At 34.1% G+C, this 220,202-nt stretch overlaps 8 protein-coding genes and 2 long non-coding RNA genes across 27 annotated transcripts in view; 4 read left to right on the forward strand and 6 right to left on the reverse strand.

Annotated features, from left to right (window-relative positions):
* LOC117681503 (uncharacterized) overlaps nt 1–1,476 on the reverse strand; it is a 1,683-nt gene extending 207 nt beyond the window's left edge. Inside the window, exons 1-3 of the long non-coding RNA XR_004596154.2 lie at nt 1,370–1,476; nt 1,152–1,268; nt 1–706 (exon numbers count right to left, since the gene is read on the reverse strand). The exon at nt 1–706 is cut by the window's left edge and continues 207 nt beyond it. This is a non-coding gene — a long non-coding RNA (uncharacterized lncRNA). The remainder of the gene's footprint in view (nt 707–1,151; nt 1,269–1,369) is intronic.
* A 13,984-nt stretch (nt 1,477–15,460) lies between these two features.
* On the reverse strand, nt 15,461–16,053 carry LOC136272281 (uncharacterized). Its single transcript, XR_010710240.1, has 2 exons — nt 15,914–16,053; nt 15,461–15,614 (listed from the first exon to the last, which is right to left on the reverse strand). It is a non-coding gene; the product is annotated as an uncharacterized lncRNA (long non-coding RNA).
* A 7,734-nt stretch (nt 16,054–23,787) lies between these two features.
* On the reverse strand, nt 23,788–43,402 carry LOC105317892 (vacuolar protein sorting-associated protein 8 homolog). The gene is made up of 42 exons (XM_066076154.1): nt 43,271–43,402; nt 42,635–42,706; nt 42,194–42,336; nt 41,560–41,650; nt 41,206–41,238; nt 40,996–41,050; nt 40,597–40,721; nt 40,194–40,280; nt 39,894–39,961; nt 39,722–39,772; nt 39,510–39,612; nt 39,195–39,251; nt 38,589–38,711; nt 38,248–38,328; nt 38,052–38,135; nt 37,602–37,688; nt 37,233–37,343; nt 36,721–36,858; nt 36,218–36,310; nt 35,937–35,983; nt 35,577–35,799; nt 35,029–35,213; nt 33,689–33,798; nt 33,485–33,558; nt 33,077–33,111; nt 32,756–32,822; nt 32,528–32,620; nt 32,176–32,315; nt 31,855–31,939; nt 31,202–31,300; nt 30,560–30,699; nt 30,108–30,264; nt 29,827–29,916; nt 29,579–29,639; nt 29,361–29,458; nt 29,126–29,207; nt 25,868–25,950; nt 25,525–25,605; nt 25,267–25,433; nt 24,805–24,976; nt 24,560–24,628; nt 23,788–24,124 (listed from the first exon to the last, which is right to left on the reverse strand). Exons 1-42 carry the CDS (start codon nt 43,313–43,315, stop codon nt 23,996–23,998), a joined length of 4,134 nt encoding a protein of 1,377 aa, XP_065932226.1. The 5' UTR covers nt 43,316–43,402; the 3' UTR covers nt 23,788–23,995.
* Nucleotides 26,423–28,495, forward strand: LOC105317891 (uncharacterized). Its single transcript, XM_011414694.3, has 4 exons — nt 26,423–26,559; nt 27,199–27,332; nt 27,578–27,742; nt 28,354–28,495. Exons 1-4 carry the CDS (start codon nt 26,525–26,527, stop codon nt 28,428–28,430), a joined length of 411 nt encoding a protein of 136 aa, XP_011412996.1. The 5' UTR covers nt 26,423–26,524; the 3' UTR covers nt 28,431–28,495.
* Nucleotides 43,403–43,493: 91 nt separating the features above from the next.
* Nucleotides 43,494–45,712, forward strand: LOC105317893 (uncharacterized). The gene is made up of 2 exons (XM_011414697.4): nt 43,494–43,530; nt 43,649–45,712. The coding sequence occupies exon 2, from the start codon at nt 43,830–43,832 to the stop codon at nt 44,862–44,864; it is 1,035 nt and encodes a 344-aa protein (XP_011412999.3). The 5' UTR covers nt 43,494–43,530; nt 43,649–43,829; the 3' UTR covers nt 44,865–45,712.
* A 1,005-nt stretch (nt 45,713–46,717) lies between these two features.
* LOC105317894 (annexin A5) lies at nt 46,718–59,136 on the reverse strand. Of its 3 annotated transcripts, none has more exons than XM_011414698.4 (16): nt 59,003–59,136; nt 57,337–57,409; nt 55,867–55,983; nt 55,639–55,659; nt 53,887–54,003; nt 53,495–53,644; nt 52,261–52,409; nt 51,227–51,348; nt 50,613–50,707; nt 49,223–49,336; nt 49,004–49,094; nt 48,552–48,652; nt 48,143–48,394; nt 47,739–47,814; nt 47,379–47,491; nt 46,718–47,016 (listed from the first exon to the last, which is right to left on the reverse strand). In XM_011414698.4, the coding sequence occupies exons 2-16, from the start codon at nt 57,349–57,351 to the stop codon at nt 46,891–46,893; spliced, it is 1,659 nt and encodes a 552-aa protein (XP_011413000.1). In that variant the 5' UTR covers nt 57,352–57,409; nt 59,003–59,136; the 3' UTR covers nt 46,718–46,890. The 3 variants fall into 3 exon arrangements, with proteins under 3 accessions (XP_011413000.1, XP_011413001.1, XP_011413002.1); XM_011414699.4 differs by lacking the exon at nt 59,003–59,136 and adding an exon at nt 58,787–58,907; XM_011414700.4 differs by lacking the exon at nt 55,639–55,659.
* A 1,806-nt stretch (nt 59,137–60,942) lies between these two features.
* On the reverse strand, nt 60,943–63,000 carry LOC105317897 (uncharacterized). The gene is made up of 5 exons (XM_011414704.4): nt 62,869–63,000; nt 62,585–62,774; nt 62,205–62,296; nt 61,966–62,067; nt 60,943–61,470 (listed from the first exon to the last, which is right to left on the reverse strand). Exons 1-5 carry the CDS (start codon nt 62,933–62,935, stop codon nt 61,046–61,048), a joined length of 876 nt encoding a protein of 291 aa, XP_011413006.3. The 5' UTR covers nt 62,936–63,000; the 3' UTR covers nt 60,943–61,045.
* Nucleotides 63,001–65,129: 2,129 nt separating this feature from the next.
* On the forward strand, nt 65,130–103,109 carry LOC105317898 (uro-adherence factor A). 2 transcript variants are annotated; one of them, XM_066076156.1, is made up of 18 exons: nt 65,130–65,190; nt 68,980–69,756; nt 71,175–71,357; nt 72,013–72,103; nt 72,586–72,653; nt 75,485–75,506; nt 79,539–79,643; nt 83,561–83,814; nt 88,908–89,905; nt 90,775–90,823; nt 91,665–91,762; nt 92,127–92,936; nt 93,771–93,839; nt 95,818–95,945; nt 97,913–98,060; nt 98,589–98,756; nt 99,914–99,988; nt 100,564–103,109. In XM_066076156.1, the coding sequence occupies exons 1-18, from the start codon at nt 65,145–65,147 to the stop codon at nt 100,663–100,665; spliced, it is 4,191 nt and encodes a 1,396-aa protein (XP_065932228.1). In that variant the 5' UTR covers nt 65,130–65,144; the 3' UTR covers nt 100,666–103,109. The 2 variants fall into 2 exon arrangements, with proteins under 2 accessions (XP_065932228.1, XP_065932229.1); XM_066076157.1 differs by lacking the exons at nt 65,130–65,190; nt 68,980–69,756; nt 71,175–71,357; nt 72,013–72,103; nt 72,586–72,653 and adding an exon at nt 73,118–73,359.
* Nucleotides 103,110–103,620: 511 nt separating this feature from the next.
* LOC105317899 (roundabout homolog 2) lies at nt 103,621–183,499 on the reverse strand. Of its 15 annotated transcripts, none has more exons than XM_066076159.1 (26): nt 183,254–183,499; nt 156,902–157,126; nt 143,702–143,812; nt 123,667–123,990; nt 121,570–121,848; nt 121,114–121,380; nt 119,886–120,025; nt 117,496–117,655; nt 117,158–117,376; nt 116,849–116,941; nt 116,565–116,752; nt 116,243–116,414; nt 116,004–116,128; nt 115,657–115,808; nt 114,444–114,663; nt 113,954–114,119; nt 111,056–111,214; nt 110,575–110,673; nt 110,114–110,437; nt 108,472–109,306; nt 108,115–108,293; nt 106,830–107,024; nt 106,336–106,464; nt 106,128–106,202; nt 105,820–105,987; nt 103,621–105,621 (listed from the first exon to the last, which is right to left on the reverse strand). In XM_066076159.1, exons 3-26 carry the CDS (start codon nt 143,757–143,759, stop codon nt 105,602–105,604), a joined length of 4,746 nt encoding a protein of 1,581 aa, XP_065932231.1. In that variant the 5' UTR covers nt 143,760–143,812; nt 156,902–157,126; nt 183,254–183,499; the 3' UTR covers nt 103,621–105,601. The 15 variants fall into 15 exon arrangements, with proteins under 15 accessions (XP_065932231.1, XP_065932232.1, XP_065932237.1 ...); XM_066076160.1 differs by lacking the exon at nt 183,254–183,499 and adding an exon at nt 166,822–166,879; XM_066076165.1 differs by lacking the exon at nt 183,254–183,499 and adding an exon at nt 157,481–157,870 and having other exon boundaries at nt 117,158–117,352.
* Nucleotides 183,500–213,976: 30,477 nt separating this feature from the next.
* LOC136271488 (neural proliferation differentiation and control protein 1-like) lies at nt 213,977–214,528 on the forward strand. Its single transcript, XM_066071597.1, has one exon. It carries the CDS (start codon nt 213,977–213,979, stop codon nt 214,526–214,528), a length of 552 nt encoding a protein of 183 aa, XP_065927669.1.
* Nucleotides 214,529–220,202: the final 5,674 nt, after the last annotated feature.

Raw genomic sequence — 220,202 nt, forward strand, 5'->3', positions numbered from 1 at the left:
ATCACAAAATTACATAAAAAAAAGATTATTATTTGTTTAAAATTTCTTACTTTTCTGTGGCCAACTTCTGGTAGTACAAGATAGGCTGACAACCAAATCTGTTCTCTTCTGTTTTTCAGTGCAGTAGACTTTTTTATACATGCATTCAGCTTATATTAGCTCCCTCTATTCATATCATGTGACTTAACTTTAAGGGCACATTGGTATTTACGGTTGTACACACTTGTTTATGATCTGGTATGGTCTGATCTTTTTAAAAAAAATTAATAACTGTGTTTGAATACAGTATTCAGAAAGTGTCATGTTACCTGTTAGAGATGGAGTGTTCTAAGAACCGTAAAACAAACAGTAAAAATATATCTGTCTTGGTTGATACAGACTGCTTTGTTGTTGGTTTTTCCAATATGGAAACAAAATTCAATGAAACGTACTCATCATTAGTCTAGATACGGTAACACTATATTTAGAATAGTACAATGTAATATGAACAAATGTTTTTCAAGAATGGTGTATCACCTTTCTCGATTCTTTGCTTTTTTTCTGGACTATCGTTAACTTTTTTAATCAAATTGTTTTAAAATACAATTTTCCAATAACGTTATGCTACCTGTTAAAGCTGAAGTGTTTTGAAAATGGTTTTCATGAGTAGTTGAGTTTGTCTCTGTCACTGTTGTTACAAAGTGTTTTGTTGTTTGCTTTACCAATGCTGTAACGAAATGCAATGATAAGTTCCAACTTTTGATTTAAAACTTCCTTGTTGAGAATGGTAATGTTAAAAACTTGTTTTTTTTTTCAGAATAAAGACAATGCGTTTGTTGAACAACATCCCCAATAAAACAAGTGATTGCTTTCTACAAAATGTATATTCTAGTGATACAATCATGTTAATTGTTTATAAATACAGATTGTTCTTACCAGTGGAATAATATATGATTGGTAAAATTTGATTTATTACTTAATCAAATAAGATATCGTTAAAGTATCAAATTTATTTTTCATAAAAAACCCAAAATTAATTCATAAAGACACTACTACTCTAGAAAATATCGAACTACATGTGAATGTCTAAATATTATAAATAGCTTTGTAATTAAAATAAGATTACAGTTTACCCTTTAGTCATTAGCATGTACAATCTGAACCTTGCTCACCAGTCGGAATACTTATACAGCCATGTAAAGTGTGACACTCTTCGCCACGCCCACAATTACATTTATGACCACGGTTCTCCCCATAATGTTGATTTCCATAAGTTCTAGGAGGACAGGCTGCAACAGATCAAGGGTAAACTATAAATGACTCTTGCAGTTCAAGGTATGCGATAAAATGAACAGATTTTGATTTGATGTGAAAAAATAATTATACATACGGGGGAATATTCCGTTGATATGAAGTGAAAGTATATGCCACACTCAACTCTGAATAATAAATAGAAATTCAAATGCTAACGTTAAGTAATTAATTTTAATCTTTCAACCTAGAACAGAAGATAAGAAGTTAACCCCCCCCCCCCCCCCCACACACACAAACACACACACATGTAATTTGTTATCAATTCTTGCACAGGTGCAACTCAATTTTATTTTGGTAATTCAAAACACTCATTTTTTGTATTTACCTTTCATTTACACGGCCAAATCATCTGTTATTTTTGCTTCTGGATTTTAAAAAGGTAAAATCAATAAAATAATCAAAATCAATAACTTAGACACTTTTATCAAGGATATATTGTATTTTGGTGATTGATTTGAACTACAACTTTAGCTAGTAACCACGTTTTATAAATATCGTATTACATGTGCACAAGAAATAGGTAATCAAAGATTACAGAGCTCACCGAGACGAGACACATCTTTATGAAATTAACTTTTTCATATTATTTAAAATTCATTTTTGTTATCAAAAATATGACATATCATGGTGTGATTTGACACAATTTCGCACAATATCATAGGTTACAATATTGAATTATATGATATGTAAATTTCAAACTGTATACGAGGGTAAAAAAAAATACGATGACTTTCCATAGCCATTTTATTTAACGTCATATTATTGTTAATAAATTCAGTAGACATAATTAGCAGTTGCTTCAAATGATTTGAAATCAAAAAATTTCATTTATTCCTTTATTTCTAGGAATTATTTAAAATCTGATCCTGCAAAAATGAGATCACGGCGCACGGTCAAACTTTGTGTGGCGACAATTCATCATATTATTTTCAAGGTAATATCTCCATAAATTGGGCTTAAAGCCAACTAATATTCAATCCTAAAATCAAAAATTGTCATGATATTCTATGTACCAAATAACGACGGGATACATAGATTTGTTGAACAGATATCAGTTACGAAAGACATACAGTCCTCTTTAAAATTGACTAAAACGTTGACGTCGCCTGACGTCACGGCGCAACGAGAAGTATAAACAGTATAGATATAACTCGGGAAAATAAACAACGTCATCAGGCATTCAGAGATTTCTTTACTGTCAACGAAGAGACATGCGGTCAAGAATAAAAAAACAACAAATTAGATGTCAAATGAAATATTGCCGATTTAAATTGTATGGCGAAAAGCACAAAAGACTCAGGGTGATATAAAGATTGGATATTTCTATTAACTGTGCGTGCGTCATCTTGACGTTATGTTTTCAACGTTACAGTACGCCGTGGTGACAAAACATGTTGAATATAAAATCGGGTAACAAAGATACATTTTCATCAAATGGAACGAAACTTCGTATATCAATAAAAGTAGTATTGTTTCATAAATTAATATGTTAGTTATGACTTAACTGAAAAATATATGATAAACAGCCAGATTGTCTTCGTACTTTTTGAGTGACCCTCGTAGTATGTATGATATAAAATTTATCTATATATAATATAATACAATATCATATGATATAATATATTTATTATATCATACAAAACCCTATTTATATGAAACAATAAAATGTTATACAATATTATGCAATACAATATCATATTATATGATATACCATATATCAACTTCGTCTCGGTGAGCTCAAACGGGACTTCTCCAACTCAGCTACTTCTTGAGAAACCGCAATATTTTTTTATATAATTTTTCTAACATTTTCAATACTTCATAATACATTGATAAATTTTATAGCAACTTCAATATGTTTCCTCTATATAGTTTCCCTTGATGTTAACCTACAATAGAATTCAAAGTATGTCCTCAATTACGTGTGCCATGATGTTAATCTGCTTATTATTACATAAAATAAAACCCCTCTTTTATAATAATCTATTTAGTATAGTTTATTAGCTCAAAACCACATGGTTTATAGGCATTGTATAAATACATGTAAATACATAATCAATGTGAACAAATTTTTTGCAGTACACAGACATATCTGTACATATATGTATTTTATAATACTTAAATTATCACATTAGGACGATAATACACATATTAATTAAAGCAAATTATTTCTATACTCTGTGGCTTTCTAAAGAAAAATACATAGATTGTTTAATTGCTTCTTATTTCTCAAACTCAGCAACTGAACAAGCTTAAAGCAAGAAGGCTTTGACCAGTAATAATTTTTGATATTAATACACCGTATATGACTGTACTTTGGACATTCTAGAATGAAGTGATATTCATCTTCAATCCTATTAAGAGTACAAAATCTACAAATGCAATGCAAGCGTACAGTTTGATTATACCGACCTTGTTCTATTGCTAGTCTATGTGCAGACAATCTATATTTTGTCAAATAGTGAACAATATTTTCTGATATACATTTTTTAAGATAATACTGGAGACCAAAAGGGTCGTACAAATATTTGTATACGTAACAACAGAATGTAGAGGAACATGTAAAGAAAGCGTCTCTTTCCTGGATAAAGACATCACATAGTCTTTGCTTAATATCTAGTAACAGTTTTCTTTGATTTGGAACATTTTGTGCATACCAAACATTGCTAAAACCAGAAGAGCACAATAAATATTTTACCATAAAAATCCCAGAATTTTCACATTGGATGGAATACATATCTATTATGTATGAATTTATGCTAATCGATTAATTTGATAATCATTCAAATTCGATATGAAAAAAAAAATGTTCAATAAAAATACAATATGGTGGCTCACCCTACCCCCGAGGACCATGTTTTGAACAAACTTGATTGAAACTGCTCTACCTCAAAATTCTTCCCACAAGTTTCAGCTTTTATGGACAAATGGTTTTTGATAAGATTTTTAAAAAATTGCCATAAAAGTTTGAATAATTCTTTATTACCTCTCCTTGAGAGAAGGCGTGGTCCTTAAATTGGTTTTATTTAAAAAATAACCTTGAACGCCCTTTACTTTAGGATGCTTTTTGATTGATTTGGTTAAAATTGGCTCAGTGGTTCTGGAGAAGACAAAAATGTAAAAAGTTTACTGGCGGACGAACAGAGAGACAGACAGACGGACGATCACCGGACAAAAAGTGATAAGAAAAGTCTACTTGAGCTTTGAGTTCAGGTGAGCTAATAATAACTCATTAAAAATGGGTGTTATTACGGAACCGGACACCTTCTCGAAAGACAGCTCGTCCAAATAGACAACTCTTCGAAAATCAACTAATCAAAAGTAAAACTAGCCGCTAGGTCTAAGATATCTGAGTCTAATGAACGGATCGCTAGGTTTCTGATTTGAAGTTGGAAATATTCAACTAAAGACTAATAACATCGATATAATTTGTTAATTTCAAGGCGAAACTTACATGTTAAATTCATTATAACTAATAGAATGAACAAAATATTACGAAACAAGATACTAGTACCGGTAAGTTTAATTAACACTTATGCCCTCCTTCTTTGGAAACATCTGCGAAGAAAATAAACGGAAACAGCAAATAATAAGAATTTTTCTACGTCCAAGGACATAACCCTATGGAAAATTGCTCGATCGTACCCATAATTTCAAACTTGTCCTAGAGATTATTATGATAAATCTGTTAACTGAATTTCATTGCAACCTCTGCGAAGAAAATTAACAGAAACTGTTGGTGGACCGACTGACAGCAGCAGAGCAATATGCCTTCCCTTCTTCGAGAGGGGGCATAATAAATATATTTCATGCTTGTAAGAAAGAGGTAACTAAGGTGTCCATCTTGAATTTGATGCTAAGCATAAAATATTAAAGCTACGAATATCTATGTTGTGGCTAGGCTAGCTTACCGTTCAACAGCGTAGCGCTACGTAGCCCTACGTAGCGACTACGATTTTGAACGCAACCCTGGAAAATGGAGAATCAACTATACAAGACTCTTGCAATTTCAATGTGCAGGATGAAATGAAAAGAATTTATTTTAAGGTAAATTGAAAAAAAATTATACATATATGGGGGCACAATACGGCTTTTAATACATATGGATGCAAATTCCGTTGATGCAGAGGAAGTTTGTGTAAATAATAAAATGATTTTAGACACTCAGATGCTATACACTAGTAGTAATTTTATTTTCCATTTACAAAATTGATAACAACCTGTATATATTAAGTTAACTTAAATTATCTTTTTGTATAGGTTGAAAATTTCAACTTATACAAAAAGATAATTTAATTAAAAATTTTGTAAATTGTACACTTCTACAACTCCATAAATTCTCGTTTTGAAATTTAAATCACATACCATCACAATCACATAAATATACATACCGTTCACTGACACAGTCAAGTCCCTTTGCACCTTTTGCTTCTGAACATAAAGTTATAATTAATAAGACCAAATACATGTTTCAACACCCCCGGTATTTAATACACTTTAATCATGGAAACACTGGTATTGCATGTCCATTTTGGTCACAGAATTACAATTTGAATAACATGTATAGCTGGTAATTATATTTCCCATATATAAACCATATCATTGTACCACAAAAAGGGACTGGTTCAGGACAGCAACTTCCTGAGATACCGTGATATTATTTTCCATCATTTTCCTTTTAATTTTATAAATATGCAACTTCAATACATTTCCTCTACTGTGTATGTACTAATCAATTCATTAATTATGTTATCTCAATATGTATGCCATGATGTTCTACTAATCAATTCAATATATATGTCTTCTAGTCTTTTGTATGTTTTGGTGTAAATCTACTAATCAATTCAATTACAATGTACGAGCATTTCCTCTATAATGTATGCATTGATGTCAATCTACCAAACGATTCAATGATGATAATTTATACATTTGATAATCATTCAAACAAAATTTGAAAACTAATGTTTAATCAACACCTGTCACATCAGCTGTCCCCAATTAAGATATTATGAGTGTTGAAACTTAAATATGAATACATATACATCGTACATCTGCTTATTTACATGTATGTGGGCAAAATATAAATTTTACTGCATGGGCCAAAGACAGATAGATTGTTCATTATGAGGTGCCCGGATATCAATAAATCCGATATTTTTTGTTTTAAATCATTTAAAACAACATATATTTAACTTATCATTGATTTTAAACCTATAAATATGTTCAGTACTTGGAATTTGTTGACTCAAACATGCGTATACGTATCAAAATTAGCAAATAATGTTATTTTTTAGAACTTTAAGGCATTTTCTATTATAGAGTGGGTCTGGGCTCCATATTTTTCTCATAGTCTACATTGTAATAAAGTTCGAATGGAAAACAAACCGATTTCAATCAACAAAAACGTGGAGAGATGACATCAATATACATTAAACATATTACAGCTTACTCCACTTATATTGAATTCGCTTATTTTGAAATTCCGCTTATTTTGTATTTTGTATCGTAATATTTTGTATTTTGTATCCCAGCAATTGAACATTTTGAAAAAATAATACAAGTTCGTAAATTCGTAGCCAAAGTGTCACATAATATTTAAAGACTCTACTTTGTTGTGTCTAAAATGGCTCAGTGGTTAGAGTTCCTGACATAAACTAACCTTATATATCTAGGGTTTTTATGGTATGGGTTCGATACCACCAAATTTTCAGGCAAGATGTTTTTCTTATTTGTTAAATATATTAAAAACTGAATATAGTTAGAAATTGTGCTTTGGCAAACTCGTATTATAATATATTTGAATAGATTTAATAGGGAAAAAATAAATTCAAAATTGTATTTCACGACTAAACCGAATAGGCCTTTGTGTCTTATTCCCCTATCTTCTTCAACATCTAGCTGTTTTAAAATATTGTCTCACAGTTAATTTCTTATAAAGCTACTTATCGAATGAGTGATTGACACATTTCGGACTCTATATGGGATTTCAAAGAGACAGAGTGTCATGTCTTAAGAACTGCTAATCTCTTAAAACATTTTCGTGAAATTATCAGTTTTTCATGCATGTCTTGGACATCAAAGACTCATTGAGTTTATTCAATTATATTATATCTGTTAACCTTTCACCTGTTCACCCAGCTTACTAATGTCATCACCTGTCAGTTTATAGTCATTGTTCAAATTCCTTGACATAGTTATGTACAGTTGTCAATAGGCCATCTGGAATACGGCGGCCAGTCTCGGCCACGTCCGACTCACCCAGAGTCTTGTCCGACTTGTTTGTTAAATTGTTGTAATGTTGCCATCGTTGAGTCTCGTCCAATAAATTCGGAATCCTGCAATAATTGCCTGTTTATTTCTCTGGAACTGTACACTGGCGGGCCTTCGGGAATACGGCAAACCTACCCTTCGTTTTTACCTTTTACCGTTTTTACAACGCGCCACAACCTAATACCTTATACCCTCGACGCCAACATTCCCTCACTCCGTTCGTACTGCACACGGCGGATGCAGTTCTAGACGAATAAATTCTACGCGGTCACATATGATTGAAGATCTGTTGTTTAGGGAACTTCCTAAGTTTTACTCTCTCTCTCTCTCTCTCTCTCTCTCTCTCTCTCTCTCTCTCTCTCTCTCTCTCTCTCTCTCTCTCTCTAGCGTCCATGGACAGCTTTCCCCTACAAAATATAAGTTTATGTATAATGAATTTTGTTTACGGTTATCCAGTAAAGCAAATCAAAAAAATTGATAAGAATTCTATATCAAACACAACTTCTCATTAACTTAACCAAACACGTTTGTAAAATTGAAAGAAAGATAAAAATAAGATTTTTAAATACATGTACCTCATAGTTTTGAAGGCCAGCTTTCTTGATGTATAAGATACAAGATGGGCTAACAACCAAGCTGTTTTCTTCTGTTTATCGGGGCATAATATATAAATAGTGCCTGTTTGGGAGGGTAACAGTTGAAATTGACACCCCGAGGAAACCATTGTCAACCGACGCGAAGCGGAGGTTGACAATGGTTTCCGAGGGGTGTCAATTTCAACTGTTATCCTCCCAAGAAGGCACTATTTATTTGATTATACTAAATGTCTTAATATTAGAGATTTTTTTTTACTGCTTTTATATATCTACGTTGAACCGTACGCGCATAATTTACGCGCATGCAACAATTCGTCGTGTTACCCGTTGCTAAGTGTGTTGCTTACGCTGAAGGTAATAGAACGGATTGTCAACTGTGTCTTAACCAATCAGATTTCAGTATTTAACATGAAAGTATAATAATCTTATTTATACACGCACTAGCTTATATTTAAAAGGTGGAATCAAGTAGATCCCTTCATGCATATCATGTGACTTCCAACGATAAACAAAAAAATCTAAAGCTCATGAACAAACATGGTTGTATACATTTGTTAAATACACTGTGTTTGATCTTATCTATTTTGAACTATATTTAGGTTTTGTTTGAATACAGTTTCTTAGAAGTGCTATATGTTACCTGTAATAGATGGAATCGTCTGGGAATGATTACCACGAGTAGTAAATATTGTCTCTGTCACTATTGTTACAGCGCGTTTTGTTGTTTGCTTTTCCAGCGCTGAAACAAAATGCATTATTATACTTTCATGTTAAATACTGAAATATGATTGGTTTATAATCAGTTAATAAATTTATATTAATTAATTTATTTGTTTGAAATAAACTATTTCAAATATATTAAATTCTTTATAAACTGGGTCAAACTAAAAATTTTCATAAATGAATTCATAAGGATATTTGGAAGAAAATATAGAACTACTATAGTGTATAATTTTCTAAATATAGTTTCACAATTCAAATGGCTACATTGTTTAATCATAATCAGGCAAATTTTAGTCTCGCTTACTAGTCGTAGAGCTAATACAGCCATGTACAATGTGACACTTTTTATCAGGCTCACAATTACATTTGAGACCACAGTTCTCCCCATAATGTTGATTTGGGCATGCGGTGGAACAATTATCTCCATAAGTTCCAGGAGGACAGGCTGTAACAGAACAAGAAATGGGAGTACATATTATAAATAACTCTTGCAGTTAAATGTACAGGGTGCAATAAACAAATTTTGTTTTGATCTGAAATTAATAAAAAAAAATGTATACAAGTACACACGGACGCATATTCCCTTGATGTTAACGAAGTTATGACAACAATCACCCCTGAAAAAAGACGGTTTCAAAAATTACAGTGGAATGTTTAGTAATTCAATATTTCAATCTAAAGGGGAAAATTTTGACCCTACTTCAATTTTAACTAACTTACTATGCGTAAATAACTTACGAATCCACCATAGATGACAACATATACACATGTAATCATGATATAGTTTAAAAATTCATACCGTTAGTTTGTTTGAATGCAACAACGCGATCATTTTTCATTTTGAAAATAAAAGACATACATGTATTTCCTTAACATACCGTTCATTTAAATTTGCACACGATCCTTTACTGCCTTTTAAGGATATGACCAGTAAGATCAAGTACATGTTTCTACGACTCCGGTATTCATCAAATATCATATATCATTATTTTGAACTACAGGACTGGCTTGTAACAATATTTCTCAATTAACCAATTATCATACTATATTTAGAATGACCTAGCACAGGAACCGCTTGTTGACACACCGAAATATCATTTCCCATTATTGATAGATTTTTTTGCAATTTCAATATACTTCCTCTGTCAATTTTCAATTTATTCAAACCAATTAAATATAAAAATAACGTAATAAATGTATTGAAAATTCATCCTACCTCCGTCTGTAAATAAAATCTCTTGAGATACTGATACTGATCCAATCATGGAATACAAACTAAAATCATGGAATTTCCAACTTTAAAGCTGGTTTTTTGTTCCAACTGTAATCCTGGAGTTTCGGCCTTTTTTGTTTGAACATTATATCACAGGCAAACTGGGCATAAACTTAAATTTGTATATGTCTGAACTAGGAGTTTTTATATAAAAAGATAAGATTAAACCGTTTAAATGTATACAGGATCAGATATCAAATATACCGAAATAATTTTTAATCAAATAAATGTTATCTTAATATGTAAAACAAGAGGGTGGCGTAAATTAAATGCAGGATTAGAACGAAACACACTAAGAGACAATTAAGATCAAAACAAAGTCTTAGAATTTGTATATTTATCTACATGGCGTCGATAAAGATCAGTATTAACAACATAAAATTAAAGTTGAAAATTCCAAGATTAAAATTAGAAACTCCAACTTTAAAATTGGAAAAATCAACTTTAAAGGAGATTCCAGGATTAAAGTTGGAAATTCCAACTTTAAAGTTGGAATAAAAAAATTTACAACGTGGCACTAATATACGCTTCCTTAAAAACCAGCCTATGATAAAATGTTGTACTTATCATATACAGTGCTTTATTTTACGGCACATTCCAAGAACATTTTCATGAATGTTTTATTTCGCTCAAACCATATCAATGGTACATGAGGTACAAAAACAAAAATATTTACAAATGTACAAATACAGTGTCAAGTTAGGAAGAGTACAGAGTGAAATAAATCGAGCTAATATTTTTTTAATAAATATGGACAATTTTTTTTAATGAATCAATGTATTCATAAGGTTCCCAAATTTATAAGTGTTAACAGTTGTTGTACAGTGTATATTTTTCTTCAATTAATTTGTTGCGGAATAAAGAAAATGCCTGACATTCAATAGTATAGTGGTATTCGTCACCCAAAGTGTTTTTATTACATAACGAACAAATTCTATGACATCTTTCTATGTTATTCCATCTTCCAGTTTCAATTGTTAATTTATGATTACAGGTTCTAAATTTTGTAAAAATGAATCTTAAGTCATTTGGAAGTTTTTTAAGATAAGTTTCCTGTCCAAAGCTTTTCTTACATATTCTGTAATTCAAACATTTGGGTGCATTTTCTACATTCCTGAACCAATCTTGTAAAAACTGATTTATGAGCGTCTCTTTAACAATAGATTTTAGCCAGTTGATACTAGAAAAACGTTGATTTATCCAGACATAGGAAAGACCACATGAGTTAAGAATATCTCTAACATATTTCAACCATGGGTGCATAAACGAACCCTCAGAAAAACATTTATAAAAAGAGTGATACATTATATGCGTAAGCTTACAATCATGTGCCAGTAAAAGTTTAGCCCAATAAGTTATTAGTCGTACCTTGATAAAAATAATCAAAGGGTATCGTCCAGTTTCATTCAAGGATGGGTAATAGGACTGAATTTAACTTAAAACATGAGACCACATCGCTCACCTGAACAACAGGTCTTGTATAATTCTAATTCGAAATGCTTGAATATGAAATTCTGAAAATATTATAAACCTCTCATATATTCCATAATGATATAATACATTAAACAATACATAAAAAGAAGCCTACATTTTTTAAAATCATACCCTAATATCTATGATACATTAACTGACCAATCTTAAAATCTTACATTTCCCTATTATATTTCTATGTTGGTCCCTCTTGGGACCCCTGCATTGGTCCGGAGTCAAATTTTTAACAGTTTATAATGCTCATAATATATATCATACAAGCTTTAACGTTTATATTGGCATTTCTGGTGCAGTGGTTCTTGAGTAGATGTTAAAATTTCCCCATTATATTTTTGTTAAACTTTGAATCCCTCTTGGTGCCAAGTATTGATCTGAGGGTCAGGTTAAACAATTTACAATCTACCTTAACTGGGGATGTTTGCATTGTAATATCAAAAATCGTAGAATTGTAGTTCTTGAAAAGATTTTAAAACATATTTCTTATATAATCGATGTTGAATTGAACTCCTCTTGGTAGTCATGATGTTAATAACAATTTAGAATCTACACTATCTGAAAATACTTGCATAGTAATCTCACAAGTTGTAGCTTTGTAGTTCTTGAAGGAGAATGTTTTAAAACATTTTCCCTATATATTTCTTTGTTAAACTTAAGAATTAGTCCTGAGGTCACGGTTTTAACAAATTAGAATCTTCACGATGTATACAAGTTTTAATGTACAAATGTACATGAAGTGCAGGGGTTCTTAGGAACATTTTTGTTAAGACACACACCTTTTTTGCTGAACATTTCGTAATTATCTCCCTTTAAAAAAGGGTTTCAACCTTTTCAACTTTATTTTAACAGACTTGAATCCCCTTCCCATACGGATGCTTTGTAATAAATTTGATTAAATTTACCTCAGTGTTTCTAGAAAAGTAAAAAATGGGAAAAGTTTACAGACAGATGAATGGACGGATGTTGGGGAACAGGTGATCAGAAAAACTCACTTGAACCTTCGCTTCAGGTGAGCTAAAAACCTCATGTCATGAATATTTTAAACAATTTTCTTCTAGGATCACCGGTATAAAATTCAGCTTCTTTTTTTTATTATGCTTAACACACAATGTAGCATTAATATTCATGATATTGGCGATACCGTATATTGATAAAACACCATAAGGTCATTCCAAGTTTTTTCTATGTTTAGCGTCCGCGGACGGATTGGTTTTGAGATGTAAAAATTAAAACAAAAACACAATTTTTGTTCATAAAGTCAGATCGCGTTTTCATATGTCGGGCTCAGGATCGCACTTTTAAATCCAGGTCAGAAATCAAATATAACAACATTCATAATGGCAATCATTTAGTAGGTATTTGTTATTTTTGTCACAAAGTGAAGAAAATACTTCAAAATATATAACAAATTTTATTTTGTTGAACTTTTAAAGTTGTGGTTTTTTTTCTAAGGTTTGTGGGTTTTTTCCTGATAGAAAGATAGGTTTTTGAGTTTTCGGTGGACGCTAAACAAAGAAAAAACTTGCAATGGCCTAATCATTGAGATATTATTTTGCAAAAATGTTGTCCCATCTTGACGTTGTCTTCCGTTGATGTGAAGATCGACGATATCATATCAATTCAATTTGCATATTGAACGATATCAATGTCAATATTATCATTTTATGCACGACGTCATCGATATCGACATCATAATTGGTCTGAATTCTGATCTTAGCTATGCTTTTTTTCATTTTAAAATAGGAAAGGTCTCTCATTGTTCACAACAGTAATGATTAAAGAACAACATTTGGCTCTTTGATAAGAATTCAATAACTCGTGGGATAAATTACTTCACAATAAACTTAAGGAAACAAAATAATAATACATGTGTACTACTACCCCCACCCCCACCCCACCCCCTAAAACTAGCATCGGTTCCCTAAAGATGGTTGTGTGAGCTACTGGATCTGAACTAAACACATAACGTATATTTGAATGGAATATCAATAAAAGTACATTATTGTTCAGATTTACATATACTCGTCAACACGCAGGACAATGCTTTTGCTGATTAATCAACTACTCTGATTCATTCCAGCCACTTATAGTTTTTTAATTATTTTAATGAGAATAGATTGTAACACTATAATGTTTTATAGTGCATAACAACCCTTGTAGAATAACAACCACTAAATTTAATATTGCATATCCTATTTAGTGGATTTAACGGACATCAGTTTCAAGGATATGTAAATTTGTGGCCATTAATCCTATCAATACAAAATGATATTAGAAATCGCACTTCATGGATCAATTAAACAAGGAAATCCATGAAAATGGGCATTAAACGAACATCGATGAAACCACAGCATCTGTAAACACATTCAGTAAACGAATACATTCAGGGCTTTTGTCTGATTCTGTGAACTTTCAAGTCCCCTGTACATGTGAAAATAATCAAAACAGCAAGAAATCTATTACGGTATTCAGTTTTGTTATACCCCTGTAAAACAGTTACTTACGAAAGCCGAATAGGGCCACATTAAAAAATATTTTTATCTCGTAATAACGAGTAAATTATCTCGTTATTACGAGAAAAGATCTCGTAATTACGAGAAAAGATCTCTCGTTATTACGAGTTATTTATCTCGTTATTACGAGTTATTTATCTCGTTATTACGAGAAAAGATCTCGTAATTACGAGAAAAGATCTCGTTATTACGAGATAATTTTCTCGTTATTACGAGAAAAGATCTCGTTATTACGAGTTAATTTTCTCGTTATTACGAGAAAAGATCTCGTTATTACGAGTTAATTTTCTCGTTATTACGAGTTAATTTTCTCGTTATTACGAGAAAAGATCTATATAAAGTTGTGCGTTTCTGAAAAGAATTTGACTGGCTCACCCTTTTAGTCTATCTTTTTCATTACAGGAACGTTGATTCAATTTTGATTGATATTTAAAAATAACAACGATCATTATTTATTAATTTCTACATATCAAAATGATTGGATTTGACATTTTATCTTATATGAATAAAAGGAAAAAACTTCATGTAATTTTACTATTCAACTTATATATATTATAATCCCACTCCGAAGTAAATACCAGGTAGTCCTATAGTCGTAAAAACACAATTCTATTAGTTACAGATAACTTTAATGACTATATAGTTTTAGTCATGGATATGGATATACAGGATTTACCCGAATTTGTGTTTTATATGTTCATACACAACCTTCATGTACATTGAAAATAATTGATTAAATATATATACATTTTGGAGTCTGAAAACAAATTACACGTATCCTTTTTAATTATTGAAATATAGTTCAATGAATTTATTAATCAATCTGCTTTGCTACTTCTTCTGAAATTTCTTTAAAACTGCTTAGTCCGATTTAATATCTATTTATGCGTACGTCAATTATTTGATCAGTGCATTGCAGTGTCCAATGTAAATATAGATCGAAGTCTATTGACCGGCGTTTTCGCGAAAATGTGTTATTGATTAGAAGGGGTATAACAAAACAGTTGTTGACTGTGTCTCGGCCAACAGTTGATCTGTCGGACCGGCCCGCAAACTGTTGCCCGCGGCCTTCGGCCTTGAGCAACAGTTTGCGAGCCGGTCCGACTGATCAACTGTTGCCCTCGACCCCAGTCAACAACTGTATATTATAAAACATTCATATTTAGACATCATAACAATTCAAACAAACAGATGAAATGAAATACATGATCACAAATTAATACAACATGAGATACATGTGTATAATATATAACTGTCTATTGCACGAATTAATGTATTTGTATACAAGCATACTAGTAATATCACAATGTTAATTCAAAAGGTCAGTGCTTATGGTGCTGACTCCATTGCTGGAGGGGGCGCCAGTTTGAGCTGGACGTTTTCTTGGTTGAAGATGCTGGAGGATCCTCGGTGTGACTTGGGGGCCGATGAACTAGACAGTTCACTCAGGAGAGACATCTACAGAACAAAATAGTACATGAATGCTGACTATATTTTTGCTATTCTCACCATGTTTTGAAATGAGGTATAGTATTGCATTAAAAGAAAAAAGTTTGTGAACTCTTTATTTTGACAACAATTAGCCCCACTTTAAAGCTTTCTTACACAGAAATGTCCAAACTATCCATGTTTACAGTTCTTTCTTAAGTGCACGTATAATTCAAACATAGATTTTTTGGGGGGTCATTTATTTTTGGTCATTTCTTATACTGTACCAAATACAGGCATTGGTAATGGAAAATGGACAAATATCTCACCCTTGAAGGCGTCTTTAAACATCTTTTCTCAAAATCCAAGGCTTGACTGTGTTTTGGATCAACAGTAATTTATGCCAAAAGAAAAAAAAGAAATGATTTATTTAGCTGATATTTCAACCCTCAGTTACATATCATTTTTATGAATAAGAATGACATATGAAAAGAACAAATTAACATTATTCATTAACTTCGACTGACACCTTGCCCAACAAAACAACCACAGATGACTTACATCTTTGCCTTTGGGTTGCCCGCGGTTACTGTGACTAAGTTGGAATCTGGTGCTTTGGTACTGGCCTCGTTTCCGATGACTACAGAGAAAGCAGACCCAGGAATCCTCACCGTCAATTACATGGACCGAACCTATGGACTGTAGGCATCCTTTATGATAACTGTGTCCACATCTAATATATACAAATAAATGAATATTTCAATCACTTTTTGGTTTAAATATTGTATATAAATGGTTTTAATGCAATACTCCCTTAAGGCATTTTTAAACAAGAATTTTTTTGTTAAGGGGTGTAAAAACTATAGCATCGATATCTACTAGTATTCACTAATGTCAATAATTGTAGCTGCAGAGACATTGCACATTGCAATATATACCTTGTGTCGATATCGTATCGATATCGATCATTTTATTATTGTGAAAAATCATAATCTTTTAGGCATATTTTGCATAAATGTTATCTCATCTTGAAATTGTCTTACCTTGATGTCAATATCAACGGTATTATATTTATTTCCCTATATCAAAAAGGCAAATACGAATAATCAGAATGATATCGATTTCAATATTGTCATTTTGTGCACATGGTATTCGACCAAAGTGTTTGTATCTTTTTTAAATTTTAAACAGCAACAGTAAGGATTAAGGTACAGTATTTTACTCTTTCATAAGAAGTACCAGTATATAACTTTGGAGATAAATTACAATATAAAATTTCTTCATTTCTAGTATTTAATACACTTTAATCATTGAAATACTAGTATTGCACGTCCGTTTTGGTCACCGATTTACAATTTGAATTACATGATAGCTGGTTGTTTTGTTTCCCATTTATAAACCATATCATTACACTACATGAAAAAGAAGACTGGATCGGCACAGCAACCTCCTGAGATACCGGAATATCATTTTCCATCATTTTCCTTTTAATTTTATAAGTACTTCATTATACTTTGATAAATTATTTGAACAATTTAAATATACTAGTATTATATATTATATTAATCAATTCAATAATTATATTTCCTTAGTTTTGTTTATATTAATCCTCTAATCAATTCAAAATTTATCCTCAATTATGTTTGTTTTTGGCGTTTATCTACAAATCAATTACAATGTACGAGTATTTCCTTTATCATGTTAATGTTGATGTCAATCTACCAAACAATTCAGTGATGTTAACCATTTGAGAATATTTTAAACAAAATTCGAAAACCAATGTTTAATCAACACCTGTTAAGATATCATGAGTTTTGTAACTCAAATATGAATACATATATATATCGTACATCTGTTTATTTTTGTGATGATCATTTTACTTTTACATCACTAATACTACAACATCTAGTATATTGTTTGTGTCACACGAAAAAAGTAGGTATTAATATAAGGTACAAGTCTACAAATTGTATTCTACTGATAATGTACTGATAATGTACTATTTAATGGCAATTGGCAATACTTTTAACTAACTAATAATAGAACAGTAAGCTGAGGTTAACTTATCATATAGTTCTAAGGCCTGCAAAAGGCTAAAATCAGTCTAATACGATGCGATATATTATATTTCAGATACAGTTATGTATAATTCAAACACGTCAAGTGGCTTCAATGATGACTTGAATGATTTGATCTGTCATGGTCCTGACCTAAGACCTAGAATCTTCGTTCAACGTTAATGGACTTTCTTTGAACAGCACTTATGTGGGTGAATTATTCGAAAAGTTATGCCAATTAGTTCAGAAAAGGGGAATATAGCATTTCACACATAGGTTTTCAATGACCTTGCCTCTGACCAAAAGCACTGCACACCCTCATTAAAATACACTTTGTGCGCAAAATATAAGCTTTACTGGGTCAAAGGGACAAAAAAGCGATGTCAGACAGATAGATTGATAAGCCACCCGTAGATCTGGTCCCTAATTTAGCAGTTTAAGTAATATTATTGGTGCCGCCATTCTACACTTGGTGTATGATTAAAGATCTGATGTGTGGGCCTAGGGAACTTTCTATAAGACACTTGCATTCCCTCTCTCATCTCCTCCTTCTCATACAGCTTCCTTTTCCGCCCTTGTTCCTCTTGTCAACCCAACCGGTTAAATCTCAGTCTCTCAGCACTCACTGTTTTCAGTGTGGCTATGCCATGCGGTAATATACTAGTGGTTATAGCGTCCATGTACTGCTTTCCCCTACAATATGTAACTTTATGTATAAGGATTTTATTTACCAGGAAAGGCATATATCAATAACTTTTATAAAAATTCTATATTAAACACAACTTCCCCTTAACTTAACCAAAATCATTTGTTAAATTGAAAGAAAAGTAAAAATAAGATTTTCAAATACATGTATCTCATACTTTTTATGGTCAGGTTTCTGGTAGTACAAGATGGGCTGACAACCAAGCTGTTTTCTTCTATTTGTCAGGACAGTAGGCTTATTTATTCACGCGCTAGCTTATACTTAGAAGGTGGAATCAAGTACCGGTAGACCCCTTCATGCATATTATGTGACTTCACAGCGAAAAACAAAAAAAAATCTAAAGCTCATGACCAACAGTTTTCACAATCATGGTTGTATACATTTGTTAAATATGATCTAATCTTATTTTAACTATTTTCTAAGTTTTGTTTGAATACAGTTTCTTAGGAGTGCTATATATGTTACTTGTTATGGTTGGTATATTCTTAGAATGGCTACCATGATTGGTAAACATTGTCTCCGCCACTGTAGTCACAGAGCGTTTTGTTGTGTGCTTTCCCAACGCTAAAACAAAATACAATCATACGTCCTTATTACCACTCAAGAATAGTACACTGTGGTATGAAATAAAAACCCACATTTCTTGACTCTTGGGCTTTTTAAACTCTGGTTTTTTCCCCATTAAGTTGTTATTCAATACATTCTCTAGGGAATATCATATTACCTGTTATGTTACTATGAGTAGCTATTCTTGTTTGCTTTCTGAATGCTGAAACCAAAAGCAACGAAACATTTTACTTTTATTTTTGGTTTTCTTTGTTGAGAATGGTTCTATTCAAAATCTTGTCTTTCTCAAGAATAAAGAAATTTTGTGCATTAAATTGTCATTCAAACAAAAACACAATCCAAAAGATTTACATGTATGAACAAATAAATACTTACTATAATGAAACCTACCGGCTTTCCAATGGTTGCGATCCAAAGATATTAAGTCTCATGATTAAAGCATGTAAATTGTTTACTCATATTGTTTGTAACAGTAAGAACTAAACAGTCAAATGATATTGTAAAGTTATTAATTCAAATACATTAAAAGTCTTTAAAACCTAGGTCAAACTAGATACTTATCATAGAACAATGAATTCATAAGGATGCTTGGAAAAAATATAGGACTACATGTACTAGCTTATTAATTTTCTATAAATAGTTTCACATTTCAATATGGTTCCTTTGCTTAGTCATCAATAGGCGTCATTTGAATCTTACTCACCAGTTGTAATACTAATACAGCCATGTAAAATGTGACACTCTTCATCAGGCCCACAATTACATATGAGACCACAGTCCTGTCCATAATTTTGATTTGGGCATGCGGTGGAACAGTTATCTCCGTGAGTTCCAGGAGGACAGCCTGCAACAGATCAGAAAAATGGAGTCAATTGTGAACAACTCTTGCAGTTAAATGTACCGGGTGCAATGAACATATTTTGATTTGATCAACCAATCTGAACTTATTCATACGGGCGCATGTTCCGTTGACGAGATGGAAGTTTGTGCAACATTCACCCCTGAAAAAATGACATAATGTTAGAAATTCATATGGTGGAATTTTCAGTTATTCAACATTTTAACCTAAAGGGGAAAATTTGATCCTACATAACTTTGAACTAACTTATTTAACATATAAAGATATACACATGTAATCATCATATTGTTTTTTTTTTAAATATACCGTTAGTTTGCATGCTACAATTTTCATTTTGAAGATAAAAGACGTATTTCCTTAACATACCGTTCATTTCGACACAATCCTTTAATACCTTTAAAGGATATGATCAGTAAGATCAAATACATGTTTCTACGGCTCCGGTATTTAGAGAAATATCATCCGTTTTTGGTGATTTGCCTCATTTACTTGTAGTTTGATCTACATGATTGGCTTGTAACTATATTTCCCAATTAACCCAATTAACCAATTATCATACTATATTTAGAATGACCTAGCACAGGAACCGCTTGTTGACACACCGAATTATCATTTCCTAATATTGATAGATTTTTATTGCAACTTCAATATACCGGTATTTCCTCTATACATTTTCAATTTATTCAAACTAATTTAAAAAATTTTTACGTAATAAATGGTTATGAAAATTCATTCCTCCTCAGTCTGTAAATAAAATTTCTTAAGATACGTGTGTGTGTGTGTGTGTGTGTGTGTGTGTGTGTGTGCTTCTTGTGCCGCTACTGGTTACATTTTCAATAGTAATTAGCGATGATTTTGACATAAGAGGAGAACAGTATGTTGAATACAGTTCCGTAAGCAAGATAATCATACTGCTTAAAGGCCTGCAATGCTAAACCCCACGGAAGCGTTTTAGTGCCACGTTGTAATTTTTTCTTTAAAACTCCAACTTTAATGTTGGAAATTCCAACTTTAATCTTGAAACTTCCAATCGTGGAATTCAAATTTTAACTCAGAATTTCCAATTTTAAAGTTTTCAACTTTAATGTAGATTTTTCCAACTTTAATCCTGAAGTTTCAGCCTTTTTTGTTCGAACATTATATCACAGGTAAACTGGGCATAAACTTAAAGTTGTATATCTATAAACTAGAAGTTTTCATATAAAAATATAATATTAAAACGTTTAAATATATACAGTATCAGATATCAAATATACCGAAATAATTTTGAATCAAATAAATGTTATCTTAATATGTAAAACAAGAGGGTGGTGTTAATTAGATGAAACACACTAAGAGGCAATTAAGATCACTTATTAAAAGACATTCGTCTGAAATTGAAAAATTTAACTTATCGTAATAACAACAGAAAATTAAAATTGGAAATTCCAAGATTAAAATTAGAAACTCCAACTTTAAAATTGGAAAAATCAACTTTAAAGGGGATTCCAAGATTAAAGTTGGAAATTCCAACTTTAAAGTTGGAATAAACAAAATTTACAACGTGGCACTAATATACGCTTCCTTAAAAACCAGCCTAAAATAAAACGTTGTCCTTATCATATACAGTGCTGTATATTACGGCACATTCCAAGAACATTCAAGGATGGGTAATATAACTGAATGTAACTTAAAACATGAGGCCCATGGACCACATCGCTCACCTGAACAACAGGTCTTGTGTAATTCTAGTTCGAAATGCTTGAATATGAAATTCTGAAAATATTATAAACCTCTCAAGATGTTACAATACATTAAACATAAAAAGAAGCCTACATTTCTTAAAATATTACCCTAATATCTGTGATACATTAACTGACCAATCTTAAAATCTTATATTTCCTTATTATATTTCTATGTTGAACTTAAACTCCCTCTTTGGACCCCTGCATCGGTCCGGGTCAAATTTTCAACAATTTATAATGCTCACAATATTTATCATACAAGCTTTAACGTTAGTATTGGCATTTCTGGTGCGGTGGTTCTTGAGAAGATTTTAAAATTTCCCCTATTTATTTCTGTTAAACTTTGAACCCCTCTTGGTGCCAAGTATTGATCTCAGGGTCAGGTTAAACAATTTTCAATCTACATTAACATGGGATGTTTGCATAGTAATATCAAAAATCGTAGCATTGTAGTTCTTGAAAAGATTTTAAAACATATCTCTTATATAATCGATGTTGAATTGAACTCCTTTTGGTAGTCATGATTTTAACGATTTAGAATCTACACTATCTGAGAATACTTGCATAATAATCTAACAAGTTGTAGCTTTGTAGTTCTTGGAGAAGAATGTTTTAAAACATTTTCCCTTTATATTTCTTTGTTGAACTTAAGCATTAGTCCTGAGGTCACGGTTTTAACAAAGTGGAATCTTCACGATGTATACAAGTTTTAATGTACAAATGTACATGTAGTGCAGTGGTTCTTAAGAAAAAATTTTTTAAGACACACACCTTTTTCGCCGAACATTTCGTAATTATCCCCCTTTTAAAAAGGGTTTCAACCTTTATTTTAATCATTTTGAATCCCCTGGCTTCCTATACGGATGCTTCGTGATAAATTTGATTAAATTTAGCTCAGTCTTTCTAGAAAAGTAAAATATGGGAAAAGTTTACAGACAGATAAATGGACGGATGTTGGGGAACAGGTGATCAGAAACGCTCACTTGAACCTTCGGTTCAGGTGAGCTTAAAAGCCTCATGTCATGAATATTTTCAACAATTTTCTTTTAGGATCACAGGTATAAAATTCAGCTAGCTTTTTTTTAAAATTATGTTCAACACACAATGTAGCATCGATATCAATGATATTGACGATACTGTATATTGATAGACACCATAATCATTGAGATGTTATTTTGCAAAAATGTTGTCCCATCTTGACGTTTTCTTAAATGTACTTTAATGTCAATATCGACGATATCATATCAATCCAATTTGCATACTGAACGATATCATCATTTTATGCATGACGTCATCGATATCGACATCATAATTGGTCTGAATTTTGATCTTAGCTATGCTTTGTTTCATTTTAAAATAGGAAAGGACTCTCACTGTTCACAAGAGTAATGATTAAAGTACAACATTTGGCTCTTTGATAAGAAGTCTATAACACATGGGATAAATCACTTCACAATAAACTTAAGAAAACATACATTCGTGTACTACTACCCCCCCCCCCCCCCTAAAACTAGCATCAGTTCCCTAAAGATGACTGTGTGAGCTACTGGATCTGAACTAAACACATATATTTGAATGGAATATCAATAAAAGTACATTATTGTTCAGATATACATATACTCGTCAACACTGCATAACAATGCCTTTGCTGATTAATGAACTACTGTAGAATCATTAGAATTCGAGGTGGCTCAATTTTCGTGGTATTCGTGGGTAGCCCTCCCCCACGAATTTACATCCTCAACGAAAACAAATTTAGAAAGAGTTATCTTTGTTTCTCAAACTGAAAACCGGCGCATCCATGAAATTACATCCCAACGAATAAGCAAAAAATCCACAATCCACGAAAGTTGGCCCCCACGAATTTAAATGATTCCACAGTACTCCATTATGATTCATTCCAGCCACTTATAGCTTTTAAATTATTTTAATAACAGATTGTATTACTATAATGTTTTATATTGCATAACAACCCTTATAGCATAACAGCCACTAAATTTAATATTGCATATCCTATTTAATGCCAATGGATTACACTGTAAATGGAAATCAGTTTCAAGGATATGTTTTGTTGTCATTAAACCTATCAATACAAAATGTTATTAGAAATTGCACTTCATGGATCAATTGAACAAGGAAATCCATGAAAATGGGCATTAAACAAACATCGATGAAACCACAGCATCTGTAAACACATTCAGTAAACACATACATTCAGGGCTTTTGTCTGATTCCGTGAACTTTCAAGTGCCCTGTACATGTGAAAATAATCAAAACAGCAAGAAATATATTACGGTATTCAGCTTTATAAAACATTCATATTTAGACATCATAACAATTCAAACAAACAGATGAAATGAAATACATGATCACAAATTAATACAACATGATATACATGTGTATAATATATAACTGTCTATTGCACGAATTAATGTATTTGTATACAAACATACTAGTAGTATCACAATTTTATCAATGTTAATTCAAATGGTCAGTGCTTATGGTGCTGACTCCATTGCTGGAGGGGGCGCCAGTTTGAGCTGGAAGTTTTCTTGGTTGAAGATGCTGGAGGATCCTCGGTGTGACTTGGGGGCCGATGAACTGGACAGTTCACTCAGGAGAGACATCTATAGAACAAAATTGTACACAAAATACAAAACAGGCTACTTGGCATCCCTATGTGAAAATTTGAATGGAATTTCCAATAATGAAGATTATTCTGATACTGTAAAAGAGAAAACTTTTGCCATGGGGACATTTTTGCAAATTTTGTGAACAGTTTTTCTCACCTCACCATGTTTTGAAATAAGGTAAAGTAATGCAATAAGAGAAAACATTTTGTAAACTCTTAATTTTGACAATAAGTAGCCCCACTCCAATGCTTTCTTGCACAAAAATGGCAAAATTCTGATCTGTTTTAAAAATATCCATCTTTACAGTTCTTTCTTAACTGTAAACATTGGCCAATTTTTGCCTTTTAAACATTTGTCATTTCTCAACTTCTTATACTTTTAATTACCATAAGTTGCTCAGCTACCTGGAAAATCAGACAAAAATCTCACCCTTGAAGGAGTCTTTAAAAAGCTTTTCACAAAATCCAAGGCTTGACTGTGTTGTGGATCAACAGTATTCTTTGCCAATTAAGAGAAAAAAATAAGAAAAACATTCAATCAACTTACATTTCAACCATCAGTACATGTACTAAATCATTCTATGAATAAGCATGACTTATGAAAAGAAAAAAATAAATATCATTTATTAATTTTGACTAATCCCTTTCCCAACAATACAACCACAGATAACTTACATCTTTGCCTTTGGGTTGCCCGCGGTTACTGTGACTACGGTGGAATCTGGTGCTCTGGTACTGGCCGCGTTTCCGATGACTACAGAGAAAGCAGACCCAAGAGTCCTCGCCATCAATTACATGGACCGAACCGATGGACTGTAGGCATCCTTTATGATAACTGTGTCCACATCTACAATATACAAATTAATGAATATTTCAATCAATTTTTTGCAAATATTGTGTGAAAATGGTTTTATTGTGAAACTCCCAAGGCATTTCTATAGAGGCATTTCTTTGTTTTTCAGGGGATGGGGGGGGGGGGGGGGGGGTGTAAAACTTACTAAGAAATCAGTAACAAAATGTCACCAAAAAAACGTTTACCTTGAAATAATGCATGTATCTATATACTTAAGACCATGTATTTATTTAAACTTTGAAATGGAATACTTTGTCTGAGTTCTACCTAAAGAATTCCTTTACCTGAATATAATGACTGTATCGGTCTCATTCTGGTTCACAAACTGCTTGGTACACAGCGAGCAGTTGTCTCCCGCCGGGACGTAGCCTTTCTTGGCCGCGGTCGTCAGATTCTTCAGGTGGACATGGATATCGTGATTCATCAAGTTTTTACAGGTCTCCATTAAAGTCTGTAATAATACAACGTCATTTGTAAAAACCTGTTATAAATGTGTTCAACATATATTCAATCAAAAAATGTTTTCTTGAAGTTTAATTTACCTGTTCATAATTGTAGGTCTCCAACATGCCCAGTATTAACTCCCTTACTTCTCCAAACTTCCCTGTACTATATGCTGGATCCTAAAAGGTACAAACCACATGTATATACTACCTGGGATGTTGATTTTAACTTCTTAATGTAATAACTACGTTTTCCTTTGACAAAGCAAAGCATCGATTGGAGAAATCTGCATATAAAAGCTGTCTTTTTATTTTGATGACCAACTCTCTAATCCACTTAAACTCTCTCTCTCTCTCTCTCTCTCTCTCTCTCTCTCTCTCTCTCTCAGATGGTAGTAAATTTGATTTAGAATAAAATGTAAGTTATTTAACCATGTCTCACCTGCATAATTTTGTGTAGAATTGTGGGTAAAGCGATGTATCCCATCATGCTGTTCAGAACATGGTGTGTAGCTTTCTTAAAATCTGAAATCAATTTTCATTTTTCTATCAATGAAAATCACAAACTTTTATCAAACCTTGAAAGAATAATAATTAACATTCCCTTTAAATGATGATTGGTATTACTAAGCACATATCATTTGTATTGAGTCCAACTTTGGCATTTGCTTCTAAAGAAAGGCCCATAGGCCACATTGCTCACCTTGTTAACAATTCTTCACATCATTCTATATTCTCTTAAATGTATTTAAAATGAATAATCTTAATCATGAAGAATGGTTCGTGACATGATTATTTATTTAATTGTCTCCTCCGATTGTACACCTTTCATTAGCTCCATTATCAGTCAAAGGGTCCTTAATTCACACTTATGTCAGGAAGTTTTCAGTTTGTGATACATGTATCAAATATCATCATTTAGTTCTTAAGTACAAACCAAGTGTCCCCCAAGAACTTTGTTCTTATCAGTGACAGTGTTGTTGCGTACAAATTTGACAAGGAGTGCACCTAACAGGTAAACTATTGCATACTGATAATCTCTTTCACTCCAGACAGGGACAAGTGTTGACGCACCAACAATCAATTCCATTTCAGCAAAATGATTGTACTTATATTGTCCTGTATCTTGATCTGGTAAGCACATTGCATACTCTATCTGAAAACTATACATTTAAAAGAAAAATAAATTTTTTTCTCACTGAATTCAAATCAATTTTCCACATAAATAAATGAAGTTATTTTATGGAATGACTTTGTGGCAGTTGTACTTTAGTTAGACTATAACTGTCTGTCTGTCCCAAGTTATTGTTTACATCACTTTCTGATTTTTAATGAAAATACACTGTGAAATGACTGTGAAAGAAATACAGCTGAAATCGATAAAAGGGAAAATATATAAAATATTTTCATTATCATTTTTCACGCATAAAAGTTTACATGAACGAAAACAAATTTCTTATGGAGATTTATAATGGGACATATTTTCACTGTTCAGAACTCACTCAGAATGCCTTGCACAATTTTTCAACATTATCATCCGGGCTATTTTGTGGCTGATGCAATGCAAAAACCCCGTAGACTTTCTATTTTGGGTTGTGTAATGAAGCCTAAAGAGGTAGAGGGGACATTTCTCACAGTAGTGAATGAACGTAGGAAGAGCACAAAGGTATTCATGATTATTGAAATATCAAGCAAAAAGTGATGGAAGCTAAAACTTGTGACAGAGTGAAGCTTTCAAATGGGGTTTTAAGTTTATTTTTGAATTTTGTGCAGTGTCAATGCTTGTTCCCTACAAGCAGGAAGTGATGCCGAGGCCAGATATGTGTTCCACCTTGCCGACATAGATCATAATTACAGACTATCGCTCTCGGAGTTTCGACACGTTTTCTTCGAATTTGACAGAAATCGTGAGTATTCATTTCATGTACATACATGTAGTCATAAGTTGAATTTTCTAAGACTAGAAAAATTTCATTACAGATATATATGTTAAGGCTTATCTCCAAATAATTTTCAAATAATGAACAACATTAATTCAATAACATAAACAAACTGTAATATTCATTCAAGAGATGACAATAAAACATGCCAGCGAAAGAAGAGCTATCAGTTAACGGTTGTAGAAAATGATCCTTCTTTATGTCCCTCTCAGACGACAAGTCTCTAACCAGTGATGAGTTCCTTTTGGATTGGCAAGAGCGCTGCCTGGGCTCGTCCTTGGAAGGTGTGATCCTTTTTCACCACCTGGACGTAGACAGAAACGGACATATCGAGGATACCGATATACCCTGGGTTATGAACTATTTTGACGGAAATTGTAAGAGTCTTTCTTTTTATCATTACATCATACATCTATCAGGATACAAGTCAGTCTTTATCCCATTCTATGTTCTGTATAAAACTTGTGACATGGAGCGAAACACATATAGGGGTCAATTGAGGTCAAAGTCATATAATTGTTCTATGTCAAATATTTGGTTTTGCCATGGACTAGAATAAAGAACTGTTGGTAGATAAAACATGTTATAAGTGATTGCTGTCAATATTTCTGAAAATGGCAGATAACAAAATATTGACAGCAACTAGCGTTAACAAAAGGCTTTGGACTTTTCCATCAATTTATTCAAAATGCAATTCTACCTGGCTTAAACAGTTACACTTTCAGCAAGATCTAGTAAATCTTATATGTAACTCTGAAATAGTGTGCCAATAAGAAAATGCTGAACAAAATCCCATCTAAACCCAAAGCTTAATGTGACTTCCTTGCAACATCCTTAAGACTTTCCACAACATCCTTAAGACTTCCCACAACATCCTTATGACTGCCTTGTTACATCCTTGTGACTTCATAGTAACATTTTTGTAACTTTCTTTGTAACATCCTTGTTACTTCCTTGTAACATCCTTGTGACTTCCTTGTAATTTTAGTGGATGGAGTTGTAGGACAGGCAGAATTTGTCACCACCTGGCTGAAACTAATCAGATCTCCTCATGGCCGCCGATAGAGACTACTAACCTACCTGATGTGTATCATTAAAATTTTTAATTGTTCATTAAATCTAAAATGGTTCTTTACGTTTTCCGTTATCTGGAATAGTACATCTACCAGCTAAATCTGACAATTATCAATTTTCATAAATGACATCTGCATTGTCAGAATAGTCCTCTAAAAGCTTGTCATCAAACTTCGTATACAGGTGTGGGTAGATGAAATGCAAAATATTGAAAGTTTGCATACAGACAGATAGACACAAGTCATTCTGTCATAAATTTCACTTCAACTTTCAGTTCAAGTGAGCTGAAAAACTTATTTTTTATCGTACATTTGAACATGGACCAAGTGATGCTAAATTTGAAATTATGAGTGCCTACATTTCTTTCTCATGCACACTAAAAATAAAGTTTACCAACAATTTTTACGAAAAACACAGAACTCAAACAAGTTCTGTAGATTCTCTTTAAGGTGCACCCACAAGTTGCAAAGTAATTTTCAAAGCCATGATGAAAAAAGAGCAGAAAAAACGTATCATGTTGAGACAGAATGACTAACAGATAGACTGAAAGATGGAGTTGAAGACTATTGTCCCCCTTGTTTTAATTGGTAGGGGACTTACAGTATATAGTAAATATCAAATAGAAAGTTACACAATTACAATTTGGCTTTTTATAAATTGCACATGAACTAGATTAACATACAAACCTTCTTGAATTTGTTTGTTGTTCAGGTCCTTCAGCTTTCTCTGTGGTGACATAACAGTCTCCAGGAGAGGGAACCAAAGGGACTGCAACAAATAAAGAAATTCATCAAAAAAACAGAAATCAAGTGTCGATACAACTCAGTAGCTATTCATTGTCTAAAGATTTACCTACTCATGAGCAGGTCACTGAGAAAGTTTGAAATTAATCTGTTCTGAATAAAAAAATGAGGAGATTACCTCTCTACCGGCCTCATCCATTTTCCCAGAATTCCTCTGACACAACTGGATCACAACCAGGATGAGAGCCTGGACCTCCAGAAACTGTACTGTCACATCTGAAAAGTCATTGTCTTGTTTTGCTATCATTCATTTTTTTGTTTAATAGGAATATAAAATATTGCACTTATAAAGTTACATGCCAACCAAATGTTCAAACTGAAAGTTTAGGAAATTACCTTTCTCTGACTCAGGAGACAGTAGTTCATTTGTCAATGCTTTCAGTTTGTTTTGGAGGTTCTGAAAAAGTTAAAAACAAAAAAACCTTACCTCTGAATCATTCTAAGATATAATACATGTAACAAAATATTCTTACCTATAGACCAGGTTTTTAAAAGATGAACACAACAGTAACCAACATCTAATTTTTTTTCTCAGTAACAGAAGGAAATTTGATGTACATGTAAACAAAGAAGAAACTTGTTACCGTCAGAATGATTCCAAATGCCCCCTGGATGTCTCCTGCTTTCTCCAGTAGGTACGCTGTGGCCTCAGAATTCTTGTGTCGCCTACAGATCTGCACAATTAAAACACACTGACTTGAACACACACATAATATGTTTGATAACAATACATACTAACGTTATGAGATATAAAGTACACTTTAAAGATGCTTCATAAAATGATGAAACACAAATTGGTTTACCACAAATCCTTCACACACTCTCTATAAGGGTATTGTCTCCCTGACTAAGGGAGATAACTTACTTCCAGAGTTTGCTCCAGCCGGTATCCCTCGTTCAGTTTGATGTAGTTGTAGACTTCCTGTGGTCTGAACTGACACATGAGGTCCACGTACAGCTCAATGATCCAGGGATCAATGTTCACCTGTTTGTCTGTGTGTATAGCACTGCCACCAGAATCCCTAAATATAAGGTCAGAAAAACAGAATGTTCATTTTGCAAAGCATACACCATATTATGCTATAAATGTTGAAAAAATATAAAAACGGGAAAAATTAAATTAAAAAAAAAGAAGACTTACCTACTACCTGTCATGCTGTGTATGTGATTTTTTATTAGCATTTATCTTTGAATGTATTGCTGTATACTTCAGAAGCATAGATTGTAATGTCTGTGTATTTATTCACTGTATTTATCAAAACTAAACATCAAATATTTATTAAAAAAAAAAGAAAAAGTCAATCTGCATCTGCTCACCTGCATGACATCACACCTTTCAGGAACTCAAACAAAACCTTGGGGTTACTTTTCATCTTGTTGGCAATGACTCCCAGGTTTTTGGGCATGGTAGAGATGACCATCTGAGCGGCCTGTTTACAGTCAATGGATACCAGCTCCTACAACACGGATCAGAAGATCCAGCTGGTTTGTTATCTATATATTTGCCAATGTTCTATTTGTTATATGCTTTCTGTTTGATTATGCTACTATATTGGTTTATATGTGGTCATACTGTCATAATATCCCATATGGGGTGAAAGCTTAAGGCCCAATATTGAATTTACCGGTATTTACCATATAAGGTCAACTAAAACCATGTAAAAATATATTTAACTAAACTTCCTTTGTTCAAATGCTTGATAAAACTGTTACAAATCAATGTTTCATTAAAAAAAAAAATAACAATCTTGAATAGGATAAAAGAAATGTCATAGAACTCAAGGGGAGTTAACTCTTGTACTGAAATATACACATAATATCTGTCAACCAATAATTTCTTAAAAACCAACAGAAGGTTAGGTACATGTATATGTATATACCGTACATGATTGTGTATGATATGATCATTTTTTTTGTAATGGTAAAGAACACAATTTTTCAATGAATTTCCTTAGTTACCTCTAACTGATTAAAGGCCTCCTCTTTCAACCTTTCCTGTTCTTCCACAGAAAACCTCTCACTGTTCAGTATGCTGGTGATGTAACTAAATGCATGGTACTGCAATGAAAAAAAGAATAAAAAGCTAATGTTTAAAAAGAGAGTTACCTATCAATTACCATAATTTCCTAATTAAAAGCGAGGAATATATTTCCGCGAAAAATTGCGAGAAGCACCCCTCGCGGATTTTAAAAATTCCCCATTATTTTTTAAAAGTTTAGAGCTATAAGAAATATGGATAAAAGTTCTGCGTTCCCGATTTTATATTCTCGTAATTTAATACAAAACAGTTGGATTGCGGAATTAAGTACTCGTGTAAAATAAGGAATTTAAAGTACATGCCTATTTACTTCAAAGAATTTACTGTAAAATTTGTACATGTTCTGTACTCACAACATACAGGAATTAACAATCTATTACAGGTGCTTTACAACTAGCCAGGAAGTTTAAATCCCTATACAATGTATTAACCTTGATACTATGAACACAGAAATCTCAAAACACTTCTGTTTTAAGATGTTAATGCATGTACACATGTATAATCTGATTATGGTAGGTTTACGTGTGTCAAATCTTTATATAAGATCAAGTTGAGCTTCCATCGTATTTCTCACCTTTCTGGAGGGATCTCTGAGGTAACAGGACAGAATTTTATCAAACTGTCTCCTCTTCTCATACAGCAGTTCACAGACACGGAAGCTGTCAACATAATACAAATAAAATTGTAACAAGACATGTTGTTTTTATTCAGGACGTTTTACTTAAGTAAAAAAAGGTTTCCAGGGAATATAAATAGATTTGTATGGAATATTTGTAATTCTCTCTCTCTCTCTCTTTCTCTCTCTCTCTCTCTCTCAAGATAACGGCTCCATTAAAACTATCTTTTCTCCCTCTCTAAACACACTACTGATTGACTAACAGTATGACTCCCTTACAATTTAGCGTTCTCTGCCATGGACAGTAACTTTTCCTCATTGACCTGTTGTAGGCCCCCTGCCTGTAGAAGCTCCATCAGGGCCTGCTGTCTCTCTTCATGGCGGGAATCATCCTCAGGGTTAGCTAAAAACTCCAACACCTATAATTCAAAAGATTCAATACAATCCAAAGTAACCAAGTTTAAAATATATTGCACATATCTTTATAACTAAATTTATGACTCTTTAAAAACTTCATCTTACATATTTTTAAAATGATTCAATTATGATAAAAAATCAATGTAAAGTCATGATAATGCTTATATACAATGTACTGGTGCGGTACAAAAGGTATTTTAAAATTTTCAAGCACCTGCTCAAACAAAACTCTGTTGACCAGAATGGTGTTTTCATGACTCGCCATCTGCCGAGCCAGGAACGTAAACAGAACTCCTATCTGAGTGGGCTACAAAACAGGAAGAAAAGTTTATTAGTTTTATTTCATGCACATTTGAAAATTCAGTCGTTTGTAATGTTTTGTATTTTATCAAAGACTTAATAAACAGTGTTGGATTAGAATATTCCACATTACAACACTTACAGTGAATTCCCCACTTTCCACCATCACTTGCAGAAGAATGTCCACTACTCTTTGACGGTTTCTGATTCTGCAATTACAAATAAGTTTAGTTGTTTTAATTATCTCTAAAAAAGTTGTCATCAAAAAAACTTTACAGGTATGAGTTTAATGTTACAGAATTCCATGTCTGTCTGGTTATTTGACACCCCAAAAATACTTCTCCAAGTTTGAGGATTTACAGTAGTTATTTTGCCTCATTTTAACCCATGAGTCATTGGCTTTCTGCAATCTTTTTTGTATTTTCCTCTAGCTAAAATTTCAAGTTCTTAGAAAATGTCTTACCCTTCTTCTGTGTTGAATTCTTTCTCCTCAAAAGCCTGAAACAGTATGAAGATGATTATCAAATAATGTTTTTCTCATTTTCAATTGTGAAGTGAAAAAAAAATCCTATAACAAGCCTTCATTTATCAAATTCAATCAAAAACTTAACGGAGATCTGTTGTGTGTGTGAACCTAATTTAATTCATAAAAGAGTACATGTATATTGCTTAATTCTCTTTAAATACATACAATCAAGGTATGCACAAAACTGACACATTAAGTTTATGAATATAAGAATTCATTCCATACATGTATGATACATGCATATATATTTATCACATTCTGTTCCTATTGATATCTTCACGAAACAGAAATATTTACGATTTTTAATTTTATGATTTTAATAAAAAAAAGTTCTTCCACACTCACTAAGGCTAGCACATTTAGGAATTCTCTGGTGTCAAACTGTAGCAGTGTTCGAAGATACGGATAAGTGGGATCCTCTGCAAGTGGAGTTAAAGTAACATTTGAGAAATTTCCATGGTGGATTATCTCAGAATACGATGTGATACATCACAATAAAAAAAAAAAATTCTAAAAAGGATAGTAAAAATGGAAATCTAGCTGACTGACCTGCTTTAATCTTCATGCGTGTGATGCATTGGAAGACATTTTTCTTGACGTCTGCCTCCATGTCTTCTGGGATGTCACCAAGTGGATAGGCTCTTCCTGCCAAGCAGCAGCTGTGTTGAGTGAAAATTTTGTATTTATTATGACTCACATAAAATATATTGAAATATGTGCCAGACAAATAGTATTTTGGTTTGAGATCAGCTGCAGTATGTGTTCCGTATCTGTACATATATTGTATAGTAATACTATTCCTGTACATATCCATTTTTATTAAGATGTTGTAACATCAAAGAAATATTCTATAGACCTAATATGGTTTAAGTAGAAGCATCCAATTTTTACATTTCATATCTTGACAAGTGAAAAGCTGTCAATGTGACAGCAAACCGGGTTTTCTTTTATGTAAACTGTATCCATAATCCATGTCAACCCTTTTCCAGTGAAATGGAGTACCCTACATGTTTATGCAACATTTTGCCAAAAAATGACTAAGTTCAAAAGCTAGTATTTTTTTCATAAATTATCGGAAATCAAAATCCTAGCAATATGCACACCTCTGATATATGTACAATTGATCTGCAAAAGAACAACTTCCTATCTTGAGAACTGTAGGAGGAGTTATCCGTACCATGAGGGTACCCTATATGCAATATTTTGCCAAAAAATGACTAAGTTCAAAAGTTGATATTTTTTCAATAAATTATCGGAAATCAAAATCCTAGCAATACGCACACATCTGATATATGTACAATTGATCTGCAAAAGAACAACTTCCTATCTTGAGAACTGTAGGAGGAGTTATCCGTACAATGAGGGTACCCTATATGCAACATTTTGTTAAAAAATGACTAAGTTCAAAAGCTGGTATTTTTTCGATAAATTATCGGAAATCAAAATCTTAGCAATATGCACACCTCTGATATATGTACAATTGATCTGCAAAAGAACAACTTCCTATCTTGAAAACTGTAGGAGGAGTTATCCGTATAATGAGGGTACCCTTTTGGCAGCTGCCCGCCCGCCCGCCAATCCGCCCGCCCGCCCGCCATTTTCACCATTTTAATAACCGGATTTTTCCGTTGGAAAACCCGGTTAAAAATAGTTTAAGAGATAATCAGATATGAATTTAATGGTATGTTAAAATGTACAGTTTGAAATATTCTAATCAAAAGATTATCTGAAGTATCAAAATGAAGTAAGAATAGCCTTCCTGACTATTGTTAATTAGAAGTTTATTACCCGGAGGATCAATTTATCAAATTTTTACTTTAACTGATACATTTTGTATAAACTAGAAATTTATTACCCAGTGGATCAATTTATCTGAATTTTCACTTTACCTAATGTAGACTAGGAGTTTATTTCCAAGTCGGATCTGTTCATCCGTCAGCTGTATCCCCGTCCGGACAGCCTGCTGTAAAATTCCCAGCAGTTCCTCTAGAGGAGTGGTATAGTCATGCATGCCTTTGTTGTAGACATAGATGATGGCATCATACAGCCCATGGGACCAACACAAGTTTACTACCTGTTGTACAATCATAAACAAAAATAATTCTTTAAAGTTATTTTTTTTAACATTGTATCAACCAGGAATAAATGAACAAGAAAACATCTCCCATAATTGTACATATGAGCATTAATCTTGCTATGAGCACCTCTTATTAAGCTTAACACAATAATTTTAAATCTCATACGTCAATATTTTTCTATGTGATTACAAAATTTAATTCCTTCCCAATGCATGGATTACACATACCGGTACATAAATCTAATTATAAAATCAATGTCTCAATATCTATCATTATTAACGGAACAAAATTTCAACATCATTTATATGACTCTCATCTGCAAAAACCATGGTTGAAAATAGAATTTATTTTTAGCTTGCCTGGTGTATATCAAGACTGGTAATCTCCAGGTGGACTATACAGGACTCGACCCCCTCCAGCATGTTCTTGGCCTGGTAGTGCTCCACAAGGTCCTTCATGACACTGGGTGGGATGGAGCGCAACTTGTCACAGAGGATGTAAGGCTCCAGGCACTCCAGGAACGTCCCCCGGGCAATGTAGTCCACCGCGAAACGGTCGTAGATCCTTCCAAACAGGATGTCTCTGAAATAATAATATAATATTAGAGAGTATTCTCTTAAAGACATTGTTAGTGCTCATGTCTGTTCTTCATTCTGAGTACAGTTTACACAAGATTTAACATATGCATGTAATCAACTAGATCTTTATGAAACACTTACGTTCTACTCAGATGTAGACAGTAGTCGACACATACTGGAACAATGTTCTGTGAAACAATATAAATAAGTTATCAAACTGTAAATAAAAATATGTTTTAGCAAAATTCACAACACTAACCAATTAACTCCACACAAGAAAAGTTAACCTTATTTGATATTGATGAAACCATGCATAGTAAATTACAGGAAAGAGCTACAATTACCAGTGATTTTACACTCTTTTTTTTTACAGAAAAACCACAGTGCAGTAATAATATGATTACTACGGTAAGTGTCTTTACCTGATAGTACGCCTCTAACTCCTCCATCTTTCCTTTCTCTGGACACAGTGTAGTCATGGACAAATCTACATACTCAAACAGGAGGTCTAACATCTACAAATGATTTGCAAAATGTGTTCATCATCACGCTTCAGTTTTCTGCAGTTTCTTACACGCTTAATGAGACAGAATGCACTGAGGATGTAATTTAGTCTCGTTTGATGAGATTAAAATCTGTATACTTTTGAGATAAAATCCAGTTTGCAAAAAAAGACTATCTTAAGTTTTTTTTTAAAGCAAAACACATCCCTGTCATCAAAATTCTGATGTTACATTAAATTCTCCCTTACAGTATCCTTATGCATTTTTCTTAAAAACAAATAATAACAGTTTGACGAAAACAACTGAATGTATCAACATGAATTCAATACCAGTTGACATCTTTCACAATGGGTTAGCGGTAGTAGTATTGATAGGGCATTCCCTAAATACTGGGTACATTGAAAGCAAATTCTCTTTCTTACCAAGCTGGAGACGACCTCTTTCTTGTTTTTGGAGGAGGCAGTCAGTCCTATCACTGCCTTGGCTCGGCCATCGTAGAAGGACAGAGCTAGTGCCAAGGCCTCATTGTACTTGTTCTGTTTCACCAGTACATCGATACGCTGCACAAACAAAGGTACATGTATATGTATTCATAACAAAGTGCAAATGGTACACATCTCTCAAATATTCATAAAATTAATCATCAATATATTTGGTGCTGGATCACACTTGATGAAAGTAGTATATGTGAATACATGTACCAAATTACAACTCTAAAACTATAAAAGGAGCTACACCAAGCAGAGAAACCCCTCATAAGAGGAAATGTTTACAGAATGGGTTGTGAATTAAGTTAAATCATCTGTTTATTGTTTTCTACATGTATTGTTAAATCATAATTTGAGTTTTAGTTGTACTGTGATATTCAATGATATCAATTTCATTTGAAAAAATGATATTGTATGTGACAAACTTCCTTGCCCCACACCCCTACCTCCCTCCAGTTGCGGAGTGTGTAAACATACACTCCCTTGGTCCCCAGCAAGAAGAGCTGTCCATTTTGACTGACCACTGTCTGGTAGCATGCTTCCTCTCCCGCCATTGCCTACAACAAATCGCAATTTTTTTTTTTTTAAAGCCTTGTTCACTCTCAGCCTATGAAATCTGATATATACCAATAGCATAAACTCTCTAGTCTGCCATAATCAAATGCAAATTCACTTTGCGATGATTTTCAACATCTCTGATTTAGAATTTTGACACTTTCCCTGTTTTATCATTGAAACTTTCATTTTCTGTTTTTTATAAACTGAACTACTAGTATCTAGCTAATGTGTTTTGATACTTTCGCTTTCACACATACCAGTGCCTGGCTGACATTTCCCCCGGTAGCCAGAGACTTGAAATGACTGTTATTGTACACCAGCTGTACAGAGGAAACATCCAAAACCTGAAACAGAGAGAAATCATTTACTCCAAACAGATCATAGATTATCAAACATTCTTTGTGACACCAACATAAAGAAATTATCAAAAAAAAATTCTGAAATAATATTATAATAATATAATAATAATCTATTTAAAAAATACCTAGAAAATATCAAAATATAGGATAATTTCTGAAATAATATTATAATAATACATTAATAATCTATTTAAAAAAATACCTAGAAAATATCAAAATATAGGATAAATAATCTTTCGACAACCTTTTCATGATCAGTGATAAGAACTTAATGAAGAAGTGATGAGGTAAGATTAATAAGTTTCATATAGCAAAAACATTTTTTAATTTATCTAAATAAAAATTCACCTCAAGTTCTTCTTCAGATCTGACATCTATAACATGAAGTTTTTCATTGGTATCCATGGTAACAAGGACTCGGGGATTCATCCACTATTCTCCAAAAGAAATGGCAAAAGTCATTCTTAATTTTTTATATGCGACTGTTTGATAACACATAAACGGAGATAAAAAGGGTACCATATATACAGTCCCATATACTCACAGCTACGCTCAACATTTTGTACGGGACTGTGATTTTCTGGAGACCGGAACACTTTATATCTTGGGCATTGTTACATATCACCTGAAGGAAGTGTACAAATAGAATTAAAAGTGTTTTATAAATTTTATGTAAATTAACTTCATATGTAAACGCAAAAAAAGTATGAAGAATGCACAAATTAGCTTAATTATCACTTGTAAATTGTGATATAAAGCTGACGCGAAAACAAGGTTTTACTTTACAATACATGATCTGAGCCTTACATCTTACCTTATTTTTTAAACAAGGACATTATTAATGCATCACATCCTTCATATTAGCTCTGTGAATATAATGCATACCTGGAAGAAGTAGATGGTAGACTCCCGGGCAAACACCAGCACTGGGTCAATGACCCGGTCCCTCTCTGACACTTGTATGACCACAAAATGCCACGCAAGCAGGGGCAGGCAGGTGGGACTGCCCTAGAAATAAAACCACGGTCATCTCATTTGAATACAGTTATAACCCAAAGATAATTATTCTTCTAAGGCCAAAATTTTTAATATACACTGTATACTGTGATTTTATCAATATTCATGGGGATTTAATAAAAATTAGTTTCAAGGATACGTTAATTTGTTGACAGTGAACCCACGTATACAATAGCTTCTCAGAAATAGCACTTCACTGAACATTTTATTTTGTGAATCAAGTCAACAACGAAATCCACGAAAATTGATGAAACAACAGTACGATGTATTACGGTACTGTACAATGTATGTCAAACGAATTTGAATACTGCGGCCAGATAGCTCAGTTGGTAGAGCACCTGACTAGAGATTCAGGGGGCCCAGGTTTGAACTCTGGTCTGTCATCATATCTCCCACTCAATTACACATGTACATGTACATAAATGAAACTAAAATAAGATAATCTGATTGCAACCAAAACCTGCATATTCTTACTTTTAGTGGATGAGTGAAAACAACCTTAAGTTGAGGTCTTAATGTTACCACCAACACCTGAAAAAAACAAAACATATCTATAGAATTGTACAGCAAAATGTACGAGAAAAGCTGAAATCAAATTTATTTCGATATTTTTTTAAAAACAAATCCAACCACAGGGGCTCGTCACGAAGTTTTTCAACCTTTTATATCTACCACCTCTATACAATAAAGTGTATTTTATTGTATAGAAGTGGTAGATATAAAAGGTTGAAAAAACTTCATGACGAGCCCCTGTGATCCAACAGGTTAACATTTGATCATGTGACATACTTTTGACAGTGTCGCCATGGCAACCACCATTACATCCTGCATTGGATGATCTTTGATAGTCAGATTCATGTGTAAGGGCTCTACCACACAAACTTCTCCTCGGCTAAAAAAAAACACAGACATGATTTTGTGTGATTTCAAATTACAAAAAAATTATTATCAACTTTTGAGTATTTCAGTTGAATAAAAAGACAGAGTTATAGAATTCATACCTTCCTGAGAACAGACATTTGGATTCACAGGTTCGCACTCCAATCAATCTCCTAAAAAATACAAAGATGTTATTAATTAATGGAAATAATATGTGTCACTTTTGTTCCATTGGTTTTACAGGGAATAGCATTTAGTTAAATGGGAGAGTAAATTTAGATGCTTCCTTCTTACTTCATTTCAAGTTCAAACACCGACCCTCCACTGTCACTACACACAGCTAACACGGGACTGTCTGTGAACTATAAAACAAACACACATACATGATGTGAAAAATTTCCTTTACCGTATTTCTGAAACAAAAATGATACATTTAGTACATCTTGGTTCTGCTGCTTGATATAACCATGCATGAACATGCACTTGAAAAAGGAGGGCAAGTTTTCGTTTGAAAAAAAGTAAATTAAAAGACAGCAGTAATGATTCAGCAATAGATACACAGAGTTAGGGTATATGCTACTGAAATTCATTTACCTTGACATGAAGGACAGCTGAGCCCGGGGGGTGGGCATCTGTTATTGTCCTCAGAAGTTTACCATTGGTTAAGTCCCACATTGTTATCTGTAATAAAAAACAAACAATAAATGTGTAAATAATAAACCTACTGTCTATTGCTTTACCTGGCACCAAGATGGTCACAATATTATTTATTTGTTAAAAAATTATATAAGTCAAAATGCATCTGTACTGTAGTCATTTCTACTCTGACTCTTCAATAAACAATTCTTCTTAAAAGTAAAACATACAAGGTTTACAAAATTCATTATATAAACAAGACACATGTGTGAAAAAACTTATTTATCAACAAGCTCCATTTCTATGTCTTAATAATAAAAAGTTTGTATATTATTTTTATTATCAAATTTGTAGATTTGACCTGTCCTTTGGCAAAGCCCGAGAGGAGTCGGGTGCAGTCTTTGTTGAAGCTGAGCGCGGACACAGACCCGTACTGCTGACCCACCGCTGTGCTCCCTAAGCACCACTTCAACACTTGTTTGGGGTCTGTATGTAAGAGGAATAGGAAAGAATATATATAAGAATATATATAAATCAGTGTTCATGCTGACAAGACTTTGTTTTAAACAGTGAAATAAATAAAAAAAATATTGGACATTCTGAAATTAAGATATTTAAGAAATGTCCTAGCTAGGTCTGACAAGCGATGTATAAGTAAACCATATACAATGTAAAAGGTGTTTTACAAGGTATAGTATATATAATGTAAACCAACTTTAATTACAATACTTTTCTGTCATTCATGAGAAAATAAACTCACCAAAAACCAGAACCAGTCCATGCGATGTTCCAATGGCTATTAAGGAAGAAATGGCCTGAAAATTAAAAAAAAAAAAAATGAAGATTTTAAAAATATCTATCTAAGTTGGGTTAATTTTGTCTAACTATTCATTTTGAGTTTGTTTTTATTTTCTTAAACCATTACTAATATATATGATGTATCAATAGAAAATCATTTACATGTACATACCATTGATGTTGGCATCCCTGCATCAACTCTATCCTAGAACAAAGAAGAACAATTCAATTAAAAATCTAACTGTTAAACACGTAATATTTCTGCTTAATGGCAGGGTGATCCATTGGTTCATATATTGACATTACTTTCAAAAAATACAACCCAACTGAAATTTACGTGTAAAAGTTCCCATTGGTATTTAAACAAACCAAAAACGTGTATTCATTCTAACAATATCGTATTAAAATTTTTTGGACATGAATTTTCTCTTATGTTTCATTCAACACTTCTAGGGGGTAGTGATAGCAAAGACCACTTGTGATGGTAGGTGGGTATAAAGTGGAGGGTATAATGTAAAGTTCTTACTGCAGCACTGAGAAGCTGGGCTGCTATGTTTTTCAGACGATTTGGTTTTAACACTGAGCCATGTATTGTCTTTTGAATATCAATTTTCTTCCTAAAAAAAGAACATGAAATTTATGAATTAATGCATACTTAGCTATTAAAATCACCAATATATCAATTGAAAGATCATTTATTTTCCCACTATTACTGCCTGATCCTTTGGTTATCACTTATCAGGCAGTAATAGTGGTTATCTTTTAAATACTTACAAGAATAAAAAACAATTAATCATGTGAAACCAAGCAATTAATAAGGTTTCTATATTAACAAAATTTTAAGCAAATATTTATTTTCAGTTTCTCTGGCAAATGATATGATTTTTTAAGTTCATTTGAAAAAAGAAAAAGAAAAATAAGTCAATTTTGTTAACGTTTTATTTTATTGAATGCTATATGGCATTAGAATTCATCAATGCAACTGCCTGAAATACTCAACGTTAATTTTCCTGGGGTCCATCTCTTGTGATATAATTCTGCTCTTGGCTGTGAAATCGATTTCTATTATGATTGTTTTTCCATATCAGATGAATAAAGGTAGATCTAAGATTGCATTGTTTAAATAATTAATCTCAGTTTAGAGGAAAACTAGCTGTTACTTTTGTCTGGACCTGGAACTTCTGTCAGTCCGATTACTGTCAGAGCTAGAGAGGGAGGTTGTGTCCCCTGAATCCTTAAATGGCTGGACAGCAGAGATAACAGAGGATGTGTCATCCTCGGCCGGAGATTCATAGTCTTCACTCTAATCAGAATGATATTAACATGTGATAATAAAATAACAAATATTCATTATCAAAATAACAGAAAACATTTTACATCAACAGGATAATGGAGATTTGATCATTACTAAATTTCACAGCATAAATGAACTATAAGTAACGTATACACTTGTATGTATACATTACTTTTTTACACAGCCTATTCTCCTTATCTAAGAGCAGTAGCCAACATGTTCATTGTTGGAATTCAAAGCCTATTTGACACATCGAAAATCCTTATTAAATATGTTAAATTAAATAAAATAAAAGAAATATTCTTACCTCATTCAAAATGCTTTCAAGGGTTGGATTATCTACAGTTGGCAGGTCAGATTTAAATTCATCATCATCAAACTACATTAAAAAATAAAACAGTTACCCAAAATATCTCGCATAACGTTACAGACATAAACATACTGAAATGTTGGAGAATGAAACTGAAAGATCCCTCAAAATATAGCTAGAATGATCGACAATCTTAGCATGCATTCAAAGCAAATCATACGAATATTCAAAACAATGTGAACTGAAGACCAGTTTGCAAATGTTGGCTATTATCATCAAATGTAAATTGGTTTCATCCTTTAGGAACAACCCAGGTTCAACCCAATGTCCTCCTCTGTGTTATCGATTGGAATTTGTGTATTCTCTGTCTTGAGGATGAGAGTAATTGCATTTAAAACTTTGATATGTTTAGTATACAATAATTTACACCTTGTCGTTGCATGACTGGGTATATCTGTATAACTTTACACACACTTCGATCCAAGCTAAAACTGACAACACCCCCTTTTGAGTTATTTAACCCTCCCGTCCAAATTTATCTAAAGAAAATAATTTCCTCTATGAATATGAAATTTAATTGCACAATTGTAAGTTCAGTTTATTGTTTGCTTTTAAATGTGTCCATATATTTACCTCAATATCAAAATTTAGAAGACTGTTTGTAGTTTCTTCTGCCATGACTGATTTTCGCTGGTATTCCGACTCCGATGTATTTTAGGATAGGGGTTTTTATTTTTCAATTTCCTCAATCATCGTTTTCTGACATATTATTCTAATAAAACGATACATGGTATGCATTTCCACAACGTTAAAATGTTGTGAACGGCAAATCTAAAAAAGAAATTTAATAAAACCCGGGCTCGACAATACACCTACTTTCACTTTTGGACAAGGTAACGCTAACGCATATAATTTTGGTTTATCCCTCTATATTTTGCACAAGTGATTCCAAGAGAAGTCATTTTGCATTCAATGCAATCGTAATCTTAATTGTTATCTTCTATTTTACAGACATTACATGTATTTGAGTTACAAAAGCAGACCAGATCCTCGAGCATGCAAAATATGGAAAATGAACAGCTGCAGAAGTCTATCAGAATGTGTCACTCATCACTGTTAGACACTGGAAGTTTAACTTGTTTGGTATAGTGCTTTTTTTTAAAATAAGTGATAATTTTTCTTAACCTTATCCATGGAGAGTGAAACCGAAGAAAATCCTGATGACCAAGACTATATTCTGAGCATTCTCAGGAACTTACAGTCACCAAATAGATTTCCTACTGGGAATCCAATCAATAATTGTGCAAGTGTTATCTCAGGAAACACTTATTCTGATGAGGATTCAAACACCAATGACAGCAGTTCAAATTTTTCAACAAATGGGGAGCTTTCTGATGAACAACTCGTTGAGAATTTCAATAGGGTTAGAACAGGTCACAGATTAGATGATTACATATTAAGCATCCTGAACAATGGGAAGTGCAAGAAAAAGTCACACATACAAAGCACTGTGGATTCATTGGACTCTATTCATTGTTCAGACTTGACATTAAAGCCTTTTGAAAATGCATTCAGCCCAGGGTCTCTTGAGGTTTCGAATATTCTATTCAAGGAAGATTCCTCTAATCACAAACTGGATGAAGTCCTGCATGTAGCTATGAAGATTGTAAAGCCTAAAAAAGGGAAGACTACTAAGCCATCAAATGTTTCTTCTCCTTGCAAGAGAAAGTCTCCGAAATCTACCGGTAACTGTACTAAAATGAAGAAACAAACAACCCATTCAGCTTCAAATTTAACTTGTCATGTGTGCAATTTTGTCTTTAATTCAGAGGAAAGCAGAAACAGACATATGTCAAATGAGCACATAAAGAGAGTATCCAATAAAAACCAATGTGGGAATCGGAAAAGGAACTTGAGTCAATCTGAAAATTTTCCTTCGGAGGCAAGTAATTGCAGTACAACAACATGGTGTTTTTATGCATTTCCACAAGAAGAGGAACATGTGAGAGAAGACTTTGAAAAAAAGCAATTCTCCATGGTAAACTTAAAAGAATTACCTATCGACAAAACTGTGATAGATCCAAATACAATTGGTGAGACAAAAGATGTAGAAAAAGGAGAAGGTTCACTGAGGACATCCTCATACAGACAATTTCTTAATTCAAGTGAAGATCAGTGTAGTAGGATCCAACCTTTTTCAGAGCATGTAAAAATGAAGCATAAATGATACATGAATGGTGAAAGCAATTGCATAGAAACTGGTATATCAGAGTTGCAGAATAGGTCCCAATTTGACAAATTGCTGTGTGATAGTGATTTCCAAATTTCTCTTCCAAAGCATAAACCTGATTTGAGGCCTTCATCCCTTTTATCGAAATTGTGCTCAAGCATACAGATTTTGGACAAGTCAGAACAATCTCCCTCTTCATCATCACCGCTATCATCAACATCATCATTGTCATCATCAGCAGCAGCAGAATTTAAACTACAATCAAATCAACAGTCATCATCTTCAACACTTTCATCAAATCAACAACCACCATCTACATCAAACCCAGTATCACCAGCTGTGTTAATTCCCGACACTGTTTTAAGGGAGAGACATTGGATAATCCTTGACACACCCAACATTTTCTGTGCGCCTTCTTCCAGCTCCACCACCATCAAAGTGAAGGGACACCAAAATCAGACCCAAAATGGTGACATAGTTGGAATTAAATCCATATTAGATGAACCTGTCAAAGCGCCATCTGTAACTCAATGTTTGACCTTGTTTCCAGAGTGTTCAAGTCACAATGCAACTCCAAACTCCAATACGTTTAGTAAATTCAATATAGAAAATGAGTGTTCAGCAGCAAACAGCAGTATTAACCAAGTACACAAGTTTCCATTTGTTGAAAAAAGTAATTCTCAATCAGAAAGTTGTACAGTGAATGTATCAGCTACACTAGAATTTGATCACATTGAGAATGACGAATTAGAAATTATAAAGCACTCCTGTGCTAGACATTTGGCCTTTTCTGATTTCATTGCAAGGTACTAAGCTTTTAAAACACACAGAGCTGGAAGTTCTTCTTCAAAAGAAGATAAATTAAGCACATTTAAGGACACAAGCAAGGAAGCTGTTTACTATTCTCCGTTTTCAAGAGACTTTATTCTCTCCCCTCCGAAGAAACGGTGGAAAAGTTATCTTGGAAATGAATAATAATGTCATGTGTATTTCCGTTTTTTAATTACTAACAGTCATTAATATGTCTCTATTTTTTGTTTATTTTTGTTTATTATGTTTTAATTAAAAACATTTTGAATGGCATTGTTTGTTAAAAATTGTTTGTGAAAGTTTATACCATATATTATAGTCATTTAGTGGCTGTCAGAAACAGTGTCATGATTGAAATGTACGGTAAATACTTTTTATGGAATCTATTCAAACTAATGTGACTTGAATTTAAACATTTTTGAAATTTATTCCCCCCCCCCCCCCCCAACAACAAAAACCCCATGAAATGTATATTAATAAAAACCCAAAACTACATTACGAATGTTTTATGGAATATTGTATTGATAACAGAGCAAACAAATTTTTGGGGTACTGGTATATATAGATGATTACAAAAGATTGGTGTGTAGCAAGCAGCCATTCTTTACTTGCAGTTGTAGAATCTTGGCAAGAAGCATCAAAGTAAATAAAACACATTGATGGTTTAACTTAAAAAAAAAAAAGAACAACAGAGAAATCAACTGGGAAACAACAGATTTTTGTCAAAACTTTATTGAGTTATTAAAGCTGTTCATAATAAGGAAGAATTATTGTGTGGAACTCTTCAAAAATATGTTTAACACATTGCAAAAAACAAAAACAAATTGCAGATCATCTAATAAAACTACCATACCATTGTAAACTTAGAAGTTGACTCACAGTTCGATATATGAATCTGATAAAATGAGAAAAATATATATGCCTGCATATACTTATGGACCAATAAAAATAACAAATCGGTTTCAGATAAATAAATATGCAATTAAAAAATTTCATCTAGGTAAAACATGATTACTATCATTTTGAGCTTTGGATTCAAGTCTAGAATTTACAGGTTCCCACAACAAGACTATAAAACAGAATACATGCATTTTTCAAAAAAATATATATATACTTAATAGGGGAATAAGTCACATATCACAGTAAAGAAATATCGGTTGAAGAAATGTCCAATCCTTATGGTGAAAAATTAAGCGCAGTGAATAATTTTAGTCTAGTTTTGGCCGACGATTGCCTTCAGGATTTTACAGTAGTCGCCGGAACAATCCTGATCGATCCAGTTCCACAGCGTCTGCTTGGTCATCTCCAGGAAACATTCCTTGATTTGTACCATGTCAATCTATACAAAGAGGCAATACGAAATGGAAGGATTAACAATACTTTAAAGCATGCATGGCTGTATACAAAAGCAATAGATAAACTTGGTCCCATACAAATATGAATTATTTGCAGTATTATTTTTCTGATAATTTTTTTTTACAGACATATAAAAAATAAATTACATCTATGAATTTATCCCACTTTCTATAATGATACTTCATTGGAAACAGACAGTTGATTACACTTTGTTTTTCTCTCTTTTGTGATGAATGAACAAAGCATAATCAAACATGGATTTCTGACAATGGTGATTACCTAGCCTAGCTATAACATCCTTTACGGTTTCTTTAGTCCAAATACATAATTATTCATTAAGCATACCTCTGCTCTGGAGACGATGACTCGGATCAGGTCTGAATCGTGAGTTCCAAGTCCCTTCATGCACCATACAAGGCGCTCAGCAAAATACTTAGGACGGCATTTCAGTGCCATTACTGAAATTTAAAAAACAGTTGGTAATGTAACTAAGAAACAATTAACCATCATTATAATAGCCTAATGGTTGTTTCTTTGTTACAGGAGTTGGAGAAGGAAATTTACAACAATTAACCTTATTATTGTTAACCTCTACTTCATTTGGAAGATGTCTTCAAGTTTTATTCATTTTGAGATTGAAATTGAAGCCAAAAAAGCAAGGAGAGTATAGACTTTCAAAAAATAAGCACAATGAATATTATTTACCCATTGTTAGAAGTCCTTTCCCAAAGTTTCCAGAGGTCTCTCTGTCAATTGTGTTTTCTACATCTCTTTGTGTAAGCTGAAAATTATGACAAAATCTGTCAATTTCATTATTTACCTCCCCTTATATTGGTACATAGCTACAGCGGATTGACATACGGTACATGTACATGTATTGAGTTTAACTTAATGGCATCCAACCTAAAAACATTGCTAAAAAAGAGATGGATAGGCAAGTATAAGATAATGAGTTTCTGATATCTGAAACTTCTAATGGAATTCAACTAACAAGCCAAAATTTTCAAAGGAAAATTTTCAGAAGCTCTATACATTACAAAAGCTTTTATATATAATGTCTCCATCGTATGTTCATTCATTAGTAGAATAAGAGTCTCTAGACACTTTACCTTGACATATTCATCATAAGTAGCCCTGGATTGGTAGACCTCGGGCAGAGCGAAAATACGGATCATCTCCTCCTCATCTGTACCAAGCTGGTCCTCAGTGACCTCGAACAGCTTCTGGGCATCTCTCTTGGCCTTGGCCACGTTAACAAGCTTCTCCATGTTGATAATGAATTGTCCAGTGGGCTTATCCTCAAAAAGCACAGGCTCCACCGCCTCTTCAAGAGTTTCTGGATCCAGCTCATTTCTTCCTCCCTACAATAACATTGTGATAAAAAGTAAAATTGTAAGTATGATAAAATCTACAATATTGAATCAAAATTCTAATGCAGTCGTTTTAATCTTAATTGTCATTTACAGTGAGCACTTTTGAATTTTGCATTTTCCATCCCGATCTTTAACCCTTTGTTACCTGGCAAGCTGAAATCAGGAATCTTTTGAAGTCTCCACTTGTGTCATCCTCTATGTCTTGTTCGATCAACGTTTCTCCAGACTTTCTGTTAGGACTTGCCACTAAAAGCAAAAATACACAATATAAATTATTTCTGTGAATTTGCAGTTTTGTATCAATAAATCATTAGAAAAAAAAACTGTCAGAACAGAAAAATTTTATCATAATTTTTTTTATATTTCCCAACTGTTGTAAAAATTAAAAAGTAAGATTTTGATATCTGCTTGGAGTGCTTCTCCTGATTTTATGTGAATATCAATTACTGACATGTTAAATTAAGAATCAACAGTCGTTTAAATAAAGAATATTGAGCAACTTTATTTTTTTACACCTGCATCAATTGAATGAATTATAAGGAGCTTATATAATTTTTCTCATAAATATGGCAGGATTTCAGGTAAAGACAAACATACCATCGCCATACACTGCTCTGATTTCTTGTATCTGCTTTGGCGTTCTGGTTCCAAAGATTTCAATCAGGACAGACTCATCTGTGCCAGGACCCTGTCAGTTTTAAAGAAACAAAATTCAAAATATTAAAAAGAAAGTGTGTGTGACCCCATGCATGTAAATCTGTAAACATATACTTTGAATGAGTATACCTTTTAACAGACTGGCCTTTAAAAACTTACATAAATGGCCTCTTTGATACACCAAGCATCATAATGGGCGGGCGGGACAAACAGGGCCATCACAGTCTCCAGGAAGTCACCACTGAGCTCAGAGTCCAATCTTTCAATTAAATCCTGATAAAATATAAACATTATAAACAGATGATGATTAGTAAGGTAACGAAGCAGGAAACAGTGAAAAGGAGGACATTGCATTTGGAGTACTGTATAAAATTATATGGTTAATGGTGAATAAGCATAAAATATGTAACAACACTAAACTAATAATAAGCTAATACTGTAAACCAATTTTTATTTGCGGCAATTTATTTTGCGATTAACTGCGATATAAACTGGTTTACGTTATGTTCGCAACCAAGCCTTATCCAGACCTTAATTGTATAAAAACTATAGACAAAGGATTGGCTCCCGGTGAGAAATATTCTTGACGACAAGGTTCTTGCTAACTTCACGAAAATTTCTCGCACGCAAATAAAAGTTGGTTTACAGTAAACTTATATCAACAATTAAAACAAGAAAATTCTTATAAATTCTTTGTTGGTTCATATACAGTAATAGCTGTTGGAATTTTAACAAGAAATCTTTTTCATAGAGTATATTCAGATATGATTAAATGTAGCACATGGCTCAGTGGTCATAGGTAACCAAAATGTTGCTGGTTCATTTTTTTAAGCCCAGCTGTGAATATATCACTTGATATTTATGCAATGAATTGTGCTCTTAGACGAGGCACCTAATTTACATTGTCTCAGTCTTAACAGCTAAAAATTGGGTTCCGGACGCATACAGTGGATTTAATATAGCATTGAATCATGATTTTTTGAAGTATACACTCTCATAACTGCAGCGGTGTGTGCATACAAATTGAGTAACGTACCCGCGTTAGCGCATTTTGAAAATTTGTATGCACACACCGCTGCAGTTATGAGAGTGTATACTTCAAAAAATCATGATTTAATGCTTATATTTACACTTTTTTTAACTTCTTGCCTTGTCTGCAAATGTGATTCATACCTTAAAATTCCTATCTTATCCTAAGGGTAAGTTAATATTAATGGAAGAGCCATAGTAACAGCCACAAGCGTGAACTTTGATTTTCGCTTCTGACGTTGCAGTTTACAACCTTCAACATTTGTGACGTCATAATAAAACTCATCAATTTGACTACTTGTTGCATTTAGAGGCATTTAAACATCACGGAATTTAATGGAAAAACACAGTAGAATGTAAATATTCTGCAATAAACATCCAGGGGGAAGTCAATGATTCTCAAGACGGCTTATTACCATGGAAACCAAGTATAAGCACCAGTGTTATGCACCTTCATGGCTTGAAGAAGGATTTAACTTTAAGTCATTTTTTAATTTAATACAGAAAACAAAGATTTCACCTCTCCATATGCAGTCTTGAACTTCTTTTTTATCTTCTGTCTTTGGGCATTTGTACGATTTGCAATCACATGGATGATGGCATCCTCATTTGTACCTACAAAATAAAACGACCCATTTTGTTTTCTTGAAATAAGAACTGCATGGGTAATGGCATACTGTGATCATAAAGTTGACTATAGCTCTAGAGGAACTTCAATGGCCCGTGTTTTTTCATGGTTACAAATCAAATATACCGGTACTACAAACTAACTTTATTATTTCTAATTATCATACAATGTTAATCATATATGATATGATATGCTTACATCACAATCATGCCCAAATATGACTTATCAAAACTGCAACTAACAATCAATTAAAATACGGTATATGCCCGGTAGTAGAAAGTACAAATAATATTATTTTCTGCACTCAGTTGTTTAGAACAAAAAAAAATTGTAGTAAATAAATTTATGAGAATAGTCTCCTCTAAAAAAGAATTTAGAACTACATGTACATGTTCACTTTAATTATAATGCTGCATTCACAAGATAGGAGCAGCTTCTTCCTTTTTTCTTTCATGTTTGCAGTATCTGAGATAATACATTGGGAATACATGTATACTGGTGCTTACCAGCTCCATCCATGGCTTTATCCAGAAATATGCAGTCTGATTCTGCATCCCATCTTTCGCCAGCAAGTGGTGTTCCGTCGAATTCGTTCATGAATACTACCATAGGATCATCCTCTGGATAACTGGATGAAGTAAGACAACAGAAGTTGTAAATCATGTGTGTAATATCATGCTGAATTAATGATTTATAGATACCCATACTGTAAAAGTGTTTTTTTACGCTGGTGGTTATAAGTACGTGTTTTCTACAGTCAAACAATACGTGTGGGTATTAAATAAGCGGATGCGTGATTTACCACTCTAAAGTTTATCTTTTTGTACCATTAGTGCAGGCCGGTATTTTAAGCGGTTTTCAGCTTACCGCGTAACTAGCGTAAATATCCCCACGCGTAAATAACCACTTTTACAGTAATTTATATTCATGCATGTATATTTTCCATTATTTAAATAAATTGTCATATTAAAGAAAGTGTTTCACCTCTAATGCATTGGTGTGTCATAAAATAATGAAAGAAAAAGTGACCAAGCTTAAATACCCTTCTTTAATATTATTTTTTTTAACAATATTTACTGGGAATGGTGGCGAAAAATTTTGAATTTAAATGAAGTACTGTGAAAGAAGTTATTAAGGTGTAGGGAAAATTTGCACTAGTTATGCGATAAGCTTAAAACTGTTTAAAATACCCCGCTCATATGGTAGAAAATCAAAACTTTAGTGTGTTTAAACAAGCATCCGCTTATTTGATACCCACATCTATTGTTTAACCATAAGTAAATACAGTTGAACTTTGATATCTCGAACACCGATATCTTGAATACAATGGATATGTCGAAGTGATATTTAAGTCCTAAACACTTCAACATTAAGTATTTTACCCATAATACCTCGAATACTTGGATATCTCGAAGTTTTTAACCAGTCCCTTCTAGTTCAAGATAACGAGGTTTGACTGAATATACTTTACCAGCAGCGTATAAAACCATGTTTACAGTATAAGTTGACAAAAGTCAAATATATGATAGTAAAATCATACTGAGTAAAGCCTTTTACAGTCCCCTCTGTTGGTTCAAGTGTACCATCCATGTCCAAATGGCGTTTCAAATTAGCTACATAATTTGACTTCAATCGTGCCATGAAGTCTTCATCCTCCTGCATTTTCTGGGCTAAAAGCTCTTCCACTTTCTGAAATATGATTTATTATTAATTTCATCATTAAATGTTCAGTGATCATTCTTTCTTATAAATTTAAACATTTGATGTCACCAATAAAATAAAATGACCACAATATTCAGTTTTTGAGAATCATTAAATTTGATTATTAATGCTACACACTATTTATTTTATGTATTAAAACATGCAGTGCAAATTTGTTGGGGAGGTTCATGGAACAGCAGTTACATATAATAGAGCACTTTGAAACTAGAGGTAGCAAGCTCACAAATGATAATACCCACTAAGTTGCCTAAATGACCTTGGGTCAAAATCAATAGACATACCTTCAGGTGATAAGAAATAGTTTTGTGTAGTAAGAACTTCCGATGCTTTTCCATAAAAGAAATATAGAGTATAAACAAATTTTGCACTTTTTCCTTCCAGTGACCTTGAACTTGCCCAAATGACCTTGGGTCAAAGTCATGACACACCCTCATATCATATGTGTCATAAGCAACCTTTGTGTGAAATAAGTACCTCCAATGTTTCTCCAAAAGTCATGACACAACCTTAGGTGCTAAGTAACATTTGTGTGAAGTAAGAACTACATGTATAAAGTTTCTCCATAAGAAAATTATGGCCCAAATTGAATTTTGCACTTTTCCCTCCGTGACCCTGAACTTGCCCAAAATCATTAACTAGCTTAGATCAAAATCATGATATATCATCAGATCATAAGCAACCTTTGTGTAAAGTAAGAACTTCCAATGTTTTACCATAATGAAGATATGGACAACACAAATTTTGCACTTTACCCTCCAGTGACCTTGAACTTGCCCAAATGATCTTGGGTCAAAATCGTGTCACAAACCAAGAACTAAGATATGAAATTGATGTGACTGTAAAATTGTTTTCATACTAGTAGTACTAAGTAGTTTCATGACTTTCATGATCAGTGTGAGGCTAGCTATTATGTATTTTGACCTGATCTGATAATTAATTTACTGATGACCTTATTGATATATTGGAGAATAATGGCTCAAACATATCTTTGATTAAAAAATGGCAATAAACTGTGGTGAAATGTGCATTCCTGAAAATATTGATTTACATACCCTTTGCTTTTTGGCCTTCTTTTTGTTCTTCTTCCTGGATACCTTAATTTCTTCTTCCAACTCCTCGTCTTCCTCCTCCTCCTCCTCTTCCTCTTCTTCCTCAGCTTGCTGGACAAGTTCCTCCATTTCACCACTATCTAGCGTTTGAGCCTGCAAAATTATGTTGTCAATTGATCAATATTTACTAAAATCCAAATCCTTTTTTCATGTGTGATGCAAATTTTACAAAGTTAATGTCCAGAACCTTAATTGTCATTGCAAATATTTTACTGTGAAACCAAAAATCACTGAAAGCTAGCTTTCTGTTGAAACTGTCATTTTTTAATGAAAAAAATGCATATAGATATAGAAAATAATTCTTAAATCTTTTGAGTATGCTTATTCTAACTTACTGCTGCAGACATCAAGGCGTTGTTGGTGTTCCACACATTGTTGTTGATAACAACTGTCTGGGTTGAGGGTGGCATGGTGTGCATAGCTGGCATCATCATTCCCATCATTCCCTGCATCTGTACAGTAAGATAATGAATTCCTATGTGTGTATATTTATGTAAGATTCTATACTGTACATAAATCATATTTGGGCAAAATTTTATGCAAGACTTTTTCATTGATAACAAATCTGTTTTATTATTTTTTTTTTTACTGACATGTTGAAATTTTCTAATCTAATACTGTTAACAGTATATCCTGAATTTTTAGCGATGATCTATTTGTCACTTTTTGGAGATCATGTTTACCTTGCAAAATATTTAATATGCAGAAATTTTATTCATAATTATTTGCAATAAGAAAATTTCAAGTGCAAAAAATGACTGTTACATATTTTCCCCATCTGCTATGATCTATTTTTTTCTTTTTTCCAAATCACTTTCACAAAATATGTAATACCGCACAGAAATTATATCTGTAAGTACATGTATTTGCTATAAGGAAACTAAAATCAATCACAAAAAATGACTGAAACAAATAAAAAAAGGTACACATTTCCATCTTTGCAAATTTTGTAACATGCTAAAAAAAAATTAGAATAATACATTGTATGTTAATTAGTCTAATCTATCTATAAGATGCGCATGAATAGATACAGTACTGCACATGGTTTCATCAATAATTTCTTCAATAACAATTTTGGAATTAAGTCATTGTTGAGTTGATCACCAAAATTAAATGTTAACTGGAGTGTAATTTTGGATTGCATAATTATATCCTTGGTTTTGTGATTTTCACTTAATTAAAAAAAAAATTGATGTCAAATGATATAAATGAAACCATGGAGTATACAAGTATGGTCATGCACTTATAAACTCAGACCTAGGATACCAACAGTGGGACTCAAAGTTTAGAAGTACATAACAAGAAATATTGAATTAAGGCATATATCACTTCTCCTTGTTCGTAATTTGTTTATGAAAAAGGACCAAATTAAATTAAAAATTTGTGTTATGGATATCATAAACAAAACATTGGAGGGGTGTCAATTCTCATCTTTAGGGGGGTACAAGAATGATGCCAAGCTTTATGTCTTATAAGCAATTGGGTTCTCAAAGCAGCAGAATAAAAGACTGCAGCTGATCGTACTACACATGGTAACCATCTCAAAGGGCCTGCAAAATTGCACATTTTCTTGCCAATTTTACTTAGAACTATATACTTCTCATCCATCATGCTATCTATCTTAACCAAGTAATTTCTGCCAAAAAAATTGAAAAACTTTTTCAAAGTGTTGTGAGCCAACTTAATAAATGGGCAAAACTTCTAGAATATCCTTATATATGTATCAGAATGTTTGCATGTATAAACATCTATCAGCAACAAAGTTCCCCGAAGTTTTATCTAGGGCTATAAGAGGAGTTGCACTGACAAATTATAATTGAATATGTATCCTTAAAAAGAACCAAAGTTATAGAGCATGATTTTTTTTAGGGGTGGGGGGGGGGTTAAATCATTCATGCAAAGATCAAACTTAAGAAAAGTAGCGGATTCCACAGAAGAATATCTTAATAGATTTAGGAGACCCATTCCAGTATTAAGTAGAATAATTAATTATTGGAAAGAAATAAATATTTGAGATAGTTGTACACTGTATTATTTGAATTATGGTAGCTTGAATTCCACCTCATTTACTCTAAAAATATCTATACCTGCTGCATTTGTTGCATTTGCTGTAGAATAGGAGAATTAAAATGTAATTCAAATTCATTTGGATATAAAAATAAAAATTGTTAGTCATTCACCATTTATCTTTGGAAGAATATTGTTGAAACCACAGTATCCATTCTAGAGTTGATGACACATTGAAATGATGCATGTCTTAATTTAAATCTTTAATCAGTTTTAATTATCTTTGAATATGCATATTATTAACGTACCATTTGGGCGGCTGGATTTTGCTGGTAAGGGTTTCCATAACCTCCGCCGTATCCATAAGAAGTATAACCCCCTCCATAGGGATTGGCTGGGGGGTAGTTGCTTTGGTAAGGATTATACTACAGTAACAAAATAAAAATGACATATAATTATATGATATAATTTAGAACAGCATAATTATGCACATATATATAAGATCTTTCATGATTTGTGATTATTCAGTGTCATGTGTTTTCTTAAATCTATGTCCCATGGTGAGGGAGATTAAACAAGATATCTGTGAGCCAATGCTCACTAGTGATACCCCCGCTCTGATGTGAATATGCAAAATAAGCAAAGTCGACATTTAACAGAAAGCTGGCATCCGATTGGTACAGAAATATATCCCACAATATGGCATGCCAAAACAAATATTGTGTTAAAATTTCAAGCATCTGCGATAAATGGCTGCTGAGAAATCTTTGACGAAAATTTGTTTGAAAATTTTGGCTAAAAATAAACAAAGTCGTCATTTAACAGGAAGTTGACACCCAATTAGTACAGAAATATATCCCACGATATGGCATGCCTAAACAAATATTGTGTTAAAATTTCAAGCATATGCGATAAATAGTTGCTGAGAAATCTTTGACGAAAATTTGTTTGAAAATTTTGGTTAAAAAATAAGCAAAGTCATTTAACAGGAAGTTGACGTCCGATTAGTACAAAAATATATACTACGATATGGCATGCCTTAACAAACACTGTGTTAAAATTTCAAGCATTTGCGATAAATAGTTGCTGAGATAAATGCGACAGAAATTTTTGTTACAGACGGACAGACGGACAGACCGATGGAAGGACAGACAGACAGACAGACACACAAGGGTAAAACAGTATACCCCCTCTCCTTCGGAGCGGGGGTATAAAAATAGTTCAAATTATAAAACATATACCCTCACAAATCATGAAAAATTCTTTTCATCACATGTTTCAATCTTATGTTTAAGAGCTAATTTCCATCTTATAGACATTTTGATGCAGCAGATTCTAACATAATTTTTTTTTGTAATGGCTTAAAAATCACTTGTGATGTGATATCCACCCCATATCTGTGCCAAAATGTCATAAATATGTTTAATATATTTCTCTGTTTCTGGTTTCAGTCAACTTTTATCAATTTTCCAATTTTTTGGAAAGAATTACTGCAATCTATGTTTACTTTAACATTTTTTGAAGTGTAATTGTTATCATTATCGATTTTCATTTTATATGTATTACCAGCTCCATAATATTTTTATATTAAGATCATGTTTTGAAGTGTTAAATATATATAGGCCTGTTGTTATCACTTAATTGTATAGAAATGCATTTGATTGTTCAAATTAAAAAAAAAAACTGTTAAAAAATCATATCTCAGAATACTATGAATTTGTGGACAACTTATGACTATATATAATCACTTATTTCTAAAAAATAAGATGCATACTTACCCCGCCGAAGTTCATTTTCTATCTTTTAATATTGCACAGGTAACAGTGTTGATTCTCCCTGGTGTTGAAATACCTGTAGTCAGTATAAATAAGTTTATAAACTTAAAATTTCAATAAATCAAATTTCTTTTATATTTCAGGTCATGTTACAAATTTTTTTTTATCAATACTAGCATATATTTATTTATAATTATCAACACTAAAGGGACTCATCCTTCTCCCTAAGAAAAGCAAGCACTTATTATACAGACTTTTTTCCTGACGAGAAATAAGTTTATCATTCACACAGCGCAATGCAAATTAAACCCTTGCTGTATACTCTACGTGACAGGTATGCACACAAGTAAGTCACTACATTGTTATTCTACAATTAACTTTAAAAGCTTTCATGAAAAAATTAGATTTATCATTGAAGTCTTTATCTAATTAAAGATGGTACATATGTATAATTTGAAAATTGAAGCTGAAGAAAAATCTAATATTCACATCAAATCCATTATGGGCTTTTAATTAATAAAATTACTTAACTATACCTGTATTTAGAGTTGTAAAGATACAGTGATACTTTGATCGTATTGATCATGAGGCCCCCTGATATGTGTATCATATCATCATATGTATTGTGATACACAGAACGAGTTAATTTTTATTGACTTTCTAAAATAATCAAATGGTAAACATAATACCCAAACATTAAAAATTTCTCTTAAAGCTGGTAATAATTTTAAAGTTTAGTTCTAATCAATTTCATTTTATTTTTCTACAGTTTTGTTGCCTGATTTTGTAAATAATTGATATCATTGCTTTATGCCATCTTTAATACTTATAGTAGCAGGCAACATAGATAATTAGATATCAGTTTATCTATTAATAGTTGACAATTATATCGTGATACATGGTGTATGGCATAAACATATCATGATACATATCATATTGTGAGATAGCCAATGATACTCATGCCTACCTGTATTGTTTCAATGAAAATATAATGTTGCATAATTATTATTAATTTATTACCTATTATTTGCATAATTATTTTATTTAATTTGTAAAATGTATTCACAGTCATGTAAAACTAAAGTGCCTTTCAGCACAATGTCATGTTAATAAATGAGTGCACATGCACTTTGAACACAGCTTCTCATACATAGCTCTCTTCTATTGCCCCTCCCCCCACCCCACCGCAAATGACAATGGTCACTCCAAAAAAGGTTGTTTATTAACACCAATAAAATGTAATTAAAATAAATGCTCGTAAAATCATCAAAAGCATAATGTGTCCTTGCAAAATGTCTGCACATTGATCTCGAATAATAGGAATATTTTCATAAGGTATTCAAGGTAAGTTTAAGTTTAATTAAAAACTTAGAAATATATACAAATATGAATATTTTATCGAGAAAAATCATTTACTTAAATAAACATATAATCAATCATAAAATTAACGTACCTCGAAAGAAGATATGTAGAGAAATAATAACCGATATCCTCTTTATACGCAACCACGCGTTCTTAGCAACGCTAAAACAACCTATCGAGTATTGTTATTTAAATTCAATTTCGCAATGGTTTTTTTCCCCTATCTCCTAAATCATAACAAGGTACAAAAACTGAAACAACTGAGCATAAATTGTTCAACAATGAAGGTTTAACTGTACATATTTACCAGCAAATTGATGAAATCTTGGAAATGTCAAATGTTTTTGTTGGGGAAAAGACTACAAGAGAACCTGTCAGATCTGCGTTTTCAAGGCGCTTTCTAACAGGTATATTGAGGACGGACCATCGGTAAATTCCGGATAGTATACGCTTCTGTACCGAGTTTTTATACTTTTAAATTGCTAATTAATACAGTGCATTTTTCTGCGTTGTGTTGTTTTTATACATACTTCAATCCGATTAAACGCTTGTTTCTTGATCTCTCTCTGTACTCATTCATTCAATAATTAAACTTGAGATTTAAAAACTACATCATATTTTTAAAATAGTAACGATGGGTGGGTCGTCACTCTGAATGTTGTTGGTTGAAATCATAATAATTTTTTAATTAGAATGAATTTTTTCCTCAAAAATATCATATCAATATTATGTACATTTATGTATTTCATTATTATTAGATCTGGAACGAATAGCCTATACTATTATATATATATAGATCTCTGATTTGATTTCACTAAAGTCTTTAAGGACTTTTAACATTTTGTATCTTGGAAGTGTGATGTTAAAGGATCAGCTCTGTATATCGTGGTGAATTTTTTGTTGTTGTCTTTTTACAACAGTATTTGAACATTCAACTTATTACAGCTCTTTCTATAAGAATATGTATATCTGTATTATTGAATTGGAGAATTTCTGTTTAGATTAAATTATAAAACAATGAATAGGCATTCCACCCACTTGTTTTATCGTTTTCTTTGTGAAATTTAGCAACACCATGTGCTTTTAAAAAATCCTTTTGAAGGTTACGGGTTATATATGATTTTTTCCGCAATGTCGGTTGACTTCATACTATGACATGAATCACCAAAGATCGAAACATTATATTGTTTAAATATTACTGACTTCTTTTATCATTCGGCTTTTTATCATGTGATCAGTTTTGTTTGTATCATATTTTAATAAAAATATTAAACGCGTAAATGATGAACAACGCGAGGTTAGTATTTTATCCACCTTCGCTAGCCAAGAATACATGTACATATTTACGATCCACTCTGCTCCTCTACAGCCAACCCTTGGTTAGCGAAGATGTATTTTATCGTGAATTAAGTTTTCAATTTCCCGATAGGGCGTGAAGACACGCACAAATATTCTGGGCGGGTCTCATGATTCATTATGTTGATTGTAGCAGCTCTTCTTTCAAGCATATGTTTTCATATAAGAAAAAAAAATAGATGATATTGTCTGAAAAACTAAATCTAAAATCTGAAAATGATTAAATCGTCTATATTCTAAGAAATTGAAAAAAAAGATACCCGGATGCCAATATAACATACTATATATACATTTGTTTGACGTCCTGTGGAAAGGGCCATAGATCACGCTGTCTCATAGCATGCAGCGATGCTTCCAAACAAAACTTGATTATTAGTAATTAAACAATATGCCGTGCTTGGTCGTGCTTTACATCTTGGACTTCAAAATACGAACTTCACTGTGGCACAATACATTTGAGAAAGGTTCTGATTGTGACAAAGTTGTCTTTCCTTATCTATGTATGCATTTTAAAACAAAAATGACCATATTATAGGATAGGGCAGACGGAAAGGTTTGGTTTAAATCGGTTTTTATCTCGTGTTTCCCATACAATGACACAAATATGAAAATAAAATGATTACTAGTACTTTAGAAACTATTTAATTTGTTGTGAACAAAAAAAAGTTTCATTATAAAAGGATTTGTGTAACCCAACACCCCCCCCCCCCATTTTAGTAAAGATTAGTGGCCCATATTTCCTTCTCCTCCAAAAAATGTATCAATTGCTTTATCAAGATGCTTTATTACTATTTCAAGGAATTCAACCCACTTTATAACCCACTATAGATCTTATAAAACTTGTACTCTATTTTTTTCACGTGAAAATACATGTGTAGTTCATAATGATTGAAAACTATTGTGCAGTTAATTATTTCACCAATTAATCAAACACAACGTTATGCTGTTGTAATTTTCGTTTATTATACATGCCATCTACATATTTTCACAATCATTAATACATCTTCTTAGTTACTTCTCGAGGGTTGGCTTCTTCAACGCAGATGACATTGACCCTATTTTTCATCAATCGCCTTCTTTCACACGATTTTTGTAATAAACGACACCCACGGCATAACCACGTCACAGAGACGACAGCAAACAAAAGTCCGGACAAGCCATATCCGATATACAGCCCGGACCGATGTACCATAAATCCGAAAGGATCGATCGTTGTCTTTTCATATTCTTGACCAGTGGTAAATGCCACTGGGTTGGACGTCGTTTGGTGCCGAGACCGGCCGGATGAATTAGAGACAGTGGAGATTGATGGGGTTGCTGTGCTGGATTCACATTGAATAGGGGTTTCAAGGAGACGGGTGCATGCATTTTCAAACAAAGCCACCCCGCAGTCTGGAATGCATCCACAGGTTAAGTTTTCTAGAATGAAATTGATTTTAATAAATTAGATAATCATGTACTTTCAATGGCACTGCCTTCTGTTTTATTACAGGTGAAGAAATATGTTTTATATTGACGGTTCCAATTTAAACGACAACAAAAAAACCCCACACATACGAGTCATGGCGATCATGCAGCTTGCAGTTCATTTTGGACAAATGAAGGCAATAAGATGCATATGTAGCAAATGTTTCCAAATGAGGAATATAGAATACATGCTAGTTCAACAAAATTTATAGTTTTCATATAAGTTTCGACCATGCACAAAACATTTTAATAGTGTCGATTATCCTTTCCGAGACTTGTTATTTTTTAAAGTAAAGTCTTCAATGACAAGCTCCAGCTTCAAACTGTACATACCGCAATTTCGACCACGGTATATTTATAAAGAAAGAAAAGTTAATATCATGTATAGTAATTTTGTGTAAGACTGCATGCACGCAATAATGAAATTCAACCAAACGGAGAAAATACCTTTCACGTATAAGATATACAATTCGGCTTCAGTCCCATTGCAAATCTCGCAAACCATGGGGTTGTAGGTTTCAGGGAACGAAACATCTCGGCTTCCATTAACTGAAATTGGAGTGATTTTCGTTTTCTTTAAAGGCCAATTCAACGATTCCTTGAACTAGTTCAGAGGGAAAAGTGTATCGCTCAAACGAATAATACATGTCCTGCAGTTAAAATAAATGCATGCATGTTAAGTTTACCTTGTATTGCGTGAAGATAGATAAGAGATTCGTTGATAGTTTTGTGCAGCAGACAATGAAATGTTATATTATCGTCATCACTAATGGCTGTGCTGAAAGAGGAGCATTAAAAAACCCCAAGAAATATAAATGTTTTTAAAGTACATTCATCTATTTGAATAAAAAGCACTGAGCAAGAGTCCACCGAGTGGCAGAATTCTACGTTTATGTATTTGATTATATATGCAACCGCTGATAAGGGTCCGAAGAATATTTGAGTTCGTCGGGGGTGGGTGGGTGTACGAGGCATATTTTTGGTAATTTTACAATGTGAATTTTGAAGAAATGAATCGATCAGGATTCACGACCCCTCTCTAGATCCGCGCATGCAAATATCATACCTCTTTAGCACGATGGAGCTATTGTCAACATAGTGACATCTCCATGAGCTGAAACTATCGGGTTCTTTCCAAATGGCGGTGGACACCCCAAAAGAAATGCTCTTGTTGAAATTTGCACTTGAATTGTCATTCAAAGTTGAAGTAATCGAGAACATTTTATTTTGCCAAGCATCAGGAATCGTGCATTCCTCTGAAATCAAAGATGGTATAATATTTAAGTGACCAAATATATTCGCCCTATTTATAGAGTGTTCAATTCGAACGCCCCTCTACATTCTACATACCTGATTTACATGGCAATAGACATAAAAACACGCACAGAATTGTGGTAACGGCACGGTTTTCAGCCATTGTGAAGACATGACGTCATTTTGTTCTCAGAGCTGCGTCATAAATACGATCAAGCGTAAACGTTAAAATTCTAGAATTATGTGGTACATGCTAGCGCAGTCGGTTAAGTGTTCGACGTCAGATCGTGGGTTGTCCAAAACAATATGTTCAATTCCGGAGTGTGCCACTATATTTTTTTAATTATAATGATGTGAAATATTTAATTTTTTCGGAAAAATTAAAATAAAGTGTCCAATATAAAAAAAATAAAATCTCATGTAACGTTTTCAGTAGTCAGTAAAGTTTTGTACTTAATTTTTACCGAATTATGACAATGTATACAAACATACACTTTTTAAAAGCAGTAGTATATGGATAACACTTAATCATTGATTTGATTAATAATTCTGATTTAAAAAATCAATTATCATGATGAATCCATGTGTGTAATATGATATTTTCGCGGACTTGTTAATCAAAATTTCCCGCGATAGCGCTCTCTTGTGAAAAGAGGTAAAAAACAGTGAACAGGAAATTCAACAGGTGGTAAATCACGATCAAGACACAACTTTGTAAACATCGGGTGGAGCACAAAATGTTGTGGTAAGTGGACATTTGTAACTTATTTGAACAGAAAAAGTTCTTCGTATATTTTAGCCATCGATCGAAGCAGTTTTCAAGACACGAAGGCAGTCCTATCAGAAAATTTTCGACTACCGACTTGCCTATGGTGTCTGACCACTGCACTCTATCAGTTTACCGTTTGATACTATGTTATATAAACTTATCTGTATTTTTTTGTTAGGAGTTTATAAGTCAGACGTGTTAAATTAACCGAATTTAATTAGTCTAAAACTAGGAACTTTTGTTTTATCTATGTTGGTTTGGGTTGTGTTTTCCTCGTTGCTCGCAACCAGCTGTTTGTAAACATTGGTCTATGTTTATTATAGCAAGAATGAATATCTCGTTATAGAAACTGATGTATGAGATTGATTTAAAACGCTCATAATCTGCTTTATTGTAATGTATGCATGGAATGTTTCATAATGTAAACTTCTCCAACAAAAGGAAATGGGATTGTTTGAAATACTTATAATAGAGTGTAAACTACATTAAACATACACAGTTGATGAAATTAAAAGGACTCGTAATTGATCTAAGGAATTCTCTTTCTTTTTATTCTTAATACATGCAATTAATAGCATCGCTATGAAAGGACTTGCTTTTTTAGTTACATGTATTTAAATGAGAAGAAAATGCTATCCTATGCAGGTATTTATGAAAATCCTGAAGACTGCAGACTCTCTGCTTCACAGTTGTCCAACTTTACACATAGTAAAGTTTGTACCGGTACTTGAGGTTACACATATTGACATGCAGTGATTTATTAATACAAGTAAAACAGAGGTTACAAACTTCAAATGAATAACAAGCTTAAAATGTAATGGTACATGTATATATTAAGATTGCTTGTTTCAAATAAGTCATACTTGGTATGTTTGGCAAGCCACTTGTCTATAATACATGTTCATTGTACATGCAATTTATCATGGTACATGTAATACCTTTAGAATATCATCTTTTTTTTTTATATAAGTTTTTGTTAAAGTACTCTTAGAAACAGTTCTCATAGTTTACCTGTAAAATAATACCCTGTTCTTGTTAAATTTGTACGAAAATACTGATGGTCTTATTCATCTATACAAATCCTCTAATTTCCAAAGTTTCTCAGCATCGGTTTTGAATGCAGTTGTCATGTTCAGTAGCTGTAATTTGCTATTAAGGCTACCGGTACTTCTGAGGAGTCAAATCATATTTGACACACACCTTTGATTTTTCTGGTTTGTGCATAAGAACACCTGCTATTGTTTGTAAGTCTCTTTATGTGTGGGCGCAAAATCTTGCAATTGGATATAGACTGTATTTTTCTATTGGATGACAAGATTTTGACCTTTTTCAATTATTTTCGTATAGGAAAGCGCTACTATCAGAATCTCATGAAAGTGACAGTTCTCATAGGGAGAAAATCAATTTTTTTCCCTGCCGAGACGCTATATAATGTGGAAATAATTTCGGTGTGTTTGAATTATTGGGGGACGAATTGCTTTTACTCTTTCGTTACCCCAACAAAAAGAATTAGTGTTGATGGTTCGTCTCCCTGATAAATCTTTTGAAGAGAATAAGCATTTCTTTGCATTCGAATGATCTTCCTCTGCATGTGTTGAGATACATGGCTGCAAAAAATGGGGAATTCTTGATAGTCAACGAACTGACAGGTAAGACACTGTGTATGAATTGTCAGAGCTTTGATGATCAAGGTTAACGATTCTCATTTTTTTGACTGCATAGACAACGAATGAATTACGATGTATTGCTTCATAAATCTTGGGAGGTGGTGGGGGTGGGAGGTAGAAAAGGAAGAGACAGGGTGTATTTTGCTACATGTATGTATTAACATTTGGTTTTTGTAATTCAATGAATAAAGGTAAATTGTTTATTTTAAATCCTCTTTGAATGTTATAATTTATCAATTTTCAAAAAAGCTTTGAAAGCAAAAAAAAACGTCTTCAAATACCCAATGTTCCTCTGACTTAACCAGTATATCATTAATACTCATGCAACCCAAAAGGTATCTGCATGTAAAAAAACATGAAGAGTAGAAAATGTCCTGGTTGTTTATAATGATTCGATGCATGGTCATTGAGTCAATGTATTTTAATAGGATGTGTACAATAAGCATCTAGACTATCACTTGTTTTAAACTGTCTTATTTGTCAGATATTGTATATTTTGGAGGATGTAATTGTCATTGAGAGGAGGACTGTCTGGATGTCTCAGTTTGACACTTTGGTGTGAATTATTTTTCAATCTGATCAGACTCAGTTTATGAATTATTCTACTACAGTTATTGCATAATCATGAGAAATTCTGTAAAAGTGATTTTTTTTAAATAGAAAACATACTATAATTATTCCCCCTGCAAACTAAGTTTGCATTGACACCATGTCCATCTGTTTGTCTGATGGTGAACTTTTGTTCAAACAAATTCATGATCATGGGGTTTTCTGAAAATTTGTATAGCTACTCTTTATTCAAGATATATTTAAGATGTGCAGTGCACCTAATATTTTCATTATGACCAAACAATTTTATCTCATTTTACAGGCATTTTTCAATTTTATAGACTTTAATTCACTTTTGCGGCAGATTTTTCAGTGATATGATGTCTTTCTATCTCTATAGAGTAATGTATAAGTTGAGAAAGAGGTACCGGTAAAGAAAAATCATCCACATGATGGCCTTTTTATGCTCTCAGTCTGTTCATTCATCTCTCCATTAGTTCATCTGACTTTCACAGATATGGTCTATAACTTAAATAAGAAAAATAATCATGATTGTTTCATACTTGGTACAAAAGTTGCCTGTGACCTGGAGATATATGTCATTAGCTTGATCTGAGGTCATTGACCAAGGGCAAGGTCACTTGTGATCAGTATTGCTTTTCCTCGATTTATTCAAAAGGGGTCCTGTCGGGGGTATTAGTCATTCTTGGATAGTTTTAGTTTGGCCAGGCAGTCAATCCCAAAATCGATCTATTGAAAAATACTTCCAGTTACAATAATACTGCTCGTGTTGAATGCCTGGAAAATTCAGTCATGCTGTATTTATACCCTAGCTCTGATAAGATTTTCTCAAACTTAACATCTTTATTGTGTTTGTGTGATTATTCAAACAACATTCTTTACACCACATCCATGTTGAAGTAGCTTGGCTGTTCTTAATTCGGGACATTCCGACATTCTACACAACATGGAGAAAGAAAGAAAAAGTGATATAAAAAATTCTCTGTGTAAGAGAAATAATTACCGGATAATTTTTGTTGCCAAATAGCCCATATAAGGCATGTTACAAACTGAAACTGAATTATAAATAGATAGCAGCGATAATCTGACTAATTGCTGATCAGAAAAATTAAATGCATAGTCCAGAAAATAGAATTTCAAAAAGCATACACTGGTATGTTGGGCTAGGCCATTCAGGTTTTAGATGGTTCAATTATCATCAATGACTCTGATCACGTAGGCAGTTTTTGGTGGGTATTTACGGAGCAATGTTTCACCTCAAGTGAAGCCTGACAGGTTCTTTCTCCAATACGGAACTTGTACGTGAGGTTGATGAATAACACCCCCTGCCTGCAAGATCTTGTAAGCTTTCTATCAAAGTTTGGTTTTCTATCTACATGTTGCCAAATCTACATGTATATCCAACTAGGTGTATTATTACTATACAGGTGAGATGTTGGGTAGAGGCATGTGAATTGATGAAATTAAATCAGTAGGAGAGAATGAAAAGCAGAACAGAGAGAGAGAGAGAGAGAGAGAGAGAGAGAGAGAGAGAGATATCATAGGAGATTGAGAAAGTGAGGTGAGAGAGCTGCTAGATAGAATGAGAGAAGGATGGCTCAGAGAGAGAGAGAGAGAAAGAGAGAGAGATTGAGATATTATAAATTTATATACAGTTGCAGGATGAATACTGAAATATTGTGATATGTACAGACTTTATACTTTAACCATATCACCTTTCCATAGTAAACATTCGTTTCAACCTAAAATAGTTGTTTGTTGATAATAGTTCAAGTGTGGGTCACTTACAGAGACTCAATTTGATTGATGTTGATATGCATGGGTATTGCATATCAATATTAATCTGGACATAAAAAGTAAAATTTTAATGCTTTATTTGTATAACTATGTACTTTAACATGTACTGATATTCCAAAGTTTATTATTTTCACTGTAAAAAATGAGAACTATTAGGCCTTTTGATGTAAATAATGATTTTTTAATGAGCTATATCTGATGTAATTTATTATTAAATTTTGACATGTTTAACGGTAAATGATATTGCGTTTGTTATGGATAGTAAAGTATGTACCAATACATGAGAATACTGTGTAGCTGTATATAGTTATAAGTTAATATGCAATTATTAAAGCTTACATATACATCCTATAGTCACTTTGATTTCAGTGTCCGTGTCAAGATCTAGGACTCCAAAGGACTGTTCAAAACTTAGTCGTAATTCTGACCAGAACTGTTTACTCTGCCATACAGGCGCGTACTGCTCCCATCACATTTGATAAATATATATGGCCTTAAATGTAAATATTTCACCTCACCGCCAGAGAGCCGTTAAGGACTAGCTAGCATTGGACCCAGACAATATTATTAATGACCCCCTCAGACCGGTCAAGTGTTGGGAAATATGGGTGAAACATTTGAATATTTATGAGTGATGCAGGTAGACATTGCAGGAAAGGGAAGGTTAGATGAAAATTGCCGCAAAGTGTCAATTTAAGGCCAGAGAAGAAAGCCTCAGGTGATAATAAGATGTTTATCCACGTGTACTGTAGAAAACTTTAAAAATCACCCTGGACTCCACAGGGTCAGAGTTTGTCATTGATCTGCAGGGGATGTTTTTTGCAGTTGGTTTTATGAAAGGGGGCTCGTGCTAGACACAAGTCAGGTACATGTTGTCTCTGATTATCTATCTCTATTTATTGCATTGCTGTTCTGAATTTTAAGACTTTTTTTTTTCCGTGAAGAAGGTGTGAATTGAGCAATTTGCGGATTGTATGTAGAATTTACAGGTGTTTTCAAGTCTCTAGGTACCAGGTATCTTGATATGTCAATCAACCCAGAGGTTTAACAGCGTGGTGTGCCAATATCCCCTTGTCTGTAGTCTAATCCACAATCTTGACAAAAGCATGGCTTTCTTTTGGGTTGAACCAAAGCAGTATTTATATACAAAAAAATTTCACCAGCTCAGAAATATTCATTACAGAGTCTCCAGGCCTCTCTTTCTTATTTTTTTTCACTCTCTCTCTATATATTTAAATGTCTTGGCCTAACATAGCCCTATCTGTTGCACTTTCCATTAGGTGGTCGTGAATTGTATGAATGACGGTATTATGTGATTGCATGTTAGCAGAGTTTTTAGGTTTTAGGTCTGTTTTGCAATTTCATAGCATGTAGTTTTTAAATGCTTTTTTTCTTCTTTTTCAGAAGAAAACCGAAAAGGATGGTGTAACGACCCTAGAGTATTGAATTTAGAATCTTTATCTACTTCTTCAGGAGAGGAAAATCTTTTAAAGGAAAGTGAACATAGAAAGTCTGTAAGTGATTCAGTAAAAAACAAAAACCCAAGTCCCCACCAAAATGTGCCTTATCAAGGGACTCCATCAAAGAACCACCACGAGCATGTAGAATGGGATGACGGTAGTCTAGGGGAATGGCATAAACAACTTGATTGCCATGGAAACCAACAGTGCAAAAGTCAGTGTCACAGCAAAGTAGTTTCAAAATGGTCGGAATATTTCCCACCGACTCCCAGTAGATGTATCAAAGTTGAGGAGAGGCAGAAGGAGTCAACGATTAGCCGGAATTGTCCCCAGAAGAACAGTTTCAGTCAGTCGGCAGGGCATCGCGATCACAACAGCACTGTTGAATCAGGGACTGATCTCGCGGAACTTTGGGATGATAAGTATGATTTTGAATTGTTCAAAGAAAGCCCTAGGAAACTGATAGGTGATATTTCTGTCGAGCATGGTAACATTATAGAAGACAAGGTTCGTGTGCTTTATTCAGGGGAGGAGATTGAAAAATCACATCAAAGTTCTTATGCGAGTTTTGCCAGAAATAAACACAGGAGTTTGAAGGACATCTTCTGCAGAGGGAAGCAGTTTTTAAAGTCGAAGGTTTCAAATTACAAGAACAAACTGTTGAACAAAGACATTATTTCTTCGGGAGCAGAATTAAGGGCTGCTGCTCAAGAAATATCTGGTAAGATCATCATACTTGTAAAAATTGGCAAAGTTTTTCCTCATCTCATTAATTTTTTCCCAAGTTATGAAATTTTTGAGGCAATATATCTTCTGTTCTTGCTAATAGGATGCTGGGAATTCAAGATGCTTCAATTTGTTTTTTGGTTTTTTTTTTTTGGTCCTGATGTGTTCTTATTGCTGTTACCTGATATCTTTTAACAACTCTCTATTTCAAATTCCTTCAGTAGTGAAATTTCAATCATTGATTTTTTTTTCTTCAAGTATTTAGGTCGCAAATCATTATTTTTTCCCCCAGGAAATTGCTTGTTGTGCCAAATGATATCTCTCTTTAATATTATTCTATTTATATGCAGACATCTCTATCTTAGTTTAAACCAATGATAAAAAATGCTGTACATGTAATTATCTGTACATGTAGTAATATTTTCTTTGAATTAATACATGGAATTATGAAGTACCAGTATATTTGTTCTTTAGGATGGTAAACAGATTTGAAGCAATTTCATACCCCAGCCTGCTCCAAAAGGGGGGGGGGATATTCTGTTTTACCCTTGTGGGTCTGTGTGTCAGTCCTTTCAAATTTCTGTCGCATTTTTCTCAGCAACTATTAATCACACATGGTTTAAATTATAACACACTCTTTCATTAGCTATGCCATATAGTGGGATCCATTTTTTGTGCCAATCAAATGTCAACTTCCTGTTAAATGACGCCTTGTTTATTTTAAGCCAAAATTTTTAGAACAAATTTTCGTCAAAGATTTCTCAGCAGCTTTTAATCTCAGATGCTTGAAATTTTTACACACTCTTTGTTAAGGCATGTCATTAGGCATATGGTGGGATTCATTTTTGTAGAAATCCGAATATCAACTTCCTGTTAAACGTCGACTTTGTTTATTTTGTATAATCACATCAGAGAGGGGGTATCACTAGTGAGCATTTGCTCACAGATATCGCGTTTTTTTTTTTTCAAGTAAACAATTTTTAATTAAAACAAACTGCGTAATATATTTCTGATTTGTTATGTAGATCTAAAACTGTTAAACTTATATGAACCATTGTAAGAGTACAAATATGCATGAAGGTTTTGTCACATATATATGAAGTAGCCTATGGTCACATGATAATTAATGTCTATTCTAATTTAAATTATTGATAAAAGGCTCGTAGTCGTAGAATTGATTATAGAGATCAGGTGGCTGTAACTTTGATTTCCAAAGCCAATGATTAAATAGGTTATGTCAGTAAAATTACCCAATCATTTCAAACAATGAAAAATTTTGTTAGTTTATGTTCTCATTAAAGTGAAGATCTTGTGTGTGTGTTTAAAGATCAAGTGTGAACACTAATGGATGTTTTCCTCTCTCTCTCTCTTTCTCCTTTTTTTTCATTTCCTTTGCTGCTTCAATCAAACTAGAGACATCTACAGCTGCTGTTGTTGAAGACAGAAGAAGGTATCTGATGTCTGCGAAAGAAAATCAATGCAATGAAATTCACTGTGATAAACCCAGAATCAATGGATTCGCATCTACTGCTGAAGAAATCAATGGACATCCAGAGGACCAGGTGAAAGGTCATGAGGTCGTGGGGTCAAGTGCCAGTAAGTCACCTAAGTTTTGATTGTTTATTAGTTAAGTTTTGTTATGAACTTATTGGGTAATTGTTTGAGATGTTAGACACATAAGAATTTCTTTTTAACCAGTTGATTTCTATTCTATAACTTGACTCTTCTATATTAGGAAATATAAGACAGCACATGCATAGCTGTGGTTACACAAGATTGTTGATATGGTACATAGTTTCAAAATTACTACTGCATGCTATTAAGCTGGTATGGGACACCTCCATATTGTGACACTTTTTATCGAAATAAAGAATAAAATCAAGTACAGTATAATTTTATAATTTTTTTCTTTCCCAAAATTATAACCTAACATTGTAGCACAATTAATTTGATATGCAGATTTGAATCCTGCTACTGGGGTTTTTATAGTTTTTACCTTTTTGAAAATATTAAAATCACATTTGTAAAATTTGAAAATTCTAAACCTGTGAATGTATTTTAATAATGATGTATTTTATCCACATTAATATCGATCAGTGTTTCATACCACCTTAAAAATGAGAAAAAAACTTACTTACAAGTCTGGGTTTTTTTTTTTGTGTCAGAAAATAAATTTCATGACAGTAATGAATAAAACTCCGACGAAATGTAGAAATATATTTATATTCATTTATTTGCTTTCTTTCCCTAGAAAGGAGATCTAGAGACTTGATCTGTGATGAGGAGGTCATCTCAAGCCAAATTAACCCTCAGGAAGAAAGAGAAGAAACACCCATAGCAAGGTAGAAATTCACAAATCTGTCGATTTATATAGATAATTACATGTTACAGAACAGAAATGTAATGGGTACTTAGATATCATTATACCATTCTATAAATAACTCTTACATGGAATATGTATGTGTAGCCTTGAGAAATTACACCAAGTTAAGACAATGGTAAAATTAAAGTTACCATAAAGTCTTGTATGTAATCTTTCCTAAAAATACCCTATATTAATGATTAAATGTGTCAATTATTGATACCCAACTAGAAGCACTCCTGAGGCCTCAAAGATTTTGATATCTTGCTTAAATTTGTTTTGACAGTTGTAAACTAATGTATGACATTATAACAGAAAGTTTGGTGCTCTCGATTTTATATTCATGCGATTTAATTCAAAACAGTGGATTTATGGTAAGTATTTCATTTTAAATAAGGAATATACAGTAAAAAAAAAATCATAATTGTGATTTTAACATGTCTTAATCAACTGTATTTATAGGCTGGAAGATGATGCTGCTGAAGAAGAGCAGGTGGAAGAGGAAGAGGAAATTCCTCTGGGATCTGAAGGTATGAGGTCATCATCATAAAAATAGTTCAAAAATCGCAGAATAAAAAACCCCCAAAAAACGTGGGTTGTACAGAAAAATACCGTACATGGAAATCCCATACATGCAGCAAATGGTTATGTATGATTTCGCACTTCCTTGCTTTATTTCTTGTATTTATAGAAGTAGGAACAAGTTCTGGGTTCTGAAGTGTTTTGAATACTATGTTCAAGTCCTGCGGGTTGTATTGCGTATTTGTGTAGGGAAAATCCCTCTTTCTGCTATAGACATGTAGGCTCCTTTCCACAATAAATTTCTGTTTTAGGAAGAAATCCCCGTTTGTTTTAAGTTATGCCGTGATATAGAAGTTGTTTTGGGTTTAGCTGAGATACAAAAGTGTCATTATTTTCTTTGTAAGAGAAGTGGCTTCTTCCTTGTGAACTGAATGCTTTCCATAGTCGAGAATAGCCAGCCACATTTTATTAAACTGGCAGATGTGTTACTATAAATGTGTGTCATATATAATTCGTCATTAATAATATAAGTGGCTGTTACTGGAAGGGAACAATTTCAGACCCACTTTCACTATCGTGCAAGTATGAACTTTTCCAACACTCGTCTGCACGAGAAATTTATCAGTGATTTGGATGTATATACCACCGTTCAGTTCTTGCTTTACAAGACGTTGGGAGACTTATATCTCAGTTTAACCAGTGAGAACTCAAATGGTGAGAGCTTCTTTCATTTTGATATCAATTCAGGCCCATTTTTTTTTTTTGCTAGACATTTCCCAATGATTAGATAATCTGCATTTCAAACTTGATTTAATCGTTTGATATACTACTTGACAAAGAAGAAAAGGAAGCTAAACTAATTATTTCTGAGACAAGGCTAGAGAATTGTGTACTTTATGTATTTCATTTCACTAAAGAAAGTACCAGGAACAATTTTTTTTAACAATTCTATTATCCTTGTTGCTCTTTTTTTTCATTTTACCATGGAGCATGTTTGATTAAATATCAGAAGTTATTTTTGGTCCATGAATTGCTTTTCCTAGAAACCAACAGGATATTCATTAAGGTTATCCTATCCATTTGTCCCACACAAGTTTCCTCATATAAATAAAAATGGATATGAATAAGAATCTCATGAAGAAACCCTGCTCTGTGTAATTTTGTAAAAAAAAGATTTTTAAGTGGGAATGCTTTTGAATTGAAAAAAATTAACAGTACATACTGGTAATCATGTTCTTTAGGATCAGAGTATGACACAAACCAATGGAAATATTTATCAAGTCAAGCTGGTGCTTTAAGCCTTAGTTTAGGGTTAGAAAATGCATAATTATGAAAACTTCCTCAATATGACCAAAAATGTCAACACTTTTTCCAGTCTTTAATTTTTGAAGAGACCTGGGCCCTCCACCAAAAATGGAATGCATCTGGAAGGCATACTTGGTATACTGTTTGGGTGAATATTGATACCTCTACCAGAATTTTGAAATTCAAGGTCCCAGGGTCATAGATTTTGAGCTTAAGATATATTTATCATAAGTAAACATTAATTATTTAAAGCTCTTCTCCTCTACTACCGAGTACTCGTGAGCCACTTGCAGACAAACTTACTACATGGTTAGGGTGCCTCTTCCAGAATCTGGTGAATTATGGCCCCAGGATGAGGTTTTGGTGTAAGAGCTGGGCTACACTGCACACAGTTATGGCTTCGTAAGAATTAGATAAAGAGAAATGATTTCTTTCAGTATAAAGATTATTTTCTATTTTTAATCATAATAAAGATTATTTCTATTAAATCATGAACCCTAATAGCTAGACTGTGGCCACAGTGGGAGTTTATCTTATACTGATGATAGACAGGAATGCAAAAATTGTTCATGAAATGCAGGCTATCAGGTTAGCGATAGTGTCCACAGGCCTCCTGTTTTTCTGATTTGTAATTTGCCCCCTCTCCCCACATTATAAAATGCCTATTACAATTGAATAGGACATGCTATGACATAATTTCATTGTCATATAAATGTACTTGGTAAAAAAATTAAGTCTTGATGCATTAAAGCATGCATGGCGATGCATAAGACCTGCAGCCATATATGTTGTACTGGTAAATTGTTTTTAAACTTAAAAGCTTGACAATGGTGATTGATAACTGGATTTCAATTGATCCATCGATATTATGCCATTGTGTAACATCGATTGCTTCGTGAAGTGTGCAACATAATAATTTTTATTTTATTTGTGAGTTTTGGTATATCATTTTAAAGGATTTCTCTAATAGAAAACTTTAAAATCCATGAAATGTAGTACCAACCTAGATTTTGGTGATGTTTTTTGTTATTCTAGACATAATTTTAAGGATTTTACTGTTAAATAACACTAAATTTCAAGAAAAACAAATAAAGTACCCACTAGATTTTGGTGGCGTAATCTGGTTTAAAGAAGATTAAACCGATTAAATTGACTCCCTGATTATTGCTGTGGACCTTTTGATTTTACGATGATAAATTTTCAATCACTGAGATTATAGTTAAACCTTGACAATTGTGTCTATTTTACTCTTAATTTATGCAGCCATACTGAAACCTTTTCAGTTTATTGCAGTTAGCCTTAGACACTCGCATAGTTCTTCACAATCAATCACATTTGTCTTAAATGTATACTTTTTGAGGACGATTCATGATTGTGATAAATATCTCAGTCTTCTATCTCTCTCACTTTAATAGATAGCTATGAAGGAATTTGTGGCTGAAAGTTTGATATGTTACGCATCCTTGTCTTTTAAGTGTGAGTGAGCATCAGCAGTTATTTGTTTCAGTCTAATTGTTGGGATTTTATTTTGCAGCTCTTTCCTTGAAAGCAGATAGGTAAGTTTTTGACCTTTTTTTCTCTATAAAATTTAGATTGCATGCATATGATTATTGAATTATGAAGGAACATGTAGAATTGAATTAGACAATGCAGATAGATACTGTGTATAGATGTGGTTAAATTTTTGTCGCAATACATTAATGCAATACGAAAGCCAGCTCTGTTATACATGCATTTAGAAGATTTTGTAATGAAATATTCATGCTACTCTAGTGTACAGTATGATCAACAATATATCCCAAGACTTATTTATAAACGGCAAGCGGAAGTTAATAAAGATAAAGCCATTATCAAAGAACCAGAAAGTCTCATGGCTTCAAAGTTTATCAGGATGTAAACAATGTCAAGTCTGATCCGTTTGATTGTACACTGTCATATGTCAACTTTATGGCTTATGACTCCTCAGATTTCAAAGTTTGAAGGGGTCTGGGAGGGATTTTACAGGTAATTAGTCATTGGATTGGATTAATAAATGTCAAAACTTTAACATCGCATGGCATTTCTTTGGTTTGGATTTGAGGTTTTTTTTTGCATTAATGCTGCAACAATATATTTTAACATTTCCTTGTGTGCAGACAATCTTATTTTTATCAAAAATTAAGATGAAAAGAAAGAATTCTAATGACAATAAGTTTTATTTAATGGGTGATGGTATAATTGGTTGTTGCAACATGAAACAAAGTGTCTAGATCATTACTTACTCATGAATCACTTATCTGCAAAATGAATGGACAAGTTTGCATTTTTCGGACCAATATTACCCTACCTTTGATGTCTGGAGAGGACCACCATTCCCCCCACCCTTCATGGATTTAAAATCACTTGAAAGAAGAAAATTTTGTGAAAAATGATTTTGATTATGTAACACAAGTTTGTTATGCAACACCTCTTAGATTTTTGGAATACCAGATGTGTTCACTCTAATGATTCCCCAGTTATTCTGACCAATTTCCTTTTCAAAATACACCTTAAGTTTAAGTTACAGATGAATACGCAAAACCATGCCACCGAATAAATATACGTTGAGTTCATTAGGTGAAGGACGTCAGATCTCTAAATGTTATTGGGTCCATACTAGTGACCCTCTATGTTTTCTCTTCATCTGTCTTTCTGTCTGTTAGTCTGCCCCATTTGGTTTCCTGCGTTTTTTCTTTGTGATTTATAATATTGATTTGAAACTTTTTGGATAGCTTCATAGAAATGGACTACAGGTCATTATGCTCCAGTGCCCTAAAATAGAGGAGGAAATTTTTTTGGAGGGTTGGGTTGCCAAAAGGAGATATAAATTTCTTATGAAATTATAATGCTGAAAAAAATATTATTTTTTTCATTACACATTTAAATGGAAAAAGATATGAGTACTTTCCTCAATTTATATTATTCAGCCTCAAGTCTGAGTTTTGACCTCAAATTTATGCACTTGTAGCTATTCCATTAAAATATTGGTGATGACAGCCTGGCATCGTAATTTTTTTTTTTTTTACACTAAACTAAGTTATACTAAAAATACTGCAAAAGAGAGTAAACACAACTGGAACACATGGAAAATGAGAATAGTCATGTGTCGATACAGTAGACTCATTGCAAAGCCCACAGGGCTTTCAATAACTGCTCTTTTAATCGTGTCATCAATTTGTTTGTCTGCAGATCAAAAATGGATTGATTATTTTTAGCGTTTTTTTTTACAAAAGTGTTAATTTTTGTTGCATTTGGCTACTAATGTCGTTATCATGATTTTTAACATTACAATTCTTTGATACAATGATCGTTAAGGCACACATCCCCCATGGGGATCCTGTAATAGAAAAAAAAATATTTAAAAGCTGTACAAATTGCAGTGATAGTGGAAATACTCTATGTCATCAGGGAAGAAAAAATCTTTTTATGTGTCTTAATTGTGATGTGATCCTTTCATCTACACAATGTAAATTTGTATGTAACCCGATCGTTAAAAAAAAAAATTCAAGTGATATCTGTAAATCATTTTATATTATTTATGAGGCTCAGCACTTGCTTTAGGAATTAGAGTTCAAACGAGTTCATCTTTCATTGATCGTGTTAACTGTATATATGCATACATATATAGAAGAGTGGACTGTTCGATAATCTGTGGTGATATTTAAAGAGGCGATTTTAGTCGATGATGACTTCCTGATGATAATTAACTTATTGTGCTCAGTAAAGTGGCAGTCATAGATGGTGTAATAAAAGTGTGAATAGAGACAATGTGTGTGTGTTAGAGAGAGAGAGAGAGAGAGAGAGAGAGAGAGAGAGAGAGAGAGAGAGAGAGAGAGAGAGAGAGAGAGAGAGAGCGAGAGAGAGAGAGAGAGAGAGAGATTTGCATTTTTTATATCAAGCTAAGTATTTTGGACAATACTTTTTCAAAAACAATTTATTCATAAGCCACAGAAAGACAAACTTAAGGATTTTCTTTTGATGTTACTGCTGATAAAAGTGAGTGATGATTCGATTGAAAATACATACGAAGTCCATTTTTACATATTTTTGCTGAAATTATATAGAGATGCATCAGTCTAATATGAAATGCAAATGAGTGAAAAAAATTATGATGATAGCTAGGATTAAAAAATGCAACATCATTGCAATAATATTTTTATTGTACATAATGGGAGCAACAGCTGTCATAAGACATTAAATGCTTTTAATATAATTAATGACCTAACTCACTTTCTAAATAAAGAAAATTCTTGGAATATTCAAAACATCAACAAACATATACTTTCTTAAATGGAATTAATTATTCTATTGAAAATACATGACATACCTGTAGCTGTTCTAAATCAAGCTTTTGGCAAAAATGTTCTTATGTTCAGGGTAGATGTGGGCAGGCCAATATATTAGGTGCGTAATTTTTAATATCAGGCGTCTATAAATTTAATGTTTATGGATGACACTATTAGTTGATAGTAGATCAGGAGAAATATTTTAAATGTTTATTAAGGCTAATAAATCACCTTTGACTCGAACCCACCCAGTAATATAATGGAGCTAAGTTTCTCACAGGAGGAAACGTTTTATGTTAAAGGCCTGCCGATTTTCGGACTTTTTCGTAGTGTACATTATACATGATTTGTTTGATTTCTTATATTCATCATGATGTAAGTATTGTAAGGTTGTTGTTGATTTCCTGAAGTCCAGATACATTTTTATGAAATTGAAAATTTTGACACATTTTTCTAAATATTTCTATTTTAGTCTATGATGTTTTATTACTGGTATTATAAGTTTTTTTTTGTTATTTACAGTGAAGAGCAGATAATATTATTATGTAAAATTTTAATATAAACCAAGTACGAGCTTTTTAAAAATTGTTTGTTTACCAATACATGTATATCATAAAATTGGTAATTCATTATAATGTCTATCTGAATCTATCTGTTTGGCAAATATGCTGAAAAGGTTTTTTGTATTATCCATTCAAAAAAATTTGCTAATTGTCAAAGCTTTGCAGAATCTTGGTCTGGTTACCTGCAGAAACACTCGTTAAAGTTGCATAATTAAGACATACCTACCTGGTGTAAATGGTTTGTTAAGTTTTACCACAGTACATTAGCTGATTCATTTTTATGCTCACGGAGGGGCTGCCATTGGCCGCGGCTAGGGCCACAGATTAATGGTGGCCGTCAGACCTAAAAAATAAAAAAAAATAAAAGATCGGAGAAAAAACATCTCCGCAGACCAAAATTAGAATAAGATTTCCTCCCTGGCTGAATTAATGCACCGTTGACATTGTCTTAAAATTTATGACTATCAAAGCATGACAGTTTCATTCAGATTGGTAGAAGTTTTTTCTCCTGTTTTACCAAGTAAACAAGGGCAGTGTGTACTACTAACGAGTTCACCAATTCGATAAACCAATGTTGTTTTGGGGTCTTTTTTCGTGGCAGTAGGTCCCAAAGCCAAAACTCATTCTAGGAAACTATGTATAACATGCAATGGACTACTTCATGTTTAGATGTCCTGAATGAAGCCTTATTTGGACAGTTTCTGCCGTTTGATTTTTACAGATCCACCCCTAGTAAACAGCCGGTGGACAAGCGGCTGGGATGGCTACTGAGTGATTCGGCCAACACCAGCATTGGGTCGGACTTCTCACATAACAGTGATATCAGGTCAGTATTACAAAGTTTTGTTTTTAAGCATGATTTTAAAGAGACAAATTTTTGTTGTTTAATTGTTCCAGTTTTCCAAAATTCCAAATGAATTTTACCTTACTCGGAAGTGTTCTGGTTGTGTGAAAGTGAAAGATGCAGGTGTTGTAAACTTGTATGTGTGAAGAATGTATCTTCAAATATGGTATGATCAGGATGAATTTTGTCAGCTAAAAACATGTTGCAAGCGGCCCTCAGTACATATTATGTTGCTTCAACAAGTCAATGTACCGAGATAAACTTTGTCTGGTGGGCATGCATCAGTCTCAGGTATGCACACTGATAGTGGTATTCTACTAGTGTCGTCAGAATTTTCAGACACCAGTTGGCCTGCTTTAAAATTCCTTTGCAATTATGTAGTGCATTGATTAATTTTTTTCTTCTTGATCTTTTTACAAGTGTTCTATTTGAAATGAAATTTGGAGTGAGGACCACTGCAGATGAAAGACTTGTCACAGTTAGTGTAAGACGTCTGTTGAACTTTGAGGAGTGCTTAGAATTTGTCAGGCTTTTTTGAAATGGTCTAATTGCAAGTGAAGCATTGCAGGCTTCAAAACCCTTCTGACATTCTTAAGAAGCAATATCAAATTTCAAAACAGGAAAAGTTTCAGACTAGTTGGCAAAACAACTGTTTTTATTGATACAAACATGTGAAGAGGAACTAGTGAAGTAGATTATGTTCAAAATCATGATGAAATGTTTACCATATGCAATTCTTGCTCAGTTTGCATTTAACATAAAAGCAAGGATTTACTTATCGTAATGATGTTTAAAAGTTTTTTTGTTTTTTTTTTTCAAAGTAAAGAATTCACTAAAACTGATATTATATGCATGCAATGAATACATGTTTTGGAAAAAGCAAGATATCTCAATCTGCTTGCAGATTTAAATCTACAGTTGTTTTTTCTGTATGTAGATGAAAAATAGGGCAATGATGTCTGCATGCCTGCAGAAATTATTCTTTGCTAATTACATATAGTTATATAAACTATCTCTTCATGATTTGAAAAAAGGGGCATGTATGATTCATTGTTTATAGTATACATATATGAAAATTAAAGGTTTTGATTTTATCGATAAATGAAAATCAAGCTCATTGAAGTTGTAAACTTAATCAAAGCCTTTGGTCACAAATGTTTTGGTCAAGTCAACATCAATGAATAGTTCTTAGAAATTTATTAAAGTCATAATTTGAAAAAAACAACAACATTTAAATCATATTAGAATTTTGAAAACTTTGAACTATACACTTGCACTACACTTATAATGCAATTTTCTAAAGGGAAAAAATATGTCATAGGCCTTACAAGGTCAGTTTTGATAACCATACTATGTATACTTGGAATTGCTATGATAAAATATGTTAGTGATCATTTAATATATCAGTTAAGTAATGTGAACTGAGGTACAATTTCCAAATGGATATAACTTAACCTTTAGAGATTATGATGAATTTTGATACTTTGGGCTGACATGATCAGAAAATTGATAGATAGATATTGGAGATATTCTTTCCTGATAACTGATAACCCTGTCATCAGTTGAAATGAGGTCTAATGATTCAACATGACTAGCTTCTTCACTGTATATAGATACCGCAGAGACTTGTGTGCGGTGAATTAAGTACGCAATCAGTCTTTGTCATTCTTGACTTGGGTCACATTGGAGATTTTCTTGTTCGTGCAGTTTTTCATGATATAATTGACACCTTAATGTCAACAAGAGTAGATCTTAGTAGATTTCAAATGAAATGAAAGGAAGAAAAAAGAGAATAGGGTATACAGGAATTTTTTCAAAGTGATTGGATGAAGGACACAGAGCTCAGAGGTAATCAAACAGTTTATGCACAGTGGGCTCTGATTCGTGTTAGTAGATTTGCTTTGCGTTTTCTGTGAGAAGAATTATACTGTCATTATACTGTCGGCTCTAAAGATCGTTGATTTTGAGAACCTTAACGACAGCCCGGCAGGATGCTAAGACGTGGCATCATAGATAAAAGCTCTGATCAATACAGAACCAGGCGGCGAAATTTTACTTTGATGGCCGAGGAAAATAGCTGTCTCTCTAATAGTTGTGTGTGATCCTGCTAGATTGAATTCATTGTGATTGTCGAAAGAAGCAGTGTACATAGAAGGCTCAAAGCTGCCTTAAAGGATGTAGGCATGCAATCTGCAATGTGACACTGGCTTCCAATTTGACAAATGGTGTATTGTCTTTTATGTTTCGTGTCCCTATTAATGCTGAAGATTACCAGTGGCTGACAATATTCCATTTATGTTAAGGTAATTGCTTGTCTTAGAAGATGGACTCTAGTAATAAAGGAATATCAATGAACATCTTTGGCATCAATTAATTTGAACACTATTTGTGTACAGTACAATTAGATTGGACATAGTTTGTATGAGTCTACCAATACTTTATAATGCTGAGGAGAATCGTTGTTGTTGTTTGTGAGACTGGTTGCTAAGAAACTGTGGCTGAAGTTTGAAGAAGCTTGTCCTTGAATTTTTTTTTAATTAAAGCCAGTTCTTTTTTAAAGTGTTCATTCATTTAGCTGTTAATTTGATAGAAGTAAATATTTTGTTGTAATGAGGGCAAAAAAATTAAGGCAAAGGGAAAAAATTGCACCATTAATTGTTTTAGATATGTACAGATGAGATTTTGTTAGGAGTGCAATGTTTGTTTAGGTGCATATACATGGTGCCCTGCCCCAGGATTATTATGCTTTGCAAAAGAAGATATCATAGCCAGTCATTGAAACCAAACTTGATTTTGTATATAATCAATTTGTCTATTTAAGTTTCTATTTGTTTCTTTAATTCAAAAGTTGCAGTATATAGTTTTCAATACGTCAAATTAAAAAAATGTAATTGATGTCAATATATAAATGCAAACATAAATGGTAAAAAAAAAAAACTCCCATAGAATTTAGACTGTTACCTGTATGTAAACTTGAAAATATATTGAAGTTTCAATTCATGCATTTTCCTTTTCAGTTGGGGGGGGGGGGGGGGGGAGGAAGAGGAAGCTTTGCAGGATGTATATCTCACAATTATGATTTAGATTTGACAATGACAAATTGTGTTGTTTTGTTCAACTAAAATATAGTTTATCTGGAAGAGAGTTTTGGTGGGTTTGAAGGTCACTGGGCTATCGCATGCTTACACTGCAAATTTGATAACAGGTGAACAGCAGAAAATTTCACCAATAGCTGCGCACGAATTTTTAAAACAAATTCAGGTATTACATTCTGTGTAAATCTCGCACGTGTTTATTTCATGAAATGCACGAAATAATAAGGAAGTAGATATAAAGCATGGATTATCGGATATCTGTCTGTGCTGCAGGAGGTGTAATTATTCTGTTGGTAAGTAAAGAAACTGGAACAATGGCAGGTGATTTGTCAGAGATACCTGTTCAATATGGCCGTTTGATGTGTCGAATAAAGACTAATTTAATTCCAGTGTTAACTTCCGTGATCAACATTTAAATCTGAGTGGTTCCTGGCATTGTTAGATTTATTTTGTCAATGCAACTGTTATTGGTTGTGCTTCTAGAACAATTCTGTACAGACTAGGTAACAAAATATGCAGTGAAATATTTACGAGTTTTTCCCATCTACATGTATGTATATAGCGGTACATTGTATATATATTTGTATCTTTAAAACAATTTTTAATGCATTATCATGAATTGTTTGCTGGTACAACTTAGAAAAATTCAACAAGTGCATTTGTAAATGAAACACTTTTGAAAAAAACAACACCATTTCAAATGTTTAAAATTTAAATTTTCGAAAGATTGTTTTCTCCTAAAATTTGGCACCTGTGCATGCTTATATAAACTGCAGTAATAGAATTTATTCTTTTTTTTCTCAGTCTGGATATGCTGCTATCTGAACGCACCAGAGATCCAGAGGAAATTCTTACAAACTTAGGATTTGTTGGATCTGAGGACACAGAAGCAGACGATCTTCAGCGGCTTCCCGAGAGATTCCTTGAGCAGCAGTCCAGTGCCAATGGAATTGATGTCAAAACAATAGACTTGAATCGCCTGCTCAGCTTGTCAGAGCACGAGGAAATGCTAGAGCGTATCAACACCTCCAAAATGAACGCCGAATTCGCTGGTCAGGGTAAGTTAAGTCGCCATTCTTCACTGTCTTTCTTAGAGTTCTTGCCCAAACATTTCATAAACATGGAGCGGCTCAAGCAGCTAGGTATTCAAATTTCAAGTGAGGAAATGACTTGGATCGAACAAGAGTACGGGTTAGGGATTGCTAATAATCTCCCTTTACCGTCGCTCAGCAGACAACAGTCACTAGATTGTGTTGATATGAAAGTGGAACAAATTACAACAAAATGTGAGGTGTTTGTAAACATTCACATCAACGAGATGTCGGTTGAAAAATCTGGTTCCATTAAAAGCTTGTCTTCATGTTCTACTGTTACTTATAACTGCAGCAATATTTTTAATGTTGAACTTGCTCCTAATGAAAGTCTTGTTTGAATATATAAATGTATATTTTGATACTTTTGTTGTGACCTGTAAACTTGTGTTATCTTTCTGTACCACTAGATTTCATTTTGATGAAAGTCTAACAGTGAAGAATGTTTATAAATCACCAAATTGGATGAATACCTATGGAAATATTGTAAACCAACTCATGTATGTGAGCAACTTTAGCAAGGTTTGCAAGAACGTCCTCTTTGTGGATTTTTCTTGCTGCTTTCTAGTAACTATTTGTCTCTCGACATGTATTAAAATTATCTTCATTATCTCGTCCAATAGCAAAATGGCGATGAACCAAACAAATTGAGAATGAAAGTTGTGCTAATGAAACTTGGTTATAACAGCACTGATAAATTATGAAGTTCATACTCTGTGCATTTAAAAAAGGTGAAGGAATTGTTCTTTTGTATTTCACAATCCTGCCAAGTTTCAAGCCCTTGCAAACTTTGAAATTTTTTGGATGTAATAGCAAAACATGAATATTTTTAATTGCCAGAAAGTCTTTAGGAGTCAGAGTTGTGTAGATTTTTGGGTTGAAGGTTTATATTAAAAAATGAAATATATATTTATTGTAAAAGAGAGCAGCATTTTAAAAAAAATTGGCATACTCTATAGGTCATGAAGTTGTTTACTCAGCTTGTAGCCTTGTACATCCACGATTCCACTTCAACTTTCATATGCAAATATTTACCGAAGTTGAGTTGGTCCAAAATATGTAAATCAGCATGCATTAATTTGATATTTTGTTGACAAAATACATAGTCATGAATATTGAATGGAATGAAAGTTGACAGGAGCTTAAATGGCATAAAATTCTGAAAGAACTTTACATGACATATTTTTTTTGCTTTGTTTATATATCTATATGAAAATGGCTCAATTTATAATAAAATGAATGAAGTTTTAAAATTGGCTTCAAAACTTGAAGATTAATTCATGTATAGTTTTATATATACATGTAAGGTATACTGAAATATCTGATTTTATAGTAAAAAAGTAATGAATACTTTGCCAATATATTCGATGACAATTTTACAAAGCACAAATCTCCTTAGCTCATTATTTTTACTTGCAAGTAAAATGCGACTTTGGAATTTGAAACAAGTAAAGAATTATTTTTCTTTGACCCGGTATTATCTAGTTACAAGTTCACTTTCTGTCAGGTTCACCCACCCACACAAATATTTGCTTTATCTTTCCATCCACCTGTAATATATGTTTCAGTTAGTGCATGCATATTTGATCATGCAATGTGTATGTATTCAAGCTTGGCCTAGTGTCTCATAAGTTTCAATGTTTCCACCCTCAAATCAAACTTAACCTGAGGGCTTCTGCATGTGTCGATGTCTGGTCCTGTCCTCCCACTCGCAAAATTCGCTTTTTGAAGTTTATTGTCAACGGCGTTCCCTTGAGGAGGCGAAAGAGAAAATCTGATTTGGTTTTAAAGAGTGGTCATTGCTCTCGGTGCCGCTAGAGTTATAGGTGGAGTCATTTTGTTCTACTGGTATCTCTCTAGAGTCCATATTTATTGAACTCTTCAAAGTAAGTGCCTTCAAATTAATTAGAATTCTTCTCTTGTTTATTTGTGATTTTGAGAAAGGAATACACTGGTGATGAGCATATGTTTGATCTTTGTAAACATGATATGAGAGGACGTTGATTTCAGGTAAATTATTAGGGTGGGGGGTATAAAGGGGGCAATGATTTAGAGCTTATATTTGGGTAATTTGATCAAAATTCTCCTTACGATCTTTGTAAGCTTATGAGATAGCAGGAATTTAAGGTAATTCATACGATCATCAGGATGAGGGCTCTATAGAATGTTATGTAATTTTTTGTATAATTTGATGTTATTTTGAAAAACATCCTGTTACATTAAGGAAGAGTTACTTCTCGATCTCGATATTTAGATGTTTAATGATCAAATTCCAACTGCTAAGTGAGTTTTGAATATTTCAGTGATCTTTGGTGTTTTAAACTAATTAAGTAATATGAAATAACTTTAAAACGTAAATTTTTTTTTTTAATTGCTCATTTATTTCAGCAGAAATTGAAAATTATTTAAACACCTCCCCTCTCCCCAGTGAAATTTTAAAAAGTATTTTATGAGGGTGTTAGTAACATGTCACTGAGATTGCACAATGTTTGACTGTAGTAAAACATGCTGGCAGTGCTGTATGAACTGAACTGCACAGTCCGTTCTCGATTACATCTGGATTTTTTTATTGCTTTATTGTTCTATAATGGCTGACAATCATGTTTGGGGTTTTACCTTATTTGCATAAGTGCACTTTACTTGAAATACAAATTAGATCGAGAGACGTACATTACACTGTTGCCGTGTCGTAGCTAAATGGCAGAAAAATCGGAAGCGGCTAGTCTCAATGGAGTAGCGTGGGATTATAAAAACGTCGAAGTCATTTTAATGTGTCAACAAAATATTTTATTATTTCACGATTAATTTTTAATAATATCTGAGTAACTGACTGATAAGTGAGTTAGCTGTTGTTGTATTAGGTGATTCAATATGGACAGGGATCTTCAATTTTTAGCCCAGCTTCAAGGTAACAAGTTCTTTCATCATGTGTTTCTTATTTTGAAATGTTTTTTTGTATTGGAAAGTGCATATCTTTTGAGTTTAATATATTTGAACTTTTTGCTGATAAATTCCAAAGGAGAAATTATTGCTGGAAAAATAGTGTGTTTTGATAATTGGATGATAAAAATTTTTGAATTAAGGGGCCGGGGGATTTCTGTTGTTGTTGTACGTTGTAGCTAGTTCAGCAAAATATATTCCTCATTAACGACTCTTCATGTTTTGTCAATCAGCATGCTTGTATATTATTTTTCTTCCCTTTTGATTTCAATATGAATATATCACACAGGCAGCTGAGTCTTTCTGAGCAGGTCATATAAGGCTAATTTAATCATCAATTTGCTGTGTTAATGAAAGTTTAAGAAACAATATCTGCATACCTAATTATAATCGGCCATTATTGTGATAGTTAAGCAAAATTTATTCCTCTTATCGTTTGACAAATATGGGCTCCCTTCCTCGTATTAAAGGCATGTGTAGGTACAGAAATATGTCAAGTATTAAATAAGTCTCAACTCCCATGGCTCCAGGAAGTTAGAGTAATACAATACTTCATGTCTCGAGACATGTTTGGTTAACCAATTTTTTCTTGCATAAGCCTGAGTATATCAAGAAATAAGTGGCTAAATAATGATTTGTAAATAACTTTTTGATCTATTTGCTGGTAGGAAATGCTTTAATCAATGTATTATTTGAAATGTATTTTTATCATGGTGATCATCATACAAATATTGCCTGATTAAGAACCACTTTAATATACTGTACCAGGTAAATGATGAGATTAAGATAAATTATCATAAATAAGATTATTTTAGTTAATAAACATACAAAAATTCAGAAAAAATAAGGAGAAATGAAATAAATTAAATATTGCAAATACATGTTTAAAAGATTGAAGTAAGTATCTGTAAAATTACTAGTAAAACCAGATGTACTGTTAATTAATAGATGAAAATAACAAAAACATCTGTAGAATCAAAGATGACTATTACTGTTACTATTTTATTTAACAATTTAAGGAGCATTAATTTGGTACATGTATATGAGAAAGGGTTTTATGTGATTTTTTTTTTTGGGGGGGGGGGGGTGGTAGGAGGGGCGACAGTTTTCAATTTTATTGATTATTGATGAAACAATTGTTTCTCACATAGTGAAGTTTATCTTGCAATTCCATAATGTCCCAAGTTTGTAAGGAAACAGTTTTTGTTTGTTATCAAGTTCTTTACAATAATGATGTCCATGCAAGTCTTTTTATGAAGACACCTGCAGTCAAGTTGTAGACCAGGGGATAAAAACTGCACTCTCAGGAAGTGATAAGAGCCAGCTAGGTCATATGGAGAACTAGTTTGAAGGCCGTTGTTTAAACGTTTCGACTCCATTAACAGTGCATTCTTGTTTTAGTGTTTCTCATCTCAACAACATAACCACAGTTTAAGTTTTAAGCTGAAATTTTCTGTGAACTTTTTAATTAATTAATCAAGCTGGGCTAATTAACAGAAATATTAAGCCATACACCACAAAACATGCAGCGTTTTAATATTTACGAAAATGTACTCTAGCTTCAGCCATTGGTCCGTAAGGTAAAACTTTTTAAAAGAAAGGTGGAAATGTGGTAAATATAATTAATTGTTCTATAAATATCCCCATGTCCTTAGGAGACAGCTGAGATGGGACTATTAAGCCGACCTGATTAATTGTGCAGCGCCCCCCTCTATCTGCTAACAGGGAGAAAATGTAGCAGGTCATAAAATGGAAAAGTTCACTGCATGCAGGCGCGAATGTTTTTATAAGCTCTCTGTGTGCCACCAGTGTGCAGTTGTTAAATAATGGACGAAATTATGCTTATGAAATATGGTAATCCTGTATTAATTAATTAGTATTATGAAATATACATGTTTGCTGGATGTATATAGTTATTCAATAGATTTTTTGTTTTATTTTTTATATATTTTTTTAATAGCTGTTGTAATTAATTTTGCATGTTTTGAAAAAAAAAACATATCATATATAATTGTTTCATATATCTATTTATATTCCTAGTTTTTGTAGTGTATTTTGTTGAAATTAGTGTAGTTGTTTTTTGTTTCATTTAGAATTTTTGTCTGTTTTGTTCATTGTAGGTCACCCTCAACTAGGTAATGTGCTTGCTTCTGTTATGAATGGCATGAAATTTCTGAATGCAATTAACCAAAGTCAAAATCCATCCCGAAATTCCAGTTTTGATTCGCGACAAAGTGATGATAGTGTGCTTCAGAATCCGAAAAATCGTGAATTCTTGGACAAACAAGGATTTTACAAACGTCATGACAAAAAGACGCCGAAAAATGAAAACACAGCGTCGCCATCCCAAAGCAGAATCAACAGGTCACAGTCTCTGGATGCATCAGAGAGACGGAAAAAGTTTCATCAAATGCGGTCAAGGAATTTTTCTACGCAAATCCTGGAATCGGACGAGAGCAACTTATCAGAGGAGAAATCGCCATGCAGGGATAGTCGAGATAGTTCTTTGTTCCGCAGCGTCACAAGCATGGAATACTCAGACTCTTTCGAAAGCACGGAAGGCCGCGAGGATTCTATGGACAAGAGGCTTGAGATGGGAAGGTTGGCCGTTCAGAACAACGACGACTGGGATATGGTGCGACCAGCTGTAAGTCTGGGGGACATTTCAACGACCTTAAAGAGCCCTAAAAAGGATGAATTAATAGACAAGCAAGTGTCAAGGCAAGTGAGTGACGAAATTAAACCCACGCAAGTGATGAACAGTGAGTCAGTTCCAACCACCGGATTTAGATCTGCTGCTTATTCGGCTGGCCTGCAGAAACTGCAGGAAATGAGGAAAAGTCTGGTGCAGAAATCGATGGCATCGCATGACTTGGACGATGATTACGAAGTGACCTCACCTCCCCTTTCAAAACAGTCAAGTTTAGAAAGCACCCTCACAGCGAAGGAATTCCGAACGAAAACGTCCTCTTCATGTACCCTGAAGGCCGAGAGTTTAGATGCTCATGACGACCAGGTGGATTCAGTGTTTCCGACGGAAGAAGGAGAAAAGTCTGCACTGTCTAAATTCCCAGGGCCAAGAAGTCATGTATCATTTAGTGATCTGAAGATACCTGAGGTAAGCATGAAAAATATCCCCAATTGCAATTCAAACTTAAAGATCAAACTTGCAAGGGTAAAAGTCACTGAAGGTCATTCATAATATAGATATTAATATTTATGCATGTTTATGAAATAGTTTACAATTTGTTTGTAGGGAAATTTGTTTTTCCTGAAAAATGTTTAGCAAGGAACATAAACATATTAGAAAAATTGGATGTAAAATTGAAAATCAGGTTCAAATCAATTCATGGTTACTCAGCATTCAATATGAAGATGTTGCATCTTATTCATTTTGTTGGTTAATGTATTAGACTATCAGTAGTTTATAATTCACTGCCTTCTTCAGAAGTGTTTTATGTAGGTCGACCTTATTTTCCCCTCCAATAAATCTGATGCTATCAGCAGAAGCCATTACTCCTTTGGTCCCATCTTTTAGTCAGAGGACATGTCGACCTGCTGTTTTTGATCATGTAGTCATAGTGTTTTTCCTCTAATTTGATCACAAGCAAAATGTTGATTACATATCGCCTTATATCAGTGCATTAAGTTGTAAACTTCTCGTTTGATCAGCCATTTGACCTAGTTGACAAGGTTTTTGACCTGATATAGAAAGGAAACAAAAAAAAAAGCTGACTATCAGCATTTTTGATGAGAAGTGCACATTTATTAAAAACCTTCACATTAAAATGAGAGAAGTTGTTGGCTTTAATGTTGAAAGATAGAAGAATATGATACCTGAATTCTGAAAGATAAAAAGGATGAAACTTAAATGAATTATGTATATATAGATAAAAATGAAATTTTTTTTAGATGTAGTCACATGATAAAAAAAATACATGTATTACAATTTTTAACTAATAAGTTGTTCACCTGATCTGTTTGTAGCTGATGTTGAATGCTGGTTCATTCCCGGTCAGCGACAAAGAAACCCTAGGTAAGAAAACCAAGGTTGGCTGCGGCAGGTTAAAAACTTTATACAGTCAATGAATTATGCATTTGCTACAGGCTCCTGTTCTAAATTGAGCCTGATTTGCTTGGAAGTGTAATTTTGGAAGAAATCAGGATAAATTTAGCCCCCCCAAATCATAAATTTACTGTGTAACTGTGGGGGAGGGATGCTGATGGCCAACAGTTACTGGTACACAGTGCAGCTTTAAGGGCCTAAGGGGGCCAGATTTTTCTCATCGACGGAGAGATGAAAGAAAGCTAGAACGTCCAGACTGCTTTTTTCAGCACTTTTATGTAATGGTGATAAAAATGAGTTTTTAAGGTTGAAGGTTTTGTAAAAGTACAACTGTTTTTTTATTTGTGTAAAATAAATATTGTCTGTCTGAGGGAGGTTTCTATAAGTCTTGGGTTAATTAGAATTGATAACCTTTTTAGTATTGTTAATGTTAAAATAAGGAAACAAATAAAAAATTACAAACGTATATCCTTACCTAGCTAATATTTTCAGAATACATACACTTGTAAATGAACATTGTCCAGTATATAGCCCTATAGGGACACTTAACAGGTGACCCTTAACCCCCCTTACAAAGGTAAATATGTGAACTCCAGTTCACAGCTCAGGTGAAATCCAAGATCAGCACATGTGTACCTGAGTAATAAGGAAAAATTCATTTTCCATTTAGCAGCAATAAATCTGAAAGATTGAACCTACTTTTATGATAGAGGTGTGTTTACGGTAGATTGTCATTCTTAATATCTGCAAAGGGTCTGTGTAGTGTTGACTTCTAGGGTGAGATTTAATAAGTTGGACTATGTTGTAACAGGTGGCATGGGTCGAATGGAGAGTATCCAATCGGACAGCAGCGGCTTTGCTGAGGGGGACACAATCACCGACCACCAGGCGAGGGATGCTGAAGACAGGGTGGGTAGAGATTTAGCTTACCTGAGCAAGTCTATTCTTATACCCATTTAACAAACCCCTCATATATGTAATACACTGTATCAATCTCTGAGTAACATTGTAGATATTCATCTTTTAAAATTGGACAAATTGTACAAGGGGAACACTTGCCACTTTGCTGTCAGTTTTGAAATTATTTCACATCTTTAACATTTATGATACATATAGGTTATAGCCCCACCCAAAGTGTCTTGCTAGTATTTCATGTTAACATAAAATGATTTAAAAAAAAAAATCTTTTCATCTGTTCAGATACTAAGCTTGTAGAATGTGTCGAACTGACATCATAGATAGTCTGTATAATATTGTATGACGACTTTTGTAGGTGTCCAGTCTGGGGAGTAGTGCAGAGAGTGACCAGACCTCCAGGAGTAATGTCACAGTCATAGACAGCCACAATCAACAATCTAGTCAAAGGAAAACTCCCATCTCAAAGGATAAGACCAAAACCAAAGTGGAAAAAGTGGACATAGCTGTGGAAACGGAACCCATCCATCAATCAGTGGATTCTGGCATTGAGCCAATGGCTCCATCAATTACTTATCATCTGCATCAGAGAGAGGACACAGCGTCGTCTGCTGAGGAAGGAGGCAATGAAAAATCTGTTGTGTTGACGATTGAGCTACCGAAGGACTGGTTGAACAATCAAGGGAATTCCACTTCAAGTGTTGTGTCGCATTTATATAAAAACATTGGAATCTCTAGTCAAGCAGTGTCGTCTGCTTCCCACACCGATGTTCGAACTGCAGGCTCCTCACATTCTCAGATTCAGCCAGAGAAAATTCAGGCTGATCCCACCAGAGGGAAACCCATCCGATCCCACCTGAATCCCAAGTGGGCATCTACTCCCAGCATAGTGTCCCCCCATAAACAAACTAGCAGACATAGCGATTCCACAGGGCATAGGTATTCCAAGAGAAAACTTTATAACCGGGGCCCACTGAGGGAGAATGGTCATAATGGAAGCTTTAGTGAGCACTCGGTGGACAAAACAGACAGTGAAATGAGTAGTTCCTTCGATCATGAGAGTGAGTGTTCATTCGTTTCAAATACAGACAGTTATTCCAGTCTAAAAGATGAACATGTTGAATACGTCAAGCTGCTGAGGCTTGTGAACAAACCAATGTCTTTCAAGGTGAGAATTGTGAAATTGAATTTTATTATCCTGAATGCAACTGGTCAGCTACTTTTGTGTGTAAATTACCGTTAGTATGTTACAACACATTGGAAAAAAAACAATTCCTGTCTTGAGGGGATGCTTCACAAGTTGATTCTTTTGTATCAAATTAATGAAATGTATCACATTCTAAAAAAAATAGAAAATTTAATATTGTTTGTGAGTGATAATACTTTGATAACCTTGCATACCTTAGACAAGTACTGGTGTTACAAATCTAATCTATCATGTTCCATTGATAACCTATGACTTATAGATATATTATACTTGGAAGTAAGAACATGCTGAAATGTGAGTTAACATGCACAATCTGACATTTCCTAATCGTTGCAAACCACCACCGATGTGTATGATCCCCTCCGATCTAATGTCACGGGTGGGTGAGGGCTATGTGGACTCTGGGCAGTGGCTTGAGATGATGTCCTTTTCTTTGACCCATACAAAAATAAAAAAAATGTATATATAAAAGTAAATACCCTGGTATCTTAAGAGTCTTTAGATTTTAAAAGAATTAAGGGAACGGGGGTGGAAGATAGAATGAGGAAAGAATATCAATTCAATTAGGTGCACACAAGGAAAATTCACTTTCTTTTGATGAGTTTCAGCTGTGACTTTATCTCTTGAGCCTAACCAAAAACACACGTGATTTCTTTGTATTAAACAAGATTTATACAAGTATACAAGATATACTGGCATTGTATTCAAATTTTCAGATTGATTCTACACTCAGTTATGTGAAATATTATTAAAACCTTTAATGTGTGCCTGACCTGTGTTCATCCTCTCTTCCAGGTCACAGGATATACTCCTAGCAAATACAGACCGAACCTTAAATCCTTACCTCATATGGACAGGCAACAGGTAGGAACGGGTAACAATAAACATCATCCATTGTCCTCAGGTGCACATCGATATAGTCTGTAGCACTGGTTATACATAGAATCATTTTGTTTGGTTGTTATGAATAATTTTTATCGCTTATTTACATGTTCGTACAATAGATGTTAGAATTCATGGACACATTGTATTCCAAAATCTCCTATTCTGAGACTCCTCTGACTCTAATGCACATTTTTAATTAAATGGGCAGAGTGCACACCATGTTGAAAAATTGAGTGCAGTTTCAGAAAAGAATAATACAGATTCTGATTCCCAGATAGTATCCCCATATAGAATCTGCTGACTCTGCAGTCAGCAATGAAACTGTGTTGTTTTAATTACGGTAAAATATGCTATAAGTGCATTGTAAGAAAATTGGAGCACAAAAAAAAAATAATTGAATATACAATGTAATAGCAATTCAAGAGTTAAAATGGTTGTTACTTTCTCATGGTGTGAGGGCAAAGTATAATGTGTTTTTAAAACATGTATTTGAATTTTGGTATTTCAGTATTTAGAAGAAGAATAATTGAATATACAATGTAATAGCAATTCAAGAGTTAAAATGGTTGTTATACCCCCCGCAAACGAAGTTTGGGGGGGTATATAGGAATCACCTTGTCCGTCCGTCCGTCTGTCCGTCCGTCCGTCCGTCCGTCCGTCCGTCTGTCTGTTCAATTCGTGTCCGGTCCATATCTTTCTTATGGAGAAACATTGGAAGTTTTTACTTCACACAAATATTGCTTATGACCTAAGGGTGTGTCATGACCTTGACCCGAGGTCATTTGGGCATGGTCAAGGTCACTGGCAGAAAAAGTTCAAAATTCGTGTCCGGTCCATATCTTTTTAATGGAGAAACATTGGAAGCTCTTACTTCACACAAATATTGCTTATGACATAAGGGTGTGTCATGACCTTGACCCAAGATCATTCGGGCAAGGTCAAGGTCACTGGCAGAAAAAGTTCAAAATTCGTGTCCGGTTCATATCTTTTTAATGGAGAAACATTGGAAGTTCTTACTTCACACAAATATTGCTTATGACCTAAGGGTGCGTCATGACCTTGACCAAAGGTCATTCGGGCATGGTCAAGGTCAGTGGCAGAAAAAGTTCAAAATTCGTGTCCGGTCCATATCTTTTTAATGGAGAAACATTGGAAGTTCTTACTTCACACAAAGATTGCTTATCACGTTAGGGTGTGTCATGACCTTGACCCAAGGTCATTTGGGCAAAGTCAAGGTCACTGGCAGAAAAAAAATCAAAATTTGTGTCCGGTCCATATCTTTCTTATGGAGAAACATTGGAAGTTCTTACTTCACACAAAGATTGCTTATGACCTAAGAGTGTGTCATGACCTTGACCCAAGGTCATTTGGGCAAGGCCAAGGTCACTGGCAGTAAAAGTACAAAATTCATGTCCTGTCCATACCTTTTTAATGGACACATATTGGAAGTTCTTAATTCACATCAAGATTGCTTATAGTCTGAAGGTGTGTCATGACCTTGACCCAAGGTCAATTGAGGAAGATCAAGGTCATTGTTTTTAAAAAAAATCGGGCTCAGTATACTTATAATTCAAAATGTTTATATTAAATGGCTGCTTGACATGTGGAATTTTGTTTGATTCGAGTCATGTTTGTTAACATAAGGATGCAAATGTCCTCATGCATTAACAGTTAACTTGGAACTAAAATGGAATTTAAAGAATAGAAATTGGTTTGTGTACTCATATTAGCATTAACAGTTTTATTAAAGAATAGAGCAGTTGTTATGTATAGAAAATGGACAGTGAAATAGATTCATCCAATGTTTTCTATAATAGAAAAAATACATGAGTTATGATTTTCTTAGCGGGGGGTATCAATTGTGAGCTTGCTCACAGTACCTCTAGTTACTTTCTCATGGTGTGAGGGCAAAGTATAATGTGTTTTTAAAACATGTATTTGAATTTTGGTATTTCAGTATTTAGAAGAAGAATCCAAGTTGCTGCAGTATGCTCTACAAAAGTACAAACGAGAACTTCAAGCCATGGAGACGACCTTCCAGGTCAACAGTGAGCTGGCTGACAAAGAGTTAACAGAGGAGGAGAGGTCAGTAGTAGCCATGGTAACCATATACAAAAGACGGGGAATTCTGGGGTTATATTGTGTGGTTGATTATTGTTGAAAAAGTTGATTTTAATCAACGACTTATGGAAAAATCTTTGCAGTTATAACAGCAAGAAAATAAAGGATTTTAATACATGTGTTTCTTAAGGTTTAAATATAATTGTGTCTTGCAAGCAGGCTTGGGATAATGCTAAATGTAATGGTAATGCATTGCAATGCATTACATGTTTTCAAAGTAATGCTAGTAATGTGTAATGCCACAAAATTAGCATTACATGTAATGGTAATGTAATTCATTACTTTCCAAAATTTAGTGTAATGCTGGCATTACATGGCATTACTTTGCATTACTATGCTTATTTATGCATGTTCACTTAAAAAAATGTGATGAATAGCTGAAATTGAATATAAATTAGTTTATCATAAAGAAGAAAGAAATAATTCTTGAAATAAAAATGTTTTAGATGTATTATTAAAAAAGATTTATAAAAATTCATTTTTGAATTGTTCATATTACTAGATATAACAACACAGTTTCATAACACGTTTATGAGTGTTGTTATTTAGAGTTTTAAATCATTTGAACAATTTACTCCAATTAGTTTGCACTTCAATAAAGATGTGTCAACAACACACTGTGCCCCCAGGATAACCTAAGTATCAAAACAATCCATTGTTATAAGAACTGCTAAACACCCCAATCCCCTTCCCTACGCCATGTCCCAATAGAATAGAGGACAGACATGCACCTTTAAGGGCAAAATGAATGCACTGTCCATCCATGATAAAAATCAAAATCACTTCCAATATTATAACCCATTTGAAAATAATTTTACTTACTTACTCTCTCTCTCTCTCTCTCTCTCTCTCTCTCTCTCTCTCTCTCTCTGTTGTATATAAGTACATTAGTTTGGACTGATAGAAAATACAAGATTAATGTATTTTTTCTATTTTTGCAACTAATAATATTTTAAGATAAAGATTGTCAAACAATCTTTCAGTCCCAGCTTCCACTGCTCCTGTAGAACGTTTATTTAGTATAGCTGGGAAGATTTTCAAACTAATAGGATGCAGTTAAAAGATGAAACCTTTGAAACTTTGATCATAAAGTGCAACAGCAATCTTTTGTCTTAAAGTGTCCTCAGCATAAAGAAATCCGATTAAAATATATTAAGAAATATAACTGTGAAAAACCCTCTGTTTATAAATTAATACAATTAAGTGTCCAAAATTATAAAGATTTGTGTAATCTGGGGAAGTATCTCTATTTAGTGCTTTAATAACGGCAACAGTATTCCATAAATTGTTTTCTATTATGCATGAATTCTGAGTCTCTATATCATATCTGACATATAGTATCATGCCAAATGTCTATAAATATCTTTTTACTTAATATGTAATATGTTGTTCATAATGCCACAAGATGATATATATTGAGCAAATAAAGAATGACTCTTGTATATATAGTCATTGAATTTGAACCTGATACTGAACATGAACCTGTAGATATATGTTAAAGAGTGTTTTATATTTGAAACATTTGCAAACACTCTTTATTAGCTTTACTTTTTAAAAAGAAAGTAATGGTAATGGTAACGCATTACTTTACTCATGTAATGGTAATGTAATGCATTACTTCAAGAAAATCAAGTAATGGTAAGTAATTTAATGCCCAAATTCATGAAGTAATGGTAATGTAATGCATTACTTTACAATGTAATTCGCCCCAAGCCTGCTTGCAAGCTTTTGATAACAGATAAATCAGCTATGAAAAAATTTATGTTTGTAAGACAATTACTGAACAACCTGTGGAATATTCTTCCCAAACATCTTTTGCTTGACATTTCTGTATGAAGAAACTTCTATCGTAATTGGGAGTTTCATTTGATAAAGCAAATTGGGTTACCAGTAATATCCTTCAATTATGCATGTATAAATCTATCGCACAGGGAGGAATTGGAGGAGTTTCAGTCCCTTTGGAAGGAGGTCCGGCGTGAGATAAACGAGATGGAACAGCTGATTGCCAATCGTCTCGGGGGACTGGTGATGGGCAACGACAACTTTAACCCTCTACTGGCCCTGGAAATCATCCACAAGGTACACAATGTCTCTAGCCCCATTATTTAATGACCAGTTTCTATGCTTGTAAAAGTAACAATTTTTTAAGGGAGACAATTATATCAGCTCTTTACCAACATCACTCTGAAATTATACTTGCCTGACTAATTGTGGCTTCCCTGAGATGTGTTTAGTGGTACATTTTACTGGTATACATGTATGTGTATAGGGGTTTATTTGGTGTGGTTTGACTATATGATTGGTGAACAGAAACACTGTAATAGCTATGGACAAGGAAGGTGATAAATACAATGTAATTTTAAGCTAATATAAAACAGCTGATCAAAACATATTATGATAATTTTGTACTGATCAGCAATTTTTTAAAATTGTTTTGTACTGTAATTTTGAAGTCCTCCTGAAATAACTCCTGCTGAAAAATTGAGCTTTGCATAATTTTTTCCAAAATCAAAAATAAAATTAAAAGTTTATCATGGGAAAACTGGATTAAAGTTGAAATAGAGAGATTGATTAACAAATCTGAGTTTTGTTTTTTTTCTTCCATAGATGACAGAGTTGATCAAGGAACAGTTCTTCCAACACCAGATGTCCCAGAACAAGGACGACGAGATCGCGGCCATGGAAACGACCTCTGGACACTGGCCCTCCGAGGGGTCAATATCCGGGCTCCAGTCGCTGTATGGGGACGATTCCATTCAGGAGAGCCTCTCAGATGTAAGTGTTTGTGGCCAGCTTTGTGCATTTGATTCAGTACATGCACATTTCTGTATTCATGGAAGGAGATGTTTTTATTTTTGAGTGATTGAAAAACAATCATTCAAAGAATAATTGAACTTTTTTTTCAGTTAGATATTAAACATTTGTAATTTTTATTCAGCTAAATGATATTTTTTAGGGGGAATTTTTTTTGATGTTCATGAAAGTTATTTTTGATACATTGTATTTAAATTCACCAGGAGTAGATTTTATAAGATCTTTTAGATACTTTTTAATCACTGATCCGCCAAATGTCTTCAACAATGAAAATTATAAAAAACATGGAAACTGTTGAAAAATTCTTTATTTTTTGTTTTTTCTGCATCTTCTCAGATTACAAAATATGATGGTAAATGATTTTGTTCTTTACAATTTATTCAGTAATGTATTTATATGCATTGTAAAAGTAATTTAATCTTTTATATACATGTATATACCCTGTACTTTTGATGGTGTTTAAAAGCATATTAAGAATTACATAGAGGAAAACTCAGTCCTCCCAATGTTTGTAGATAACATATTAATGGTGATCCCAATGAAATAACATGTTGGTGAACAGGTACCACTTCAACAGTATAATATTTCATCTACAATTCCTTCAAATAAGTGTGTATTAATTAACATAAACAGATATGTTTTTGTAATCATATTCATAAACCCAATTTAAAATCTATGCATTCCCTCTTTGAAAAAAATTAAACTGTAATCAGTTTATCATATTAATTAATGTATAAGACTCTACAACTAATATCATTACCATGATTTTGTGAGTTTTGTCTACTGCTCACTGTCATTTTGTAATTTACATACCATTACACTGTATATAGTGAAATACTATCAGGATATGTCTGTATATGTGCACTTTTAGACTACCGGTATATATTGATCTTAGCTGCGTCATATACTTCTGGACAATTACACAATGTTTTTGCCTTTGTGATCATCATTAAAGATCTAAATTTTAGTACATGTTTTATCAACAAAACATTTGACAGCTGGGACTTTCTGATTAACTGGATATAGTTTAATTTCTACACTGTGAGAATTATCTCTCTTATCAAAGGGAATTTCTGCCTTAGTTGTCAGATCTTTAAGTGAGTTGTTCTTATTTGCAGCTGAAGGAGTCAATTTTACAAGAAGTACGACAAGAATTACAGGAGAGCACCCAGTGGCTCCAAAAGGAGATGAGGGTAAGTTACAGGTTGTTATTACATTATTACAATGTATGGGAAAGTTACATATAATAGTTACATTATCATGATATACAGATATGTTACAGACTGTTTTTACAATATTACAGTGTGCAAGTAATTAAGTTACAGGCATTTGTTATGATATTACATTTTACAGGATAGTAACGACTTCTTGTTAGTTACATTATGGGCTTTTAATCACAATCTTGCAAGATAAATTGGAAGATTTTCCTACTGGTAAAATGCAACCAATGGTTATAATATTACATCATCGTGTACCTGTTTTTCATAGATTAATTAGTTCTAAACATATCTTTTATTTTGTATGGGTATCATATGTGCAATGTTTAAACCACCTTTCACAGAAAATGAATCTTTGATTTTTTTTGTCTGTGCTATTGTAACAGACAATCCAAATAGATGGCATATTACTCAAACTTGCCTATGATTGGAAATGGGTACTACAATGTAATTGGGTACCATCTCTACACATGTAACTTTGAAATGTATGAAATAAAATTCATGAAATGCATGTAATTACCCAGTAATCAAAAACTTATACTTTTTTTTAGAACAAAGAGAGAGAACTGAACAAACTGAGGATGGAGGTCATGTCACAGAGCATAAAGAAAGGAAGCACCCGACAGAAGCATTACTATGAGACGGATGTCTAACCAAACCGAAAGTAAAAGTAGATATCAAAGTGAAAGTGAAAGTTTCTGCCAAGGACTTGTTGAAACAAACATTATCTACAGACACCTTATGTGACAGGAAGTTAATAACAATTAACAAATTGATCTGATTTATGAATATGAAATGAATGTATTGATAGAGAAGCAAAAATATTTACAATTTTTGAAGAAGTACAGAGAAATTGATGAATTAATGATGAAAAGATGGACAAGTGGTGTGTGTGTACAAGAAAGTTGCTGTTTGGTTACAGTGTTCAAATGAAATATGTTGATTTTTAATTTTAATTTTTTTTTTTTACAAATAAAGGCATCAGGTACATGTATACTTAAATATTTTTAAAATACAATAATATCTTTATCTTTTTGAAAGTTAAAATGTGTTTTGCAATGATTGTTGAAATTATTTGATATGAAGCTTTCAGTTTGCTTTCTTTCCTCTTTCAGTACATATACTATTAAAATTGATTTTGAACTTGATATATGTGTTTCATTTGTATAAAATATGTGATTGCGCTGATTGATAAAATGTAATGTGCATGTTGATAAAATATTTTTTACTGAAATGAAATATAGGATTTTATTGATTTTTTTTAGTATTTACTTAATATTGGATGATATCTTTTGTAGCTACTGTAGAAAGTCTTTCCATTGTTGTGTGACTGTTGGCATTTTTACATTCCTGATGTGTTTTTTTTTTTTATCTATAATATATTTATTTTCATGACAAGTGTTAAATGTTCTCTATATTTTTATAACCAATGTTCAACCAGCAATATTGATAAGTCAATGTGCATTTCCATGTAAACAACTTTGTTCTTTGATGCTAATTTAAAATGCCATTTTATATACAGTGCATTTAAACCAATATTTTCTGTTCATATGTAAAATTTCTTTCTTTTTTTTAAATTGGTCCCATGCATGTTCAGAATTACACATACTGTAGTGGTTTATTGAACTGTAAACAAAGACACTCTAAAGATGCTGAAATGTGAAAGCCAAAATCTGAATATGTACAATTATTTGTTGATCTACATTGTAGGAAGTCAATTTTTTTTTTATTTTCTACACAAATTTGTCAGTTTTAAATTTGATGATCAATCGAATGATTTTATGTGCCTTACATCATCAAAATTTTAATAAATTCCTTTTCTGGCATATGTATATTATATCTAATAACAAAATGGCCATGCACATGGTTGTTTGGGTGGTAAAGGCGTTGTACATGTATTTAACTCTGGCAACAATTATTACCTTCAGGCCTTTTAATTATTTAATATATATATGCCTTGTTCATTAATTGTTCTCCTGATTTTCTTCCAGAACAGAGTGCCTCTTAAGATTTTACACTCATACAGACACTGTTCAAATAATATTGCTCAATGATATATATCTGTCTTTTTAATGGATTCAGTTGAATAGGTGATGACATTGCATTTTAAGGTCTTTTAAGAAGGCTCGATGGTCGCAGCCATTTTTTTTGACTGTTTTGATTTCTTTTAAAAGAAGAGCTCTGTAGGAAAAATTTTAAAAATAAAATAAATGTTTTTTCTTTACTTAATAATAGTTTATAGCTTAATTAACAAATCATATCTTTAGATTTTAGGTAGATGAACTGGTTAATTTCTTCACCATCCAGCCTCCTTGAAAACAAGTGGATTTTTTTTTCACATTCTACATGCATGTGTTCTATACAATTTGTTATATATATAGACCAATATAAAATTGTTTTAAACATGTTCTAGAACATGTTTTTGTTACTTGTTAATCAAGATGGTTTCTAATGATAATTTTCTTTTTTTTAAAATGAAAATATGACATTGTTGAGGTTTTTATACAGAAGATGTCGAGGCAGTAGTGATTTACAGTCAATTTTTGTACAGGTTCCATTGTTTTGGTGCTATATACATATGTAATTTCTTGTCAAATGACTGGTTCATGATTATTAGTCTTTCTTTGAAGTATGGATGCATGTTGTATCAAAGCGAGAATATTAATTATAGGTCTTCCCTTTTCTGTTCAGTCAATTTTGTCTTCTCTATGATTTTATTTAGAATGTGTAGTTTATAATCTGACATGTATATTTCACATTTTCCATTTTATAAACTACTGCAGTTTTATGCTTTTGTTCATTGTTTTGAAGTTAATACTTATATTTGCTTAATACTGTCTTATCTAAATGATTATTTGTACGATTTCTCAACTATAAATTTAATTTTATGTGCAGGCAACCATTTATATGATTATGGGCAAGTTATTTCTAAAACCTATATATATGTTCATTGTTTTGTTGTTATACAATTGTGATTACTCTGTTCATTCCAAGATTGTTTTCAGTAGTTTATTAGTAGAAAAACAACACCTTATGAAATACACCATTTCATTTGAACTGTTTGTTAATTACATCAATAAAATATTTATGTAATAAACTGATCTTTTTTTTTTTTATTTTAAAGTCCTAATCAGAAATAAAATTATGCAAATGCAGTTGAAATATTTCAATATTTTTGGTTCTGCATTGCTTTCAATTCTCCTTGAACCATAGCAAGATTTTTGAAAAAGTTTCAACTATATCAATATTTAAGCAGGGGCAGAGGTTAATATAACTTCAAACAGTTTTTTAAAAATATTGATGCAAGTGTAAAATTTAAACCATTAAAGAGAAAGAAATATTCACAAAGCTGTTGAACACTGAGAGAAATCCTCAAGTTTGACAAAATCTGATGACATCTAACATATAAATCACACTTGTGTGGTGAAACATGCTCAATTATCTACTGTGTCAATTATGCTGATTTTGGGTCAGAAACTTCAGAGTGCATATACATATATATATATATATATATATATATATATATATATATATATATATATATATATGCATTCTTTACCCTTTATTCAGTCAAAGGGAAATAACTCAAACAATTGAACGGAACACCATTTCAGTATTTCATGATTTATTGCATGAAAACATTCATGATTGAAGGTATTTACATACTGATAGGATTTCACAAAATATCACATGACACTGCTTTCCTGTGCTTAATGTGTGTACATCCCCAATGGTGCAGCAAATATATTTGTAAATATATTAAACAAAATTGATAATTCAACAATGTAATCATAAGGATGCAGTTTAAATAACACATACTGGATATTTCAGAAAATGACAAGTTTTTTAATAATACAACTTTTGATAAAATATTAATCTAATGTTAATTTAGCACACTGGAGTAGCCCCCAACCACCCCCACCCCCTCTCCCACCCCACCCTTCTTTCTTTCAATGTGTTAACTCAACAAGCGCTGTTATTGCACAGGCAAGGAAAGACAACTCTTACAAATTCTCTCTACAAAATAGCAATGACACAGACAACATATAAAACATTATGCTGATGCACACACATAGACTAGAATATCAAGATCAGGAAGGTATCTGGATTTCCTATCCAATCCCTGTATACTTTTACAGGATTTATAACTATTTACAGTCAAGACTTCTCTACAGTTACACCCGAAACAACTGACCAAGATATAACAAAATTTTATTGGAATCGGTTAACCAAAAACATTAATTAAATGAGGGTGTCTAAACTTCCTATATATGGAATATTCTGTGATTGATATACAGGTATAAGCATCTTAAGAAAATAAAGATAACTCGGTTAAAGAAATAAACAAAAGAGAATATCACAAGAACAGAAAATTATGCATATAAAGGATGTGGGTTTCTCTCTCTCTCTCTCTCTCTCTCTCTCTCTCTCTCAAATATGCACACTTTCTTACAAAGCCTACATACTAATCACAGCTTTTAATTATAATTCTCTCAATCCCATTTCATTCACTCATCATAACATATAATATAAATACATGCATGTACATATTCTGGACAGTCAGTCAAGAGTGAATCATACAGATTTTCACATCCATCAGCATTTATCTGACTGCTACATGAATTAAATAATTAAAAGAAAACCAAAAAACATGCAATGAAGTATCATTGGTTTTTAAGCAATAAAAATACAAAGCAATTTGTGTAAAATATCAATTCATGTACATAGCAGATATTTTTGGTTTATCATAGGTGGTTTTGTATGCAATACAGTATATATATCTTGTACTATATATTCTACATCAGTTTTGTTCATGTTTTAGCAATATGGAGGAAGATGCTTCTGGGTTTCAGTTATTTTCTAGCAGATGAGAGATGTTGATCAAAGACAAGCACATCGTCCTTTGGAGGCAGACGTACGACACCTTCAGAAATATACAGCACACTTGTCACATGACTTCAGTTACCAACAGCAACAGACATGTCAGATAAAAGTTTGAACACATTGGCAATAATGGTGGAAGAAAACACACATATATTATATACACATCTAAATATTGCCAGTTTATGATCATGGATTTCCTAGAGAACAGAACACCATCACAATGTTTTGGATATAGGTCTGCTTCAGCAGCAGTTCTGACAAAAAACATATTGCTTTTTCATACAAGCACCGAGTTGATTAAGATCTGTGCAGTCATCTTCAGTAAAAACATCCATTAATGTTCCATAGTCCAAATTATCCACAAAAACAGCACAGGATATTTGATTGTCATCCAATTTCTACACCAGACCACAAGTCATAAAAGCAATGTCTACTGGAATCTTTCCATAGTAGATAAAGTCAATCTACTAAGTCACTTCAGTATCACTATCTTTGCTCCTGTTGTCCATTACGCCAGCCAGAAAGAAGTCAAAAGGGTTGGCAAATAATGCACAATTAAGCTATGTTTCAGCAGATTATGGCACTAAAAGCACTCCTTTATGTAACAACAGCCAACACACGGGACTACAGAATGGATGAGCAGGCTTCTCTTTGGAATTATGGGTAGTACAATAGCACAGGCAGAGATTTAAGGGCTGGCTATTCTCAAACTTTCAGTGTTCCTGCTACAAGGAAAAAAAAACAGCTTGTGTCATCACAAAAATTCAGAAGTTTGATTGTTAATGACAATTTCAGCATGCAATGTTCGAGCCTAGAATAGTTAGTACATAATAATTTAAAGTATAGAGAAAATAGGAGTGATAGATTTAAAAGAGTGCAGTTCTTTAGTGTATAGCAATGAGGACAGTGTAAGAGAAACTTACGCAGTCCCTCTTTAGAAGTGGGCTCTACGTTTATTCCACTATCTTGCCCCTCGTCTTTAGAATCCTCTGATTTTAAGACAGAGGGCGGAGGTTGGAATTTGGGTCGGCATGCTTTTTGTGGGACAGCATTAGGGAAGTTGGGTTTGTTGTATGAGGGTACATGACTATCTATAAGTGAAGAGCATTTCTACATTAAAAGTGTGCTGATTTTGCTGTTTTTTAAGAACCCAAAGAGACCTTCAGAGAGAGTTTTGCTGAATATGTTAATTAATGTTCCTCAACCACTTTGAACTTCAAATCGTACTCACCGTGTTGAGAATATTTTGACTGGTTCTGTTGGATGGACGATCCCGTGGGAGAATCTTTCCTATTGGGCCACTTTCCTGAAAAGAATTAACAAATTAAAGCACAATTAATTAAATGCAGATCAATTAACTAACAAGGCTTCTTCTTTTATCTGTCATCAACTGTTCTTATAAATGTTGCAATCTGTTATCAACATGGTGCTATATGTACCTTGGTCCATAAGTTGCTTCTTTCGTTGTGACTTTGGATATGGTTTGCGCACAACCTCGCTGAAGTTGCTGTCGGTGCTGTAAGGACTGGTGGGGCGAGCACGGTGGTGTCGCCGCTGTTTCCTCACCACTGTAAGCAACACAGCGAAATCATTATAAAGCCCATCAACAGAGCAACAACAAGCTAACAACAAAAAATTGCATTATATGATAAAATAATCAAATGCTTGGGTAATGTACTCCTTTACTTGCTGCTGTTCAAATAACAAAATAAATGGGCAAATGTTTATACTGCTGCACAACACTATGCTCAGATATCACTGCACTAATTAACTTGGTGTGTATTCTAATAAAATATTAACCACTTTTCTACTGGAGTCTTAATCTACAGAACCTGCAGCTATTTTCTAAATACCTAATGAGTGTACACATGCTCATAATGAATCAACATCAGTGACACCGCAAGTTTTACGTTTCTTGATTATTTTTTCACACCTTGCTTGTCGGCATTGGGATCGGAGACAGTTGATCCGACCACCGTTAGCCCAGACATCTCTGCTGCCTTGGCAACAGTGCTGGCAAAGTCGGCTTCGTTAAGGAATGCTTCATCACTGTCGCTATGACAACTGGAATGCTCGCTACTGTCCTCCGTGTTGCACTGGTCAGTGTAACTAGGCCACGTCTCCACGCCTACAGGGGAAAAATGTGTCATGTTGTAACCCAACTTTCACTTTCAGTGTTAAAGCAACTTTCACTTCAGAAAAATCCAAAATCTCTTCACAATGCATCAAACACTGCAAAACTTTTTTTGTGTTTAGAAGGCTAGCATTTTATTTAGGCATTTGAAAAGAGTTGTATTAGGAAGCATTTAGGCCTGAAAGCTGACTTGGAAATATATTTTCATGAGAGAAAGTAAGATGCCTAGAAAGATGCAGAAATACTAGAGAATCATGTACAGCAGTGGTTTTGATTACTATTTTTGCTAGGAGATTGATATTCAGAGTGAGGCAGCAGTAAAGAGTACCCATCTACCCAGCCAATCAAACTTCTCTACATATGCATACATTGTCATAAAATTCTATCAAGTTTTAAACTATGCATCAAAGTACTAAATGCATCCGATAATTCACTTGAACATGCACAATTTTCTCAATATCAGTGAAAGCAAGCAACAATTTTCATGTCTAACATGCTTGCTAATCAGTTCAAAGCAGCGCAATAACATGTCTGGCTCTGTATGGGCAGAAATCAAAGCTTTCACAACGTCAGACTCTCAAAGCTGGCTACAGCTAAATCTACCATGTGTAAGACCGCTAGGAAATATGCCAAGCTAAGCATGCAGTATTCATGTGCTCATTGACTAGCAGGAACTCGAAAAATGTTCAATTCTTACTTCAATAGAAATTTTTACAGCAATAGAACTTTTAATATAATAAGATCAAAAATCTTTAAAGGAAAGTTTCATCAAACAAATTAATGTTTCCTGTAGTGTTCCTGCCATTTCAAAAGCTAAGCATATATTCTAGCAAACATGATAATTTCTGCTCTAGCAATTAGAGAACTCTTTTTCACATACACACTTTTCTGCTTGCATCAGTCACCCTTGCCAATTTCAGCATTACAAACTAGCTTGCTTATACTATTAATGTTTTGAAAGTGAAATATGTATTTGAGAATACAATTCCGTTTATGGGGTTTCAAATCTGTTTTTATATCATGCTGTAGCAGCTGATGATGCAAGCAGAAAATAATCATCACTCCACAGAAATCTGCCCAATACCTGACATGTTACCGCCGTCATCATGCTCTTCATTTTCTCCCTCCTTTTTCGGAGAGTTCTCATCCTCTGTCTCCAACTCAGTGGACTCACCAGCGTAATCTGGACCATTGTCGGAGACAGGTGAGTCTGCGTTTCTATGGTAACCATCCACTCCTATGTTCATTGGGTGAACATCCATCCTACAGAGAAAAAAATATTTTTTCTCATTCATTTCAAGCTTCCTTAAAAAAGTTCTTCAAATATTTTTTGTACTTTTATGAACAATATTTCACATACTGAGTTATAATTCTCTATATTGGATATGTGAATACATATGTATTAAAGAAACTTTTGTAATGATCTTGCGAGTCCACTTACTTGTTATTATGATAGACGGGGGAGCAGGGCTCATTCATGCCGGACTGACAGGTGTGATCCCCACACGGTCCCCCATCCCCGCCATGCACATTACAGTGTCCAGGGAAATTGGGGGGCATGTTGTAGGCCCCAGGGGGTCCTTGCTCCGATTCATGTAAGAATTGATAGTCATTTTCACAATGGGGAGGAACGATCTTATAATTCTGGAGTTGGGGCATGGGACCGCCCTGTTCCTGATCACTGTGACACGTTCGACACTTAAACTCTGTGGGCGTTCCCCGGGTAGGGTTCATGCATGCGATTGTCCTCTGACCCCAGGTGTCATGTCCTCGAGGACAGTTATTCCACTCTGGTCCTCGCGGAGACTGAGTCCTTTGAACCACATTATACTGATTAGGTGGGTAGTGCACATTTTCAAAGTACTTTGGGGAACAACACCTTACACAGCCAGTATCAGAGTATGCTGGCATGTTCCACCCCGACACTGGGGTGGCATTGTGGGGGACAGGACAGGAACAGGAGGAAATCTTTGACATGGGGGACATGGGGCTCCGGGCCCCCATCTCGCGGTTCAGGCAGTTGATCTCGGCATACTGCTGAGATGTGGAGGAATTTCCAGATGAATGTTGAGACATGTTCATTTCGCTGGGCGGGGGAGGGTGTTCGGGTGGGGGAGGAAGGAACTCGGCCCAATTGACCATGGCCTGTTTAGGCTGGGTAATTTGTTTCAGGGGCTTCTTTCCTTTCTTCAACAAAAAACCGTTTTCATCTGTGGTATGGCTTCCACTATCACTGGTCGGACTTTGCATGGCATCAGCATGATCCACTGGCACTCCTAAAAAAACAAAAGTACAAAAAACTTTAACAGAACAGCATCACATAGAAAACACTTAAATTTTTCCCTCCAAAAATAAAAGATTTTCTCTATCCCAATAAGATCTGTCTAGATAATGGATGATTCTGATTGACACTGATATTTACAAGATTCAAACATCAAGTTTCATGTATCAGACCAATCAGGACAGCTGTTACATAATGGGTACGATTCTTTTCATCAAAGGAAACAGTCTTGGATATGTTGATAACATTTAACACCAGCTCTGACAGTGAGAAACACATTTTTGTGAAACAAAACACTGGGACCTGTAATTAATGGGACCAGACAGCACAAATCTATTTAGCTGCTCAACCTAATTACCAAAGCAAATCATCACTTCTGCTACACTTGGTGCATAGAAAGCCAATTTTTTGGCAGAATTGCATCACAGTGAAAACTCATTGTCAGTGATGCCTCGGATATGAATTGGCCCCCCACATTTTTTTTGAGACAATAACACATTGATAAAAGCCAAAATCTTCATGAATGCCTGAGGTATTGTCAAAATTCTCTCTTCAAGATGTAGAAACAAATAGCTTTAAAAAAAAACTTCCAATCTTTCTTTTCTTTTTTTCCCTTCAGAACCACTGCCAAAAGTTCTAAAAACTAGCAAGATTACAAAACAACAAAACATACTGATGAAATGTGCAGACAAACATTAAAACAAGCATGCAACTTTGTAACAATTAAGCCCACAGATAAAGACGGAGCTATTGTCAGAGTAAGTGTGTAGGGAATTAAATTTTCTTGGCTATTAATTCTCACCAGTGTTTGAGTGGCTTGTGTTGGAGTCGCCGCTACACTCGTGCTTACAGCACCCCGAGTCCCCCGACCCGCTCTGCTGACTGTGCTGGGTGATGGGACGAAACATGTGGTCCTGGAGGGAGTGTCCCCCACCGCCCACCGCGTTACCGCTGGTGTTGATCAGAGTGGTGGTAGCGTAGGGAGCCACTGGGTCCTTCTTCTGGTAGAACGTCTTCATCTGGGGGACATTATACACACTGGGGCCCTGACCATGTTGTTGTTGTTGCATCTCCATGTCCTTGGTCTCCAAAAGCTGGGCAAACTCGGGTGCCATCTGGGTCATACCTGGGTCAAATTGAAAATCACAAACATGAGAGGTGAAAATCAGAGAAAATTTCTCTCTCTTGCTCTCTCTCTCTTTCGCAAAGAGAAACTTTGTGGCAGAATTTCAGGAATATAAACAAATTTGACTTTTTGTTTACCTCCTGCGCGATTCTGCACATCTTTTTGGCTGTATCCATATTTAGCATAATAATTAAAGCTGTTTCGATTGCTGTCATCAGATTTTGAATAGTTGGGTACTAGAAATAAAACAAATTTCTTTTTATACAACATGCAAAGTTCCAAAATTAATGGGGAAGAATGGAGAGGAAATGAAAACTTCATTTTTTTATATCTTAGTTAAGAGCTATGATCATATGTATTCCAATAAACATATTAAAATAGTATCCAAATTCATTGAAGATTTGACAGAAAACAAAAACACACAATAAACTATGTATATATTGCTCCAATGGCAGGTGAAAAACTTAATACATGTGCACTTTAAAAACAATACTCTGCTTCTGGATACATTTACATTTGATAGTAATATGTTATGTGAAAAGATGTTAGGTATATTAAAGTCATCAAATGGAAAAATCTAGGTAAAAACTGTAATTCTTTCCTTTTGTGGAGACTTACCACTATACATTTCCTGCATCTTCTGCTTTTTCATGGCTTTCCTTTTCTTACAGAGCCACACCACAAAGATACAGAGCGCGAACCACAGGGTGACACCGATAATGCTGATCAGAAGTCCTATAAACCAGGGCTGCTTCATCAAGTTCTCTTTCTCTGGCCCTGTAAATAGAAAATGCCCTGTAAGTTTATGTTAGAAGAAATATCCCATTGTCATAAAAATCTGCCTTTCCTGGATTTTGTTTTTCTTGGGAAAGTTCATGTCAATGAAATTATGAAATTTATGTATTAGAAAAATGAGCTTGAAATTAAGACGAAAGGGGAAAGAAGCCTTTATCCCCCCCCCCCCCCCCCCAACTCCAAATTATTTTTTTAAAGAACAGTTTTTGGAAGCTTTTGGACTATGGAGTGTATCCCTTTTTGCATATTCTCAGGAATCAGAGGAAACAGAGCTACAAGATTGGACATGTTTGACAAGTGTAGCTGACAGCACTGTGTGCTCTATTACTCACCAGCCAAATGAAATGTTAGTCATGAGCTTACATCTTGATACAATTAAGCTTGGTGAGGGAGAGAGAAAAATAAACAGATTAATTAGTAAATACAAAGACAGACCATTATCAGTCCCCCAAATCAACTATTGTTTCATTGCAGGGCCGAAAAGAAACGAGGCCTGCCTTTACTTTGATTAATGTCACACTTTCTTTCTAATTAGAGAGATCAAATCTCCAAAAAAGGAGAATTACCATAGCATATTTATCTTTCTGTAATCAAAATACTGGGATATTAGGAGAGATTCTGCTAATCAGCCAACAGATCCCCCCAAGACCCAGTGTTTGTCACAAGCACATGATGGGCTGGCTATGAGCAACTGAAGATACAATCGTTTCTGCTGAATTCAATGGCCCCCATGTGTCCCATGCAACTGCTCTTGCCTCTCGCAGATGACTTGCCCCTAACAAAGGACTAGTTGAAAGCTCACCAAAGCAAATAAAATCTCCCACATTTGGACCAGTGATTGGAGTTGTTTGTGGTTATGAAACAAGGAGACGGCTCTTGGGCAGACGACCTTATTCTTTGCTTTAATGCAACGATAAATTGCTTATCAATGAATGTTCCATTCATTGGATGGGGGAAAAAAACAATAAAATAAATTCATTTAAGTTGTTTGTGACAGATCGTATTGAAAATGTTTTAGCTCTTTAGTTCAAGAAGGTGAAAATGCTATCATCATATCTTTTGTCTTTCCACCATTTAACTAATAGCAAGCTAGGCCAATGAAAAAATACGCAATATATAAATTTTCATTAAAAAGCGAGATAGAGTAGCACATGTAATCAATCCATTGTAGAGAAAAACTCATTAATTTGAGCAAAGCATCAGGGGAAATAAAATGCTTCATTTCATCTTCAACGATGGCAAAAAAACTTCAAAAGCCATTTCATGTGACAATATTTCAGTTAAATGTTCTAGCCGTTACAATTTAAGCTTTGATTGGATTTTGTTTTTTATTCAAGGACTCAAGAAATGTAACTGATGTGTTCGGACCATTTTTTTCCCTGCACATTGTTGAAAACCTCGCAACCATGTGGGAATTTACTTAACGATGCAATTTAGTGACAAAAATGCATTTTATTTCTACACATAACACTGATGAAAGGGTCTGAAAATAAATATTTCTCTTAAAAAAAAAGTTACAGCTTAATCACAAATGAAATTACGGCCATGAAAAGCTAATTTCCGCAATTAAAAAATTGGGTTTAATACGGTCTAACTGCTTGAACTTGCAGGATTATGAGCTACTAAAACGCAATTTCACCAGTCCCCATGAGTCACTTGAGCCAAAAGCCCGAGTGTCTTTATTCTCGTAAAACATGGGGAAGTCCACAAGTGACACATAACCCCTTGTCCAATTATTGCAGAATACCCTCCAAAAGCGTGTTAAAATTTTCTGTCATTTGGAAAATTTAGAATTTTTTTTCCGCCTCACCCCTCGGCTTAGCTCGTAAAAAATACTCTTTATATCCTACGATTCTTGAAAAGAAAGTGCTCTGCATTGGTGTCATGCTGAGAAGGTTCATGGATCATATGACGGTCTCCCTTAGGCCCCATGGATTAAGACTCAATTTGCAATAGTTATCTAATTCTAGCCATCAATCACATCCTCAAGCCATTTGGTGTTCATATTTCAAAAGAACAATGGTAATGCACTTGTCAGTCTCAATTGATGCCTCTGATGCCTTCCAATTCCTTTTTTGTCTTTCCTTCCTTTTTTTTTTTGGCCGATCAGAGGAAATATGCAGCATGACATTAATAAAAGCAATGCATTTAATTTTCTTTTGCAATTGGAAATATTCTCGAAGTGAGGCGCATTTTAATGAGTGATTGCATCACATCAGTAGTAGAAATTGTCATTTGAGACATTAGTTGAAGTGTTTTATGCTATCCATTACATTAAAAGAAGACGTCCCAAGTCTACTGCAGGCAACATTTGGCATAAAATAACTCTTTTGTGCGTTACTGGCCACATGCAAACTTGAGAAAAAATTGCCATCTCAGGTTTTTTTTCACGCAATTAATACTTTAAAAATTCTAATGACTTTTGACCCTTAGCAACATACAAAAGTTTAATTTGACTTCATAAAATTTTGATGAAAAAAAAAAAATGCAAATTGAGTTCTAAAGTATCATACACTGCCTCAAAGAATATGCACTTTTGATAATATTGAATTCAAACATGCAAATATTTGAATTACACCACGAAATTCAATTCAATGGCCAAATTTAATATGTGTTAAAAGACCAGGACAAAAGCAGTTGCTTGAACATACTCCCTCCACCCCCCAACTTCCATTACCCTGAATGATAAAAATGGTGTCAACTTTATGGAGAGACATTTACCGATGACATATTCCTTGCTCCAGAATCCCAGCCCAGAATTGGTTCTGGCAGCTATCTTCACAGTGTACGTCTGATCCTCTTTCAGATTCTCCAACATGTAGCTGGTGCGATTGGCAGGTAGACTTCTGCTGCAGTTGTGCTTGTTGTCATTACTCAAGCAGAATATCTAGACAGATATAAATAGAAAACTTCGGATGAAAAGAATTTCCAAATCTTGTTTTTATAATTTTTTTATGAAGCATTTTTTGGTTTTTTTTCGTCTTTCCTATGAATGTCATTTCCTATGAATGTCATGTTGATTTTGTAAAACTCTTCCGTACGGATCCTAAAAATATACATAACTAACTGTATTCTTAGAATCTTATCTGCTCTTAAAACATGCTAGCAAAATTCTTTTCCACAAAAGTTCATTCCTTTCAATCATAGAATTTGAACTAACATATCTTTACATGTGTAGATAGAGTGCATACTTTACATGCAATGCATTTACCTCATAAGACTTGATTCCACTGCGTGCGGCGTCATCAGGTGGTAGCCACTGCACGGAGATGCTGGTGTCTGTGGTTTTGTGGATGACCACATGGGAGGGGGCACTGAGATGCTGGGAGGGGAATTTGACTTGTCTGGTTAATTCTGTGGGCTGGACTTTCATGGGCTGACTACACTGTGTTGGTATATCTTGGCTATATGCCTTGATACATATGCTGTACCTACAAACAAACAGAAAACGAAACATCATTAGGTGATTCTCTATACTGTTAAAAAATAAGATCATTTAAGGCAAAACATTACTCCTCTGAGTGAGCTGACTCAAACCTTTTCAACTCAGATTTTTAATCACAGATATTTCTACACATGGGCATTAAAGGTAAAGCCTTTCTTCCAAGAGAGATAAATCTTGATTTGTACACCCCCCCCCCCTCCCAAATATGAAAATAATAAATTTTCTGTAAAATTTCATTGATTTCTCTACACTTCAAATCAGACTTTCCTACAGTGATGTTTTTTTAAAAAAAACTGATTAATTACCGAAAAAAGTTGAAAATTTCAAATTAAGTCTGAAGAGAGTATCATCTTGTACTTTAAATAAATCATGTTCAGTATAAAAAAAACACCTGAACTTTATTATTTTACAATGATTGATAAACAAATTCTACAACTTATATTAAAACTCTCGTTGGCACGGATTTTAGCGCGAGGGGTCATTGGTGTGGGAAGAAGCCGGAGTACAGTATTATGTATCTACTTTGTAAAATATGCCATCAACAACAGGTAAATAATGCCCCATAGAGTAAAATGGCCTTCCAATCATCATAAAAACCTTTTACTGGAATCACCTAGCAGTAATTTGAGAGCTTTAATTGATAAACTGTAATGTATATATAAAGTCAATAACTGCCCACTTACTTTATCCACAGTATATTCTACTTCTCTGTCTCCCCAGAAATTTTATCACTTAGCTATAGAAACCACTTATTCCTGCGTAATTTTTATTGTGATGACTATCGTTAACAGTTACCATATGTAATCCCCCCACCCAATTTATTTGTTTGTAATATTCATGAGATATAAACAGTTTATTACAACAACACTGCTTGTAATTAAGTCATTTTTTTTTTATAACTTTAACCTATATATTGATCCGAGGTTGTGTTGTAAGATTTCATTTCATTGGATGAATAAATAAATGCATTGATCCCTACCATTGGTCACTCTTGAGATTCTGTATGGTGAAGGATAGGGCAGTGCGACTGACGGTCACTGAGTGCATGCGTCCTGTCTGACCCGTTTTGAGGTCCCAGATCTCTCTGTACTCGATCACAAATTTGTCGATAATTTCCATCATTTTGTGAACCTAGAATTCATTCAAAAATTAAGCTTTCATTTCTTTCAATAAAAGACCTAATTATCATTGTCAAATATCTTCTTCATTTTTTTTTTCAAATACTGGTACTTTAAAATATAAGGGTTACTTTTCTTCATCTATAAATTAAGTAAGTTAAATTCATGTATTCACAATAATCCACATTTTCCACACTGATGATCTTACCTTCCACCTGACCTCCACCGCGGCAGGCTGTGGTTCCACTGCGGTAAGTTCCACCACGATTCCCTGCAGACTCTGCTGAATCTGTTCCCTCGTCAGCTTGGTTTGATGAGAACTATCTGTGTTAACTGAAAAATAAACATACATTATATAAAATTTCTTTAAAAATTACCTACCAACAATGAATATTTTGTAGCAAATTGTTAAATTCTATTTACATGCTTTCCTCCTCGGATACTTACATCTGGTGTTTATGGGATCGGATAGTTCACTGGGTACCCCGATCCCGTGGGAATTTCTGGCTCGCACCTGGAACACATAGGTGGTGTCTGGTTTCAGGTTGGTCACCGTGTAAGTTGTAGGCTGACCGGGGGTGTTGGTGGGAGGAACAGAGTCCGAGGCAACGATCCAGCCCTGAAAACAGTCACAGTGGTCAAAGATTCAATAAAGGCTAGTTTCTATAGAATTCATTCATAAAGCAACCTAAAAAGAGCAGTTGTTAAAGATCTAGATTCATAAAATTTTCATCATACTTCAAGAAACCTGCTTTTATTTTTATATTACCTCTGATGTTGCATGACTGAAATATTCTACGATGTAAGCAAAAACGGGCGAGTCTCCATGGTTGTTGTTTGGTTGCCATGACAACTTGATGGAATGGGTCAGGACCTCTACTACAGTGGGCTTAGAAGGAGGACCAGGAAACGTCTTTACATCCTGTGTCCGGTGGAAAGTCACATTTTTGTTGGACTCTGAAAATTTTTATTTTTGAAATTGTTACTACATCCATGATTTATTGAATTCTTAAAAATGACAAATTAAAGGTAAGTTTCGTTGTTTGGTCTTACTTATGAAAACCAGTAATGTTGCTGACTGTGATGTTTCTCCAGTTTCACTTGATGCCTTACAAGTGTAGTTCCCGGAGTCTGATTCATGAAGATCTGTAAATAAACGATGGCCAACAATATAATACAACACCACTCATAACTTGCATAAAAAGCTTCTTTTTTTCATCTTTCATGAATGGAATTAAAAACTTTTTCATAATATGCAAAATATGATAAAGCTTACTGAACATAATGAAACATCATGGTTTTTAATTCATAATTTTATAATTCAATAATACTTATCAATTTTTCCTTTTTTGACAGATGTACCTGATATTTGCAGGGTTCCAGAGCTCAGAGAAATGATTCTAGAATTTTCCGTAATCGGTCGGTTGTCCTTCAGCCACCAAATCTGGGGTTTGGGATCTCCATATGCCTCACAATGGAGGAACCCTACCTCTCCCGTGGGCAGGTTCTGGCTCTGTGGGCCAATTCTGATAATTGGGGGTGGGCGAGTATCATTTACTGAAAACAGAAGGGGGTGAGTGTCTGAAAACAGAAGTTCATGAGAGAGATACATTTCAAAAGTTACATTACCAAATTAAATGTTTCCCTAACCCAAGACTTTACCCCATCCTATGCTACTATTTTTAGGGAATGACCTTTACCTTTAACATCTAGCCTTGACAGAGCCTTGGCTGACCCCAGTCCGTTGATGGCCTCACACTCGTATTGACCAGCATCACCAAGCTGAACTCGCTCAATTCTCAACGTCCCATCCGAGCCCACAGAAAATCTCCCTGAGGCAGTGTTTTGAAATAACAGGGTCTTAAATAAAAAAAATATATATACTTAATATTATGAAAAACACAACAACCCATTAGGAACATGTAAATGATTCATTTTCTCGATTTCTTAAACCTAAGATGGAGTCTAGTCACAATATTCTCAGAGGCATCATTAGTTTAATTATTGAATCATGGTTTTCGGATAATGAAAAGCCTATTAAACCTTTCATTAAATGCTAAAACATGCAATAAACAGGCAAATTGCATAAAAAATTAATTGCAAAATAGCTTAGGTGCGAGAATTCTCAATTTCAATCCCGCAGACTCGGTTTCATGGCTTCAAACGAGTAACAAAAGCCTAGGAAGAGTGAGTCACTAATATGGCCATCTCGGAAAAAAATGAGAGAGAGAGCACAAAATCAATTTTGCAGGGAAGAGTCTTTATTCCGATATTGGAAGTGATCCCTTCTGCCACTACGAGAAAACAAAACTGTTGGTCTTGACCCCTAATCAGACCCGGCCATTGCTTTTATTGCTGGGGCGAAGCTGACCTCAGAAAACAGTGGTCAACTTATCTAAACCTGCTGAACAGAGCTTGGAGTCAGAACGAGGTGCCATTAATCAAATTTTACATGGTATTTCTGACCGATTCCTTTGAGAGCAATAACGGATTCTTCATTTTCCCTGACATTTTGCAAACAAGCATGTTTAATAAAAGGAGACGCATTGACTTAATCATTGTGCGATATGCATACAATAATCACACTTTAATTATACATGTATAATATGATTTGGTCCACAATGGAGAAAAAAGCTCGTTAAGTAAAAACATCACAAAGGCGCATTATCTCCCGAAATTAAAACAGGTATTTGAGCTAGATATGCATTCATGAATGATTAAACAGAATTTTCGCTTGGAAACCAACTTATGCAATGCTTCTATTCACATTCAGTCTGCAAAATGGGCCCGATCAGCATTCAAACAACAATTAAACCTGACAAAGTTAATGACAAAATTATGAACTATGGGAGGTATACCATTCTTTTCATATGAAATATTAAATCTCCTTTTACAAACTGGGGGCTCGGATTGCCGGAGCTTATAGAATTGCTGCCTAATGGAATTGATTGCTTTGCAGTCTAAGAGGGCACGGATTCCAGTACACAGAACAATATCATAATCTCTTGTCTTCAGAAAGTGCCGGATTAGGAAGAAAAGCACGAATCTAATGCAATTTGTCAATCATGACACTGCACCTAATGATTTCTGGCTAGAAATATGAATTTTTTATTGCTCGGGTCAAAAAGACGGGACTAAACACAGGGGAAGCCATTAATGGTATGACTTCAACCAGAAATACATGGCCAAAAAAAAAATCAGGACATGACTTTTGTCTGCCGAAAAAAGATAAAGAACTCTATTCATGTACAACATACGCAGTATGAACGAAATGCATCTAGAGAAAATATCTGTTCAAACCCGGGAGATTTCCCAACATCAATTTAGTAATATGGAGACCGCATTTTTAACAAATGTTCTCTATATTGCCGAGGACATTGCAAATGGTACGGTAATGATTGTAAGAGAATGCCGATCACGTTAACGGCAAAGCCACTTGATGCACGAGCCTGATTGAAGAAAATCCTCCATGATGTAGCTTTTGCATTGATCCGCTCAGTTGATGGAGGACTATTTGGAGTCTCTTGAGCCATTGACTGAAGGTTAAATCCCAAACTGTCAAGGCTCCGCAAATTAAACTACTGGTCTAGAATTGCAATTGTACTCAGAGAAAGAAATAGAAGAGAGGAGAAAAAAAATTTACTCTGAAATACTTGAGCTTGAATTACTTTGAATGCATATGAGAGCCTGCAACCTTGCTGAATCATATATCAATGTCAAGTTTGATAACAGCGGTCTTAAAATGGTTTTATTTTATTATTGGCATCCTTAATGTTGTTTTTCCATCTTCTCATAACCATCATTAAATTTATATATCTATTTATTGCATTAACATGAAGAATACCTCCCAAAGTTCTATGCCCTGAACAGGTCTCCCTAAGCAAACAAATAACAAAGTCGTTATTATTTCAGACTTCATGATGTATTTAAAACCCCTCGGAATAAATGCAGATCGGATTCTTCAATAAAACAGCCAGACAAAAGAATATGATATATGCATTCCCAGAGATCGAAGCACTTAACGATCATTGAATTATTTCACCTATAATTCAACTATCTTCCGCAGCCATATTTGAAAGGTTATAGTCACCTTTTCCCCTGAGGGCTTGCTGGAAGTTTTGCTCCAAATGATGGTGGGTTGTGGGATACCGATGACGGAGCAGTGCATGGTCACAGTACGACGAACTCCCACCACTTGGTCGTGAGGTTTGACGTTAAAAGCCGGCTTAACTGGAAAATTGAACATAGAACACATTTTATGCACTTGGAAAAAAAAAGGTCTTCTCGTAAAACAACGAAATATCATAATCATGTATGGACATATGAATAATGCTTTTTATAAAATACGATTTACTGACGGAAATGAATTATAAAATAATAGATAATTTGCAGACGGAAATGTTAGACTGAGGAATCAATTCTTACATTACAACTAATATTAGACTGGAATGCAATTTAATCTGAATAAAAATAAATGTGAGACGATAATAAAACAAGTGATTTATGCATTTAAATAAGCCTTCTGATTACAAAGGCGTTTTGAGAATAGTTAGAATATGATATATAAATGTAGACTTGAAATAAGATACAGCAGATTTCATATATATATACACGGAACACATAACAATTTTTTTCGTCTGTGAATGTCATTTAATCTGGGTTCAGAAAAATTTTCACAGGAAAAATATGTCTCGTGTCTGTTAAAAACTGATTAAAACTGATTTGAAAGCTAATAATGTCCAACACATATCATTTTCAAATTTCCACGGAGTTCCTTATCATTTTCTTCATTCATCATCCACGTAACACAAGGTTCTATCAGTTTTCCCTTCATAACACAAATCCCTTTGATAATCTTTTACACCTACAGTAAAGTGCTGATGTTGTAATATTTTTTCACATGAGACAATCACTCAGAGTAGATAAAAACCTTCAAATTTGTGAAGACATATTACAACATCATAACACTCAATTTCTCATATCCACCACAGGATATCGCTAAAAATATAACAAAAAATTCCTTTCTTGTAGCAGTTGCTAAGCACACTGTGCACACATCATTTTTCATCCTTATTTATATATATAAAGCATTTCCTAACATCCATGATCCTCATTATATGACATATTTAATGAAACTTAAATATTTCAAATAACATGCCACAAACTTTGGTTATGGTATTAATTTACATATTTTCCCATAATCAATGTACCACTGCATATAAAAAAGATTGCAGCCAAGGGGAATAACTCTAATAAATAATTTATATTAAAAATTTGTCCTTTTACTGTGCACCTTAAGTAAATGATTATTTACTTACATTGAACAGTTAGTCTGGCCACGGCTTCTGCTGTCCCCACAGAGTTACGGGCCATGCAGATATATAACCCTGCATCATCTGCCTCAACCTTTTCTATCCTCAGTGTATTGTCCTTCAGCACCCTGATTCTCCCATACTGCAGATTCACATTCTCTTTCCTCCACTCCACAGAAATGGGCGTGTCCCCTACCACCTCACACGGAAAATGGACTGCTTTTCCTTCCATGGTGATTTGGTCGATTGGGGCTTTACGGAAACTGGGTTTTTCTGGTAAAAAAAAAATATCAAAATAAGTATACCAATTTTTCATTTCAATCAACATGTTTTTATTTTTCATATAAATTTCATTAATTCCACTGCATAATCATGTGAACTCAATTAAACAGAGAATTTTGTAATACATGTAGCTTATAAATATTAAAAATTGAGTCTAGACATAGGAGTAGGGAAAAGTACCCAGAACTGTCAGTGTTGCAGGAGCACTCTCTCTTTCGCCTGCTGTGTTTGTGGCGACACATTTGTATTTGTCTGCATCGTTCAGCGTGACCTGAGAAATGATCAGGTCGCCATTGTCAGATATCTGAATTCGGTTGCTCTGCGTCAGAAACTTTCGGCCCTTCATCCACAGGACCTTGGGTGTTGGTTCGCCCCTTGGAGGCCTACAGCTGAACTTGGCCTTGCCGCCGATGGAAGCATTCGTGTTGGATGGAGAATGTAGGAAATCGTCTCTCAAAACTGGAAGAAAAGAATTGATGTGGGTCTTTTTGACATATACATGTATAATGATAAGTGACAATGAAATCGCCTCTCAGAAGTGGAAGAAACAATGTGGGTGTTTATGATATGTATACAATGGGTATGTGACTGTTGCAGAAGTTCATATGCCATGCCATTGTATTACTGTCTTTGACATAATTGTGTATCAAATTCAATTTGTTGTTTATGAGATCTATCATATTCATTTCTACTGGAAACCCTCTTCAACATGCTTTTTTTAAATCAGAAAATATTAACTATATCAGTATTGTGGAATTTCGTGTGAAAAAATAATTTGAATTTGTAATATATATCTCCTATCGAAAAGGTTCAATTATCAAAGATTTCAGCTAAAAAATAAAATCTACCGAGATGCTGAGAACCTGTGTGAAACAATGAAAGGAAACAATCTCTATATGCATCCACAGCTGTTGTGTCAAGGGTATATATTAAACTATTCGAGAGCAGCTGGGAAAATATTATCTACCATAATCGTAAAAATTGTTCCACAACTTTGTGCAGTCATAAAACTGCATATCATCACTCTAGGGTAGAAACCCTGCACTGCACACAGCTTTTTAAATTCATTGAGCATTTCATTATCACCATCTTTTGTTAAAAGGCAACTACAAAACATTTTGACACGTCTTCAGAATTGCAGCCTTTTCCCATCAAATGCGTATAAAACTTCATACTCCAGTCTCAATTTCCATAACAAGCGGCAAAACTTAACAATTCTTCCCACCACCATAAAGGTATAATTTGGATAAATTGGACAATGGACCGATATCGTTATGCAACTCTGGGGTACACGAGACAACTTCAACGTTATCTATACCCTTATCTGTGTAAGTGACTGCCAGTTTCCTCCACGATCCCTTTCATCCACAGAGGCCTACGCTCCACAAAATTTATTCGATTTTTATAGAAAATACCATTTAATTGCTTATTTTAGTCACCATTGAAATTCCTTTAAGTGACAAGTGGTGGGATCAGCAATAAAACGATGGATAAAGTCTGGGTGAATGAGATATAATGTATCTATATCCTCAACATCAGAAACACTATTCCACGTCTCATTAGGCTGGGTTTTTTTTTTTAAAACCTTGGTTCAATACACAAAAGCGAAAAAATTATCAATTCCAAAATACACCTCCCCTGCGTTAACAAATAGAACAATGATAAAGTAATTTCTTTTTATTTCTTTTTCTGCATTTGTGGCCAGGAGATTAAAGTCTACACCATCTGTATGTATATCAGCATAAGAGAGACTTGGTCCTTTGAAGCCTTTACAAAAACAGTTATTTATCACTGGAAAGCCGGTAGCCATGTATTTTTAACTGGATAAGTGGGTCATGAATCTCTATCATGCATTTAGAAAATGTCAATTTTAACAGCTAATTCACAAATTTGGTACGCATGAATTCTTAAGATTTTCGCTTTAAAGAAAAAAAAAATGGACAACTCCCTATGCAACTACAATGCAGATAATTTGCTACCATTAACGACTTTCGGAAAAACTTGAACCAGAGGAAGCTGTGTAAACGTAAATGAAAGGACTAAGATAGAAATGGCAGGAAGTTGGGGCACTTTTCTCTATGGCATTGGCCTCATCAGTCATTCCTTTTTTGACCCTTTTATATGCAAAAAAACCCTGGTTATAAAACAAGCACAGTTGCCTGCCACCAGATATAGAATATAGAAAACAGTTCTGATTTTTTTCTTCCCTTTCGTTATGATAAATCATTATATGAATTTTTATTTAGCGCCTTCAAATTTTCTCTTTCTCCAAATTACCTGCTATTTTTAATGTTGCATTTCTGGAGATGGCACTTCCCAGTATGTTGGTGGCATTGCAGTAGTAGACCCCAGCATCTGACTTGTCCTTCTGGTGAATCACCCTCAGGAAGAAAAGTTTCCCTCCCTCAATCAGCATCTTCTGGGAGTAAGGGTCCTCGTCCATGGTCTTCACCTTCCTGCCATTGTGGTACCATGTTATGGTGGGCTTGGGTTTGCCGTCTGCTTGGCAACTCAGGGTTGCAGGGTTGTCTCTAGCTAGATAACCATTTTGTGGGTGTTCCAGAATTTGCGGATAGGCATCTTGGTCAGTTGGTGAGGCACCTAAAAGAAGAAAATTCATTGATATTGTAGTCCACTGAACTTGGTATTTTCAATCTAAAAAGCTAAAAATAACATTCTTTTTATTTTCTTTTACAATCTCGTACAATTCTTAATGATGTCAAATGAAATGTGTATCTGAAATGCTTCATTATAACTCTGATCCCAGCACAGACAAAAAAAATATATGTGCTAGAGCAGAAATAATCTGTAGTATTTAGTACTGTATGAGTTAAATCAATATGAAAGCCTGGTGATATTGCTATACTTAAGCCCAGAGATTTATACAATTTGGCTTGGCACCTCCAGCAACTTTCACCCAGTGCACATCAAACTTTTGCATTAAGCCACATAATGAAGATCTAGACACAATCAGAATCAATTCTGTGCATTAGCAATCTTGTCAAAATGACTGGGATTAGAACCTTGTCAATATGGCACCTACCAGTCTCCTCACTAGTGATAAAATGCCTTAGAGGAGAGAGCAAAAATTTACATGCACTCAGCTTCAAATGAATGGCCATCATTTTTATCCCAGCTCCCCAAATTGATATGTCCACAAGCCAAGACCTAATCTTCCTCCGAAAACAAAATCTATGGAATCCATTTGTAAGGATTCTCGAAAACTGGAGGCAAGAGGGCATCCATATTTTGTAGCCGTGTAAAATTAGATGGTGGGGAAACAGTAATGGGAATATATGGTCTTTATTACAAGCCCTGTGGTCATTTTTCCTCAACCTTAAACTCGATTTTGCTACCTTCCATGACCACAGTGTACAACCCCATCCTGACCCACCATAACACAAGCTCGTCCATCTTGATAAAAATTCATTGACAGGGAGACAAATTCAGTTTGTAAGGCCAGACGGAGGATCTAAAAGCTACCGCAATATTTACTATCTCTGACACAACTGTAACATCTGGTACAATTTGGGCCATCAAAAGGGAATAAAAATTTACGATCAATTAAAATCATAAACTCGTTACTGCAAAGATAGTATGTCATTTCAGGGTGCTTATTACGGTGTTAATAAATTAACCCGTTGAAGAAATGGCCCGCTCTGTTTCATGTCTTATTCGGAGAGAGCTGACACATGGTGCTTCTTAACCAACTTGCAAATCTAGAATCAAATATTTTCCTCCTGATTTTTACTACTGGTGATTGCAATATGAAAATGTCAGTATGCTTTCTCATTGATATTGTATTACTTTGAGAGAGAGACATTTATTGTGAAATATTGGCAATAAACCGTAATGAGAGAGAGATGTCCCAAGATTTTCCTGTCCCCTTTGATGAGGGGCTTTGCTCCTCCTTCATGTAAATATCCGAAAGCAAAATCCAATACTGTCATATGAAAATTTTGCCTTTTGCGACCTCTCTCTTACCCTTACTCTGATTAATTATTGATCGAATTCAAAGTCATCTGCATTACAAAGCCGTGACCGTTTGTGTAAAATGTGAATCACCTGTCAGCTCTGAGGACCAATCTAAAGCTGAAAACCTGCATGACATAACAGACAAGACCCATTAGGCTCTTAACACTGGGACCGAAATTCCTTTGAAAATAGCCGCTGCTAGCCCACTTGGGACCGCCACAACATCTGATGACCTCTTGATCTGTCATTTGGTCACTTTGACTGTTCTAACAAGGGACACTCAAGGACCAATGCAAATCCCCCACACATCTTCACCAAACAAATCAATACCTATTGAAAATATTCCTATGATTTCCCCATCACTACATGTAGCTAACAGACCCATGATCAATAGAAACAAACTATTGATACAACATAGTCTTCTTCTTTTTTTTTCTTCGGAAAAACCACCGATTCACAATCAAATTGACTTTTTTTTTGCTTTTAAGTCTTACACCCTAAAAGGTTTCTCTAGAAGACAAGGAAAGATGGCCATCAGTTTGCGTACACATAACAGACCAGAAAATGTTTATTTATGGCATTGCTGAGTGGCAAAGATAAGAGAATCAGGGAGTTTGTTTTATGGATTCTGCTTCCGTACACACACATCAGATGGACCCCGAGATAGGGACCAGGACTTGCGAGAATGCTGTCTCACTTGGAAGAACAGACAGATGCAATAATGGCGGAAGCCTAATAAGATTCTCCTGACAATTTGCATATTCCTTTCAAATTATCCCCATTTCTTTGTGAGGGTCAATTCAACCTTCTTTTGAAGACGGGCTGGTGTCGTCTTTATCTTAATAATGTCTCCTTTGTCATCTGTCATTGCAAACATATTTTCTATTGCCCAGTACAATTGCAAATCAGCCCATTAACTGAAATTTAAAACTAATGGCACATTCAAAGCTACCATAACACTTAAATCGAAGATATTAAGAAAATATATTCCAACAACAGAAGAAAACCACCCACTGCTCAAATTGCTAAAACACTGATGACCACACCAGAATATATAAGATTTGCTTGCAGACAGTGTGGCTGCTTCGTAAAATTTATGCACATGCTCCATTGACACCGAGCCTTTTTTCTGCTGGAGCTTGACCAATGTTTATAATTATGCCTATGTACAAGGATTGATTGTTTATGTTGGAGGTCTGCAGGTTATTTGGTCAGAGCAAACCTCTGTCCTGTATCAATATTTATTTTTATAGACCGCTGGCCTGGAAATTTATCACACTGTACCCTCGATATATTTTGATTGCTATCTGCTCCAGCGAATTTAGAGGTAATTCAAACTAAAGGGAAGGGGAAATGGTTTAATATTCTTAAAAGGATATTACAGATTTCCTCAATTTGTGGCTCAGTTGAGCAGCTAAACCAGGTACAATAGGGTATCACCATTCAAACAATGGGACGATTGCTATCAGCCAAAGGTTATCACCTTGGCACAGGCTTTATCTCCCATTACAGCGCAATTAGCCGGACAATACAGATATCCTTTCCACCTCCGATTTTTATGACATCTAAACAAGAATATTAAAAGAGCATAAACATCCCAATTATATACCGCAGGAAAACACTTGTGAAAGCAGAAGGCATCAGCCAAAGCACTCACTCAGCCAGCTCTGGTATCCATCACCAAAAGGGTCACCTAGGTCTTGACTCACAAATTCCTAGCTTGTTGGCGGTCACCTTAGGTGATGAGGATCAGGCATAAACAAACAATTAGAAGCCATCCCATCAAGCTTTTAATGATATGCATGCAAAGAAAAGGTGGCCAACAGGCAGGTTTTCTGACTCCCCTGTGGGTCATCCGCTCTGCCATGGGCTTTGGTCTCCAGCTGGGGTGAGGCGGCCTGTCTGCTGCCAGTATCCTACCAGGGGGCAGTGACAAAAGACCTCTCTTCGACAGATTATCTTGTCTCCTCTGGAGAGTGTATATTGGTTTACATCTAAATATTTATGAGATGGTTATCATTCCAGTAGTGGCTTGATATGAGAGATATGAATTGTTTGCAAATGCTGTTTAGTCAACACACCGCATGGAATATTCAACAAGGAGCCCTTGATGGGACTGCTGTGAAAATGGAACAGAAATCTAGGAAAGAAAAACAACACTCATCAACGCTGATACCTAAGTTGCTATGCTCTTTGTTCAGATCAAAAACCACATCTTTATCTCATAAACAAATAAAGAATTATGAGAAGGGATCTTTTGCCCGCTAATACCCAAAGTTCACCTCCTTTGGTTTTGGTTTGATACAGAAAAAATCAGAAATTGTATTGTGTAATAAATCAAAAATATTTTGGGGGGTACCAATTCCCCTGGCAGCTATTTGTGTAGCGGTCAGGTTTTTTTCCGGTCAGGTTTTTTTCGGGCAGGATAGTTGACAGCCTGTCTGCGGTTATCATTGGACCCCCAGTCTGTAGTTCTACAGACCCTAATGAATCATATATCTGACAGGATGTCCTCCGTTCCTTGGAGGTGTATTGTCCATATCAAATTTTGACAAATTCGAGTGTGAAGAAAATTATCTCTGGACATAGAATCCAATTAGTCCTGACAAGCTGTATGCTGAGCTGGCCCCCTATATCAATCACCAATGGGTCATTAGGCCCTGTTGGTTCCAATTAACCATGCAGTGTCCAATTTTTCATGCATGTAAATTATCATTCATGTCATCAGGCCAAGACACTCAAGATGCTAAAGAACCACTGTTTTAGCAGATTTTTTAATCAAATGAAAAAAATGGCCCAATATTAAACCAAGCTCTCCAAAAACTATAATTTCATATAATATACCAGTCAGTTAACTTCTTAGAGGATTAAAATGGAAGATATTGTACGTGATATAATTCCGTGTCTTTTAGACCTCTCCCATTTTAATTGCAAAGATCTTTTTCCTTGAATTAAGCAGTAATCAAATTAAAAATCCTTTTAACCACAAAACTTTTCACACATTAACATGTTGGCAAACTGATTTGCCCTTCTTTCTGTTTTTTTTTTTTTTTTTTTGTTTGTTTCAGATGCACGATGTTGAAGGAAATTGAACACAGGAGCCACCAAGGTTTGGCAACAATCTAGGCGTTATCTGACTAGAAATGTGGTAATTGCTCCCCAGAATGATGTATTGAGTATTGATGGTTCTCAATACTGATGATGGAGTAGTGAGATTACAGGCCCAATATAGAGATGTAACAATCCACTGGGCTTCCAACCAAGATGTCTGATGCAAGAAGACAAGTATTAAAAAGCCATCCTGGTGTGCCCTGCATCTCCAAGTCTCAACCTCTTCATGGGTAGAAATTGTTGTTTTTCAAAACAAACCATGATCGACTATAGACTCTATGCATTACTGTAAGCTTATATATATATAAAAAAAAGAAAAAAAGAGAGAGATAACAGCTATATTTACTTTACTCTATTTCAGCTGTAAATTGTCATGCTGAGAAAAACTATTATTTAGGTTTTTTTTTCACTTTATGGCTTCATTTGTATGCTATGAAGCATTGCAGCGAAAAATTCTAGTGCCCCGATGAAACCATATAAAGCTATTGCCTTTCCTTCTAATATGGCCACAAGATTGACGAGAAGATTACTCGGGATTCCAATCAGTACATGCCAATACCCAGAAAACATTGTTGACCATATAAGTACAGAGTTTTGCCTCACAAGATAATTATCCTGTCATTTCATCACACATCTGTATTTGTTCAAGTCTTGTATTGGTCTTCTTAATCAGACTGTTGTGCCTAATAAAGGCAATTACAGCCAAGTATTATACCCACACGAAGAGGGGTGTTTGGGGCTCATGGCCACTACACCGAATGTAAAAGCTAATGTCCGGTAATGATGCAAAAATCTCAATCATTTTTCACTGCTGTGTCATCGTACCAAATTTTGTAGTTCAGGAGTCAATATAGCAACGCAGATATGGGGTAAACTCTTTGTACCTTTCCAATGCAACAGAAGGAATTTGGAGCAAATATGTGCTATCTTTATCTGACCTGGTGTGCAAGTCTCAATAATACTGTTTATACAATGGGCAAAAAAATCTTGTTCTGGATTATCAACAGTATTACGAGCACCTAGTAGAGTGCAGCTTTTTTGTTAGCAAATACTTCTGTAGCAAAGGTGTGTTATTTCTGATGAAGCAAATCTCTTATTATTTTTTCCTCTTCAAAGGAAGACAGTTCAGTAGAAAGACAACATTGTTGTGAGGAGCGAAAACTATCTCTGGCATTTTCACAACTAGATCATTTGCGCTTGTGTTTCAAGAGAGGGAGAGGACTCGAAATTAAGCTAATTCAAAGATGCCATTATGTAACTGATAATGTCGGAAATCCATTTACGAGTAAATTAAATGATGGCTTTTTCACAGGTTCCATCTTTGTGAATAATAAGTCATAACTAGGAGAGAGGCAAAAGACAAATTAACAAAGCAACCAAACTCTTGAGGACTCATTTGCAATCACATTTTTTTTTCACCCAAAACAAAACGCTCTCACTCTGATGTACTTATGCCCCACAATAGTTGAACCACAATGTTTCATTCCCAGATGCTGAAGGAAAAAAAAACAACAATAAAATAGCAAGAGCTATTAGCAAGCAATTTTAAAAGCTTTTAAATTGTTTCATGTTGAAGTTTTCATGCTAGAACAATTAAAGAATCACACCTCAGCATCAAATAATCTTCCTTTGATTAATTCTCCACATCTTTTTACACTTTCCAGTTTAACAAATAACAAATTGGAACAGCATTTAAATAAGGAAGATCTTCCAAGCCGATTATTTATTCAATACGAGTTTTACAAGTGGCTTTTGGCTCTCTGTCTTGTTTTAAGCCACGTTCAACAGAGGCAAATTGCCCTGTTTCGAATTAAAATCAATCGGCTTGAAAACATCAAGCGATTCGCACGGATTAAAAGCAGACACAAGGGAAGGAGGTTGTAACTTTATGTTTTACTACGTATCACTTGAACAAAAACAACACCTCGACTTTGGGGGCAAGCAACGCACAGCAAGAGCATGTGAACAGTATAAATATCATAGGGAAAAAAACATGAAAAATACAGAAGACATCAATTAATTCACCAAAATTTCAAATAAATTTGAAAGATAAAAAAAAGGGAGTTATAGAGAAGAACTGTTACCTTCTGGTAAGCAAGGAAAATTCTGCTTGAAAATGTGTGAGATTATTGAACCAATGTGTGAAAAATGGGCACTTAATTCCAACTTAATGGCAAAGGTGGGGTTTCTCCCATCTGTATAGAATATAGGATTGCATGGAATGAGCTAAAATTTCTAACCAAATCAATAGAGGTCTACTAGAGCATCTCTACTGCAAAACAAAATTATCATGGCAATAGTTCAACTCAGTTGCAATTCATTTTTGCTACTCTTCTGATGAACTTCACAATAAAAAATCTTTTTTATCATCATTCACACATTGGCGACACATTAGAATGCGCTTTTGAAAATGCATTGCACCTGCTTCCAGATCGGAACTGCATTAAAGAGCATTTGGCAAAATTCACCAATTTCTGCACAACATGCGGAAATGTTTGGAACAGTTCGAAAAACACTAAGAAAAACTCAAAGAAACAGATGTTTCAGTCAGAGAAACTTTTATTTTCTGTTCTCAGACATTTAGCACTTTTCCATGAATACCATCTGAAACGGTTTCAGATTTACAGCTTATGCACAAGATTTCACAAGTACAAAAAACTGTAAGGATATCAGAGGGGAAAAAATCCTCCTGATGATGCTATAAAAACATTAGAAAATGATTTTATCAATGGTCGGTGTCAATGGCTTCTTCAAATAATCTATCTTGATTCATTCTGTCAGAGGCTTTTGAAGGAAGCACAGAGAAGGCAGCACGTAGTACAAGAATAGAAACCCAGGTTTATACAGTATAGATACTGATAGGTTTGTGAACTTGCCAGCAGAAAGACAAGTGTCTCTCATCCCATGACTTAATTACATCAGAGGATAAAAAAACAACAACTGCGATATTTTAACTTCCATTGCCAAACAATTCTTCAAATATGGTTGACAAGCAGAAGATAGAATGCTCCATCAACAAATTGAGCACTGGGTTCTTTATGGCGGTCCTGGATGGCTTTCCATTTCCCCCACACCATACTGTCCTTGCAATAAAGTCTCTAGTTTTAATTCCTAGTTAATCAATGAAACATTTAGCTTGTCATGGCTGATGTGATCTACGATTTTGATGGTGCTGGAAAAAATTGGCCATTTTCAAACCCAAACTACCCTTCAATTTGTGCACTTTATGGTTCTGTTTTATGATATAACCCATATCGTTTATAATTAAACCAATTCTTGATATGACAAAAATACCCATTAGCATTGGCAGTTTTTTCTCTTGATGGACATAATTAATCAAACTTTTCCTTCTATCTGCATGAGGATCATTTGAATAATGTATTAAACCTCTCAAATGTGTTTTTGTCGCGTTCAGTGTTGTTGTGAACTTTAAGTTGATGAAACAGAACACTGTCTCCTCCAAATTTCAAATCTACTTTCAAATCTTTATTCCATAAACTTTGTTTTTTTCAATGTCTTTATGAATATTTCATGACTTTTTGACATTTAATGTTCGGATACTTCATCATATCAGATGACCAACAAATCCGAAGTGAGGCTAAAAGTTTACCACAGTTTCACTAAGATAAAATTTCATTTTCATTTCAGGTTTAAAAGCAATGTCATTCAAGTCAAAATGTTTAATAAAAACACACACACTACTGTAACGATTTGTAACCTAGCCCTCCCTATGGAATTAACTCAATACAAACAGACAGAATGAACTTCACACTGACCTGCTAAAACTCTCTAAGATTGACTATTTTCAGTTTAAAATATTTCAAATTTCTAAGTGCTTACAAATCTTTTTCAAAATATTTACAAAATCGGGCCGGCACATCAAATGAAACCTTTCTTTTCTAAGCACAAATCCCTTTTTCAGCAATCTTCAATGCACCGCGCCCATAAGTATAGTATACTGGTACACAAAACCTTCTGATCTATTGCTTCAGAAATATTCCAAAAGGTCGGCCAGTTCAACTGGACAAAAGCAAATGGTCCATTCAAATGATCCTCTTATATAGCATTTGATCTACCATAGGGAACAACAGGATAATTTGTTTTCCTTACACCCTGACACATTCAGAGAGAAAATGGACTCATTGTGATCGGTCTACACCACGGCACCTCCCACAGCTAGCCTGTTGAGTTGCCTAATGGCCTGATCCAGAACACCAGCAATGTACCAATTGATTTTTAATTGAAACAAAATTGATGAAGATACTCCATGAACTAATGGCACCTTACTCTCATTACCATATGGATCATTTCCTAGCACTGTCTCATCTGTCTCTACAATTTTTGCAACAGTGCAAGAGCCTTCGGATGGACAACTTTCTCTGTTCTAGATATAGTTCTGACAGATTCTTCTTCCTCAGAAAAATATGCAGAATGTGTAAAAGAAATATAATATATGATCTTTGCAGCTGTTAATATGGCGAGTAAAATCACCCCCCTTTAACATGTAGAACCCCTTTGTTCTTGCAAGGAGTAAATTAGCTGCTGTTTGATCAGCCATTCTTGTACTTGTAGAGCTACAGAAGATGGTACTCCAAATCTTAGATCTCCCCGCAGAAAGAGAAGTGAAGCACAAGCAATTTGTGCACAAGATGACTTTGATTTTCAGCAAAACCCAATTATGATATTTTTCTTGTTGGAGAGTGAAGAGTCATTAAAGCAGATACTGTTTCAGTTTCCTTCCAGCACTGCACCCATCATTTTATATCGTACAGTGTTGTTGGCAGAACTGCACATGCTCTCACTGGAAAAACGCCGTCTGCTGACAAGGACAGCTGCAATGGAGGCCAAGAAGATGGAAGACAAGAAGCATTCTACAAAACCATTTATTTTGTCATTTCTCTGGCACTTTTCTGGAGGCTGCAAATTCTTTTCTTCACCTTTTTGAATGCAGATATTCTCTCTGGCAGAAAAGAAAGCTATCAAGTTCTGAAGAGGCCATTCTTGTTGCGCAGCATAAGCATGAAGCCTTTGAGTTCTAGGAAAAATTGTTATGCAATAAACATTTGATGAGTTCTTTCTCCACGTCATGGTAGACCATATAAAAACTTCCCAAAGTGATTGAGAAATAATTCATTTATCTCATTTATATAAATCGGTTACTTACTGCATTAGGAACAGAGGCACACATTGCGCTACTAGTAGACTCTAACGATGATATATCTCCCTTTTTATTAAATTAAAAGTCAATTACACAATATCATATTACGATCAAGAAACCAAGCATGCAACATATCCCATCACGATGACCTTTGATGTAAGGCAGTGGTTTACTCAGAGGTGAAAAACATGAAAGCCATAGAAAATATGAAAAATACCTACCACATGCCCAATCCCTTCATTAAGGCAGCACTAACCAACATTTGCATGCTCAAACATCATTAAGTCCATGACAATTTCCTAATGATGGCTCATAACAAAATCTTTGTGCCATCATTGCTTGAGTAACTTTAATTTCTCTCTCCAACAAAATATGCTTCCTGTTTTCTTAGCAGAACTAATCCCTCCCTTTAAAAGTCTGTGAGGTGCAAAATCATATATCATCTACCATGATTACAATATAACCTTAATTACAGCGCATTCTGAAGTTGGTAGAGTAACATTCCAGCAATATCTTTTTTTTTCTTACCCCATTTTTATAAGAATATTTCAATATCATATCATATCAGAACATTTCCCCAACATATATGGACATAACTTTCCATATCTCCTTTCTGTATTGGAGTTTTTGACAGATTTACACCAGCAATGACTTTTGTTGCAGTAGATTTATGAACAACATGATCCCTTCATAAAGCAACATAGGGGGACAAAACCGTTACCCATCTCTGTTTCACATTTCTCTCTGAAACCAATTTTGATTTCATGCTCAGAAAATAAACTCATGAATTTTGCATTACTTTAAGGCGGACGGCAAAGCAAGCCACTGGGGAGAATTCTTTGGTTCATGGCTGCATACTCTGGGTGTCGTATGTCGTGGTTGGGAAACCGACCTACGCTTTGATCAGACACTTTATGGACACCTAATAACATGAAATTTAAGCACTGTAGCTGAAGTATTAAAACTCATTCACGGAGATTATGTCTTATTAAAGCAGAGCTTAAATCACCTTATACAAACATCCCCTCTTTTGCTCTCAATCTGCAAGAACATGGAGGCAGCCATAGTATTAAAATAAGAAAGCAAGGGGTGGGGGGGGGGGTTTAACACAGTGTTCTAAAAATTACATCTGGGTGGCCTTACAAAAAAATAGACTAGACACTGTTAAGCCTGCAATACCTGAAAGACAATTACAGGTGTGCTTTGTGATTATCTCACTTAGTTTAACCGCCATTATATAAACCATCTGAGCATGTAGTAGTTACATTATAATCCCCGCTCAGTTACGGTTTTGTTTGCCTACACGATCATCTTAGAGGTGGTACTATGACGATCTTACTCCATGTTTGGTCTAAACTGTTTGTGTTTCTACCTTGAAATAAAGATATAGTACTGTATATCAAATTAAAAAAACCCAGAAAACACAATCCACTTTGTTCTCTGTGACATATACCTGCATGTTTGCACATCCATTAAGAAAACTGCACAGACTTTCGCCTGTGTGAAGGGAGACGAGATTTAAGAGGCTGACCCGTTATTATGTATTATGTGGCATGCAAGATGAAAGACTCTTCAATAACAAATGCCCTCTTCATACTTCAAAAGCCCTGTGTGGCCAAAGCTGATAGAAATATGTCGCCTCTTCCATCATGAATCATGCTGATTGCATGATACACAAACCTCCATATCGGGGCAAAAGAAATAGAAAACTCCTGTATTCATTCTTTTCTTTTTTCTTTCATTTCAAGTGATGACATTATTTTTCCATGACAATGGAAAATATTTCTTGCTGAGAAATCAAAAGTATCTATATATCAAAAACATGAATGCTCTAATGTATCAGCTAGGTAAAATTCTTTTTATCTTGAATGTCTTGCGTTTAAAGAAATTCATTCATCTATGAGCAGAATTATTTTCATTGCGATCTGTATCATATATCATCTTTTTTAATTTAAAAGGACAAGGTCTTAACTCTTGTTTCGCTATCCAGTCTAAAAAAAATGGCTATTTTCCTTTCTTTCTTTATTTTTACAACTGGATATTAGATTTATTATCACTTTCCATTTCCAGATAACAGTTGGAAACCATACAGGGGCTAGAATTCAAAATTGAAAGTTGTTCCGAGCTGAATGGCCCATATTACATCATGATTACCATGCCCCTGTAATATAATACCTCCGCCTGTTTCATCTGGTCAGCGGGGCAAGTCTGCTTGACTACCCATAACAATAAAGATAGCCATCATTTATCACCTCTGTGGTCATCTAATGCAAGGTAATGATGGGTAAACGTCAGGTGTACAATCTAAAATTTGGTGGTTGGAGAGCGCTGGAAGACAATTTCACAGTGGAAATGTCTTAAAGCTTCCAATCTAAACTAATCCTTTAATGTCTCTATTATCAGAGTCAGACAGTTTAAAGAAAGCCCTACTTCAACCAACTGATATGTTTCAATCTTATCCTCTGTCTCCTTCTTTCAATATTTTATACTTTTTGGGCCTTTCCTTTTCTCTTATATATGCAGTTGTAATAAACAACCCCCTCCCCCCACACAAACTTAGCAATAAGTGTTGTGAGATAATATTCACATGAAAACATGAAACAAAAATCTCAAAACTATAACTAACAAACAACATATGAAATTCAATTTTTACTCAATTAATCATGCATTAGTAAACACACCTGCAATCTTTTACAATGGTATTCAAATCACTACCTCAAAAATAAAATTAATAGGAAAACAAAAGTTCCTATTTCAAATTTACCATAACCAAGCTGAACAGGAAAGGGTGGGACTGAAAGTCATTAAAACACAACAAGCATTTGTTTTAAATGCCGTAAAGTTCCTGTACATTTCATTTTAATTGATTTGTCTGCTGCAAGGCAAAAGATTTTTGATTCAAAAGCTAGATCCTATATTGTATTGCCTCAATTCGATAATTTCCGTTTTCACCTGTACAAGATGTTAAGCATCTCTCGCACTCCCATTTGATCCTCATTTATCTGCCTGCAAGCTCTAACAGCTAGAATTTTTTTTCTACCTGTGAAATGTTGATGCATCCCAATTACAGCTTTTTATGTCTCGACTGGTGCCAGCGACATCACTTTTGCTGCTAGGCAAACAAGGGAATTAATGGAGTGTACTAATTATGATGCATTTTTTCTCTCTCTCCAGTGGAGGATTCTTTAGAGAGTATATTGAGCATATCTTTCTGTTCAATTTCCTCTTTTGTCCAGTAAAAAACTAGGGTAAAATAGCATCAAGCATTAGCAGAAATAATTATTCAATTGAATTTCTCTCGGCACTACAATCAAAGAATTCCAGAACTGAATGCAGCATTTGAGGTTGACAGATTTTTTTGATGACTGCACTTTTACAACAGACCAAAAAGCTACATCTAAGGCCCCAAAAATGCCTTCTTAAAGACCATAACAAGTTTATTTTCATATTTTCTCACCACAAAACTGCACATTAAATACGTACAATCCTATCAGTCTGGATCTAACATTTCCAATGAACAAAATGGGAAAAAAATCATTCTCAACTGAACAATGCTCAAAAACATAAACATGTTGCGATAATGGAGGCTTGCTGGAAACATGTAGGTCTTTAGGTATATTGAGAAGGAATTTCGGCACCAAAGATCAATCAAGTTGTTTGCTCTCATAATCTGTTGAGCACTGGGAGTAGAGAAAGTCGGAAATGTTCTGGTGACAAATGACTTCCCCCTGGTGAGATTTGGGGGGTTAGACCTTTGTGTCTGCTGTCTGTGAGGGGAAACCCTCACCGCACCAGAGATTTGAGATAAATAAGGGTTTATAAAGAACTTTTTCTGCTCGGTACAAAATTGAGATCATATTTACTCTTAGAGTGTACATGTATTACGGAAAATATCTTAAAATTTCTTTCGTAGTGTGACATAAATTTAAACAAATACCAGTGTTTTAAAATTATACATATTTTGACATCAGTGGCTTCTACAATGTACCGGTACAAGAGAAACTTCTGACTACAAATAAATTACCTTCTGTTTTTTTACTGCATGGAAATTACCTGATTCCAGAGGTCCGAAACCCATAAACCTTATTGATTGCAGTTAAACAATTACTAAATCAAGAGCAGACAAAAGTCACATAAAATCTGATTCTGTAACATCAAAGGAAGGCTTGGAGGGGCCTACTACAACCTTTATTTAACAATTCCTCATCAAGTAACACTAATATTTACAATAATCAGTATACTGTAGGCCTGATTTGTCTAAAAGAAAACCATCTGTTGCTCAATGGGAGTTTGCCCACCACTGTCTTTGCTGACAAGGTTCACAAAAGGGGGAAGCAAAAATGGCTTTGGACATTGTAACAGTTTGTAGGATATTTCAGTTTTAATTGTTCAAGCTGTGTCATGCCATTTATTTAAGTCTGTATTTGTGCAGTAGGAGCCAAATCTCTCTTCTTTAAGCTTCCTGTTGTTGTTTTCTGTCTTCAGTTCTAACACGAATTGGTAACCCCATTTGGTGCCATGGTCATTCCAGACACATTAGTGGGTGTCAGTAATTAGCCATTATCACAGACTATCACACATTTAACCCAGAAATTCTTTCCCCCCTCTTGATCACCCTCCAGTTATAGGATATGCTCCTGCTGCTTTATAATTTGGAGCTATTAATTAAACAAAAAAATCCCCAAAGATCTTGTTTTTTTTTATAATGCTGCAGCCCCTAATAATTTAAGCTACTTGATGGCTTTAGAAACTTGATGCTATAGTACTCTCAACTGACAAGGGGACATTTCCACTATATCAATGAGATGGAGAAGCTCGAGACACAGCCAGTGTAGTATTTCTGACTGTTCTTCGGGGACTGCAATCCAAGACCTCTCATTCACAAGGATACTCTTGAAATCTGACATTTTTTCGCTCTATCTTTGATCAGATCTTGAAAGTCTTCTGCACTCTGACTGCACTAAACCATATAATTTCACAAAATCAGAAATCTCTTCTTCTTCATGATTCAACACAAGAAAAATTATTTTAGTTATTTGAGAGCCTCACAGCAAAAAAAAAAAATTGTTTTGATCGAGTCTTTAATTGGGAACTTCAGTTTTCCTGACAAGGAGAAGTGCAATGCATGATTCATAACTAAAATCAGAATTTGAACCAATCTATAGACTTCATGGGATGGTTTAAAGATTGACTGTATAGAATAGAGGAAATCCTCAAAGTAGGAGATACAAAAAATTACATAGATCGACCTATCGCATTGACAAGACTTGTGTATTAGCCTTCATATTACACCTGCACCTTGTCATTTAAAAAAAAAATACTGTCCCGAGATGAATGCTATCTTTTACTTCCATCAAAAAATCAAGATCACAAACAACTACATAGGCCGCGCTAAACCCTGACACGGAATTCAACAGCAGAAGTGATCATGCCAACAAATCGTCACAGTTCAAATACACGTTGGAGTGAACCAACTTGGAGAGATGGATATCAATTGCTCGCAAAGTCTTTATAAAAGAAGACACAAACGCTATATACCTGTGTACCATCCAAAACCAATTTTTAATTCAAAAACGTTGTGTACATTTTGATAAGCACACTCGAAATATTCTCGAGATCACAAAATCTTGTTCAATTTTTTCCAATCCGCAGACTTCCAGTTGAAAGGTGTTTGTATTTATCCACTAATCTCAACTTGGGGACTTTTTGTTGGTCTGAAGTGACTATAAACCTCCATTTTTGTTTGTTAATTGAAGAGTCACCTTCTTCGAATTCGTGTGAAAAACTTGTTCAAACATCTAGTAAATGTGACCCTTTGTCACAATTATTGGACCAATTCCTCTCAAAAAACTTTTTATGTGGGGATTACTGGCATTTCAAACAAATATTTTCATATCTGGATATCCCAGAAACAAAACAATTTAACCGATGGTCCCCACATCTAATTGCAGGTAATCAAGGCCATTGGAGGGTCAATACGACACCCCTAGCTGAATTAAAATGTGAAACACCATAATCCATAAATCTTTTGTTGAACCCTCGACAAGGTGCTTCATATAACAACTTGTCGGCAGAGAATTCCACTCCACATTCTAGAATATAAAAGAATGATATCTGTCTCATAATCTGAACCTTTCATCAAGATAATCTGATGGTTGTAATGCACAATCCAGTTTATCGGAGCATAATCTCATTCTGGACTGTGCCTTGCCTCACTTTGACAAACAAGCAAAAGGTCTCAATTTCTATTACCTTAACGGCCCAGCAATTATTTCATGGTTTTCTTTTCATTTCATGAAATCAAATGGCTGGTGTGATATAAAAATTTGTTTAACTTGTTTTTATAAATTTGATACCTTACACAGCATATACTAGTACCCGTAAGTTAATTGCCGTTTTATTTATTTCAAAGAACTTCATAGAACCAGTATCTCGTTTTTTCACATAAATACTAGGCACATCATGAGAGAAGGTCTTTGAGAAACCAAAGAAAGCAAACAGATTGTTTACAAAATTTCAAAGTGACAGAGGGTATTTCAGTCTTGATTTAAGACCCTTACGTGTGAAATTATTTTATTTTTGATGTACAAAAAGCAAATCCCCGGCTATCACTTTACCTACATATATTGGCCCTGATGACAGCCAGATTAAGTTTATGAGGAAGTCTAACAATTACGCGAGATTAATCTACCCAAATATTTTCCTGTAACCGATAGTCACTCTATACGGTCTCAAACAAAACAAAAAAAGTTCCAGGCAAGAAAAATTCATGGCGAATAAACGCTCTAAACCAAAACAAAATGGCTCGGCCAAATCTCTTTGAATAAACAGGACACAGATCTTCACATTTCTTGTAACCCTGCCCTTCCTATCTGTCAAATACACCCTATCCCACGAAGAAAAGCTTTCTGGATTTAATTGAAATTATCTATTGTGCAAACACAAAATATATTATCAATCACTTTAAAAAAAAAAAGATTTTTGAAAGAGAGCTAGTTTAGCTGGATGGGCCCTATTAAGGTACTGCGTGTCATTGTGTATCTCTCAAGACCTGTGGGTACTAAATTATTGGATGTGAATAGTCGCAAATGCCAGATTGGGGAAAATTATGGTTTTTAATTGACATATCCCATTGCCGTAAAATGGGGACCACACCAGAAACATTTGGTTACGTATAATTTTCCAATTAAAAAAGGCATTCTCAGATATAAAAATTTATCGCAGCTATAGGAACTGGTTTTTTCTTTTGTAAAGAACATGGAAATTTTCTGCTTTTTTGATGGATTAGTCTTCTTGCACCTGTTCATAACAGCGTGAACATAAAAACAAGTCACCCATGTTTTTAAACAATGAAATACGATCTTTCCTTTATAAAATGAATCACTCGTTCCTATAAATTGTTCCCCTGAAAAGGAATCCAAAATTTTGACTATTGTGTAATGAAAAATTAATTTGGGGCCATCTGGAACTCTAGCCTCCAACGTTGCCCTCTTACGGTGGGTCTCCTGATCTGGGCCTTTTGTAAATGTGACAGAAAATTTTATGGCTGTTCATTCGATGTATACTTATCGGCAATTAACTTCGAAACCTAGCTTCTGATTAGGGACGTCTAATTGCCAGTTATGATAACCCCTACATAGGAATCAATTTTCAACTTGAAAGGAATTCTCGGGGCTGTGAAAAAGCTTGCAACGTTATGTGTCACTGCAAACATTATACAAAAGCTAGGGTTAGGTCATGTTCTTAGTTTGCAGATATACAATTCTGAAAATGCATTCTAAATGGCTTTTGATGGCCAAGGAAGTGATCTACCATTGTTTTATGGGGGTTACCTCAATTACGAGGGCACATGTGCACGACACATTTATTACGCAAACTTTTGAAGAAAAAATACTTCACTCTTTCAAACTTAACATTTTTTATGAAAAAAGTTTCCAGATATATATGATATCCAAATTGAATTAGAACAAAGCAAAGTGGGTCAAAATGAAATGCTTAGATAAATACTGCCTACTTTTTTCCAGATTGAAAAAATTCCTCTTCTTTTTCCCCCTCTAACAGATACCAAACTTATCTGATGCAGCATCAGCATAAAAAACAACCAAATTGAGATTCTGCATGTTAGATTTAAAGAATCTTAGTTAAAGAAATACATCTTCCTGAAAAAAAACCACCCAAAGGAAACCAGAGACTTTCCTTGACAACTAATGATAAAGTAAAGAATTTGAATTTTTTTTCTTTGATAGTTAGTTCCTGTACTTTCTGATCCCTATGCACTGGAAGTAAATCTTTCAGTAACATATATCTTTCTCAGAGAAAATAAAGTTATACCATGACAGCAAATCTTGGTAATGTCCCATGAGAAATTAGTAGAAAGTATATATATATGGAATAGAAAGTTAGAAAATACTCTCATCGATATATCTAACCATGTCAGCAGAATAAAAATCTGCAATGATAAAAGCAAACCTGTCCAGAGAACTCAATTCTCTATCTTATTTTTGAAAGTCTTTACAAATCAGATCTTTGAAAAATAAGTGGATGTTAATTGCCCTACCAAAACCATCACAGGCAGACATTTAGCGGCCATTTAAACAGCATTTAAAAGTTTAGCATGTTCGTAATTTCCCTTCATTAGTACTGTACTTTTCCCATGGTTTGATACAGCTTTCAACAGATTCCCATGCAAATATAACAGATATCTTCTTCTTCTTGCATGCGATTTCTTATCGCCTAATCTTGGACCCTTTAATTTCCACAGATCAACATGGTCATGTTTTAATGTGATAATACACCTGAATTGCTATCGCAAATTGAGAGTTTGAAAGTCCGATTAAACCATCTAAATTTATACTCAAGTGCAGTGTTCATTCTTTTTTTTCTTCACAAATTGTTCAATTAATTGCTTAGTATTAAAAATAATTCTAAGCCATTTTAAAGTCAATCCCATTTTGTCTTGATTTGCCGATAATAACAGGCGATTATCATCATTTATCTATGAATTCAGTTTTTCAAATTAAAAATAATTTTCTCATTCTAACAGAAACCACAAATATTGAAATGAGGACTTCTCCCCTGTGCGTTGAGGAAAACTAGATCCAGTATGAATGAACATTTAATTCTAGCGTTATCTGAGATTCAACCCCGACTTCCGCGAAGGATACTTCAAATCGCTTTTGAACTTCGGAATAACACTGCTTTTTCATTCTAACTATCTAGCAATAATTAAGTGACACAGATCTTTCACTGAAATCTCTTCTACACAGAATTGACTAACTTCGTACACTCATGAAGTAAAGAAAAAAAACACCCATCTACATTCCTTATCTTTTTGTTAAATCTTAGCACCATTTTGTTTCATTCGAATATTGGAAGTTTTAACCCCCCTTCCCCTCCTAAAAATAAAAATATATCAAAAATGAAAACAAACCACCAGTATCTTGTCAGTTTAACCCTCACACTATTCAAAATATCTCAAACAATGGATCGCTGGCTAAAGTTTCTAGTAATAACATTGTATCGGTTTCAATTGATAATGACGAGTCTTTGTTAACATTGTATAAAAAGGAAATTAGAGAGGTCTGAAATCTTCTTGCTCATCAATATAACCTGTCAACTCAACTGAAGCCTACCCTCAGCCATCCCAAAGTCCCCTGCGCCATGAACACATCATATTATATTTTAAACCAAAAGCAAAAAAGAAAAAAAAATTATTCATGATCAATGCACACTTAATATCCCTTCAACATGGAAATGCGGGATTAGGACAAATTTCATCACCGTTACAAAGGAAATTGACATTCAAAGTCGATTTTGAAGAGCTCTTTGAAATCTTCTATGAACAGAAGAACAAAGCCACATGGTATTTAAGTCCAGTCAAATTTCAAAGTCTTCAGAGCCACATTGCACTTGATATTTTTCGTTCCCCCATTGCCGTCCGAGTTGAAAAAGTCTACTACCATTGCATAATGAATTCAATTTGATCAAAGAAGTACTCAGTAACTGCAATCGAAAAAAAGGGGAATGGTTATATTTAGTGGGTTGGGGTAGAGAGAGAATAAATCTTACCTTCACAAATGAACTGAACAGCAAGGAATAAGAACAGGAGAATGGTAAATTCCGCCATAGTCAGTGATCAGCTTCTGTCATATTGTCGCCAGTTTCGACTTTCTACACGACCTGATAATAAAAGAAAAGGAGAATATAAAGCATCTCTCAAATAAAAAAAAAAAAAAAAAACCCTGATAATGCTATTCCGCCAATTACGTTTTTTTTCAAGGCTGATATGCAAATTGGGATGAAGAAAGCTTTATCATTGTAGGAGATACAGTTTCCTTCTCAATATACCTTTTGTTGGCGGGATTAAACATTCACGATTTGTATGCAAAAATTGAGAACGTTTTTCCTATCATGCCGCCCAGACAGAAAACAGTAATACCCGATATATATAATATGCATACACCTGAATTACTAATCGATACAGAAATGATCTCGACTCTTTGAATATGAATGTAATCTTAATTGTTCCTCCATCCTTAATAGAATTTTAATGTTCTGTAAAATCTCAACTTACGGCATAAAATCACAAATAAAAAACACATCATCATTCAGTGAAAATTCATCAGGACCATAAAGTGAAAGCGACAACATTGTACACCTTATGTTAATTTAAAAAGCATTTATGCAATGGAGTGAAGTGGTCTTTTTATCTGATGGGAGCACGACCATATACCTCTTGGTAAAATGAACGAAATGAACTGGAAAACTTTCCGCAAAAGCTTGCAGATTATAACAAGTAAAGGAGATAGTATACAAGCTTTATCATAGGCGACCATCAGTGATTTTTGTCTTAAAGTTCAGAAGTGTGATGAAATTCTATTAAAATTTGTTTAGAACTGTCATAAAACTATGAATAACAGAGAAAAACATTCCCACTATGCATATTTTTCCTGCTCGGTGAATTACACATCGATTTGGCAAAGAGGTGAGGTAGACACCAAAGTGACGCCATGATACCATTTCCACTATATAAATAGAACATCTCCACGAAAGCAATATGTATACAGCTCGCACTTCTTGACACCTTATGGTTAACAATCTTTGCAAAAATGAATTACGCCATGTATATATACATCAGATGAGGATCAACATAGATAATATAAACCTACATAAAGTTTATCTTGCAAAACGCCATCTATTTTTTCAATATAGGTGTCACGGAAACTGAAATTTCACATTTACTTCAAAGCAAACACAGTGGATGCTGGAGTAATATTCTTGAAAAGGAAGCGAGACCATGTGTTTTTGGGTGGTCGTAGAGTTGTTTTCCAAGATGAACATCTAAGAAAAGTGCTCTGCTATCAAGTGGGAAAATATTTTCTAACCCAAAAGATTTATTGTCATAGGTTTTACTGTTGTTGCAGTATCATTCTCCCACCTTCGAAAAAAGGTTCCAGTCGAACTGTGATAGGCATCAATGTCTGCTCCTTCAGTAAATGTATATTCCTAGGAAAACTGTCTTATTTGGCAGGTGCAGGATACAGATTTCATTGAAATATTCTCAAAACTGCATATAGCACAGCTGCACTGATTAATTCAACTGTTTTCTTGTACATTTGAAAAATTAAGAATATTGTTATTCAAGCAATCACAGGTTGCAATAATTAAGGATGGGTGGAAAAGTTTGTAGACATAAGAACAATACCATTGAAAAACTAAACTTTTAATTATCTTTCAATCGGAATTGTGATATATAGGCTGTTGAATATATGCATGTTGAATGAATTTATATATAAACAAAACAGGGCTATATTTTAATGCTCTGAAAAAACACACTTCTATGAAAGTCACGCTCCACATCAATCGTTGGGTGGAGCCGTCACTTCATCGGAAACTAGCTCTCTCAAGATTTTTCTCCTCGTGGCTCCATTGAGGAAGACAAAGAGAAGGCCTGATCTTATGAAGGTCTACAGGGGGACAAGAGGGAGAGCAATGATGATTGAAGACCCTCAAGAATTACCATACAGCATAACATGCACATCCAGGCCTAACATTTTTCTATACACCTTTTCTATGAGCCTCTGCCGTCGTAATCAGGCAGTGTATATGACCACATTAATCTTGTCAGAAGTAATTATTGCCAACGAAGGAAAAAAAAATATCTTTGTTATCCTGTAGGTCAAATCAGTTTTCCTGATATAATACAGTTGATTCACGTAGGATCTTGGTCTAAATGATAGCAACAATTCTTTTCACCTAGCTCCTTTTTTTATGGAGTGATTTAGAACTCAATATTTTCTCGAGCCCTGGTTAATAATTTTCTGTTCACGATATGCAATAATGATTATTTACCTAATATTTATCCTAGATATGACAAATTCATTCTGCAAGTGTCAAAATTTATTGGTTTCTGGGATGATCCACTGCTAATATTTAGATTTACATTATTGAACCAATGCCAATCAATGGGCTGACAAGTCTTTGCTACTGCAAACATCAGAATCAACAAACCTTGTGTCTTTTCCAGGACCTTAGGACAATACATGCCAAAGACTTTGACATCCGAGTTCTAATTCCGCATTCACAATTTTTAAGGAGAAAGACTAGTCTAAATCAAATGTCAGCTGGTATACTGGAAACTGGTACTCTTTACACAATCAAGAGAGGGACTATAAAATAATTCCATCCACCATCCATCACTGCACATGATAAATCAATGAAGGCTTGTAGCATCTTTCCATTTGCCACATGACTTCAATGTCCATCTAGAGTAATAACTACCGTCCTAAAATCAGGTTAACAAATCCATATTCCTATCAGAATCTATCACCAGGCTCTTTACATCCAATAATTGCCAAGACCAAAAATTGAAGCTCATCACATCATTCAACAATCCAATCGAGTTTTAAATGTTATGGGATGATTTTAAAAAAAAACAAAAAAACATAATGGCCCAATTTCAATTTTTTTTTTTTTTTTTACAAACTAGCTCGAAAAATAATTCAAATCACTTACATTCGTTCAACATTCCATGATAAATCACCTTCTAGTACAAAGGTGTCCCCTGACAAATATACTTCAGTCACACACTGAAATGAAAATTTTTCAAAATTCCAGCAATGGCTAGCTTGCTTGCTCCTTTGCCGGTTGTACAACAAATTACAGGATTTAGACTCTCTCCAGCAAGAAAATGGTTTTTTTCTCCAATTAAATGACTAGTATAATGGTTTCATTTTGGAGGAAGTGATTTTATTTATCATGTGCGTGTCTGATATAGAGGCTTTGGTGATTAGCGACCTTAATGTTCTTCAGATAATTGCAGGCTATCCTAGCCAGAGGTATTCCGGGCTGAAAAATGACTTCATTTAATCCAATTGTAGTTGCAGGCTATATCATAGAACCTGTATACCAGAAGTTAAAGAAAAGGGAAACAAACAACAAAGTTATACTTTCCCTGAATGCTTGCAGATATACATAAGAATTGCTAAAAAACTTTTTTTTTCAACATCTTGCTTGTATTCATACAACCGTGAACATGTACTTGTAATTAAAGGATCAAAGCATGCTTGGTATTAGACTAATGCAAACTTAACCTGAATAGTCATTCATTCATTGATATATATCAATCTATTGTTATTGAAATTACAGGGTCATAGTTATTTTGGTAGAGTAAAATTCAACAACAACAAAAATCATTCAATTAGAAGAATAATGGTAATTGCAAATCTTAACACCATATCTGAGAAGTTATCCTAGCTTAACTTAGTGCTTGCATGCAGTAACTCATACTGATAACAGAACACAACACATTTTTGATAAAAATGAACTAGGACCTCAAATTACATACTGAGGAGACCCAACTTCTATTGTCATTAAGACAGAAAGAGATCATTGGACTGTGGAATATGGTCATAAACAGTTTTTCTTTCCCAGACAAAGCCAGTTAGCTGTAGTGTCAAATATGATAGACAGTGGGAACAAAGCATTGTAGGGAACATCTATTGTATCTGGCAGCTGTCTCAAGACTCGCTCTGTTGTTATCCCATTTCGAAGGTTGAGATCAGTGTATAAATCATAACTAATCAAGCTGACAACCCCAAGGACAGTGCGCTTCTCAAAGAGTCTCCGAAACCCAGAGGAGAACCCTCATTTATACACATGCAGTCACAACAACATCCGCAATGTTGCATGATGGCAAATTACCATCATCTTTGGGCTGTTTTTTTTTTTTTTTTTTGCACATGCATTTCAGAATTCCAGTCCAATCAAATTTAAAGACAACTCATTTGTCAATTAGGTGGTAGACACCTATTTGTGTCACGCAAATTTTTGGTTAAAATTTTTTATCAGGTTTGAAATCAGCTAGATGCTTACCAAACACGATCTGAACAATGGTCTGTGACAAAGCTGCATTTTAAATGGTATGCACAATCTCCATGCTTCGGTACTTCAATGTGAATGATGGTGTCTTAACACTAAATAGGTGCCAATCAGGAAAAGAAAACCATTCTTATCTGGTGTTCTATCATTTCACACTTTAAATCATTCCGCTGACTAAAGCTTGAGGTTCCAGAGTTATATTTCATTTTTCATAATTTGTGTTGAAGCATTGTGTTGAAAATGCTCTTCCACTTATAATCCCTCTCTGACAAACATGGCCACTCGAATTTCAAAGCCCCCATCCTTCCTACATTAAATTTTTGGACAATGACTCTCTCTAACTCACTGGTACAGTTCAATAACCCTTTGCAAACACTGTACCCTTCAAATACAGTAATGTCAACAAGGCAACAGAAGAATTTTACGTACATCTACATTACATGGGGCCATGGTGCCGTTTACTTCCTCATAAAATTTTATCTTGACTCTGATTTTATGTGTTGCAACCCCCACTAGAGATGTTTATGGTGGGGAGTCAAACTCATTCCAAAACTGACAGTAACTATATAAAGATCCATAAAAAGAGGGGAGTGAATGACCACATTTTCTGTGCTTGACATCCAAAATGTACTTACCTAATGGTTCAGTTCTGACAGTAATGACTCCGATTATCCCAAATTATTCCTCAAAACACAAGAGATACAACCAAACTCTCTACTTTCCAACATTTCCGCTCCGTGACCCAGATACTGTGAATACCTCTCTGGTGCCTCCACACCAATTCTTCTGCATCAAAATGTGATTGTGATTAACCCTTCTACAAGTCCAATACTTCTGACTCCCATGAGATCCCCCCTTCTCAACAATAGCTAGCACACAATGTATAGAATATGTCATCGACTGAGATAACCATGCATTTGCAGACTGTCTGCTGTATCCAGCTATCTGATACAAAAGGGAGCTTCTGTCAACTGGAATCTTGGCAAAGCTCTGCACCCATTTTCGACAAAAAACAAAACCTCTTTGGATGAAATAAAGGTGAGCCCCCTCTTTAGATAAATTATTCATGCTCTCTCAACAACACATTTCTCATCCTTCAGGTTTAGATTACAACTCGCCCCCCTCTCAAAATTCTCCCCCCTCCCAATCCTTCTCTGTTCACTAGCTGGGAAAAAGAAGAAAGCATGTGTTAAAACACTGATTACGGGTGTAAAAAACACCAGTTTGAATTCTCCATAATTAGCAAGCAGTTACCTGCACATTCTTCGGTACAGAAGATACTCGCAACTTCTGCTAATGGAGGCTTGTACAGGATTTCTGTTTACACACATGGCCAGTACGCTTCCTGGGCCAACTGTTGCTTTCCTTGCATTGAGCACCCGCAGAATAAAAGATATTCTCCAATTCTCACGATAAAACACATAAATACATGACTTGAGAGGGATTGTTTGTAATTCTCGCTCTACAGTTTCGGTCCCTTCTAAAGATTTTGGACTTGTTGCGTGAAAATGAATCGATGCACTGTATACATTGGAGAGCCCAAAGAAATCTTTGGTTAATTAGCACTCAAGAAGAATCAATACTACTTGTTTATCACAGATTGTTCGATCATCAGCATTATCACAGATTTGCACAAAAGCATGTAATTTGGATTTTTTTCTTCTGTCTGGTTGTGAGCTCCAGCTCTGCCCAGTTGGGCACCAAAGATAAGAACAGTATGTGGGATAACACAGAGAGACCTGGTCACCAGTATTTATCTCCTCTGGGTGTCTTACTTTTGCATAGTTTCGCTGACCAATCTCTGCCAGCTAATGTGATGCTTTGATATAAGAAATTGGCCAAAAAAAACAAGATTACAGGCTAAATGTCACCTTTCATCTGAGCACCACAGGAAGGGAGGAAGAGGTTGCAAAATTGGATTACAAATTTTGGGCCATGAATATTTACACTCCTAACCTGCCTTTCATCTGCCATTCTTTATCAGTTGAATGACTGTTTCAAACTTTTGCCTGTCAGTTAATCAACATATAACACTGCTATACCATCATCCTAAGCAATGTAGGCAGGCAGTTGCAATTGTTACATCCTTTACAGTTTTTTTTTTATTAGGTACAACCCAATACTTGACAGGGGCAAGAGATTCTAGAACACCAGACTGAATTATGTCCATTCTTCCTCCCAGGGAAAGATTAAAAAAAAAAGAATTACCTCAATTCCCCCCATAAAACTAATCAATAAAGAAGGAGACCCCTGAAAAGAACATTAACTTTGGAACCACCTTCCCTGGCAAATTTTTTTTATTACATCTTGAATAAATTCAATTAAAACTGGCTTCTTTCTCACTTTCCTTAATGGGCAGACATGAAATAGACAGCTGTGATGTCACTCAAAAAGATACCATGATGCCGAGCTTCCTGACCTTAGGAAGCTCCGCAGTTTTATTGTTACCAGGCGGAATAATTTCCCAGACATGCTTTATAAAATTAAAAGAAAAAGAGTTTCAAAGCCTGAATTCACAGAGAGAGTTGAATCAATTCAACTCAAAAAAGAATTAAAAACTTAGAGAATAAGTGTGATTTGATAAGAGGAAGAAGTGATCAAGACAACAAAATTGATAGGTTGATGATTTGGTTTCGTGTACAAAAATGTTTGAATAAAACGTTGAAAGATGACCAAAAACATCTATATTGACCATTGGTAAACACACGTACATGCGATTTAATTTTTTTCCTTCTTAAAAGAATAAATTTCAATTAGCTGTGGCCGATTTTTTAAAGCCCCAGACAGGGACAACACTTGGAGTGTCATACACTTCAAATTAAATTTGCCAGCAGGGGAGTCTCTAATATTGGAATTGACATGTATTTAAAAAGCCGATGAAATGGAAAACCTTTATCTTTCAAATATTTTCTGTATGTCTGAATTAATCTATTTAATACGATATGAAAAGATTTATGATACTAAAAGGGGCACTTGTGTAATGGAAAAGGGACTGATTGAAAAGTCCTTTACTGGATGTCTAATAGCCACTCGACATGGGAAATCCAAGAGGAAGAAAGAAGTTAAGAAATGTATACCAGGATTATGTAAATTAAAGATTTAGCAGCAAGGTGTGCATTATAATTAGTCGACCAAAAAATAATTCTCCCTTATGTGACATATTCCTTTATAAAAGTAAAAAATTCCTGTCCTAACAAATTAATACCGGTACTTCACAGCTAACAATTCCGAATGGTACCTCCTTCATTGTCCTTTCCGCATTTTTTTTGCTGTGCTGTTCATAGTAATTTTAGTTGGTGACATTTCAAAAACCAATTAAACAACAGCCTACCACAATATCCGAAAGAACTTGCTCACTCTTCAATATTACTCATTCAAAATTGTGATGAAAAAAAAATGTCAAGGCAATTCTTAAATTTTTTTTTAAAAATAAGCGTAAAAAATCATTGCCATATTCCACACCTTTTTTTAAATTGGCTGTGCCTCGACCAGGTTTTTAAATATCTCGTCACTGAATAAACTCTGGACTCTTTAACCTGGTAATTTAGCTTAAACTGTTACTTTCCTAGATGGCTTCACAACAGGATGCCACAGAGTATGTAAACAAGGTCATTGTTATTTCAAAGAGACACATCACAATGCAAAATCAACTTCTCAAATTCTTTGTTCAATCACTGCTTGTTGTCATTCCACAGGTTAGATAATGAAAGCAATTCTGTCTCTGTTTGATGTTTTTATTGAAGCCTTTTATTACTACTACCTGATTTTAAAAAAAAAAAACCATGCTAGGATAGGTGGTTTAGGCTTCACTCAATGAGTGAGATACCTATGTACCCTAAATACTTAAACCCACAAAACACAATGAAAGCATTAAATTTCTCGCTGTCATATCTTACACAACGTATGTCTAGTAAAAGTTAGAATCTTAATTAAGAAAGCTAGGGTATTAATATAGTTACAATTCTTGGGGGGGGGGGGGGGGGGGGGGGGGGAAGTAGTTAACACTCTTGGTGCACAGAAAAAAGATGGTCTTAGCTTATCAACTTCATTCCTAGCATACAGATGAAGAAAAAACCCCAATGAATTCAACACCCTTATCACATTGGGTTCCCTTGCACTTTTTTCTAATTCCGTCTCCCGATATTCAGTGTGCGAAATGGTCTAATTGCAAATCGACAATGGCTGACCCCCATCAAGTTTCCTTGCACATCTCAGCACCCCTCACTGATCTCGCTTGGAGATCAGGTCTGCAAAACGACTTGATTCCTGTTCCGCTCTGTTCCAGTTCCAATGAGCTAAGTGCCGTGGTAGCCATATCACATGTCCACGATGGGCAATCAATAGGCTTTTACTATACTCTGATCTACCTCGTCATGGATGAGGGAGGGGGGAGGGTTATCCATTCAAAAACCATGCATCCAAAATGTATAAACAGGAAATCTGTGTGCTTACAACTGTTTTCATGAATGTTCCTACATCTTGGACATTACTTCATGCAGGCAAGAAAAACAAACACAAGTGAATCAAACCATGAGACCAGCAATAAGAAAACGGCACAGTGCAAAACATTTAAAATAGGTATCAGATGAACAAAACCATTTCAAATCCCCCATGTGATGACTTTTTTCCTTTTTTTTTTTCCAACAAATTTTTCAATCGCATGGTCACTGTTTTGCATGTTGAACAATGTCCAGACAAAGAGGACTTGAACTTTCGTTGAAACGATGAACAAAGCAATATTAATTCCTTCAAAGATTCAATCAAATGCAATATCTTAGTGGAAAATTGAATCAACTACAGGCATTTCCAATTGTCTTCCCCCGCCATTACGTTAACTAGGCAAATTTGGTGTGAATCACATTCAATCTAGCATTAATAATTCATGCAAATGTCCCCCAAAATACACTATTTAGGAAGATGAGACCCCAGCTGAATTTGTTTTTTTGTTCCTCAGTCTGCCTGCTTTATGAAAATTTACGGCCGCTTTGTAATTACAGGTCCTTATTTAATTAACAATAACAGTTCTTTAGAAGTGGGTAGAGGCGTTTTTTTCTTCCGCGCAGAATTTAACCAAGATGACACTTAACCCCATAATTTTTACACTAATTGTCAATTTTTCAGTATGTCGATCAATACCAATGACGTTGCTTTACTGCTTTAGTAAATGACTTACTGCCAAGATCTGTTTCTCAGTATTCCAAATATTACAAAATGAGAGAGAGAGAGAGAGAGTCAGTCTAACCATAGAAATAATTTATCAATATAACGCTATAAAAGGAAATGACAATCAGAAACTGGTCCCTTTACCCTCACACGTTACATCAAAAACATTTCCCAAGTTAACAATAAATTAGATGTACATCATGAAAAATAACATCTAGCCTGCAATATGGTGACTGCTTGTTCCTGGGTCTGACATAAGGTCATCCATGTTAACCTGCCAAAAGGGAGAAGCATGTCACATCAAACTCATCCTTTTTTCCCTTTTCTTTTTTTTCTCTCAACAAAAAACAGCTTATTGTCACTGTTCCCTATGTAACACAGCAATGTACAAAAACAACCATAAAAAAAAAACCCTTGCCTGATAGACTGCTTAATGCTAATGGCCATTAGACATGTTTTTTTGACCAGCCCCCCATGTTACATTGAGCACCAGGCACCAGGTTTTCATTCTGACCATAATTCATATATCATACAGCAGACTACAAGAATGGGTCTGGTTTAATTAAATAGGTGGAGGGCCTGAATTGCTACTGCATTGAGAGCCATTGTACATGATAAAAGAATAAATACTCCCAGAAATTGAATGATCAATTGGAACCTAGGCAATGTTTTTCCCCCTGATAAAATCCCTTGATTTACGATCAAGTGACCCCGGTGTAAACTTCTGACAAATTTTTAATATTAAGTTACCTTCAAGGTGAGTAAATTCCAACAAATAAGCTCTTTCCAAACACACTTATTCTGAAAAATATCAGTAAAATTTCATCCATATCCCAAAGCAAACGGCATCCTTATGTGGAGGGAAAATGGTGAATTGCACTCAATATTTCGATATTTCGGGCACATCAAAGAAGGACTCACATAAATCGTCCCAGCTTTGTTGCTAATAATCCTGACCCTTTAGCAGCCATCTGACCAAACATTTCTCCGTGCTCATACTTCCTGTGTCCGTTTGTCCTACGGATTATGAACATGGCCCATTGTGAAAAAAATGAGGGTAAAAATAGAAAAGTGTGCCAGCTTCATCATTGAAATTGTCCATTTTTTGTTACTCTCCGAGAGAGCTACTTGCCGTTTCTATTGATTTTGTGGTGCTAGCTGCTGAGTGGCCCTGCAGGGAGTTTTTTTTTCTCATGCAGATTTTATTTTTTTAATGATTGAATTGGTTATGTCCCTTTCTCTGCAGGCTATTGTGACACCATTTTTTTTTCTTTCAAGGTCCGCTTTAAGAAAACTTCTCCAAGCCCTATCTACCAAGCCCTATCTATTTTTTCAATGTTCTTCCTTTAAAATTCTTATGTAATCCCATTTTGAAAATAAATATATCAACTGAATAGAAAAACCTCATATACTCCATCGAGACAATTAATAAACTTTACGATCCATACCGAGGGAAATACATAAACAGCAAAAAAGCACGCAATGTTGTCATTTACAAATTCTTATCAGGGAAATGGATGTGTTACATAGACTGCATATAGAAATATTTAATAATTTCGGAGTACAGGTATGCAAACATTGGTGTAAAAATTCCTTGAGCAACCTGTTCTGGCAGCACAAATACAGTTAAAGGTTGCGGCAGCACAAATACAGTTAAAGGTTGCGGCAGCACAAATACAGTTAAAGGTTGCGGCAGCACAAATACAGTTAAAGGTTGCATTTGCACTAAGAAATTGATTTTTCTTCACGAGCGAGAGGAAATCTCTGCATTTCTTTTGCTGCGGAAATCTGTGTGATTTACTGGAATGAGAGCATTACAGGGCTTCTGAGTATAAATAATTAAAGCATTAGCCTTATAATGTATATGTAATCTTTGCTATGAGTTCTTCATTATCCATACCTTGACAAAAGGATGCTTTGCTATAATTAAAAATTTAAAAAAGATGGCTGCAGACATGCTACTTAAGTACTTCTCTTATTTAAAGGTCTTTTCATCCGTTGGTAAAAACGGGAAAATAAAAAAAAGGAGAAGAGTTAAAGAGACTTCTAAGTTGGGTTCTGACTTTTAATTAGGAGCAACCCTTAAAAAACTCTCCTCTTCGTTTGGGAAGTCGTTCAGCTACTGAGTCTTGATCTTTAAATTGTATATGAGCAACAATTTAATTAAAAAATGCAAAGCTTTGGAAGAAGAATTTTTTTTTAACATGTCACACTCTTTAAGTACAAAACGATGAGAGACTCGTTTTCAATGCTAGATCCTCTTTAACAGCAGGCAGGCAATCAAATTGGATTGTCCTGATATAGATCTACATCAGAAGTTTGACTGGTACATTTCAGTATACATAAATATGAAAAAGTGGTGCAAAATTTATCACAGTTTTACATCAAGTGCGAACGCTTGACAACATGGAGGCAATCTCTTCAATTTTTTTTCTTTTAATTCCTGGCAGTTTGTTTTGTTAGAAATTGTTCGCCAAGGCTGGGGATTTGTCAGAGAAAACTCACTGCACTGCATGCAGGAATAGATAAACAGAGAAACATCCACGATCTTAGCTGATAACCTCAATATACGGCTGACAATTCATCGACATAAAGTTTTATACATTTCACTGACCAAAACAGATTTTGATGCTTTGCCGAGAACATCCACACATCTTCCCAGTACAACTCAAGCACCTATAAAAAATGCTAATTTGTGAGGGCATGCTCTCTCTCTCTCTCTCTCTCTCTCTCTCTCTCTCTCTCTCTCTCTCTCTCTGAAAAGGATAAGTAATTCCGTTGATATATAATCGTTCATAAACCAGATTAATAAGTAAATTAAGAGATTTCTACGGTTTCATTTTCCCCTCCTAAACAAGAAAACCTCTCAATGAAGTAGAGTGAGGTCCTGTGGTTTTTATGAGATTATAGGACTTTCATACAAGCAGATGGGCACACATAGCGAACCCATGCAACTCAAGTAAGACGGGAACAAAATATCAGCAAATTTCTGGGTGAATCGGGAACAACAAACACATACCAGGCAACAAATTTCTTATCTTCCACAAGTCAGAAACATGAATAATACACGGAGTCTTACTGACCACAGAGACCTCTGATCACTGAATGCTGAGAAATGGAAGCACTTCCCTCCCAAAGATAAATATCGACCCACGGAAGGGGGGGCCACAAAATTACAAGGCTGCATTGCAGTACTCCCCAAGCTTTTTGCATATGTGGTCAACTAGCCATGTAAACACGAGAGCCAAGATTAATGCTTTTACACCCAAAGTCCCCTAATTAGCCTTTAAAAATCTATCTGTTCTCCCATGATACCAAGTTGATTGACACCCCCTTTTTTTTTAGCTTCTGTATTGTTTTCAAGATTCTTAAGATTTACGAAAAGTACAAAATGGGCCAACATTGGTGGTCTGACTGTTAATGTAACATTCATATATAAGTAAGTAAGTAAAGTCTTAAAGGTCCAAGTTAAGGATCTCTGATTTTGTGTTCTGGAAGAACACAGATATTGACTATATAGGTCTGCAGAATTAAGTCCCCGCACTTCTCGTGTCAACACCTCATATCATGTTCTAATTACAGTTTAACATGTAAATGCATTTTGTTCCAAACCAGGGCTCAACAAACAAGAATATCTTTTATCCATGCTCTGAGGGAAATTTGTCGGCCTGGTTCAAATTACATGTACAGCTTTTCAAGAATATAATTTCCCTAACATTAACTTACCTCTTCCAAAATCAGATGGTGTAATATATCCCAGAATATATTCAGTAAAATCCCATTAAAAAAAAAAAATCACTTCTTCTAACTGGCGGTCTTAGTATGCATGCACACAAAATCACTGTAAGGTTTCTGCAGAAAAAAAAAGATATTTTTTTTCTCTCTCCCCAGAAGGAAAAATCTGTCAGGACTTAGAAATGTGTGTCAAAGTCCCAAATCCGGTGTTTAGATCTGGAATAAAAAAGAAATAAATTTTCAGCAAAACTTGGCAGATAAGGTAAAAGCGATCTATAAACAAGCCCAAGATAAAATACTTAAATAAAAAAACACCCTTGCACAATCAGAAAAAAATACCATCTTTTTTTTGTAGGCAACAATAAAATTATTACCACCACCGCAGAAGTTATGGGGTAGTTTATTGAGGGGAAAAATCATTTGATTGCTATACAATTGTAACTCCTTTTGGCCTGACTGCACATAACAAAATAATTCTCTTGCAACATCTGAATCCCTCTTTTTCTTTTTTTTCTTTTTTTTGGACATACACAAACTGGGAGGAGAAAACTCCGCAATAAAAGCACTCACATTTTTGATTTTAATCACCACCACTGTAAACTCTCCCTGAACCTTCCCTAGCTCCTTGTTCCCAATCAACAACTCTTTGTAATATTTCCAATCAAAATATGTCATAAAAGAAATTTTTTTCCACCTGATCAATCCCAAAGAAATAATCCTTTGCAGCACATGTTCACATCATATAATGGTCAGCAAATCAATGTCTAACCAAAGAGCCAAAAAAAAAAAGAAGTTTTTTTTCTACTACCCTCTTCTCTTGCTTGCCAACTCTGGGCATAAATACCTATGTATATCCTTTGTAACAATATGTACACTTTACAATTGGGCACATGCTACCACACTACCAGGCGGAGATCTATGAATGACAAGAGGCAATGTGATAGTAAAGGGGCTGGGCCTAGTATGAGAGAGACACACGCTCTCGGCAGATAACTGACAGCTCATCGGCCAATCGGAACGCAACACTGGGATAGAGGATTACGGACTGGAAATAGGGAATAATATTATGAATAATTAATTCCTTTATAACAATTCACTAAGAATATTGCTATTGTTGAACAAATTTTAAAGTAATTTTATTGTATCAATGGAATATTTATCAAATATAAAAATTGACTTTTCAACCAAATAAAAATCAGATAAAAAAAATAAAGCTTCTACATTAAGTATGAAACATTAATTTCAAAAGAGTTGCCCTTTTTTCAAGAAACAGAAAAAAGGGTGTTTTTATCTAGTCTGATTTAATCAAAATAAATTTTATGGTACATTAAATATATATGCTGATCTTGTTAGCAGAAGCTGTACCCTAAAGGCAAGACGGACATCGTCAAGTTTTATCCTGTGCTGTAGTACGCACAATAAAGATGTCCTGGAAAAGTCTAAATATTGACAGTGATGTAACAATATGGTAAACCGATACCTGCTCCAACACCAATGAAAATTTACAGTCTCAATCTAAGTAAACATTCTTTCTATGTGAGAGTTAGCCTGAGCCACATCCTACATTGTATCAGTCGAGATATGGACTGTGTAACTTGGGACAGGTTATCACAGTATACAAACAAATATGGACAGGCCAAGAATAACACCAAAACCACTGCTGGTCTAAAGACCCTAACTGCAATTTCTAGTTCTTGGTTTGTTGATAAATCAGGCTTGTAAAAGATTATAATCATCCATGATCTATGCCCCCCTCCCTCCTTCCGCCAATATCAGAGTGTAAGATTACCAAACCAATAGTTTGGTTAAATTCACACCTATACCCCTGTGTCAATGCGATAATCTGCGAAAACAATACAACAATTGGATTAATTATTCCACTCCATCTCATCAGGGCTTTGACAAGTTTGTACATGAATTGGAAACTAATGAATTAAAGCAAACACCTTGTTTGAACAGAAATAGTTTGTATTCTCAGTTATAGAAATTATATAAACTCCACTGATGCAGCAGTTTTGCAGATTGCATGGAGATAATATCACCTTCACCGAAACTGCATCAATCTGGGAGTTTTTTGCCTTTTTTTTTTTTTTAAAGTGTACTTATAAAAAATAAAATAGGCCACACAATAATTTATTTTACATAAAAAAAAAAGAGATGAAAGATTACGATTATGATGATGATATCGTTTTCAAGTTATCAATAGACCCATAAATTTTCATTTGCATCAGCAGCCTTTACCAGTTGTTAACACTGTTTACAAAATCAGGGATGCATAAAACATATGTCACATTGATAAACGGAGCTACTGTCCCTACCTGACGACCTATATAGATCAAAACTCTGCCTTTTACCTAGATAGGTGAGTAATCTCCCCTTTCAGTGGGAAAAGTTACCTTAAATTTCCAAGCACCTGTTAATCAAACATTGGTTCTTCTCGCTCTCCTCATTGTATTACAATGTTAGGGTGCTAGAAATCTAACTAATGTTGATAGGAGGAAGAAGCTTATAGCACGGATTAATCCTTATGTAATTTACAAACAAGAACTAATCTAATCTTTTTTTGCTAGCTGCTACTTTGTGTTAGAAGATTAAGAGGGAAATGGCTTCTTTCCTGAGCAAAAGAAATTATTAGCTTCAGATAATCATCGAAAAAAGGAAAAAAGAAAAGGAGAATTAAAAGAGCTAGGAAATAAAGCATGTCTGGATGATATCCTATATAACTTGAAGACAGAAGTGGAATAGGACATTGTTCCTATAAAATTATTATGTAATTATATATGCACAGAGATTAAGAAAGAAAGGTTCAAGAGAAGAAAAAAGAATAATGCAGTATAATCAATGTAAAGGATACAAGTAGAATGAAAGTGACTGATTTTTGACAGATATCTTAATCCATGCCATTAGTCTTTGCTAGCCTCCCTAACTCACTCTCTTTCTTTCTCTCTCTCTCCAAGGGGCATAACTGCAGATCAATAAAAGCAGATACCTGTAGCCATAACAATATTAATTCCAATTTCATTTCCGCCATCAAATAAAAAAGTGCTGTTTGTCTCACTTTGAAGTGGCGCATACCTGTGATTATTACATGATAAGTGTAATTATGATGAATTAATGCGAGGCTATCTTTTCTCTGCTCTGTCATTGCCTAGTAGCCTATGGCTAGCCAAGATGGACCATGTTGGCAAATCTTCCAATCTTGTTGTCAGCATGTGTCAGACAATAAAAATCCAATAGAGAAAAGCTCTTCTTTTTTATCTCCCTGCCAGGTGGAAGATGCATGAATGAAGTTCAAAGAGTCAATTTTAGACAAGCACTTTTCAATGAATGGAAACATTAATTTGACTCCCCTCAATATTGACCATTTGATCTTTTTTTAGCCATTGTTTATGGGTTTTGCAGCGAAAAATTTAGTCTGAGAAAGTGACTAGCAATCAATTCTGGAATTTAATGGTGACAGAGATTGTGTTGGACTTGGGAGAGAAGGGTGTAGGATGGTGGGGAAGAAACAGGAATTCATTTATAAATTTACATGGCTCTTGGTATAGAGGTGCTTAGTTGCAAGAATTCTTTAAATAAATTCCAAATCTGCTGCACCAGATTTCACTATTTGGCTTAATACTGCAAACCCCTAAAAAAATAAAGAAATGCGGGTTAGATATTGAACATTAACCATATTGCCAAGATAGGATATATAAAAGATATTAATGGCAAAGAAACTAAATAACCGCCAAATGGAATTCTTGAAGGAACATAAAAGTCAATATGCAATCCAAGACAAATTTATATTGATGTAAAAATCAACTTCCATTGATATATTTCTTTTTTATTTTTGAACTATAGGAACATGCTTCCAGAATTTTTTTCCTTTTTTTGAAAAATGAGTACATGTGGCATCCCTAGAAGTTAAAGCTGATAATAATGATCCGATCTTTACTTGAGGGTCCAAAGCTGGCAAAGAAAAATGAACTAGAGAAGGCCTGAAGCCAGTTCTATGCAATGAAAAATTAGACTAATGGTTGTTAAAAATCAGATACCCATTCAAGTGTCAAATCTACTAATGTGTCCACTTATTTAATAACAGTACACATTATGTAGTATGACTTATATTGAAATTTATGGATTTTTAAAAAAAGGGATATGTAATTTTGATAACATTACAATTTTTAAGACATGTTTTAACTAAAATTCCCTTGACATTTACACAACAGGATATGTCAACCTTTTATATGGCATATACATGCAGTTTTGTAGATTAATGTAAATCAATGACATGATTTATATGTTACTTATATAATCTTAATCTGAAAATTATTTCTGATTGTATAATTTTAATCTGAATAACATTTACATTTACGAGACTCTCAACACCTTTTTAAAACTATTATGGGCTGTCACACCTGTAGAACGATTTGAGGGGGAGGGTGGGGAGGGGGTTGAGGGGGTATGAAGTTTAACATACCATATTAAGCATATTATTGTTAAGAACATTTTTAGAAATTATATTGATTCAAATTACTTTGAAGTCGTTTAATCTATCTTTTCAAAAGACTAATAAACATTTGAGTGACTATTTCTGCTTTTCAGGGTCAAAAATAATTAAAATTTGATTATTCACATTAACATTTTTGAAAATTGAATGGTTCATATATTTTATTTAAAATATCAAAGCAATGTTCACAAGATAAAGTAAAATTTTATAGAGAGAGAGAGAGAGAGGTCCTGATCCTATAAGAATTCATTTAACATATTCATTTGATTTCTACAATGATAAAAACATAGATACATGTATATCAGCAAGGAAGGAAAAATGTCAAACTGAGGCATTTCCTTTTTAAATATAAATACATGTACATAATTTGGCATGAAAAACAAACAAACTTTCATACAAATTCCAGTGACAAGCATTAAATTAACAGTTTCTATACTTTCTGGCCTTTTTCATGACACACACACATTACATAATATACATGCATACATAGTGATACTCACAAAGCCTAGAATCTCTTGGCACCCTGTAAAGCATCAGTGGGTGGTAGCAGCATGCTCAGAGAGATGTGATGCTGTTACTAACTGGGGAGCATTCGCGCTTACATAATGACCTGGCATGTCATCAAATCAAACTCGGGAGTAACACCTCCAGTATAAATAAATCTGCAGCCATTATCACTGATGACTGACTTTCCTTACCCCTTCACTGTGTTCACCACATGTAGCTGTTGTTTTGGAAAGTAGACATATTAGAGATAGCTGACTAAATTGTAACAGAACTCTCCAACACCCCCCCCCCCCCCCCCAACTGAAAAAAAAATAACATGAAAGAAGATGGAACCTCGGAAACTGTTAAAGATGTTTCTAAACCTAATTAAAATATAATTAATCAGTTTTTAAAAGATTTAAATGGTATCCAAAAAATAAACATTGGATTCTTTTCACTGTGTTCTTTTTCTTGAAAAGCACCCCCCTTTTCTTCTCTCTACATCTCTCTCATTTGGTATACAGTTTATGAAGAGAGCTTATAATACATCAATTTTATATACAATTTACTTTATTGATCTGAGTGTCTAGCCAGTATCTACAAATTATATCAACAATTATTGAGAGGTCTCCATGATATTATTTGGCATAAATCACCTTTTACCATTTCCTTCATGTAATTACTTCTGCTAAGAAGGTTTCCTAACTTTTCACATTTTCTGCCAAAACAATTAGACATGGAGAACTATTTGTAAACTTCTTACACTCTAAACATACTTCAAATGCCCATTTTCCCCAATCTATCATCATATTTATATGGTCAACTTTTACATGTTTCAAGTTTTCCATCATGCAATCGCAAAGAAATTAGGTGTCTATTATCAATAAGAAATCAAAAATCATGTTCATAATTAGGAGTGAAAAATAATAGCTATGAACACATGTATAGTTTACATGTATGTATATAAGCACATCATGGTGGGTCTTCACAGATTGCTAAGGTTACTTGGGTATAATCCGAGTTTTCCCTACAGATACACACTTTTCCTAAAATATCAACAGCTGCCTAGAGATGTTTTCAATAGGGATAAGCCCGAGTTAGCCGTGACTGTTTCTTATTGAACGACTACAACCTGTGATAAATACAACCTTACCTTGAAATCCCTACCTCACATGATTTCAATTTTTTTTCTTTTAAAAGATTCAAAATCCTTAAAAAGATTTCAAATGAATTTTTTGGGGGACATTTAACAAAGTATTTCTGTCAGAAGATCAATACAAGCTGAAAAAACAAAAATAAAGATATCAAATTAAAACCATGAAGTTTGATACTCATTGTTCATGGATTTTTCTTGTTTTTTGGTTTTTTTTTATCACTGAGAAAAATTGATGACAATTAAATCAATAAAACAATGATTATATCGATACAGCCAATTTAACGCTAAAAAAATAAGCTCAGTGCCAGTGAAACTAACAAAATTTCAAATTTCAATCCCCCTCCCTCGAACATGCAAGCTAAAAAAAAAAAAACTTTTTGCAAATATGAAAATTGAAACAATGAACACGCTTGACTGATTAACAGATAATTTATGTTGGGCAGACATACAAATATTTGTACATGAAACACCGAAGATTAACTTCTTTTTAGCTCTTCTATCTAAAAAAAGAAGAAGAAAATTTTACTTTTTTTGCAGCTGAGTAGGACAGCTAGCTATAGCTCTTTAAAGCAATAGCTCATCAGAATTCTTGGGAGACACAAGCATCTCGGCTTCACCCCTCATCCGGCTGGAGGGGGATGACACAAGTCTCCCAGATGTCTGGCAGGAATACCACAAATGTCAAGCCAGTCTGTAATCATGCACCTTTGACTTGCACAGGTCAGGTCAAGGTTCAAGGACAACTAGATGCTGCTGATGCTATTTATTCTAACTCCCTCCCCCTTCCCCCTCTTCCCCTTCTTTCTCACCACACACACTTTTCAATTTTTTTTTAAATCCTCGAATAACAATGTCAGATCAAAGAGCAATTGATTAACAATAAAACCAACAAAGTTAGACACAGCTGGCATTGTTAGTTTGTGTATGTATATGTTAATCTGGATTTGTTATCCATGAAAAATGCTGCAGGGTTACTATAGCTGTAAAAGAGCATAAAGTACATTGTAAAATGCAAGCATCTACCGTTAGAAATTTTACAAAAAATTCAAAAAAACAAATCACAAAATTATTTTTTTTTAACCAGGAGAGCTATAAGCTTCCAAGTCAAAGCAATATCTCTAGAAATATATGTGTACCCACCAAGTAGATTTTTTTCAATAAACAGAAAATAAATGGCATAAAAACATATGGAAACCCAAAGGTAAAATAAAAACTTGCATAAATCAAAGTAAACATGACATTATGATTGAGTTTAATGCTAAAAAGATAAGCTTGTCATGGAATTAAACTATAATCCATTTAACATAAGTGTGTTTAGAAATGATGGATCTGTCTAGTTTTTACAAAAATCTCTACCACTTTAAAAAGAAAACAGCTATGATTAACATGCATCTTTGGCAACTTTCATTTCTCATATCTCTTCCAATCCCTGATGTCATTTTTTAAAATGAAATTTACACCACTTCCGCTGGAGTTGCTTTTAATTAATTAATTAGCTAATCTTAGTGAACAGTATAAAACATAGATTTCCTGTCTAATATGTTCAGAGAGAAAAGAAAAACCAACCCACTAAACCTTAACCTGATATATAAAGATACTATCAATCATAAATATGGATGCTGAGTGTATACAGCCCAATATGTCTCCCTAGTGCCATAAATATTGCCAGTTAGCAGATTCCCATCCCAGATTAAAGCCATAAATCTCCAATTGAAATTCATAAACAAAATGGAGGTAGCACGTGTGTGTGTGCGGCGAGGAGAGGATTGCTTTTGCAGGAGATACTCTCAGTATTGAATTGATAAGTACACTGGTGGTGATTTATAGACAAATCTACCACAAAACCTAATCAGACTCCCCAATCAGTTGTCATCTGGATTGCTCCATATCACTTTTTGATGTAATTTTGAGTCCATCCTAGTGCAACCTCTCAAGTTTATACTGGAGCATGTAATCATTGGAAATATCAGTACAGCTTCTTTCAGAGAAAAATTAAAGACAAAAGGTTAAAGTTTTGACTATAAAAAAACAGTCTTCAGTCTTCAGTCTTTTTTATCACATACCAAACATAACAGTTTCATTTTTAAAAGAATTTTTGCCAACTTCTGCTTTGGTTGTAGCTTGCTTAAATTCTAATATGATTAATTTATTTTTTGCATATACATTGTAACTTCCTGTACTGATTTTCAAAGTCATAGAATTCCATCCCTTTTTTGGCAACTCTCTGAGCAAGCAAACCACAACATTTTATACTATGGTAAATCATCATACTTTTAAGGGAGCTCATGGAGTTACACTGATATATTTGAATTCCAATCTCTATGAATATTAAAACAATATGTATGAATAATGTTTACTCAAGGAAGTCTTATGTATACTGGTACTCTTTGTGGCAAAATAAATTCATTCTCCTTACAAAACCAAAAAGTAAAGAAAATTGGAATCCAGGGTTAACAACTCCAATGTTTTGGAAAAACTGTGAGAGGTTCTTCCTATTGCCTCCCTGGTCAAAAACCTACATAGTATAAAAGGTCAACATGCATGGGTCACACACACTGTTGGTATTAGACAATGAATGATGACTCCAAAAGCAAATTCCCATAACATTAACATATGTGGAAAATGAAAGTATTTCATCAATAACACTGTAATTGACCTTCTCCAGTCTGGCTGGCATGGTTTTGCTGCCGCAGACATTCAGGGGTCAACTGTGGCATTTTGGTACAGATCCTGGTCAACTAATAAACCATGCCATTCAGGCGGCTGCCTCTTGTATTCATCCTGCCGTAATGAATCTTGACTCGGCTTAAACTTGCACGACAGCTGACTGTCTGCTACTAGGGGTGAACAAGAAAATGTGTATTGAACATGACTGTAAAGACCTATTGCTACTGCATGCTTGGAAGTAAGAGCCATAACGATCTGGTCCATGACACTAAATTCCCAGAAATTAGATTAAGGATCATCTTGTAGTAAGCTTTAACCTTATATAACCAACCCACTATACTGTGGCTCAATACCCAAGGCTGCACTGGAGTCTGAAAACTTTAGAATGAAGTTCACTCCTATTATAAGTACATGTATAATAAACCAGATATAAATATATCTTTATTGTATAAATACGAAGTGATAAGGGGGAGTTATGGGATTGGCTTATGATACGTCTATATCCCTTAGGTAATGACACCTTACTCATAAACTTTCAAAAGATTTCTTTGAAACACGAGCAGAACTGTTTTGATATCTGCTGATAGTTATCTTGTTTATTGTATCGCAAATAATCGGAAGCATCTGTCACCGGAGTACATAGCTATTTATCGTGATGCATAAAACATACTCACTGCTTCATCGAGAACTCATTTTCCTCTTACATAAACTTTAATTTTGTACCCCATAACCACTTTTAAAAAATATGTGAACCCTGAATGAACTTCTTGTACCTGACTCAATATTGCAAAAAGTGACTCAATATCATAAAACGGTGAATTAATTAAAAAGAGCGAGAGTTACGACAGTTTGATAATATCCTCTACTTGTTGTTCTCAACGCCGGCATCACTCCATGCCGTGAATTTCTCCATTCAGTCCCCCTCGTTAACAATTATTAACAGGTAACATTAAATAGGCTTCAAAAAGAAAAGCCTGGTCATTTGAAAAAAAAAACGAGATCATAAAAATCACCCACCTGAAAAAAAAAAATTTCAATGCAGAGGTGGCATTGTGCTCAGATGCTTTTATTAAACGCAATAATCAAACTATTGACCATGGATCGTATTACCTCAAAAGTGACGAACAAATTCATAACTTCAATGTCCACATCCTGTCCCGCACTTTTTTCTCCAGAGCCCATTCAGGCTACAATAGGGTAAAAACCGATTAAGTAAACTATTAGTCCTTAAGCTACCTGCGATAATGGGGGAAGTCGACTTTAATTTACAACTTAAAATGAAATCATTTTTCATTCATGTGTTAATATTCCATTAAGGGGATACTTGGATGAACTTGAATTCTGGAGAGGTTAAATGAATTTTACCCATGCAATATGCCAGCTATGTGGTACGATATGTAGGACTAAAATGGAAAATGGGCAGGGACCTTATACCATACAACAACATCCACATAAACTATTTCTGATGATGTAGGTCATATAAATGAATAGAAGAATAAATATTTTCAAACTTGCAAAGCCATATTTGTAAAAGCTACTATAAAGCTACTACCTACACTGCAACATCTTATTCAACTAATTTTTAAGAAAGATGACTTTTAAATAAATATGTGAGAGCAATTTATATGTACATGTATAACAATTAACAAAAACATATAGAGGAACTCAAGTTTTACCTGAGGATTCTTGCATGCATAATAATGCAAAAGATATAGAAACCACCAAAGGTATGGTAATACAATTTTTTTTTTTTAAATAAAGTTAACAATTTGGAAATTATAAGTGTAAGTATTTATTCATGCAGCTGTAACACTTCGTCTCAGATGTTACATACCATGTCAAATAGTTTTCATATTTACAAAAAGAAATGTGAATATTTTACTAATACAATATTGTAATGACCCATATGCTCTTACTATTAAGGCAATTTTCAGAGATTCCAGTTTAATGGCAAATGCCTTGAAATAACTAATTGAACAGAGACATGATTTGACTTTTTCACCTATGCAACAAAGAATGAAAAAAAACCTCAACAACCGTAATGTAATATGGAGGGCATTTACCATTTTTTTTTCTGGCATTCACATATACCTGGAGGTTTGGCATATACAATGATTATAGAAGACTTGCTACATGTCATGTGTATCAGGATACAATAAAATTCTTAGAGTAACTAATTCAGAATTCATTAGACCGAACAAATAATTAACCGATAAAGAAATACCAAGTACCCGTAATTACGGTACTACTTATTCCTCAGTATTTTTCAGCTCATTGAATTTGGCTGCTTTCTATTATCTGTAATGTAATGTGTTCATTTTACCACCTAAATTCGCCTGATGCTTCCAAAAGCAAACAAATTCATAATGCAGTCTCTCATTAATTATAACTACTGTACCAGCTTCAATGAAAATGCATTTGTGCACAACCCAGATGGAGTAATTTCACAATATTAACTTGACTGTCACCATGCAACCATTTGTACATTTCCCTGAATTCTCCAGAGACCCTAGCGATACATGTCAATTTTTTTCCTCTCTCAAAATGTCAAAAAACCACATAAGTAAAAATGTCAATTCCACCAATATAATTGAGGACAAACATGCAAGGATAGAAAAATGAGCCTTCCTTTGGCCAGACTCTTTATAGCTTCTACACCTGAACCATGCAGTGACCAAACAATTAAAGCATTTCATTCTACTTTAAACGGCTTGAGGGGTTGTTTTTTCTAATTATTTCAGAACTATTGGGGGTTTTGTGAACCGCAGTTCTCAAATTTACAAGTCTCTGTTTCCTGCTCAACTTTAAGCAGACGTGAAAGAGATTTACAGTGATAATGAGATTATCAAGATATTACAAGATAATTATGAAGAAAAATATTTACAATAAGTATCATATCCCAATGTTTATGATCTGAAATGGTTATAAGAAGCAGTAAATGAAGAACAGCAGATTTCATTTGAATCCCTCCATGTTACCGAAATTTGTGATAAAAAATATCGTAAAAATATTTATCATTTGCCACCTTTCACTCCAAATCTTTCAGCTTTTTTGCTGCAAAAAAAGTATAAGAATGTCATGTATGATCTAAATATAAAGTTTTCCTAAAAATCTTACCTAAACTCACTCACAAGCAGTAAATAGCCACAGGTGCAACTCAAAAAGCCATTAAGCCAAAAAGTTTACTTAGTGCAGTTGGAAGAAATTGGAAAATGTTACATACAGCATATAGGAACGAACAGTTTCCGTCATCCATGCATGCAGCAATACAGGGAAAGCCTTCAGCAGTTTCCCATGACCCTGTGTCAGATGTTACCACCCTTGTACAAAATTCGCGCTTGCACAAAAGAGCCCGAAATAGGCCAAAAATTTACCATAAAAAGCTGCAACACTGCTTACAAATTCAGCCATAAACACAACAGCTTTCCAAAGTAACAGTTCAATCAGAAAATCTATTTAATCAGGCTAATAGAAATTTCTCGCCTCATCAAAGTTGTAAGCTGGGTCAGAGTTTTTAAGTGTGGAGGGTGGACAAGGGCAATGGTCAGTTTGAAATGGAGTTGTATTATTTTCTTCCCTCTTTAGTGTAACACTTGACGAGTTTTATCGTTTTCATTGTTGGTCCTTTATAAAGGACCTCCTTTCACTGAAAAGGGAAAATCAGCTGTTTTGTAAAACTAGATTGCTGCATTAACCCAGACCTTAGATCATGGTATCATCTACATATTAAGTTTGTTTTGCGATTCACTATATATTGGTGCACATTGAATTCTTCAGATCTTTATTAAAATACCTGAAGACTTCATACACAAAATGTTGGTGAGAAAACCTGCACCTTTTATAACTGAAAAAACCCACTAGAGATTTTTAATGCTGTAGTATCATATATGTCATCTTTAATACATTCCTTTATCAAAGGTTTTGCTGTTTAAAAACATGACCAACAAACCTTGTGTACAATATTTACCATTGTAAGATAACCCTGAAAAACCTCCCAAAACTTGGGAGATCTTCCCAGAAGTTTTTAAGACTTGGATAATAAGCAGTATAGATAATGAGATAAGAGATGACACACAGTGATGTGAAGTTTATATTCTACAACAATGTATATACTGTTAGTGTTTTGCACAAACTTTACACTGTACCAACACAATTTTCTCACACACTTTTCCAACAGTCATCCCTACGGTCTTTGTCTCCATCTTCCTTCCCTCCTTTCCTTCCATTCCGACTTAAAACCCCCTAAGCCCCCTTCTGTTAGGGACATAAATGTTAATTGTTAAAATATCAAAAGAATTTTCGTTTGCATCAGCCTAGACTCCAAATAGCATCTTAGAAATTCGGGAAACTAGCGTTTACGGGACATAACACAAAGACGAGAAGCTTGGCTTGGCAGACACGCCGTCACCTATGCACTGTGCAAAACAGTACTCTGTACCCATCTTACCAATTCCTCTGAAATAGTTGCCGATTTACTTTTCATGTCCCATGCATTTCATCAATTATTCATCAATTACACGATACCATTTTGTCACCACTTGTAATATTGGGAATTTTTGTGGGTTTTTATTTTTGCACTTTCGGATTATCTACAATAATGAATGCACTTAAAAAGGCCAAGCTTATACAAAAAACAACAGGGGAAACGTTGATCTCATCATTTCAGAGACTATAAGCCCTTGTGTTTTCTGCCATGCTACCGAACAATCTGATATTACATACCTAGAACCATATGGCAAATGTGTAACTCTGTTCAAAAAACTATAGAGTGGTTTCATTCGCTTTGTCAAACACAATATCGGTTAATACTGGCCCCAAGGGTTAATGCTTTTATCTTGCAAAAGAACTATTTGAATAATTGAAAAAACCTCAAATTTTCGATAAAAATGTCAAAAGTTCGTATCACCATCTAGGCAGGGGGGTATTGCAATGGCTTTTAGACATTGGCTTTTCCTCCCTCTTTTTTGATGCCTGTACATCAATACTACAATGTCTAAGATCTCAACCCTTAAAAAGTGCATCTTGTCCTGCATTTTTTTAATTTACAGCTCTGCTATGAATAATAAACATAAAATGTTTAGAACAAAAGAATTTATTGGTCCAATTATAGCCTGGTTTTGTTGAAAAAATGTTTGAGATGACCGATATGACTTTTCCTTGGATATATATATGTAAAATCTATATCCTATGACCTTATTAATAAACTCTTATTACAAATTAAAGCAAATCGTTAGGCTTTGAATTCAAAATAGGATGAGCCAATTTTGCCGTTTACTCATTTCAAGCTGCTGACTGCATGTTAATTATCTAATGCAGTGCTGATACCACCATTTTCTCTCACTGCAAATGATAATCAAGAATTTGCGGTTGAGACGTTAAACGACAACAATCAATCAAACAAGAAATACTTGTGTCAGACCAAAGATAACTCCTGTTTGTCTCTCAGGAAAAAACAAGTCTGTCTCCAACATCATTACAAGGGATCTATTTGCCAACTTTGTCCATATAAGGAATTCATTAGTCTTCAATGGCTTTCTTGCATGCTGAAAATAAAAGAACATCAACGTCTACTATTCGTTCTTAATGATATATGCAGCAGGTGTCCTCGGGATATTTTTTTTTCTGCTCGATTTGTTTAAAATTTCATCACAATTCTGCCATAATTAGGAGCTTTAATTAGAGATTTCTTGCTCTCTTATTTCACTTTGCTTCGATGGTAATTTTCTTTATCTCGTCATACAATCAATAGAATGTACAGACATGGGGCTAGCTTTGAAACAGGAAGTTTGAATTTTCTTTAACTGCCACACACCGGATTTTTTTTCCATCTCTCATGATTAAATCATAACTTTAATTATCAAATGTTATTTCACGAAAATCACTTTTTTCTAATCAATAGCCATGCACAAACTTTCTTCTCCAATTTCTTTGAATTAAAATACTCAGAATTCCTTCTTCACATGCCAAGGCCCTATATTTCATCAGATAATGGCTGCACATCATTTATATCCTACTACAAAAATCTCTAATTTCTTCTATTAATAACAACAGATAAAGCATACATGCAACTACTTGAGATATATTAACATAAAATTCAAAAATAGAAATTTACTTGCTTTTTATTGTATTCATTTCTATTCAAATTTTTTTTTTGGTCATATCCGATATCAAATTTAAATCAAAGAATCTACATGAAAAGTGAAGAGCATAAAATATATACAATCCTGTCAATTATTTCGTTTCTCTGAATGAATATTGAAATAATAGTTTGACTGCCTATACATAACACTTAACTGCATGCCAATACAGGCATTCAATTGGATAAACATGTATATATCCCTTCCCACTCAAGTTCCTTCCCTTTTCAAAAGCACAAAACTGGTTTGTAAATGCTCATCATTAAGAGATATTTCTTCGTTTGAATGAATTAAGGAGCAATCATTGAAAATTCAAGCCTCACCTGACCATTAATGCTCAATTGAGCGTGAACACGAAACGTGATGGATACCGATCGCAAATCTGATTTATTTTCTAGTATTTTACCTCTATATGTCCTTTGAAAACAGCCATCAAAACAAGATGTCTTCATTCAAGTTTATTCACTGGACAAAGACAACGGTTGAAGCTTCAATAATCGAAATTGTCAACTTAAAAAAAATTGATATGATTTTGTTTGACATTTTCTGCACACAACCAATAAAGGTGGTGGCATTGTCTATTAATACTTACATGTTTTGAATGTCAATTTGAATTTGTTTAATGACAATTATTAATACACACACCACGGGAGGGGAATGTCTTTTAATATCCCCCATCCATGACAAAAAGTGATCACTCTTGCCAAACTCCATAATGTTAGAAACAGGTACTTAATGAGGCATAGGTCTTTTTACAAGGCTCTGTACCAGATGCTTGGAGGTTTACCGAGTGCAAAAATTGAAAATGGCATGTCATATTTCATGTAAGCGGCACATTTTTAAATTATCAGGAGAGAATATCAGCTTCCCCTCTCCTCTTTTATAACATTGGCGGAGCCCTTAATTTCACCAATAGTTGATATGTCACTCAAAATTATATCACAGAAAATATGATTGGATCACCTTGTGAGTGAAAAAACTTTATCTATCAACTTGATTTCTATAAAGAAAAAAAATCTGACGTTTCGACAATCGAATTTCAATTTTTTTTTCTGTCTTGAAAGCTTGTCCTAGCTAACAACAATTCAACATGATTTTTACAATACACATTTTTTATTGGGTCATTTTTATCATGTCTGCCAATCACAACAGTGTGGGAAAATACCCTTCTAAATCACCTTGTTAAAAACTCGGTGTTTGCAGGATTTTGACAGATTGTTTCACAAGACAGCTTGACAGTCAAGAAAGAACATATAAAAACCATGTTAAACAATTTGTTCTTTGGGGTATAATTTTACAGCAATTATTCTAAACATGTTTCAACCTTTGAGAGTTTCTTGTACTGCACAGCGTTAAATCTGTGATGGACAGATGTTTTTTGTAAAGTGATCTTCAATTGGGCAAGCTCATTGGCTTTTTTGACGGGATCTCCTATGTAAAAAGGCCAGATGATATTTTCTGGACTTAATAAAAAGCAGGATTTAAGTTCAATGCATTACTCATGTACCTCAGATCTAGCAACCATTTGATAAACAATTTATGTACCGTTAATATGGTGGAACTGGGGAGAGGGAGAAATCTGTATACAACTTTTTCATTGATTGCTGTTGAGAGAGAGATTCAGTTGCGGGGTTTCTTATTTCTCAAAAAACACTTCAACATTAATTTAACAGTCACTACCAAGAAAACTTGTGGTTAATAACCATTAAACACTAAAGCTAATTAACCACTAGTATCAAATTTGTACACAGTCTCAAACTGAATTGTGTGCATTAGAAAAAACAAAGCACTTTAAATCATTGGGTAATATGTAATGCCTGAAATTTATGGTTTCAAATTTCTGAGAAATATTAAACCATAGAGTAATTACAATTAAAATTCCTGCTGTTTTAATAAATATCTCAAATTGCTCTTTTAACCTCTTCCTACTTTGGACTAAAAAAATATGTTTCAGATTTTTTATTAGCAATAATCAAAGTTGAGAAATTTTAAACTGCATGTGTCCATTTTTATGAAACCTTACATGGATTTACAAGATTCATGCTATAGATCGGAGATAGCAAAAAAAAAGAAGAATAAACACTCTTATAATGCAAAACTTCAAATTCTTAAAAAAGATGATGAAAGAACATTGATTTTTTTTACTGCATCTTCAAAAGATTTGACACCAGTAACAATTTCAGGTTGACCTACACTTGTAATCATTGTGACAGCATTTTACCTTTACTGCCATCAACTGAATTGACAAAATAAAAACCCAGAGATTGATTTGAAATTGATCGAAGCTAGGTGCCCTTGATCCTGAATTTTTACCCCAATAATCCATTATTGGCGTAAAGATGAGGAGGAATATAAAACTGTCTTGATATTTTCTTTCTTATACCCAAACCGCCTACAGGACAATAAAATGGAACATTAACAAGAAGGTCTTAACGAGAAAGATTCAAGAGGCCAATGGTAACTGTCCTCATTTCCTGATTTTTATAGGCCCGTTACATAATATCAATCACTGCCAGTTTTGTGGGTGAATTGAATTTGGGTGGAGAAAATTTTCTGCTGATATTGGAGGACAAATTGTTCTGTTGATCTAATACACAACCTTTACTGGGTAATTGGGGAACCAGTGACTCTACTGAAATAAATAGCCAATACAAATGTAGTAATATACTGGCATATGTAATCCTAACAATATCATGCCTAATAAACTCTTCAAATCATCAGAAGCTATTTTTCTGTTGCAATCTTAGGATACAAATTGGTGTAGGTGAATAAGAGAAATAGTACATATATAACCAGTTATTGTTAACTGCATGTTTATGGGTTTTTTTTTTGCTCTATATTTCTTTGCACTTCACAATTGCATACAGTTCAGGAATAAGGAATCATTCTTTGAGTATTATGAGGTGATAATTTTGGTCGGGGCGTGATCAAATCCAATAAAGCCCAAAGGGCTTATAATTTTAAGCCATCGTATGATTAAATATTCAAATATAAATAAGCAAACCCCGCTAGCGCCTCAATTTGGCATCATTTGTAGTTATGGGTTATATAGTACAAAAACGATACATAGTGTTATCACAGGCAAAGACACTGAAAAATGCAAATATTAGCTAGTATATTATATATTTAAAAAATCAATTAAAACATAGTTCACATACAAAATCAGACAAACCCAATATTCCTACAATTGTACCATACTTTTAATGACTGCTTTTAGTGTGTAATGAAATTATGAGCTAGCTTGTAAGTTATTCATCAGGATTTATCACATTTGACCGAACTGTACTAATTTTTGCTTCTGCTCCAGGTAAATCTATTACAGACTGATGAACTCAAAAGAAGTGTGAAATTTCTCCATCAACCAATCTATTGGAAGTTAATCAGGCTTTGCTTCTCCCCCTTCTTGGTGAGAAATAAAATCCACATGAAGCAATAGGGGTGTGGCCTGGTGGTTTCCGAGTACACTCATCCAAGAGCTTATAGTGTCATGTGAATAAGGGCTAGCTATCACCCTGCAAGGTAATCATAATACTCTTGGCTTTCACAGATGTGAGAACCGGCTATTTTCTTTCTCCGTAACCCAAACACACTCCAGTGGTGGCAGCTATGTTTTCCTGTGTTTTTTTTCCTGCCGGCAGGACAGAGGGTTTAAAATAGATAAAATTTTCACAACTAGATGTTGTCTTAGTTTGGCTTGAGTGACATAATCTATACTTCAAGCAATGTAAACAACAGTTCCTACAATCTATCAATTTCAAAATCTTTCTGCACCTCTCAACTCCTTGAACAGTTTTTGTTAAGTTTTTTAATTTTGTTTGTTTTCTTTATTGTATAAAAAGATATTGGAATGACCTTAAGGTTAGCCACCAAGCATTGCTCATTCAAACAAAAAATATTCAAAATCAAAACAATTTTTCACCATACAAATTTTTCTAAATAAACAGTTTATCTTTTTCAGAGAGAGAGAGAGAGAGAGAGAGAGAGAGAGAGAGAGAGAGAGAGAGAGAGAGATTTACATATTTTACGAGAGGTGGCAGGACTTGCATGGCAATGCAAAAGGCAACAACAAATGTGTTACAAAAGACAATAATCATTTTAATATTAGTGCTGACAAAAATGAAACGTGACAAAAGGGAAAAAAAAGGAAAGAAGAGAAAGGAGAAAAAAGTCTCTGTTTCTATATGTCATCTATTAAGACCCGACCCATCTAGACAAAAAAAAAGACCCGACAGATTATATTGCTGCCAAATTTGACAACAATTGGTCATAATATCTGTCACAGGCATCACAAGCCAATAACACCAAGGTACTTAGCTGCCTATAAAACCATCAAAATGTTTACATCTCAGCCAGTGGTCATCCGAGACTTTGGGACAACTTTCATGGACCCCCAAAGACTCAAGAATTGCTTTTCCAATACCAGCACAATGAAGCCTAAGAAAACCCTTAAATGGACACGTGAAATGAAATGGCTCATGAATATAAAAAGTGGGCAAATGGGATTACGAACAGCATGATGATATTGGTGAAAGATCACCTCTAAATCTTGGGATATACTGTCATTAAAATGTCACAAGCAGAGGCTATGAACTCTCATTTTTAAGTGCTTAAAAATCTGAAGATTATTTTTTTTTATGTACATAAAAATTTGATATGCCATTCTTAATATAGGACAAAACAGTAAGTGGAAAATGGTGTTTGTGTAGTTATGAAAAGAGAATAAAATTTTAAATTTTGCTTTCCCAAGATCCAACTGATGAAGTTGTGTCAGGAAAGTATCTTAAAATTCCCTATAAATCACAAAATATGGCAGCGTTAGATTGAAAATTTTTATCTTGAAGATATTTATAATAAACAAAAAAACTTTATTAAAAGATATTTAAAAAGAGCAAATTAAACACAAATAATATCTATTGTGAAAATCTAAGCATCTACGTACTAATTGACAAAATATTGATCAGAGTTAAAATCGTTAAAGATCACAGATCTTCTTTTCACCTGTAGCATTGGACGGACGTTCACTTGATCGGGAGAGAAGTCGCTTACGCAAAGTGAAGTGTCTGATTTTAATCTTCTATCTTATAAAGGACATACCATCCCCTATCAAAGACCTTCTTCAAACATCCCAAATCCAGTCAATAAGAGCTTATAAATCAGATGTATGCCCCATTAATCAATAAGATAAACAGTTCAATCATCTTCAGAATCGAGATTTAATTTCAAGCAGTATCATCTTTCAGTTTTCTTTATAGACAATTTTGTCGATTTTCAATGGAAATGCCATTTACTCCCGTCGGGCAGAGAGGGATATTTTCTTCCCCCCGTTTACAGGTACGATACACTACCTGAAGGTGCCCCTAAAATCTTGTTTTTAGCCCTGATATTGACGGGAGCGAAAAAGTTCAACGGCTGCAGGAGGTCTGAACGGAACAGGGGATCGTTTGACCAAGAACAAACACCTTGGTTATAATGCTAAAACACCCTCAAAGTCAGTCTTTGTAAACCTGTTTACCCTCATAATGGATTAGAATTATGAGTCAATCGTGTTCCGCTACAGTCTTTGTGTGTTAAATTTAACCCCCGCACACGATTCATAGATTATCTCCCTTTAATAAAAAGTCATGCCCATAATTTATGGCCACGGTAAATTGAACATTTTCTCACTGCAGGGAAATCAAATTCAAAGAGGAGGAATAAAGTTTTTCATTTTACCTAAAGAGATTTGCTAGGACCCTCTGTCAACTTTTCAAAAACTTTTCATAATTTATAGGAAATTTTATATCTTCCATAAAAGGCGCCTCTCTTCACTTCGAATTAAGTTGGATGAAGATGGTAAACAATATACATATCCCAAAAGATTTATGTAAGAAAGCCGATTTTTGGTAGATTAATATTTACGATAAGGTTTTATGGTCATTAGTTTCAATTTGCTGGTTGAACCGGTGCGCAGCTATCCTTTCATGGCGGCCATTGGTAATTCACACTACTCAGCAGGAGTCTGGGCTCTTCCATTATAACTCGGCTGGAGAAGAGACATTAATATTTGTCAAATAATATTACATCTGAATGGATTTATGAATCTTGTCCTCTTAATATGTATGAATAGAATTTTAAAAAAATAAAATAAATATCTTCCAAAAAATTTGATTCATTCATAAAACCTTTACAACATAATAACAAAATGGGCATAGTGAAAGATGATGGAATTTTCTTCAGGTCTGCATATATAGATAAGGAGTCAGTTCAATTTTTACATGATTCATTTTGTTCATTGAAAATTCTTTTAAACGAAGTGTGTGCTTTGCCAACAGAAAACTCTAAAAATTTCTTCCCTACCTAATGTACCGGTAGTATAGGCCAAAAATTTCCGAAACATAGGTTAATCTTTTTCCTAATTTAGGTTAATGAAAGCTCCTTCATTATGGCAGAATACTCCTCACAGTCATCCAAGCAAATATATAACAAAAGAATCTAGGTGACAACCCTTCGGTCTCGCTTTGATCCACCCCTCCTTTCTTAACATCACACCAAATCACGCTGCAAGACGGCATGACAGATCAGTCCCATCTCTGTCAACCCAGACTGTTTATTGCTCACAAACCGCCTCAGATCGCAAAACAACAAACAAATATTATTTACTACCATACAGAACAATTAAGCATTGCAAGTGCATGCAGTCATTTTTTCGACATTTTTCTACCTTTACCTACAAAATACCTTCATTCTTGAGGAACGACTATTTTTAATTTTTTTCTCATAAGAACCCCTTGTTTTTCGCTGTAGCAAATGCTATAACATTTTTTCTCTCCAAAGTGTGAAGTATTGACATCATCAAAGAAAATAAAACACACCAGAAGAATACTCCTTATTGTTCCATCTTGACATCAAACGGCAACCACATTAAGGACAGCTGAGGATGCTAGTTTTGTCTGCTGCGTCAGTTCTGGGTAATCGTCTGTTCAAGTTACCTCTTCAGATTCCCGGAGGTGTGAGAAACAGCAAAAAATGAACCCCAAAAAACCAAAGTACCGCACAGGTGGATTCAATATCCCTTACAATTTATCACCTCCATTTTTTGGGGTGTGCATATTTCACAAATTGTTTTTTTGGGACATCAAGCACAATTTGCAGTTTTTGTCAACATAAAAGTAACATTTTCTTTCACACAATTCAAAGTGGTTAAACTTTCAAATCAAATTTTATATAACTTCAAAAACTATATTTTATTAAAAAAAAATGAAAAAGAAATTGCAGATATAAAATATGTTTTCTTCATAGACTCTTAACCCCCTATCAAACCCCAAGTTACTACTTAAAATTGTACACTTGTATGCTCATAATTGTTTTCTCCAAATAACGAAAAACACAAGAAGAAGAAAGAACAAATTGGCTTAAGAAATAGAACCAAAGAACTATATATGATATGAGTGAAATTTGGTCCCCATAATTCGCCATTTTTAAAGTGTTTCTGGCACAATAAAATGTTATGTTATATTTTAGAAGAGTTGATGTAAGATATATTTCTCACCTATTTATTTGATTTATTTGCACTAACTGGCAGATGATGACGTCAGAAGTGACGCTTTTTTAATAATTCAATCAAAATCAGTCAAAAAATGATGTTTTTCGTATCTTTTTATGAATGGGAAATATAGAGCGCATGCTTGAACAAGGAAAAGTTTTTGGTCACTTATTAGCCTTGGATAGATACATCTCTGATTAAAATAATTTGTTTGTTCAAGCATGCGCTCTATGTTTTCTGAAAGAAAAACTGCTTGAAAACAAGCTGTTCTATGCCAAAAATGCAAAAATGGCGGGAAAAGGTTGTATTTACGATGTCATATTTCTAAATTGTGGGCAGTTGAATCAAAATGAACATTATGTAAAAACATCACATATATATCTGTACAAAGAAAACAAATAATTACAGTAAAATGATGATGTTAATTTTTGGGGGCTATTTTAGGCCCATATCATATATAGTCCTTTCAAGTTTCTGTCTTTCCAAGTGTTTACATGGATCAATTGCAATGCATTGATGTGTGCATTGATGTGTGCATCAGATTCAATCAACTCATTGACTATTCATGAATCACAGGATGACCACTGCAATTGTTTAATAGGGTTTCTAATTTCAATGGTGTGCTTGGATATAACCTCTTCTCATTAATCACAACTTTTCACTAAAACTTAAGATACCCCCAAAACAACGGGCCCACATAACCGTGAACACAATTTTTCTTTTCTTATAAAATTTCTAAAGACAAACTCCACCGCCTTTAATTAATGAATCCCCCAACCTCCTTCAGAAGTTCATCAACCAAAAGAGAAATCTAAAAGAGGAAGAAAAACTTTCTAATGAAGCTACTTGACCAGAACATTAACATTTATACAGCCTATTATCAGGAGAAAATTAAGCCGATTTTTGTTAATGAACTGTCAAAATGACTCTTCAAGTGACGGAGACGGAGTCCAAGAGTTTCCTGTCCCGACATGCACCCTGGAAAATGACCACTGGTCACCCGGTGGGTCCTAGGGGTCAGGATACTGACCATCTGCACACCAATCTTGGACACCTAAATCAACAAAAATCTGTCCAGATTCTCGGCAAATCTGTATTCCATTGTCCAGTAACTGCAGATTATTGGTGCATAAAGTTACTGCAACACGTCATTGTCTTTGTATTCAGACACCCTGTTTTCCAGAATAAACAATTCCCTGGACACAAGCCCCAAAATTTTTTTATGTCCACTTCCTTTTTTCTTGATATCAAAGTTCAACATTTGGGTAAAATAACTGAAAGCACAATCAACAAAGACTGTATCACTTTCTATCTTAGACTAATAAACCCTGTAGACCCATTGATAAAGAAATTAATTGATTAAGAACTGCCGTTTACTGTGTGGTCTGTGCATGGAGACGGTGTGCCAGGCACACTCCCCAATAATCAAGTCTATTATTTCCCAATAATTTTATAAACACTGGATTTTCCTTTTTTTTGGCCATTTCATTATCCTGACAACTAAATAATTAAATCTTGTTACAAAAAAAAATGAATAAAGAGGTTACCATCAAGGCCAAAAATCTTTTTTTTATTTTCAGGTGCCAGATGCATGCACATTTTGATTCCCTCTAAATACTGGTAAAAGCCCACCCCCCTTTTTTTTTTTTAAATTTAAAGCAGCTTCCGAACTAGCAAAAAAAAAATTTCAATTGAAAACAGGAAACCTTGCCAGCGTTTGTTATGCTGGAACTACTTTCTGATGCGAGTTTAATTCAAAACATGTTAAAAAGGTGACATTGTAAATATGGCAATCGAGGAGGGTACACACTTAGAGTGATGAAACATGCCAGAGGGCCAGTGCACCAAGAGAGGAAATCTACTTAATTCTCAAATTATAATGTAAAACAGCGGCAGACATTGTGTTGCCCATCATTTGAAAAACAATTTAATCAAATAATATACTATTGCATCTGGGTGTTATAATGGAGACAGCCCAGTAAAACATGTTTTCTGTTTCGCATTTTCGCTTCTTGCATGACTTGAAATTCAACATTTGATTTAGCACTTTACCCATTTTTTGAAGATATATTTTTTTTGCGTAATCTTCATCCCCCTTCATCAGTACGTACATTAGCTAGTTTTTTAAAAGCATCGTATTGCTACATTATCGTTTGGGTGGACATGCCACATTAGAGAGCTGATGAATGTCACCATCAATTTTGATTATTATCCCCGAGTATAAACAGTAGCCAATTTACATTGTATTCATACAATCATGAACTCTCATACATAATGACCGTCAGAGCCTTGATTACTTACAGATACCTTTGTATTCAAATATTATAACACATCCTTAAAATAATGCAAAACAGCCCTGGTAGTTTACCTACACTGCAAACGATATTAATCAGAGTTTTTTATTTCATTTTAGCAAAGGTCTATAGGCTTAGTGGGTATCCCTCATCCCTGAGGTATAATTAAGACAAATTCATTTAATTAAATCTGTGTCATTGATAACATCCAATCTATCACACCCTAATGAATTTCTTAAAATTTAAGAAGAAATTTAAAATTAGGTAAGTTTTAATTTCGTCCCAAAGTTGAAACTAAATCTTATCAAAAAATCTGCTTAAAGAGCTTAGTTATACCCTCTTCACACTCACAGAACTTACATAAGACTATATATATATATATTTAACTCTTCTATTCAAATCTTTGATTTCCTTGGCAATTTGACACTTATCTAAATAACTGGCTTTTTATGAAAATGCACCGGATCAAGGGCCCATAACTGTTCAATACTGAAATCTTCACCCAGTTCCTATTATCACTGCAGCTGTCTCGCAATGACAAAATTATGATGAAACACAAAGATTTCCTGCCGCGAAGGGCTCTAAAAACACTGGCTTATCTCCCCTTCATCTTCCCTAAAAGACCCCGAAATTTACGGTAATAAAATCTATGTGCCATAATCACCAAAGAAAGGAAGATGCTTAAGATTTCTCTAAATGAAAAAAAAAAACAAGTGGCTCCTGTTACATCATTTACATACCTTATCAGAAATGCCATCATACTAAAACAGAAGGGGAAACGTGTCGTAATCATCCGCTACGCGATACCCTCTAAAAACAAGATGCACAATATATTCGACGAAACCCAATTCCCATTCACTTTGGTTTTTATCACTCTGTTTATGACAATATAAATCCAATAAATTTAATTCAATACTGTAATTTAATGAAAATATCAATTGGAAACAGGGCCCTGGGTTAATGTAGACTTTTATCACTTTTGCATCTGCAGACCTCCGAAAAAATTTAATAAAAATCTACATATAACTTGTTATTTGAGAACGGCTAGAGGGATTATTACTTGCATGCAGTGACAGACTGAATAAAAATTGTAAGGTGTGGGTCAGAAAGTATCGCAGTGCATTGGAATATATGCATTCCTGCAGTCAAATAAATCATGTTGAAAAATAAATTGGAAAATTATCCTTTATCTACCATGTTATGTGAAAAATTAAACATTTCATTTTATTATTTTTACAAACACTGCAGTGGAGTATATTGATTTATTCTGATACATGAGCATGCATTAGTGTATATGATGAATTCTAAGTTAATAAAAAAAAAAAAATTACGCCTATAGGTTGATCCATGTAAAATGTTTTTTTTTAAATAATTCTTTCTCTAATTCAATTTTAAAATCGATAACATGTTAATTCTTTACTCATGGATTATATGTATCCATCCCAATTATGCCTAATACACTGCTGCATGCTCAGCTTGAACCAATCACACCTATCTTAATCAAGTATATCATCAAATGCATCCAACTGGTTCAATTAATCAAACATTTCTTGATATTTCACGATCAGCCATTTCTGTTTGAGCCTTACCTTATCTCCAGTTATCTCCCCTTGATTTTCTATCTCGCCTGCATACAGGTAGGTATTGGCCCCTTACATTCTTTCGAGGCAGTCTTGATTATCTCCGACAAGATAAAATGGAACCAATTTTGATTTTTTTGGTTGCTTTTCTTCTGTTTATTCTCTTAATCACGTTCACGATTAGCAGTACAAGTTCACACCTCAACCATCAAAGAAAGGGGAGAATCTTCACTCCACTTCATCAAAACAATTTACATCCTTCCTCAGATACCTACAGAGATAAACATTTACATGAATAAGACAATATATATTCTGTATTTATAATTCAATTCTAACCAATTCAAAGAGCTAAAGAGTATACACACTTCCTGTATATTAACTAATATTAACAGATTTGCTGGCACTTGATTCACTTCTACTCTTTTCTGTTTCTCTTCCACATATGAATAGAAAATTTATTTGTACTATCTATCAGCTTAGTAGCTTCTATATAAATAAATCAAAACCTGGTGTTTCAGCATAAATTCATATATTACACTTTGTGCTCTTTCTTTTCCAAAGAGTTTTGATCAAGGAAATGAAAAAGAGAGTGGGGTGGTGCTAAAAAAAAGACCTATTTTTGAAGCTAAGGAAAAAAAAAAAAAAAAAAAAAAAAAAGGATTGAGGGTCTTCGGGCACATATTTATAAACACAATCAAACTTAACCCACTTTGATCTAGTGCAGAAAAATTAGCTTTACTAACAATGTAATCACGTCCCCTTGCACCACAGGTGTTAGAACTTGTCCGTGAAGACAGACGGAACAAGTATTTGCCGAATCCCATTCCCTGCACTAGCTATTCCCCCAATCACTCTCGTTATTTGTTTTCAATCAATTTACCTATCTTGTTCATTAATCAAACTGTTGAGAGAAACTATCAGATACCCAGTCTGTTTGACGGAAATTTTTCGAGTGGTCTCTTCACAATTAGCGATCCTATCGCTGTTATTTACATATTGGGCAATCAGAATTTCAAAAATGTACTTTTCTGAGGTTCCCTAATCTTCCACTTGGACCCACTTCTGTAATCTCTTCACAATATCAAGGTGACTTGTTTTTCTTCATTTTTTTCAAACCTTTAGCAAATTAAATGCAAGTTTGAATTACGATTGATAATGCAATCAAGTCCCTAAGCAGACATTGGGGTTAGCTCATTTCCAGATTTAATACATGTACTAATAAAAAAAAAAAAAATTTAATTCTGAATTTTTGTCAATAATAATATTGAATATCTTAATTTTTTAATTAATGATCAGCAGGGGGAAAATAAAAAAAAGTCTTTCAAAATTAATTAAATATAATTTAATCTAAAATATTAAACTATATCATATTATATTCCTGTATAATATATCCTTAGTTTTTCTTTGAATGTATTAAAGCAGACCTGATTAAAATCTTATAAATCATGGAATATAGAAAACCTCAGAAATCTGTTGTTGAAGCCAGCATGTACTTTGTTGTATATATAGATTTCCACTTTGCTGAATTTGTTAATTAAGTGATCTGACAACTTGAGGTTTTCCACACTTCCTCACCGAGAAACTGTCAAGACCCCTGTTCCCAGTCTTGCATGTTTACACTAAATTTAGAAACACTTCCCATTGCTAGGTATTAGTCTACCAACATTCTTGGCCGAAATTTTTGCATCCATTTAGACGATAAAAAAGTTTATAGTGGAAATTAAAACAAGATTAATACATTACAATGGTAAATAGTCTTTTGGTTCTATTTTGTTGTGAACTTCTTCAAATTTGTCAAAAAAACAGTATTTCAATCAACATAGCTAGGACAAAAAACCTGTACATTAATGCATGTCCTACTATGCAGAAGATATTAGTTTGTACATGCAAAAACCGATAAAAGTATGCACAAAATTTCAAAACTCTCTTTATCATTTTAAAACAATCTCTCTGCTATCAAACAAATTTTCTGCTTCAAAGACCAAAAAGTTACAATTTGCTAAAAAAAAAAAATTGAAACATAAAAAAGTATAGCTGCTGGGTCTAATCAAGTAAAATTCTTTAACTAAATAAGTTACAAAACATAAAACCAACATAAAATCAAACAAAACAGTCATCCTCATTGATACAACAAGGTTCAATACATGAAGGTGTGCAAAGCTTTTAATCAGACCCCCTCACCCATCATGTTTTCTCTATAAATGCTCCAATGCTGTTTGATCTTCATTGCAAACAACACCAGATTAGAAATAGGAGGTGCAAACATTAGCTGTCTGGCATGCGAACAATTTCTTTTATTTTCTGCCATTTCTTAATTCAAGTCATACAAGAATTAATTCATGACATACTATATTCATCAGGCCTAACATATTTTGCTTCAAAAAATGATCTCCCAGGCAATAAAAAATCTGGGTGGTTTATGATTTTTGTTGAAACAAGAGCAAAATTATTTGAACCATATTTCATAAAGAAATGCACTAATTGGTGCATCAGCAGATCTTTACACTTTTGCACATTAGAGGCACATATTTTAATCTTAAAATGATTTGCCATGTTTAAGCTTACAAGTCAAATTTTTAACTTCTTAACTCTATCATTCCAAACCTCCCTGCATGCCTCCAGATGAAATGAAGAATAAAGTTGCATTGTCAATGTAAAAGGGAAATGAGGCAATCAATGGTTAAAAATGATTAGGCAGCCTATAAAAACTGTTTTAGCTGGCATTATTGATTACTGATGATTACTGTTGTGCATCCTTTCCAGAATCTATTGCTTCTATTGCTGATGTCATGTGCATTAAACGGAGACTAGACTGCATGAATATGAGTCAGTATCTGAGATTTAGGAGATATTTACAGGAGATATCTTCTTTTTAATTAACACTAGTCTTGCATTTTGGACAAGAGCTAGCCCAGACCTTCGTACTGAGGCTATCCAGCCAGTAGCTAAATTTCAGAGCATTAATTGATACCTTCTTAAAGGTGTTGTCTGTTATTCAAACATATATAAATTTCTTGTTTCAACTGTTTTACATCAAAACACTTGAATATAAAATCAAGAAAGCCTAATTTTTATTAAAAAAACTTTCAATTAGTCAAAAAAATAAAAGAGAGATTTTAAAATCCCAGAAATCTGCTTCTCGCAATTTCATGTGGATTCTAATTCCTCTTGTTTAATTAGGAATCTACAGTATAAACAAATAGTTTCTCGAACTTTCAAGAGGGATCAAGATACCTTGTAATTTTTTACATATAATATAAAAATATTCTGCTTTTTTGTTTAATTATTCCATACCAGACAGTTTGGACAAAGAGGTATACTGCAGCAGTCTGAGCAGTTAGTACTGGATTAATGACCTGGATAAGTTGTTCAACAACAAACCAACGACAAGTTACAGCCTATATCATACAATTCTTGGCCGTATCTCAATAGTGATGATATATGTCATCAGAGGCATCATCAATTAGCTACATTATCAATGAATACCTTAATGAAATAAATGAATTGTGAGGCATACCAATATATGATTGTGTCTGTGTGGATCTAATCACAACTGCACTGCAAATACACCAAAGATGCTGTTGGAGCTTCAGTTTCTCTTGTATGAAAAAGACTATCCATAGAATGTCCCCCAGACCAAATTAAGTATTTGTGATGCGAATTGGTGTCTGCAATGGAGTTTAATAACTTCTCTCATTGAATTTACGCCATTACTGATTTTTCAATAAGAGAGCATCAATCTCTTACCACGCCCGAGGGACTAAACAAAATATAAGATTATCAGGGCCCATGATAAGGACACAACAAGGGACAAAGGGAAATTCCGTCGTCTTTGTTCAAACATCTTTGAACATCAAGATGAAGCAGTTTATTCAATTAAATCCATGTAAAAAAAATGAAGAAAAACTCACAAAAAACCCACATTATAAACAACATTGGCTAATTGAGTCGGACGTCACTGCAGAGGGTGATGGGAAAATCAAGAGAAATATTTCAGTACGTGATAATTATATTTTCTTACTTTTGTAGTGAAGAAAACTAGCTAATTCAAAAATATGGAGAAGCTAATTAAGTGGGGTTGAACTTGCTTTGCTCTCCCAAAAAGATTCTGCAAAGGGACAAAACAGCACCGAAAAATTCCATGGGAAAAAAGGCTGGCAATGGGCAGAGCAAGTAAATGAAGGAAACATCAGAATTATAAAGTAATTAATCTATTTGTGTATATGAATGTATTCAAGAACTTCTTTTTTATCTTAATAGTCCCCTTCTCTATAAAATCTCTCCCTCTCTTTTTCCTAGAATCAACAACTGCTTATCAAATCAGAGAAGAAAATTTGCACAAATTAATCATTAAAAAGTGCATTAATATAATTTCCAGCAATATGCCCTATCCTGAGCTAGGAGTTGTCATAGACAAGAACCAATAGTTATTTAAAACACCTTACAAACCAAGTATACAAAGATGACAACTTGTGAATGAAAGGAGATGGCAATTTGTGAACACTGCCATAAATCTGTAGCCTATAGGGTGATTACAGCCATTACCTGTGTCACATGGAGACCAAACATGGCCGTTTGTCAGGTCATGATGGATTGCCTTACAGCAGTGCACCGAGACAATACACAGCCGACAAAACACGTGTTGACAACAAGTAGAAACAACAACTTGAAGATCAAAAAAAAAATATTGACAACAAAAACACAAGAAATATCTTGTCTATTTTTGAGATTTTGATTGATACAAGGCATGAGAGCTGTGCTTGTTTTCAGTTTTATGGCTTTTCTCCCCTCATCTTTTGCTTTAGATGATTAATCATTCCCCAAAATAATCGAACATGTTGCTAATATTTTCTTTTGGAAACTAAAAATCAGCAGATAACAGAAAATTCCTGACAGAAAATTCCTATCTTGTTTTAATCAATCAAAAAACCTTGTATTTAATTTACCAGTTATTTTTTCAAGTAGGTGTAATAAGCTGTGAGGGTGATATTTTTATCACCAGCATGCGCATGTTAATAAGAAATCTGCATGCAGATGATACACCACTCAAACATGAATTACATGTATACATTCTTCCATTAAATTCCCTTAATTAATTGACTTATACCAAATTTAAAAGACAGCAATTTGAGGTCTAATGTATTTTGATTGCTACATCTTCTTTACCAAGGTATATGCCTTTACCTTAGTGTAAAGTAAATACATAATCTTTCAATTAAGAGATGTACAAGCCAGCCGAGTTTATTATTGGACAAACTTATTACATTCGTGCAGACATTCTCATCTAGCAAATGTCGTTTTCCTGTAATTTTTTCTCCCAACATGGGTTTAGCCTAATGGCCGACTCAATTTCATTTACTGTTTACAAACATCACATTTTCGCAATGAACTAATTTCTCCATTCCTCCTATTAATGATTATCCATCATTTGAAAGACCTATTTCACCCAACTTGCTTGCATCTAATGGAATTTTCATTATGTTGGAATTCCTGTTTATGCTTTTAAAAGCTTCCAGCGTCAGCAATTGCAGTTTTACAGTTGACAGGCTTGCTGCTGTGTGCTTTCACAACACGGCAATCGTAATTCACTTTCCTATCATTATGAAAAAAAACAAAAAAGTCTACATAAAAAAAAAAAACCGAATCAGCAACAAATAATGCTCTTACAAAAATAATCACTGTAATAACTCAAAAACCTTGTTGAAAAATGAAAGTTTGAGTCTTTTCTTTTAACGCCCATTATTTTCCACAGCAAGGTTTATGCCAGATTTAAAATGAGGTAGATTTTTATCTTAATTTCTAGCAACCAATATTCATTGAATAATCAAACGCTATGGTGGCTTTAAAAACCATATGGTAACTGACAACAACTTCATAAATATGATAGATGACTTTAGCTTTTTACACAATCCTGGGGCATACAGATGTCGGGGACCGTAAAGCACCCACATGCCCAACGGCAGTAATTGTGGACCCCCAACAAAGATACCTGATGGTTCAACATTCTTAGAGGGGTGTTTTCAAGAAAAAATTATCACTGAACCATAGGCTTTGTGGTACAGAGGAAATACGAAACATGTATATTTGAATTTCAAACCAATGTTTACACCCCTGACCACATGTGCAACTTCATTTTGAAGCCATCAAAAACCCATTTCAATAATTCGACAAGAAACCTGATTTCAGTTTTATCTCTGAGTATAACATAACATAAGATATTTATAACAGAAGCAGGTTACAATCCAAACTGGTATACTTATTTTTTTTTTCTCCTAAAAGACCTATCATATATATACTTGTTAATTTTTCTTCTTGCAGGTGTTAATTTACACTTTAACATTTTCCGTTATCTTTAAACAATTTAAAAATACGGTAATTGAACTTTTATCATTTAGCCCAATTAAAAATATTATGAATTTGACCATTTCTAATCAAGCTAATACATATTTCAATTTATCGAATCCTTCAAAGTTGATTGTGGATGTTACATATATTTAATATGTGTGTTTCAAAAAAATGACATTCAACAAAACAAACAAAAAGTTGAAGAAAGATGTGTACTTTGTGTATTTTGAATTGCAATTAATCTGTTTCATAAAGCCCACGCCAATACACAAACGGCATACTCTAAAACCTGGCCTGGCCTGGCTTGGCCCCATTGGCCTGGCCTGGCCTCAAAGTTGGCCTGGCCTCATTTTTGGCCTCAAAATTGGCCTGGCCCCAAATTTTGGCCTGGCCTCAAAAATTGGCCTGGCCTCTAAATTGGCCTCTTCAAAAATGTTTGGCCTCAAATTTTAAAATTTCTTTTTTTCTCATTTTCTTAGATTAAAATTGAATTTTTATTGATTTCTTTCAGAATTGAATATTCTTAAGGAATAATCATATGAAAATATATATATGACAAGATGACCGATTTTTCAAGTTGAATTACTTTAATCCATGTCTAATCACACAAAAAATACCTATGACATGTATGCACAGCACTGCTCCTACTATAAGAAATAGATTTTCCCAATACTAAAGCGATTAAGTTGTCACTCCCATCTCCCATTTAAAATTAAAACATCATTTTAAGAGACTCACCTGATTGATATCCAAAACATTTGTAAACTGGTACATAGCATTAAATTGTTATCACTGTGTAATGCACTTTAAAATCTGCTGTTTGTTTATATTACCTGTCAACACCAATCAAGCCCAAATTTCCCTCCCCAGCAGAAATTTAATATTAACCTTTTCTGTCCTTAATCTGCTACATTTGGGTCAGATTCATTGCCTATCCTGCCGTTTAACATTTCACATGTCTAATTTAATTAATGGCATTTGTGAACGACTGCAACATTGCATCCCTCGATAGCTTGACCCGGTGATGTTCATTAATTCATCACCTCCTGATTATAGAGTAGAGTTTCCTGTATGTGTTGTTTGTATACTTAGGAAATAATTGTTCTCCTATGGGGAATTGTTATCATCGGAATTTGAACAAAGCAGAACATTTTGTGATTTTTGATAGAATAAACAAATATTGGCCTCTTCCATTACTTTTTTCTCAAACAAGTCGTTGGTAAAAGAAGAGTTGCATAGATAGTGTCTAATCCTGAAAGCAGTTTGATCTAAATACATTGCAAAAACATGCCATCGTTATACAATTGCAGGGTAAAATCACATTCTTAAGTTCTTAAGAATTTAAATCATACTGAATAAAAATCTGTTAGAATTGATTACTCAACATACCTTAGTCATAGATATACATTGTTAGTACTATATTTTCAATTGTAACTATTATTTTTGATACATTATCACTTTAAGACACTATAGGCACCAAAAGTGATGTTTAATGTGCATTGAAAATAAATCAATAAAACATCAATGAAAATGTCAAATACGTAAAGAAAATATAAAAATAAATTTGAGGCCAAAATTTTTTGTAGAGGCCAAATTTGAGGCCAGGCCAATTTTTGAGGCCAGGCCAAAATTTGGGGCCAGGCCAATTTTGAGGCCAAAAGTGAGGCCAGGCCAACTTTGAGGCCAGGCCAGGCCAATGGGGCCAAGCCAGGCCAGGCCAGGTTTTAGAGTATGCCATACACAAACATAATCTTCGAAACAAATTTTCACCACTAAGACATTATCATTTTTTTTTTTTTGAATTATCAAGATAAAAGAGATGATACTAAACATAATTCACTCTGAACCTAAAAACTTCCTTCTAGAACTGTCAGTCCAGGCAATTAACTGTGCATTGCTCTATACAGTGTGTATATGGCGAAATACTTTATGAATTACATCACAAGATGAAATATTGGAACAATTCAATTGATCTGGCTGACTTTTTAACTTCAAAAGCATCATGGGAATTGATTCAGAGCCCCATGGGATATCAACTGTTTTGCCCCCTAGGTGTTTGAGTTTAACACATCGTAGAGATGTCGCCAAGATAGGGACCAAAACATACTAGAAATTATCTCTGAAACTCTCATCCTCTCACACTTCAAACTTGAGATTTTTTTTTTATTCTCCTATACATTCAGTAATCAAAATTTAATTAAGTGCGGAATTTTCTGACTCTTCTGCAGATCAATTTGATTAAATCTTCTGAAGGCATGCAACATAGTCCCTCCGAGTGTAGTAGACTGTGTGACTAAACAAAATATATGGATATAACGCCAATTGAAAATCGTCCAATTATAATTGTGGGGGAAACAATCAGTCTTACATCTAATCTTTAATTTTGGTTGTTGAACTTGAAGAGAAAAACTGGAAAGAAATGGGGAGAATTTCAAACTGTATCGAAAAACACATTCTCCCACTGTGCGCTATTTCTTTCAAGAACGGAAAATCATGTCATTTGGGATTTCTGAAACTCATTTTTTGGGCTAAATGATTAAGTCATGGAGGTATGAGAAAATTCAATGCAAAGTGTCCAAGGCTGAAAGCTTTTAATCATCTGCAAATTATTAAAATTACATCCAAATATCATATTGACAAGTCAGCTCGTTATTTCTTACCAACATGACTCCGATGACAAAACCCCTACAGACTTGGTTGGTAGCACTTAGCCTAGTGGACTGCCATAACAAGATTGCTTCAACCCGCTGAGAAACTTTTTTAAACGTCAGAGCTACTCTAGAGGTTTCTTCGGCATAAAAGACAACAAAAGAGACTATTAACAGGGGAAATGAAATCGTAACCAACCAAAAAAAAAAAAGTTGTGTTAATCAGACACACGCACAAAAAAAAAAAAAATATTGAACATTCCCCATTGAAGTCTTTTTTTGCATAAAACAAAATCTGAGCACTTTAATAACCTAAGCCATTTGTCGCACATGTTGCCGATTCGGAATCAACAATGCGAAAGCAAGCTGAAGTCCGAACTACACTGTTGACTCATTTTTCTTGCTTTATTACATTTGAAATCTCTTTGACAGGTGAAATACAAGGTTGATTAATGGAACTGTCAATACATAATCTAACTTATTGCAATATATTTGTTATAAGCTGAAAACCAGAGATCCATTTCCCAAGCCAGATATGAATATTTTATAGTCTATCCTGAGGATTATTTAGAAACTGTCACTTAGTAAAGCTAACACAAACTATTAGCTCTATGGGAATTTGTTAACTCTGAAATGCAAGCCAATACACAAATGGAACTGGATCCAGATTTTATTGTCACTTTTTCAATTTCATGCCTTTACAGCCATTTCCTTTTAAAATTATTTTGCATACTGACTGGTAACTTTGAATTTTTAATCAATTAATTTTAAAATTTTTTATTGCATTGCATCAGATTATTAACTATGTAAAGTGAGCCATCTTGTGCTCTAGTGAATACTTTATGACTCTTTCATATCAGTACGTTGAGGGATGGTCAGATACACAGAAAAGACAAATAGGACTCGGTGGTGATAAACACTGCACATGCCACCCAAAAAACTTGTACAAACAGAGATTAGGACAAATTACCTTTCAGTCTAGATTAATTTGACTCAAAATACAAGTAATTTGACTGGACGTAGGCCTAGAGGCCTGAACGCTAGCCTGGCCATTAATAATGTTATAGGCACATGAATGGAATAGCTAGCCGATATCTTGATTTATATATATATGATATCAAATTGGCCATAACTTTACTTTCCAATATTGCTAATTATTTCAAAATGTGTCATGTCCACTTTTACAATGTCATTCGGTGATTGGTAATCTGTAGTTCAATTTAGGTTCACATTTTTTTTTTCCAGAATTAAACTAAACCCAGTTCATTTACATGTACCCTTAGCATAAATTTTTTCAACATTTCCTGAAAAAACTCAACTATCATATGTTTATTAGAGACAATTTCACCTAACCACAAGCAAACACCATTTTGATGGAAATCAAGGTACCTACATATTCAATAACTGCACCTTCAAACAAATTATCACTTCTTCACATAAAACATTGCCCTGCTGTTAAAATTTGTCTGCAGTTACAGCTATCTTCTTGGACCCAGCAGAGAGATACGGTAGAGTTTATATCTAGAGAAATTCCTTTATTACCCTGCTATCAATGACACAGCTTAGCACCATCAAGATAATTATCATCCGTGATCTTAATTGTGATAACCTCTTTAAAAACGGCAACAGAATTCTAGGTATTTCTGCAAAATACATGACTGCTTGCATGCAAACCACCGATGATTCAAATATTTGTTAGAATCAAACAAAATTTTTCCTCTTTTTTATTATTCAGTCAAGTGCCCCTCAATAAAACGTAAGGAATTCTCTTTTGGACTTGTTCTGTGATTGCTGTCACAATTAATTGATCCATTACTTGATAAAAGTATCATTACAAATTTTACAGATATTATACAGGTACATTGTACAGTGTATATTCAACCATTTAAAATTGAAAACTAGATGTATTTTATATTATCATTGGAAGAAAACTCTCCATAGTTTGAAAAATATGTTATGTATCTTTTTGTATTACAAAAAATTGAAAAAAAGAGGTGATCTTTTAATTTTAGTTCTAATTTTTAAATCATTGGGTGTGTACCTATTATGTAAAGTGCTATTGATTTATTGATGATGACAGCAACAATTCCAAACCAAGATTACAAACCTTTAAATGACTTTTTAATTCTTTGGTTTAAAGACCTATCTCTGACAGTTAAAAGTTTTGAATTGATAAGCATCTGCAATTAAAGGGATGGGAAACTTCTCTCTGGTTACTTCTAAAATTCCAAAATAAACTGGGAAAAGGGTCAATTCAGGTCAAAGAATCCACGAATAAAAGACAAAAGAACAATGAAAATCATTGAAGGTTTCAACAAAGACTGAGGGTTTATCTAATACTGGGGGAGGGGAAGATAAGCTAGACTGTTTCTTGCTTGCTTAGGCTCTAAAGTTTCTGGCTGTAATACAACTTCTGACAAATGACTTCAAACATACCAGACTAGAGGTATGACCATCTCAAAACTTTCACCCAAAAGAAAGTGATTTTTCCAGTTCTAGATATGCGGTCTCCTTTGACAAAAATTAATGGGATTCCATACCCAGAGAGCCTGACAGAAACAGAAGAATTTTAATTACTATACACCAAGGTTCAGCCCTGATAATAAACTATCTCTAGATTCAAAGTTGCAGCTGTTGTCAACAGCCTGGTGCAGAAAAGGAGTGTCAAGCTTGCGCTGCAGACAAATTAGAAGCAATTAATTTTCAAAGACCTTTTCAAAGCATCTGAAACTCTATGCCAATACATTAGAATTTTTTTCTGGAAATAAATGGATGTACCCACATACTGGCAGAGTTTGCAAGCAACTGATGGGTGTTCCGAAGCACCATATACATGTGTCAACATGTCTTCTGCTCGGCAAAGCCTGTTGATATAAATTAGCCATATTTCAAGATTAAATTTTCTGGAAATCTGAAAAAATCATTAGTGACTTGTTTTTTTCACCATTGCTGCACATTATATTTCGAGCATGAAATTGCAGCTCATTTTGTAAATTGCAATATAACTTTCACCGGAACCATTTGGTACATCATCACAACCCCCCTCTCCATTTTCTCCATAGTACTTTTGAATGGTGTGTGACAAACCATTAGCTTGGCAGGAAGATTTAGATATATATTAAGCTTGGACTGTTTTGTCATTACTAGGAGCCGAACATATTTATTGGTTGAGCTCACATGAGTTGCCACGGGACTGATGGAAAAGGAATTATATCATTATCACTGTACAGACTTACAAACACCATTAAAAATCCCCATTTTGCAGTCTTCTACCCAAATCAATTTTCTATCTTTATCGATTCAGCAGCTGTCCACTCTAAGCTTGGTATCAATCTGTAAGACGGGGAAAAAAGTCTCATCACAGGCATGCAGTAGCAATTAGAAGCCATCAGGCACTAAGGGTCATCTTCAGACAGCTAAGTCCCAAATTTCATCAAATATGCAATTAAAACAACTAGGTGCTATTATATTCTCGAATGAGCTTTAGTTCTCGAATAAGGATTCCTCACTGTACCATATGGCAATCTCCTGGAGCTCAAGGGGTTCTAAATCTGGGGTGGAGAAAAAATCCATGGGTTTCATGGTGTGAGAGGGGGGTCATAACGAAGAATTTAGTTCCTATAAAGAGGACAAGATAGGAAAAGATTTAAATGAAAATTAATCTCAGTAGAAACTCAGGTAGCATCGATACATAAACAGAATGTGGAGGATAGATAGTGGATAGAGAGGGAGAGTGGAGTAGGAGTGGATGGAGGGTCAATGTAATAAATGAAGGAACTTAAGAGCTACCCAGATATGGATTGGGAGGAGGTAGACATTATATATTTGATATCATTGCTTGAATGCAACTATGTTATAATTGAGTAAGGAGGCTTTAAAACTTCTATCCAAAAGGTAGAAGAGGAGTAAAGTTTGATATTGATTTGGAAGGATAGTGACAGGGTTGGCAAGGGGGTGAGGGAGAGGGGGATAGAGAGAGAGGGTAAATTTAAAAATAAAAATGATGGTTAAGAAAAGTAAAGGAATTGAATTATTTGCCCCCTCCTCACCCCTACCTCCACCCAACCCTTACTCCCCAAAATATTCAATTTGGCTGAACCAAGTTTTCATATCTCATCCAAGACATTTTAAAATGAGTTCATAGACTACAATTCGTTTCCCTGAACAGATGGTTGTTTTCAAACCCACAATGTATAATCAAGTTTTGTATTAAGATATTATAAACAAAATATCTCTTTTCATCAACCCAAATTTCAACACAATATCCATAAATTTTTTATTTAATTACTCCTGAAATGATTCATGTGCCAGCTAGTTTGATTTCACCCCTCCAAAAAACATCATTTCCTAATATAACCCAATCTGCTCTCAAAGTCATGAGCACACATCACGTACATAAAGCATGTCCCACCACAAAACTACTGCAATTTCTTTTCAACTTCAATGAAAAATTACTTAATTTTCTCAAATTAACACCTCATGGAGAGACACAACAGTTGTTCTCTGTATTCAGAATGAAAAAAACCCATAGACCTACATCATCTTTTCCTCTCCCCCTCCCCTTGTGGTGCATGTTATCAAGTGGCAAGTCCCATGCCCCGGGTCAGATCCTTGCGAGTGATTGATAAGAACTCTATGGTAATGCTGAGAGGGTGCGATAGCGGTGATTTTACGGTCATACTGCATGTTTCCGATTGCACACCTCACAGGGTTTTCAATTCCATGTCCCCATAAAAGTCTGGACAATTAGCATTCTCCATCACACCCTTTGACAGGTGGCACACTAATAAAGCATTTTCACCAGACACAATCTCATTTTCATACAAATCAACTCTCTCTAATCACCCCTGAATTCAGCATCTCTTTACATGGAACTCAGCTGAAATAAAGATAGCAATTAACATTATATCAACTGATAAACTTTTTTTAACTGAGATTTATTTTAACCAGTTCCCACTGTATGTTCAAATTAAAACCTCTAGTTTCATTTTTCAATTTTATCCATGCAAAGATGTTTTGCATGATAAATTACATGAACGTTTGATGATTAATTTCAACCTGAGATTAACGTTCTTATCTTTTTAAGGTGCACCTCATATATATCCATGTACATATGGCATCTAAAACTCCGTGTAGCTTATTACATAGAGAGTAATTAACACAATTACAGGTTATGGATTACAGCTCCAATAAATAAACCCAAACTATCATTGATATCTATTACCTATATATATACCTACTTATTATTGGTATTAACTGGTGAACATTTTTACTGGTATGGATTTTAATAAAGTGCTGAGGCGGCAAACCCCCCCCCCCCCCCCCCCCCCCCCCCCAAAATGAGAGCCAAGTACTTGTGACTCAGCGCAATTTCCCTCACTGTCTGCGTGACCAAGATCAATATGATGCAACAATTTGACAGCGGACACACGCTGAAAGACAGATAGACAGACAGACAGACTGCTCCTCGGCAACGATTCTGAAAGATACACAAGTAAATGCAAGACGGTAACACAATAAAACTCACAAAGATAATAGTCTGTGTTTCTCCCACTTATATCCAACATGCAATCTTACATACAGATTCCGAAACTTCACAGCTAGCAGATCTATGTATCGGGGCTTTTATAATGAAGAAAAATAATACCCTATACAATTCTTTTTTGTAAGCATGAGAAAATATTTCAAGTTTGAAAAAAAAAATTTTTTCCCCCAAGCAGGAGACAGAAAAGAATGACTCGTGGAGGGAAAACTGAGTGTTTCAGATAAGAGGAGTACTTGAGGTTTTTGGCCCCCTCATCAGTCTTAGATAAACTTGTTGTCTGCAATGATGATAATCAACATTGTCAGGCAGAGAGCATGCATGCAACAATTGAATTTATATCAGAAGATACCACCCAAAAAAGCAGGAACCAATCTAATAGCAATAATTCTGCCAAGAGAAAAACAAACTTTTTTTTTTACTCCTTCATGAAATAGTTTTGTTATCTTTCATTCTTCTTTGGGGGAATTTGCAAAAAAATACTGTACTTTGGAATTTGTGAATACATATTTCATGACAATTTATTGGCAATTTTTGTAACAAATTTGATAAATTTCTTACTGCATATTTTACATTTCATAACACTTAAAAACACTTTCTACAATATATAGCATCAACTCAAATTACTACTTTCTCTTTACCTTTGATTTCATCAAGATTTCTTCATCAGCGAGATTATTTTTTTTTTAAAACAACTAGTTTTCAACACCATCACCAATTCGAAAAATACAATAACATCCCTATTGGTTGCCACTCTCCCGATACAATCTGTGTTTAATTTTCTGATGCAATGTAGAAAACAATACCCTTGTTGGCAGATATTAGATCTTTTTGATCAAAATACCATAATTCACACATATAAACACTCTGGCTCCGAGATTCTGCTTTGTCAAGATATCCTTTTCTTCTGCAGACTTCAGAAGACGAAGGTTGTTAAATGCTCTCAACAACTTGGTACAAACTCTTCCTTTCGAAATTCTCCGAACTAATAAAAGAGGTGTAAATTGAGCTAGACAGGGTGTACCAGTAAATATTACGAGAAAGAGAAAAAGAAAAGAAAAGAAAAAAAGAAAACCTTCCCATGCATACATATATATAACTGTGTATCACCGCATACATTGCCTTCAATAAGACGAGTAAATTAACTCCCATAGACTCCTAATGATATAAATAAATGATACCCAGCCTTTTTATTATGGCAATTACAAATCCATTCAAGCTACAAGATTTGGTTTCCAAAAAAGTTTATACAAATAGATAAGCTTTCATCCGACATCTAAATGTCAATCATAAATTTCTCCAAAAAAAAAAAAAAGGTTGCACGTACTTTCATTTCCAGGAAAAAATGGAATTCAAATATCTTTGAAGATAAACTTCATAAGATTATTCAGTCCTCAATAACCTAAACAGATGATGGGTCTATTGGACTTCAGTGGAAATCTTGATCATTTTCATAATGAACAAATTATGTTTCAGAGGAGATGTAACTAAGCTCAAAGGTCCACAACCCTATATAAGCTGTTGGTCAAAAGGTCACTCTAACCAAATACCTCACCTCATAATGGGGATTAATTTAAAGCTGTTTATTTTGAAATTGAGTGATAATGATCAACAAATGGTGCATCTTACTGATCTACAGAAGATGGACAAGGCCTATCAAAGCCTAGCATCACCTCAAGTCAACAAACAAATTTCATGTCCCATCTGCATTAACCATCAAAATGGTGGAGGGGAAAACTCTTTCCTATTTACTACAGGGACCCTGGATAAACAAGCCTCTCTTGACGAGGGAAATTTAGAAAAACAAATCAAGTGCAAGCTTCAAACCTTTGGTATAGATCACAGGACCTTTTATTTCAAGAGGACCAGCTAATATGAAAATTTGTTGATCTAATTAAAATGGGTTTCTCTTTCATCTCAAAATCCCATTTGGACAGTTTCTGCATATTTTCTTCTATGGCTGGCGTTTCATATGGGGTCATGAACAGAATCATTGCAAGGTTTAATTACATTCAGCAAATTTTTAGAACTCTAATTAGCAGGACTGTAATTCCACGTTTTATTTGTTTTTACTACAAGTTCTGGTATCAATATCAGACAACTAGGATTCCATTCCCTCGACAGTTTCAGATGATAACAATCATTTATGTCCAACAAGGGTTTAATCAAGATTTCAGGAAATGACATTACACAGACATATTCAGATAAATACCCAGTAAAAAAGGTAGATACAATTCATATTAAATGCAAAATGATTCAAACACAAATGATAATTTTTCAAGAAAACCTGAAGCATCTCTGATGTCATCAATGAATTTAGAAATTAATTAAGGTTCCTAATGTTGTTATTGCATGGTAAAAGGAGGCAGAAAGAAATGAATATTGAAAATACATTTTCAGAACTTAAAAAAAAAACCAAAAAACATTATTTTATTATCAACACCTAGCTGTCAGTCTTTTTCTGATTATCTTCTGATGACCATGCAATGACTAAGACTTTTTTGTGAAACAGCTGGAACCTTGAATATATATATTTCATATGAACACTTGACATTTTGTTCATGCAATACAAGTAAAAAAAATTTGCGCGCAAGTTTTTTGTTCTTAAAATTGATGACCACAAACTATGCCCACCTTCTGGCAAAACTCAATTTAAAAGACAACTTATCAAACAAACTTCAAATGCAGTGTGTGTCGACAGATCTGAGGATTGTTTGAAAAAGGAGGCATCAAACGCATCTCCCCTTGATTATAGCGTTCTATCATTTATGGATCATATTTCTGCACATTCATCAAAACTGTAGGCTTACATCACTTCAAATCGGTTTAAATCCTTTGATGGAATTTGCCGATTAACCTTTCGCAGGCTTTTGCATAAGGACGTGGAAAAACTAACAAGAAATCCTGTTGATAAGACGGCGTTTTTAAATCCCCCTAGTCTTAATTTTTCAAAATATAATGAAGAAAAAAGTAGTCAAAAATCGATGAAATCCCATCCCTACGCTACTTTAGTAGACACAGATACACCGATTTTGTTTGCTCTGTTTAAGATTGATTAAAAAACTTGACGATATCGTCCTTGCTAAATCCGGTGCCCTGGTGTCGAATATCTGTGTTGTCCGATTTCCTATCATAACATATTGTTTTAAGGATGCCTGTAATTATTTGACAAGTGCTTTAGATGTCGGAACGAGTGTAATTCCTCGCACCTGACTACATGATGTGACGCTGACAAAGATCAAAACCATTTTGTCGTTACTGATATGAGTCAAGGTGTCATATAAATACAAGGTATCTGTATTTATATGGAGGAGCATTCAAGTGCTTAAAAAAAAATTCTTCAGACAATTTTTGTCTTTGATGCAACCAATCTGCACCGACCCTTAGCTTTCCAAATTTCATACATCTTTGAATTTTTCTTAGTTACTTATGCAATGTCTGAAATTCAGAACATGCTAATATCATGTACAAAAATAAAACATACCTTGAGATTCACCTTCAAATGAGAATTTTTGTACTTGTTTTTAGAGGGGTGTAATACACGAAGCCTAGCTAGAAAAATATATGATCCAAGTCAGCACACTCTTGAAAAAAAATGGAATTCATGGCATCTATAATTTTTATATTTTTTAGCATAAAATGCAAGAAGTTAGATGTGTATCAACAAAATGTGCTTTTCCATCAAACAAACACCAGATCCAAAACTGATGATTATTTTTTTTCATCCTGCATCTAAACTGTTTCATCTCATTCTTCATTCATTACATCTGAGTGATTCTAATAAGCAATAACCCTTCTCTCTCAATTCATTTTACGACGGCTTTTCAACGTCCTTATTTTAATTTCACTGGCCAAACCTACTTATAACACTCCAGTGAACTTGTCAACAATTTTCCCCCATGGTCTCCATCTCTTTATCCGTAGGAAACATTACATTTTATCAGATTTGTTCAGCTAAAAAGCCTCATTCTCCTGTCCGTGCTATATTACAAGTAAATAACCAAAACCTGCCAATACTGGAATGATTTCTCTCAAAGCACTGGACTAGAATTCCTCCAGCCTTAATGCACTGTGATTTTCTGTACAAATATAAAAACTTTTTTTTTTCCAGGAAGATAGTTCCGGCAGTTTCAAGCATTGATCTTGCAATTAGCTAAACCATAAAAGTAAATTTATAGCATGTTATGTCTTTGGGAGATGTTTACGAATGCTAAGAACAAGGGCTAAATCATCAGATTCCATTGTGATGCAGAAGCTGGGAAGTTAACTTGATATCAAGGGGAATAACTCTTACTCTAATTTTCTTTCTACCAAAAAATCCTTGACGTCCTATTATACTGTTGCTTTCATTCTGAATTTGGTTTTTTTTTCTCCATTCATTACACTATTATGTAATTTTTCAGAGAAATCTCACATTTTTTAGCTAATTAGTTTGGAGAATAATTGCAATATATCTTTTGTGCCCGCAAAAAATAAAAGAATTTCAATCTCTTTGAATACAACATGAAATCAATATTTCTCTCTGGTTTTATGATTACAAAATTATGTAATTCTACATAACTTTAATTGGAAAATAATTTCATGTTCAAAAGCTTGGAGATGTACCTCAAGATGGAATAATACCATTTCAGTTATGGCAAGTTTCATAGACTTTGTTCATATAGGGCATCGCATGAATTCTGAGTAAAGGGTTTTCATTTTGAATGGTTTCTTTGATGCACACACCTGAACTTCTAGCAATTAGCCATTTCATGGGACATCAATAATTAAAACTCTAAAGATTCTAGGAATCAATTATAAACAAAAACTTTCAAACAATTAATTCAATGCTTTAGAATTATTTTTGGTAATTGCCAGGGATACTGAAATTATTGCCAGGGGATTTACGTAAGCTCAGATTAGCATATCAAAAACAAATCACCATAACTAAGATTTAAAGCCGTCATCCGTATGACCCTCGACTCTAGAATCTTATTTTCTAAGACTGTTGAAGAATTGTTTGGAGTTAATTACACTGTGATAAACTCAAAAAGCTGCAATTTTTTTTTTTTTACACATTTGCATCAAAGTAAAACATCTTTACATATATCATACGCAGAAAAAGCAGACAAAATTCACACAACAAACACGGAAGGAAATTAATCAACTTGACTCAACTTCTGCTCCAATCTAAATCTTAGAGAATCACTGTACCAGAAGTGAAGACTTGCACGTTTTTTTCGTGCACACACACAAAAAAAATTAAGGCATCAAAAATATATCAAGCGAAAGTCTGTCTGAACTTTAAGAGTGCACAGCTATGAAAGAGAAGGAAATATCTGAATTCAATCTGAGTCTGAATCGGCTGTCACAGAAGATTAAGCCATTTGTCAAACAGATAGCAACATTTTGGCAAATTTTTACAAGGAAAACATTGTAACATCAGAGGCAGCCATCACAAGAATCAACTTCTCTGTTTCGAAGCCCACCAAACCACTGAATTTAATCACATACCACCTTTCAGATACTTTGCAGCAAAAATACGTTCCTTTTAGATTATGGGAGTTTATACAAAAGAAATGGAAGTTATCAAAGAAAACTTATCTTTTTGATAAAAAAAACAACTCTTATCTGGGAATACATAAAAACTTATTCACTTTCTTTTAATTTTTCTTTTGGGGTGGGGTGGGTAGTGGGTATAAATTAAAGTAAGTTTCTAATTAAAAGATATTTAGAAGCACCAAGGGAATAAATCAATAAATAATGATTGTTTATTCATCGTTCCTATGAGTATGAATACTGTAAATACCTTATGTTACGCGAGTACTTAACTCCGCGAATCAACCGTTTTGCATCAAATCGCAAAAATATAAAATCACGATCGCCGAATTTTTATCATAGTTCCATTCAGTTCATATGTGTCCAAAAAATAAAAGCGAGATTTAAAAATCCGCAATATGTGCTACTTGCGATTTTACGTGGATATTAATTCCTCACGTTTGATTAGGAATCTACAGTACATGAACTATCAATAATCACAAAATGCATTATAACATGGATTAGCTTTCATAATCCCCGCCTGACAAATATCATCAAGCCTAACCTTTGAGTTACCATATTCCATCTTAGTCCAATTTTGGTAGATAACAAAAGTACCTTTCTCTTGCCCTCTGACCTTTGTACCCATAAATCTCTGCATCCAATCAGATTCCGGGCATCATTGGACAACACTGATAAGTCCCCGCTATCTATGATAAAATGTCGGGCCAGTTTGGGACCATTACCATACGGAATCAATAGGACATGTTCCTTCCACACCATTGATTTCTGTGGCTAGTGCTAATACAGATAAGAATGTAATGACCAATATTTCAATTTGTCTTCTGCATCAAATTCTGTTCTTTAACAATTAGGGCTCCATTATTTTGTGCACTGCAGACCATTAGGTTTCATTATGTCTCAATAGTGTGATGCCTGTCTGTAGTTTATTGTCTTATAAATACACATTTGGGAAGTCAAGGAGAAACACTGGATTCTTTGAGGGTTTTTTTTTAATGGATCTTTATGTCTTGATCAAAATTTTTTTTTTTTTAATTCCTATCATATTGGATTTTCTCTTGAAACAAACACTACATACATACCATTTCAAGTCTAAGGGAATTTTGTCTAAAATGTGACACATTATTTCAAGGGAAAATTTGAAGGAAAACAAAAATCATATTTTTTTTAAATTTTACTTAATCAGACATGCATGTGATAAATATTAATTTTTTAATGTAAAGGAAAAACAACTGAGCAAGTTTTCAAATGAAAGGGGGGTTGGAGGCCGGTAGAGGAAAGGAGGAGGAAAAGAATTAAAAAAGAGTCAGGGAAAGGGAGAAAATTATAAACTCTGAGAGAGAGAGAGAGAGAGAGAGAGAGAGAGAGAGAGAGAGAGAGGAGAGAGAGGGAGGGGGAGTGTCACAAAGAGAGATGTGAGATCCATGAGAGTTCAAGGGAGCATGCATATGAAACAAAGAATGTGTCAAAAGAGTAATTTTGACTCCTTCATTTACATTATTCTCATAATCATTGCATCAAAATGTGCAATAAATCAATTTAAAATATGCCATATTGCATGGTTGCATGGCAGAAATCAGAATTCGGTCTATTTCATGATGGTGCGCTTGGAAATATCAGGCATTTCTTCTAGTTGTAAAGTCACCCAACATAAAGCAATTAAGTAGATTAAAAGCATGCTATGTGGGTAGCAAGGCATGTAAAAATGGGGTAAAATTAGATTAACATATGTACATTATCCGCTTACTACATATAATTAGATTAGCTCATTACGTACAGCAAAAATTGCAGAGATTTTTTGTGGACTTTTGACAAAATTAGCAAGATCCAGATTGTCTTAATTTCTCAAATTTTTCCACAGAGAATCAATGTTTATCAATTCCAGAGTCTTAAAAAAGATTGAGACTAATTTTCTTTATAAGTATACACTTAACTTTCTTTTTCTTTTTTTTTTTGAAAATAGTTTTCCTACATAGCTTCAGGCCAAATTCTGTCAAGTCATTAATTAGTGTTAACACTCCTAATCAACTAAAACAGTCTCGAGTCTGCTGTTAACAAGATAAAATCTGTTGGTCAAGTGGGCAACAAAAATCTCAATATACTTTACAACCTATGGATAACATTGAACAAGGAATAAAGCCTCAAGACAAACATTGACAAGAGAGGTGCCAAACATGCCCCATAACTCTTGCTCTTATCTCCTCTTTATCCGGGCTTATCTCCCTTGGTGTCTGAATGAACAGTTAATTCCCTGATTGTGCAATCGCCTGGTGTTTATTAGTCAACACCGACTGTGTGTTTATTGGCTATTAATGACCTTGTCTGTCCCTCCTCCTGGCATCCTTATCCCAAGTTTAAACAAAATCGGTGTAGGTCTGCCCACATCATCATTAACATATGGAACACTTTCGAGTCATTCATCGCTGCATGCATAAAGGTATTACGAAACTTAGAAAAGGATATTACGTAATTATTTACCTTAGACATGCAAGCAAGACAATGAACCAAAAACACTCAGAAAATTGACACTGAATATTACAAAATCAAATCATACATGTCAGCTGGATCTTATTAATGAAAAGTATATAATATTGATACCACTTGATGGATTATATACTGCTACAGGTACATACATGTATTTTTATTAAAACTTTAAAATTTGATTGTGGCTGGATTACATGTGCATGAGGTGGGGGAGACGGATCAAGTGCCATTGGTTTAGGGAGATAAGGTAGAAATTCCATGACAGAAGAAAATCAAAATATGAACATTCAAATTATTAGACATTTATCATTGGTAAAAAAATTCACAAAATTCCATAGTTGAAAAAAAAAGAATCAATTTATGCTTAACAGCTTTTGAATAAGGTCTTTCCTTTATCTAAAATAGCATATACTGCTGCAAAAAATTTATTTTTAGTAGTGTTAACATCTTATAAAATAAGCTAGGTTCACTAAAATCAATCTTAGTACATGTTTCATAAAACAAGTCTTTGTAGAAACTCTGGGAATATTTTTTTTCATTCTTGACTAATCTCTTTCTACATGGTGTTTTCTACAGTTTCTATTGAGTAGATGATCAAATTCTTCAAATTCCTGATATATCTCATAGCTGGCTGAAATTTATAGGTTATATTTTTCATTCAAATAATGATATGCTGGTTTCAAGAAAGCTGTATCTTGTCCAGTGATTAATATAAATCAAAAAAATAACAATTACACAATGCAGGACTTTAAAATGATAAAGAAAAAATTTATCGGCTGACCAAAAAAATTGATATGATAGTACATGACAGTTATTTATATCTTTAATCAGTTAACTGAACATTATACATCTGTTGCTATATATACCGTAAAGTCTTGTGTATAATACGCACCTCTTTTCAGCCAAAATTTTATCAAAAGCAGGGACTGCATATTATACATATATATATATAGGAACAAAATATTACCCCATTTTTGCAGGGCACATTTCTGAATGCCACAGCATGGTGTAAGACTGCCTATATTTTATGTTATGCAAGTTGTACGAGTGTACAATGTACACTAAACATCAAAAATACCTTATTAATAATTCTATTTCGATGTATTAGAATATCGACCCTCTCAAATGTACATGCATGTTCTGCTCCTTGCATCAAACAAGTTGGCCATTAGGTAACCAGCTACCTGTTGACTTGTCCTGTGGTCAATGTTTATTCAGCAAATCTTAGTGTTAGAAGCATCACCTATCTTGAAAACAAAAAAATTGGACTAATTATTATCAATAAAATCATTATACTTTTGCTGTTGTTTTGGTTTTGATCTGCAAACGTTATTACTTTTCAAAGCTTTGAAAATTTTATCAACGGATGCACATTGATGACTTTAAAAAAATCTCAATTGAAAATTTATTTGAATTCTGGAACATTATTTTTTTCTGCATTTTACACCCAACTTTGGAGGTGCGTATTATACAAATTAAGGTGCATATTACACACAAACCTGTACAGTACCTACTTATTCAATGTTTTACAATTTTTCAATGCAATGTCCAATAAGAATTTCTGACGTACAGTTTGTTACTTATTATTGCAGCTAGTTTATGAGTGAGACAACTGTGTGTTATTTCAAACTAATCATACCAGTAAATTGTACTTTCATACAATCTAAAGATGCATTCTACAAGTAAATTAATTTTATATATGACATTCATTAAATTCTCGCTGGTTTGACACAATCTGCAACATAATTTTTAATTTCAAAAATAAAAAAAAACAACTTTCATTATCAACAAATCCAATAAACTTTCAATTTGACATGCAGATCTGCAGATAAAAAGCATGCTGTTGTTAAGAACAGAAATGAAAACTCTGAAGGTACAATATCAAGTGAAGGCTTGGCCTTTCTCAATGAACGACACAATCTTTTCAGAGAAGATAAAAACAAACTTGAACTCGCACGACCAACAATAAGTTATTGAAATCTACATTTATCAATTTCACACTCAGATATGTAGCAATTTATAAAAGCGAAACAAGGTCTACAAACGAGAGAAACATGGCAACTACTCGAGATTGAAGAATTTCATAGAGTTTATAATGAATGAAGAAATTTCTTTTTAGTGGGTCAAGGTGTTTTCATGGAGTGGAGAAGAGGGGGGGGGGGGTGTTACTAATTTGTCTGCCCTGTCACATACAGGAATGATTAACCATTCTTTAAAAACATGTGTTTTTCACTCTGAATATAAGTAGAGAACCTATACTTTTAAGGATTTCAAGGTCAAATGAATTACAGAAATATATTTTATTGTGCAAGTATGTTCAGAAAAAAATATATAAAGAAGAGTGGATATTAACTATCCAATATGTATGCTCATCTGTCCACTTGAGATAAACACATGCATACAAAAGAACAACTTTTTTGGAGGTTTGGGGTTCTCATACATTTTTTCTTGAATTTTGCTTCAATCTCCTGTTTCAAATACTAGTGTATGCATTGATCTGCTTATTATTTGCCTATAGTTACTTTTTTAACATTATAATATAGTCAATATCTCAGGTATACATGCAGGATCCAACAAAATTTTTCGAGGGGGATCCAAGGGATAATTGTGTCAAACCCCCGACTATCCCCTCTAGGTCTATGCATGAGTACATTATATAAATAGTGCCTGTTCGGGAGGGTAACAGTTGAAATTGACACCCCGAGGAAACCATTGTCAACCGACGCGAAGCGCAGGTTGACAATGGTTTTCGAGGGGTGTCAATTTTAACTGTTATCCTCCCAAACATGCACTATTTATTCTAATATTTTATTATACTGAATATCTACATTTTAGAGAATTTTTTACTGCTTTTATATAGAAATAACATGAATTTTACGGCGAACCGTACGCTCATAATTTTGGCGCATGTAACAATTCGTTGTGTTCCCGTTGCTAAGTATGTTGTTAACGCTGAGGATAATAGAACGGATTATCAACTGCGTCTAAACCAATCAGATTTCAGTATTTAACATGAAAGTATAACAATACTTAATACATCATAAATGATACTAATGTACTAAAGTACACAGTATTTCAAATTAAAATACTTATGTAACTGATTATCTTGTTTGTAAAGTCATAGTAAAATAATTATAACTTAATTAAATCAACTGTTGTAACTTATGATTGGTTCTAGTGCACACAAATGGTAAAAAAAATAGTGGAATTTGTCTTCGGTGGGCCCTTTCTTATTGATTTATCGGTTTTTTTTTTCTTCTTCAAACTTTTTTCATTCTAAGAACATCCTTTTCACTTCATATCCATGGTACCTCGGATGCTTATCAGAAATGATAAATTATCTTCTTTCTTTTTAGCATTTAAAAACTTTAAAATTAAAAATGCACAACTGTACATAGCAGATCGTTCTTTACTACAGATTTCCTTGCACGGGGATCGTTCGTATTTCCACAGGTTCTTGCAAGAGTTTTAAAATATCGTGAAATGTACACACCCCTTCATATACTACTTTGTCTACCCAATTGCTGTGGGATACTTTACCATTTACCTTCCTTGCTGTGGCTGAGTATGTGCCGATGATACATGTAGCTTGATGCGCAAGCGCGTGACGATTGATGCAGTACTTTTTAGCTTGCCTGGTCGAAGTTTTCCCCGGTTGCTCGATCCTCAGCCTACTACTTTTAAAAATTGTGGGGAAATTGTTGCTTTCTATTCCAATCAAGCGAAATTTCACCATATCTTAAGTTTTTATGGTGGATTCCTAATATTTCACCATGCTTTCCATGTTTCCGGGTGGTTTTATGCCTGTAGCTTAGTTTAAAGCAGCAATATTGCACGTATGAGGATTCAGTTTTGGAAATTTAGGAAATTTTGGATTGCATCTTGATTTCGTGTCTGGAAAACAACAAAATATCATATAAAGGGTACCACAGAGATTTGTGATGATTTTATGTACATGTCTAGAGAAAAGATTAAAGCTAACCCCGGTAAACCAAGATATCTAAATGTTTTATTAAACTTTTTATTGAACAATAAAACCCAGACCTAAATCAGAATATTTATTAAAATTAAATCTATTTGAATTCTTCCCAGAAGGCCTGGATATCGGCAGACGACAGTGAGGATTTACAGCTCTGTGCCACACCTGACATAACACTCTTGTCGTCTGATCATCAAAGAACGACCTGCTAGGTGCAACCGCGTCGAATGTCAATAAAGAGCCAAGTCACAAAGACGATTCGCTGACGAGAGTTTGGCGAGATCAAAAAGTTTATCGGGTAGCAACATTTAAGGGTAGGTAATGGACGAATAATCGACTGAACGTCTGAATGCAAATCCCCAATTAAACATTGGTATAATGGGACTACAAGCAATGCATCTGACTGGAAGCCAATTGGAGAATGATATCGTCATTTATATGTTGCCTGGTCTACCTGTCAAGCTGATTTCGCCGGCCGGACGCTATGAAATGTTCAGACGAAGGGGAATATTTTCCATTAGCAGGGGGCTAGCGAATGTGTGGTTTGGTATTCATTCCTTTCAAACTGTACCATTACGGTTGGAAGCAAGTCGGACCCCCTGTAATACGCTCCGGCGACAGAGGACCAACCGAATTATGTGGGTCAGACATAGATGGATGAGACATAATGATTATAAACGTGAAATTAAAAGTTTTTCTTGGAGCGCTAATGATTCGGTCACTCCGTGTATTTGAGATAAGCCTTACTACATGTAAGATATGTGGAAACAACAGTGCAGAAAAACTTATATCAGAGCCTGTTTTGAAAGTGTTACATTATAATGGTATCTACGGTGTATTTGAGGGGGCACGGGAAAGTACAGATGAATTATTTGATGATAAGAAGCGAGTTAGAAAATTATCAATAGTCCGATGATAGAGAGTGACGAAGATATTTTCTAAACACGACTGTCTTCCAAACTTCATTGTTTTACCGTAAACCTATAATTCACCAAATCCCGTTTCAAACTCATATCATAATCATTCACAGTTGCTTTTAATCAAAACCATTTTTTGTTTCTTAAAAATGGAATGATATCTACTTAAAAAATTTATTAAATTCGTCACAAGGTGGAAGAAGCCATCTTTTGTTGGACGCTGACATTATACCGAGGTTAACGTAACCTCATAAAAAATCGAGGGAGTGTGTGACTTGTCACATCTAGTTCATCTCTGTGTATTCCGTCTATCGATGTGACATTATAAAAGAGAACATTTGATTTTTTGACGCTAGATGACCATGCCAGAAAGAAAATTGACCATGATTGAATTATTATTCAGATTTCTTAGTGGAACAAACAGAACCTTAAGTTGTATCCAATTTTCTTGACAGGCGTCGGTATAAATTCAAAGCGACGCAAATTCTCGTATACGATTAACGAGTGTATTACAGGAAACACCGACAATTTACACGTCCAATATTTGTGCATTCGGCCGAAATCAATTTGTCCAAGCAAAATTAGTCTAGAAGATCTTGATAGATCTGCTCGGCTAGTCGAACACGCGGTTTTTCCCTAAATTGGAATATCTCTTTCGTTGTAAACTACGCTGTCAAGTTCGCAGGTAAACGAAGCATAACTGTTTATCAGGAAACGTCTAGTTACTTTTCTAAAAAATGCCCTTTTTAAATCGATCATTGATTGGAAATTATCTGACACAGCTGACAGGTTGGTGTTTTCTTTCAGATCACGTTTTGACATCGTTTATATTCCATTCGAACTCACCTTTCCATTCACATGTATTTATTTATCAATAAATATCATAATGCGTTTATATTAAAATATTTGAAAGAATAAACGTTATTAAAAGCCACATTCTTGATACTCACGATATCGATTATGTATATAAAAAAAGTGAACAAAAATAATTCAAACATTTCACTGTTGCAAGGATACTTGTTCTTTAACGTTTTTCCTCCCGAATTTCCTCGTCTGGTAGTACTGAAATTAATTCAAACTTGTAAGAACCTTAGCCCCGACCCGACACTCATTTATTGGACTCGAATTAATCTATATGTTTGTGTAAGCTGATGTTTTGAGAAAGATTGATTTAACAAATGGCGATCAAGATGACCAAAACTGTCCCGTGACTCATGAAAAACGACTGTGGAATCCCGTTCCCGAACCGATTTAATTACTCAACACGCAAGTACGATGTTTCTTGTCCCAAGAAGGGCTCCGATTAATATGCATATTTATTGCGACTTTTGAAATCAATCAAAGTTTGCATAACTTGTAACTGTCTAATGAAGGCCATTAATTTGGGGGCTACTCGGCAGATTAAGGTCAATGTAATCTGAAACGAAACGAGAAAGAAAAGATGTCTTTGGTAGGACAAAAGAGAGCTTCGAAAAATCTGTTCTAAATTCAAAATAAAACCAAATTCAAAATTAATACAGATCAAAAGATACTTCTGGGGAAATGGGTTATGTAACTTATGTACTTGTATATTCTTGAACACTAAATTATCATAATTTCGACATCTTTAAAAATATCATTTATAAATGAATGATTTTCGATTTCAAATGGATAATGACTTAGAGAGTTTTGTTATTTGACACAGTCAGTTCCAATAAAGGTATCCTTCTCATCCTGCTAACCCTTGCTAAACCAAAACAATCTACATGTAATTAAAAGTGATATATATATAATTAAAATATAGAGAGAAAATATCTCTGTACGTTCGTCTCTCTCTCTCTCTTTCTTTCTCTCTCTGGCGCTTTTATAGCAGACTTTGGTTGGTTGTCTTTTATTGAACACACAGACAACGGACAGACAGACAGACAGACGAATCACATGACAACGGGACTTCACGACACTTCGAGCACCTGATCGATCAGTTACTGACTGCATCAGCCTCGTCCCGACCGTTTTTCAATATACACATTTAACAAAATTTCTACGTTTAGAAATTGCACTATTATCTAAAGTATTTTCAATTTAACTTTTGATTGACTACATATTGGTACATATATTTGTTGTACATCAATACAACAGTAAAATCAAAGGGGGGGGGGGTGTGTGAAATATCTTCAAACCCTTTGCATGTACGGAAATACAATAAAAAAGAAAGAAAAAAAACATCAAACCTTTTGTATGTTGCATATGCGAGTGTGTTCGTGCGTGGTCCTAATTTGTACCAACACAATCGTGTTCGCGATAATCTGAAGGAGCACCCAGCTAACTCGAATTGCAACACATGATTAGCCATTTGTTCACCAGGCCTCTAGTCAGCGGACCAAAAGTAACATGGATTTACCGATGTGCGATGCTTCCCTTATTACCCTATAGCAGGCTCTGTAACCATCTGACTAAAAGCCTGATATTTGTTTTATAGGGTAGGCTTAAAGGCAGACCAGGCGTAATTCTTCACAATTAATGATTTTTTTAACCAAAATTTTAAGGTTTGAATTCTGCACTCAGTGCTTGTATTCGTCAAAAGCACTTCTTTTGAATAAATGTAAAGAATATAAAAAATGAAAATGGTACAGATCTCTCTCTCTCTCTCTCTCTCTCTCTCTCTCTCTCTCTCTCTCTCTCTCTCTCTCTCTCTCTCTCTCTCTCTGTTATGTGACAAGAAAGATAACTCTAAGTAACAAGCTTGATGGAGACATATAACATTTCTACAGGAATTTGATACATTTTAAAACAAGTTGATATTTAAAGTATTTCTTATATATTGGATCTCCTGAAGTTTGTGTTATGATTTTTTTTAACTTAAACCACAGTATATGTTTATGATTTATTTCTAATCCGTTCTTAAGGGTGATTATGACGTTGCAATGTAAAATTACTTGTCAATTATTTTTTTGAAGCTTTGTCCTCTACAACATGTATTAATTTTGCGACCACTTTCTTGCCTTGAAAGAAAGATATTTAATTGAATTACCCCTTTTCTTGCATTATGATTGTTGTTGTTGTTGTTGACATTTTCAATTTTCTGATAAAATTTAATTGATGGAATGTATGCAATAATATTAAAAACAGAAATATTTGCACCAGAGTTTGTGTGCGGTTACACAGAGGACTGTGGGTAGTTTGATAATAAGCGCAACGTCACGATTGGATGACGCCACAATAGGTTTCATGACGTGTAAAACATTATGACGCCATAATCATTATCTTTGTTAAAGCATAGCAAACAAGACAGCAGCAACCATGACTCGCTACGTGAAAACTGTGGGTCTAACTTTAGCTGGGCTAGCATTGAAGCTGCCATCATGCATTGGCGCACCCTTTCGGCGTCTGTCAATGACCGATTTCGAAGAGTGGCGCACTGAGGCTGACACATTTCAAAACCTCGAAACTGCACGAGAGATGGATGGTCACACCACTGTCATAAATATCCTGCTCCTGTGTGCTGCAGTCGTAGTTGTTATCATCCTAATGGGATATCTGGGGAAAAAGATGGCAGATTTCTTTCTGGAATCAAGAAAACCAGACGAAACAGCTACCCAAAAACCAGGAAACTGGGCACTTCCGACCAGCGCAGAGCAGTACCATTTTCAACATTGCGCATTGAAAATGATCGAGGAGGAAAAAGCGACAACTCAGACCACTGATCCAACATCTGTTGTTTCCAAAACGTCTTCCATTTTTGAAAATCCTAACGTGACCACAGTTCTGGAGTGTCCTGGTCTATACGGAACTCTTGGAATGAAGGAGTCCGACGAGCTAGTCATTCGCAACCCCCTGTTTGAGACAGGTTGAATAGTGCGATCTGTACCGAAACTTGACTCAGCCAAAGACAATTCTCTTTCTTATGATTGCAATTCAAAAAGAAATTGAAATTGCTAAAACTATGATTTGTATGATTTATTGCACTTGTTATCGTTTCTTTTTTTTTTAAGTATATACCCTGTTTAAAGTCAGGTTATGTTTCACTGAATAAAAGTCAAAGTACAACACCTCATGCAATCTCTGTTATTTCATTCTACGCTATACAAGTGACATCTTCATGTGAAATTAAATTTAAAGATACTGCAAGAATTCAACGAAAATCAGCAACAAGGCTTTTTATATGCATATCATTGCATATGAACACGATTACATGTATCACAGTATTTTTTAGGAATAGAACGGTATTTTGTTGACAGAATCAATGTTTTCTCCATTGAGCTACATTTCTGCAACTGTAGATTTTACGTCAGGGCCAATGATACATGTGCCTAAATATTATAAGGAATACGGAATCATTTTTTGAGTATTATGAAGTGATATTTTTGGTCGGGGCGTGATCAAATCCAATAGATGATATGATAGATTTGATCACGCCCCGACCGAAATTATTCCCTCATAATTTTCAAAGAATGATTCCTTATTACTTATATGAATGTAACATTAAGCCATCGTACGATTAAATATTTAAATTTAAGTAAGCAAACCCCGCTGGCTCTTCACTTTGGCGTTATTTGCAGTTATGGGTTATACATTACAAAATCGATTCGTAGTGTTATCACATGCAAAGACACTGGAAGATGAAAATATAAAGAGAAAGCGTCACTGTACGTTCTCTCTCTCTCTCTCTCTCTCTCTCTCTCTCTCTCTCTCTCTCTCTCTCTCTCTCTCTCTCTCTCTCTCTCTCTCTCCCTCTCTCTGCGCTACGTGACAAGAAAGATAACTCTAAGTAACAAGCTTAATTTGATACCTTTCAAAGTTGATTTTTAAAGTATTTTTTTAAATAAAGGATCTCCTGAGGTTTGTGTTACGTTTTTTTTTACCTAACCCACAGTATGTTTATGATCTATTTCTAATCCGTTCTTTTTTTTGTCCTCTATGTATTAATAAATTTTACGACCACTTTCTTGCTTTGAAAGAAAGATATTTTTAATTGAATGACCCCTTTTCTGGCATCACGATTTTTGTTGTTGTTGTTGACATTTTCAATTTTCTGATATGATTTAATTGATGGAATTTATTCAATAGCTTTAAAAACAGAAATATTTGCACCAGAGTTTGTGTGCCGTTACACAGAGAACTATGGGTAGTTTGATAATAAGCACAACGTCACGATTGGATGACGCCACAAAAGATTCCATGACGTGCAAAACATTATGACGTCATAATCATTATCTTTGTCTATATCTAATGCATAGCAAACAAGACAGCAGCAACCATGATTCGCTACGTAAAATTTGTGGGTCTAACTTTAGCTGGGCTAGCAATGAAGCTGCCATCATGCATAGGCGCACCCTTCCGACGTCTGTCAATGACTGATTCCGAGGAGTGGCGCACAGAGACTGACACATTTCAAACCCTCGAAACTTCACGAGAGATGGATGGTCACAACACTGTCATAAATGTCCTGCTCCTGTGTGCTGCATTCGTAGTTGTTATCATCCTAATGGGATATATGGGAAAAAAGATGGCAGATTTCTTTCTGTTTGAGACAGATTAAATATAGTGTGATCTGTACCGAAACTTGATTCTGCCAAAGACAGTTCTCTTGCAATAAATGCAATTCAAAAAGGAATAGAACCTGCTAAAACTATGATTTGTATGATTTATTGCACTTGTTATAATCCCTTTTTTATTTCAATTATATACCCTGTTTAAAGCCATATTATAATAAAAGTCCCGACACCCCCATGTAATCTCTCTGCTTTTTGTTGTTGGATTTCAATCTACGCTATATAAATGAAATCTCATGTGAAATTAACTAAAAAGATACTACAAGAAATGAAAATAATGCAACAGTGTGGCTTTTAATTTGCAAATCACTGCATTTGGACATAATTACTTGTATCACAGTATTTTTTTTTAAAGAATTTCAGTACAGTATTTTGTTGACAGAATCAGAGTTGTTGTGCTACATTTCTGCAACTATAGATTTTCGTCTAGGGTGTAGCACTAAAACTCTTTTAATTTATAGACAAATCCGGGCCAATGATACATGTAGCTTAATATTTCCTATGAAATAGTCGGTAATGAAACCTTGCCCCATGCATGAGCAAAATCTACAATTTATGAAGTCGATTCATAGGATTGGGTTGAGGCGGGGATGAGGGTGGAGGTGACAATTGAGATGAAGACAATTATATCTCTATCTGCAAAATCATACTTGCTATTGGGAAAAAAAACTTACTATAGAATATTCATGGTTTTATTTTGTTTTGGTAAACGTAACTAAAATAAGATACCGAACACTTCCGTTTAAAAAGATACTATAGAATTAATCAAGATTACATCTTAATGAAATATTACATGTATCAATCTTTTGTTTCCATGGTTTCCGGCCCTCTATGGTGTCAATCGAAGTATGAAGCCGGTGTAATGAAGAATAATGACCCCCGTAGAATAATGACCGGGGGTCATTTTTCTACGTAGAATAATGACCCCCCTAGCTGAAGAATAATTGGATTTTTCTGAAGAAAAAAGACCCAGGGGTTATTTTTCTTCATGTTAAACATGAAGAAAAAATGACCCCCATAAAAAAATGACCCCCCCCTCCTCCCGTAAACATGAATAGAAATTGGTTACCCCGTATCCAAGAAATGACTTTGAAATTATTTAATTTTTCACTCTGTTCAACTGATTTTGAAGTTATAAACACTGAACTTAAATAAATCGCTGTATGTTGTTTTTCATATCCGTAGCAAGCACAGACAAAACACTCTTACATTGCCACAATATCCATGATTTGTTTATTTGAGGAAGATATGATCCGACAAAGGTAGATTAAAATTGAAACAGAGGAAATTCGGACAATTTTTAAAAATTTTATTTTCTTATTTTCTCTTAAAAACTTTCTGTTGCAGTGAAATTGCAAAAGTAAAGTTTTTATATGTTTTTTCATATCATTTTACTTATTTTATGGTTGTTTTTACTCGTCTGTAAATTTATATCACTGGCTGACACGCGATTGGAAAAATGCTTAAAATACATAAAATTGATTCAAGATAAAATATCTCGAAATTTTGATCATTTACCTTATATAGTGTTTATGTCAACATAATACAGACAATAAAAACAGTTTTAGGCAATCAATGGTTTGGAGCTCCTATTAGTCAGTGTTTTGCAAAACTCGATCAAAAATATGTACAATTTTGTAAATTGATAGAAAAATTCTGACTAAATTAAACTTACAAAATGAGCTTAAAACGATTTATTCAAATATGAAATTAGTAAAGCTATTCGTATTTTATCATTTTCAAACCTACAAATTGTTTTATTATTTTTAATAATTAGAAAATAAAGAAAACCTTTTTGACATTTTTTTCAAAAAACATTTAGAGGTCACTAGCAGAAAAAGTAGGTCATTGAACTAGTTATTTGAAAGTGAAAAATAGCACCACAATAGCGGGGCTACAATGTACAATAAGTAGTTTTTCGTTCCTATTAGTGGATTTTTTTCGCCCCAGAGTAAATGTAATCCTTATGTTTATTTGAATATGAATTATAATTTCTGTTACTTTCTGTAAACTGCAGCAGTCAAAATTACAATAGTGTAAAGACTATTTCACAAATAATAAAAAATATACTGAAAAACTTTAATCTACAAGGGGGTCATTATTCTATAGGGGTCACTTTTCTTCATGTGGAGTGTGCTCATTTTTATGAAATGACACTTATTCTTCAGGCAAAGGGGTCATTTTTCTGCGTAGAATAATGACCGGGGGGTCATTATTCTACGTAGAAAAATGACCCCCGGTCATTATTCTATGTGGGTCATTATTCTTCATTCAAGTTCAAGTTCTTTATTAACTTTAAGCTATACAGCTCATCAGTACAATAAATATAAACAATATACACGTACAGGTAGGTTAACAGGAGAATGTGGCAGAAGTGTACATACTATGATATCAACATCTAATTTGCATTAAGTAAATCTTTTCTTAATTTCAAACCAAAGTGAATAAATTTACCCAGATTACATAGTTCCTTTACATTTTCAACATTAAAAAGTTGCAGAAGTTTACACATTGAAGGTTTTTTCCAGTAATAAGGCTTAATGTATTTCTTGCGATAGCCTTCGTATATGGGACATATTAAAATAAAATGAAATTCATCTTCAATAGAATTTGAACATAAAAAACAATTTCTATTGTGTCTTTCAATATTATAAAATCGACCTGTTTCTATCGACAATTGATGTGAAGACAACCTGAATCTGGAAATACACTTTTGATATTTGTTTGGAATAGGTTTCCTTAAATAAAATTGTAAATTATGGGTTGCAATTAGGTATTTGAAAAAAGAGCATTTACTAGAAATATCTAGTTGAGAAAAAATATACTGTGTAGCTTGGTCAAAAATACGTTGCTTAACAACAATGAGATCTGCAGCTGTTATTTTTTGTTTTTCCCACAATTCAAACATACCCAGATTGCATAAAAAATCTTTAACATGATACAACCAGTTTTTTGCATTATGTTTTTCGACACAGTCATATAGTGTATAATAGCAATGTTGAATAATACAATTATTATGGTACAGTATTTTTTTCCAGAACTTAACTATGTTGAACATTCTTTGGTACATCAGAGGACAGCGTCCTAATTCAGAATAAACTGCTAGTTGACCTTTTAACTCCCAAGATATGTTTACAAAAATCAAGATGAAGTTTCTCAATATTAGGTGCTTTGAGTGAACCCCATACCTCAGAAGCATAGTTAATGACACTGCCAACAAAGCAATCAAACAATGATAGCAAAGTATTATGGTTAAAAAACATGTTTCTAATATTTTTTTTCAATACAAAGAATGCCTTCCTGCCTTGCTCAGCAAGTTGTTTCTCAGCTTTAGAAAATTTATTATTGTAGTAAAAAATAATGCCAAGATAAGCAAACTGATCTACAATGTCAAGTGGTTTACCATAAATATACCATTTTTCGTTTTCTTTTACCCTTCCACCTTTTCTAAAAACAACAATCTTTGACTTATCAACATTAATGTGTAATTTCCATGTGCTACAATAATATATTAATTCATCCAAAAGTGATTGAAGACCAGCAATTGTTTCTGAAAAAATCACCATGTCATCAGCATACATAAGAAGGAAAAGATTCAGTGATGAAATTTCAAATGGTACACATTCAGAATTTAAAAAATTGATTTCAAAATCATTTACATACAGATTAAATAAAATGGGTGAAAGTACTTCACCTTGCATTAAACCAAGATTGCTGTTAAAGAAATCACTCAAGTGTCCATCAGAAGTCACACATGCTTTAACATTTTTATACAACCCTTTTATAACACGTAGAAGTTTTCCTTGGATACCAATTTTTGACAATTTCATCCAAAGTTTAGACCTATCAACAGAGTCAAATGCTTTTTTGAAATCAATAAAGGCACAGTAAAGTTTTTTATTATTACTAGCCAACGATGAAGTAATTAAAGTATGTAGAGCAAAGATTGCATCACTTGTACCACATTTAGATTT

Source organism: Magallana gigas, chromosome 2, assembly GCF_963853765.1.
Source record: "Magallana gigas chromosome 2, xbMagGiga1.1, whole genome shotgun sequence".
Classification (NCBI taxonomy): Eukaryota; Metazoa; Mollusca; class Bivalvia; order Ostreida; family Ostreidae; genus Magallana; species Magallana gigas.

Coding starts and splice junctions, on each gene's coding strand:
- LOC105317891 (XM_011414694.3), top strand. CDS start 26,525: ATGATTGTACTTATATTGTCCTGTATCTTGATCTG. Junction 26,560..27,198: donor TTGTCCTGTATCTTGATCTG/GTAAGCACATTG, acceptor AATTTTGTGCAG/TGTCAATGCTTGTTCCCTAC. Junction 27,743..28,353: donor GAACTATTTTGACGGAAATT/GTAAGAGTCTTT, acceptor TTGTAATTTTAG/TGGATGGAGTTGTAGGACAG.
- LOC105317892 (XM_066076154.1), bottom strand. CDS start 43,315: ATGGCAGAAGAAACTACAAACAGTCTTCTAAATTTTGATATTGAG. Junction 33,559..33,688: donor ACGCATGAAGATTAAAGCAG/GTCAGTCAGCTA, acceptor CTCCACTTGCAG/AGGATCCCACTTATCCGTAT. Junction 25,951..29,125: donor CAACAAACAAATTCAAGAAG/GTTTGTATGTTA, acceptor AATTGATTTCAG/ATTTTAAGAAAGCTACACAC.
- LOC105317893 (XM_011414697.4), top strand. CDS start 43,830: ATGGAGAGTGAAACCGAAGAAAATCCTGATGACCAAGACTATATTCTG.
- LOC105317894 (XM_011414698.4), bottom strand. Junction 48,653..49,003: donor CAGAGCAGTGTATGGCGATG/GTATGTTTGTCT, acceptor TTTTGCTTTTAG/TGGCAAGTCCTAACAGAAAG. Junction 47,492..47,738: donor GAAAGGACTTCTAACAATGG/GTAAATAATATT, acceptor TTTAAATTTCAG/TAATGGCACTGAAATGCCGT.
- LOC105317897 (XM_011414704.4), bottom strand. CDS start 62,935: ATGGCTGAAAACCGTGCCGTTACCACAATTCTGTGCGTGTTTTTATGT. Junction 62,775..62,868: donor TCTATTGCCATGTAAATCAG/GTATGTAGAATG, acceptor CTTTGATTTCAG/AGGAATGCACGATTCCTGAT. Junction 62,068..62,204: donor CTATCTTCACGCAATACAAG/GTAAACTTAACA, acceptor CTCCAATTTCAG/TTAATGGAAGCCGAGATGTT.
- LOC105317898 (XM_066076156.1), top strand. CDS start 65,145: ATGGCTGCAAAAAATGGGGAATTCTTGATAGTCAACGAACTGACAG. Junction 65,191..68,979: donor GATAGTCAACGAACTGACAG/GTAAGACACTGT, acceptor CTTCTTTTTCAG/AAGAAAACCGAAAAGGATGG. Junction 69,757..71,174: donor TGCTGCTCAAGAAATATCTG/GTAAGATCATCA, acceptor CAATCAAACTAG/AGACATCTACAGCTGCTGTT.
- LOC105317899 (XM_066076159.1), bottom strand. CDS start 143,759: ATGGCGGAATTTACCATTCTCCTGTTCTTATTCCTTGCTGTTCAGTTC. Junction 117,377..117,495: donor GTCAAGGCTAGATGTTAAAG/GTAAAGGTCATT, acceptor TTCTGTTTTCAG/ACACTCACCCCCTTCTGTTT. Junction 116,753..116,848: donor AACATTACTGGTTTTCATAA/GTAAGACCAAAC, acceptor AAAAATTTTCAG/AGTCCAACAAAAATGTGACT.
- LOC136271488 (XM_066071597.1), top strand. CDS start 213,977: ATGACTCGCTACGTGAAAACTGTGGGTCTAACTTTAGCTGGGCTAGCA.